General features: G+C 45.7%; 3 protein-coding genes, 3 long non-coding RNA genes, 2 other non-coding genes and 1 pseudogene across 52 annotated transcripts, besides 24 other annotated features; 3 read left to right on the forward strand and 6 right to left on the reverse strand.

The window, feature by feature from the left end:
* Nucleotides 1–2,974: 2,974 nt before the first annotated feature.
* PAQR5-DT (PAQR5 divergent transcript) lies at nucleotides 2,975–18,775 on the reverse strand. Of its 2 annotated transcripts, NR_184009.1 has the most exons (4): nucleotides 18,490–18,775; nucleotides 8,434–8,541; nucleotides 5,931–6,298; nucleotides 2,975–4,151 (listed from the first exon to the last, which is right to left on the reverse strand). It is a non-coding gene; the product is annotated as a PAQR5 divergent transcript (long non-coding RNA). The 2 variants fall into 2 exon arrangements; NR_184010.1 differs by lacking the exon at nucleotides 5,931–6,298.
* Nucleotides 18,776–18,923: 148 nt separating this feature from the next.
* On the forward strand, nucleotides 18,924–127,792 carry PAQR5 (progestin and adipoQ receptor family member 5). Of its 21 annotated transcripts, XM_047432746.1 has the most exons (13): nucleotides 18,924–19,068; nucleotides 57,353–57,513; nucleotides 68,970–69,049; nucleotides 69,290–69,359; nucleotides 70,867–71,026; nucleotides 79,329–79,434; nucleotides 79,978–80,143; nucleotides 99,895–100,022; nucleotides 104,689–104,894; nucleotides 109,666–109,792; nucleotides 117,480–117,576; nucleotides 119,986–120,127; nucleotides 123,593–127,792. In XM_047432746.1, exons 7-13 carry the CDS (start codon nucleotides 80,093–80,095, stop codon nucleotides 123,832–123,834), a joined length of 993 nt encoding a protein of 330 aa, XP_047288702.1. In that variant the 5' UTR covers nucleotides 18,924–19,068; nucleotides 57,353–57,513; nucleotides 68,970–69,049; nucleotides 69,290–69,359; nucleotides 70,867–71,026; nucleotides 79,329–79,434; nucleotides 79,978–80,092; the 3' UTR covers nucleotides 123,835–127,792. The 21 variants fall into 21 exon arrangements, with proteins under 21 accessions (XP_047288702.1, XP_047288704.1, XP_016877849.1 ...); XM_047432748.1 differs by having other exon boundaries at nucleotides 68,970–69,359; XM_017022360.2 differs by lacking the exon at nucleotides 69,290–69,359.
* Nucleotides 24,948–26,147: an enhancer, noted in NCBI's record as "P300/CBP strongly-dependent group 1 enhancer chr15:69597275-69598474 (GRCh37/hg19 assembly coordinates)". NCBI's record gives its function as "activates an origin of replication core promoter dependent on BRD2, BRD4, P300/CBP, MED14 and CDK7 cofactors, with strong dependence on P300/CBP, by STARR-seq in HCT116 cells {active_cell/tissue: HCT116}" and the evidence as "EXISTENCE:reporter gene assay evidence [ECO:0000049][PMID:35650434]".
* Nucleotides 25,187–25,919: an enhancer, noted in NCBI's record as "H3K4me1 hESC enhancer chr15:69597514-69598246 (GRCh37/hg19 assembly coordinates)". NCBI's record gives its function as "activates a minimal SCP1, AML or CMV promoter by ChIP-STARR-seq in primed H9 embryonic stem cells {active_cell/tissue: H9 hESC(primed)}" and the evidence as "EXISTENCE:reporter gene assay evidence [ECO:0000049][PMID:30033119]".
* Nucleotides 25,482–25,776: an enhancer, noted in NCBI's record as "tiled region #4882; HepG2 Activating DNase unmatched - State 4:PromP, and K562 Activating DNase matched - State 8:EnhW". NCBI's record gives its function as "activates a minimal TATA promoter and a strong SV40 promoter by Sharpr-MPRA in HepG2 and K562 cells {active_cell/tissue: HepG2 | K562}" and the evidence as "EXISTENCE:reporter gene assay evidence [ECO:0000049][PMID:27701403]".
* Nucleotides 37,818–38,317: an enhancer, noted in NCBI's record as "H3K4me1 hESC enhancer chr15:69610145-69610644 (GRCh37/hg19 assembly coordinates)". NCBI's record gives its function as "activates a minimal SCP1, AML or CMV promoter by ChIP-STARR-seq in naive H9 embryonic stem cells {active_cell/tissue: H9 hESC(naive)}" and the evidence as "EXISTENCE:reporter gene assay evidence [ECO:0000049][PMID:30033119]".
* Nucleotides 43,321–43,499: a silencer, noted in NCBI's record as "fragment chr15:69615648-69615826 (GRCh37/hg19 assembly coordinates)". NCBI's record gives its function as "represses an EF-1alpha promoter that drives an FKBP-Casp9 reporter gene in an ReSE screen in HepG2 liver carcinoma cells {active_cell/tissue: HepG2}" and the evidence as "EXISTENCE:reporter gene assay evidence [ECO:0000049][PMID:32094911]".
* On the reverse strand, nucleotides 45,305–45,432 carry LOC124900368 (small nucleolar RNA SNORA77). Its single transcript, XR_007064819.1, has one exon. It is a non-coding gene; the product is annotated as a small nucleolar RNA SNORA77 (small nucleolar RNA).
* Nucleotides 62,269–62,769: an enhancer, noted in NCBI's record as "H3K27ac hESC enhancer chr15:69634596-69635096 (GRCh37/hg19 assembly coordinates)". NCBI's record gives its function as "activates a minimal SCP1, AML or CMV promoter by ChIP-STARR-seq in naive H9 embryonic stem cells {active_cell/tissue: H9 hESC(naive)}" and the evidence as "EXISTENCE:reporter gene assay evidence [ECO:0000049][PMID:30033119]".
* Nucleotides 62,770–63,270: an enhancer, noted in NCBI's record as "H3K27ac hESC enhancer chr15:69635097-69635597 (GRCh37/hg19 assembly coordinates)". NCBI's record gives its function as "activates a minimal SCP1, AML or CMV promoter by ChIP-STARR-seq in naive H9 embryonic stem cells {active_cell/tissue: H9 hESC(naive)}" and the evidence as "EXISTENCE:reporter gene assay evidence [ECO:0000049][PMID:30033119]".
* Nucleotides 101,501–101,682: a silencer, noted in NCBI's record as "fragment chr15:69673828-69674009 (GRCh37/hg19 assembly coordinates)". NCBI's record gives its function as "represses an EF-1alpha promoter that drives an FKBP-Casp9 reporter gene in an ReSE screen in HepG2 liver carcinoma cells {active_cell/tissue: HepG2}" and the evidence as "EXISTENCE:reporter gene assay evidence [ECO:0000049][PMID:32094911]".
* Nucleotides 108,387–109,031: an enhancer, noted in NCBI's record as "H3K4me1 hESC enhancer chr15:69680714-69681358 (GRCh37/hg19 assembly coordinates)". NCBI's record gives its function as "activates a minimal SCP1, AML or CMV promoter by ChIP-STARR-seq in naive H9 embryonic stem cells {active_cell/tissue: H9 hESC(naive)}" and the evidence as "EXISTENCE:reporter gene assay evidence [ECO:0000049][PMID:30033119]".
* Nucleotides 116,916–135,041, reverse strand: KIF23-AS1 (KIF23 and PAQR5 antisense RNA 1). 3 transcript variants are annotated; one of them, NR_132970.1, is made up of 3 exons: nucleotides 134,164–135,041; nucleotides 120,985–121,039; nucleotides 116,916–117,760 (listed from the first exon to the last, which is right to left on the reverse strand). It is a non-coding gene; the product is annotated as a KIF23 and PAQR5 antisense RNA 1 (long non-coding RNA). The 3 variants fall into 3 exon arrangements; NR_132971.1 differs by lacking the exon at nucleotides 120,985–121,039; NR_132969.1 differs by lacking the exons at nucleotides 116,916–117,760; nucleotides 120,985–121,039 and adding an exon at nucleotides 123,294–124,292.
* Nucleotides 134,361–168,439, forward strand: KIF23 (kinesin family member 23). Of its 18 annotated transcripts, none has more exons than NR_160295.2 (24): nucleotides 134,361–134,488; nucleotides 136,006–136,075; nucleotides 137,395–137,523; nucleotides 141,659–141,764; nucleotides 142,004–142,140; nucleotides 142,338–142,447; nucleotides 143,171–143,341; nucleotides 145,294–145,335; nucleotides 146,082–146,194; nucleotides 146,348–146,668; nucleotides 149,123–149,225; nucleotides 155,495–155,574; nucleotides 155,664–155,783; nucleotides 156,150–156,273; nucleotides 156,576–156,734; nucleotides 158,260–158,417; nucleotides 159,916–160,089; nucleotides 160,320–160,499; nucleotides 160,780–161,091; nucleotides 164,802–165,053; nucleotides 166,021–166,103; nucleotides 166,295–166,376; nucleotides 166,883–166,953; nucleotides 167,804–168,439. NR_160295.2 is itself a non-coding variant. In NM_001367805.3 (24 exons), the coding sequence occupies exons 1-24, from the start codon at nucleotides 134,478–134,480 to the stop codon at nucleotides 167,817–167,819; spliced, it is 2,925 nt and encodes a 974-aa protein (NP_001354734.1). In that variant the 5' UTR covers nucleotides 134,361–134,477; the 3' UTR covers nucleotides 167,820–168,437. The 18 variants fall into 18 exon arrangements, 16 of the variants coding, with proteins under 16 accessions (NP_001354734.1, XP_005254854.1, XP_005254855.1 ...); NM_001367805.3 differs by having other exon boundaries at nucleotides 146,348–146,469; nucleotides 167,804–168,437; XM_047433369.1 differs by lacking the exon at nucleotides 134,361–134,488 and adding an exon at nucleotides 135,040–135,121 and having other exon boundaries at nucleotides 146,348–146,469.
* Nucleotides 134,531–134,650: a silencer, noted in NCBI's record as "silent region_6598". NCBI's record gives its function as "represses an Ori minimal core promoter by ATAC-STARR-seq in GM12878 lymphoblastoid cells {active_cell/tissue: GM12878}" and the evidence as "EXISTENCE:reporter gene assay evidence [ECO:0000049][PMID:35858748]".
* Nucleotides 134,681–134,760: a silencer, noted in NCBI's record as "silent region_6599". NCBI's record gives its function as "represses an Ori minimal core promoter by ATAC-STARR-seq in GM12878 lymphoblastoid cells {active_cell/tissue: GM12878}" and the evidence as "EXISTENCE:reporter gene assay evidence [ECO:0000049][PMID:35858748]".
* On the reverse strand, nucleotides 154,284–155,141 carry LOC100421811 (fumarylacetoacetate hydrolase domain containing 1 pseudogene; annotated as a pseudogene).
* Nucleotides 172,536–172,585: an enhancer, noted in NCBI's record as "active region_9654". NCBI's record gives its function as "activates an Ori minimal core promoter by ATAC-STARR-seq in GM12878 lymphoblastoid cells {active_cell/tissue: GM12878}" and the evidence as "EXISTENCE:reporter gene assay evidence [ECO:0000049][PMID:35858748]".
* On the forward strand, nucleotides 172,830–176,217 carry RPLP1 (ribosomal protein lateral stalk subunit P1). Of its 2 annotated transcripts, NM_001003.3 has the most exons (4): nucleotides 172,830–173,032; nucleotides 173,659–173,733; nucleotides 175,182–175,299; nucleotides 175,440–176,217. In NM_001003.3, exons 1-4 carry the CDS (start codon nucleotides 172,961–172,963, stop codon nucleotides 175,517–175,519), a joined length of 345 nt encoding a protein of 114 aa, NP_000994.1. In that variant the 5' UTR covers nucleotides 172,830–172,960; the 3' UTR covers nucleotides 175,520–176,217. The 2 variants fall into 2 exon arrangements, with proteins under 2 accessions (NP_000994.1, NP_998890.1); NM_213725.2 differs by lacking the exon at nucleotides 173,659–173,733.
* Nucleotides 172,866–173,115: an enhancer, noted in NCBI's record as "active region_9655". NCBI's record gives its function as "activates an Ori minimal core promoter by ATAC-STARR-seq in GM12878 lymphoblastoid cells {active_cell/tissue: GM12878}" and the evidence as "EXISTENCE:reporter gene assay evidence [ECO:0000049][PMID:35858748]".
* Nucleotides 173,136–173,185: a silencer, noted in NCBI's record as "silent region_6600". NCBI's record gives its function as "represses an Ori minimal core promoter by ATAC-STARR-seq in GM12878 lymphoblastoid cells {active_cell/tissue: GM12878}" and the evidence as "EXISTENCE:reporter gene assay evidence [ECO:0000049][PMID:35858748]".
* Nucleotides 173,266–173,375: an enhancer, noted in NCBI's record as "active region_9656". NCBI's record gives its function as "activates an Ori minimal core promoter by ATAC-STARR-seq in GM12878 lymphoblastoid cells {active_cell/tissue: GM12878}" and the evidence as "EXISTENCE:reporter gene assay evidence [ECO:0000049][PMID:35858748]".
* LINC02896 (long intergenic non-protein coding RNA 2896) lies at nucleotides 176,032–182,814 on the reverse strand. Of its 4 annotated transcripts, none has more exons than XR_932420.2 (3): nucleotides 182,694–182,788; nucleotides 182,024–182,327; nucleotides 176,032–179,810 (listed from the first exon to the last, which is right to left on the reverse strand). It is a non-coding gene; the product is annotated as a long intergenic non-protein coding RNA 2896 (long non-coding RNA). The 4 variants fall into 4 exon arrangements; XR_932421.3 differs by lacking the exon at nucleotides 176,032–179,810 and adding an exon at nucleotides 180,477–180,722 and having other exon boundaries at nucleotides 182,694–182,814; XR_932422.2 differs by lacking the exon at nucleotides 176,032–179,810 and adding an exon at nucleotides 180,477–181,801 and having other exon boundaries at nucleotides 182,694–182,809.
* On the reverse strand, nucleotides 177,953–178,161 carry LOC124903594 (small nucleolar RNA U3). The gene has a single exon (XR_007064815.1). It is a non-coding gene; the product is annotated as a small nucleolar RNA U3 (small nucleolar RNA).
* Nucleotides 182,300–182,806: an enhancer, noted in NCBI's record as "H3K27ac-H3K4me1 hESC enhancer chr15:69754627-69755133 (GRCh37/hg19 assembly coordinates)". NCBI's record gives its function as "activates a minimal SCP1, AML or CMV promoter by ChIP-STARR-seq in primed H9 embryonic stem cells {active_cell/tissue: H9 hESC(primed)}" and the evidence as "EXISTENCE:reporter gene assay evidence [ECO:0000049][PMID:30033119]".
* Nucleotides 182,300–183,314: a biological region, named in NCBI's record as "H3K27ac-H3K4me1 hESC enhancers GRCh37_chr15:69754627-69755133 and GRCh37_chr15:69755134-69755641".
* Nucleotides 182,742–183,036: an enhancer, noted in NCBI's record as "tiled region #2; HepG2 Activating DNase unmatched - State 1:Tss, and K562 Activating non-DNase unmatched - State 1:Tss". NCBI's record gives its function as "activates a minimal TATA promoter and a strong SV40 promoter by Sharpr-MPRA in HepG2 and K562 cells {active_cell/tissue: HepG2 | K562}" and the evidence as "EXISTENCE:reporter gene assay evidence [ECO:0000049][PMID:27701403]".
* Nucleotides 182,807–183,314: an enhancer, noted in NCBI's record as "H3K27ac-H3K4me1 hESC enhancer chr15:69755134-69755641 (GRCh37/hg19 assembly coordinates)". NCBI's record gives its function as "activates a minimal SCP1, AML or CMV promoter by ChIP-STARR-seq in primed H9 embryonic stem cells {active_cell/tissue: H9 hESC(primed)}" and the evidence as "EXISTENCE:reporter gene assay evidence [ECO:0000049][PMID:30033119]".
* Nucleotides 188,355–188,554: an enhancer, noted in NCBI's record as "active region_9657". NCBI's record gives its function as "activates an Ori minimal core promoter by ATAC-STARR-seq in GM12878 lymphoblastoid cells {active_cell/tissue: GM12878}" and the evidence as "EXISTENCE:reporter gene assay evidence [ECO:0000049][PMID:35858748]".
* Nucleotides 219,524–220,025: an enhancer, noted in NCBI's record as "H3K4me1 hESC enhancer chr15:69791851-69792352 (GRCh37/hg19 assembly coordinates)". NCBI's record gives its function as "activates a minimal SCP1, AML or CMV promoter by ChIP-STARR-seq in primed H9 embryonic stem cells {active_cell/tissue: H9 hESC(primed)}" and the evidence as "EXISTENCE:reporter gene assay evidence [ECO:0000049][PMID:30033119]".
* Nucleotides 243,509–243,678: an enhancer, noted in NCBI's record as "active region_9658". NCBI's record gives its function as "activates an Ori minimal core promoter by ATAC-STARR-seq in GM12878 lymphoblastoid cells {active_cell/tissue: GM12878}" and the evidence as "EXISTENCE:reporter gene assay evidence [ECO:0000049][PMID:35858748]".
* Nucleotides 246,206–246,786: an enhancer, noted in NCBI's record as "NANOG-H3K4me1 hESC enhancer chr15:69818533-69819113 (GRCh37/hg19 assembly coordinates)". NCBI's record gives its function as "activates a minimal SCP1, AML or CMV promoter by ChIP-STARR-seq in naive H9 embryonic stem cells {active_cell/tissue: H9 hESC(naive)}" and the evidence as "EXISTENCE:reporter gene assay evidence [ECO:0000049][PMID:30033119]".
* Nucleotides 246,787–247,367: an enhancer, noted in NCBI's record as "NANOG-H3K4me1 hESC enhancer chr15:69819114-69819694 (GRCh37/hg19 assembly coordinates)". NCBI's record gives its function as "activates a minimal SCP1, AML or CMV promoter by ChIP-STARR-seq in naive H9 embryonic stem cells {active_cell/tissue: H9 hESC(naive)}" and the evidence as "EXISTENCE:reporter gene assay evidence [ECO:0000049][PMID:30033119]".

Consider the following 260,642-nt stretch of genomic DNA (forward strand, 5'->3'; position numbering starts at 1 on the left):
ATTTTAAAGACACTGATGTCTGGGCCACTCCTGCCAGGGATTCTGAGCTAATCAGTTCTTGGACTGATTAAAGTCTACCAGCTGATTCCATTGACTACCCAGCTGACACTAATGTTTGGCCAAGGTTGAGAACTAGCTGATGTCTGGCATTCTTTTTTGTTGGGAAGCAGAGAGCAAAGCTCAAGGAATGGTCAGGAGGGAGGCCGGGAGATTGTGAAGAGAAGAAAGGGAAATACACATTTCCTCCCTGTCGCTGGGGCTTGGCTGTCTGCAGAGCACTTGCTCACCTTCATTAATTATATCAGGTGCCTTTCTCCTGGTTCCTAAGATGCTCTAGGCCGTTCAAGAAGCTCTCAGGGTCGAGGTGAGCCCCAGACCCATGTGTGTGTGCCCGTATCCCCCCCATCACCACCCCCCCACACACACAGTGCAGCCGGACTACCGTCTTGGGGAATCCAGAGCTTAGCCCAGGCCTGGTGGGCCCAGCAGATGCTCAGGCAGAAGCTGCAGGAAGGTAGGAGTGGTAGAAAACCAAGAGAAGCCAGGAAAATCACACTTCATTGCTGTGTTTTCAATGCAAAGGCGTCTTTGCCCATGGTGGAACCACACAGAAGAAATACCTCAGGGTTGGGTCTCAAAGAACAGTTCCAGCTCCCACTTGAGGAAAAGCTTTTGGGTCCAAGAACAGGCCTCCTGCCTCTTCCCCCACCCCACTTTGCGGGCTCCTCCCCAAAGGTCTTCCCTACCTTTCCCTCAACCCCTAGCAAGCTATGCCTGGAATCAGAGACTTGGGCTGAACCATGATTGCGGTTAAAATGCAGACTAAATTGTAAGTTGTTTTCATCATCTACACCTCGATGTAACTGGAGTAACCAGATCCTCTTTTGAGAATGGTTTGCTGGGAGGCAGCACAGCCAGTGGGCCCTGGCCAGGGGAGAGAGGCCTTGTGGGGCTCACACCAGCCTCCCACATTCTCCCAGCCTGACTCCCACCTCCACGATGCAATTCTTGTCTCCCTTTCTGGCTCCTTGCCCTCCAGAGCTGCCTCTTAATGGGGGGAAAAAATCACTAATCTAAGCCTTCCTCTCCGGTTCACAAAGTTACTCACTTTGCACAGCTGCCTTAAATCAATGTGCCCAGCCCTCTGGTGACAGTCATAGTGCCTACTGTAACTGTAAACAGATCTCGTAGTATATTCATTTTTTAAAAATCACCAACTGAATTAAAATAGACCGAGAGTAAAAGGTTGCAGAAGTCAGCCCTGGGTCTCTTCTTTGCTGATTGCACAGAGTTCCTCCAGGGCCCTGCAGAGACCTCTGTCCACCCGGCTAGGCCTCTTTCAGGAGGTTAAGGGGTGACCTTCGCAGAACTCTACAAAAGCCAGGGACTCTCTCACCAGAATAATGCTCAGAGAATTTAGGTATGTTTAAGGTCCCTGTCCACAGTTTTTGGGCCTCCAGATACTCTGAATTTCATACAAAGATCTGAAAAGGGTCCACAAACCCCAAGTGAAAAATCACTACAGTTTTTATATTTAAAAACTCAAACTACAAACTCACAAGCCTTCAGAAACCAGGCAGGGGAAGATTTGTCACCAGACTTCAGAAACCAGGCAGGGGAAAATGTATAAGTGAATAATTGAGTCCGTGGATGATAAGGAATGGTGGGTACCATTTAAATTCATTTCATAAATTATTACCGGATAGACCAAGTAATATATATCTTCAGACTAGATTTAGCCCATGGGTAACCCATGTATTGTTCAGAATTTTATAGGTATTTATACCTGCCTCCACCCTCCATTTGATAATGAGATCTACCTAGTATCTAAGCCCAATCATTTCTGCAGGAACATGAGCTTATTTCTCCTCAGTTTTACTTGGCAAGAGTTCTCTCAATTCTCCTCCTCCATACTACTGTCAGTTCTTCCAGAGGTCTGCCCAGCTCCAAGGCCCAAGTTAAACAGCCCCTTCTTCCATGAAGCATCCCTGATAACCCCACACCCACAGCCAGACCCGCATCCCTTGCCCTTCCATTCCTAGCCACGGGTGTGTTGGCACTACAGTGTGCTCCCTGAGTCCTCTCTGACTTGATTGTCAACACCCATTCCCCAAGCTGTTGCTCTTACCTGGAAGCTATTTTGCTTCCTAGGGGACATTCGGCAATGTCCGGAGACATTTCTGATGGTCACCGATTGGAGGGAGGGAATCCCCCTGTCATCTAGTGGGAGAGGCCAGGGATGCTGCCAAACATCCTACAATGCACAGGACAGCCCCCCACAACCAAGAGTTACCCAGTCCCGATGTCAATGCCGAAGCTGAAAAAACCTTCCTCAGCGAGCGCTGGATAAACCCCTTGAGGGCAGGGCTGTGTCTTGCTTAATGTGGTCCTCCCAGAGCCCAGGATACAGGGTCTGGCATGCAATAGGCACTCGACACTGGCATGTTGATGGGGTTTAATGGTAGCAGGCTAGGTCAAAAGAGAAAGACCCAATCTCAGCCCCAAATAGCTCATAGCTAGATCAGAGAGGAAAACACATGTCCAGTTGGCTCTCCACAGTGGATGATGCAACCAAGGCTGGACAACCATGAAATGAGTTTGCTCTGGGAGGGGCTTCACCACTTTCAGGAGGGGACATTAGGACTGGGTGTTTGTTTCAGCTGAGCTCTTTATTGCAATACAGAAATGAACTCAGGGCTCCTTAAGAGGTGAAAGATCCACTGCGAAGAGACACCTGAATGAACACCCCAGCCCAGGGAAGAGCAGAGCATCCATCCATGGGAGCTGGGCTGTGGCGGTCACACGGGCGCTGTCCACTAAGGAGATGCAGAGACAGCCCCACCTCTTCTCTCCACCCCACCCACCCCAGGTTCACCCAGACGTTTCTGCTTCCCCTTGACCTGAGACCCCACCAGGGCCAATTATCTGTTAGCTACAGTGCCTAGGGCCCACAATACTTCTTAGGGGCCCTTAAAATGTTTAATTTTAATTTATTTTAAAATCAGAAGAATAAAAGAACATAATAACAATGAATCTAAAATAAGGAATCCAGCCTGAATTGCATTCATCTGTATATCTATGCAGTCATATAATCTAATTTTTTCTACATTTTTATGGAGAGGGGCCCAAAGGTACCAGACATCACCCTCTCCCAGCCCTCTCTACTCCTCCCGGGTGAAGCTCCCACCACAGACCAGCACTCCTGGGTTCTTCATGAAAATCTCATGGAGGATCCACTGGAGACATTTTTCTCTCTTTTTTTCATTTTTACTACCAAATACCTATGGAGATATTGTTGTTTTTGTTGTTGTTGACACGGAGTCTCGCTCTTTCACCCAGGCTGGAGTGCAGTGGCGTGATCTCGGCTCACTGCAACCTCCACCTTCTGGGTTCAAGCGATTCCCCTGCTTCGCAAATAGCTGAGATTACAGGCGTCTGCCACCATGTTGGCCAGGCTGGTCTCGAACTCCTGACCTCAAGTGATTCGCCTGCCTCGGCCTCCCAAAGTGCTGGGATTACATGCATGAGCCACTGCACCCAGCCTATGGAGATATTTTTAATACAAATATGTAACTCAGAAGTTCTCTGACTGATGAATTTTTCTTGGGAAAGGGTTTTCCAGAATGGACTCCATTAAGTCAATTTAATTCCTTGATCAATTCTGTAAAAAGCTCGGTTAAACTATTTCCAATTTTTCCACTTTTTCATTTCCAATGGACTGAAATTATTTTCATTGGGACCAATTCTTTTTCATTTGAATTTTATATCAGAACTGTGGTTCATAGATCGATTTTTGTCAATATCAACTTTCACCAATGATAGCTGCTGCCGTGGCAAGTTTCCTTTTGTGGACTTTATTTCTATCACCTCCATTTTCCAGGGTCAAATTTTGTTCTAAATTTTGTCGAGAACATTTGATTCTTTCGTGAGTTCTACCGGATAACAACTTATCTAATTTAGTATCTCAGTTTTTTAATGCATTGGATAAAAGACTTTAGAGTTTTTAACTGTTTCTTGGCTTAAACCATGAGAAAATTGTGACTATATTTATGAGACAGAGAGGGTGTTGCAGGAGAGAGGAGAGGCAGAGCAGAAAGGCAATGAGTTTAGCAGCTCTGTTAGGTTGAATGCACACTGGAGGTCATGATGTCCTGGGGAGGAGAAGAGAAACAAGTGGTAGGATCAAGACACTGTTTTCTGTTCCAGCTCATTTTGCGAACAATGTTATGTCACAGGTCACTTGGCTGTCCTTGGCTCAACTGTGAGTAAGGAGGAGTCCTGCGGAATGAAAAATGACTACCCAGATTTGCCACCAAAATCCAGCAGGAGTGCCTTAGAAAGCAGGTAAGGCATAGGAGCCCCAGTCTTGGGGCACAAGAAGAATGGTCTCCATCTGTCCGGTCCTCTTCATGGGAGGAGCCCTTGCCTGTGCACTCTTTTTTTTTTTTTTTTTTTTTTTTTGAGATGGGGTCTCCCTCTGTTGCTGAGGCTGGAGGGCAGTGGTGCAATCTCAGCTCACTGCAACCTCCACTTCCTGGGTTCAAGTGATTCTCCCCCCTCAGCCTCCGGAGTGGCTGGGATTACAGGTGCATACCACCACGCCCGGCTAATTTTTGTATTTTTAGTAGAGACGGAGTTTCAGCATGTTGGCCAGGCTGGTCTCGAACTCCTGACCTCAAGTGATCCACCTGCTTTGGCCTCCTAAAGTGCCGGGATTACAGGTGAGAGCCACTGTGCCCGGCCACCTGTGCACTCTTTCATGGGATTTCTAAGCAGTGCCGGGAGGCAGGCAGGATCGCTTTTGACTTATGATGATGGAAGAAAATTAAGCTAAAGTGGGTCATCTTGTTTCAAATGCAGTGATTGTCCCATCATGCCTTGAAGCCTCTCGAAAGGAGAGGTGTGAGAGTCAGTACAACACTTTGCCATCGGCAGAGGTCTTTGGGCTGGCTCTCGATGCCTCTGGGCCCTGGAACAAGAGAACAAATGGAGGCCGCCCACCATGTGTCTAAATATTATTTAAAAGTTATTAATTAGGGGCTGAGCGCAGTGGCTCATGCCTGTAATCCCAGCACTTAAAGAGACTGAGGCAAGAGGATCGCTTGAGCCCAAAACTTCAAGACCAGCCTGGGCAACATACAAGACCTTGTCTCTACAAAAAAAATGTAAAAATTTGCTGGGTGCGGTGGCGTGCCTATAGTTTCAGCTATTTGGGAGGCCAAGATAGGAGGATGGCTTGAGCCTGGGGAGTTGAGGCTGCAATGAACCAAGACTGCACCACTGCACTCCAGCCTGGGCAACAGGGCGAGACCCTGTCTAAAAAAAAAAAAAAAAAAAACAAAAAACAGGCCGGGCGCGGTGGCTCACGCCTGTAATCCCAGCACTTTGGGAGGCTGGGGCAGGTGGATCACGAGGTCAGGTGATTGAGGCCATCCTGGTTAACACGGTGAAACCTCGTCTCTACTAAAAATCCAAAAAAAAAAAAAAAAAAAAAAAAAAAATTAGCCGGGCGTGGTGGTGGGCGCCTGTAGTCCCAGCTACTTGGGAGGCTGAGGCAGGAGAATAGCGTGAACCTGGGAGGCGGAGCTTGCAGTGAGCCGAGATTGCACCACTGCACTCCAGCCTGGGCGACAGAGCAAGACTCCGTCTCAAAAAAAAAAAAAAAAAAAAAAAGGCCCAGGAGGAAGGGGTACAGGAGCTTCTCGGTAGCTGAACACGTGGGGTTTACGGAGAATGCTGCATCTGAGGAGGACATGAAAATTCTGTCCCCCTTCCCCATATCTCACCCTATGTGTCGCCTCATCGGTATCCTTTATAATATTCCTTATAATAAATCAGTAAACATAAGCAGTGTTCCCCTGAGCTCTGTAGAACCGCTCCAGCAAATTAATCAAACCCAGGGGGAGGGTAGTGGGGACCCTGATTTATACCTGCTTGGTCAGAAGCACAGGTAAAACAACCAGGGGCTTGCGGTTGGCGGCGGAAGTCGGGGGGCAGTCTTGTGAGACTGAGCCCTCAACCTCTGGGATCTGACGCGGTCTTTAGGTAGAGAGTGTCAGAACTGAATCGGAGGACACCCAGAGCCCTCAACCTCTGGGATCGGACGCGGTCTTTAGGTAGAGAGTGTCAGAACTGAATCGGAGGACACCCAGCTGGTGTCCACTGCAGAACTGATTGCTTGTTTGCTGGTGAGAGAAATCCTCACATATGTGGGCACAGAAGTCTTCTGTGTTGATTGTTGTGATGTGAGAGCAGATAAAAAACATTTTCAATTTGTGGCTTTTTTCCACTCACATATCTATATTCAAAACAAAAAAGAAAGGATCTCACATACCCACACCTTACACAAAAATGAACTCAAAATGGATTATAGTCCTAAGTGTAAAACATAAACCTATGAAACTTCTAGAAAATATAGGAGAAAATATGTGTGACCTTCAGATACTAAAGGAATAATCTATAAGAAAAAAATGATAAATGAGATTTTATCAATATTAAAAATGTTTGCTCTGAAAAAAAAGTGAAAATGAAAACACAAACCACAGACTGGCAGAAAATATTTACAAATCATATATTTGACAAAGGACATAAAAAGACTCAACAGTGAGAAAATAAGTACATTTTGCCAATTAAAAATAGGCAAAAGACTGAATAGATACTTCACCAAAGAAGAAATGAGAATGACAAACACACACACACACACACACACACACACACACACACGCAAAGATGCTGAACATCATAGTCTAAGGGTAATATAAATTAAAACCACAACAAAATGATCTAAATACTCAAAAATAAGTGATTAGTTAAATAAATTAGGGTGTATTTGTGCAAAAGGTTATTATCCATCCCTTAAGAATTATGTTTTGCACTTTAAAATAACATGAAAAATAGTTTTGGAAAAATGTATTAAGTAAAAGAAAGAGAATTTAAAGATATACACAATATTAATCCAAACTTGAAGGAAAATTGTGTATATGTTACGTACATGTGTTCAACAAACACTGAAATACATTAAAATATAAACAGGCCTCATTTCTGGGTGTGGCAATTATAGAAATTTCATTTTTTTTCTTTCTATTTCTTAGACTTTTCCTAAATATTTTCCAACACACACATATTATTTTTATAAATTATTTAAGCGATGAGAGAAAAACATAGACATATATCTGAGCCCCCCCTCCAGTCATCATTCAGCCCTTCTTGTAAGAGATGCCACTGTGGAGACCCCCAGCAGTGGAAGTCATGTACCTCAGTTTTCCCTCTCAACAGCCTTTCCCAGAAGCCTCCTCTGGCTCTCAGCTCTTGGTGCTGCTGCCTTTCCTTCCAACGGGAACGCCTTCCTCCCCTGGCCGTCTCCTTCACTGACACTCCTGCTGAGTCCCTCTCCTGGGGTGGAGGTCCCTGGGGATCCTTTCCTTCCCCTTTTCCTTCCTGGCCCTCATTCTGTCCCTGTGGGATTTAATTTACTTCTGTGGCATCAGCAAGGGCACCCAAGACACCCACATCACTGTGTCTGGCCTAAACTGTTCTCATGGGCTCCAAGCCCATCCATGCCACAGATGTTTATTGGGTATCTATAGCCAGGCTCAGCTCCAGGGTCTGGGGACCCAGCAGGGGCAATCACAGCAGAGCCCCTGCTTTCAGGGACCATGCATTCTAACAGAGGAGTCAGGCAGTAGACATATCCACAAATCAACAAGCCCATTCATACTTCAGAACCTGCATTTTAGCAAGATTCTCCAGAACAGGTGAAGGCACATTAAAGTTTGAGGCCCACTGCCCTACACCAGTGGTTCCCAAAATGTGGTTCCCAAGCAGCGGCTCTCCTAGGAGTTTCTGAGAAGTGCAGCCTCTCAGCTCCAACCCAGACCTACTGAATCAGGAGCTCTGTGGGTGGGGCCCAAAATCAGTTGTGTCCTCCAACTGATGGAGGGCCCTCCAGGGGATTCTGCTACAGTCCCATAAAGGGCTACTCAGGGCTAGGGACCACATCTCATTTATCTTGCTATTTGTTAGTTTCCAATTGTAGCAATCACAAATCACCACAAAAGTAGTGGCTTAAAGCAACACAAGTGTATTATCTTATCGTTCTGGAGATCAGAAATCTGAAAGCAGTTTCGCTGCGCTAAAACCAAGGTGCTGGCTGGGCTGTGTTCCTCTTGGAGGCTCTAGGGAATGGTCCCTTTCCTTGCCTTCTCCAACTTCCAGAGGCCGATGGCATCCCTTGGCTCATGGCCATATTGCTCTGACCTCCACTTCCGTCGCCACACTTCCTTCTCTGACTCTGATCCTCCTGCCTCCTTCTTAAAAGGACGCTGTGATTACATTGGGCCTACCCTGATAATCCATGATGACCTTCCCATCTCAAGATTCTTAACTTAATCATATCTGCAACATCCTTTTTGCCATGCAGGGTAACATACTCACAGGATCTGTGGATCAGGACGTGAACATCTCTGGAAGCCATTATCTACCCCACACCATCTCTCTAGCACTTAGTACACGGCCTGTACAGAGCAGATGCTCGGCAAGGATCTGGAGAAAGAAAGAATGAATGAATAAATAAACAAAGAAATCAGGAGCCAGATGAAGCCTCCCCTTCTTTCCCCCTGAGCCCTGGCCCACCTGTGAGCATCTGACCTGGATCAAATGCTCCAGGTCAAAGGCGATGAGGCCCCACAGTGCTCCCTAACACATGAGTCCTTCAATTCAAGGTGGGGCTCAGGGTTGAGGCTTTGCCCTCAGGACCGAGCTCCACAGGCAGCACCAACCAGGCAGTGGGGCAACCAGGCCAGCACTGTGGAGGTCAGCAGTGAAGGGGCTTCTGGGGTCCTAGCTGGTAGGCATGGTGTATAGGGGCACCAAGAGAACATGGGCTTTTGGTTGAAGTCCTGACTCAGCCACTTGCCAAGTGTGTGAGCTGGAACAAGCTACTTAACCACTATGAGCCTCCTTGGTTACTTCCTCCTGCATATGGGATGGTAACAGCAGCCTTGCCAGGTTGTCCTGAGAATTAGAGGACACGAAGTACCTGGCCCTGGAGTGGTGAATGAGCGTGGAGATGCTGCTGCCGGAAGTAGGGTAAATGGGAAGCTGGCATTCGGACCTGCGCTTGGGGAGTGGGCTGGGTGCTGGCTTTGATTCTGGCTTGCCTGGAGATCAGTCTCCCGCCCTGAGGCCCACTGGCCCCCAGCCATGACGAGCCTGGGCATGAATTACCTTCTAGGTTTCACACGGTTCTTCCTCTCTGTGTGATACGCTGACTCTCTTTAGTCATTCAGTGCAGGAGAACTGAGCTCACAGAAGGGAGGAGTCATTGGGGGTCCTCCCTGCAAACCCCAAACTGGGACAGAAAATGCTCAGGATGTGGATGAGGAAACCTGGGCTCTGACACTTACCAGCTTCCCTGACCCTTTAAATCTTGGTTTCCCTGTCTATAAGCAGGGATCTGCAATCTGTCCCTCCTCCCACTCCGCCCCTGTGGCAAGGACATGCCGAGGAGGTGAAGGAGTATGCGACCTTGCAGGATGGAGGGAGCAGAACCTGGGACCAATAGAAAGAGGCTCTGGCTGGAGACTTCTGATTGGGGGTTTTGATAGTGAGCCTGAGAAAGGGTTGTTTATCATTAGTTAGACCTGGGAATATTATGATAAAGACGTTAATGTTCTGTAATTAAGGCTACCAGCTTGAGGCTAAATTAAATATTTACACAGCCCTCGATTATCTTCTTCCTCTCTTTTGCAACTCCCTCTCCATGCTAAAATATTTAGCAGGGATTTCAGAAGTGTTCTCAAATCCAGCTACGGTTCAGAAAGTTACTTAATAGCCAGGAAGTTTGCAAACACTGCTTTAGTAGATTCCCAGTGGCTGCTACTGTCACTGGAGCCCAGGATAATCCACATGGCTCATCAGATGGGGGTGTTAGATGGAAGCTTTTACACTTGGATTTTTACAACAGAACCAAAATAAACTGCGTAGGGTAGGTGTGAGACAAGCTGGACCCAAAGGGACTCTCTAATACAAGTGTCAGAAACTGCCCCCAAAATAACTGCACAAAAATGTTTAAGGAGGAAGAAACCCCAGCGGGACAGGTGGCAATGAATGCAAGGTCAGCCTTTAATTCCTGAAGTGACAAGCAAGTCACTTGCCCTTTTAGGATCTTACTGTTCCTAGAATAGCTAATAGATTTCCGTGGTCCCTTCTGGTTTAATGTATGAAATGGACTAGAAGTACTCTATATTTCCCAAAAGAACAGTGGACAAAATGCCTGCTCCCCACATTATCTGAATATTCACCATTTTTGCCTCAAAGGCACGATCCTGTAAGAGCCTCCAGATTGGCTGGTTGAAGTGAATAGGAGTCCTGTTTTGAACATTAGCTATAGGATATATGTGGTGGTGAATTCAGAGCATATATGTTCAAGGAAGAATTATATCTATATTTAATTTTTGAAAATCTAAATGTACTCTCTGATTACTAAGAGAAGTGGTACTAAGAACCGTGTGAAACCTACTGGGTAATTCACGCCCAGGCTTGCCATGGCTGGGGGCCAGTGGGCCTCAGAGCGGGAGACAGCAACTGAGAACACAAACTTTGGGCCAGTCCTGATTTGAGATCCAGCTGTGTGATCTTGTAGACGTCACAGCCTCAACTTTCCAATCTATAAAATGGGATGGTGATAGACATGGAGTTTGGTGAGTACCACATGAGATACTGATCCTGCAAAGCTCTTGGCACCTAGCTTGTAGCAAGAGCTTGGTAAACATTGGCTGTTATTATCACTTTAAATCCTCTTATCAAAGTGAAGCCTTCCCTTCCCATGGAATGTTTTGTGTAAATCTGACTTCCACACCCTGAGCAGACTGGGTATGTCATAGGGTTCTTTGGCCTGCCCTGAGCTGCCCCACAGCCAGCAAGTCCAGCCCAGGCCCCAGGAGAGCAGCCAGGGAGAACTTCCTACGTCTTTTGAGCTGGGTGGGAACAGAGAACACAGCAAGGCTTCCTCAAGCCTTTCCTGAGAACACAACTTCAAAACGTCCACACCCAGATGTTAAGAAAGCCCCAGGCCCAGTGCCAGCCCCCTCCTCCCTGGAGTCAGCACCCTGTCTCAGCCCTAGAAGAGTCCATAGCCCTCCAGCCTGCTGCAGAGGAGGCTCAGGAGAGCGGCTGGTCACCTCTCTCCTCCCCAATCTCAGGGGGAAGACCCAGAAACAGAAGGTAGAAGGCCTGTGCCCTTGGCTGAGACCACCTGGGTTCAGCTCTCATACAAGCTGTGGCCCCTTGGCCCCCTTCTTACTCTTTCAAAGTATCCCCATCTGACCCTACAGATAATCCTTTTTTTTTTTTTTTTTTTGAGATGGGGTCTCACTCTGTCACCCAGGCTGGAGTGCAATGGCATGATTTCGGCTCACTGTGACCTCCGCCTCCCCGGTACGAGTGATTCTCCTACCTCAGCCTCCGAGTAGCTGGGATTACAGGCGCATACCACCACACCCAGCTAATTTTGGTATTTTTGGTAGAGACAGGGTTTCACCATGTTGGCCAGGCTAGTTTCAAACTCCTGACCTCAGGCGATCCACCCACCTTGGCCTCCCAAAGTGCTGGGATTATAGGCATGAGCCACCGCACCAGCCCAGATATTCTTAATATGGAGTAAAATACCGCCCAGAGAAAGTGAGGCTTGGAGCCTGAGTTGCCTGTAAGCTCTGCACGACTGTCTGCCCCTTCCTGCATTGCACAAAGGAGAGTGCACTGAGCTAGGAAGGCTGGTGGTCCTGTGGGTGGCTGTGTGGGGAAGGGGTCAGCTACGGGTGGTGAGCTCAGGGCCTTTCCTTGCCCATAATAAAATAGCTGTCACCGGCCGGGCATGGTGGCTCACGCCTGTAATCCCGGCACTTTGGGAGGCCAAGGCGGGAGGATCACTTGAGGTTAGGAGTTTGAGACCAGCCTGGCCAACATGGTGAAACCCTGTCTCTACTGAAAATACAAAAAATAAATCAGCCAGGCCTCTGGGTGAGCGCCTTTTGTCTCAGCTACTTGGGAGGCTGAGGCACGACAATCGCTTGAACCCAGGAGGCAGAGGTTGCAGTGAGCCAGGAGATCATGCCGCTGCATTCCAGCCTGGGTGACAGAGCGAGACTCTGACTCAAAAATAAATAAATAAATAAAATAAAATAGCTGTCACCCTGGCTGCAGTGTAGGCTTCTTTCAAATGCAAACACTCCAGAAAGACAGTCCATGTGAGGATCCATGCTCAGGTACACCTGTGCTGGAATAGGTGCATTCAAGAGGCTTCTCTGGATGTACAAGAAATTATTATCATTATTATTTCTTCATATAAAATATTTATTGCACAAACAATATTATAACACCACCACAAATAAAAAAAAATTACAATCCCCCAAACCTAGTAAATGGGCATTGGTTTTCTTTTTACTTTTGCAATTCCCCTCCATCTCTCATTCATACATACACAATTTTCTCATAGCTGGGCTCCAGCGCAATGCAATTTGCACCGAACACCATATCATCAGCATTTCTCCACGTTGCCACAGTCTTCACTATTAGCTTTTAACATGAGCATGCTTTGCTTACCAGCGCTCTGGAGCTGGGCATTTAGGTTGCTTCAAGTTTCTGGCTATTAGACATAAGGCTGAAACTTTGTTCAAAGGGCTTTTTCATTTTTTCAGGATTATTTCCATGGGCTACGTTCTCAGGTGTGTGATTGCTGGATGAAAAGTGATGATTATTTTTGTGGCTCTTGAAAGAGACAGCCTAGTAGAGGTTTTGCTTGGGGCTTGCAGACAGTTGGTACCTTAGGGTTGAGAGGGAGATGGGGTCAGGGAAGGAGTCTCTGTGCTTGCTGGGGCAGTGGAAGTTTTGCCTGGAGTAATCCTTAAAGGACTTTAGCCCTAAAGGAGAGGCAGTGGCTTCAGGCTGAGAGCAGATCCCAGAAGCTGCCCAGAAGATGCTCGCTCCTTCCCGTTCCTCCCTGAGTGGGGACAGCTTCAGCATCTGCAGCATCCACTCACTGGGAGAGGGGGCATGGGCAACAAGGAGAAACCCAGGGAAGCAGCAAGCACTGTGTAACTGATGGCCCGTGATTCAGACAGTAAGGGCAATTGCAATTGCTGCTGGGAAGAATCCACCACCATGGCTATTTGCTGGAGCGGCAGTAGAAGGCTCTGTGTGTCCACACATACATACATATTTATATGTCTTTGCTGTGTGCTGGGCCCAACCCAGAGAACTGTAGGAGCGAGATGGTAAGGAAGCAGCCGTGGCCTCGCCTCTCAAGGTGCCCCAAGAATCAAGCAGGCCGAGGTAGTTGGACTACCTGGGGGTCTCCGCCCTGGCTGCACATCAGAATCCCCTGGGAGCCTTAAAAGAGACGTGGGCCTCACCTCCAGAGATTTGAATTAAATAGCGTCGGATGCTAACTTGTTGCCAGGATTAAGAACCAATGGACCAGACGTTATGTTTTCTTATTAGAGCAATTATGGATGCAGGAACAGAGACCCTCTTAAGCTAATAGGATAAAACAGAAATTACTGTGGGTGACTGGGATGCATGCAGGGGAGGGTGGGCTAACCCCCCTTCATAGAGGCCTCTATAATCACCCTCCTCCAAGCCACCCCAATTAAACCCTCCACCTAAATGAAACAGGCTGCTTCTATCCTATTGTAGCTTCAAGCCCAGCCCCCCAGTTCTCCCTTTGCAAGCAGGGGGCTGCCCAAGAGGCACCGTGGACTCTCAGCTGCTGTAAAGATATTGCCTGGGCCTGGGAAGCTGGCACCGAGACAGAGGCAACCTGGATGCTGCAAGCCTGCTGGTCCCCTCACTGCATCTTTACTTCTCTGCAAGCAGCTTTCCTCCCTAGGTCAGATGGCCCTGAAGGCCTTGCTGAGTGTTCTGGTCCTTGATGGCTACTGGCCCTCAGGAGCCCACCTGGCACAGGGCACGCCTGGGGCTTCCTTCAAGTACCGGACATGACAGGCCCTTGTGATCTCTCTCTCTGGCCAAGGCAGGTCACCCTCCTCCTGTCTCAGCATCTTCCCCCTGACACACACTCTCCAAAGGCCAGCTTCCCATGCTCCACCTCCCTCAATCCTGCTCTCAAGACAGGGTCACACCTGGGGATCCATGCCAGTCACAGTGTCTCCTGCCCCAAGGGGTTCTGCCTGGAAGTCTGTGCTTTCCGCATGGAATTCAAAGCTTTGTGGCTCCCTGGCAAAGGGGCTCTTAGGACCTGGGCATCAGAAGAAGGGCTGGGGCACAGATGGGGTGAGAAGGGAGAACAGGCATTTTCTCTGAGCCTATTCACCGTAAGGGACATCTTTCCATAGGGACCCCATGATGGGAAGATGTTAGAGGAAGGGGATCCAGGGTCCTTTTGAAAGGCCATGGCCAGGCCGGGTGCGGTGGCTTACGCCTGTAATCCCAGCACATGGGAGGCTGAGGCGGGTGGATCACTTGAAGTCAGAAGTTTGAGGCCAGCCTGACCAACATGGTGAAACCCCATCTCTACTAAAAGTACAAAAATTAGCCAGGCGTGGTGGTACCTGAGTCCCAGCTACTCAGGAGGCTGAGGCAGGAGAACCGCTTGAACCTGGGAGGCAGAGGTTGCAGTGAGCCAAGATAGTGCCATTGCACTCCAGCCTGGGTGACAGAAAGAAAAAAAAAAGCCATGGCCAGACTGTGAGGTGGTAGGAAAGGGAGTTAGAGGGAGGTAAGTCCCCCAACTCAATGTCCCCAGCAAGGACCCTATATGTCTTTACCCTCCTTTCTCCTCCATAACATGACCAGATAGGAGAAGATGCTATAGGAGACCCTCTCTGACACAGTGAGAAGTTGAGGGAAGGATAAAAGGAAGAAACTGACCTTGCTGGATCCCCTTGTGCTGCCAGTGGGGGAAAGACACTGATGTCGATTGAACAGTGTCCCCAAAATGTATGTCCACATCCTAACTTCCTCTACCCGTGACTGTGATGTTGTTTGGAAAAAGGGTCTTTGCAGATGTACTTAAGCTAAGGATCTTGAGATGAGCTCATCCTGACTCCAGTGACTGCTGTTCTACAGAGACGAGAGGACACAGACACACAGAGACAGCATGTGAAGACAGGCAAGATTGTGTGATGCTGCCACGAGCCCAGGGATGCTGGGAACCAGAAGCTGGAAGAGACAAGGAAGGATTCTCCCTCTCAGGGTTATTGTGGTGACCACAGAATGCATTTGGAAGTGGCTTTGTAAACTGCAGAGTGATAAGCCAATTCAATATTTGGAGTTGTGTTTTATCTTCCAAAGGCCTCAGTAAACATTTGTAGAACTGACCAGTGTTGGATTGGGCATGGTGTCTCTTCACAGCCATGGGCAGAGGGACCATAAACGTAGGGGGCAGGGATGGGCAGCGGTCAGAGGGAGCCATGGAAGCTTCAGAGGGAGCACAACTCTGCAATGCCCCGACTTGGGACTTCTGGCCTCCAGGACTGAGAGTAAATAGTTGTCGTTTGAAGGTGCTGTGCATGATAATTTGTCACGGCAACACTGGGAAACCACTGGCAACATGGACCCCTTATCTGGATACAGTGGCAGAAAAGAAAGCTCTGCAAGAAGTTCCCGTAAAGCATGTCCTTGCCCTTAGTGCCCATTTCCTCCTCTGTCAAATGAGGCAAATACTTCCAGCCCTGATGAGATAATGGCCTCATCAGCAGGGCAACTCTGACGGTGTGGGTGAGGCTGTTCTAGGTTTCGCGCTGCCAGGCAGCGCCTCTCTCCTAGCCTCCGTTTTCTCATCTGCCAAGTGGGGCAGTAAGCCCTGCCCTGGTGACTCCATTGCCAAGGAGAGGGGAGGCGTGAGCGGACTTATGGATTGGGGTAGAGTTGGGTGCCAGGGGGCTGAGAACACATGTGAGGGACCTGAATCTTGCCATATTAACTAAGGGCGATGGTTTCTGTAGTACCGTTTCTGCTATCCAACAAGGCCTTGTAAACAAATATAACGTCTGGGCCCACCCAGGAGGAGCTGGTGAGTGCCTGAGGAGTAGATGGCCAGTGGGGATGGGTGAAGAACACATAGAATAGTGACATCTGATATGGCGCCCCTTGAACACACAGGCAAAGGAAGAGATGGGGCATTTTGAGTCACATGGATTGGGGTAGGACTGTTTCCCCCCAAAAAGGCTTTTTGAGTTATGTTGTAAAGATGTCAGAGGGAGACTCACATTTAAGACTGAAGCTCTCCTTCCTTCACACCCTTGCCAGGACTCCCTCTGACCACCCCAATCCCTGCCCCCCTCCGTTTGTGGTCCCTCTGCCCATTGCCATGAGGAGAGTGTCCAATCCAATATCAGTCAGTTCCACAAATGTTTACTGAGCCCTTTGGAAAATAAAACACAACTCCAAATATTAAATTTACTTAGCACTCTGCAGTTTACAGAGCACTTCCAAATGCATTCTGTGGTCACTACAATAACCCTGAAAGGAAAAAAAGATGATTATCTCTCACTCCACAAAAAAGAAACTGAGGGTCAGAGAAGAGAGACAACTTGCTCAAGGCCATTTGATTGGAGGTTGCCTGACTCCTGGAGCTGCTCTTCCCCGTCTCCTTGCTGCCTTGCTGTCATGTCACCTGCTGTCTCACTGGGTCATTTGGGCGTGTGCCCCTCGCACGCCTGTATCTTCCCAACTGGTGTCAGCTCGAAACCCTCTGTGGTCTGCAGTGCTCAGCCTGGCTTTCCAGGTCTGGGCAGCTCCCTCCTTCCAGATCCTGCCTGTGATTCCAGCTCCTTTCCCTTGCTGTACAAAGTTCCCACCTCTGCACTTTGCCTCACTCTTTCTTCCTGCCCACTGGTACGTATCCCAGTCCTTCCCACACTTCAGGTCTCCCTCGGCTGCACAGGAGGCTCAAATCCAGCATAGATTCCTGAAGTCCTGGGTCCAAGTTCTAGCTCTGCTACTGACTTCTTGTGACTGTGTGACCTTGGGCAGGTCACTTTCCCTCTCTGGGCCTCCATTTCATCACTATGAAATAGGAGTGTTGAACACAATACTCTAAATGCATCTCCATGTGGTCTAAGTACCCCCCTCCCCGGCCCCTCCCTGCCCTTCCCCCTCCTCTGATCATCCTGTGTGCTCACCATCCACAATCCCCTCTCCTGGCTCCACATCATTCTCCAAAGGGTTCATGTTCAATCATTCAGTTAGACTTTAAACTCCCTAAGAGCAGAGGAGGGTGATTTTGGCCAAGATATGCAGATCGATTCATCAGTAATCCACTGACCACCTCCATTTAGGTTGGGAGCCTCTTTATCTTCCCTCTTTAGTTTCTTCAAGGTGCACACACAGATACCTACAGCAGGCAGGAATCCAGGTGGGGCACCAGGCATCTCTGCTCACCTTGGCTGCTGGTGGTGGGGTGCCTGCCTGTGCTGTGCATGCTGCAGCTTTGGCAGGGTGGCCAATCAGTCCAGTGCCAGCCTTTGCCTCCCAGAGAATGCTTCACACCCTATTCTTCCCCCAAACCCATCACTGGCCCAGACATCAAAAGCACACATCCCTGTGCTATTCCCCTTCAAAGAGCTTCATATCTAATATCTCACTGAGTCCCCCGACTAGCCTTGGAAAGGCAAAGCAGGGATTATTAATCTCCATTTTGTAGATGGTGAGGGTCTTGTCCAAGGCTACTCTGAATTCAGCATAGAGCTGGGACTGGGCTCCACTCTTGTGTCCAGTCATTCTTGTCAAACTCTGGTCTGTGGAATATACATGCCTGCCTCTGTGTAGGCCCCAGTCTCTTTCCCTTTAAGAACTTGGGTCTGAGAGGACAAGCGCATGTCGCACGCACACACACACGCACATGCATACACACCCTTACAAGATGCACAGCCACCAAAAAGCCTAATAAAGCAAGGTGCCCAAGACCACGGTTCAGGATCCGTAAAAATGGCCGGAGATAATTGACTGCAACCTATTCACTGCAAATGGGGCAACTTGGGCCCACAAAGGGCCAGAGACTTGACCCGAGTCACAGAGTAGACTAGAGCCCAGGTCTCTGGACTCCCAGTCCTGTGCTCTCTCCACTGTGTGTGCCCTCAGCAAACAAGGCAAGGCAGGGAGGAGCAGGAGCTCAGAGAGCCTGGGGCTGAAGGGTGGGAGGAAAGAGCCTGGTGGGGGACTTCGGTCCACAGGTGTGGATGTTCCAACCTTTCTCTGGCAGGGTCGGGGTGGGGGCACCAGGTAGCTGCAACCTGTTCCTTCAGCACCTGGGAGGAGACACAGAGTCTGGTTCCCTGAAGCCAAATGTTTCTTCTTTGTCCTCTGTGTCCCTTCATCTCTTATAGCTGTGTCCACTGAGTGGCAGAGGTCCAGGCCCAGCGCCTTCCAGTCTAGGAGCCTGTGACCTGGGACAGGATCCCTGGGGAAAGGGTGAGGGCTGGCAAAGGGCCCGCCACCCTGAGCACTCCAAGAGACAGGGGTGGAACTCACTTCAAGGATTCAGGGCGGCGAGGATCCTCTCCCACCGGCGAAGCGGACACCGCGGTGGGGCTGCGAGTACCCAGTTGTTGTTTTTTTCTCCTTCCCTGTTCTCCACCCCATGCACTTTTCCGAGGGGCAAGCTCCGCAGTTCTCCCATCAAGGAGGCTCTCCAGGCTCCCTGCCGGCCTTCGGCTCCTGGGGTGGAGGTGGGCGTGGGGTACATGGGCCCTAGGAGAATGGGGTGTGAGAGACTCCCCTGGGCTTATGGCTTTGGTGGCACCTCAGGCTGTGGAATGGGGTGGCGAGTCTTTGGAAGTCACAGAGCCCAGGGTCGGTGGCACGTGATGAGGCGCAGGCCTGGCTCAGGGGGTGGTGCCCACGGCCCTCGGCTCCTCCCCCGGGGCCGCCCCGCCCCGCGCGGGAGGGGACGGGCGGGGACCGGCATGGGTAGGCGCGGCGACCCGCAGGGCCAGGTGCAGGGCCCGCGAGTCCGGGGTCGCCGCAGCCCGGGAGGAGTGTCTGGTCTCCGGCCTGCCTGTGCTGTCCCCGCGCCCTGTCCACTGGACTCCCGAGACCCTTGGAACCCAGGTAACCCGGGGCGGGACTCCCCGCCGCGCGCCGCCTCCCCACCTCCCGGTCCACGCGCACCCGCCCTCCGCGGCAGCCCCAGCCGCCCTGCGCCCGTGGAGCCCGTTGAGCCTGGGTGGCCGCTCCGAGGGCGGGTCTGGGAAAGTTTGTGCCGGGGCGGCCCTGATCCGGCGGCGGCGCGGCTCGGCCACTTTCACCGCACGCGGGGCCGGTGTGAAGGTGGGGCGGCCGCCGCCGTGCAGAAGGCTCTCTGCTGCAATCGAGGGCGGTGAGGGGAGCTGTTGCCTTCTCGCACCTTTTCTCTCACTCTCCAGGGCGTTTGCGCCGCTTATCCTTCCTCCACCGCCCCCCTCCCGCCGCCCCCACTTTAATAAAACCCTTGGATTGGGGCTGCACAGTTGGCGATTTCTTTACACCTGTGCTTCCCGCCTCCTGAGCCCAGATGTGAGCCTGGGCTGAGCAGGACCGTGTGGGTGAGGGGCGGCCCACTGCCTGCGGGGGTCGTCCCGGCCCTGTTGAAGTGGGTGCCCAGCTACAGGGAGTTCCCCCTGCTCTGTCATTGGCCTCCCCCCGGCCACAGCCCCCAGCTGGGCATCTCCTGGCTCCCCTAGCACTTCCCAAGTCCTAGTCGGATGAGCCCAGGAGAGGGGGTGGACCCCGGCCCAGCAGAACAAGAACTCAGGAGCCCGGTAACTCTTATCCGTGAGCAGAACCGGCTTCCTCCCGCTTAGGTTGGGAGGAGGGCTCAGCTTAGTGGGAGTCGGGGGTGACAACTGCCCCTTCCCACGCAGAGCCATAGAGAAGAGATGGGGAGAGGTCAGGGGATCTGAGAAGAGCTAGCAGCCAAAAAGGGACACATCCCTGATTTCATTTGAACCTAACAAACCAATGGCGAGTAGATATTAACACATGGGCAGATGAGAAGACAAGGAGGCCCAACAAAGCTCAGCCATTTGCTGGAGAAACTGGTGGGCTTTTCTCCACCACTGAGTGGCGGGTTTCCCACCGCATCCTTCCAGAGCTGCATGGTCGCTTCTGCATTCTTGCAGTGCCCTTGACTCAGCAGAGGTTTGTTTCTTTTACCCCACTCCCCACCCCCCTAGGTTCTGCCTGTGAAAGAGGTTCAGGGGAGAGGGCACCTCCAAGCAGACACAAACTCCAGTCAGTAAGGTCCTCCAAGAGCCAGCCAGAGCCTTGCTAAGCTCCCAGAACTGCAGGAGGGCAGGGACCTGCTTTGTTCCCTGCAGGGACCTGCTTTGTTCCCTGCCGTAGCAATAGTACCTGGCACACGGAAGGTGCTCTGCGAGAATGGAATGATTAGCCTGCAACAGCAAAGCTTCTTTTCCAACTGCCTTATCTCTGCCCTTGGCAAGCAGAAAGGGCACTCTGAAAAGTTGGATCAGAAAGGTGTCCAGCCCCACCACTGAGATCCCTTGGCACCCTTACCCACGTGGGGCAACATTTTCCCCTTACACCAAGAGTACATCCTTAATCCCGTATGCTTTTCTTTCTTTCTCTTTCTTTCTTTCTTTCCTTCTTTCTTTCTTTCTTTCTTTCTTTCTTTCTTTCTTTCTTTCTTTCTTTCTTTCTTTCTTTTCTTTCTTTCTTTCATTCTTTCTCTTCCTTCCTCCCTCCCTCTCTCTCTCTCTTTCTTTCTTTCTTTCTTTCTTTCTTTCTTTCTTTCTTTCTTTCATTCTTTCTCTTCCTTCCTCCCTCCCTCTCTCTCTCTCTTTCTTTCTTTCTTTCCTTCTTTCCTTCCTTCCTTCCTTCCTTCCTTTAGTTCGTTTTCTTTCTTTCTTTCTTTCTTTCTTTCTTTCTTTCTTTCTTTCTTTCTTTCTTCCTTCCTTCCTTCCTTCCTTTCTCTCTCTCTCTCTCTCTCTCTCTTTCTTTCCTTCTTTCTTTCTTTCTTTCTTTCTTTCTTTCTTTCTTTCTTTCTTTCTTTCTTTCTTTCTTTCTTCTTTCTTTTTGACTGAGTCTTGCTCTATTACCCAGGCTAGAGTGCAAGGGCGAGATCTCAGCTAACTGCAACCTCCGCCTCCCGGGTTCAAGCAATTCTCTTGCCTCAGCCTCCCGAGTAGCTGGGATTACAGGCGCCTGCCACCAAACACAGCTAATTTTTGCATTTTTAGTAGAGACAGGGTTTCACCATGTTGGCCAGGTTGGTCTCGAACTGCTAACATCAGATGACCCACCCGGGTTGGCCTCCCAAAGTGCTGGGATTGCAGGCGTGAGCCACTGCACCCAGCCCCCATGTGCTTTTCCAGAGAGACAGAGGACTTTCACTTTACCCTTGTCCCGCCAAGGAGAGGCCGAGGCTGGTGGGTTCCATGCCAAGCTTGGCTCTACCCTAGACTGAGGCAGAGCAACTTTGTCCCTTTACGTAGAATTCTTATGCATCCCTCTGGGGGTAAGAATTGGAATTGGAATTATTTGGAAACTTTAATCTTCATTGTCTCCTCTCTCTCCTTACCACTCCATGGGGCAGCTATGTATTGAGGGAAGAGAAGGTGCTTTTCTGGGCCTCAATTTCCTCATCTGTAAAATGAGAGCAACAGACCCTGTGTGGTTTTAGGAGATAGTAAGTGGTTCCAAAGGACTCTGTGGGCTGCAAATCAAACTGTAAGAGCGGATTGTTATTTTCTCATGTGTATTAGCCTGGCCTCCCTGGTTGGCGGTAAGTCCTTTCTCAGCATCTTGGCATCCCTCATTCATCCTGAGTACACAGAAGGTTTACAAGACATGTTTTCAAAAATGATCCGTACAGGAAGAGAAAAATTGTGAATTCATAAGAAATGGGGGGAGATTTTTTTTTTTTTTTTTTTTTTTTTTTTTTTTTTTTTAGCACAGTGTTAGGAGTCAAGAATGGTGGCAGGAAACTGGGCAGGGCCATGCGTGAGTACAGGGACAGCTCTCAGGGGTGGTGGGGGTGGTAGGTTTGTGCATGGGCTTGAGCCCCAGTCTGTCTCTCAGCGGCTTCCTCCAGGAAACAAAACTGACCAACTCCGGGTTGGTCAGATATATATATTTGAGACAGGGTGTTGCTCTGTCTCAACAGAGCAGGCTGCAGTGCAGTAGCATGATCTCAGCTCACTGCAACCTCCGCCTCCCGGTCTCGAGCTATCTTCCTCACCTCAGCCTCCTTAGTAGCTGGGACTATAGGCATGCACCACCGTGCCCAGCTAATTTTTGTATTTTTTGTAGAGGTGGGGTCTCACTATGTTGCCCAGGCTGCTCTCGAACTCCTGAGTTCAAGCGATCTGTCTGCCTCTACCTCCCAAAGTGCTGGGATTACAGGTGTGATCCACCATGCCCAGCCAGAAATGGGGACTTTCAAATTCCTCTCCCTCCCTCCCCATGTAAGGGGAGGGGACACCCCACCATGCAGGGGAGGATCAGTAGGAGGGAAGGAAGGGTCTGAGAGCCCCTGTAGTTGGAGGTGGCCAGTGTCTTGTTCATCGAAGGCCAGGGCAAAGTGAGGGATGTAGAAGAGTCACTGGCAGTGCCCTGAGGATGCTGCCCACCTTGCTTTGAAGAAATCCACCCCTCAGTCAGGACTTTTGGGGCCCTGCCAGGAACCCTGTGTGACCCCTGGACTCCTCAGCAGACCCAGGTGTCTGCCTTTGACTTGAGGACAGGCCAGCACACCTGGGGTTAGTCAGTTCTGTTTCCTGGAGGAAGCCGCTGAGAGACTGACTGGGGCTCAAGCCCGTGAACAAACCCACCATCCCCACCACCCCTGAGAGCTGTCCCTGTACTCACGCATGGCCCTGCCCAGTTTCCTGCCACCATTCTTGACTCCTAACAAGGATGCAGCAGAGTAAGAGCTTTAGACCCAGAGTCTCTAAGCTGGACTAATCCTTAGCAGCCATGTCCCCCTGCTTCTTCTTTGCTTCATTTTCCATGGCTCACATCCCCTTCTGATGGCCTATAGATTTCACTCCTTAATCTTGTTTGCCATCTGTCCTCCCTGTTAGAATAGCAGCTCTGTGAGGGCAAAGCCTTTTGTCTCTCTCGTTCCATGGTCTCTCCCAAGAGATCAGAGTGTAGTAGGTGCTCAGTTAACACGTGCTGAGTAGATGAACACATCCAATGCACCATTTCTCAGTATACAGATGGGGAGACTGAGACCCAGAGGCGAGGAGTGACTCTTGGAGGCAGAGCTGGAGCTTTTCCTAATTAGACTCAAGTTAATTCAAATTTGGGTCTCTGTCTCCCACTTTGAATTACCTTGGTTGCTAGGGGTGCTTAAGAGGCCCTTGGCAAGAACCTTCAGGCCAGCTGCCTCCAGAGTTACCCAAAGGGGCAGCTCCCAGACTGAATGGACAGCCGCCACATGAGGCGATTGGTGAGTTCCAGGAAGGAGTCATCCCCACCAGACCTCCATCCTCAAAGAAAACCTCCCAGGGTTGCTCTCCCAAGGCAGCCAATTCCTCTGCTAGTGAGTTCTCTCTTGGTGAAAATAGTGCCCTCTTCAGGCAGCCTTTTAAAATTCCCCAGTGCAATTAAAAAAAAAAAAAGCACATCCAATCAATCAATCAATCAATCAGTCAGTCAATCAATTCTCCAGTGCACTGGAGAACTAAGGAAGTCCAAAGCCAGGCTCCAGGCAGCCGTGGGAGAAGGAGTGGCATTCCCATGGACTTGGGCTAGGGATAACCGACCAGTCTGAGAAATGCAGCCAGAGGCCCAGGGAAGCCTTGGGGTTCTGAGGCCTCACTTGGGAATCTGGCAAGAGAGCCTAGAGGCCACAGTGCTCAGCACGCCCCCCACAGAGGAGCAGATCTTGTGCAGGCCTCTACATTCCATCCATGGGGAGCTTTGGCTTTTTTCCCCAAGCCCAGCTGTTGACCCCAAACATCTTTTTCCATCGTCATTGTGGTTTGCCAAATTCAGGGTTAGAATGCACCTGAACCTTGGAGCTGGGGGAAGGACTCCAGAAATTAGGCCTTGAAGGATATGTAGGAGTTTTCAAGCTTGTTGGAAAAATTAGGGAGGAAGGAGACAGGCAGGTGAGGGAGCAGTGATAATGCTTTGCCTGAAGAAACAAATCTGTAATGGGGCCTTCTTCTGTGACTGAGGCCATTGTAGGCCCTTCCCTACCCCCCCATCCTTGTCCCCAACCACCTTCGATGGGCTCCCTGCTCCTGAAGAGGGTGAGGCCCTGACCTAAGACAGAGCTTCATGCACTACTGCCCTGGCCTTCTCTTTATTACCACTGTTACTACAAGTTTGCTGACTTTCAGCCACAGTGGATGGAAAAGTACGCCTGTTGCAACATGACGTGAGTCAGTTGTTCATAAATAATGGGATTGCACCGTCAGCTCTGATGCCCTGGTGTCTGGCCCACAGTTGGAGACATGGTGTTGGCTCCTTGGAGAAAAGGGTAAGGGTGACTCTAGACATCAGTTTGAAATTATGCAGGATGGCAGTGAGGATCCAGCAGGTGCGAGAGCTACAATCATTTTTGGCATCTAGGAAAAAAGATAGTGCCCCCAAATCAGTGATCCAAGGTTTAATTCTCACCCATGCCCTGTCCTCCGATCCAGGTTTTGCCTTACACAGTCTTCCTCTCTTCTGACCTTGACCTCAGCCAGGACCACCCCCAGCATGCTATGGACTTAAGGGGTGAGTTTTGCCCAAGCCTCAGACAGGGTCATTCTGCCTGGACACACCACAGCCCCTTCAGACAGTCTTCCTCTGATTATCTGGGAACCCTTTGACCAAGATGGTCAGGTTCACCTTGGTGGGATTCATTTGGAGCCTGCCAGAGACACAGAGACCAACTATGATAGCTTCTAGACCCCAGAGTCCCAAATTCAGCCACTCCACTAGCTTGCCACTTGTTTTGGAGTTGATCACTGCACTCCTGGGAGCTGAAGACTAGTGTGGCTGGTAGAGAGCCTTGGATTCTAATTCTGACATTATCTAATGCATAGTGTGACTTTGATCCTGTCACTTCCTCTGCCTCAGTTTCCTCTTCTGTACGGCTTGGATTCATCATGGTGTCTCAACCTCAGCACTATTGACTTTCGGTACCGGATAATTCTGTGTTTGTGGTGGGCGGTGGAGAGGGGGGATGTGCTGTGCATTGTGGGAAGTTAGCAGTAGCCCTGGCTTCTACCCAGCAGACACTGCACCATCACATCCCCTTCCCTTCCTGGCAACCAAAACTGTCTCCAGACATTGCCAAATGTCCTCTCGGGGACACTCCATCTCTGGTTGAGACCCCTGGGATCAATGATCTATGAAGACCCTCCCAACGGTCATCCTCAGGACAGGGGAGACCATGTTCTCTTTCCAGCCCCTGTTTCATGAATGTGGACTGGGTGTGAATGAAGACTCAACACGTGGGGTGTGCAAGGACTTATGGGTGGAGGGGCCCCTTGGACCTCATGCTGAGAGCCAAGGCCAGTTCTCTTCGCCTTCCAGACCTTGGGTTACATAAGTCGGGGTGGGTGGGGCGAGGCTCGGAGTGAGGGGGAGAGAGGCCTGTGGTTCGGGCCCGCACACTAAGGTCAGTGGCCTTCCAGTGCGGGGCAGCGTGGTGAGTAATCATCTATTCATGCCCTAGGACTCAGCATTCCACCCACTTTCCCCTCTCACGCTGCCCTGGGAGGGGACACAGGAAGTGAATCAGCCCACCCACCAAGCAGAGGAGGGAGAGAGGGTGGAGTGTGGGTGTTGTTAGACGCAAGGGCACGCCTGCGCCGGCCTACCCTGGGTTTTATTTTGTTTATTCCTCCCAAGTTAGCTGTTTATTAACTTCGTCCACGGAAACCCCCTTCTGACCTTGTCGCTTAATGGAAGGGCAGACGATCTTTGGCAGGGGGAGGGGTTTGTTGATGAATATTAGAAGTAAATCACTGTCTCTGGGAATAACAGACTGTGAGGTTTGGGATAGTACTAACCCAGACCTATTGCTCTGGGGGATTCATTCCTTCATTGAAGAAACTCTGCTCTGGACTGTGGGCTAGATGTGGGGCAGGAGAAGGGAATGAGATATAGTGCCTGCCTGCAGAACCCCTCAGTCTCAGAGGGAAGACATGGCTGTCAGGCTGTCCCTGCAGGGTACTGGGAATGTACATGGAATGCATGGAGTGGGGTGTGGGCAGCACCACCCAGCTGTGTTGCGGGGAATTGGGGGTGGGCAGCTGGGGCAACACATGTGCTTGGGGAGGTGGAGGGAATGTTCAGGCAGCTTCCCGAGAGGAAGAGGTGGAATTTTTGTTGTGTTATTTTGTTGTTACCTTTTGTTATTGCAGTAAAACATACAAAACATTTAACCTTTTTTTTTTACCATTTAACCTTTAACCTTTACCATTTAACCTTTAACCATTTAAAATTTACCATTTAACCTTTTTTTTTTTTTTTTTGATACGGAGTCTCGATCTGTTGCCCAGGCTGGAGTGCAACGGCACCATCTCGGCTCACCGCAACCTCTGCCTCCTGGGTTCAAGCAATTCTCCTGCCTCAACCTCCCGAGTAGCTGGGATTACAGGCGCACACCACCACTAATTTTTGTATTTTTAGTAGAGACAAGGTTTCACCATGTTGGCCAGGATGGTCTCAATCTCTTGACCTCGTGATCTGCCCACCTCGGCCTCCCAAAGTGCTGGGATTACAGGTGTGAGCCACCGCCCCCCGCCCATTTAACCATTTTTTAAGTCTGCAACTCATTGTCATTAAGTACATTCACATTGTTGTGCAACCATCACCACCATCCATCTCCATACCTTTTTATCATCTCCCAGATGAAACTCTGTACCCAGTAAACAATAATTTCCCATTTCCCCTCCCCTGGCCCCTTGCAACCACCATCATCCTTTCCGTCTTTTTATGAACTTGAGTACTCTAGATACCTCCTGTAAGTGGAATCATGCTGCACTTGTCTTTTTGTGACTGGCTAATTTCACTTAGCATAGTGTCTTCACTTAGCATAATTTCACTTAGCATAGTGTCTTCAATTTCATCCATGTTGTGGCATGTGACAGAATTTCCTTCTTTTTTAAGGCTGCATAATATTCCATTACATATACATCATATTTTTTTTTTTTTTGAGAGATAGTCTCGCTCTGTCACCCAGGCTGGAGTGCAGTGGCACGATCTCGGCTTGTTGCACCCTCCACCTCCCGTTATATACCACATTTTGTTTATCATTTGTTTCTGACACTTCAGTTGCTTCACCTTTTGTCTGCTGTGAATAATGTTGCTATGAACATGGAAATGCAAATATCTGTTTGTGTCCCTGCTCTCACTTCCTTTGGATGCGTGCCCAGAAGTGGAGTTTCTGGGTCATATGGTGCTTCTATGTTTAAGTTTCGGAGGAACCATCATAGTATTAAGGAAGACGTGTTTGAATTAGGTTTTAAGGATGAGCGTGGAATCTCTGGACACCTCAGAGGGAAGGGGAGGGGAGAGGAGGGAAGGAAAAAGCCCAGGCTGCAGGAAGAAAGTGGTGCTGAGGTGTTCGTGCCTGGGGCTGGAGATGAGGCCCTGAGGGTAGGAGGGGCTGGGGAAGAGTATGGAAGGTCTTGCACCTTTCATCCCCCACAAGGCTGAGGAACTTGGGCTCTGCCCTGTGGACAGTGAGAAGTGTCGAAGGAGTTTTCATCAGGAAGTGAGACAGGCTGATGGTCATCTTAGAAGGACATAGTTGGGAGGGATGTCCCAGGTGGACTGAGAGGGAAAGAGGCTTCAGGCAAGAAGACCAAGTGAGAGAAAGCTGGGGGACCCTGTGGCTGTCGGTGGGGTGGTAGAGGGAGCAAGTCTGAAGGGTGCTGTGCCGCACAAGGGTGCCCAGGATTCTGGTTTGTTGGCTGGGTTGATGGTGGTGCAGGCACCTGGGTAAGTTCACTGGAGGAGCAGCTGACTTGACAAGATGAGGAGTGGATAAACTTGGGCCTGGTGGCTTTAAGGGGCCCACAGAACCACCTGGAGATGAACTTAGAGACGAGGCATTGACAAGTGTGAAAAGGCATTGCAGAGCTAGTTGCTGAGTTCAAGGTGAGAAGCCAGTCAAGGGCCAGGGCAAGGACTGCCATCAGATGACCTGGAGGGCCCTGCGGAGTTGAAAGCCAGGACACAGGGTGGCCTCTGCTCAGTGTGGCTCAATCCCTGCCCTGGGCATGTCATATCAATCCACACATTCTCACTGCCAAGCTCGAGGCTGCATGCTTGGTTTGGGCACTGTGGGTAGAGACCCAGAGATCAACATGACCTAGTGACTTTAATTCATTTATTCATCCCATAAAGCTCAGAGAATGGAATCTGGCCAATACCTTTGCACAGCTAAAGATTGAATGTCTGCAGGAGAAATGGAGTGTGTTATGGAAATGTATCATGGGGACATGACAGGCTAGAGCAGGATTTCTCACCTTGGCCCTGCTGACATATTGGGCCAGATAATTCTTTGTCGTGTGGGACTGTCCTGTGCACTGCAGGATGTATAGCAGCATCCCTGGCTTCTATGCAACAGATGCCAGTAGCCACACACACCCCCTCCCTGCTTGTGACAACCAAAAATATCTCCAAACATTGCCAAATGTCCACTGGGGAGCAAAACCATCCCCAATGAGATCCATTGGTCTAAGGGTCAAAAAGGTTTCTTTGAGGTAGTTATGTTAATCTGAATTCCAGAAGATAGATAAGAATTAGTTAGGATACAGCAGGGGTGGAGAGTGGAGGAGAGTATTCAAGGCACAGGTTCCAGCAAGTGCAAAGGCCCTGAGGTGAGAGACAGCATGGAGGCAGCAGTGAGGAACCTGGTGTAGCTTCCTCACTGAATGAATGGGGAAGGCTTTGATTAGGCAAGCAGTGGTGAAGGTGGGAGAGAAGGGTCAGATTCTAGGGATCTTCCAGAGGGAACACTCTAGGTTCTGATGACCGAAAGGGTTTGGACATGAGAGTGCTAAGGAAATCCCCCAGGTGCAGAGAATGAAACCAACTAGAAGCTGGTGAATTACATTTGGAGCATGCTGGGTTGGAGATACCTGGGAGACAGCAGGTGGGGTCCTGAGCTCAGAAGAGAGGCCTGGTTGGAGCTACACAGTTGGAAGCTACATGCATACAGGTGATGAGAGAAGCCATGGGGTGGATGGGACAGCCCCGGGAGAGCCTGCAGACTGAGAAGTGGAGCATGGAGAGGAGGGCCTGGCAGGAAGCAGCAGGAGCTCCAACATTTAGAGATGGAGAACGAGTTCCAAGAGAGATAGTGGAGGACCGTATGGAGAATGGTGCTGTGGAGGCCCATGGAAGAGTGCTCCAGGCGCAGGGCATGGGCCACGGTGAAGCCTGTGGAGCACGAGTAAGTGCATGAGGACTGAGAAGTGCCTGGGGATTTTGAAGTGCTATGAGGAGGAACCAGACTTAGATGGTTGAGGAATGGGCAGCAGGTGGGAAGAGAGGCAGCTGGCAGACAGTTTTTCCAAAAATGTGTCAGTAGACGTGAGGAGAGAGTGAAGAAGCCAGAAAGGGAAGTGGGTTTAGGATCTCACTGGGAAGAGTTTTCATCCTCCTATCTCCCCCGATCTCCCTGTCCCCTCCCTCCTCAGAGGCAATGTTACCAGTTCCACGCATGTGTTAGAAAAGACGTATACAGATTATTTCCCCCGGATGGTGGCACATGCATGCACTCTGCCCCTGCGTCTTAATTTTTCCACCTAGCTACCTACTGTGAGGTTTCTCCATATCAGTACCTAGAAAGCTGCTTCTTGGCCAGGTGCGGTGGTTCATGCCTGTAATCCCAGCACTTTGGGAGGCCAAGGTGGCTGATCACCTGAGGTCAGGAGTTTGAGACCAGCCTGGACAACAAGGTGAAATGCCATCTCTACAAAAATACAAAAATTAGCCAGGCATGATGGTAGGTGCCTGTAATCTCAGCTACTTGGGAGGCTGAGGTGGGAGAATCACTTGAACCCAGGAGGTGGAGGTCACAGTGAGCTGAGATCGCTCCACTGCACTCCAGCCTGGGTGACAGAGTGAGACTCCATATTAAAAAAAAAACAAAAAAAACAAAACGAAACAACAACAACAACAAAAGAAAGCTGCTTCTTTCTTGCTTATGGATGTCACATAACTTATTTAACTAATCTGTTTTTTGGACATGGAGGCAGTTTTGAGCCTTTTGCCACCACAAATGATTTCCCACAGAATCCCCTTGTACTTCAGTCATTTTGCAAATGTAGGTGGCTATAGGTAGGATAAAGTCCTAGAAGTGGAATTGGTGGTTCATGGGTATGTGCGTTTATATTTGGAAAGATATCGGCAATGTGCTGTCCATAGAGTTTGTAAGAATGTACCCACCTACCAGCAGTGGATGAGAATACTCATTTACCACACCCTCCAACAGAGAGTGTTACCAAACACACCAATATTTGCCAATCTGGAAGACAAAAAATGATTTATTGATATAGTTTAACCTGCATTTTTGAATAAAGTTAAATATATTATTACAGATATAAAAGTCATTTGAATTTCCTCTTCTGTGAACTGTCTATTCATATGTTTTATCAATTTTATTTGAAGTTGTTCTTATCAGAACTTTTTCTTATTAGAGGAATCAGAGGGAATCTTGAAGTATTGGAGAAACTAGTCTTTTGTCTGGAATATACATTATACGTTTTTCCCTTCCTCATTTGGTCAACAATTTATTATTATTATTATTATTGCTGTTACTGCTGTTTTTTAAGAATTATGAGTGTTGGCCAGGCGCGGTGGCTCATGCCTGTAATCCCAGCACTTTGGGAGGCCAAGGCGGGTGGATCATGAGGTCAGGAGATCAAGACCATCCTGGCTAACACGGTGAAACCCCGTCTCTACTAAAAATACAAAAAAATTAGCCGGGTGTGGTGGCGGGCGCCTGTAGTCCCAGCTACTCGGGAGGCTGAGGCAGGAGAATGGTGTGAACCCGGGAGGCGGAGCTTGCAGTGAGCCGAGATCGCGCCACTGCACTCCAGCCTGGGCAACAGAGCAAGACTCCGTCGCAAAAAATAAAAAAAAAAAAAAAAAAAAGAATAATGAGTGTTGATGGAAGAGATTCACTAGAGAGGGGATCTCTGATATGGAGGTCCCTGAGGAAGCATTTAGGTGAGTTCCAGAATGGACCAGGGCTTGTCCTTAGGCAGGAAGGGAGATACCTCGCTGTCATGACAAGTAGAAGGGAGGGAAGACGGAGCTGTGTGCCAGGAATTGGATGGCTACACGTTGAAAGAGTGAAGGAAATCGTGAGTTCATCTAGGGAAGGGGCTGTGTTCACGAGATGGCAGAAGTTAGAGGGATGAGAGAGTTCACCGATGTAGCAAGAGAATGATTGGACTGATGAAGCCTGGAACCTGAGTTAGATGAGGGAAGTGAGTGGATGGTGTTCTGACGTTTGCTTAGATTTTGTATTTGTTTGTGTGGCATTTGTTAGTCACAGGGCAAGCAATCAGCCCAAGTTGTTTCCATCTCCCCTGCAACTTAAAATCCATGCTCTGAATCACTTCCTTATCTAACTGGGATGCACCCTGCCAATCTTTCCCTGCCCTTAGTCGCCCAGGCTGAGGTACCAAATGAGTTGGGACAGCCTCTACGCCCCAGTGCCCACAGGGGTTATTTAAACTAGCCATTCCTAACCTGCTCAACCTGCCCTGCTGTGCTTTTCCCGTTGAAACCCAATAAAGGATCTGACCGAGGCCTCACGCTCACTGACCAAAGCCTGGTGATTCCCCTGCAGCCACACACTGGGTTTGGTGTGGCCCCTCCTCTTGGGAAATGTGGGTGATACATTCTTCTTTCAGCAACATTGCCTCTGTTATCACTCAGTTGCCTCCATCAATTAAAATCCTGCAGGTACAATTGAGACCACAAAGGACCCTCAAACAGGAATAGAATGTAAGGGTCAGTAAACTGCAGGCCCAGTGAGGCTCCAGAGCCATCAGAGCATGAGTGGTTAAATAAGCAAGCTCTCCGGGAAGAATTCCTGGAGGAAGTGGGCTGGGGAGATGGATTCTGAAGAATGGAGATGAGGAGATGCGTTGTAGTGGGAAAGGCAAGAGCAAACTGCGGGGTGCAGGGGAGTGTGTGGGTGTGTTTGGGTGTCCGGGAGGACAGCAATCAGAACTGAAAGAGGCTGGAGGAAAATCTGCAATGAGGAGGTTAATCTGATGTTGTATAGAGGAGGCAGGGGCGAGAGGGTCCAAGAGGTAGGGTGGAGCCTGCAGATGCTTTTTGAAAACAGGATTTTTCTTTCCAAGAATGATTTGATTTTGTGGTAACTCCTTCTGGGGGCTCAGAGTGGGGCTTGAAGGTGCCTATGATGAAGGACCTAGATGTGTGTTCCAACCTTGCATTAGGTCCAACTTGACTGTTGCTATACAGTAAACCCCCTACCCTGCTACCTTTTGGTTACCACATTAACAAAACCCCATTCCTGGCTGAGCTCAATCATCTGACTTTGCCCTTCAACCCTGGCAAAAGTCATCCTCTTCTCTCTCTTCTGCTTGTCACAGCAGCGGGGGAACTTCGCTCCCATCTGAAGTGAGCCTCAGCCCTCTTGGTGCCTTCTTCCTCCCCATGAAAACCCCCCTTCTCCTGTCCAGTCCCCCCGTCCCCCAGGATCAGCTGCCCATACCTGGTGACTGCTTCTGACTTTCCAGGGGCATTTGACTTGAGAAATAAAAAAAAGAAACTGGAAAACCGAAAAGTCTTTAAAGCATGAAGACTTGAGCAATACTGGTTGGATGGTGGGTGATGGCATTGCAGTACTGAAGCCTGAGGCCCTGTTCCACACTGCCTCAAATCACAGAGACTCTTTTTTGGGGGTGGGGATTTGCCTGTTCTAATAATGCTGGCCTAGGTCACAGTCCTATGTGCTATAAATCAGTAAATCCATGGGAAGTTCACGAACACATGCACCTATTGGGCGATTCCTCATGCTACCTTGGGATTTCTCTTGTATCGTTGCTTACACAGTTATTTACCTTTTTGAGAGTGGAATTTGTGGGGAAGTCATCTCATATTCAGCAAGTGCTTGCCTAGTTCTCACGAACCCTGAACTGGGTCAGGTGGCATGGATCTTAAACCTTTGTTGTATGTGTTTTACCTCCCCAGTAAAGACCCTGTCACGACTCCCTGATATGCCCTATAGTCCCCATTGCCAATGCAGAGAATAAGGGAACCCAGCCAGGCACAGTGTCTCATGCCCGTAAAATCCAAACACTTTCAGAGGCCAAGGAGGGAGGATCCCCTGAGCTGAAGCGTTTGAGACCAGCCTGGGCAACATAGTGAGACCCCCATTTTTACAAAATTTTAAAAATTAGCTGGGCATGGTGGTGTGTGCCTGTAGTTCCAGCTACTCAAGGGGGCTGAGGTGGAAGGATCACTTGGGCCCAGGGAGCTGAAGCTGCAGTGAGCTGTGATTGCACCACTGCACTCCAGCCTGGGCAACAGAGTGAGACTCTGTCTCAAAAACAGCGGCAACAACAACCAAATAAATAAATAAATAAATAAAGGGAACCTAGATGGGCTGTGGTTGGCAGAGAAGATTTCTTGAAAAAAGGAAGAGCTCGAGCAGACAGTATGTCTAGAAAAGGTAGGAAAGGGGAAGGAAGAGAAAAGGAAGTCCACCAGGGAGGCCCCATTTCCGGCACTCTACAGAGCCAGGTGTTCCCGAGAGGAGGTTGAGTGTCAGCCCTTCAGGGTGGCCAGTGGATGGCGACTGGTCACCCTGGGGTGGGGGGGTGACAGGTGAGCAGGTGAGCCGCCTAAGAAGGAAAGGGACAGGAGGCAATGGAGTTCCTGCCAACAGTGAGGGTGGGGATCTGTGAATGTTGCCCCCTCTCTGCCAGCTGGGGAGTCCTGGGGGGGCTGCAAGCTGGATGGGCAGGGTGGGGAGTGGGTGGACTCAGGGACCTTGCCTTTCTGTGAGGGACTGAAGTTCCTTCACAGCCGCCTCCCCAAGCGCCCAGGGAACAACTGTTCTCCCAGATCAGGGCTCACTAATGCCTCCTGCCTGGAATCCTGGCTTGCTGAAAGGGAGTGATAGGGAGCAGGGAGTTCTGAGAGGAGGGCTTCCGTTTCTGAAATAGAGGATGCCAATTGTTCATTTCTTCGATGTCTTTGGTACACGTCCTCTCTAGAACCTGACTAATCATTTTTTACAAATTGTAAGTGGAAAAAAAAAAAGGAAATTGTGTGCAGGAGGATGAAAACTTTGGCTTAAGCGTGGGCTTAACCAAGCAGGAAGGGAAAGTGGCTGGCCCAGCTGCCCTTCTCCCTCCTGTCCCTCCTAGTCTGGTTTGGTTTAATCTTACCTTTGTCCTAGAGGCAGTTCCAGATGCCCAGTTGCTGGAACATTACTTCTGGGTGTAGCTTAACAAGACCATGGCCTCTGGACCCGCGATCAGCTCGCTGTGTGGTCCTGAGCAGCCACCCAACATCTCTGGGCCTTGGATTCCTACCTGGCCTTTCTTCTGGATGCATCATTTTTGCCTTTAGGTATCTGGACCATTCCCCCCCATGGATGATAAAGTCTTTGCTTCACACCCTCAGGATTACCTTAAAGGCCTGAAAAGAACAGAGGAGGAGTCTGAGGAGGTGAATTCCAGCCGTGCTCTTGCAGGCTGGCTGGGCAGTGTGCTGGGGAGGAGAGGGAGCCTCTGGCTGGGCCTCCTCCACCGGGCCTGGTGTGCTGGGAACACCCCGCATTGTCCCAAGGCCTCAGATTTGACTTTCAAAGGGAAAACAGCTCTCCTGATAAAGGTGGGTCTTGTTCTATGATATATGGCTTTGTTCCAGTGTCCTGCAGGTATGAGAAGAACAGAGGCTGCACCGGGTCTCTAGGGGGTTAGACGACTCCTGCTTTGGGGGAGCTGAAGGGTTTCATGTGCCTGGGCTGTGTCTGATTGTGCCTTCAGTATCGCTGTCTGGGCGCCTGCTGGTGCCGGGCACTCTATTAAATGTGATCTTACGGACCACTCTGGAGGAGCAGTGCAGGAGTGGTCGTCTCTATTCTCTCAGCCTGGGATGAGGAGACTGAAGGGTGTGCAGCTTGTGCAGAATCCCTTGGGCTTCCCAGGGGACAGCTCAAGTCAGATTTGAACCACGTCTTAGGAGTCCTTGCCCAGAGCTCCTTTCCCCACAGACTGTTTATGGTGGGCCTTCACACGACTGCAACTGCGTTCTCTGCCCTTCCACTCCGCCCCTTCTGCTCTCATGTGTCCCCTGCAGCATCAATGGTTGCCAATTATTGAGGAAATGAATTCACTTTGTTCAGGGAGGAAGATCGGGGTCTTTGTCTGAATAATAAAAGAAAAGAAAAGTTTGCTCTAATAATTCCAGTGAATCCCCACAGCACCTCCCCTCTCCCCAAAGCATCAGCATGTCTTCGCGTTTTCCAGCATCCTTGAAGACCCAAGGGAATGGGTCTCGAATGGGGAAATCTCCAGTCTCAAGTCACAGGGGCTGGCCCCTGACTCACACTGCAGAGGTGACCACTTTTCCACCTTCTTACCCAGCCTTACCTTCTTACCACAGCCAGCCCTGGGTGACATTCCTGTGCCAAGAAATGCAAGGACCTATCTCCAAGTGTGTTTCACCTTGACTGGCACTTTCCACCTCACATACCCAGGGACACGAGTTTGGGAGAGGTGTCTAAACTACAGAAGTTATTTCCTTTCTTCTCACTTTTCATATAGAGGCCCTGCTTTTTCTCCCTGGGCAAAGTGAATCATTTCCCATGACAAGCAATGGCAGTTGGAGCTCTGGGGGCAGGGACTACCTGGGTTTAGGGACAACTGTAGTAAGAATCTTCCCCTCCAGCCCCTCCACTGTCATGCACTTGCCAGTCTCATGCCGCTTCCTTCCCCTTGGGCTCGGGGCAGTCCTTGGGTCAGGAGCTCAAGGCCAGCCTGGAGCCTCAGAGGTGGTCCTGGGCAGTGAAGCCTCGGGGAAGGCGGAGGGCTTACTATTTACACCTTCTGAGCTTGGGCTGCACGTTCTTGGGGGCTGATTTAGATGAACTGTTATTCTCATTATTCATAGGGTTTTTTATTTTTTTATTTTTTTGAAACAGAGTCTCCCTCTGTTGCCAGGTTGCAGTGCAATGGTGTGACCTTGGCTCACTGCAACCTCTGCCTCCTGGGTTCAAGTGATTCTCAAGCCTCAGTCTCCAGAATAGCTGGAATTATAGGCGTGCTCCACCACACCCGGCTAGTTTTTGTATTTTCAGTAGAGCCGGGGTTTTGCCATGTTGGCTAGGCTGATCTGGAGCTCCTGACCACAGGTGATCCACCTGCCTTGGCCTCCCAAGGTTCTGGGATTACAGGCATGAGCCACCGTGCCCGGCCATAAGGTTTTAAATAATGCATTTTGCCTCAGCCCTTTAAAAAAAAAAGCCTGTGCTTAATAATGCTACAATAATGACGTTGTGTCACATTTCAGCCACGGGGCTCTTAATCCACCACTGCATTCAAATATTGTGAAATGTGTTACTTACGATATTGGGTTAGCGGGAAAAATAATGTCCTAGCAAGAAGGAAGGAGAAATACATTTTCCGTTTTATCTTGTAGCCTGGGACAGGCCAGAGAAGGCATGTCCCTGGTCATAAGTTAGAATGACAGTTGCTCTTTTTGAGTCCCGGCTATGCATCAAGGGCTTACACATGGGGCTTACACTTACTAATGCTTGAAACACCCCAAAGAGGTAGTTGCTCTGGGGATTATAAAAGTGTCCACCTGAAGAGATGCTGTGAAAATTAAGTGGGGTGTAAAATGCCCATAAGGGGTTTATTTATTTATTTATTTTGAGATGGAGTCTTGCTCTGTCCCCCAGGCTGCGTGCAGTGGTGGGATTTTGGCTCACTGCAACACCTGCCTCCTGGGTTTAAGCAATTCTCCTGCCTCAGTCTGCCAAGTAGCTGGGATTACAGGCACACGCCACTAGGCCTGGGTAATTTTTGTATTTTTAGTAGAGATGGGGTTTCACCATGTTGGCCAGGCTGGTCTGGAACTCTTGACCTCAGGTGATCTGCCCGCCTCAGCCCCCAAAGTGCTGGGATTACAGGCGTGAGCCACTGCACCCAGTCCACAAGGGGTTTAGAATAGATTGAGTGCTCAATAGTGGTGTTTCAAATCAAACTCATCATCTCCATTTCACAAGGGAGGAAAGTGAGGCCCAGAGGGGCTTCGGGACTCAAAGCCTGGGTGAGCTGACTCTGGAGCCCAAATGCCATACACACCAGGGGGAGTGGTTGGACATTATGCAGGCGGGGGCATCCACCCAGGCTCCCTCACCCCATCTAAGCTCCCCACTGGCTGTGGGGCCACTTACAAGACATGCCCTTTCCCATCTGTGCCCTGCAGCCTTCTCTGACCCCTAGTACCCTCCAGTCTCTGCTGAGGTCTGGGCCCATGCCGGTCCACCCCCCTACCCAGGTCCATGCAGCCTTCTTCCCTCTGCCAGTTCACATCTCCCTGGCTGCTTGGCTGCCCTGACCATTTTCCCCTCACCTGTGAGGTGTGCTCTTTGGGTAATGATTACGTGAAATGGCTCACCTACAGCTTTATAGATTTACAATCCCCCCAGTCCCAGTGGGTGAAGCTCAGAGTTAATGATTGCTAGAAAAGCTTCCCACAAATGCAAATCATCTAGGGAGGTGCAGCAGCTCCCTGGACGCTCCCTCACTGGCCTGGCATTGAAATGCACCCGGGGTGCTATGTCTTGGCTTTCTCCACGTGCCCACCCTCCTTTCCCCTTCTCCCCATGCTGTGCTCCCACCTCTTGCCTCTCTGAGCTCAGCACCAGCAGGCCTCCCTACTTGCCGTCTGCCAGTCTGCCTCCCTGCCTTGTGCCTCTGCTGTCTCTGGGGACATCGTTCCCTTCTCTGCCAAAGCAAGTCCTCAGCCTCTTTGGTATCCACCTAAAGCACTGCCTCCACCAGGAGCCTGCCCTGACTGCACCACCATCCTTGCGCAGGGTTTCTTCTCTGAACTTCGCCGAGCCACCAGGCAGATCTTTTCTGAGTGCTATCCCATACATCGGGCAATGTTTCGTTGCGAGGACTCAGCAGTGGGCAAGGCAGGAGCCCTGCCATCCAGAGGGGCATTGGTGTGCTCTGGGAGCACCCAGCCAGCCTGAGCTGCAGCAGGGGCTCAGAGGAGAAGAGGGGTGCACTGGAGGCTGATGAAGTGGGGCTCGGGCTGGGACAGACGGTGTGGTGGAATTGCCTAGGCAGGCAAGAAATGCATCTCGAAGCAGAGGGGGCAGCTTGTTCGAAGCACAAGGCAGGATTTGGTGTCAGACATTATGCAGCCATGTCATGTTTGAGACACCTGTTTAACACCCAGGTGGAGGCAGGTGATCCCTCAGAGATGTCTGTCTCCCTCTCTCCTGTTACCTGCTCGTGGTCCACTGGGTATGTCTTGTCTCCTCAGAAAGATGGGGTTCTCTTTGAGGGCAGCCAACATTTCTGACACTCTGCCCAGCTCAGACCCCAGCACTGAGCACGCACTCACTGCAGAGATGTGGGATTGAATTTAAACTCACCTCCGTCATCCATTCTGCCTCCTTCTTCTTGGGGCACCTGCTTTTCACCTTGTCCTGCTAGTACAGTAGTCCCCCTTATCTGCAAGGGAGGTAGTTCAAGACCCCAGTGGATGCCTGAAACCACAGATAGTACTAAACCTGGTATATACTATGTTTTTTCCTGTATATACATACCTATGGTAAAGAGTAAGTTATAAATTAGTAAGGATTAACCACCATAATAATAAAACAGAACAATTATTATAATATGTTATAATAAAAGTTATACGATGCCAGGTGCAGTGGCTCACGCCTGTAATCCCAGCACTTTGGGAGGCCGAGGCAGGTGGATCACCACCTAAGGTCGGGTGTTTGAGACCAGCCTGGCCAACATGGGGACACCCTGTCTCTAATAAAAATACAAAAGTTAGCTAGGCGTGGTAGGGGGCGCCTTTAATCCCAGGTACCTGGGAGGCTGAGGCATGAGAAAAGCTTGAACCCAGGAGGCGGAGGTTGCAGTGAGCCAAGATTGTGCCACTGCACTCCAGCCTGGGCGACAGAGCGAGACTCCATTTCAAAAAATATATATATAAATATATACATATATATATATATATATATATATATATATATATATATATATATATATATATATGAATGTGGTCTCTCCCTCTCCCACTCTCTCAAAATATCCTGTTGCACTATATATACCTATTTTTGGACCACCGTTGACTGCAGGTAACTGAAACCCCAAAAACTGAAGCCATGGATAAGGGGGACTGCTCTATGGGTCCCCAGCTCCTTGTACTTCTGCTTGCTTTTGGTTGTGAGTGTCTTGTCTCCCAAACGGATTCTAGGCCATGTGACCCGAACGAGCACAGCTCAGAGCAGTTGTTCCCTCCTTGGGCTGAGCATGGGACTCACCACTGGAGCCTGATAACAGGGTGATCCCCAGGCAGCACCCCAAGGGACCCTGATTCAGAAGGTTCGAGATAGGCCCACCTTGGCGGCTCTGGGTTCTGACAAGCCAGGTTTCTTTGGAAACACAGCTGGGCTTGGGACTTGCTGCCAGAGAGGTTTCCAGGCTCCTGTCTCTACCCTAGCTTTAACCAGTCCTCACCTCTTCCCAGGGTTAGAAACTTAGACTCGATTTGGACATTTTTGGAGCAGGGAGCTCAGTGCCCATGGAGCAGCATGCGGGTGCTTGCCTCTGTGGGTTGAGCTGAATGAAGCCTGTCTCCTGGAAGCTCTTGTCTGGGGGTCTTGGTTCTGCTCTCAGCGGTTGCATGGCCTCCTCCAGGTTCCCAGCCTGCTGCCCCTGGACATGTGAAGGCACTCACCCTCGCCCCACGTCTTCTCTGGGTCTCCTTCCTTTCCTTCCTCTGCGGTCTGGTCTGGCTTCCACAGGCTGGCAGCTTTATCTCAGACTTCAAGTTTCTGATCAGATTAGAAGCTTGAGAGCAGGGTGGAGATAGGATCTCGCCTTCCCCCGCAGCCAGAGCCTTCCCCGTTGGGGTGAGGGGAACCCAACAGTCAGGGCCTGGAGTCACCTTCCATCAGCCTGGCAGGGGCTTCGCCCTTTCCCAGCCTTGGGGGAGGACCCCGCCTGCTGCACCCACCCTGGAGGCCAACTAGCTGGGTAGCATAGAGCCAGAACGATCCCAGGCTGGCGTTTGGCACCCTGGTGCTAGATCTACAGGGCTCAGCAGCAGACTGGCTCCAGGTGGGCTCTGCTCCTCTTACCTGGGACCAGCTTTACAGTCACTGACGTGGGTCCCCTTCCCCTCCCCTGACCCTTGGTGAGCTGGATTTAAATGAGCTGGGGTTCGGCCTGGGCATTAGTATTTTTTAACTTTCTGGGTGGTTTGGATGTCCATTCAGAGAGGTGCCTAGCATCCCCTTCCAGCTCTGACAATGCATGGAAATAGTTATTGCATGCTCGGGTAAGATCACCAGGGCCGATAATATGCATATCATATATTGCTGAAATCAGTATTTGTATTTTACAAAAAGGTATTTAAAAAATGTAAAACAGGAAACCCAAATATTTAATAATTTTAAATATAAAAATGCTTTAGAATACCAATAAACATTGACTTAGAAAAATACACATTCTCATTCTAGTCTATGTTAGCAGATAAAATAAACAAAAATGAAATATTCAAAACATTAAAACCTATCCACCTCAAAACCTCAAAATTCAGTCATGGAAAGTTCAAGAAGGGATACTATTTGATCCCTTTTAAAGCAGAAATTTAAAATCAAAGGATGTTGGCAATATCATTATGTCACAAGTATGCTTTTTTTCCCTGTAAAATTTTCTAGAAAAAGCTTTTCCTGACTCTACCCTAGTTGGGGAATAGTGAGAAGATATATTTGTGTGATATCTTCGAATATTTTCCGCCGACAAGGCCTTTTGGCTTTTTTTCAGAGACTGCCGTCTTTTATTTATAAGGAGCCACAATTTTTGTTTCTAAAGCATTTCCGATTTGCCTTTGAGTTCTTTGGTTTTATCTTGTTCAGATGGAGATTCTGATGCACGCTTCCTGTATCAGTTTCAAAACTGTCATGTTGATATCCCACATGTTAGGAAAGTCTGTGAATAGAGTGGTAATTATTCTTGCAACAGAGTTTTGCTTTGTCTATAGGCATGCAACATCTGAGTAGGACTCAAAAGACATATTTCATATTTCAGGGTTTTTTCTGACATTGTTATTCTCTCATTTTCAAAGCATATACAAAGATTGAGAGATTAGTAGATTAACTTCCATGCTGGCTCCAGCAATTATCAACTCATGGCCGTTTTTTATCTATACTCTTACCCAGTCCCCTGGATCCCCACCAGATTTTGTTACAGCCGGTCTGAGACGTCATATCGTTTTATCTGCAATTACTTCAGTATACATCTCCAAAGGAAAATGGCCCAATAAAACACATAACCACAGTACTATTACTGTACCTTAAGAATTGATAATTCCTCATTATCATAAAAGAGCAAATGTTGACATTTTCCCAGTTGTCTCCTACATTTTGTTTTACAATTAGTTTGTTTGAGATTTCCTATGTTTAAACTTTTGAAATAAATATCTTTGGACCAAACAGATATACAATTTTGGCACTGAAGTGCAGTTTTCGTGAACACAGCGTGGCAACCACCAGGTAGAAGATGCCAGACAACCAGGCCAGACCCTGCCTCTAGGGCTCAGAGTGCAGTGGACAGCAGAAGTCATTCAGTGGCTCAGCAAACATTCATTCATTGAACAGGAACACTGGACAGTGTTCCTGGGCTGGGCACCACGGGCACAGCAATGACCAAGACAAGCTGGGTCTGTCTTGACCTGATGGAAACCAGGACACTGGAATCTAACTGAAGTTTGCAAATGAAATGATAGATACCCTTGTACTGGAACCCAGAAGTGAGTGGAAGCTAATTTTACCCTAGAAAGCATTATAGAGCAGGTGACATTTGCGTTTAGCCATAACAAAAGGAAGAATTTTGTCAAGAAGACTGGTGGCTTATGCCTGTAATCCCAGCACTTTTGGAGGCCAAGGTGGGAGGGTCACTTGAGACCAGCCTGGGCAACATAGTGAGACCCCATTTCTAAAAAAAAAAAAAAAAAAAATTAAAAACTAGCCAGGGCCGGGTGCAGTGGCTCATGTCTGTAATCCCAGCACTTTGGGAGGCTGAGACAGGCAGATCACCTGAGGTCAGGAGTTCGAGACCAGCCTGGCCATCCATGGCTAACATGGTGAAACCCTGTCTCTACTAAAAATACAAAAATCAGCTGGGCGCGGTAGCGGGCACCTGTAATCCCAGCTACTTAGGAGGATAAGACAGGAGGCAGAGGTTGCAGTGAGCCGAGATCGCACCACTGCACTCCAGCCTGGATGACAGAGGGAGACCCCGTCTCAAAAAAACCAAAAATAAAAAACAAGAAAAAAACCTAGCTAGGTACTGTGGCGTGTGCGTGTGGTCCAAGCTACTCAGGAGGGAGGCTGTGGTAAGAGGATCATTTCAGCCTAGGAGGTCGAGGCTGCAGTGAGCTGTGTTTGTACCACTGCACTCCAGGCTGGGTGACAGAGTGAGACCCTGTCTCAAAAAAAAAAAAAAAAAAAGAAGAAGAAGGAGAAGAGGAAGAAGAAGAAGAAGAAGAAGAAGAAGAAGAAGAAGAAGAAGAAGAAGAAGAAGAAGAAGAAGAAGAAGAAGAAGAAGAGGGAGAAGAAGAAGACGAGGAAGAAGAAGAAGAGGAAGAGGAAGAAGAAGAAGAAGAAGAAGAAGAGGAAGAAGAAGAGGAATTATTTCATCAAGAAGAGAAGATGGAGTAAGAGATGTCTCATCCAGTGCAAATAACGAGCACAAAGAGCGCATGGGGGTGGGAAGTTCCTGGTGCACTAAGGACCGAGATGACAGGAGGGCAGGCATATGGCAAGGCTGGTGGGAGGTGGGGCTGGGGGACTGCGGAGGGCTTGAGGATATGCTAAGGAGTGGGGTTTTCCAGGACCTACTGCTGGGGACTGCGCTATTTTCTTGTTTGAACATAAAGTGTGGAACATGGGGCAGGAGAAGAGAACCTTGCAGGAACAATGAGGAGGATTTGGATTTCCAAGCCCTTCCTGGAGCCCTCTGTCCACTAGGCCAAGAGTCTGCCTGGATCTCCATGAGTCTCCAGGGATAACACAGAGGCTGGCGCACAGTGAGTGCTTGATATAGGTCTACTAGCAGATGGCCTCTGCCATGCTCCCAGTGAGAGTGCTCCCACCAGCCTCCACCTTCACCTATGGTGGTGAGGGAGGGATCCCCCTCTTTATGCCTTCGGCTCAGGGAAATGGGGTGGCTTTTCCAAATGCATGAGCTGTTAGGCTTTAGGACTTGGTCCCCAGCTCCCCTGAACGGCCAGTGGTGCTCCTGGGCCAGAGGCAGGATGGGGGCACATAGAGTAAGGCTCACCTGTGACCTTCTCAGGTGAATGTACAAGCAAATGCCAGCATTTGCAACCCATGGGCTGGCTGACACAATTAATCCTTTTAAGACCTGCCAAGAGTTAGAGGACTCATTCATTTATTTTCTTCTAATAGCGTTGCGTTAAATGAAAGAAAGAAAAAGAAAAAAGAATATACATGCTCATTGTGGGCAAACCCTGTTGTTACAGAAAAGGAGAAAGAGTAAAGCAAATCCCTAGATTTGCTGATCTACCACTACCATCCAGAGAGAGCCACAATGAACAGCCTTCTAAATCTTCTTCTGTTCATAAATACAAAGCAGTTAAATGTAGCACCATTTTATATAGACAGTATTACGAGATTTAGGCTGTTCTATAACCTGCTTTTTTTCACTTAACAACTTGTCATGACACCGTTACCTGTCAGTTACCACAGATCTGTACCATTTTTAATAGCCCCACGGTACAGTTTTGCATGGATGTGGCCGTAAGTTACCCACCAGTTCTGTTGCCAGAAATGTGGATTGTTTTCCATTTTTCTCTGCAATGTGCTAGGGAATATCATTCAGCTTTTTCAGATATGTAATAATCGTCTAGCAGTAAATATTTAGAATAGCTGGGATAGCTAGGGCAAAAAAAAAAAAAAAGAAAAAAGAAAAAAGGCTCAGTACACTCAGAGTCCTAAGCCAAGCTGGGAGGTCACCATGGCAACCCCCTGCCATCCTCACACAGGGAGTGCCCATTTGCCACGGCTCCAGCCCAGGAGGTGGGTCAGAGCTGGAGGAGAAACAGTCTGTTTTCAAGCAGTTTTATAAACCAAGGGCAGAAGGCACAGGAGAGAGCATTAATGCAGACCTGAGACAGCTTAAAATGCAGTGGTGATAATAGCTCTTTATTGAGTCCTTGTCATCTGGTAGATACCATGGGTTTTCATCCTCACCAGAGCCGTTGAAACTTTTATGATCCTCATTCAAGTGATTAGAAACTCAGAAACTAAGGAATCTGTCCAAGGGCACACAGTAAATGATGGAGCCAGGGTTTGAAATTAGGCTGCATTCACTCTTCAGCATTCTCCTTGCCACCACAATTGGAGTGGCCAGCCTCTGTCTCATCACCATCCCTGAGGCTCAGGTTCTCTTTTCCCAGTCCCACTAGAGCATTCATTCCCACCCCATTCATATGCAGCGCACACCAATTCTTCATCTGGCCTCTGTTTTCTGGGCTCCACTCTGGCCTCCTGCCACTCCATACCCTGCGTACTTCCGTGCTGAACTACAGATAGGTCCTCGAATGGCACGCCCTCTTCCTACCTCCATGGCCCTGTCCTGCTATACCCTCAGCTCTCCCCCATAGCTGTGGCACTCCTATTGACTCTTCAAGACTTATCCCAAGTTTCATTTCTTTTTTTTTTTTTTTTCTGAGGTAGAGTCTTGCTCTGTTGCCCAGGCTGGAGTGCAGTGGGGCAATCTCAGCACATTACAATCTCTTCCTCCCAGGCTCAAGTGATTCTCCTGCTTCAGCCTCCCAAATAGCTGGGACTGCAGGTGCCCGCCACCATGCCCGGCTAATTTTTGTATTTTTAGTAGAGACAGGGTTTTGCCATGTTGGCCAGGCTGGTCTTGAACTCCTGACCTCAGGTGATCCACCCAGCTCAGCCTCCCAGTGTGCTGGGCTTACAGGCGTGAGCCACCGCGCCTGGCCCCAAGCTTCATTTCTTCAAGAAGTCTCCCCTGACTCCCTAGCATAATGCCCTCCTCTGTGTTCCCCTAGAGGCATAACCACTATTTTTTAAGCACTGTCTATCCCCAGGCAGCTGCATCGCCCTTATAGGTCAGGCAGCCACAGCACCCTGGAATGTTTGTTTCTCTTGCAGAGGGAACGAGCACCCACCTGGGCCTGCAGCCAGGTGCACAGTGAGTCTGCAATAACCACTGCTTTACTATTAGATGTGCCGCGTGGCAATTGTTAGTGCAGATCTACACTAGAATGTGAGCTCTTAAGGGATAGAACTGTTGTGTCTGCTTCTTCATCCCCATATCTTTCCTACCATAGCTTTGGACATATAGTAGGTATTCAGGAAATGTGTGCTGAATGAATGAATGAATGAATGAATGAATGAATGAATGAATGATCAAGCATATTCCTGCCCACTCTCCACTTCTGCTACCAGCCCCAGGGCAGGTGCAAACTCGGAACTACATTAACCCAAGCAGCCTACCAAGTTCGCTGCCTCTCACCTGGCTGGTTCCTGACCACTCCCCAAACACGTGACCCCTCCTGTCTCCTTAAGCCTCATCTACCTCTCCACCCACCGCAGTTTCTACGCACAGCCATCTGCCCGGGAAACTAAGGTTCTGGGTGAACGCTTATCATCACCTCTACCACATCATCCCATGAACCTGGCTTTTTCTTCTCCCTTGGGCTCCCCTGTCTGTGTTCCTCTCCTTGGTGGGACCTCAGGTATTCCCTGGGGCTTTGAAAGCCACTTTTCTCTCCCTCTGAAATGTATCTGTAGCCTCAACTTCTCCTCCAAGATGCAGTCACATTTTTTTTTAACTGCAAATACATGCAAATCAAACTCAACTTGTCTGAAAACTGTCCTGGTTTTCCTCACTTTCTTCATCATTTCCCATTGATGTCGTCATTTTCCAGTGCCTGGGAAATGGTGCTCCAAAGACGCCAGCCAAATTTGCCTGTTTCTCTGTGATCAGACACCTGACTTTTATCACCAGGGCTCCAAACTCCCCAAAGCTCCCAGCCAAGCCTGGCAGGAGTAGTGAGGCCTCAGCAAACCTAAGGGTGAGTATCCATGTGAAGAAGCTGTGTTTCCTGGGCTGCATCCCGTTCTTTCCATGTGCAGATTCAGCCCAGGGCTGTTAGATCTTCAGATTTATCAAAAGAAACTGGGAGCGGGGTTTTTATGTTGACAGCTCTTTGTCTTTTTTTTTTTTTTTTTGAGATAGGCTCTCACTCTGTTGCACAGTCTGGAGTGCAATGGCATAATCTTGGCTCACTGCAATCTCTGCCTCCCAGGTTCAAGCAATTCTCCCTGCCTCAGACTCCTGATTAGCTGAGATTACAGGTGCCCGCCACCACATCTGTCTAATTTTTGTATTTTTAGTAGAGACGGGGTTTTGCCATGTTGGCCAGGCTGGTCTCAAACTCCTGACCTCAGGTGATCTGCCTGCCTCGGCCTCCCAAAGTGCTGGGATTACAGGCGTGAGCCACCGCACCTGGCCTTTTGTTTTCTTAATAGACTTTATGTTTTAGAGCAGATGTAGGTTTATAGAAAAATTGTGCAGAAGGTAATTTCCATTCCCTCCCTCCCCACCCCCGTTATTAACATCTTGCGTTAGTGTGTATGATGAACAAACATGGATGCATTGTTATTAACTATTGTCCCTCCTTTACATTAGGCCTCATGCTTTATGTTGTGCATTCTATGGACTTTGACAAATGCTTAATGTCATGTTTCCACCATTACAGTATCATGCTGGGTTTTTTTTTTAGATGAGGTTTTGCTCTGTTGCCTGGGCTTGAGTGCAGTGGCAGTAACATGGCTCACTGCAACCTCGACCTCAGGCTCATGTGATTCTCCTGCCTCAGCCTCCCTAGTAGCTGGGGCTACAGGCATGCACCACCACACTTGGCTAATTTCTTTATTATTATTATTATTATTTGTAGAGATGGAGTCTCACTATGTTGCCCAGGCTGGTCTTGAACTCCTGGACTCAAGTGATCTTCCCGCCTCAGCCTCCCAAAGTGCTTACAGGTGTGAGCCACTGCGCCCACCACATGCGGATTGTTTTGTAAACACTTTAGGCATCAGAAGTCTCTGCTTTCTACGCTCTTTCATCCTAGTGTGCCCCTCCTTCTCATTGTAGCTACCCCACAGTATTCAGCTCTTTCCCCCTCTCTCCACTCCTTAGAGCTTCCTGTCCCTACACATGGTCATCCTTTCATTTGTGTCATCTTTCTACCAAACTCTAAGCTCCTGGAGGCATTTGGAGGTTTAATTTAGAAGTCTCAGTCTCCCCAGTGCCTAGGGTGCTTTTGAGATTCACTAACATTCACCTGCAGGCATATTAAGCAAGTGCCTGCAGGTGTGTTGGCTCTGAGGCTTCCAGGAAGATGCTTTTAGGTCCTGTTGACAACAGAGAAAGTGAGAGCATGTGGCAAGGGATGAAGACTTGGGCACATCTCCAGTGGCAGTGGCTGCAGGGAGGAGAGAGGAGGTTTTCCAGCAAGAACAGTTTTAGAGAGAGGAGAGGTGAGGGGACAAACAGCTTTGAGTGGGAGGATGCTTGAATCCTTGGGAGCTGCCCCATAGAATGCCCAAGTTGGGATCTCAGACTCCCAGGGCCCTCACCTACCAGAGTCAAGCGATTCTCCTGCCTCAGCCTCCCGAGTAGTTGGGATTACAGGCTCCTGCCACCACACCCGGCTAATTTTTTTGTATTTTTAGTAGAGACAGGGTTTCACCATGTTGGCCAGGCTGGTCTCAAATTCCTGACCTCAGGTGATCTGCCAGCCTCAGCCTCCCAAAGTGCTGGGATTACAGGTGTGAGCCACCACACCCAGCCAAGTCTCTTCTTCTATAATGAAAATAGATCCAGGTCCTGTCATTCAGGAATCTAAATTGTGGCTACCAAAATGACAACATTTGAAAGGATCAGAGAATGATATACATCAAGCTAATAATCATAATGACCTTTGATTGAGCTGTTTGCTGCCAGCCACGCTCTATGCAAAGAAGCTTATGTACATTATTTCATTTAATCTTCATGCAGTTTATAAGCTAAGGATAGAGAGGCTGAGAAGGCTAAGACCAAGGCTGAGAAAGTTAAGCAACATGTTCAAGGGCACCAGTTAGTGAATAGAGAAGCCAGGTCTGAAAGCCAGATCAGTGTGACCCTGAAGTCTGGTCTCAGCCATTTCCCTACAGCTAGAGGGTTCAGGGAGGAGGAGGGCAGCAGGAGAGGAGTCGCTGGAGCCCGTGTCCCTCCTGGAGGAGGCTGACTGTGGGCTGGGCCCGAAAGGCTGCCAGGGAAGTGGCCAGCTAGAGGGTATTTGAGGCTTGGGGGCAGGCCTGCAGCCTGGCCAGCCTGGAAAGACTCCCAGGGAGTTGCTCGGGATGGGGGTGGGGGTGGCCATTATTCCAGCCTGTGCTTACCCTGAGTGGCCCACAGTGACATGGATGGCAACCCCTCCTTAGGGCCCTGCCAGGTTCCCGTTGCCTTTCCCTCTGTCACCCATCCCCCTGGGTCTGCAGATGAGATCCAGGCCCATTGCCTCTGGTGTGGGCTGGTTGCCTTGGGTGCGGACTTTACCCAAGTCAGAGGGCAAGGCCAGTGCAGCCTGCAGAGCCGCTTCTCCCTGGATCACACCTGCTGAGGGAATGCCTCTCCCAGCCACCGGACCAGTTTCCAGTTTCCAGGGTGGGGCAGCCAGGCAGAAACAGGTTTCTGTGAAGTGACACTCCATTCACTGACTGGTAGCATGACTCTGTCCCACCACTTGGAGCCACGCCAACAAATCCTGCCCTGGAATGGGGATTCCGTCTGGACGCCAGGTTACCCTGGGAATGCGGCTTCGCCCTTGTTCACCAGGCACTGCAAGGGGCTGGTGGTTCTGAACCTTTCCTGGCTCACAGATGCCACTGAAACTGTTGAAACTTTGTTGAAAGCCATAGCCCTTGTCCCCAGTGACACACACACATATACACTCACTCACACATAATTTAACCTATAATTTGATAAACTCCCTGAGGTCCATCCATGGATTTTCATGGGCCTCAGGTTAAAAACCCCCATCCTTGAATATAGAGAGTAGATTGGTGGTTATCGGAGGCTGGGAAGGAGGTGGGGGATGAAGGGGAGAAAAAAAAGAATATAAATGTATTGACAATCACTGAACTAGATGGTAAATTATATATGTATATTTTACCTAAATTTATTTTTTCTTTCTTTTTTTTTTTTTTTTTTTTTTTTTGGAGAGAGAGCCTTGCTCTGTCACCTCGCTCTGTCTGATTGTTACCAGTGCAGTGGTGCAATCTTGGCTCACTGCAACCTCTGCCTCCCAGGTTCAAGCAATTCTTGTGCCTCAGTTTCCTGAGTGGCTGGGACTACAGGTGTATGCCACCACACCCGGCTAATATTTTGTATTTTAGTAGAGACAGGGTTTCATCATGTTGTCCAGGCTGGTCTTGAACTCCTGAGCTCAGGCAATCTGCCTGCCTTGGCCTCCCAAGGTGCTAGGAGTATAGGAATGAACCACTGCAAACAGCCTCAATTTTCGGTTTTTAAATCATCCTAAAAGTTTTTGCCGCTGATGGCTCACTCTCCTGAATGTGTTCTTTGTAGTAATAGTAGCCATAATAGTAGCCATAGTGGTAAATACCACTGGCATTGATTCAGGGTTTTGTAGCTAATAAAGTTTGTTCACATCTATTATTATTTCATTTTAGCTCCCCCATAGCCCTGGCCAGGTAGGTATTAATGTTTTTATTTCACAGATGACAAAAATGAAAGTCATTTGGAACAAGCCCAGCCAAATTCATACCTAGGAGATGGTAGAGAGAAGACCTGACCTTGGTCACCCAAAATCCCAAGCTCTATGTGCCTCTCCCCATCTTCATAGAACATTCTCCAAGCTTAGGCAGTCCAGGGTACTTGTTACAATACACCAGGGAATGTTAGTGAAACCACCTGTGCAAAATTATGACTGAGACCGTGAAAGAGATCTAACTTAACTGACTCCATCTTGCTTCTAACCCCAAGCTGTCTTTGTTCATTCCTGGGCATAGGCTGAACTTACTTTGGGAGAAACTGGGTTTGTAGTTTATGGTTTAAACAAAAATGGTAACAGCTCTTTCCCAAAGGAGACCTCCTTCTTGCCTGGGGACTAGATTAACATTAGCCACAGAATTAGAAATTATGGTTTAGGAGTCATGCAGTTGGAGGCCACAAGATTCTGACCCTCCCTAGACTGCTCTTAAGATCAGTGCTTGGGATATTTTGCAGACCCTGCACTCGGTGGATCAGCAGGCACCACCCAGATCAATGAACTGGCTCCTCTGATCTTGTGGCCCCCTCCCAGGAACTGAGTCAGTGCAAGAAGACAACTTCGACTCCCTATGATTTCATCCCTGACCAGCACTCCTGGCTCATTGGTTACCCACCCCCCAACCACCAACCAAGTTATCCTTAAAAACTCTGCTCCAGGAATGCTTGGGGAGACTTATTTGAGTAATGATAAAACTCCAGTCTCCCACACAGCAGGCTCTGCGTGAATTACTCTTTCTCTATTGCAATTCCCCTGTCTTGATGAATCGGCTTTGTCTAGGCAGCAGGCAAGGTGAACCCCTTGGGCACTTACAAATTTGGTGGCTCATCCAGGATTGCCCTTGTGGCTACCTGCCCATGGTTCGGTGGCCCCACTCCAGTGATGGATCCAGAAGCCAGCCCAAGCAGCCACCTAGTTCTCTTGGACTAGGGGCTGACTCAGGGACTCTCTGTACTGGTGGGGCACTGCCAACCCAGTGTACATCGATCTAATTGCAATGGAGAAATAGTCCTGGGGCGACGTTCCTTAACTGTAGCCCTATCACAGGGTGTCTGTATAGCCTATGATGGGGTGTCTGTCTGTAGCCCCATTGTGGGGTGTCTGGATTGGTGAGTAACCTAGGTGCTGCCAATGCCTCCTTCCTTCTCGCCACTGGTTCTGTAGCCCTATGGTGTGGTGTCTGTAACTCCACCATGGGGTGTCTTGTGTCTGTAGCCCCATTGCAGGGTGTCTGTTCAGCTCCTGCGGGGTCTCAGTTGGCTCTTTCTAACTAGTAAGAAGAGTCTTGGTTTGAGAGACTTATCCTCAATCTGGAAGATTTCGAGGCAGTTTCTCAGACGGAGAATAGGAGGATAGTTTGGAAGGGATACTCTTGGAGTTCTTGGTTAGGGATCTGATTTAGAAGGCCTTCTGTCTATCTCGTCTTTGTGTGTGTCTGTGTATGTGGAAGGGATCTCAGGAGAGGTTGCTAATGGAAGTCCAGCAGGTCTAACTCAGAGATCCCTCCTTATTTGCCTGGTTACATTTGGTAAGCCCTAAAGAAAGCTCAACAGGCCTGTCTCTCGGGGTGACTATCTGGTCTTCGCCTTGCCCAGAGACTCCATTGTGAATTACCATTTGGAGGTCATCCCTCCCCTCCCCACCTGGAGTGGATCAGAAACAGGGAGCAACGGGAAAAAGTTTGAGCTTTACCAGACTTATATTGGGTGCTGAATGAGGTGACTAATGTCTGTTCTGTTGTGTATATTTTGCTGGGATGGAAAATGTTAATTTGGTTCCCCATGCAACCTGTTGGTTAGCATCTTGCAAATTGAGAATCTTGCCTATGGTTCCATAAAACAGTAAAGTGGTTTATTTTTTCTCTTGTAAGTGGCTTGAACCTCACAGCTATAGCACAAGCGAGCAGGGTCATGAGAAGCCACTCTTTCTTCTGGAAGCTGCAGAGAAAGAGAACCCAGAAACCGGGTATGCCAGCAAAAAGGGTGAGAAATTCTTACCAGCGAAGATTCTGGTCTCTCTTTCTCTGTCTGGGTAAAACAGTAAACTATTGGTCTCCTCTGCAAGGGTTTGATTAATAGAAAAAAGGATTTGTGAGACTAGTCTTAGGCGGTAGCAAATCTGCTGTACTTTGTGCTAAGAATTTGTTTTTCTTTGTTCTGTAATGGAGAGAGGGGTATCACAGGATAGAATGTGGGTTTAGGACCCCTATAAGCCCGCTTTTCAAGCCAGCTTGGCAGGCTGGTCAGTTACAAACCTTGCTACAGGTTCCTGAAACCAATACTGGATGAAATTTCTCTGTCTTGCTTTGTGTCCTTAAGAGCTTAACCTTTTGACCATGTGGGGATACTTTCTCTTGGTTTCTGCCATCCAGAGGACAGGAATTTTGGGGTTCATGTCATAGTCCTAAAAATTTTTTCTTGAGCAGTTAAAAGCCTGTGCAAGCTTGAAATTGGCTTCTCTAGGCTCCTTCTGGGGAGAGGAATAGAAACTGCTCAATGCTGTAACTCAGTAGCTGAGGCTTTGCTTTTTGACAATGGCAGCCTGAGTTTTAGTCTTGGCTTCTGGAATGATTCCTTTCTGAGTTTTATTTATGAAACTTTGCCATTTATTGAGGTTCCCCACCCCACCCCCACCCCGGCCAACCCATGGATAGCTTCTGATTTCCTGTCTTGAGTTTTCCTTTCTCTAAACTACCCTGGGGGAGATTCTAAATCTTGTAAAAAAAAAAAAAAAAAAAAAAAAAAGAAACGGCTTACCTTCTCCTTGAGACATGAATGTGTCCATGGTTAAGTTATAACCTTAGCTAAAACTTATTAATTTCATGTGGGAAGTTAACTGTGGTAGAATTTAAAAGCCAAAAATACTGGTCGCTTAGTGTTAAAGTCGGGTAATAAAAAATTTAAAAGGATATTTTTTAAAGAGCGCTATGGTTAAAAGTCAGCTTAATTAAAAGTGGATAAACAAGCAATAGGTATATTTAAAAGGCCTTTATGTTTTCCTCTTTTTGGGACTTGTTTTTTTCCTGGGAAAAGGTTTTTTCTTCTCAGTTGACTGAATTATTTTTTTCCATTTTTTTTTATCTTGCCAATCTTAATACACACATGAGAGGCCCTAAGATAACTTCTGGTAGCCTGGGACTCCTTGGGAAAAACAGAGGAGGCACCACGAACCCCGTTTTGGAAAAAAGGCTCTGTTTTCCTCATGAAACCCCAGGAATTAAAAGCGGATAGATCCCTCTCAGAATCAAAGGCTCTGTTCTGTTTTTCACTGTGTTATCTGACAGTTTTGATTTTTAGGGGTATCAGAAATTACTTATTATGAGAGAGCTTTGGTGTGTAATAACTAGGTAGGAAATATACTTTAGGGAGTGGCTAATAGTAGTTGTGGAGGGATACTTGACTCTGCACACTTGGATCAGAGACGCATGCTCTCGGCCACCTGGAAGATAAGGAGGCGTCCCCACCCCGCACTGGGAGATGAGACTCCTGTGAGAGATGGGCCGATTACAAAATGGGCTGATTGGCTTTGGGTTGCCTTGAATGGAATGCAGGGTAGAAGCATTGCACGGTCTTCTCCCACAGTATTTCCCTCCTGTTGGGGATCCAGGATCCAGTATAAAATGGCACCCTTAATTTTGGGGATCTGTCTTTGCCTTCAGCTGCTTATTTGCTGCTTATTTGGCTCTAGAAATGCATGCTTTCCCGGCCCTGCTCCTCCAAGGGCTCCACCCTAAAGCCAGTCACCCAATTAAGAAACTGGCAAATGAAAAATTTTACAAGTGCTGAATCTTCTGTCTGTCTGTATTCATATGTGTTGTGTGTGTGTGTGTGTGAGATGTTTGTATAAAAGAGCTCTGGTTAATTGGCTTAGAAATATAAGCATTTAAATCAAATATTTTATCAGAAAAATAGAAACCGTAATACCTTTTTGTTCACATGACTTTAGTAGTCTTTTGGAAATAAAGACGGTTTTTTTGTTTTTTCTTTGAGATGGAGTCTCACTCTCTCACCAGACTGGAGGCAGTGGCGCAGTCTTGGCTCACTGCAACCTCCACCTCCCGGGTTCAAGTGATTCTCCTGCCTCAGCCTCCCAAGTTGCTGGGGCTACAGGCGCCCGCCACCACGCCGGGCTAATTTTTTTGTATTTTTAGTAGAGATGGGGTTTCACCATGTTAGCCAGGATGGTCTCGAGCTCTTGACCTCGTGATCCACCCACCTCGGCCTTCCAAAGTGCTGGGATAACAGGCATGAGCCACTGCACCCGACCTGGGAAATAAAGACAGTTTTAAAGATTATTGGTAAAATAAAATGTCTTGAAAATGTAGACATTTGGTCTAAAATAAGGTCAGGTATCAGATTTGCTAAATGCTTTAAGGTCAAACTGTTTCTTTGACTTTTGAGAATTGTTCAATTTCCCTACTTTGGAGCATTAGATGATAGGTAAGGCCTGGGGACATGTGGAGAGCCATGCCCGCCAGCTATGCTAAGAGTCAGACCTTATCTTCATTTCTGATTGATGTCCTAGGCTCCACCCCAGTACATAATTAAAATCGCTTACTTACCAGGTTTTTCACTAAAAATAAAAGTTGCTAAGATTTAACATTGTAATATGTAGTTGAGACCACTGGAGAATGCGTTTTACATACTAGGTGTGTAGGGAATGTGTTTTTGGTAAAAGATGATCAGAAGGCATGGGAATATGGCTTTTGTTAAAGGGAATGTAATTTTGTCTACTTCAGAGGGTTTTAAAGATTGTCTTAACCCAAAAGAGTAATGGAACAAAACTGAAGGTTTAAGCAAAGGGAAAGGGGTTTGTAAAGGGTTGATCTTGTAACAAATTCTGTGGGTATAAACAAGTTGGCTAAGATTTAAAAGAAATTGGCTGGGCGCGGTGGCTCACGCCTGTAATCCCAGCATTTTGGGAGGCTGAGGAGTGGGGATCCCTTGAGGTCAGGAATTCAAGACCAGCCTGGCCAACATGGTGAAACCCCAACTCTACTGAAAAAATACAAAAATTAGCCGGGCCTGTGGCAGGTGCCTGTAATCCCAGCTACTCAGAAGGCTGAGGCAGGAGAATCGTTTGAACCCAGGAGGTGGAGGTTGTAGTGAGTCAAGATTGTGCTCAAGCATGGGCAACAGAGTGAGACCATGTCTCAAAAAAAAAAAGATTTAAAAGAAATTTTAGCTTTTTTTTTTTTTTTTGAAATGGAGTTTTGCTCTTGTTGCCCAGGCTGGAGTGCAATGGCATGATCTCGGCTCACCACAACCTCTGCCTCCTGGGTTCAAGTGATTCTCCTGCCTCAGCTGCCCAAGTAGCTGGGATTACAGGCATGAACCACCACACCTGGCTAATTTTTTATTTGTAGTAGAGAAGGGGTTTCTCCATGTTGGTCAGGCTGGTCTCGAACTCCCCACCTCAGGTGATCTGCCCGCCTCGGCCTCCCAAAGTGCTAGGATTACAGGTGTGAGCCACCGCATCCAGTTTTTTTTTTTTTTTTTTTTTTTTTGAGACAGAGTCTCACTCTGTCGCCCAGGCTGGTGTGCAGTGGCACGATCTTGGCTCACTGCAACCTCTGCCTCCCAGGTTCAAGCCATTCTCCTTACCTCAGCCTCCCGAGTAGCTGGGATTACAGATGCATGCCACCCTTAGGTTAAAGCATTAAAATCATACTGATGTGGGGCCAGAATCTGGGTCTGTGTGTCCGAATAACAGGGTTTTCTTAGAAAACTGATCTGCTGTTGGATGGAAATTTGTAAAGAGTTCTAAAAAGTTTATAAAAATCTTACCTTATGGTCAGACTAATTACAACTGGATCGAGATATAAAATTTTATTTAAAAAACTAGCTTTAACATTAAAGATGCACTAATGCAAGCCTGAAATTTGGTTTTCTCTTTTGAAGACGATTTTTATGTAATGTTAAAAGATAATGAAAGTGGTTTTGTTTTCTCCTTTGGGTAAGTGGCAGGAAAAAAAAGGAGGAGAGAGAGAAAGGAGACAGATTCAGGTGGCTTCATGCTATCTTCATTGAGTCTTGTTTGGAAAGCTAAGTCTCCTCTATCAGAGTAAAGGCTTTCTTTTTTAAAAAAATTTTTTGGAGTTATCATTTTGGCTAAGTGAATGACTTATGGTGACCTGGGATTCTATTTTGTGATATCCAGTGTTTTAAACCTTTGATATTTGACAAACTTTCCAAAATCAAATTATAAATTATATCTCTTTCTAACCTAATATTTTAGATATCAGGTCCTCTAAAGTCCAAAAATGACATTTGGCTTATTTGACATAAAAATCATACAGGAAGCATTGTCAAGTATGAAATGGTGTTTGGCTTTCTTTGGGCTATATTTGTGTAAATGTATTATTGGCATATGTTCCAAAATTATGTAAAACTCCTAAAATTCTAATATGACTTTGTATATGTTATCAGTAATAATTATAATTATGTTAAATGGCTGTGTGCCACAGGTAACAAATCTCTTTGTCGATCGTGTCTTTAACTGTGGCTACCCTATAATGTTTTTGTCATCCACAGATGATTGTTGTCTTATTTTGGTCCTCCTAAAAGTTGGTTTTATAATCAGCTGTAAAATTTAACAGGTGCTCTTAAATGCAGATTTCTGCTTAATAACTCTGGAGATTGTGACTTTAGAATAGACAGAAAACTTTCAAAAGAAAGAGAGAATGGTGTTTGGTTTTCTTTGGACTGTATTTGTATAAATATGTTATTAGTATGTGTTCCAAAAGTTATGGGAAACTTCTATAATTCTGATATGATTTAGTGTACATTATTAATAATTATAATTGTTATGTAAAATTGTTGTATGCCACAGAAGTGGAAGAACCAAAATTCCTAGTCAATTGTAGCTTTAATAGTGGCTATAGACTTTTGTCATCCACAGACATTTTGTCTTGCTTTGGTCCTTTTCAAAAGGCAATTTATAATCAGATACAAGACTCTGAGTGCAGGTCTCAGATAACTTTAAAAATTGTACTATTGGAATAGAGGAAAAAAGGAAACTTCTAGGACTCTCGTGGAGAGCTGGTATGTTAAACATTGCTAATCCTTTTGTTTTCAGAGTAAAGATTACTTATTTCTTTAGAGCTATTTGCAAGCTTTAACAAGTGAGTAAAATATACTCCTGTGGAAAATTTTGGAGCATATTTGTTTCTCTCTACCTGATTGCTCTAGAATTTGGAAACCATTTGTGTGTATTCTCAATTTATGGCAGTATAGTTAATTACATAAGTGCAATAAGAATCTGTTTTCTTTTGTCACAGGACACCATTGGAGAAACTGGGCATTTTACCAAGGATTTGACTGGAATGGCATGCTTCCTTTAAAGATGAAAGTTGACTTTTAGAGCCAATTAAAGCCCTTTGGGGAATCTGGCCTCATACCTTGTCCACACAGAGTTCCTGTACAAGGTTCCTGACCTGTGGTAAGTAAAGAACGTCACTTTCTAACAGGCCCAGGAACCCCAGGTTATCTTGGGACCTCAAGAGGAGAGGATTTTGCTCAACTCATAGGTATTTGAGGGTACAAACCCATGGCTGGGCTCAGCTTTTAAAAACTTTTATCTGAGATTCTTCATGGAACAGAGTTCTATCAAAGCCAATTTAAAAAGCCTAAGTGAAAAATAATTATTCTTGCTGCACTTTATGCAAATCATCAGGCCAAGTAGAGTAAGACTAAAATTCATTTTGTAAACTGTAAATCAGTTCTATCATGACTTGCTTTTAAAAAAATGGGGACTGAAATCCCAGCACTTTGGGAGGCCCAGGTGGGTGGATTGCTTGAGGTTGGGAGTTCAAGACCAGCCTGGACAACATGGTGAAACCCTGTCTCTATTAAAAAAATACAAAAATTAGCCAGGTGTAGTGGTGTGCACCTGTGGTCCCAGTTACTTGGGAAGCTGAGGCACGAGAATTGCTTGAACCCAGGAGGCAGAGGCTGCAGCGAGCTGAGATTACACCACTGCACTCCAGCCTGGGTGACAGAGCAAGACTCTGTCTCAAAACAAACAAACAAACAAAAAAACCAGAAACAACAACAACAACAAAAAGATTGTTGTGGGAGGACTAAGGCTACCAGGTACCCAGACGGATGCATGTCTGGACAAGAAGCCCCTCCTAATGTAACTGCCCAAGGGGTTCACCTTGTCCACTGCCTAGTGGCAAAATTATGCTCCAAAAGAAAACTATAGTATACTGTTGTTAGCTGTTCTTGAGGTTTTTTCCTGCAGTTTAGACTAAATTCTAAATTCCTTGTGGGTTAGAAGTCCCCAAGCTAATGCTTTCAAATCTTTGCTTTTAAAATTGGGAATTGTACTCCTAATTGTAGAACTCGTAATGTACCTTATAGTAGGCTGTTCACTTAAACACTGTAGTAAAACTATAGATGAGAGCACTAATGTTTTTCCCACACAAGCCTTGGAAGCCAAGCCAGGCCTGCATGAGTACACTCAGACAGTTAGAAAGCGGTTCCACTCTTCTCACCTTGGGGTTCACTCCCATTCCCACAATGTCCCTTGTCAGCAGGAAGAAGCCAGAGCGATTGACAGCCTTCTCCTATCTTCATAGCCTACACCTTGAGATTAAGGTGTTACAAAATCCAAAGGGAGGGATTGAGACCGCCTTTGCAAAATTATGACTGAGACAATCAAAGAGATCGAACTTAACTGACTCCATCTTGCTTCTAACCTCCAAGCTGTCTTTTTCATTTCTGGGCATAGGCTGATCTAACTCTGGGAGAAACTTACTTTGTAGTTTATAGTTTAAACAAAAATGGTAACAACCCTTTCCCAAAGCAGACCTCCTTCTTGCCTGGGGACTAGACTAACATTAGCCAAAGGATTAGAAATTATGATTTAGGAATCTTGCAGTTGGAGGCCTCAAGATTCTGACCCTCCCTAGACTGCTCCTGAGATCAGTGCTTGGGATATTTTGCAGACCCTGCACTTGATGGATCAGCAGGCACCGCTCAGATCAGTAATTTGTCTCCTCTGATCTTGTGGGCCCCACCCAGGAACTGAGTCAGCGCAAGAAGACAGGTTCGACTCCCTATGATTTCATCCCTGACCAGTCACCACTCCTGGCCCACTGGCTACACCCCCCACCCCGCCACCAAGTTATCCTTAAAAACTCTGCTCCTCAAATGCTCAGGGAGACTGATTTGAGTAATAATAAAACTCCGGTCTCCTGCACAGTTGGCTCTGTGTGAATTACTCTTTCTCTGTTACAATTCCCCTGTCTTGACGAATTGGCTCTGTCTAGGCGTGGACAAGGTGAACCCCTTGGGCAGTTACATTAGGAGGGGCTTCTTGTCCAGACATGCATCCGTCTGGGTACCTGGCGGCCTTAGTCCCCCCACAACAATCTTTTTGTTGTTGTTGTTGTTTCTGGGTCTTTTTGGTTTCGTTTTTGTTTTTGAGACAGAGTCTTGTTCTGTCACCCAGGCTGGAGTACAGTGGTGCAATCTCAGCTCACTGCAGCCTCTGCCTCCCAGGTTCAAGCAATTCTCATGCCTCAGCTTCCCAAGTAACTGGGACCACAGGTGCACACCACCATGCCTGGCAATTTTTGTATTTTTTATTACAGACAGGGTTTCACCATGTTGTCCAGGCTGATCTTGAACTCCTGACCTCAAGTGATCCACTCACCTGGGCCTCCCAAAGTGCTGGGATTACAGGCATGAGCCATTGAGCCCGGCCCCTCCACAATCTTTAGAATGTACCAGAGCATGTGTGACTCTAGGTGGAAAAAAATCCATGGCTCTTCGTAATCAATACAGGTGACCTGTGACATTAACACCTTTTTTTTGGGGGACGGAGTTTTGCTCTTGTTGCCCAGGCTGGAGTGCAATGGCACAATCTTGGCTCACCGCAACCTCTGCCTCCCGGGTTCAAGCGATTCTTCTACCTCAGCCTCCTGAGTAGCTGGGATTACAGGCATGTGCCACCACGCCCGGCTAATTTTGTATTTGTGGTAGAGATGGGGTTTCTCCATGTTGGTCAGGCTGGTCTCAAACTTCCGACCTCAGGTGATCTGCCCGCCTTGGACTCCCAAAGTGCTGGGATTACAGGCATGAGCCACCGTGCCCGGCCTCACATTAACACCTTTTTTTCAAGCTTTTTTGTTTATGGCTTTTAGTAAGCAATACCTTTTGTCATAATCTAGTATACACATACAGTCATACATAACATAGCAAGCAATATCTATAAACATATGTAACAAACATCATAAAACAGTACTTACCTTTACTCTGCAATACACTGATATTTTCTGTCTATTCTTTTCCATACGATTCTATCTTTAAATGTTAATCATGACTCACTAAATAGATTTCACGATCCATTGAGAGGTTGTGACCTGCAGTTTGGAAAGCACTGTGTGAGCAGACATAATCATGGCTTTAATGAATGGCAAACTACTTGGGAGTTGTTTATAATCTTGCTGAGGTGGGCATTTGACCCATGCTGCAAGGAGGCTGAAGTTCAGGCACGTGTCATTCAGCTGATGAGTGACCTCAGCTTTCCCCCAGCTCCCTGCCCTGTGAGTTGGCCGTTTTCTTCCCATGGTGGATTCAGGCATTGGCATGGCGGGGTGAGCTTCTGGTCCTTCCAACTCTAGGACCCATGCACATGTTCCCACTGTTCGTTAGAGACCTTCCTTATTTTTGACTTTGCCAGGCCCTCACTGAGTGACCTCAAGCAAGTCATTTCCTATCTGAGGTTCTCAGATATAAAATAGGAAGAAGGGTGGATTGAACTAGTCTGCGCTTCTCACAATAGTGGGGGAGGCAGTTTGCAGCAACAGGATGTGTATAATATGTATTTTTTTTCTGGAAGATTTGGAGAAAATAAATTTTTGTATTAAAACAACTATAAATTATGGAGCAGACTACAAAAAGCACGTGCTTTTTAATGATACTTTTTTATTGTGGTAAAATATACGTAACATAAAATTTATCATGCTAAGCACTTAAAAATGTGTAATTCGTTGGTATTGAGTACATTCACATTGCTGTGCACCTATGACCACCATCCATCTCCACGACTTCTTCATCTTCCCAAATAGAAACTACGTATCCCTTAAACACTAATTCCCCATCCCCTCTACCCGCCCCCGGCCCCCCTGCCAGACTGTCTTTACGTAAATGTCTCTAAAATTTGCCTATTCCAGGCATGTCATCTCAATGGAATCATACAATATTTGTCCCTTTGTGTCTGGCTTATTTGACTTAATGTTTTCAAGCCTCACCCATGTTAAAACATGTATTAGAATTCTATTCCTTTTTTTTTTTTTTTTTTTAAAAAATAGGGTCTTGCTCTGTTGCCCAGGCTGGAGTGCAGTGGTGTGATCACAGCTCACTGTGGCCTTGTTCTCCTGAGCTCAAGTAGTCCCCCCACCTCAGCCTCCAGAGTAGCTGAGATTACAGGCATGAACCATCACATTGGGCCTTTTATTCTTTCTTAAGGCTGAGTAATATCCTGTAGTATAGATATACCACATTTTGTTTATCCATTCATCTGCTGAAGAGCATTTGGGCTTTCACCTTTTGGTCATTGTGAGTAATGCTGCTATGAAAATTGGTTTAGAAATACCTGCTTCAGGCCGTCGCACCTGTAATCCCAGTACTTCGGGAGGCCAAGGTGGGTGGATCACTTGAGCTCAGGAGTTTGAGACCAGCCTGGACAATATAGGGAGGACTCATCTCTACAAAAAATACAAAAATTAGATGGTGTGGTGGCATGTGTCTGTGGTCCCAGATACTTAGGAGGCTGAGGTGGGAGGATCACTTAATCCCAGGAGGTCAAGTCTGCAGTGAGGCACTCCAGCCTGGACAACAGAGTGAGACCCTGTCTCAAAAAAAAAAAAAAAACTGTTTCAGCCCCTTTCACTTCTTTTGGGTATATAGATAGAAGTGAAATTGCTGGATTATATGGTAATTCTGTTTAACTTTTTGAGAAACTGTCATACTGTTTTCCATAGCTATTGCACCACTTTACAGTCCCACCAGAAATGCATTAGTTTCTATTTCTCCACACCCTTGCCAATACTTACCTTCTGTGTTTTTTGTTTTGTTTTTTGATAGCAGCCATCCTAATGGCTATGAAGCGGTATCCCATTATGGTTTTGAACTGTGCTTCCCTAATGACTAGTGGTGCTGAGAATCTTTCCATGTGCCTATTGGTTGTTTGTTCTTTTATTATTATTATTATTATTATTATTATTATTATTATTATTATTTCTTTTATATTGGTTGTTTGTATATTTGGGGAAAAATATCTATTCAAGCCATTTGCCCATTTTTGAATTGGCTTGTTTGGAATTTTTTTGTCAAGTTCTGGGAATTCTTTATATATTCTGGATATTAGTCTCTTATAGACATCTGATTTGCAAATCTCCCATTCTGTGGGCTGTCTTTCACTCTCTTGATAGTGTCCTTTGATGCATACAGGTTTTTAATTTTGATCACATGTTTTAAGGTAAAACGTGGTCTGAAAGCAGCTGGGGCCCCTGCTCCTAGGCTCTGCCTCCCTCCATCGTCCCCCAGGGTGCTATTCAGTCCTTGGAGGTGGTGAGGACTGCTGGGGCCTTCTGGCACAGTGATGGGATCAAGACTTGGCCTCATTCACCTCCTGGGCTCTGTGCTGTTTTCTGTTCACATGAAGGAGATTAGACAGGAGCCCCAGGGGAGGGAGAGGATCAGAAGTGTGGCTCAGCCACCCAGAGCCTGCCTAAACTCAGGACCTCCCCTTCACCTCTCACTCTCTGTTCTTCTCCAGCCACGCTCAGACCCTGCACCTTGCAGCACTGGCTAAAGAAGCCAGCTCCTCCTACCACATGCAGGAGGCATTCAGACCACTCTGAGATAAGCAGAAAGGTGATGCTGGCTTCCCTGTCCTGACATCTCCTTGCTTCCTTCTCACAGAACCTGAAACCCCTATGTTAACCTTGCTTCTTTGGGTCAAATGTATGACCACTTGTCTGAAATGCCTTTAACAAAATCCAGACATCCGGTGGTGATTTAGACTGGATGGCTTCTCAGAAGCTTCCCAGTCTCATGTTTCCATTTTAAAGCAAGCATGGAGAAATTTCCTACCAAACAGTGTTCTTTGCCTTTGTTTTGCATTACCCGACTATGAGTTGAGTATTTTGTTTTCCAATATATTTTTCAGGAACAAAGAAGTGGCATCACAGCTGGGTGTATCCAGAGCTTTTCATATTCAGGGTCACTGTGTTCCTTTATTAGGATAATAGGCTGTCTGGGGGAACGCCAGGTAACCCTGGACTTTCCCAGTGAATACTTATTTGGGATCCTTTCAGAAGGCACCTGACACAATCAAGAGAGAGGGAAAGAAATAGAGGCAAAAAAAATGTAACACAGATTGAGATTTATTCCCAGGAATATGGTCTTCCACTTGCAAGTCCTGGTTTTGTGGTAAAAGAGCCTTTAAAGATCCCTTTAAAGAGCAGAGTAGTGAGTTTGGAGAAAGTAATCATTGCAGATGAACTTAAGCCAATTGCTTATTCACAATAACTGTCTTTCATCAATCAATTTCAACACGCACTTTTTTTGTGACATTTTAACAGCTCTGAAATCAGGATTCATTTCCCATCAGTGGTGCCTCCTGATAAAATTGGCAGCATTTGTGGGTGTGTGTGTTAGTAGTAGGCAAAAATAGCGGCATGACTTCCAGCTGATAGATAGTGTCTGAAGTTGATTGAAATACAATCCTAGGTTCATTCAATATCTGCAGGTACCTGAGAACTAGAAGGAACCCCACAATCTCAGCACCAGGTGGCACAGCACAGTGGAAGATTCAGGCTGAGCAAGCAGACAGATAAACAGTATAATGACCTAGCAAACCCCAGCAAGCTGCTCTTCCTCCTGAGTGGCTGGGACCACAGGCACATGCCACCATGCCTGGCTTATTTTTGTATTTTTGGTAGAGATGGGGTTTCACCAAGTTGCCCAGGCTGGTTTTGAACTCCCGGACTCAAGCAATCCACCTGCCTTGGCCTCCCAAATTGCTGAGATTACAGGCATGGGCCACCATGCCCGGCTACAGCAAGCTACTCTTTTAGGAACTCTTAGGCACACCTTGCTTGAAAGTTCATGCATGGCTGATGTGACGGCTGTCTTGTGGCATGCTTCAGCTGAACTTCTAGTTGTATTCAAACCATTGACTCTTCCCTAAAGTGTTTATCTGGGCTCATTCAGAGGAGTGGCCTCTTTGGGGTATACCATAGCTGTCATGCCAGAGAGAGGAAACCTTCTCACTAATTCGCATATCTCTAATTCCACTCATTTCTCCAAAGAAACAGCATTCACTCTGCTAATTAGCAAGCCCCCTGGTGTTGATTAAAAATAACCTCAACTGAATCAAAGCTGTACTCTCCGGAATGTGTGTGTGAGTTTATGATTTGTCTTTCAAATGCTAACTAACCACCCCCACCAGGGGTATGGATTAAAACTAACATTTTCATATCATGTTATCTATGTGAAGTATTTGAAAGCAAATTGCAAACAGCATAATAATAGCAAATGAGTACTTGTGACTTGGGACACATTTTTCAGCAATTAGCATTAAATGCAGCTTTAAAAAGTATAGATTTCAAACAACTTTGTTGGCGGTAAGAGTATTTTTCAAGTAAACTGTGTGAGGTGACTCAGAAGAGTGGCTGTAGTTGTGAAGATGCTCTTGCTGATTTTGAATACACTTATTTCTATGAAATATGAGTGGAGGCTGGGCACCATGGCTCATGCCTGTAATCCCTGCATTTTGGAAGGTCGAGGCAGGTGGATCACTTGAGCTCAGGAGTTAGAGACCAGTCTGGTCAACATGGTGAAACCTTGTTTCTACCAAAAAATACAAAAATTAGCTGGACATGGTGCTGTGCTATAGTACTAGCTACTTGGGAGGCTGAGGTGGGAGAATCTCTTGAACCTGAGAGGCGGAGGTTGCAGTGAGCTGAGATCACACCACTGTACTCCAGCCTGGGTGACAGAGTGAGACCCTGTCGTGAAAGAAAAGAAAAAGAAAAAAGAAAAGAGAAAGAAGAAAGGAAAGAAAGAAAGAAGAAAGGAAAGAAAGAAAGAAAGAGAAGGAACAGTGGAAAAGCTATTTTAAAATTAATATATTGAATATATTTAGGGGTTCTGAATATGTATGCCTAACTACATTAGTGAATTAATGCTGTGAAGAGACTGTTTATTAGTTTATTTGCATTACTGGAAGTTATTAAGTTTTTGGACTCTCTCATTGGGAAAATAGTCCATAGGCTTATAATTTGGCCACCTTTTATGTAAACATATTCAATAGGTTATGAGTTTTGCCAACTGTGTCCTTCAAGGCCTAGTATCCACAGAGTGTAGGCCAAAGTTCTGTGTTGGGGGATCTTTATGGATGGACCCCTAGCCTGAGAGGAATGAGATAGCCAAGTGCAAATTTCACCTCTTAGTAATTTTGCTTGGTCTCAAATGGAAAGGTTTTAGCCTGAAACCTCCTGAGGGTGATTTTGCTGTTGATTTGCCTGTTTTGTTTTCTTTTTTAAGGCTATTTCAGGGGAACTCAGCATGTCCTGGAGAGTGCATTAAACACACACTCTCTTTTTGTTTTGATTTTTTTGAAGCTATTTAAAACTTATTTTAAAGCTTTGGAACTCTCTTTTAAATGAAATCTTACATTCAGGATCTGTATCCTAGGTAAAAAAAGAAATCTTGCATAGTCAGGGGTGCCTGTAGTCCCAGGTACTTGGGAAGCTGAGGCGAGAAGGTTGCTTGATGCCAGGAGTTCAAGGCTGCAGTGTGCTGTGATCACACCTGTGAATAGCCACTGCACTGAAGCCTGGGCAACATAGACCCTTTCTTTAAAAACAAAATAAAACAAATGAAATCTTATATGGAACACAAATACACTGTTAAAACATTGGCAGAGCTTTACAGTTATGTTTTGACTTCAGAATTCTTAGAGGCCCTTTTGTTTCATTCAAGATGTTTCTAGACCTCTGCAGAAAGAGATAACCAGCCAAGCTGCTGTTTGAAATACTAGAAATTACAATCTGGATTTTATAGTGTTGGTGAAATTAAGGTCTTGGATTATGACGGAAAGAAGCTAAAAAGACCAGTGAGTTCATTTTATGCTCAATCATAACTGAAATGATTAAACACATAGGAATCAGTGACCACACATGATGACTTCCTGTGATTGGCCATGGATATTTTGTAATTTTTTTTTTTTTTTTTTTTTTTTTTGCGACAGGGTCTCACTCTTTCACTCAGTCTGGAATGCAGTGATACAATAATAGCTCACTGCAGCCTCCACCTCCTGGGCCCGAGCCATTCTCCCGCCTTAGCCTCCCAAGTAGCTGGGACCACAGGCACATGCCACCGTGCCCAGTTAATATTTTTTGTAGGGAGGAGGTATCACTATGTTGCCCAGGCTGGTCTTAAACTTTTGGGCTCAAGTGATCCTCTCACCTTGGCCTTGCAAAGTGCCACCTTTTATCACCTTTAATGTATTATAAGCGTGAGCTACCACGTCCAGCTGCAATTTTTTTTTTTTTTTTTGAGTACACAATTTTACTCTGTTCCCCAAGCTGAAGTACAGTAGCATGATCTTGGCTCACTGCAACCTCCGCCTCCCAGGTTCAAGCAATTCTCCTGCCTCAGCCTCCTGAGTAGCTGGGACTGCAGGCATGCACCACCACACCTGGCTAATTTTTGTATTTTTATTTATTTATTTATTTATTTTTATTTTTTATTTTTTTGAGATAGAGTCTCTGTCGCCCAGGCTGGAGTGCAGTGGTGCAATCTCCACTCACTGCAAACTCCGCCTCCTGGATTCAAGCAATTCTCCTGCTTCAACCTCCTGAGTAGCTGGGTTTACAGGCACCCACCACCATACCAGGCTAATTTTTTGTGTGTATTTTTAGTACAGATGAGGTTTCACCACGTTGGCCAGGCCGGTCTCAGACTCCTGACCTCAGGTGACCCACCTGCCTCGGCCTCCCAAAGTGCTGAGATTACAGGTGTGAGCCACCACGCCAGGCCTCCAGCTGCAATTTTTGACAAACTTAAAGATTTACATTTTAAATGCAAAATAACCACGGATTAGCAAGAGAGTTCTTATTTATCCGGATGGCAAGAAAACATGACACAAGAAATCTCCCACTTTTGAAACAGGAGGGTCAAGTTGGGTCTTACCTGATAGTTTGTCTCAAGCTAATTAATTGGCAAAGAGGTTCATTGTTTAGCATCTAAGTTATAAACGTCATTATAAACATTCTGTATTTTCCATTTTCTATCAGTCGGAAAAAGAAATTAAGTCCTAGTGTCTGCTAGGGTTTAAGTCCCTTTAGCTAAAGTCAATTCTCTTCTTAAAAGGAAACTTACACCCCATATTTTCTTTCTCAAAGGGAGGGCCTTATGTTATGTTTTCACTATAATCCAGAAAAAAGTGGGCATCTTCTGGTTAAAATAGGGACAGAAGTGACCTCTCTTTCTCCCTGGTGGCCATTACAATCCCCGCCCCTCCAAAAGTGGTCTCTGGGTGTCTTAGTCTGTTTGAGCTGCCATAACAAAATATCATAGCGAGTGACTCATAGACAACAGAAATTTCTCACAGTTCAGGAGGCTGGAACTTCAGTAGATTCGGTGCTTTTGGTCCATAGACACTGTGTCTTCTTGCTGTGTCTTCCTATGGCTGAAGGGCAGGTGAGTTCTCTGGGGCCTCTTTTATCAGGGCGTTAAGTCCCTTTCATGAAGACTCTGCCCTCATGACCTAACTACTTCCCAAAGACCTCACTTCTAAATACCATAACATTGGGAATTAAGCTTCAACATATGAATTTTTAGGGTGACACAAACATTCAACCTATAGCACAGGAGCATAACCAAGGGCCCCACAGAGGGCAGTTTCAAAGCCTCCAATCTCTTGAGTCTCTGCAGCCAACAGTCCTCAGCTCAAAGGGCAGGGGTCCATGGACCACCAACATCCTTCCCATCCCTGACTCCCTCCACAGACCTTCAGGCAAACCAGAAACCAAAGGCCGCCTACTGGCTGTGTGATCTCGGGCAAGGTCCCTAACTTTGGGACACCTCTGTTTTCCTCTCAATAAAACATAAAATTAATTTTCCTGCCTGAAAATTAATAATAGGAAGTGTTTGTTGAACCCTTACTTTTATGGCAGGCCATTTACATGGGTTATGTCTCTTAAGTATAAGAAGGACCCTATGAAGAAAGTACTGCGATTTTAATTTTACAAATGGGGAAACTGAAGCACAGGGAGTTAAGTAACTTACCTAAGGTTGCACAGGAAACGGTGAAGCAGTCTTTGAACGCAGGTGTTTTGAAAGCAGCACTTGGGCCCTTACCTGCTTTGCTGGGATTTCTCAGATGGCTGAGGTGAGGGTGAATGAGATGAGACAGGCAGGCGAGGTGACCAGCATAGGTTTGGTTCAGAGTAGGGGAGAGATTCCCTGCTTCTCAGGGTTTGCATGTGTTAGTTGGGTACTGTGAGGGTTAATTTTAGGTGTCAACTTGGCAGGGGACATGTTCCAAGACGTTCCAAGTGAAGGCCTGAACTGCATATAGTACTAGACTCCAGAGATGGTAGGTTTTTCCGATCTGATACTCAAGATGGCTACCTATAGCACTAGACTCCAGAGACGGTAGGTTTTTCCGATCTGATACCCAAGATGGCTACTAGGTGACCAGAGGGGCAGGTAGCTGTACTCAGTGAATACACTAGACAAAGGGTGATTCACAGGGATTCACTGCCCAGGCCCGATGGAGTGGGATGGTGTGAGATTTCACCGTGCCACTCGAACTTTGCACTATTTAAAACTTAAGAATTCTTTCTGGAATTTTCTATTTAATATTTTTAGACTGCCATTGACGTCAGGTAACTAAAACTATGGAAGGCAAAACCTTGGATGATGTGGGGAGCACTCTACCTTGAGAACTGGTAAAGCATTATTTTGGGGTACACCTGGGAGGGTGTTTTCAGGGGAGATTGGCTTGTGAGTCGGTGGACTGCGCGGGGAAAATTTGCCCGTAATGTGGGTGGGCACCATCCAATTAGCATCCCCACCCACAATGGTATGGCCTTCCCACCTCTGTCTGCGGGTAAACTCTGCTCGCCTGAGGAACCAGAAATGTCCTCTCCAAGGCAGTTGCCAAGAAAGATAATTCTGATTCTCCTCAGGACCCACACATATCACTCCACTTTGCTTCTAGACCTGCAACCAGGCGTGAGTCCCAGCAGGCCCCTGAAGGTGAGGCCCAAAATGTGACCCACGAGGAGCTGTACTACCCTCCACAAGAACCAAATCCAGAGAACATGTGTGGGGATGGCTATCAGGGTGTGGGATAATGTGGAAGGAACATCAAGTTGGATCAGGCCGAATTTATTGCTGTGGGCACACTAAACAGAGATTCTGCATGTAATGTTCCAGTGTGGGGAGTTAAGAAAAGTACTAACACTTTGGTTGGTTGGCTGAAACATGAATCAAAACATGGGCCACTATTAACAAGTTGGAGGTGTTCGATCTCCCTTAGTTTATTTTTATTTTTTTTTTTATTTTTTGAGACGGAGTTTCACTCTTGTTGCCCAGGCTGGAGTGCAATCGCATGGTCTCAGCTCACTGAAACCTCTGCCTCCTGGGTTCAAGCCATTCTCCTGCCTCAGCCTCCTGAGTAGCTGGGATTACAGGTGCCCACCACCACACCCGGCTAATTTTTGTATTTTTAGAAGAGATGGGGTTTCACCATGTTGGCCAGGCTGGTCTCGAACTCCTGACCTCAAGTGATCGGCCCGCCTTGGCCTCCCAAAGTGTTGGGATTACAGGCGTGAGCCACGGTGCCCAGCCTTCCCTTAGTTTCAAGCAGAGGAAGGGATCCACAGGCTTAGGGAGATTGGAAGGCTAGAGTGGATTTTTCACTTAAGACTTACTCATCCTAAAGAGCTCTGATTGCTCATTTCTGTAGGCCAGACTTTACAATGGGAAAAGCAGTCGCTTAATTGGAAAAGTTAAATGCAGTGGGAATAACTGGATCCCAGGGTAGCAGGGGCCGCGTGGCGGCACTCAGCTCCAACGGCAAAGTGGGTATAGTTATGGTTGTGGGCAGCAGAGGCAGAGAACCAATCAGAATCGTCTGTCTCGTGCAGATCTATGGCATTGGCTGGTCTAGAAGTGAAATAGAAAGTCTACTACGATCTTACTTGATCTGTATAAGCAGACAACTTCCAGACCAAGTCAACAAAGGCCTAATTCAGAGTGTAAGAACAGGCTGAACATGGTGGCTCACACCTGTAATCCCAGCACTTTGGGAGGCCGATGCAGGCAGATAACTTGAGGTCAGGAGTTTGAGATCAGCCTGGCCAACATGGTGAAACGCTGTCTCTGCTAAAAATACAAAATTTAGCCAGGTGTGATGGCGCACACCTGTAGTCCCAGCTACTTTGGAGGCTGAGGCGCAAGAATCGCTTGAACTCAAGAGGTGGAGGCTGCAGTGAGCCGAGATTGAGCCACTGCACTCCAGCCTGGGCAACAGAGTGAGACCCTTTCTCAAAAAAATAAAAAAAATTAAAAAATCACACACACACACACACACAAAACAAACAAAAAAACCAGAGTGTAAGAACACAGACTCACAGTACCTCAATCAATTCCCAGACATGAGCCAGTTTATAGACCCAAAAACCCTTGAATATAGGGGAGGCTGGGTTCCCTCAGGGAGGGGGACACTACTGAAAATTTATACTATTACTCTTTCTCCCAGGCTTCGCCAAAGGGATCTGTGACCCAGGGTAACTGTGCTTTAGGAAAAGGAAGTAATCAGAGGTTTCATGGACTGCTAGACACCGGCTCTGTGCTGACATTGATTCCAGGAGGCCCGAAATGTTACTGTGGCCCTCTAGTCAGAGGCGAGGCTCATAGAGGTGAGCTGATCAGTGGAGTTTTAGCTCGGGTCTGACTCATGGTGGGTCCAAGGGAATAGACATACTTAGAGGCTGGGAGAATCCCCACATTGCTTCCCTAACCTGTGAAGGGAGGGCTATTATGGTGGAAATGGCCAAATGAAAGCCATTAGAGCTGTCTCTACCTAGAAACATAATAAATCAAAAACAATATCCCATCCCTGAAGGGATTGCAGAGATTAGTGCTGCTATCAAGGACTTGAAGACACAGGGGTGGAGATTCCTACCACATCCCCATTCGGCTTATGTATTTGGCCTGTGCCAAAGACAGATGGATCCTGAAGAATCCAGAAGACAGTGGATTATCACAAGCTTAACCAAGTGGTGACTCTAATTGCAGCTGCTGTACCAGATGTGGTTACATTGCTTGAGCAAAATAACACATCTTCTGGTACCTGGTATGCTGCCACGGATCAGGCAAATGCCTTTTTCTCCAACCCTGTCTATAAAGCCCACCAGAAGCAACTTGCTCTCAGCTGGCAAGGCCAACAATACACCTTCACCGTCCTACCTCAGGGGTATATAAACTCTCCAGCCCTTTGTCGCGATTTAGTTTGCAGGGCACTTGATCACCTTATCTTTCCACAAGAGATCATGCTGGCCCATTACATTGATGGTGTTATGCTGATTGGACCTAGTGAAGTAGCAACCACTCTGGGCTTATTTGTAAGACATTTGCTTACATAGAGGGTGAGAAATCTGACAAAATTCAGGGGCCTTCTACCTCGGTGTAATTTCTAGGGATCCAGTGGTGTGGGTGGGGTATCTTGAGATATCCCTTCTATAAGATGAGGGATAAGTTGTTGCATTTGGCCCCTCCTACAACCAAGAAAGAAGCGCATGAACACCTTGGGCTTGTTTGGATTTTAGGGACACACATTCCTCATTTGGGTGTGTTACTCTAGCCCATCTACCAAGTGACCTGAAAAGCTGCTAGTTGTGAGTGGATCCTAGAACAGGAGAAGGCTCTGCAACAGGTCCAGGCTGCTATGCAAGCTGCTCTGCCACTTGGGTCATATGACCCAGCAGATCCATTGGTGCTTGATGTGTCAGTGGCAGATAAGGATGCTATCTGGAGTCTTTGGCAGGCCCCTATAGGTGAACTGCAGCAGATGCCCTTAGAGGGCCTTTTGGAGCAAGGCCTTGCCGTCATCCACAGATAAATACCCTCCTTTTGGGAGGCAGCTCTTGGCCTTAGTAGGACTGGGCCTTAGTAGAAACTGAATGCTTGACCATGGACCACCAATTTACCACATGACCTGAGCTGCGTATCATGAACTGAATGTTATCTGATCCACCAAGCCATAAAGTTGGGCATGCACAGCAGCATTCCATCATCAAATGGAAGTGGTTTATACGTGATCAGGCCTGAACAGATCCTGAAGACACAAGTAAGTTATATGAAGAAGTGACACAAATGCCCATGGTTTCTACTCCTGCTACTCTGCCTTCTCTCTTCCAGCCTGCACCTATGGCCTCATGGGAAATGCCCTATGATCAGTTGACAAAGGAAGAGAAAACCGGGGCCTGCCGTCCAGATGGATCTGCGTGATATGCAGGCTACCTGAAAATGGACAGCTGCAGCGCTATGGCCCTTCTATGAGGCATCCTTGAAGGACAGTAGTGAAGGGAACTCTTCTCAGTTGGCAGAAATTCGAGCAGGGCACCTGGTCATGCACTTTGCTTGGAAGCAGAAATGGCCAGATGTATATAGTTTACTGATTCATGGGCTGTAGCCAATGGTTTGGCTGGATGGTCAGGAATATGGAAGAAACATGACTGGAAAATTGGTGACAAGGAAATTTGGGGAAGAGGTATGTGGATGGACCTCTCTGATTGGGCAAAAGAGGTGAAGATATTTGTGTCTCATGTTAGCAGTCACCAAAGAGTGACCTCGTCAGAGGAGGACTTTAATAATCAAGTGGATAGAATGACCTGTTCTGTAGATGCCAGTCAGCCTCTTTCACCACCCATCCCTGTCTTCATCCCAGAGTCTCATGAATAAAGTGGCCATGGTGGCAGGGATGGAGGTTATGCACTGGCTCAGCAACATTGACTTCCACTCACTGAGGCCAACCTGGCTACAACCACTGCTGAGTGCCCATTCTGCCAGCAGCAGAGACCAACACTGGTGTCCCTGATGTGGCACCATTACCTGGGGCGATCAGCCAGCTACCTGGTGGCAAGTTGCTTACACTGGACCCCTTCCATCATGGAAGAGGCAGTGTTTTTTCCTTACTGGAATACATATTTAATCTGAATATGGATTTGTCTCCCCTGAATGTGATACTTCTGTCAAAACTACCATCCATGGACTCATAGAATGCTTTATTCATTGCCATGGTATTCATACAATATTGCTTTTGACAAAGAAACTCATTTTACAGCCAAAGAAGTGTGACAATGGGCCCATGCTCATGGAATTCACTGGTCTTACCATGTTCCCGTTATTCCGAAGCAGCTGGCTTGACAGAACAGTAGAATGGCCTTTTGAAGTCATAATTACAGAGCCAGCTAGGTGGCAATACCTTGCAGGGCTGGGGCAAGGTTGTCCAGAAGGCTGTACATGCTCTGAATCAGCGTTCAATATGTGGTACTATTTCTCCCACAGCCAGGATTCACAGGTGCAGGAATCAAAGGGTAGAAATGGAGGGAGGTGGGGGGCACCACTCACCCTTATCCCTAGTGACCCACAAACAAAATTTTTGCTTCCTGTTTCCAAGAAGACTTGATGCTCTGCTGGTCTAAAGGTCTTAGTTCCAGAGGGGAGAATGCTTCCACCAGGAGACACAACAATGATTCCACTGAGCTGGAAGTTAAGACTGCCACCCAGCCACTTTGGGCTTCTTGTGCCTCTGAATCAACAGGCTAAGAAGGGAGTGATGGTTTGGGCTGGGATGACTGATGTGGATGACCAGGAGGAAATTGCACTCCTACCCGACAACGGGAGTGAGGAAGAGTATGTCTGGAATACAGGAAAGCTCTTTGGGCCTCTCTTAGAATTATCCTGCTCTGTGATTAAGGTCAATGGGAAACTATGACAACCCAATCTAGGCAGTACTAACAAATGGCCCAGACCCTTCAGGAATTAAGGTTTAGGCCAACCCACTAAGTAAAGAACCATGACCAACTAAGGTGCTTACTGAAGGCAAAGAGAATGCAGATGGGTAGTAGAAGAAGATAGTTATCAATACCAGCTACAAACATGATCAGTTACAGAACCAAGGACTGTAATTGTCATGAGTATTTCCTCCTTGTTTTGTTAAGAATATGTTTGCATGTATATATACATATATTAACAAATATCCTTGTGCTTCTCTTATTTCTTCATCACGTAATATAAGATTTATTGACCTTGTATCAGTAGTTAAGTATTATTAATGTTATATCATACTATTTAAGTTATGAGATATCAAGAGAAGAATAAACATTACCCAAGAACTTTACCTCCTCTTCTGTGGAAGGGATGAGTGCATTTTGGGTTGTATGCAGGATAATTGTATCATGTTTTGCAGAACTATCTTATTGTTATTGTTTTTATTTGGAGATTAAATATGATTTAGGAGATGCAGATGGGTACCAAGTTGACAGGGGGTAGACTTGTGATGGTTAATTTTAGGTGTCCACTTGACTGGATTAGGGAATACCTAGAGAACTGCTAAGCGTGATTTCTGGGTGTGTCTGCGAGGATGTTTCCAGAGGAGATCGGGTTGTAAGTCCATGGACCAAGTGGGGAAGATCCACCCTCAGTGTGGGCAGACACCATCCAATCAACAAGGGCCCAGAGAGAACAAAAAGAGGAAATTCAAATTCTCTCTCTTTTTCTCCTGGAGCTGGGTCACCCTTCTTCTCCTTCCCTTGGGCATCAGAACTCCAGGCTTTCTGGCCCTTGGACTCTAGGACTTGCACCTCCACCCCGCAGAGTTCTCAGGGCCTTCTGCCTCAGTCCGAGAGTTAAACCATCAGGTTCCCTCATTCTGAGGCTGTAGGACTTGGACTCAGCCACACTGTGGGCATCCCAGTGTCTCCAGCTTGTTAGAGAGCCTGTTGTGGGAATTCTTGGCTTCCATTATCACATGAGCCAATTCACCTAATAAATCCCCTGTCACCCATCTCTCTCTCTCTCTCTCTCGCTATCTGTTTATCTACCTACCTATCTACCTATCTACTTGGTTCTGCCTTTCTGGAGAACTCTAATACAGGAGTATATTTGTCTTCTTTCTCTCTTTCTTTCTTTTCTTTCTTTCTTTCTTTCTTTCTTTCTTTCTTTCTTTCTTTCTTTCTTTCTTTTTTTCTTTCTTTCTTTCTTTCTTTCTTTCTTTCTTTCTTTCTTTCTCTTTCTTTCCTTCTTTCTTTTTTTTCTTTTTCTTTTTCTTTTTTTTCTTGAGACAGAGTCTCACTCTGTTGCCCAGGCTGGAGTGTAGTGGTGAGATCTCGGCTCACTGCAACCTCTGTCTCCCAGGTTCAAGAGAGTCCCCTGCCTCAGCCTCCCAAGTAGCAGGGATTACAGGCATTCGCCACCACGCCCAGCTAATTTTTGTATTTTTAGTAGAAACAGGGTTTCACCATGTTGGTCAGGCTGGTCTCGAACTCCTGACCTCAGGTGATCCACCTGCCTCAGCCTCCCAAAGTGCTGGGATTACAGGTGTAAGGCATTGTGCCCGGCCTGTCCTATTTCTTTATTTATTTTTTATACATTTCTTGGAGACAAGGATAGTCTTATTCATCTTTTTTCCCCTGTGAAATGAAGGAATAGAATGATATAAAGCATGACTACTCCCCTCTATTCTGCGTATCACAAACTTAAACAATTTTTATATCAGTTAAATTCTCAGCTTTTCCTTAAATCTGCGGCAGCCCACAGAGAATAATCAGCTATTCACTTATCCCTTATCCTTTCTTTCTTAAGCTATTCACTTATCCCTGATTAAAATGCAGTAAGCAGTGAATGAATGAAGAAATTAATGAATCCTACACTACTTTGTATTACCCCTTATTTTTGCATGGCTAATATGGTCATCCTACCTAAATAGTGTGAGAGTAGAGACTGTGTCTTTCTTTTTCTTCCCATGATATTGAGTCAAAGCCAGAGATAACTAAGGGACCTAGGTAGGCAGGTCTGTGGAGACCCAACCTTGATTTCTATTGTTGTCTGAGGCTTCTCTGGTGTGTTTGAGTTTCCCTATTACTGGACATTTGCCTCTTGTCCTGCCATTAGGTGAATTGGTGGTGCTTCTATGAGTGTGCACGGCTTGGTGATTTAGCCATGAAAAACTAAGTGTACTATGGCTCATTTACATCAGTACTGTATTTTTTGCAAAGTATTAACTTTTATTTTTTAACCTGGGCAAAATGTATGTGAGCTTAAAAAAATTATTTTCTTTATTATTCTATAATTTTGAAATTGTATGCCACTATTTTATTGGTATAAAATATACATAACATTTAGCATTTTAACCATTTTTAAGTGTATAGCTCAGTGGCATTAAGTACGTTGGTACCGTTGTGCAACCATCGCCATCATCCATCTTCAGAACATTTTTATCATCCCAAACAGAAACTCTGTGTCCTTTAAATACAAATTCCCCATTCTTTCCCCCAAGCCCCTGGTAACCACTATCCAGCTTTCTGTTTCTAGGAATTTGACTACTCCAGGTGCCTTGTACCTGTGGAATTGTACAACATTTGTCCTTTTGTAAGTGGCTCACTTCACTTAGCTTAAGGTCTTCAAAGGTGTGTCCTGGTTGTAGCATATATCAGAATTTCCTTCCTTTTTAAGGATGAATAATATTCCATTGTATGTATATTTCACTGATATAGTTTGAATATTTGTCCCTGCGCAAGTCTCATGTTGAAATGTAATCCCCAATGCTGAAGGTGGGGCCTGGAGGGAGGTGTTTGTATCATGGGGGCAGATCCCTCGTGGCTTGGTGCTGTCTTCGAGATAGTGACTTCTCTCAAGATCTGGTTGTTTAAAAGTGCGTGGCATCTCCCCACCCACTGTCTCTCTCTCTCTCTTTCTCTCTTGCTCCTGCTTTCGCCGTACAACTTGCCAGCTACTCCTTCGCCTTCCGCTATGATTGTAAGCTTCCTGCAGCCTCCCTAGAAGCCAAGCAGAACCCAGTACCATGTTTCCTGTCCAGCCTGCAGAACTGTGAGCCAATTAAACCTCTTTTCTTTATAAATTACCCAGTCTCAGGGTGTTTGTTTGTTTGTTTGTTTGTTTTTGAGACATAATCTTGCTCTGTCGTCCAGGCTGGAGTGTAGTGGTATGATCTCGGCTCACTGCAACCTCCACCTCCCAGGTTCAAGCAATTCTCCTGCCTCAGCCTCCCTGGTAGTGGGGACTACAGTTGTGCACCACCATGCCTGGCTAATTTTTGTATTTTTAGTAGAGACGGGGTTTCACCATGTTGCCCAGGTTGGTCTCAAACTCCTGACCTTAGGTGATCCACCCACCTAGGCCTCCCAAAGTGCTGGGATTACAGGTGTGCGCTACCACACTTGGCCTCAGGTATTTCTTTATAGCAATGCAAGAATGGACTGATACCACCACATTTTGTTCATTCATCCTTTAATGAACACTTCGGTTGCTTCCACCCTTTGAGTATTGTGAATAATGCTTCTATTACTGTTTTTAAGAAAGAAGCATATTTACGACGGTGAAATAAACAGATTGTGTTTTGCTGCATAGTTTCAGATAACACTTAGAACATAAATATAAGAAGAAGCAAAAGTAAACGAACCACAAAAATAAAAACAAAACAACTTCAAGTTCAAACTATGAGCATCATTGCTTCATTAAATAATCATTTGCTGAGGGCCCAGGGTGGACCATGCATACACCCCGAGTTTCCAGCCAGCCATGGGAGGCTTCTTCCTGAAGGGGCAGACGAGGCCTAGGGAGTTAGCTGTGACTGTAGGTACGATGTGGTTGGTGCTGCAGGTACATACAAGCAAGGTCTCTGGGTCTTCAGAGGCAGGGAAAGAACACCTCTGACTGATGAGGACTATGAGGAGGGCTCTCAGGAGGTGGTAGACTTTGGCCCAGTGATGATAGGGGTAAAGGAGGAAATTTACTATGGTAAATTCCCAACTCTGCTCTTCTTTGCTAAATCCAAGGTGTATTTTTCTGTTTCTTGGACCTGTTGCAAGGGCTCTGGGTCTCTGTGGTGCACATTACTCACAGCTCTTAAGTGGTCTTCATCCTGCATTTAAGCAATCTTGTTACTTACTCTTGAGTTGCTCTGTCTCCAACAAGTGCCTTGGATTTATTTGCTTGGCATGGTTCTTTTGTGTGTCTCAGGGCAACCAAGCTCTGGTCAGCTTTCTGGAAGAGTTGAGTTGCTTCTCTTGCTGTGATCTGAGGCAGCTCCTGACCCTCTTCCACCCACTGGCTGGACACAGACTTAAGATCCCACTGTCCGTCCAGGGGCAGCCTCTGGTGGAGTGGAGAGTGAGCAGCCCAGCTCCCTGCTGCGGTGCGGCCTTGGGAAAGTTATTCCGCCCCTCCCACCTTCATGTGTAACATGAGAAGACTGGGTGACCTCTAAGGCCCTTTTCTTTTCAGCTCTGTGGCATTTTTTTTTTTTTTTTGAGACAGATTCTTGCTGTGTTGCTCTGGCTGGAGTGCAGTGGCATGATCATGGCTCACAGCAGCCTTGACCTCCTGGGCTGAAGTGATCTCACTTTAGCCCGCCCTTGAGTATAACACCATACCCAGCTAATTTTAATTTCTTCTTTGTAGAAACAAGGTCTCACTATATCACCCAGGCTGGTCTTGAACTCTGGGGCTCAACTGATCGTCCCATCTCAGTCTCCCAAATTTCTGGGATTATAGGCATGAGCCACCACACCTGGCCTTAGCTCTGCAATTTTATGATCACTGTCTTAGTCCATTTGGCATGCTATCACAAAATATCTAAGACTGGGTAATTTATAAACAACAGAAATTTATTGCTAATGGTTCTGGAGGCTGGGAAGTCCAAGGTCACAGTGCCAGCAGATTCCCCGTCTGGTGAGGGCCCATTCCTCATAGATGTCTCCTTCTATGTGTCTTCACATGGTGGAAGGGGCGAACAAGCTCCCTCACACCTCTTTTCTATGAGCACTAATCCCACTCGTAAGGGCAGAGCCTTCATGACCTAGTCACCTCCCAAAAGCCCTGCTCCTTGTCACCACATTGGAGATTAGGTTTTGACACATGAATTTTGGGGAGACACAAACATTCAGACCATAGTAATTGCCCATATTATTGTCACAGGATGAGCCGCAGACAAAACTCCTCAGACACCGAGTTAAAGACGGAAGCGGTTTATTTGGCCGGGGGGCATCAGCAAGACTCCTGTCTCAAGGGCCGAGCTCCCCAAGTGAGCAATTCCTGTCCCTTTTAAGGGCTCACAACTCTAAGGGGGTGCGTGTGAGAGGGTCGTGATTGATTGATCGAGCAGGGGGTATGTAACTGGGGGTTGCATGCACTGGTAATTAGATGGGAACAAAACAGGATATGGATTTTCGCAGTGCTTTTCTATACAATGTCTGTAATCTATAGATAACATAACTGATTAGATCAGGGGTCAATCTTTAACTACCAGGCCCAGGGTGTGGTGCCGGCTGTCTGCTTGTGGATTTCATTTCTGCCTTTTAGATTTTACTTTTTCTTTCTTTGGAGGCAGAAATTGGGCATAAGACAATATGAGGGGTGGTCTCCTCCCTTATTATTAATTACCTCCCTCCAGCACTCTTGGAGTGGATGACTCAGCAGTCTGATCATTTTGCTGTTTTTAAGGAAGCTTGATCTTGTGCCATCATGTGTAGCAAGTATATGTTCAATAGTTGAACAAGCTGACTGTCCTGACCCAGCTGGAGTTAGGCTGAAACTGACTGGATTTCTTCATGCTGTCCTCTTTCAGGGAAGCGGCACAGCACCAGCTAGGCAGAGACGCCCCAGGCCATGTTAGAGCTTTGAGTGAGGCCTGGTAACAGGGAGGCGCTGTCACCTACTGGCCTTGCCAATCCAGCTCCAAGATGCTGAGCCTGAAGCTCCCCAGGCTGTTTAGCATAGACCAGATACCCCAGGTATGTGCTCTATTGATTATGATGGTTCATTTCCAGAGTGTGACCAGGGCTTGGCCTCCGCAATGGGGGGCTGTTGTCTTCACCTAGTCTGTTCTGTACAGGCCCATTCCCTTCAAGGACCCCTTCCCACACTTCCTTGGGGGATATTACAGCCTCCTACTTCCCCCACCTACCTTGAAATGGAAGTATTCCCAAAGTTGTTTAAGTTGTAACCCTTCCTTGCAACATCTGTGTGTTATCCAGAAGCAAAGTCATTACTGAGATTCAACCTGAAGAGATAAAGCCAGCAGCAGCTGGCTGGGTAGGAAGTTTATTTTTTCAGGCCCCTCCTATGGGTGCTTGAAAGCAGGCTATGGGCAAAGGCACACCAGGTCATGGCTTTGCTCATCCCCATTACTTGCAGGATGCCCAGGCCAGGCCTTCACTGGGGCGATGGGGAGGGTTGTTGAATGAGCCTTAGCATTGCCCTTTAGTGGACCCATGGGCCTGGGAGCTCACAGGCAGGTACCCTGAAATATGTGAGACTCACTGATGATCTGCTTTACTAAGCCATAGGTGAGCCTGGTTGTGTGCTACAGAGAACTGGTGCACTTCCTCCTTCTCTTGCAAAGGAAACATCATTGTGTTGCACCCCTTTGTTGATGTCAAATTTCCTTCCTTTTTGACTAAGAAAAGTGGGTGTCATTTCATGGTGGGAAGTTTCTTTGGGAAGATGTGACAGAGTGGAGGAGAGTTCTACTTGGCTTGGCTGATTACCAAGCACTTATGACTTGCCCCAGAAAAATAAGTTTGAAATAAACTCAACATCACCAATGGAAGGTTGAGGGGGAAATTGCCAAACCCTAACCCTAAAAGCCTGTGAAGCCAGGTGATTCCAGGAAGATGGCATGGGGGAAAACCGTAAGTGGTGCAGAGCTGTTTGGTGGGGTGAGCTGAGGAATGTGGCAAGTAATAGGCAAGCTACACGTGTGGCTGTCTCCCATGACACTGGGCAGAGCACCTGCCTCTGTTCTCACAGGGCAATCACCTTCTCCTTTTGGTGCACTTTGCTGGTTGGTTCTACCCATAGAGCATTAGCAGCTGTGATTAGTGGGAACACAGTGTGATTCTTGAATTTATTTACTCATGAAATTTGTATTGACTGCCTACTATGTGCAAGGGATTCAGAGAATAATTACATACAAATCCTGTCCTTGCGTGACTCATATGTTGGTCAGGAAGATTTTTAAATGTGCATGAGAAATTCTTTTCTAAAGTGGGTTAGGGTCTATCTTAAGACAGGGTGATTGTTTCAGAGAAGGGATTGGTCACTTCCATCACGAGGGAGTGTATTAGTCCATTCTCACACTGCTATAAAGAACTGCCTGAAACCTGGTAATTTATAAAGAAAAGAGGTCTAATTGACTCACAGTTCCTCATGGCTGTGGAGGCCTCAGGTAACTTACAATCATGAGGGAAGAGGCACGTCTTACATGACAGTAGGCAAGAGAGAGCATGATGTGAAGGAGGAACTGTCAGACACTTATGAAACCATCAGGTCTCAAGAGAACTCACTCACAGTTTGGGGGACAACACCCCCATGATCCAATCACCTCCCACCAGGTTCCTCCCTTGACATGTGGGAATTATAGGGATTACAATTTCAGATGAGATTTGAATGGGGACACAGAGCCAAATTATATCAGGGAGGAAGTGATCAGGGAAGGCTTCATGAAGGGGGTGATCTGAGGGGTGGACAGGATTGTGGAAGTGGGGAGAGCATTCCAGGTGGAAGGAGCAGTGTGAGCAAAGGCCTAGAGATGGGAGATCATGGGGCAGGTGGTGATGGTGGGGGGACTGGGGAGCGTCTTGGGGGTAGAGGTTATGGGAGTCTGCTTAGATATCTTTCTGGACATTTTGGTCAGGGTTGGATTCAGAGTATGTCCGCAGGAAAGAAGTGAAGGGGGCAGAGTGGTATCAATAGGTCCTTTGGGTAACCTGCTGGGAATCTGAATGTATGGAGATTCTGAATGTCAGGGCTGGACAACCCTGGCAGAGGCTAAGGGAGAAAGATGAACATGTCCTCTCTGTCCAGTTTTTCGTAAGTTAGAGGATGATGATATCTTTAGTGAAATGGCACTAGCTAGAGGCAGAAGACCAACATCACACTTTGCAGCCACCGTTTGCTTCAAAATCTGCCTTGGGCTCCAGCATCCACTATTGGGTTTTTGGGCATCATGCCCAGGGTTCATGAAGCCATAGAGAAAATATAGTGGCTCTGCCTGCCTGGAGGGTAGTTTTACCTGAGGATTTGGGGGCAAAGACATTTATTAGTATTAAAACAGATGCACAGGTATTAAAAATGGAATGCACAATTTACATGAATATTTAAAATAGGATACTTCATACAATTGTTAAAGCTTACCTTTGGTGGGATCTGTGGGTTCCAATACTTGGTTTTTAGAGTGGCCTCAAGCAAGATAATCTCTCTACCTCAGCTTTGGCTTCTGTAAAATGGGAATGACAACAGTATCTGCCTCCTGGGGTTGTGAGAATTAAATGAGATAACCCAAGTGAAGTGCCTGGCACGTGGTGAACAATTAATAATGTTGGTTGTCATTATTAGCATTCTCTCCTAGGCTCTTTAGGGCACTTTGAGGGGTAGAGCATGCTGGCAGGAGACTTCAGAGGCCCTGTCCATAGACTCGAACCCCGGCTCCCTCGCCTGCTGTTCACCACCTTCACCAGCCTGATCCCTCCCCACCTCTTCCACCACGTCCCATCCACAGACCCTCTTCTCTTTATTCTCCCCAGGAGATGCAACCTTCACTTGTCTTGATTTCTGTTTGAAGAAGGCTTTCCTCTCCCCAACCTTTGCTCCCCCTTTGTGACTTCCTTTTTTATGGAGTGGCAGGTGCCTGCTCCCTTCCCCGAGCTCCTTCAGCTGTTGGTTGTACCTCTACAAGCTGCTCTGTACAGCTGCCTCTCCTTTTGTGTATCAGCCAGCTATGTGACCTGGGCCACTTCACTACCCTGTCTGGGCCTCAGCCATCTATAGGGAATGGTGTGCCCACCTCTCTGCATCATCAGAGTTGTAATCCTGGTCCATTCTTGGTGCATTCCTGGCTGATAGATTGTTCATGGAAAAGGGCAGTTTCTCTCTTCCCTCAGAAGGCAGAATTTGTGTGTATGCCTCATAATATTTAGTCTCCCTTGTGTCCAAAACTAAGCTTGGGTACATCAGAGGGTCATTAAAGATGTGAACAAAACCTCAAGGAATGGAATAATTATCTAGATGTTGATTCTTACACAGACCCCTTTAGAGACAAAACAGAGAGGCCTAGAAAAAAGACAACAAGTTCATATGCAACATGGCGTGACACTTTGCCAGGAAACAAGAACATCGAGTGTCAAATTGCTAATCTGTTTTTTGTTTTTGTTTTTTTTTTTTTTTGAGACAGAGTCTTGCTCTGTCACCCAGGCTGGAGTGCAGTGGCACTATCATGACTCACTGCAACCTCCGCCTCCCAGGTTCAAGCGATTCTCCTTCTCCTGCCTCAACCTCTCAAGTAGCTGGGACTACAGGTGCACGCCACCATGCCCAGATACTTTTTGCATTTTCAGTAACAACAGGGTTTCACCATGTTGGCCAGGCTGGGTCTCGAACTCCTGACCTCAAGTGATCCGCCTGCCTCAGCTTCCCAAAGTTCTGGGATTACAAGTGTGAGCCACTGAACCCAGACAAATTGCTAAGCTTTAAATAACTACAGCCTTGACTCACAGGCTACAGGTAAACACATCCCATAGTCCCAGATGCCTTAGTTTAGGGGCATGGACAGGAGGATTCCCTGAGGCAGTGGTCTACACAGAGAGGAAAAGCAACGCCGTTTCCAGACTTGCACTGCAGCTCTGCCACACAGTCATAAACTTAGTCTCAGTGTTCTTATCTGTAAGATGGAAGTGACTCCTGTTAAGTCAGTCTCACAGGGCAATTGTGAAGATCCAATAAAAATGAAATAGAACAGTGGGATTATTATGAATGAAGGAAGCACAGCCAGATCAGTGTCTGGCATAGGTGTTTGGTAGGTGGGCTCAGGCACTGGGAACAAGGAGCCATCTCAACAGGTAAATGGTTTCTCCAGCCCAGTGCTATTCAGAGAGAGTGCTTAGATCACCAATGTCAGAATTACCTGGTAGCTTATTAAAATATGATAGAAGCAGGGCTCGGTGGGTCACACCTGTAATCCTAGCACTTTGGGATGCCGAGGTGGGTGATTTTAAAGCAATCACCATTCTGTCTCCAAAAACAAAACAAAACAAAACAAATATATATATATATTATATACATGTAATATATATTATATATGTAATATATATACATTATATATGTTATATATATACATTATATATGTAATATATATACATTATATATGTTATATATATATAACGAGTTGTGATAGCAGGCATCTTTGTATTGTTCTTGGTTTTAATGAAAAGAAATGCTTTTAACATTTCACCATTTAATATGGTTGCTGTGTGTGTGTGTGTGTGTATAAGTAATCTTTTCATCTTTATCAGATTAAGGGTATCACTTCATATTCTAGTTTGCTAGGATTTTTTCCCTCATAATTTTTTTTATTTTTTTGGAGATGGAGTCTTGCTCTGTTACCCAGGCTGGAGTACAGTGGCAAGATCTCGGCTCACTGCAACCTCCGCCTCCCAGGTTCAAGCAATTCTCTGCCTCAGCCTCCCAAGTAGCTGGGATCACAGGTGTCCGCCACCACACCAAGCTAGTTTTTGTATTTTTAGTAGAGATGGGGTTTCACTATCTTGGCCAGGCTGGTCTTGAACCCCTGACCTCGTGATTCACCTGCCTTGGCCTCCCAAAGTGCTGGGATTACAGGCGTGAGCCACCGCATCTGGCCTTCCCTTATGAATTTTATTTTATTTTATTTTATTTTATTTTATTTTATTTTATTTTATTTTATTTTATTTTATTTTATTTATTTATTTAGAGACAGAGTCTTGCTTTGTCACCCAGGCTGGAGTGCAGTGGCGCAATCTCGGCTCACCGCAACCTCTGCCTCCCAGGTTCAAGCGATTCTCATGCCTCAGCCTCCCAAGTAGCTGGGACTACAGGCAAGTGCCACCATCCCTGGCTAATTTTTGTATTTTTTAATAGAGATGGGGTTTCATCATGTTGGCCAGGCTGGTCTCAAACTCCTGACCTCAGGTGATCCACCTGCCTCAGCCTCCCAAAGTGCTGGGATTACAGGCGTGAGCCACCGTGCCCAGCCTCCTTTATGAATTTTATAGAACTCTTTATTCCTATCATCTTTTGAGATGATCATATATGATTCATTTAAGTTGTTAGTGTGGTGATACACTGATTAATTTGCTAATGTTAAACCAATTTTTTGTTTTTGGTTTAAATACAGCTTGATTGTGATAGATCTCTTTAATCTATTGCTAGAGTCAGTTAGCTAATATTTTGTTCAGGATCTTTAAGTCTATTAATGAGTTGGCCTATAATGTTTTCTTCTTATGCTGTCCTTGCCTGGACTTGGGATTCAGGTTACGCCAACCACAAGTGAGTTGGAGATTGCTGCCTATTTATTCTATGGGGAAAAATATCTAATATTAGAATTATACATTCCCGAGTAGTTGGTAGAATTTGTCTGTGAAATTACCTGGGCGGAGCCACCATATTGCCCAACTCTAAGGGGGCACCATTTCCCTTTTAGTCTACGTGAATGGCAACCTCTGGAGTTATGCAGGGAACAACTTGGCCCTACAGCTGAATTTTCTTGATGGAAAGATTTTTTTATAACAGCCTAGTTGAGACACAATTCACATATTATAAAATCCACCCTGTAAAAGTGTACAATTCAGTGTTTTAGTTTGTTGAACACAGAGTATATTGCACAAAACCATCACCATGATCACCAGTTTTTAGAACATTTTCATCACTCCAGAAAGAACTACACCCGTTAGCAGCCATTTTCTATTCCCTTAGTTCCTGGCAACCACCTAACCTACTTTCTGTCTGTATGGATTTGCCTATTGTGGATATCTCCCACAAATGGGATTGTGCAAATATGTGGCCTTTTCTGACTGCCTTCTTTCACTTAGCAGGATGTTTTCAAGGTTCATCTATGCTGTAGCATCTATCAGTACTTTGTTTTAATGGCCAAATCATAGTCTATTGAATGGATATACCATAGTTTGTTTATCCATTCATTAGTTGATGAACAGGTGAGTTGTTTCTATTTTTTGGATATTATAAATATGCTGCTGTGAACATTCATGTACAAGTCATTTAGGTGGACAAGTTGTCAGTCTCTTTGGTGTACAACCCAGGAGTGGAGTTGCTGGATCATATGGTAACTCCATGCTTCCAAGTATATGGAGTTTTTATACTACTGATTTAACTTAATTGATCTTGGTCTGAGAATGCCCCCTGTATTATTCCAATCCTTGACGTTTGTTCAGACTAGCTTGATGGCCTAGCACATGAATAATTTTCATACATCTTCTAAGTGTGCCGATAAATAATGTATAGTCTCCAGTTGTTGGAGGAAGTATTCCATATTTGTCCATAAGATCAATTATCTTTATATTTTTACCAATTTTGTTCTACTTGATCTATGCATAATTGAGATGTGTTAAAAAATCTTCCACTATGGTGGCAAATTTGTAAATTACTTCTTGTAAGTTAATTTTTACTTTACGTATTTTGAGCCTGTGTTTTTTAGGTATATCCAAGTTTATAATTGTCCTATTTTCTATCTTCCCGATGTTGCAAAGGTATGATTTTGTAGTGATTATCTTTATATCTAGTAATGCTTTTTGCCTTGGAATGCATCCGATATTAATGTAACTACTCTAGCTTTTGTTATCATTTGTTTGGCTTATCTCCTTCCTTTGACTTTCAATCCTTCCCCATGATTATATTTTAGCTGTGTCTTGTGTAAACAGCACATGGTGAGATTTTATTAGTTTGACAATATTTGTTTTTTAGCTGACAGTTTAGTCTACTTATATTTATAATGATTACTGATATCCACATTTATTTTCATTGTCTTAAATGCTTTTGTCTTGTTTTCTCTATTTGTTCCTTGTTTCCCTTACTTTCTTTGGATTGAGTTTTACATTTCTCTTTTTTTTTCTTTTCATATGCTATTTTTCCCTTCCACCTGTTTTATAATTAATGTGTTAGAAATATGCTCTGCGTGGATTAGTTTAGTGGTCACTTCAGCTATTTTAACATGAATAGCTGTACTAGACAGGGTCAGGCTATGCTGAGTTAAAAATTACCCCATATAGCTCGGTGACTTAACATAGCAAAGGTTATTTCACATCACACTACATAGCTAAGTGGTCAGTGAGGGACTGAGACACCCAGGCAGCCATCTCCTGGCTGCCCCCTCTGCAACGTGCAGCCTCCAAGGTCATCCCAGAAGGGGAAGCCAGGGTCTACAGCAATACCACCCTGAACACACCTATCTTGCCTGATCTCAGAAACTAGGCAGGGCTGGGCCAGGTTCAAGCTTGGATGGGAGAAGAAGAAGAGAAAGTTAGTTTCCCTAGAAACAGACTTTGAGAAAAAGATTCGGGCACAGAAAGTTTATGGGGGAGTATTCTCAGGAACAACCCCTGCAAGGATGTGAAGGAGGCGGGATTGTGCAGAAGGAGAAGCTGCGTTAGAAACCTCCACCAGTCACTCAGGAGCTCTGGAAGTTAGTGGGCCTTTCAGAGTTGTCCCAAATGGGAAAAGGAGGCTAGGACCTTGATCTGTCATCAGTGGATGTACACAGCCCCTGGGGAGGAGTATAACTAGTGCCCGTTGGCCAAAAACAATTCCCATGGCATGATGAGTGGCTCAGTTCGGAAGAGTCCTTCCGAAAGGTCCTTCAGAAGTTTGTAGTGATATCTGCAAGAAGGCTTTCTGCTTTTTTTTTTAGACCAAGTCTTGCTCTGTAGCCAAGGCTGCAGTGCAGTGGCACTATCTTGGCTCACTGCAATCTCCGCCTCCCAGGTTCAAACAATTCTCCTGCCTCAGCCTCCTATATAGCTGGATTACGGGCATGCACCACCACGCCTGGCTAATTTTTGTATTTTTAGCAAAGATGTGGTTTCACCATGTTGGCCAGGCTGGTCTCGAACTCCTGACCACAGGTGATCTGCCTGCCTTGGCCTCCCAAAGTGCTGGGATTACAGGCATGAGCCACTGTGCGTCTGCTTTTAACTCTTCTGGCCTAGAAGTAACATTAACTGGAAATAGTCACATGGCCCCAACCTAACTTTGAGAAAGTCTGAGGAATGTAGGAAAGCACATGTAATATTTGGTGAACACCAACTGTCTACTTAACCTCTTGGATCTGAAAACTGATGACTCAATAATGCTAGAAATGTATCAGTTATTTCTTCAAATAGCACATCAAAACCATTTATATCTTCTCCTTCTGGAGAAATGTTCTCTGTGTCTCTTATTAGCTTTTTCATATTTTCTATCTATTACTCTCTCTGGACTGCATTCTGGGTACTTTCTTTGGATCTTTCAGTTGACTAATTTTCTCTTCAGACAGGTCTGGTGTATTATTTATTCCTTTGATGTATTTTAAATTTCAATTATTTTTTAATTTCTAAAAGTTATATTAGGCTCTTTTTTTTGAGACAGGGTCTTGCTCTGTCACCCAGGCTGGAGTGTCATGGTGCAGTCATGGCTCACTGTAGCCTTAAACTCTTGGGCTCAAGTGATGCTCCTGCCTCAGCCTCCCCAGTAGCTGGAACTACAGCTGTGCTCCACCATACCCAGCTAATTTTTTAAAAAAATTTTGTAGAGATGAGGGTGTCTCACTGTGTGGCCTAAGCTGGTCTTAAACTCCTGGGCTCAAGAAATCCACCCACCACGGCCCCCAAAGTTTTGGCATTACAGGGTTGAGCTACTATGCCCAGCCTGTTCTTTTCAAATTGGCTTGTTTCCTGTTTATCTTTATTTCTTTAAATATATTAAACACAGTTATTTTATATTTTAATATTTGTTCTTTGATCTCTATCTCTGCCGTCTACTGTTTCTGCTGTTTCTCACTCATGGTGTTTTCTTTCCCTATGTGTGCATGCCTGTGTTAAAGTAGAAATCCGGCTGGGTGTGGTGGCTCACGCCTGTAATCCCAACACTTTGGGAGGCCAAGGCAGGTGGATCACCTGAGGTCAGGAGTTCGAAACCAGCCTGACCAACATGGTGAAACCCTGTCTCTACTAAAAGTACAAAAATTAGCAGAGCCTGGTGGCATGTGCCTGTAATCCCAGCTACTCAAGAGGCTGAGGCAGAAGAATAGCTGGAACTCAGGAGGCAGAGGTTGCAGTAAGCCAAGATAACACCAATGCACTCCAGCCTGGGTGACAGAGCAAGATCCTGCCTCAAGTTAAAAAAAAAAAAAAGTAGAAATCCTTCAGAGAGGATTTGTGTTTGCTTTTGTTACTTACCTGAGGGAACTACAAAATTTTAACCTCTTTCTATTTGTAATCACTTTAATTTTTTCACTTGAGATTTCCTGGACCACAAAAATAGTAGGGGCATGGACCACAAACCTATATGAAGACTAGCTGATGGTTATGAATTTTGGGAGAGATTTTTTTTTTTTTCAGAGAAACAACTTTCCTTATCGTCCTCTTCTGGCTGGTTGAATTTATTTCACACTCACTTATCTTTAGACTCCTAGCTTTATTGGCAAAGTCTCGTATTAGATTCCCTGCCTTTGGTGGGCCTTGGGTTTCATCTCTTGTTTACAAAATCTGGCAGCAGAGACTCTGATGGTGAATGCAGCTTACCTCACAGGGTTCCTGGTTTCCCTCTGTTTTGGGGCTTTGTGACTTCTTTACTTTTGTGTGATTTTTGCTGATACACTGGCTTATGATGCATACTCCAGACAGCATATTAATTGCATTAATCAGAAAGATCCTTCATAACATCTAATCGACCATCATTCGGCCAGAACTGGAGTGCCCCAGCCATTCTTCCATGACAGCATTTCTATAAAACATGTTTGTAGCAATCCTTGGTTCCACCAGCTGGGTGCTGTGAAGCACACAGGAGTTTTGCAGTTTAAGACTAGGGTTTGCATCTTGGTTCTGCTATTTATTATGGCCTTGGGAACTTCGTCTCACTGAGCTGCAGTTTTCTTATTTGTAAAATGGGTCGACAGTCCTTGTCTTGCCATGCTCTCATGATGAACAAAAGAAACCAGACCTGCCCTTAACAGATGCTAAGTCTGAATAAGGAGGACAAATGCAGGCCATAGGCTATATGTCTAAATACTTAAAAGTTATAAATGAAGCCAACAAACAGTTATGTAAAGTGGTTCTATTCTACCTTAACAAATCCCCCTTTATTTTATTATTTACTTATTTATTTATTTATTTTGAGACAGAGTTTCGCTCTTGTTGCCCAGGCTGGAGTGGAATGGCGCGATCTTGGCTCACTGCAACATCTGCCTCCCAGGTTCAAGCGATTCTCCTGCCTCAGCCTCCCGAGTAGCTGGGATTACAGGCACCTGCCACCACGCCTGGCTAATTTTTTGTATTTTTAGTAGAGGCAGAGTTTCACCGTGTTAGCCAGGATGGTCTCAATCTCCTGACCTCAGGTGATCCACCCGCCTTGGCCTCCCAAAGTGCTGGGATTACAGGAGTGAACCACTGTGCCAGGCCTGACAAATGCCCCTTTATAAGGACAGAAAAAGTGAAACTCTGATTTTTATATAGCTAAAGTCAGCAAAATATGAAAAAGAACTGAGTTTAATTATTATCGCACATGTCTAAATGTTACATTGATGAATTACTTATGTTTGAAAGAGTAATAAAACAAAAACATGCATAATTTATAAATTATTACGTGTTTATTCCATATAATTTATTTTATTTCTTCATTTCAGCAAAGTTGAGTTATAGTGTTGTAATCGACATTATCATATAATTTGTGGTCTATTGACAATGATGTTAAATTAAACCACTATTCCTGAGTCATTGTAGTTCTTAGTTTTGTTTCTTAAATTAATTTCATTTAGGAGAAACTTCTGCTGAGATTCCATTCAGTTTTATTGAGGTAGAACAGCTGGAATTACAAAAAAATAATTCTTAAGTCCACATTTTGAATCAGAAATGAATTATACATTTTTTCTTTTTTTAATTGAAGCCAGTTTGAGCAAGAAAATTATAAATTTTTCATATGAAGTTCAAACATTGTAATGAGGCTGCAGCATATGATAATTATATTAAGCAGAAAAATTATTAAATATTTTAATTCCATATAGATTACCATCTCATCGTGCTATCTTTACTCCCTCAAAGTAATATCTAGATTAGTATTCATCTATTTTATTAAGAAAAGTATATTAGAAAGAGATAATATAAAGAAAACTGAAAACAGTAGGGTTTTACTTAGTCAAAATTACACCTCAGTCTACAGTGTCCGGAGAAATAATCCCTACAGAAGTTAATTTCAGGATGATTTGTACGTGAATCTTCTCTTCACAGTCCAGAGACATTTTTGTTTCCTTTTTTGGATTTTATCTGATTGGAAAGTCACCTTTATTATGCATTTTATGTGCGACTCCTTTGGTTTAGAAAAGTCCTATACATATTTAAAATAATAAATACGTATTTTTAATCCCTTTAAAAATGGAATAGCCAAACCTAGATTTTTTTGTAGGCTTTTGCTAACATTATCTCATAACAAATATCAGTTGAGAGCTCAAATTCAAAATTGATGTTATTTCCTATGAAAAATAGAATTTTCTGTTACACTGATTTCTTCTCATCGTCCTATATCTTACCTAAATCAAATCTAAGCGTTTAACAGCATGGATTTGTTATTCTCATTGTGTGAATGAGAGGAGTTAAGGTCAAATTTGGTATGTGTTTCAGCAAGATGTCCCATTTGAGAGAAGATTCAGAGAATGTCATACATAATCTTTGAACTATTCCATAGAAAATCTAATTGACAGCCTAATCAATTTTAGTAAGCAATTCAAACCATGTGCTACCACACCCAGCACTAAGAATACTTTCAAGCCACCTTACATGTTCGGCCAGAAGAAATTTACCATTGTCTTCTGTAAATATTGTGCTGCACGTAAAAAAAGCATTCTTTGGCCAGGCGCGGTGGCTCATGCCTGTAATCCCAGCACTTTGGGAAACCAACACAGGTGGATCACTTGAGGTCAGGAGTTCAAGACCAGCCTGGCCAACATGGTGAAACCCCATCTCTACTAAAAATACAAAATTCACTGGGCATGGTGGCACATGCCTGTAATTCCAGCTACTCAGGAGGATGAGGCAGGAGAATCACTTGAATTCGGGAGATAGAGGTTGCAGTGAGCCAAGATCGTGCCACTGCACTCCACCCTGGGTGACAGAGTGAGACTCTGTCTCAAACAAAACAAAACAAAACAAAAAGCATTCTTATGCTTGACTGAATATTGAACACATTATTTTTTGAAAACCATCACACCACTGTTGTAAGTTGGCATTTTCCTGTAATTGTTTCATACCAGCAATGGCTGGCTATTAATTCAGCCTATTTAAAGTTCTAGTAATTGCATGTGTGTTGTGTGTAAGCGATGTTTTATGTTCTTTTAATTGAAAGCCCAATCACTTCTCCTAGTAAGCAATTCAAACCACATGCCACCATACTTAGCACTAAGAGTACTTCTGGATTTTCGGTGAAATTCTGATCTTGCATTAGTTTTCTGTTACTGCTGTAACAAATTACCACAAACTCAGTGGCTCAAAAAACAAACAAACAAATATATGATCTTACAGTCCTGTAGGTTACAAGTCTGACATGGGTCTCACTGGGTAAAATCTAGGCTTTGGTGGATGCTGTTGGGGAGAATGTCTCCTTACCTTTTCAGCTCCTAGAGGCTGCCTGCTCTCCTTGGCTCCTGGCCCCTTCCTCCATCTTCACATCAGCAATGTTGCATCTCTCTGACCTTATTCCATAGTCACTTTTTCCTCTGAGTCTCTTCTTCTGCCTCCATCTTCCATTTTTAAGGACCTTTTGATTATACTGGGCCGACCTCGGTAAACAGAGAATCTCCCTATTTTAAGGTCAGTGGATTAGCAACTTTAATTTCACCTGGGACGTTGCTGCCCCTTTGCTGTGTAACCTAATAACCTAATATATTCACTGGTTCTGGCAATTAGGATGTGAACATTTTTGGGGAGCCATTATTCTGTCTACTGTAGAGTTAGCAACCATGTTATACTATTATCACAAGCTTGCCTATGGCAGCTTTTGAAATCAATGCCTAAAACTGAAAATAGTTTTTCTACTTCTTAAATCAAAGACTGCATTTTTACAACAAATGTAAAACCAGCGGAATTGCTCTGTTATTTCAACTTTCTTACTTTCTTCTGCTGTAGATCAATACGTCTATAATGCTAGTCATTCAATGGGACTTTTCTTCTCTAGCACACACTACCTGAGTTCTGTTTACTTTTCTTTTTTCGAGTCAGAGTCTCGCTTTGTTGACCAGGCTGGAGTGCAATGGCACAATCTCGGCTTACTGCAACCTCTGCCTCCCAGGTTCAAGTGATTCTTCTGCTTCAACCTCCAGAGTAGCTGGGACTACAGGCACGCTCTATCATGTCCCACTAATTTTTGTAGTTTTAGTAGAGATGAGGTTTCACTATGTTGGCCAGACTGGTCTCGAACTCCTGACCTCAAGTGATCTGCCCACCTCAGTCTCCTAAAGTGCTGAGATTACAGGTGTGAGCCACTGTGCCCAGTGCTATTTACTTTTTAAAAACATTTTGTGTATCTTTTTTTACTTTATTGTCCATTAAATTATTAATACTCTTTGGTTCCTCCATCCCTGATATTCATCATTTATTTCATTAATTTTTATCCGTCTTACATGTTCAGCCAGAAGAGACTTCTTCTGTAAATATTATACTGCATGTACAAAAAGCATTCTTATGCTTGACTGAATATTGGACATGTATTTTTAAAAAACATCACAGCAATGTTGTAAATTGGCATTTTCTTGTAATGGTTTCATATCAACAATGGTTGGTTATTAATTCAGCCTATTTAAAGTTCTAGTAATTGCATGTGTGTGGTGTGCAATTGTTGTTTTATGCTCTTTTAATTGAGAGCCTAAGTATTTCTGTCCTATGGGAACTAAGCATGGTCCTGCAAGGGATGTGGCATACTGTCCAACCTAGAGCCTGGTGCACCGCAGGTACCCAGGAAATGATAGGTTATAATTGCTGCAGCAAGGCCGGGCACAGTGGCTCACGTCTGTAATCCCAGCATTTTGGGAGGCCAAGGCTGGTGGATCACCTGAGATCAGGGGTTTGAGACCAGCCTGACCAACATGTTGAAACCCTATCTCTACTAAAAATACAAAAATTTAGCTGGGCATAGTGGCATGTGCCTGTAATCCCAGCTACTCAGGAGGCTGAGGCATGAGAATCACTTGAACCCAGGAGGCAGAGCTTGCAGGGAGCCGAGATCGCGCCACTGCACTCCAGCCTGGGCAACAGAGTGAGACTCTGTCTCAATAATAATAATGATAATTGCTGCATCAATGCATGGCCTCCCCCTTTTCCCTCCCATTCTTCCCCTGCCCTCTGCCAGCAAACACCTCATCAGACTCCCCGCTAGCCTCTAACTATTCCCTGTCCTGGCTTTCCCTGTCACCATGTCCCTCTTACATACAAGGAACTTCCTCTTCTGTAGGGAACTGGATTCTGGGCAGGGAGGTGACAGCACGATGCTGGGGTGGGAGTCCGGCTTTGAAGCCAGAGGCAGTTGCAGCATCAGCAGGCCCTGGGAGCTGGTTAGAACTGCAGACTCTCGCCCCAGCCACCACACTGCAGTAAGGTGCCCAGGTGATCTGCACACACTTGCAGAAGAAAGTTTCAGAGGCACTGGCTTGCATAACCTCACCGCTCATATTAGTTTGCTAGGGCTGCCATAACAAAATACCACAGACTGAGTGGTCTAAACAACAGAAAGTTATTTTCTCGCAGTTCCGGAGACTGAAAGGTGTTCAAGATCAAGGTTTGGACAGGGGCAGTTTCCTCCAAAGCCTCTCTCCTTGGCTTACAGATGGCCACTCTCTTGCTGCCTCTGCACAGAGTCACCACTCTGTGGGTGCTCATCCCTGGTGTCTCTCTGTGAATTCAAATTTCCCCTTCTTGTGAGGGACACCAGGCAGATTGGATTAGGACCCACCCTAATGGCCTCTTGAAAGATCTTATCTCCGAATGCAGTTGCATCTGAGGTCCTGGAGGTTAGGACTTTAACTTAACAGATGAATTTTGGGAGGGACACAGTTGCCTCCCAGATTTAGTTCATAATGGCACTTTAACGAAGAAGAATCTAAGGCTCAGAGAAGTATGTCACAGTCCAAAATCATAGTACAGGCCAGGCGATAAGGGTTTTATCTCTCGACAGAGCCCTCCCCAGGCGGAGCAATGAAGGACAGTGCACAAGAGGACAGGAAATGGAGTGTGCTGTTTGCATTGAGGTTTCAGCTTTGCTTCCGTTACTTTTGAGAACTTGAATAAATGCCCTAACCTCTCCAGGCCTCAGTTTCCTTTTCTGTGAAATGAGACAATAAAAGGCTCTTCCTCACAAGCTGGTTGTGAGGATTCCGTGAGCAGGAATTGCAGAATTCATGTGAATAGCGCCTGAGGTCCCCTGATCCTACTCTGCCTCTTCTCTTTCCCTGCTATCCAAATCTGCCATTATTTACTGCTGGCCAAAAATGCCCAGTGATTTTCCCCAGGTGGTTTGCAGTTTAATAGCTAGAAAAACCAAAGGCTTGAAACTGTCACGGTAGAATTGTAGGCATTGGCTAGCAGGTGCATGCAAGTCTTGGCCATGCAAGAAGGCTTTCCTGGATGCTGAGCTTGAGGCAGGAACTGAAAGGGAAAACTTGCTGATGTGCCCTTCTGCTCCTAGTTCCTGGAGGTTCTCTCTTCTAAATAGGCTGCATATGATTTGATTTCATTTCACTCTAAATTGCTCAGCCTGCAACTAGGGGTGCAAGGTGGAGTCCTACAAATCAATTCTGCTGTGCAAATAAGCAGGCACCTGCTTACTTGGGGGTGCTTAGAAATGAGGCCAAGCTACGAAGTGTTGAGGAAATGATTGCAGTTTTCCTTTGGGGTCAAACTGGGTTTAGAATACAAAATTGTCTTCAAATATTAGTTTGTCCTTTCAATGTATGTACCATGCGTTTTATGAAGGTCTGCTCTATGCAAAACACTTTGCTAAGGCTAGAGTGGGAAGACGGAGAGAATGTTTCTTCTTTCCTGTGCTCACAGGAGCTCAGAGCAGGAGTGCAACTAAGACCTAGTAATAGGGTTCCATAGACAGAGGTTCAAGTTGGGGAGGGCAGGGCAGGTCAGTCCTCTTAGTCTAAGCTGGAACATCATTGTCCTGGGACAGAGGGACTCCTTTTATTATCCTGTATCCGTCCATTTATTTTTTTGGAAAGGCTGCTTTAAATCTTGCCCCTATTACGTGGCCAATATTGGGCTTCCCATCCTTGTCTGGGGTCAGCATAGCAGGTCAGATGGAGGCAGGTTTTTTTAATCTGGGCTCAGCCCTGGCTTTGGTGGCAAAATATCCTCCCCAGGTCTGGGGCCAGATTCCTAAATGAGGTCAAGTTGTCCAATGTATGGATTTCCCTTCTGTTCCCCGCTGGCTTTTGACGACGTCAGTCCCCCTAGTTTTGCCTGCCAGAATGCCAGGATCCACAGAGAGAAGGGAAGTAGTCACAAACTGTGAGTGGCCTTTTCCTCTAGCTTCTGTCCAGCCACTGCCACTGTGGCTGTCACGGGGTCTGTGCTCTCCTGCAGCCCTACCCAGCCTTCTCCCTGCAGGTCACCGCCCCCACATGTCCAGTGCTCTGAAATGTTTCTGCTCTCACTGGTCCCTTGTCACAAAGTCTCTTGGTTTATAGGATCTGCTAGTCTAATTCATATGAATGAGTAAATAATGATTAATGGAGTCTGCATTGGAACCAGTGGCCAGTGCTTTAATTAATAATTATAAAACAACAACTTAAAAGGAAGAGAGAAAGAAGCTTGAAAGGTAGAAGGATAGACCCAGTGTGGAGCTCCTGGGAGCTGTTATTTCTGCTAGAAGGCTTTCCGAGTCCTGCCAAGCACGTGCCGTCCTCCTCCACAGGATCAAAGGCTGAAGGCCATTGGCCTATTTGCCTCCTTGTCATCAGCCTTAGTGGGGTGGAAATCTGCAACTCAAGATTCCTGCTGCCCGTTACAGGAATCTGTCCACCATAAACCGGGGATGTCAGCAGAATTGAATGGTGAATCAAAAACTGGAACAAATCATTTTAATTACCTAAGACCCAAACCTAATTCACAGTATTTCTTCACTAGACCATGAATCAACTTCATTTTATCCCCTCCCTCTAGTTGAGCAGTTCAACCCAGAACTGAACTAAGAGTTGTCTAAAACTTGGAGCTACTGCTGGAAGGGAATGTGCTGACCATTCAGCTAGCCAAGCCCTCTCATTTTACACAGAGGCCCTGAGAGCTGTGACCCAGGGCTTCAGCTGCACTTAAACGCTTCACTTTTCTCAAGGCCACATGGCACCTCGGGGACCCAGATTTGACTCATTACTCTGGCAGCCCCTCACCTTCTGCACTGTTCCATGTGACTGCTTGACTTGGAACCCCAAGAAATAGCACAAGGCTGGGCACAATGGCTCACACCTCTAATCCCGGCACTTTAGGAGGCCAAGATGGGAGAATCACTTGAGCCCAGGAGTTCAAGATGAGTCTGGGCATCATAGTGAGACCCTGTCTCTGCAAAAAATAAAAAATTAGGCTGGGCGTGGTAGCTCATGCCTGTAATCCCAGCACTTTGGGAGCCCGAGGTGGGTGGATCATTTAAGGTCAGGAGTTTGAGACCAGTCTGGGCAACATGATGAAACCCTGTCTCTACTAGTAATACAAAAAATTAGTCGGGCATTGTGGCATGCGCTTGTAATCCCCGCTACCCGAGGGGGCTGAGGCAGGAGAATCGCTTGAACCCAGGAGGCAGAGGTTTCAGTGAGCCAAGATAACAACACTGCACTCCAGCCTGGGCAACAAAATGAGACTCCATCTTAAAAAAAAAAAAAAAAAAAAAAAAAATTAGCTGACCATGGTGGCACTCCTGTAGTTCCAGCTACTCAGGTGGCTGAGGTGGGAGGATCATTTGAGCCAGGAGTTTGAGGCTGCAGTAAGCCATGATTGCACCACTGTACTCCAGCCTGGGCTTCAGATCAAGACCCTGTCTCAAAAAAAAAAAAAAAAAAAAAAAGAGAGAGAGAGATAGCACAGACTCTGGTATATATTGTACATTTTTTTAACAGAGAACCTCTCTTACACTAAGAAATTGATACCCCAAATGAGAAATGGGTGGCTAGATTGAAGTTCCTCTAGCCTTCCCCTCACAGCCCTAGAAATTCAAAGGAGAGGGTTTGCAACTTATTGTGACCTGATTTAGATTATGATTACTAATATTATCATTGTTATTATTTGCTTCAATTACCCTACTCATTTATAATTTACGTTTCAAAGGGTATGGCAACATTTATCTAAATCAGTGGTCCTTACCTGGGGGCGATTTTTGCCCCCAGGGGACATCTGACAATATCTGGAGACATTTCTGTTTGTCACAACTTGGGGGGTAGGGTGCTGACAGTGTGAGCTAGTGGCATTTAGCGGATAAAGGCCATGGATGCTGTGAAAGGACTCACAGGTTGGCCCCCACAACAAACAATGATCTGGCCCAAAGTGTCAATAGTGTCAAAATTGAGAACCCTTGGTCTAAATCAACACAGAAGGGGAAAACAGGTCTCCTGCAATCCTGCTACCTCAACAAATTAAACACTTCACTTTTCTATGTTCCTCCCAGCCTCTGCCCCATGGTGTAAACTTCATTTTCCCAAGCTCTTCTAACCATGGCAGGAATATAGTTTAAATTCCACATTTCTTCACTTATTATTGTATCCTGGGCTGTTGTGCCTCTGGCCTCATTATCTTCTCACTTACCACTTTTAGTGGATGTAATACAATACTCCAGGCAGGTTGATACCCCATATTTCACCTGACCAGTCCGGGTTTCTCAGTGGGTGTTTTTTGGGGGGGACTTGCCAAATGGGCTGCATGGGGGTGGGGGTGACTTGAGCAGCCGTGCTGTGGGCAGCCACCTCCTCTTCCTGCAGCCCAGGCATCAGCATCGTGGTCCTCATCATCAAAAGCCCTTTATGAAGCACCTTGGTGAATATATCCTGGCACCGGGGGCATCTTCTGCAGAGTTCTTCCCACCAGCCCCTGACATGCAGGGCTTGCCAGCTCAGACAGACAGCATCTGTGTCAGCTCACCAAAAAGGCGTCCAAAAACTGGGCTGTAGGCCCCAGGCAGAGGGGTGAGAAAACGGATTCTTAGGCAAGATTCATGCCAAGAGTAAGTACGCCGGGGAATGCAAAGACAGGCTGGATTCCCAAAGGGAGCCTGGCCCTTGAATTCCCTCCCCCAGCTAGCTGGAGGCTTCTTGGAGGACAAGGGATTTTAGAAGCTACTGCGAGGGAAGGAGAGAGTGAGGGGAACAGCTTAACAGGTTAAGGACTTGGGGTCAAGCGTTCCAGGCACACAGAGCACGGCCTGGAAGATGTTTCTCCAGAGACCTTCGTGCCACCCTCTGGTCTCACCTCAGTGTCCTTTTCCTTTGCCTCTGCAGGTGTTCCATGAGCAAGGCATCCTGTTCGGCTACCGCCATCCACAGAGTTCTGCCACTGCCTGCATCCTCAGCCTTTTCCAAATGACCAATGAGACTCTCAACATTTGGACTCACTTGCTGCCCTTCTGGTACCTTCTGGCCCCCTCGACCGGCCTGTCTCCTTCAGGAGCCCTGGAGACCAGGGTGTCTTAAAACATGGCTAGTGTTGAGAGGGCTGAGATTCTGTGCTGGGGTTTGGGGATCCCCCGTGGGTACACGCGGGTGAAGGGAGTGTGTGACAGAGGGAAGAGACATTGGGTGTGCCACTGGGATGACCTTTAAGGCATGGACTGGGGTAAGATTTGAGGGGAAATCCCAAAAGTGCCTCAGTCCTTCCTGCTCCCTGCTCCGGTGCCTGATATGATAGCATTTACCTTCATCTCCGGTCTTGGAGACTTTCCAGGTCTTCCAGGAGCCCTGGTTAAAATGTCACTAGTTTGAGCAAGTCAACCTCTCTGAGCCTCTCATTTTCCTACCTGCAAAGCAGGAGTGATGGTCCGCACCTCCCCAAGGGTTGCTGTGAGGGTTTGGGGAGAAAACATTGGTAGAGGCATCTGCCACAGAGTTGTGGGTGTTCCGTAATCATTCTGGGAACCACGACAACTGGGAGGCACTTGGTCAGGCAGCCTGTAGATGGAGCCAGCTAAGAGCAAAGCTCTGGGAAGCCTGTATGCAGAAATGGAAGTGGCCAGGGAAGCGAAGAGGGGCCTTGCTGAGAAAGGTGGGGGATGAAGGCCAATGTCACACACTGCACACCTTTGCTTAAGGAATGGAGGATGGAGACAGGGTCAAAGCACCAAATCACAGTGGATCTGAGCTGGAAGAACTCAGAGGCCATTCAAGCCACTGTCCCACTCAGACCACCACTGGTCGATGTAGACACAGCCGAGAGACGGGGTGGCGTCCTTACGTCATGCAGGGGCGCCGTGGCACAGGCTGGTCACTGGACTCCCTCCAGTCATGTTGAGAAGAGATGAGGAGTGTGCCATGAGTGGAGATGGGCCCAGGCTCCCCGCACAGGGGCAGCCAGCCTGAGTAGAAGTCAGATGACAGACCCGGGGCCAAAATGCAGGGGCAGGCTGTTTGGTTCCAGCAGCCAGCTCAGTGGAGAGGGGAGAGAGCTCAGTCTGGTGTGGACTAGGGTGATCTGTAAAGGAGTGTGGCAGCCCTGGGCCTGCGGACTGGGCAGGGGTGGCAGCACAGCCCTGCTCCAGGGGCCATTTGTCATTTTTAAAAGTATACATGCTTACAAATTATAACCCTTCAGAAGGGAATAGAGTCAGGCTCTGCCACTGGCCCCAGTTCTCCTCCCTGGAGTGGCCAGGGGGACCTGCTTCCTATGCGTCCTCCTGGAGCTTTTCTGGGGGACCCAGGAGCATCTGTGCTGTGAGCATCCACAGCATCTGCCTCTTTCCCTGCTGCCTTCCTCTTACTTCCCTCCCTTGGAGATCTCACTCTGTCAGCATCTGCAATCTGCATGTCTCCTGGACTTTGGAACATCTGCTTGGTGTTCCATTTTCTGGATGAATCATGGTTGATTTAGGCTGTTTTGAGATTTGAGCTGCTAAAAGGGTACCAGCCTGTCCATCCCTGCTTGTGGGTCTTGCACTCCATGCATGGATCCCTGTAGGGTGATTTTTTGCTATGTTACAGCTGAGCCAAGCTGGGTGAGCCGCACCCCCATCACCTCCAGCACTGCCTATGCACTTCTACACGGTGCCAGGCTCTCAGAGATGATCCTGACTGAGCAACAGAGAGTAGCAGGAAGGACTTGGGGAGGTCTGGATCAAGATGCCCTAAGGAAATGGGACCACTGAAAAATTGAAATAACTGAAGGATACATTTTGAGAAACAGCAAATAGCTTAAGCTTTACTTCCCGCTGGGACAAAATTAAAAAGTCCACAAGTGTAGCTGGAAGGATTTAGCAATGTTCCTTCAGCTCCTGCATATGAAAAGCTTTGTAGAGTCTCCTCCCTTGGAGGAGTTAGTGAGAAAGGGAGCCAGCTCTCTAGGAGTGATTTGTGGAAGCGAGGTGCTCTGCAGGCGGGACCTCATGCGTGGATTGTAGGCCAGGCAGACCTGGTGAAGAATTTTGAAGTGTCTCTGCATAGAGATCTAGGCTCTGCTAAGAGTCAGCTGTGGGACTAGCTATTCCGAAAAGTGATTGTACTCTTAGTGGAGGAACAGTGTGGAGGAGGAGGGAGAAAATAGTTCTCTTGGCCTCGGCTTGCAAGGCTCCACCTGGGGCATTGCTTCTATTTGAGGAGCCTTCCTACAAGAGGGACATAGACAAACTACATGGAGGAAGGACAAACCACGGGGATGGTGGTAACGCCACATTTAGATCCTGCGAGGAATGGCTGAAGGAACCGGGAGTATTTAATGTGAAGTTCAAGGAGGTGGGAGGGGGTTAGAAAGACTGCCTTGAAATATTTGACAGGCGGCCGGGCGCAGTGGCTTATGCCTATAATCCCAGTACTCTGGGAGGCTGAGGCAGGCAGACCACAAGGTCAGGAGATCGAGACCATCCTGGCCAACATGGTGAAACGCTGTCTCTACTAAAAATACAAAAGTTAGCCAGGCGTGGTGGAGGGTGCCTGTAGTCCCAGCTACTTGGGAGGCTGAGACAGGAGAATCACTTGAACCCAGGAGGCAGAGGTTGCAGAGAGCCGAGATCGTGCCACTGCACTCCAGCCTGGTGACAGAGCAAGACTCTGTCTCAAAAAAAAAAAAAAGCATATATATATATATATATATATATATATATATATATATATATATATGTATGTATGTATATATGTATGTATATGTGTATATATATATGTGTGTATATATATGTGTATATATATGTGACCATATATATATATATATATATGACCATATATATATATATATATATATATATATATATATATATATATGCATATGTTAAGCTTGTTTTCTATGATCCTGGTGGAGGGAACTAAGGCCAATCAAATGGAGATAGATTCCAGGAGGACAGATTTGAGCCAATGAAGGAGAACTTTCCAGCCCTTGGAGCTGCTTTGGGAGGTAATGAGCCCCCCATCCCTGGAAGCATGCAAGCTGAGGCTGGAGAATCACTAGGGGATTGGACTAGATATACATAAAGCCTCTCTTCTTACTTCACCTGCCCATTCCCAACGTACTGCCTCCCAATTAAAAAAGGACCCCCCACCTTCCTAGCACATGGTATTTCCCCAAAGTGAGAACACGAAGGAATTAGTCACCGCGGGGGAATGGAGACAGTAGATAGGCGAGGATCTAAGAGGGGCTTCCATCATGGAGGGTGAGCAGGTCCTCCATGTTCATCATGGAGGGTGAGCGGCCCTGCGTGCTCATGGTGGAGGGTGAGCGGGCCCTCCGTGCTCATGGTGGAGGGTGAGCGGGCCCTCCGTGCTCATGGTGGAGGGTGAGTGGGCCTTTGTGTACATGGTGGAGGGTGACTGGCCCTCTGTGTTCATCGTGGAGGGTGAGTGGGCCCTCCGTGCTCATGGTGGAGGGTGAGCGGGCCCTCTGTGCTCATGGTGGAGGGTGAGTGGGCCTTTGTGTTCATGGTGGAGGGTGACTGGCCCTCTGTGTTCATCGTGGAGGGTGAGCGGGCCCTCTGTATTCATGGTGGAGGGTTAGTGGGCCTCTGTGCTCATGGTGGAGGGTGAGTGGGCCTTTGTGTTCATGGTGGAGGGTGAGTGGCCCTCTGTGTTCATCGTGGAGGGTGAGCGGGCCCTCTGTATTCATGGTGGAGGGTGAGTGGGCCTCTGTGCTCATGGTGGAGGGTGAGTGGGCCTCTGTGCTCATGGTGGAGGGTGAGTGGGCCTCTGTGCTCATGGTGGAGGGTGAGTGGGCCTTTGTGTTCATGGTGGAGGGTGAGTGGGCCTTTGTGTTCATGGTGGAGGGTGAGTGGGCCTTTGTGTTCATGGTGGAGGGTGAGTGGGCCTTTGTGTTCATGGTGGAGGGTGAGTGGGCCTTTGTGTTCATGGTGGAGGGTGAGTGGGCCTTTGTGTTCATGGTGGAGGGTGAGTGGCCCTCTGTGTTCATCGTGGAGGGTGAGCGGGCCCTCTGTATTCATGGTGGAGGGTGAGTGGGCCTCTGTGCTCATGGTGGAGGGTGAGTGGGCCTCTGTGCTCATGGTGGAGGGTAAACGGGGCCTCTGTGCTCATGGTGGAGGGTGAGTGGGCCTCTGTGCTCATGGTGGAGGGTGAGTGGGCCTCTGTGCTCATGGTGGAGGGTGAGCGGGGCCTCTGTTTTCACGGTGGAGGGTGAGCGGGGGCCCTCCGTGTTCATGGTGGAGGGTGTGTGGGCCTCTGTGTTCGTGGTGGAGGGTGAGTGGGCCTCTGTGTTCGTGGTGGAGGGTGAGTGGGCCCTCCGTGGGTGAGTGGGCCCTCCGTGTTCATCGCGGAGGGTGAGTGGGCCCTCCGTGTTCATGGTGGAGGGTGAGCGGGTCCTCCGTGTTCATGGTGGAGGGTGAGCGGGCCCTCCGTGTTCATGGTGGAGGGTGAGCGGGCCCTCCGTGTTCATGGTGGAGGGTGAGTGGGCCCTCCGTGTTCATGGTGGAGGGTGAGTGGGCCCTCCGTGTTCATGGTGGAGGGTGAGTGGGCCCTCCGTGTTCATCATGGAGGGTGAGCGGGCCCTCCGTGTTCATGGTGGAAGGTGAGCGGGTCCTCTGTGTTCATGGTGGAGGGTGAGCGGGCCCTCTGTGTTCATGGTGGAGGGTGAGTGAGCCCTCTGTGTTCCAGGTTCTTTGCATGGAGGTTTGTGACTGCACTGTATATGACAGACATCAAGAATGACAGCTACTCCTGGCCCATGCTTGTGTACATGTGCACCAGCTGCGTGTACCCACTTGTGTCCAGCTGTGCGCACACCTTCAGCTCTATGTCCAAGAATGCCCGGCACATTTGCTACTTCCTGGACTATGGTGCCGTCAACCTCTTCAGCCTGGGTATGTGAGGCCTTGTTCTTGCTTTCCTTCCCCTGCAACCGGGCTGTTTGCCCCTTCTCCTGTGAGCTAGGGTCACCAGAAGGCTTTGATGAGTTTGCAGAAGAATCCAGGGATTATGCCAGTGCCCCTGTCCAGGTTCCCAATGGGTGTTTTATAAGAAACTGTCCATAAGCATGCTGCTAAATATTTAGCCACTGGCTCTGTGGGGACAACAGCCCCGATCTGCAGTGTTGCCAGTTTCTGTGGTGTAAATCTTCCCATCATGTCCAGCTTCAACCTACTAACATGACATCACAGAACACAAGGGTGGGAAGAGATATGCGTAGCACACTATTACAGAAATTCCACCATGCAGATACAGTAGATGTAGTCATTGAGTACTCAGTACTTTTGTTAATATGATTTATTTAATTGCAAGTTTCTGTGATTTAATTTTTAATGATGGCTGTGTTCAGCACTCAGCTCTCTCACAGGCCAGAATGAACTGACTCCAGTACATCAGTGCTGGTCTCTGTCATGCCAGGCAAGAAGAGGAGGGTGAGGTCATGAGCCTCGTATATCCAGAGGCTTAGCACAATCAGAGAGATGCTCAGAGTGTGCGGGAATAGATCAGCAACCTAAGCTGGTGAAATTCGGTGCTGACCGCCCCCTCTTCCTTGTCTTTTTCTTTGACTATGATGCTCCCTCCTCTGGCCTCTTCTCTCCTCCCCTTGTGGGCATGCATCTATCCCTAAGGATATGAGTTCTAGATTCTTCCTCCAGGTCCCATTCTAGGTGAGAAAACCAATTATTGTCTTCCTTGCCCAAGAGGTTGTCCATGAGGAGCCTACCTCCATCCTCTTTCTTCATATACACACGTTCACACTCACACAAACACACACTCATGCACTGACACACACTGACACACACACATACAATGCACTCACACATGCACATACACACACTCACCACATATACACAATACACTTACATGCACACACACACACCACATGCCACATGTACTCACACATTGACACACACACAATACACTCACATACACACACTCACACCACATACACACAATACACTCACATGCACACTCTCAAACACTACACACACACACCACCCATACTGACACACACTACACTCACATAAACACACATCACATACACACAATACACTCACATGCACATACACATACTCTCAGACCCTCCACACACACTCACATCCACATACGCACCACACATGCTGACATATACACACAATACACTCACATACACACTCACACCACATACACACTCACATGCTCATATACGCACACATACTCTCAGACACTACACACACATTCACACACTCACACTCTCACATACATCACACACACACACCACACACACACATCACACACACCACATACATACACACACACCACACACACGCTCACTCACACACTCTCACACACATACACACACACTTTCCCACTTCACTGCCCACTCCTTAGTGCTCTGCTGCCCAGTCCCCAGCATTCACTAGACCGTGCCCCTTTCCGTGTGAGCCAGGCTTACCCTCAGGCTTTGATGGGTTTGCAGAAGAGAGTGGGGAATGTGCGTGCCCCTGTCCAGGGTCCCGGCCTCCTGACTGCCAAGATTGATGCAGGGGTCCTTCAGGCCTCCTCAATGCCCCTCTCTTTCTCTGGTCCCTGTCACATCCCTCCCTCCCTCCCGGATTCCCTCCCACCCTCCGGATCCCCTCTTACCCTCCATGTCCCCCCTCCCCTGGGCTGGCTCCCCTCCTCTGCTTTCTGGCACACATGGGTGGGGAGGCTCAGAAGTGGTCCTTTGACCTCTCCTCTCACACGATCCGGCTCCCCAGAGATCTCCTCCATGCCTACTGCATCTCTTCCACCTCCGGAGAAACCCTGTCTCCAATGTAAACCTCTTACCTGAGGTCCACGCCACCTCAGAGCCATGAGACCAGAACTGTACCTGCTCCCGCCCCTGCCCCTACACCTGCTAGCCCTCTGTATGTCCAACCTGACTGATGGTCGCGCCCCTACTCCTTCTCCTGAGTCAGAAGCCTGACTAATCCTCGGGGTCCCCTTCCTCTCACTCCCCACCCACGCCCACCCTCTGGCCAATTGGTTATTAAGGCCAGGTGACTTCTCTCCTACCTGCTGTAAGCGGCACTGCCCCTTTGTCTTGACTCAGGCCCCGGCCTCTCACTTGCACAGTTATCACAGCCTTCTCCACCTCACCCAGCCCCTGGAGGCTTCCACAACACCTTCTACCACATCACCCTCCCACTGTCAGGGCCCTCATCAGCCAGAAGCAGTCCAGACTGCTTAGCGGGGCGACTTCCTTGGCCCTCGGTTGCCCGCCCCGGACTTGTTTTGATAAGTGTGGGCATTTCTGGAGTAATCGCTGCATGGCAAGCCCTGGTCCAGGCCCCTGACACACACCCCTGAGGGGCCACACCACACCATGTTTAATGGTCCAGGTGCTGGCACCTGATTCCACCACCCCTAACTGTTAGAGGTTCCTGTGCAAGTTTCATAACCCTGCCAAGCCTCAATTCTTTCATCCACAAAATGGATGTAATATCTTCTTTGTGGGTATGTTCTGATGATTAAATGTGTTTTAAATGAGGCTCAGAGCCTGGCCTTAGTCGGCATCTGAGGGCAGCCATTACCACGATGATCTTGTTAACCGTGGCAGCAGTCCCTGAGGTAGGTCCTAGTGTCATATCCATGCGTAGGTGAGGACAGTGAGGCACTGTGGAGGTAAGTGACAGGTCACACAGCTGTGCATGGCAGAGCCAGAGTGAGGACTGAAGCCCATGTGGTCCACCACCAACCTGTCCCCTGCCTTCCTCCATCACGGGCCTCACTGTCTGTCTGTGTAAGAGTTCCTCTTGTTGCCATGGTCTCCCTTCTCTGTATCCTCCCATAGGCCATTCCCCAGAACTCCCTCTTCCCTTCCCTGCAGGCTGCACCACGGGAGCCTCAGGGGCCCCTGCCCTGTGCCCTTCCTCCAACCCCCAGACCTGGATATACCCCCACCATGATTCTTCTGATCCCCAGCCTGCCAGCCATGCTGGCACACCTCCATTGCTGAGAACAACTCCGGAGCACAGAAGATGCTTCCAATCTGTTTTTCTAGCCCATAGCCCAGTGCTTGATGTGGGGAAGTGTTCAGGAAACACGGAAGGAACATCTAGTCCACTGAGAGAGCCATTGATTCCATCTGGGACTCCCGGCTCCACCCTCTGCCCCTGCCTCCCTCCTCCCTCCCTGTCAAAGCCCTCAATCCCACCAGTGTAGCGCCCTCCTGCCACCTCCCAGGCTTCCAGGGGTTCCTCCCTCAGGCCATCCTGTGTGCTTTCACTAGGTTTTGGTCATCAGAATCCTTCAGTGGCTCCCTTAGTGCCTGAAAGAGGAAGTTTCCTTTCCTTAGCCTGCATCCAAAGCTGAAAGCCTCCCTGCCCTCAGGCTCTTGTCAGAATCCGGGATGACCTACCAGGCTTTGTTCCAAGATCAGCTCCTGTGCCTTGTGCTCCACCCATCCCGAAAGCCTGCCCCACACTGGAACCTGACTCAGGCTCTGGTCTTTTGCTTCTGGCTGCGGTTCTGGGCAGGGTCAGAAGCTCCCTGGCTCTTGCATGGCCCACAGTTTGCCCCAGTTGGCATCTGCTGAGCGAATGCATCCCAGTCCAGCAGGGAACCCCCTCCCAGTATGGGGCCAGACAAAGGGCTTGCCTGTCCCTCTGGAGGCAGCTTCCCACTGAAATCTCGCGGGCTGCCTGCTGCAGCTGGGAGTATGGGACCAGGAGGCTTTGGTGTTCACCCTCTTTGCCTGTGTGGCCAGCTTTGCTAGATCCACCTGTCACTGGGATAAAAGACAGATCAACCTGTATGGCCCAAAGCCTTGTTCAGCCCTGAGCTAGGACTCCACAATTCCTGATGTCTTTGGAATGACAGGTGACCTAGGCATGGCCATCAGGCCTTGGGCTGCCTCCCTTAGGGGAGACCTCAGGAGGTGAGGGTGCAGGTCCAGGCCCATCTCCCCAGCTGAAGCACACCTGGCCCCTTTGAAAAGGACAGTGATCTCCCCTGCTCTTCCAAATAAATGCTTCAGCAAAAAGGTCGCTAGAAGGTCCTTAAGCAACCCTTCTTTCACAAACTTCAAAACCTAAAACACAACGCAACACCCAACCTCTCAGCTGGTCTGTCTCCCAGCTGCTGCTATGACATCCTCGTCTCAGCAAGGGCCCTCCCTCCAGCACTGATCTTTCTACCAGGAGCACCCATGTCCCTGGGCAGGTGAGATGTGCACACTCTGAGTAGAGCTCAGCTCGCTGGGTCTGTCGTCATGGACCACAGCATGTGGCTAAAGCAGGGACTGTCACTAACCTGTCTGGGTTTGAAACCCATCTTTGTTAACTCTCTAGCTGCAGGACCCTGGGCGAGTGATTAAACCTCTCTATCCCTCTGCTTCCTATCTGTACAATGAGGATAAGTGCAGAGTTATGAAGGAGGATGGTTGAAGTATTATGTGAGGTCATACATGTAAAGCCCTTGGAGCAAAGCTGGGCTCACAGTAAATTCTCAGGATGGGATTTGGGTGGGCAGAGAAGAGAAAGCAGGACATCCTAGAAGGGGGAATGGCACCAGCGAGGGCGCAGAGCCAGGACTGTGGGAATGATAAGGGCCAAGCCAGATGCTGGGGACAGTCTTTGCAAGGGGCCCATGTGGTGCCAAGGCCTGGCTCCTCTCCCAAGGCTGGCTTTTCTTCCCCAGGCTCAGCCATTGCCTACTCTGCATACACGTTCCCGGATGCGCTCATGTGCACCACTTTCCATGACTACTACGTGGCCCTGGCTGTACTGAACACCATCCTCAGCACAGGCCTCTCCTGCTACTCCAGGTACTGGTCGCTCTGACCTCAGATGGGAGGGGAGGGAGGGTCTTGCATGCAGCTCCCTGCACTCTTTGAGGGAGCCGGGGAAGAGGTGGGCTCAATGGAAAAGGTGCTTGGGAACCTAGGACTCCGTTCCAGGTGGACTTCCTATGCTGGCAAAACCAGCTTCCTGGGCACGCAAGCTCCAGGCCTCCATGCTCAGAGAGTCTCATACTTGGTTTAATACTCTGCTGCCTTTTTTTGTTTTTGTTTTTGTTTTGAGACAAAGTCTCACTCTGTCACCCAGGCTGAAGTGTGATGGCACAATCTTGGCTCACTGCAACCTCCGCCTCCTGAGTTCAAGCGATTCTCCTGCCTCAGCGTCCCATGTAGCTGGGATTACAGGCACCCGCCATCACGCCCAGCTAATTTTTGTATTTTTAGTAGAGACAGGGTTTCACCATGTTGGTCAGGCTGGTCTGGAACTCCTGACTGCAGGTAATCCACCCACCTTGGCCCTCCAAAGTATTGGGATTACAGGCGTGAGCCATGGTGCCTGACCTGTTTTTTATTTATTTATTTATTTATTTATTTATTTATTTATTTATTTTTTTGAGACAGGGTCTCTCTCTGTGGCCCAGGCTGGAATGCAGTGGTGCGATCTCAGCTCACTGTAGCCTCGCCTTCCTGGGCTCGTCTGCTGCATTCTTAATAATTTGTAATAATTTTTGAACAGGGAGGTCCCTGCTCTTTGATTCGGTACAAGGCTTTACAAATTATGCAGCTGGTTCCATTTGCTGGACAAGTGGCTTATCCACCCTGAACTTCAGTTTGCTCATCTATAAAATGAGGCCATTACAAATACCCCTAAGACAAATGGAAGGATTACAGGTAATGTACCCAGGACACTTAGCACAAGCCTGGCACAGAGGAGATGTCCCATAAATGTGTGGTCACTAATGGTGACTGGGTGTGTCTGCCTCTGGGCATATGTGATGGATGATGGTGTTATTCAAATGCCCTATGCATCCCTCATCAGTGAGTCAGGCCCAGCTTACGCGCTCTAATTCCCACTGTTTTTTTTTTTTTTCTTTCAAGAAAACTCATGGGGGTGTGAGTGCAGAGAATGTTGTTATGGGGATAACTACACCAATTTATTCAGCTCTTTGTAGAAGTGAACTGCCTGAAAGTTCCTTTTCCCTAAAATACTCAGGAAATCTCCCAAATGGTTGTGTTGGGGTGACAGCCCTGGCTGAATAGGGCCAAGGCTGGTACTTTTGGGCTGGGGGCCTTTCGTGCTGGTCAGGAAAGGTAAGCTGGCAGGTACATCTGAGTTCTCTGTCCTCCCGCAATGGCAACTCCAGCGAGCCAGTGGAGTCTCCCTGCCTCCACTTGCCCCCCTCTCCCCAGGAAAAAACAGGCAGGTGAGATATGCCCCATCTGGTAACTTCTCCAGAATGATTTTGTCTCCAAATTCCTTTGGGTGACACTTGGGATGTGTGGGGCCAGCAAGTTTCACAAGGGAGAGCAGGCAAGTTTCACAAACAGGACAAACCAGTTTTTTTGTTTCTGTTTTTTATTTTTAAATGGAAGGATAGATTCTGAAACAGCATTGGGAATACTTGTTCCAATTCGCCTTCCATTCACCTGCGCTAAGGTGGGTTGGAAGTGTGGAGCTGCCTTCCATGGGAGTGAAAGTCTGTTTCTAGGAGTCCCTGCCGTGGATGAAGGGAGGTATAACAGATATAGAACAGTAATAACCCTGCGGAAACAAGTCCAGCAGAGATGAAGCAAGCCCCGGAGACCTGGGTGCATGGGCTTGTGGACTGGCCATGGTCCAGGAACCTGGACACTCTTGGACCTGGTCCTTGGACCAGTCACTGCCCCATCTGGTTCGCTCTCCTAGGGCTGTGTGGCTCTGGCGTTTGAAATTTAGGATTAGACAGGGAGAGTACCACAGGTTGAGGGGGCAGAGGAGGAAGAGAAGGCTTCGTGAGTGTGGAAGAAAGTCTCCAGAGTGAGGCTGGGTGCAGTGGCTCACACCTGTAATCCCAGCATTTTGGGAGCGCCAGGTGGGTGGATCACCTGAGGTCAGGAGTTCAAGACCAGCCTGGCCAATGTGGTGAAAACCTGTCTCCACTAAAAATACGAAAGTTAGCTGGGTGTGGTGGCAGGTACCTGTAATCCCAGCTACTCAAGAGGCTGAGGCAGGAGAATCGCTTGAACCCAGGAGGCAGAGGTTGCAGTGAGCTGAGAGCATGCCACTGTACTCCAGCCCGGGCAGTGGAGCCAAGAAAAAAAAGAAATTGTCTCCAGAGTGAATGATCCAAGATGGCTTCCCCATGAGCTCATAATTCAAATTCTTAGAACACTTGCTGGTTTTATTTTATTTTTTTTTGTTTTAAGTAGAGACAAGGTTTCGCCATGTTGGCCAGGCTGGTCTCGAGCTCCTGACCTCAGATGATCCACTCTCCTCAGCCTCCCAAAGTGCTGGTATTACAGGTGTGAGCCACCCTGCCCAGCCTAGATTACTTTCTTCTAGCCAGGAGTCTTCCCTGATGGTTCAGATATAACGGATGGGGTCTTTTGGATGTGGCATGCCTGGTGTCTTTGGAGGAACTTATCTGTCAGGGCAGCTTTGCCAGACATCTCCTGGGTGCCTGAGTTTGGGGGCTTCTCCCTTTGCCAATGAAATGGGTTATTTATTTATGGAGTACATCTGTGCCTATTCCATCTATCCACCCATCTACACACCCGCCCACCCATCTAACATTCCTTAAATGCCTGCCATACTCCAGGTACCACGTTAGGAGCTGAGGGTGCCAGAAGGATGCCCTTGCCTTCAGAGAGCACCCAGTGCCATAGGAGAGACAGACTGCAGATGCCCCCAGAGGTCCATGAGGCCATGATTTCCGTTAGAGTGTAGCAGGAGGGAGTGTAATGTAAACAAATAATGATAAGGCAGAATGACACCTGCCGGTATACACAGGGTTCTGAGAAGTGGCTTTAGGACTGGATATTGAAGGAGGTAGAACACTTTAGCTGAAGAGGAGGACATAGCAACCAGCCAGGACAAGGATGAGGACTACAGAGAGGGTGGGCCAGGGTGGGGAAGCAGCAAGGTGTGTTAGAGCTGCCAGAGTCTGCAAGAGTAGATGGAGGAGAGCAGCTACAGAGGGGCTTGGATGGTGGGCTGGGGGCCTGTGGGTCCTATGAGGACTGGCCCTTTGCTCATGAAGGATGAGAATCTCTTAGGGAAAAAAAAAAATCCTACGCACTCAGCTTCCATGCCCTGAGGGGTTTCCAGGCATATTAGCAGCAACTGAAGTGGGAGCTGAGGGGAGAGGGAGGTGAGGGGCTATGTTGGAATCAAAAAGGAGGAAGGGGGCACATGCCACACTCTTGCACCCAAAGGTAGAGTGGGCATGTGGCCCTTCCAGTGCCCTTTGTACCTCGTCCTCGCTCCACGTTCCCTGACCCATGGTTTTGCTGCTCTTACAAGGCCTGTCCTCCCCTCTCTTCATTCCCTGTCTCTGCCTTTGGTGTCTGGAGAGTGAGAAAGCTGACTCGTGTGCAGAAGTGATGCTGGCCCTGAGTAATTTCAGAAGAAGTGGGTAGAGAGGAGGGTGTGGGTATCTGGAGGCCTGAATTTCAACCCTGCTCCCCCAGACTTGCTGTATGGCCTCAGGGCAGTCACTGTCCACTCTGGGCCTCAGGGTCTACGTCTTCAATGAGGGCATCTGAGACAATACCCTCTGGGTCCTCTCTGGTTTGGGCATCGTGCAATGTCGATGCCTTAGTGTCTTCTCCAAGCTTCCTTTCCCAGCTGTCTTCCTCCCCCAGGCTCCACCCCTGCCTCTCCCTCCTGCTCCATCCGGCTGCAGTTGGGCAGGAGCGGGAGAGAACCACCTTCCCCTCCAGGGAGGGGAAGACCTCCTGGGGGAGACCAGGAACCTCAGTATTTGCTTGACAGTTATCTGATGCTTGCCCGAAAATCAGGGTTGAAATGGCATTCGTTCCATTACAAGGCAGACCATTAAGGCCAATCTCAACATAGAGAGCTTTGTCGTCCCCTGAGTGGTTTTTGGTTCTTATTGTCATGGACTTTGGTTCAAATGAAAATGTTCCAGAAAACTGCCTTCTCATTCTGTAGCATTTGAGAGGGGAAATGAGAGAATGCGTGCCCTCTTCGTGGTTCTTGGAGCAAGGTGGGGGTGGCCGAGGCCCTGGCCTGCTCATGCCTGCACAGGAAACGGCTGCCACTCCCTTCAGGAATGTCAGTTACACAGCAAGTACTGTATGGACAAATCACTGTCCATCTCCTTCCAGTGCATCCAACCATTGATTGTTTTTTTTTTGTTTTTTGTTTTTTTTTTTTCAAAGAGCTGCTGAGTGAAAAACCTCCTGGTCAGAGCAGTGAGGGCGAGAGATTAATTTTCACCCATGAGCTCTGCTCTAAGGACAGCTTAGAGGCAGTTGCTGAGGCAGTTCAGAGGGGTGGAGCTGACCTGGAAGGGGTTTGAGGTCAGCGCTGGAGGTAGAAGGCTCAGCAGACATGGTTCTCAGACAGAGGCTTGGCCAGAGGATAAAGTGCTGCTATAGCCAGTTAGGGGCATGGGGAAATGTCTACATCCCTGCAGTTCTCCAAAATAAGACAACTCCTACACAATAAAACAACCATAACTACCGCCCCCATGTACACACACACGTGCACTCGTGCGTGCGCCTCTGCAATAGAATGATTTTTCCAAAGGCCCGCTAGTTTCAAGCCCTAGTTCCGGAATTCCAGTTGCCAATCCTTCCAGCTTTTTTGTCAGATTGTGTTGAATCGACCCTTTCTTAACGAAGGCTTCTCCCGTAACCCAGTGTGTCCTGCCAACCTCGTTCTGAGCAGAGACCTCACTTCCTCTATAGCAGCCCCTTAGCCCTCTGGTGCGGGACTGCCCTAAGCCCGAGCAGGCTGGGCTGTGGGGCCGCACGTGGGGCGCCTCTGAGGATGCTGCGGCTGTGGTTCTGCTCTGGCTGTGGCGACATCGCGTGGCCTAATGCGGAACTGCAACTTGGTAGCGGACGGCCCCTCTCCCGAGCTACTGGCCCTTCTGCCTTTTTCTCTCTGTTGCTGTCTCTCTTCTCTTCTGCTTTTTCTCCTTCTCTTTTCCCTCTAGACCCGGCTTTGCAGCTGGAGAGGCTGGTCCGTTTGCCCCTGGGGAAACACTTTATCAGGCCGAGCGAAATGTTGTCTCAAGTCACAGAAAATCCATGCTTTGGGGGATGGCCTTCGCCAGCCACAGCCAGATTTCTTCGCGTGTAAGTGGCCACAGGGGCCCTTTAAGAGCGAGCCTCTCAACCTGGAGACGGCAGGCGGTGGCAGGGCACAGGGCAGGAGGGGGCGGCCTGCCGCGGCAGGGCAGGGTCTGCCGGAGGACTAAGAAGGCCGGTGAGGCAGATACCTGGCTCTCGGGATAGCAGGAGTGTGTGCCCTCTGCTCCAGGGGCAGAGCGGGCAGGGAAGGGTGAAGGCCGGGCGGGGTCTGAGTCTGCGCAGCCTACTGCCTGAGACAGAGGGGGTGACACTTGGGGGCCAGAAAGCCCAGGGTTTAAATCCTAGCTCTGCTTCTTATTGGCTCATCTGACTTCAGGCAAATCACCCAGAACCTATTTGTTCCCTCCTGTTCCTATTATCTGGACCAACATAGATACAAGGTGGGGATGGGGAGAGAATGGAGCTCCACGATGCATGTGTTTTTAAAAGCTGCTGTTTAGTCTGTGCGACTGTGCCATGCACAGTTCTAAACACCTCGGGAGCATCGTTTCATCAAATCCATACAACGAGGCTGTGACAAGGCACAGTCATTGTCCCTGTGTTACACATGAGGATCAGGAGGTACACAAAGGTTAGTGACCTGCCGAGGTCACGTGGTTGTGAAGGGCAGGGTCAGGATTTGAACCCAGTGTGTCCCAATCAAGCTCTCCACATAAAATCACAGTGCTGCGCTGCCTCACCTCTCCGGGAGTTTGGTTCTTTTTCGGGGGGGATGATGCATCCTAGTTCCTTCTCCTTGAGCTTCTCACCTGGTACATGCCATGTACCATGTATGACTTACAGGCAGGGTCAGGAAAGAAGAAACACGAAAGTGGGCTGGAGTGAAGTTGGGGTTTGTCTTGGGAGGCTGTGGGGCTTCTCCGGGCACACAGTGGTGTCCCTTTCTCCTGAAACAGGAATCTCCGGGTGGGCCATTTGTGCTCGGTTGCCCTGAGGACTGAGTGGAGCACAATAGCCTGGAGAATGTCCGCATCCTCAGACCTGCTTCTGTGCTGGGTCCCCAGGATCCAGGCCTGACCAGATCTGGCACCTGCCTGAGGAGGGTTCCCTAACTGCCCAATGTGGAAGTCCCTGCATACTCCATGCTGAGAGATACAGGCAGCAGCTGGGTTTATGGTCAGGTGGCTTTACTGGCTCATACGAGATATGAACAGCCTGGCCAGGTGAAATCGGTCTGGGCTCAGAGGAAACAGCAGATGGCATTTGAAGGAGAAGGAACAGGCTTGTGGACTGGGACCGAGGTTCTTGGGAGCAGAGATAGGAGCCACAGCAGGACACAGACCCCATCCCTCCAGTGTGATAGGGGGCAGAACTGTCAGCAAAGGCTGAAAGGGCCCAGATGCATGCATTGCCTTTACAGACTGCATCAGAACAGCCATCCCAAGAGCCTCAGCGTGTGGCTGTGCATCCACTGTGCTGGGTTCCTTACCCTGCAGCCCTGTGGGCCCCAAGGGAGGACACAGCCCTCCACAGTACACCTCAGCATTGATGTGGGGACTTTACCTGTCCCTACTACCTGGCCTTGGTGGCCCAGCCAGGGCCCATGAGCACTTCCTTACCCAGGCCTCAGTTCAGGGCTGTGATTTTGTGCAGAGACCCTCCCTGCCCCTCCCCATGTCCTCCCAGTGTGCAGCCTGCTGTCTGTGCTACCCAGTTCCCCATACCCTGAGCTGCTGCCCCAGGCTGGGCCCAAGTCAGCTGAGGCCCTGTCATGTTCTGTCTGGGGGGACCTGCCTCTCTTCTCAACAATCAGCATCACTTGTTTTAATGTTGCTGTCAGCTGTCTTTGGATTGGAGGTTGGGTGAGGGTGGCAATGAAGAAGAGAAGGAAAGACTTCACGTTTATTTAGTTTTCCCAAGCCAAGTATCCCTGTGTGTGGTATAAATATTCCAGAAAGCTCTCCAAGGGTCAAACACCTACTTGAACCCAGGTCTCCTGCATGATAATACCTGGGCTCCAACTAGATGGGTGCATCTCAGCCTCTGCAGAGTGTGCCCCCCAAGAGTCTGTGGCAGTGGATCCCCCGATTCCCCCTACCCGTTCCCTGTCCCTGTAGCAACTAGAGTTTTAAAAGGTTCTTTGGCAGTTACATAACTTGGCCCTTGAAGGGTTTCTGCCCAGCGCCTCCTTTCTGGCTTAGTCTGGACACCACTGCTTCCCATGGTCAGGAGATGGTGTCCCTGGAGATCTTTTTGCATCTGAAGTTTTGTCACTTCCATTGGGGTGGGAGGAATGGACGAGGCTGGTGGAGAAGCTGCTGGCCACAGGAGCTTGTAGAAAAATGCTTGTCCTCTGTTGATGACCAGGCCCTCGGTGTGCATGCATGTGCGTATGCAATTTGCTGAGACTCTTTTCATTCCATTTCCTCCCCACTTTCCTTCCCTGATTTAGGTTTCTTGAAATCCAGAAGCCCAGACTCTGTAAGGTGATTCGTGTCCTCGCCTTTGCTTATCCGTACACCTGGGACTCCCTCCCCATCTTCTACAGGGTAAGGACTGGCTGCATCTCCTCTCTGCCTGTTGGCAACACCAGGAAGTCAGTTGTTTTCCTGAGCTTCTGGGGGGTCACAGCACTGCAATGGGAACCGCAGAACAAAACAGGAGTCGAGACCCAGGTGAAGGGGGCCAGCCCCTCCACACCTGTGGGTATTTCTCGTCAGGTGGGACGAGAGACTGAGAAAATAAATAAGAAGATTTTTCTTAGTACAGATCAAAATGGAGTTTCTTATGTCTTCCTTTTTCTACATAGACACAGTAACAGTCTGATATATCTTTCTTTCCCCCACACCCAGGTGCTGCCTTGGTGGCACTTGAGGAGTGGTTAGGAGATGACATAAGCACAGAGGCCCTGACTGACAATATGACTGGGGGCTCGGGAACGTCATAGAACAGGCAGCCTGGGGCTGAGTGGAGTGAGCAGGAGAGCGAGCTCTGCAGGCAGGTCTCCAATACTTGCTGTCAGTCCCTGGGCCAGTTCTCTATGCCTCGATTTCCTTCATCTGTAAGCTGGGCCTGATAACACCTCATGGGCTGTGGGGAGGATTACACGGGGAACATGTCAAGTGCTGACTGGTAGCAAGAGTTCGGGAATGCATTGTTCCATCATCAAGTAGTATACTGTTAGTATTGAAGGAAAAGGCATGAATGAGGGTCTTAAAGGAGCGATGGGAAAGAGATGGAGAGCATAAAGGAAGAGAGTGTAGGAGGGACAACAAGTAGGACTAGAAGGGGAAAGTCCACGCACTTTCAAACCATACGGGCTTGAGTTCAAATTCTGGCCCCACTGCTCACTGGCTATGTGACCTCAGGCAGGACACACAACTCTCTAAGCCTCAGATTAGTTTCCTCATCTGTACATAAGGGTACTAGGCCTCCTTTGTAGGGGAAAACAATGGATCTGATAGGCTCTGCGGTGCCTGTCCAGTACCCGGTGAGTGAAGCTCCCTCCTAGAGGCAGCGTCCTGTGGGCTTGAAGAATAAAGCCCAGATGGCAGGGCTGAGGGACAAGGGGAGGGGCTGAGCTCCACCCAGCAGCTGGGGCATTGAGCACGTTCTCTGTGCTCTGCCTCTGTGGGTCTGGGAGAGCGCCAAAGATGGGGCTGCAGCCCGTTCCCCTCACTCCTTCCTCAAGGGCGCAGACCACACACAGGAAACCAAGAGCAGACAGAGCAATTCTGTCCCATGTACCTCCAAATCAGGCAGTGCAAGTCCTGTGTTGTGACAAGCATCGTGTGCTTCTGGCATGTGGCTGAGTCAGAGGAGGGCAGAGGGAAGGGGAGGTCCAGTTCTAAGTGGTGATGTTGATGCTGGAATCAGCCTGCCTGGATTCAGATCCTGACTTCACTTCTCACTAAGTGATGTGCAAGTCACTCTCTGGCCCACCTTCCTCACCTGCAAAATGGGGAAGATAGAGTCTGCCTTATGATAATTGTGGCTCAGGTGAAATGATGCATGTAAGAGGCCTGGCCTGCTGCCCTCGGTAAGTGGTGGCTACTATGACTTTATAACAATAATACAAAAACTATACTTAGCTCTGAAACAGTATAGTGGCCATCATTGATACTTTTGGATGACTCAGAAGGCCTTCCAGGGATTTCTAGGCCTTAAAGCCTTAATTAGGAGCACCAGTTCAGTGGATGTGCTGATAAAAAGTGAGTTCCAGTGTGAATCCACTAAACAGTTGACCCTTAAACATGGGTTGGAACTTTACATGGATTTTCTTCCACCTCTGCCACTCATGAGACAGCAAGACCGACCCCTTTTCTTCTTCCTCCTCCTCAGGATTTTCTCAATATCACTTGCTTTTCTCTAGCTTACTTTATTGTAAGAATACAATATATAATACCTACACAAAATATGTGTTACTTGGCAGTTTGTTACAGGTAAGGCTTCCAGTCAACAGGAGGCTATTAGTAATTAAGTTTGGGGGAGTCAAAAGTTGTACATGGACTTTTGACTGCAGGGGGTCAATGCCCCTAGCCTGCATGTTAAGAGTCAACTGTACTTACATTTTACCCCAGAAAGAATACCAATTATCTAATAGGATTTTTTGTCTTTCTTTTCCTTTCCCATTCCTTTCTTCTTTCCTTTTTCTCTCCGATTCAGTTAAGTAAATAAACCAAAAGACTCTCATGAGTATTTGGGGGATTGAAATACAATAGTCTCGAGTCTCAATCGACCACACTCAGGATAGGAGCTCTGCTCACATGGTGCCTGAGTTTCCTCTACCAGGTCACAGACCTGAGGAGGTGAGGGCCTTGGCCTCTGGAGTTTGTGTATGTGTGCTAACATGTGTGGGTGTCAGAGCCCCCAAAGTCCCAGATGCAGGTGCTGAGAAGGAAGAGGGCCTGCCTCAGGCCTGTCCTCTCAAGACCTGATGTTTCTTTAAACACCTGCAGCTATTCCTGTTCCCAGGGGAGAGTGCACAAAATGAAGCCACCTCGTACCACCAGAAGCACATGATCATGACCCTCCTGGCCTCTTTCTTGTACTCTGCACATCTGCCAGAACGCCTAGCCCCTGGACGCTTTGACTACATCGGTGAGTGGGCAACAGCCCTGCTGCTCTGCTCATTGCCCTCCTGACTGGGGAGGGTCCTGTCCCTGACTCCAGTGCACGTAGCTGCAAAGGGCAGGGAAGGGCAGAGAGAGAGGCCAAGGCGAGTAACATTGCAAGTTGACAGAGGTCAGGATGTCTGCAGCAGGTGCATTGTTAGGTAGCATGGGCAGGATGGAGGGCAGGTGGGCCCAGGAGCCTAAAGCATTCTGATGGGGTATGGAGCCAGTGTGTCTTATTGTCATCCAGAACATGGAATCCCATGATTAAGTGAACATTGGGGCTGGGCGTGGTGGCTCACACATGTAATCCCAGCACGTTGGGAGGCCAAGGTGGGCAGATTACTTGAGACTGTGCTCAAGACAATCCTGAGCAACATAGTGAAACTCCATTTCTACAAAAAATACAAAAATTAGCTGGGCATGGTGGCGTGCACCTGTGGTCCCAGCTACTTGGGAGGCGTTGGTTTGAGCCTGGAAGGTTGAGGCTACAGTGAGCCATGATCATGCACTGCACTCTAGCCTGGGTGAGAGAGATCCTATGTGAAGAGAAAAAGTACATTGGGAGCAGCCGAGGAGAGGAAGAGGAAAGAAAGGATGAAGATGGCTCTGAGGGTACCAGACAACAGGGGGCTGTGCAGAAAAGGGAAAAGGGGAGAAAGCATCTTTCTTTGTCTTGAGCATGGTGGACGGGAGGGGGCCAGGGGTTCAGGGTAGAGCAGTGGTTTCTCCAGGGGTGGTCATCAGCCAGCAGCATCAGCATCATCTGAGAACATGCAGATTCTCAGGCCCCACCACAGACCTCCTGAACCAGAAACGCCAGGAGTGAAACCCAATACTCACACAGAGGCCGAGTCATCCTCCAGATGAACCTGAGCTCACTTAAGTTTGAAGTGATCTGGTGGAGAGAAGGTGTCAGAGTCACGGGGGTTTCCACCTGCTGGCAGAGTTCTTTCCCCGCTCTGTCTAGGGAAGGAGGGGCGGGTCCCTGCAGAATGTGCCTCCTCCGCTCTGGCTCTGGGACTGGCTAGGAGGAGGAACCCTTGCATCATTTCTGGTGAGGCTGACAAGACTTTGGGGTGAGAGTTCCTTAGGTGAGTACATGGGAATCAAAGGGCCAGTCATTGTCCCCACCAGGGCAGGAAGCTTGCTTCTCCCCAAGCCCATTTTGTTCCTGATTTTCCATCTCCTCTCACTAAAAGATGTGGCCAGATGCAGTTTGTTTGATCTGATTAAAGTTTTATCTCCTTTTCTTCTTTTGTTGTGTCAGAAGGGGTTGTAACTAGTAAAATGCTTAGAGAACAGATTTCCAAAAAGGAGGAAAAGGAGAGGCCAGGGAATCGGAGTCACCAGCATCCTGACTGCCATGTCCACCTCCCCAGCCCCGCTTAATGAAGTAGAGGTGGCTGTGTAGCAAGTTTTGGGGTTGCAGGAAAAATGGCCCTGGGCCTTCTTTTGCTACCACTCAGGTTTCTTAATAACATTTTATTCACCTCTGTCCCATCCTCTTGGGCCTAGGGGTACAGAGCTGAAAAACACCCCTCTGGGGGACATTTCCTAGAAAATAGTTCATGACAGATCATTAACAAGATTTGGAACATTCTCAGTCCTTAACTAACAGAGTCTGCTGGAGGTGGGAATCCCTCTCTGCTCCTGCTCAATCTTCCTAACTCTGCTCCTGCTCAATAGTAGAGGTGGCCAGGCCGGTTCATTCCTAGGACACATTTATTGAATATTTCTTCTGAGATAGGTCCTGGGGGTGAAACACTGAATTTTTTATTTTTCTAGAGATGGGATCTCACTGTGTTGCCCAGGCTGGTCTCAAAACTCCTGGGTTCAAGCACTCCTCCTGCCTTGGCCTCCCAAAGTGCTGGGATTACAGGTGTGAGCCACCATGCCCAGCCTTTTTATTTTATTTTTTTTAAACCAAAAGAGAAACCTTATTTAACTCTTATGCTGCATTAGTTTGCTAGGGCTGCCATAACAAAGTATCACAGACTGTTGTGGCCTAAACAACTGAAATTTATTTTCTCACAATTCTGGAGGCTGGAAATCTGAGATCAAAGCGTTGGCAAGTAGGCTTCTCCGGAGGCCTCTCTCTTTGGCTTGTCGATGGCCGTTCTTTCCAACTGTCTTCACATGATCTTTTTCTTGTATACGTGCATGTCTGTGTCCTAATCTCCTTTTCTTTCTTTTTTTTTTTTTTGAGACGGAGTCTCGCTCTGTCGCCTAGGCTGGAGTGCAGTGGCATGATCTTGGCTCGCTGCAAGCTCTGCCTCCCGAGTTCACGCCATTCTCCTGCCTCAGCCTCCAGAGTAGCTGGGATTACAGGCACGTGTCACCATGCCCGGCTAATTTTTGTATTTTTAGTAGAGACGGGGTTTCATCATGTTAGCCAAAATGGTCTCTATCTCCTGACCTCGTGATCCACCCGCCTCAGCCTCCCAAAGTGCTGGGATTACAGGCGTGAACCACCGCGCCTGGCCTAAACTCCTTTCCTTATAAGGACACCAGTCATAGTGGATTAGGCCCATCTTAGAGACTTCATTTTTATTTAATTATTTCTCTAAAGATCCTATCTGCAAATATGGTCTCATTCTGGGGCTTAAGACTTCAGCACATGTATTTTTCAGGGACATCATTCAGCCCATAACACATGTGGTCGCCTCCTTACTCCTGGGGTCTGAGGGTTGTCCCCCAAAGCTGCCCCCGACCCTAGGCATTGGATTTGTTTTCTCACCAACCACCCAGCACGTCCCTGTCCCTGTCACTCCCACTACCCTCTACTGGGCTCCCAGCCTCTGTGAAGGGCACCATGTGAGCTGGGTCCAGCATGGCATTGGGGAGGAAGAGTCCTGGTCATATCTGTGACTAACTGGCAGTAGGGAGAGGTCCACTTGGTTAGTGGCCAACAGAAAATTCAGCCAGCTTCTCCCTCAGCACTGAAGTGAGACTCTGAGCTGATCAGTGCTGGCTCTCAAGAGATGAACTTTGGTGCCTAATTTTTTCATCTGAAAAATGAGACTGGTGGATAAGTTGTTTTAAAAAAGAATTTGGATTTGGTTTTCTCTGATGGGCCTTTTATTTTTCCCATATTGCTTCTTAAAAATAAATTTATTAAGGTATATTTCACATATTCAATAATTCTCTAATGTCAAGTATACAATTTAATGATATTTTCAGTAAATTCACCATACATCAGTTTTAGAACATTTTCATCCCCTCCATCAGACCCATGCACTGTTAATACCTATTCTCACCCCCTGCTTGAGGCAGCCTCTAATCTACTCTCTGTCTTTATGGATTTGCATATTCTGGAGATTTTATATAATATGTGGTCTCCTGTCTGGTTTCTTTCACTTAGCATCATTTTTAGCATGAATGCCATAGCATGTATCAGTACTCATTCCTTTTCATTGCTGATCTTGACGGCCTTTTGTGTTTGCCATAGGTCACAGTCACCAGCTGTTTCACGTGTGTGTGATCCTGGCCACGCACATGCAGATGGAAGCCATACTTCTGGACAAGACTCTGAGGAAGGAATGGCTCCTGGCCACCTCCAAGCCCTTCTCTTTCTCTCAGATAGCTGGAGCCATACTTCTGTGCATCATCTTCAGCCTCAGCAACATAATTTATTTCTCAGCTGCTCTGTATCGGATTCCCAAGCCAGAATTACATAAAAAAGAAACATGACTCAGACCATAAGCTTTTCATGCCAGATGTCAACATTAAGCTGCAACATCCTAACCACCATAAGCCGGAGGTGGTTACAGCTTATCATGGCCTAAAATATTCATAATGGTTGGTGTCTTTTGAATGAATTCATGTCAAAAATGTTATTCAGCTGGGGAAATTTCTCTAAATGTACACTGATTCTGTGTGTGTGATTTTAAAAGGAGAATATGGTTCAAGCAAGTCCTTGTTAAGGCAAACTATTGATATTTCATTAATTTTAAATTTACTTAAAATGTGGTTTTAAATTCTATTTAAACATTTGGATTAAGCATATTACTCTGGAGCTTTGTATTATTCTTTAAAAATGAATCTTGCTTCATTTGATGAATTTCATGTCACAAAGCTTCTCTCAAGAGCTCTCGTAGTGGCCTGTCAACCACTTTCGGAGAATGAGCCAGGTCAGTCACTGGGAGGACCTGTGAAAGAAAGTTGGTCACTGAGTGCCTTGGGGACTGGCAAAACATTCCAGAATGAAGAGAGCTGTCTGGGGAGAGCCCTTCTTCCCTTCTCCACCTAGTGAAGGGAGAACAGAAGGGGAGTCCTCTCTTCCCACAAGTCCATTCTGCCTTCAAAGTGTAAGTTCTCATGTCATTATGGATTTGGAGTTTGTCAGTTTTTTTCTTAAAAGTCCACAGCGGGGTGTCATGTGTTCTGTTATGTTCTGTTTTCTGGTTGCCAGTTTGATCTGCAAAGTATTTTTCAGTGCAGGTAAAATGTGTTAAACCATAAGAGTTGACTGAGTTAATCCCAATTGGTTGTGCTCATATGCCACCTTTTAAACCAATGGAAATTGCTATATTTGGGGATGTCATACATTTGATATTGCTTCAGCATTTCAAATATGTTGCAAAATTTAGTATCCATATGCATAAGAAGTTAATCACCTTGCCAGTGGGGTGGTCACATATAGTGTTCTCAAGCTTTACTGTGAATCAGAAACATCCAGTAAGCTTGTGACAAATGCAGACTCCTAGGGAAAACCAGGGGGTTCTGCTTCACTAGGTTAAATGTAGGTTTTGTAGAGGAGATCTGCACTGGAGCAAGTCTCCCAGATGATTCTAATACAGGAGGGCCAGAGGCCAAACTTGAAGAACTGCTGGTGTTACATGTTCCAAAAGGCATTAGACCTATCAGCTTTGTTTCGCCTGATCTCAAGTTTTAGCAACTCACCAACTAAGGCGTAACCTCATTTTATGTTCCAGCGTTTTCTACTCTGAATAGTTCTAAAACACTGAGCATTTTCTCATTTGTTGCATTACTGATTAAAGTTCAGTATTTCATGGTGTTTTCAGGGAACACAGAAATGCGGATGCAAAACAACTTTTGACAGAGGCCCATCAAACCCAGATCTGCACTTGGTAATGACTTAGGGGGGCTTCCTCACAATGCAGGATCCTCTTTGCTGACTCAGGAATACTCCATATTTTAGACTACTGCCTCTACCATTAACTAGCCCAGACATTTGAATGGCCTTGTAAACAGCTCACTGTCTAATACTCGAAGGACAAGTAACAATTTATATTGGATGAGAGTGGTCAAGAAATATGATTTCGTTAGTTTTATTATCTGTTTACTTCCTCTGGGGAAGGCAGACTGATAAAATTATATGGGCTGGTAAATTTTTGGTACATTAATTGCAAGCTGCATGACAAAATTTGTTTTTCTGGCAACAATCTGACATTATTAGTGGAATTCCACACCAACAGGGCTTGTGAGCTTCCATTTCATCTTACTGTAACTTCAATTTTATGGCAAAAAAAGGTACAAAGTTTAAATACCCCTTTCTAGTAATGCCAAAGACATACAGTGTTTTACATTCTCTCCTTTATAGGTAACAAAATAATGTTTAGCTCAGTAAGTACTGAAATAATGAGTGACCAATTTGAAGGATTTTTAGATTATTTAATCTTTGCTTATGTTGCTTTTTCACATGCTTAATGATGGAAATGAAATGTTAAATCAACAAAATAAGATCCAGTGTTTCATAACATTTTTATAAGTTTGGTAAACTTTAGTCCCATTATATACTTTTGGGGACAGTGTTATAAATCAGAATTTTACGACAGTTTGCAGAACACTGATTTGAAAGCTTCCTATGCAAAATGAGAAGGGGTTCAAATATATTAATTATCATTAAGTATTAAATAATAGGCATTAGATGTCTAATGTGAGTATAATTTCATCCAAGCCATCTCAGAAAGTCTAAAAGGTTGGCAGGGGGTCAGCTGAAGACCTCACTGGAGTGGGTCTTAATTTTTAAAAAGTGTCTCACTACATTTAAGACATGTGACACATTCCCATTGGTAACAATTGCTCACCATGGCATTGTCTCAAAAAAGACTATGGTGGGGAGGGTGGCACATTCCTAATGGGATGTACCTCTCCCCACTCCCCTTGCTTGAGAAGCACTACTCAAAAATTTACCAGACCTTACAACTGTGATAAAACTTGAATGTGTATGATGAATAAGGCCATTCAGTTAACTTTACCTCCCTTTACCCATTGAAGGGGTTCCTTTTCCATTGCTCAGTTTTTAGAAAATAATTCTCATCTTTTTTCTAAAGAAATGAATTTGTGGCTGGTCTGAAGGTAGTGAGTTAGCTCAATTGATTGTTCGCAGTCAGTTATAGATCAAGCTCCTTGTTCTACTCTTCCCCTCTTCTCACTACTGCACTTGACTAGTCTTAAAACAAAGAAAGAACGAATGAATGAATGAATCTGTGGCTGGATGCAGTGGCTCATGCCTGTAATCCCAGCACTTTGGGAGGCTGAAGTGGGAGGACTGCTTGGGCCCAAGAATTCAGGACCAGTCTGGGCAACAGAGCCAGACACTGTCTCTATAAAAAAAAGTTAAAACTAGCTGGTTGTGGTGGTGCACACCTGTGGTCCCAGCTACTGTGGAGGGTGATGTGGGAGGATTGCTTGAACCCAGGAGTTGGATGCTGCAGTGAGCTATGATTGCGCCATTGCGCTCCAGACTGGGCAACAGGGCAAGACCCTGCCTCAAAAAAAAAAAAAAAAGAATTTGTAATTGTTGGTAGGATGTTATGGGAAATTTAGAGGTCTTCTGAGTATAAAGTGGTTTAAATATTTGGTCTGCTGAAGTCTTTCTGGAAGTGTTGTTCCCCCTGCTGCCCCGCCCAGTAGAAACTTGCTCATATGAGAGGTTCTGAGGTAGGTGCGGTGTAGTAGAATGGCATTGTCAGATATGTTCAAGAAACCCTTCATTTGACACTATTTTGTACCTTATGGTACCCTTTAACATTTTTTAATTAAAAAAAATATTTTTTGAGACAGGGTCTTGTTCTGTTGCCCAGGCTGGAGTGTAGTGTTGCAATCTTGGCTCACTGCAACCTCTGCCTGACAGGCTTCAGTGATCTTTCCACCTCAGCCTCCTGAGTAGCTGGGACTACAGGTGCATGCCACCAAGCCTGGCTAACTTTTTGTAGAGATAGGGTTTTGCCATGCTGCCCAGGCTGGCTTAGAATTCCTGAATTCAAGTGATTTGTCTGCCTCAGGCTCCCAAAGTGCTGGGATTACAGGCATGAGCCACACTGCACCCAGTCCATGCTACCCTTTTTATATGAAACACCTATTAACACGGTACAACAACACTTCAAAACATATTATTTGAATTTCGGCCTCTGATTTTCTAGTCAACAATCCATTAAGGCAAAGACCTGTTTCCAAACTCAGATGTTCTCCAACTTACACTAATGTCTGGTTTTCTTGAACTATGTGAGAGAAAAAAATAAACAGAATTTATTTATTATCATAAAGTCATCCTGTTTGCCACTTAATTTGGTTATGTTTTATCTACCACACTGCAAATATGTTAATTCACCATGAGAAACAGATCCCTGTACACATGTGTATCAGTAAATCATTCAATGAATAGTTAGTGCTTAGGATGTATAGAATGGCCACTGTCCTAGGAACTGGGGATACACAAGTGAAAAAAACCTGCAATGTCCCTCCCTAATGAAGCTAGTGTTCTGGTTGGGCAGGCAGACAGGATATATAGATGAATCCAGATAATAAGTGCTGTAAAGAAACTAAGCCTAGTAGGGCATGTGAATTGATGGTCACTCTGATAAGCTGACATTTGAGGAAGACTTGATGGGCAAAAAGGAGCCAGCCTTGTCAGCTTGTCGGGGGAAGGGATTGCAGGTTGAGCTAAGTAGAGGGGTCCCAAGGCTGGCAGGTACTTGTTCTACTGGAAGGATGTTAACTCCAGAAGATATCTGGATGACTTGATTTTTGAAGAATTCTGAGATTTTCCTGATTTTTTTTCCCTTGAGAAATTGCCTATAGGGCTTTCCTATGTCTCTTGGTACTTGTATGGAATGTGTCAACTCATAAGAAATTAACTTCAGACAGTTGCCACGCTCATTCTCTTCATGCTAAGCAACAGATTTCTGAAACAGGCTGAATTTTTTTGCCTCCTCCAGAACACAGAAGGAAAGGCCCTCAAAGATCATTTAATTCAGCCCTTTTAAAATTTGTTCGATGATGTATAATGCAGATTCTCAGGCCCAAACATACTGACACAGACTACCCACAGTGGGGGAGGTGATCCTGTAGTTTCAAATTTTTAGCTAAAGCTGTAGGTAATTTTTAATATAAGGGAGTTCAGAAGCACTGATATAGTCCAACCATTTTTAAATACAATTTCAGACTTAGAAAAATGTTGCAAAATAGTGCAAAGAATTCCCAGGTACTTTTCACCTTTTCTCCTTTCCTCCCTTTTCCAACAGTGAGAAAGCTGACTGCCATTAGCCACAATATGTTTTATTTTATTTTATTTATTTTATTTTTTTTTGAGACGAAGTCTCACTCTGTTGCCCGGGCTGGAGAGCAGTGGCACGATGTTGGCTCACTGCAACCTCTGCCTCCCATGTTCAAGCGATTCTGCCTCAGCCTCCTGAGTAGCTGGGATTACAGGCGCGTGGCACAATGCCTGGCTAATTTTTGCATTTTTAGTAGAGACAGGGTTTCATCATGTTGGCCAGGCTGGTCTCGAATTCCCGACCTCAAGTGATAGACCTGCCTCAGCTTCCCAACATGCTGGGATTACAGGCATGAGCCACCTCACCCAGCCCATGATACATTTTATCTGCTCAATCCTAGAATGTACAGAATGTTGTTTCAGAATTACCAACTAATGTCTGTGCCTACTAATTAGAATTCAAAACGTTTCAAGTTTTTTTTTTTTGTCTTGACCCTGAGGGCAAGCTTGATTCTAAATAGTCACAGTTACCTGGGTTATTTCCCCCTTTCTGTGTATGTTATTTATTTGAAATATAGTTCAAGTCATTTGTTTCTTTTTGTGTAAATTTTACAGTCCCCCAACTCCCCAACACACACACACACACACACACACACACACACACACACATCCCCAGGTTGATTTTATTAATTTGTGTTTTCTGTATGTAAACATTAACATCTAACCATTCATGTTACAAATGGCCTGGCGAGAGAGATTCATGGCCTGGGAACCTGAGACAATGTTTCTAAGGCCACTGAGTGACCAGCAGGGCCTGGGAGGGAACAGTGTGCGGAGCATGTCCAAGATCCCAAGGCAGTGCTGTCTCCATTTTACCACCTCCCCTCAAACACTCGGGGCTTCAGCAGTTTCTGGTCATTGGTGTTTACTGGGTTCCCACAGCTGGACTTGCTTATCTGGGTGTTTGGATTAATATATGATTTCGAATTTGTGTAGTGTCAGCCCCTCTTCAATGATTTGGATAAGACTCGCCTGGTCCAATTTAACAGTTTCTAATAAAGTTAAACTTACCGTAAGACCCACAATCCCACCCAAGAGAAATAAAAACACACCTACATAAAGACTTTTACACAAATAATTATACCAGTTTCATAATCTCCAGAAAGTAGAAACAACCTAAATGTCCAACTGGTGAATGAATAAATTGTCCTGCATTCATACAGTGGAATAGACTCAGCAACAAAAAGGGAACAAATTACTGGTACATGCAACACATTGATGAATATCAAAGCATTATGCTGAGTGAAAGAAAAGACATTCTGGAAAAGGCAAAAGTATAGGGAAGAAAATCAGAAAAGTCGTTGCCAAGGCCTGGGAGTAGGGGCAGCCCAGAGAATTTTCCACTGTGATGGAAATATACGTTTGATTGTGGTTACAGCACACTATATATTTGTCAAATACACATAACGATACAACTAAAAAGGGTCCATTTTACTGTATGTAAATTATACCTAAAATACTTGACTTTAGAAAGAAAAAAGCCCCTCAGTTCTCTTCTCCCCACCCTCCTACGCGCACTCCTGATCTGGATCTCTAATTCTATGGTAAAATGCAAATCTTTTAATGGCTATAGGTAGCCCTTTGCTATTTTTGAATAGAAAAATGATGTAATTATTTGGTAGTTTTAAGGAAATTAATAAGCCAGAGAACTTTAATACAGAAGTGAGGGAGGAAGAAGAAACTGGCCTGAAGAGAAGCTGGAGGTGGTGCGATGTAACTGGGTCCTCAACTGGAGCGTTCTTTGAAGGGATGATTCATTCATCCCTTCAAGCCATGTATGGGGCACCTGCACTGCTAGGCACTGGGCATGCAACGATGCCATCTAGTGAGGCTGTGGGGATAAGCCAGTAGAGGAGACAGGAATGAACAGTGACTGCCAATTGGAATGTGAGTGCTGAAACAAGTCAACAGGTGCAGTGAGTGGGAAAGGGCAGTTTTGGGGGCGTGGGGGCTGTACCACGGGGCCCAGTATCCACAGCAGGGTAGCTGGCAGATCTGCAGAGAACTGAAGGCAAGGCATTGTCAGAGGAAAGGAGGGAGGAGAGCGTGACAGCACAGAGAATGGCGTGTGAGCCCAGCGTGTTCAGGGCACTGCAGTTCAACATGACTAGAGGGGACAGGGGGCAGTGATGGGTGATGAGCCCCAGAGGAAGCGTCTCAGGGCCCTGTGGTGGGTCTCCAACAATGGGGAACCACTGCAGAGTTTCATATAGGTATGTGACATAATCAGATCCATGATTTAGAGATGAGCAAAATGGAAACTGAATTGGAAAGTGGCAGCAGAGAGGCCTGTTAGGAGACTGCTGTCTTTATCAGACAAGAGAAGATGGTGGCTGAGGAGACAGAGAAAAGTGGAGCAGTTTGGAGGTTTGGCTACTTAGTAGGTAGAACTGTTAAGATTTAGTGATTGAATATTGAGACAGAAGAAGAGAGAAAAGCTAACAATGTTGCTTTAGACTCTGGCTTGGTGGATGCCATCCACTGAGAGGGAGCAAGTTTGGGAGAAGAGATTAGAATGTGTTAGATGTGAGATGCTTGTGGGATATCGAAGTGGAGAATCCAGAAGACAGCTGGATATATGGCTCTGGAGCTCAGAAGAGCAAACATGAATGGGATGTGAAGCCATATGAGTGCTTGAGAGTGCCTAGGGAAAAGGCACACCTAGTGACCAGCTCTAAACCCTGAGCCCCAACATTTAAGGGAGAAAAAAAGAACTCACAAAGGAGACTGAGAAAGAAGGGCTAGACAGCTAGGAGAAAAAATAAAGGCATGGGAAGAAAGGAATGGGCAACATTTTTTAGTGTTGTTAAGAAGCCAAGTAAGACAAAAGTCAAATAGATTTAGCATCAAGGAAGTGGTAATTTTGGTGACAAGAGTTCCAATGGAGTCTGAGGTAGAAGCTAAACTGAAGAGCAACTAGGATATAAGTAGTCAGCAACCAAGCCCAATTCCTAAATGATAAAAATTCCAAACTCTAGGCCAGGTGCGGTGGCTCACACTTGTAATCCTAGCACTTTGGGAGGCTGAGGCAGGTGGATCACTTGAGGTCAGAAGTTCAAGACCAGCCTGGCTGAGGCAGGAGAATTGCTTGAACCCCGGAGGCGGAAGCTGCAGTGAGCCGAGATTGCGCCACTGCACTCCAGCCTGCGTGACAGACTCCGTCTCAAAAAACAAAACAAAACAAACAAACCAACAAAATACCAAACTCTAGCTTGACAACAAAGTCCTAATCATTCAAAGACTTCAACATAGGAAGCAAAGCAATAAAAGCACTAGGAAACAAAAAATGAGAAATAAAATAAAAAACTCAGAATGGATGTATTTTTCCAGTATGACACAAAACAGAAGCCATAAAAGAAAAGACGGATTAATCTGTCTACCTGAAATTTTTTCCAAGCTGTCACAAAACATATACAAATAAAAATAACCAAAATGTGAAAAATAAAAGTATTTAAACTCGTATTTTGGATGAGGACCAATTTTTTTTTAATATAAGAACTTTCACAGATCATTAAGAAAAACGAACAACCAATAGAACAAAGAGGCAAAGAATATGAACACAGTTGATAGAGAAGGAATCAAAAGGGCTCTAAAATATATGAATAGACAACATTTATCTGAAAATAAATGAAAAATTTAACTACATGTTTTTTCTCACCAATTGATATGAGATATCAATAGATTGGTAGCTACTGAAAAGTTTGATAACACTTTGAGAATTGTGGAGAAATAGGCACTCTCATACAGGCTGGTGGGAGTGTACATTTGGACAGCTTTTATGGAGAATGATTTGCAATATCTGTGAAATGTTACACATATGTATACTCTTTGACTCAGCAATTCTGTTTCTAGAAATGTTTCCTACATATTTACCTGCATTGTATAAATTTCCACATTCATTCACTATAGCTGTATCTGTAATAGGAAAAGTTGGAACCATCCTAATGTGCAATGTAGGGGTGGAAAAGGTGTGATACTTTTCTTTACCCATCTTAAGGGTCACAGCTGACACTACCATAACAAAAAACAGGTTAGCAAGATAAATGGATAACTTATTGAATCACAGTTTTATGGGATGTAAGTGCCTTCAGAAATGAAGACCCAAAGACCCAGGGAAAGCTGTCCATTTTTATGCTTAGATGAGATGAAGAATGGACAGCTGTGTAGAAATGTGATTGTACAAAAGGAGTATGATCTAATAGTAACAGACTGAAGGAGGAATCCAGCAAGTCCTGTCTGTTCAGATTCTTCTTGGCCTCTCTGTGCAGCTTTCCTTCTTCCTGAGTGTAGGGCAAGACCCTTTTGGAACGAGGGTCTTATGACAAGGTACATCAAAGAATGTCTTTATGGCCAGCTCTTACACAAAAAGGTGGGGGAAGGCTAGATTAATATTTCTAGGTTTTTCTAGAATAATGTTTCTGGCTTGCTTGGGAGAAAAGGGGTTCTAGTTTCCATGACCCGCCTTGGGGAACAGAAATTCTGGTTTCTATTATTTGCTTTAGGAGACACAGAGGGGTGGGAGACAAGAGGGCAGGAGAAAGTCAGAGACAGACTTTGCTTTTAAGGCTTCTCTGAGGCACTTTCAGTCTTCTTTAGTTCAAAGCACTCAGTGTGCCAAAGAGCCATACTCTGGGGTGTCGTTTCCTGAGCACCAACAATATTGGCCAAGGACATTGTGACTATCCTTACCAGTGCTGTGGTCCTTTAGGAAGTTGAGAAGGGGCTAGAGTTCCATGAGAGCCCAGGTGTAGATGTGTATTTGGTAGTCATCGGCTTAGGGTCAAAGACAGAAGTGATATAGAATCAGTTCATCTAAGGCAAGAGTAGGTTCAAAAGGTTGCCCCTTAAGGGTAAGGACCAAATTTTATTCATCTCCGTAAGGCCAGGATCAAACACAATCAAGATTTGATAAAACAGGCCGGGCGCAGTGGCTCACGCCTGTAATCCCAGCACTTTGGGAGGCCAAGGTAGGCAGATCACCTTAAGTCAGGAGTTCTAGACCACCCTGGCCAATATGGTGAAACCTCATCTCTACTAAAAATACAAAAATTAGCTGGGCGTGGTGGTGCGCGCCTGTAATCCCAGCTACTCGGGAGGCTGAGGCAAGAGAATTGCTTGAACCTAGGAGGTGGAGGTTGCAGTGAGCTGAAGACTGCAGTCCAGGCTGGGCGACAGAGCAACTCCACCTCAAAAAATAAAAAAGGAAAAAAAAAAGATTTGATAAAATAATGTACATATAGGACAGAGCTGGAGGGAAACCCAGGAAAGGTGAATCAGAGAGAGAAAAGACGCCAAGATAATGTGGTGACTTGGGAGCCAGAGAGACGGAGCCTGAGACTTGGAGCAGGGCACAGCACAGGAATACAACACTTTTCACCAGAACGACATTCCGACCTCTGAATCAACCCTGGAAAGGCCCTTCCATTGAACTTCTTGTGATGGAGGAAAAGAAACCCTCAGTTTCGTCATCGCAAGGCGGAAGAGTTTAAATACCATACCTCAAGATCTCCCTCCAGCCCTGACACGCGACTCCGCGGCCCTTTCAGCGTCGGTCGCCTAGGAGACAAGCGCCACTTCCGGCAGCGAAGTCACTTCCGCGGAGGTCCTGCCTCTCCCTGCGGACGGGCGCTGATTGGCCCGTTTGAAATGCGCCAGGCGGGAGCTCACCTGGGCTCTTAGCGTCGCCGCCGGCTTCGCAGAGCACCGCGCCTTAGCCGCGAAGTTCTAGTTCTTGCTGCCGGTCCTAACGTCCCGCAGTCTTCGCCAGCCAGCCGTCCCGCATGCGCGTTTGGGCGGCGTGGAGCCTGCTGCCATGAAGTCAGCGTGAGTACGAGGCCGCCGAGCAGGGAGAGAGGGCGGACGGGGGCCGAGGCCTCGGGGCTGGGGGCAGGCGTCTCCACTCAGGCCGCGGCCGTACGCGGGCAGCGCGGACAGCATCCCGCCCGGTGCTGCTGCGGCCGCGACCCCAAAGTGGGAACCTCCACGTGTGGCCGCTCCGCGGGAGCCTGGGCGCGGAGACCCCTGCCGCGTCGCCCCCCGCCGCCCCGCCTGGGCCTCCAAGGGGCCAGGAAGGGTCGGCCCGGAGCCGGGGTTGTTTTACGCCGCACCCGGTTCCCGGGGGCGGGGCAGTCCTCCTCGGGGTCCCGGGACAGCCTTTCCCTTCTCCCTCGCTGGCTGCCGCCGCCTCCAGAGTGCAGTTGGCCAACTTAGTGCGGGTCGGAGGTGGTCTCGTGTGTGGAGCAGAGCGAGTGTGCTGGGCATTGGTTAGATGGGCTCCGTTTCTGGAGAGCCCTGGCACCGGTGATCGCCGCTAGCTTTTTTTTCAGCCGAGCACCCTGTCCTTGAGGCCGAGCCCATCCGCTTACACAGGCCAGTTACTTCTGCTGTATTTTGTGGCCGCAGAGAACCTCCGCCCACATTCCTAAGCTAATATTTTCGGCGCAGCATCATTCCTGGGTAAAGAAATATTTGTCGTGCAAAGGAGAGGATTGGCTTTATTACCATTTAGGGAGTCGTTTGCAAAAGACAACTTGTTTATTAAGAGGCCGAAGTCAAAATCTTTAGATGAAAAAAATTATATATAAGAAATATACGTTGAGTTTAACTTAAGCCCACCACAAAGTATTTTGCACTGAATAACACGAATTTGCTTGTGTTTCATCTGAGAATATGTTTGGAAAAATATTTTTAAACTACAGTCGAAGCCAATAATCTTACTTAATTTTAATGTGTTAAATGTATATCTAGCCTATAGATAAATGTGAAGGGAAAAAGATGAGATGCTAGAGAAATGGTGAAATCAATCAAAATAACTTTTTGATTGCCCCTACTTAAGAAACCAAGAAATTGGCAGTTTGGGACCAGATTTTGTTTGGAGACAAAGAGTAATGTTTTGAGCATTCAATGACTGGTTGTTCCTTGAAAGTACAGGCGTAACCCTTGACGAAAGAATGGTTTCCTCCATGTGCATTTTTATAGTGTATTGAAGTTAATCGCTTGTCAGTCTGTAAAGTGTGGGCAGTTATAATTTGTAGTGCCTCTGTTAAATTGTTGCTCAAGAAAATATGCAAGCCATTTTAAGTATAGAACTAATCAGAGAATAAGTAGGTAGCTTTGGTACCAAAAATGTATTCTAAAGCAAATTTTAATTACTTTTGGATTACGCATGCCACAAACACTCTGCTACTATGATTATTAATGTTATTTGGGATGCAGTGTTTTGCAACTGCTAAGGGATAATTTACAGATAACCTAGAAAGATTGTATAAGTTTTAGGTGAGGCTTTTGTATTCGTGTTGAACTGAAAAAAAAGTTATTATTATTTTTTAATCTATGACCAGGAGAGCTAAGACACCCCGGAAACCTACCGTGAAAAAAGGGTCCCAAACGAACCTTAAAGACCCAGTTGGGGTAAGGTATCCCTGTAAATTTATGTGTGGTGTTTAAGAAACTTATCTCTTCAGTCCTTTCTGTCTTATGTGTATGCTTGGAAGGGAAAGAAGAAGACATGTGGAAGTATAATCAAAGAACATTTAGTTAAATGGATGTACTACATTGTGTAAAACTAGTGCTAGCTGTGAAATTTTCTCTATAAGATTAATTAAATTAGTCCAGTAAAATGAAGTCTTTGGTTGTCAACTGCATACCTTCTGTAATTATAATTTGGAGAGTTAGATAATTAAAAATCTCCAACTGGGTTCATATTCATCCCAGAGAATATGAACTGAGTTCATGCCATACAGTAACTGATGGCATGAGGAGAGTTCCAAACTTCTTGGGACCAAGTTTAATTCAGTTAAATTATGAAGAAAAAATGAAGCAGGCAAAAAGAATAAGAATTTTAAAACAAAACAACAAATGGCAAACAAAAAGGGTTCTTTGCTCTGAGGTATTTTAAATCTATCCCTCGTTGCCACTGGAGTGGGTCCCTGGCTCTGAGTTAAGGGAACCGGGTGCTTTGCACACAGCTGAATGAGTTTTCCTCAAGCCCCCTCCCCTGCTTTCAAAAATGTCTCTGTAGGCTGGGTGCGGTGGCTCACATCTGTAATCCCAGCACTTTGGGAGGCTGAGGCGGGTGGATCACCTGAGGTCAGGAGTTCGAGACCAGCCTGGCCAACATGGCGAAACCCTGTCTCTACTAAAATTACAAAAATTAGCTGGGTGTGGTGGTGGGTGCCTGTAATCCCAGCTACTCGGGAGGCTGAGGCAGGAGAATTGCTTGAACCCAGGAGGTTGCAGTGAGCTGAGATCATGCCATTGCACTCCAGCCTGGGTGACAAGAGAGAAACTCTGTCTCTAAATAAATAAATAAATAAAAATGTCTTTGTATATTAAATGTTGGGTTAAGCTGACAAGTTTTTAAATTGACATCCATTTCCAAGAAATTCTAACAGTTTTAAAAATCTCGTGTGACATGTTGTTGACTTTTAGAGATATTAGTAGTAGTATAACTATTATTTGTGTACAATATAATAGTGAATACACTGCAATTTGATTTTTATTAAAATTTATTTTAATTTTGTGTGTATTTAAAGTATTCTCATATCTAATACATACTTGTATTTGTCAATCTCAAGTAGCAGATTTTAATTTTCTTAGCCCTTGGAGATACAGAGCTCTTAAATTGAGAGACTGAATGTTTGTTGAATGAATGAATGAATGAGAAGCTTAAGTGAAAAATCAGGCAAAAGGTCGAACTTTCTTCTTAAAGCACCTTCCTATTTCTTCAGGTATACTGTAGGGTGCGCCCACTGGGCTTTCCTGATCAAGAGTGTTGCATAGAAGTGATCAATAATACAACTGTTCAGCTTCATACTCCTGAGGGCTACAGACTCAACCGAAATGGAGACTATAAGGAGGTAATTCTGATTTGGACCAAGTTGTTTTTACTCAATATGTTGTTTCCTGAATGACTTCTAGATTTTTAGATGTAACAAAGTTCATTTGTGAGCCCACATTTTCAAAAGACTTATTTACTTCATTATAACCACTGTATCTAAAGTGTTTTTGACTTCTGGGATGCACAGACATACCTTTGGTATGCTGGGGTTAGAGGATTGCTTTTAGCAGATAATTTCTTACACTGAGTATTATTGTTTCTTAGAGCATGTGTTAGGGATGATTTAATGTGGAATGATACATGATTGTGCTAGGCAGTTTTATATATACAACTTGATGTGTGGAAATGAAAATAACATTTAATAATAGACATTGTTTACTTGCATCAACCTCCTATGCAGTGTTTTTATTTTTAGTAAAGTTTTGAGTCAGCTCAAAAATATTGTTTAGCAAATGTGCTAAGCTAATAGTTGGAGGGTGGAAGGAGATTAAAAAAAAGAGCATGACATACTCCTTGCCTTTAGAAAGTTTATAACTTAAGATATATGGTAAACAAATAATTCTCATATAAATAAGACAGAAAGTTAGATGTGCTAAAGATGAGGGGACCGTGGGAATGCAGTAGGATTAATTCAGGCTACCATTTCTACTTCTAGCTGTCACTCACTCTTTTGTGCCTACTATTCCTGTGAAATTGCTCTTCAGAAGACTACCAGTGGCCTCTTTGCTGCTAAATTTGATGTATACCTCTTCATCCTCATTTTAACCTGTTTGTCAGCAGCACTCTCCTGTCTCCCCCTCCAGCTCTCCTTGTATCTCCAGCTGAAACCTTTTCTCTGGCTCTCAACATTCAACCACTTACTTGATATCTCTGCTTGGATGTCACATGTGCATCTCAAATTTTACATGCCCAAAAAGGAGTTCTTGATTTTTCTTATTCCCTCTCTAAATACTTCCTCCCTTGTTTTCTTCTCAAGGAATGGCACTATCGTGTGTCCAGTTGCTCAAGCCAGAAACCTGGTACCTACCTTTTACTTGCCTCTCCTTATAACTAGTTCATTAGTAGCTCCTATCAGTTATATTCCAACATGTGTCTTGAAACTGTCCTTTCATTTCCATCTCCACTGCCACCACCCTAGTCTGAGCCCCATTATTAATCACTGAGACCAGAGCTACTGTAATGAAGGAGTAGCTTTTTTATTTTTAATGCGTCACAGCTGAGACTTTTGTACAACTTGTGCTAGATGGAACTGCCCGTGTGAGTTAGACAATAGGGAACTAGTTCATAATCTCTTCATAGAGATGAGCCTATTGAATACATGCTGAAATACTGATAATTGAGCAGTGCCAGATGGAGGCTCATGCCTGCAGTCTCAGCACTTTGGGAGGCCAAGGTGGGTGGATCACCTGAGGTCAGGAGTTCAAGACCAGCCTGACCAATATGATGAAACCCTGTCTCTACTAAAAATACAAAAATTAGCCGGGCATGATGACGTGTGCCTGTAATCCCAGCTACTCAGTAGCCTGAGACAGGAGAATCACTTGAACCCAGGAGGCGGAGGTTGCAGTGAGCCGAGATCGCGCCATTGCACTCCAGCTTGGGCAACAAGAGTGAAACTCCATCTCAAAAAACAAACAAACAAAGAAACAAACAAACAAAAAACAACTTTCTAAACATTTAAGTAGTCTGGTAACCAATCTCAGACTGGCATTGGTTTGCTGAGTGTGCTTTGGGTATCATTGACAAGACTTCCAAAGCCCAACTGCCTCCACTTGGAATCTTCTCTAATCCATTTCTACAGAGCAGACAGTGATCTTTTAAAACATAAAATCTCATTTTCCTGTTCAAAACCTTTCAAAGAATAAAATCTTTGAACAGACAAAATCCTGCTTCATCCGTCTCCCATCTGTCTCTCCACCTTCATTCATCTTTTAGTATTCATCCAATCCTTTGAGTTTCTTGGATAAGGCAGAATCCTGGCTGTTAGCTGTTGCCTTAACCTGGACTTCTCTTTTTCTGGGTCTTAGCATGGGTCATCGTTGGGTTTCAGCTTAAATATCACCTCCTCGGGTTGTATAGACTACCCAATCAGAAACAGCACCCCACAACCCCTCTCCCCTGGTCTGTACTCTGTATGCCTCCTTTACATTACTTAACCACAATCTATTTGTTTACTTGTTTATTGTCTTTCCTCTACCATAATGTAAACTTCCAGGGAATATGTACCTTATATGTTCTGTTCATCAAATAGTAAATATGGCTTCAGCAAGAATGAATGGTCTGGGAGGGTTTTTTGGAGGAGCAGGTCTTTAAGGATATAATATAGTTAAACACTGATTTACTGAGTTTTACTTCTTTAAGTAAATTTCAAGTATGTATAAATATAGGTATCGAGTAGGTATCGAGTAGGTATAAAAAGGTTTGATGGGGATTAAAAATAGTCACTGCTTTCTGACAGAAGGCAACATTGTATAATGAAAAGAGCATTGCTGCCGGGCATGATGGTTTACATGTGTAATCCCAGCACTTTGGGAGGCCGAGGCAGAGGGATTACTTGAGATCAGGAGTTCGAGACTAGCTTGGCCAACATGGCGAAACCCCATCACTACTAAAAATACAAAAATTACCCAGCGTGGAGGCATGCGCCTGTAATCACAGCTACTCGGGAGGCTGAGGCAGGAGTATTGCTTGAACCCAGGAGGCAGAGGTTGCAGTGAGCCGAGATCCTACCACTGCACTCCAGCCTGGGTGACAGAGTGAGACTCTGTTTCAAAAAAAAAAAGAAGAAAACAAAAACATTGCACTGATGATGGCTTTGATACTAATTAACTCCATGGGCTCAGAGAAGTTTCACCTTCGGGCCTCAGTTTTCTTTACCTTGAAAGGAGGGAGTCATTCATGAGGACTGTGAGGTCATCTATCTTCTCAGTATTAGCCTATGTGTATCCTTTCAGTTCCAAGATTCTTTGTTCTTTTTGAACTCTAAAGCTGATTTTTACAGGATATTTTATTAATTGTATTTAGAGAGCCTTGATAATTGAAGTATTCTTGCTTTCTTAAAGGTCACAATTTATTTAAAATGTATTTCATGTAAGAACTCAGAGATGAGATAATATTTACAGTTTACTTCTGGTTTTAAACTATAGTACATCAAAACGTGGTATTATGCTGCTATGCCATTTTATTTTATATGTCTTTTTTCTTTTTCTTTTTTGAGACAGGGTCTCACTTGTTGCCCAGGCTGGTGTGCAATGGTGTGACCACAGCTCACTGTTTTTTGGTGAGGTTTTTTTGTTGTTTTTACTTTTAAAATTTTTTATTAGATGAGCTTGCCCAGGCTGGTCTCTTAACTCATGGCCTCAAGTGATCCTCCTGCCTCAGCCTTCCAAAGTGGGATTATAAGTGTGAGCCACTATGCCCATGCTTTGCTATTTTAAATGACACCTTTATAAAGAAAAACTAGGAAACAGTAAAGTTGTGTATGACATAATGCTTGTAGATTTCCACAAATCTGTGACTATGAATCGTTACAATACCTTTTGATCTCTGTCACTTAATTAAAACAAAATCAGCCTTAGATTAGAAGCATTAGTAGACTTAAGACTTTTCTACATTTTTGGCCAGGTGTGGTGGCTCACGCCTGTAATCCCAGCACTTTGGAAGGCTGAGGTGGGTGGATCACCTAAGATCAGGAGTTTGACACCAGCCTAACATGGTGAAACCCGTCTCTACTAAAAATATAAAAATTAGCCAGGTGTGGTGGCACGTGCCTGTAATTCCAGCTACTTGGGAGGCTGAGGCAGGGGAATCGCTTGAACCCAGGAGGCAGAGGTTGCAGTGAGCCGAGATTGTGTCATTGCACTCCAGCCTGGGCAACAAGAGCAAAACTCTGTCTCAAAAAAAAAGAGTTTTCTACATTTTCTTTAGTAGTTGTGACTGAAAACGTTTACCAGTTTATAATTGGTATGATATAGGTATGTCATGACTTTTTAGTAACTAAATAACTAAGGGTTCCAACTGTAAAAAGACCATTTATATTTTTTCTTTGCATGCTTAGATCTTAAATGTCATAAACACCTTAAGTTTAAGGAGATGTATTTTTAGCCTAGATAATAGTGGAATTCTATTTAGTGCATTTTTTTCTCTCTCCACAGACTCAGTATTCATTTAAACAAGTATTTGGCACTCACACCACCCAGAAGGAACTCTTTGATGTTGTGGCTAATCCCTTGGTCAATGACCTCATTCATGGCAAAAATGGTATGATATGACTCTTGGAGTTTTGTTAGATTTTCCTTTTTCTCCTCTTCTGATAAAACTTTTTTGATATTTATATATTTGATTTATGTTTGGTGTTGAATCCATATTTAATTTGTTAGGGTGGTGCTAAACTTGCCTTTTTTGAGCTGGCTAATTGTTAGTGTTTTCTAATGCAGTGAAGAAATACTCTAAGTGGAGAACTTCTAAGATATAACTCATTGTGACTTGCTACACTGTAGGTCTTCTTTTTACATATGGTGTGACGGGAAGTGGAAAAACTCACACAATGACTGGTTCTCCAGGGGAAGGAGGGCTGCTTCCTCGTTGTTTGGACATGATCTTTAACAGTATAGGGTCATTTCAAGCTAAACGATATGTAAGTATGATTCTTTTGTGTTGTGACTATCTTACTGGACTAAGACACCTATGGATACAGTAGTAGTAAAGAAGAACCAAAGCACTGGATTCATTTTGAAACCTTAACTGTTCCTTAGTTTTTAAACATATTTCTTACTATTTAAGTTAAATTCTAAAAAACGTGGTGTGATTTTTTTTTTTTTGCCCCCACTTCAGGTTTTCAAATCTAATGATAGGAATAGTATGGATATACAGTGTGAGGTTGATGCCTTATTAGAACGTCAGAAAAGAGAAGCTATGCCCAATCCAAAGACTTCTTCTAGCAAGTAAGTAATTATATTTGTCTGCAGCACTGGCCTAGGGGCACAGGATTCTTTCCTGTGGTTTGCCCAGACATGAGGAATGGTGAACATTAAATAGAGAAGTTGACTTTTGTGAGATTAAAGTTAAGGAATGTTCTTAAGTTCTTTGCTCAGATGTTTTCTCTTTGGCTTTGAGCACATTTTGTTTCAATCACTGTTTTAAGAGGGTGCCACTCTGGATGGGGAGAGGGTATAAAAGCCATTGTTGTGTGTTCGGGAGGACGTGGGAATACTGTTGGCAAACCATGAGTATGAATAAAGCTGCTTTGTGCATTTCTGCTTGTAATTGCAGATATTTATTTTATCTGTTAGTTTCCCCTTGGGATCAGTTACTTTTTTTTTTTTTTGAGACAGAGTCTCACTTTGCTGCCCAGGGTGGAGTGCAGTGGCATGATCTCGGCTCACTGCAACCTCTGCCTTCCAGGTTCAAACGATCCTCCTGCCTCAGCCCCCCTAGTAGCTGGGATTAGAGGCACACGCCACCATGCCCGGCTAATTTGTATTTTTAGTAGAGACGGGGTTTCACCATGTTGGCCAGGCTGGTCTTGAGTTCCTGATCTCAGGTGATCCGCCTGCCTCGGCCTCCCAAAGTGCTGGGATTATAGCTGTGAGCCACCATGCCCGGCTGGGATCATTTACTTTTAAAATGGACTTATAACGTATACAATTGAACTTTTCTTTTTTTAGACGACAAGTAGATCCAGAGTTTGCAGATATGATAACTGTACAAGAATTCTGCAAAGCAGAAGAGGTTGATGAAGATAGTGTCTATGGTGTATTTGTCTCTTATATTGAAATATATAATAATTACATATATGATCTATTGGAAGAGGTGCCGTTTGATCCCATAAAACCCAAGTAAGTAATAAAGAGAGCCCCTTCTTAGCTGTTAATGTTGGGGAAGTTACTTTGCCTCAAGGAGTTTTAGTTTCTTCAGTTATGAAAGAGAATAATGCTTGCATTTGTTTTCAGAATGAAATGATATAATTTGTATATCACGTGGTTTTGTGTTTGAGTATGTTTATTATTAACTAGATATGTACCTGTATTAGGGAACTAGTGGGTTAAAGCATCTAAGGAGAAGAGGGACCCAAATATTCATCTTGGAGATTACTTTTGAAAACTCTGGGCCCTGGGCTATGTTTTGAGAAGGATCTTAATTATATAATTAAGAACGTTTCAAGAACCTGAGACAGTAAAAGGAGTTTTGTAGGCTCTTTAACCACCCGTGTCTTGGTGATTTCTACAGACTGGAGCCTAAAGCTGTTATCTATACAAGTAATACTTACATATCTTCTATCATTCATTAATATGGTATGATATCTGCACTGTAATTCCATCAGAGTTGAAATACTACTTCCTAGATTTCCTTGGGTCTTGCCTTTCTGAGACGTAAGACTGGTTACCACTTGGCATCACAAATGATAAATCTGCATTTGTGCCAGAGTTGACCCTGGGATCTTATGTTTAATATTAGTATCTTGTTCCTGAGTTGATGGTTTTGTTTTTCAGCTAAAGGCTTGTCTTTAATGCTGTCTTTATTAGGGCCTCTCAGGACATAAATAATACGAAGACCTGTGGCTTATATTTAACTTTGTATATCTAAGGGAACATTATTGGAGAAACAGCTGGATTTAGAAAATCATTAGACTGAGAATACATACCAGTATATCCACTTTTAATTACATGAAGAATTTATGGACTCTGGTTGAGGCCATACTTGATACAAGCATTTCTGTGGTTCTTAGTGAGTCACATTTTGATACAGTTATCTTCACCAGAGTCCTTGAATTTTCATCACGTTTATTGGGAAAACAATTACAATATGGCTAAGTAAGCTAAATGTAAAAATATTAACACTCTTAATACTAAGAGTTTATGCCAAGGAAGACTCTTTGGCTCTGTTTAACATTTCTTCAAGTGAGAACTTTACAAAGGGACTTATTTCTGGAGTGACCTATCTATATTTACCCTTGGAATGTTGGTAATAGTAAAAATACTTGGGTTAGGTTGTGGAGCAATACATGGAAGAGTTAAAACCTTGTGAGACAGTTACTTTTTATTTATTTTTGAGACAGGGTCTTGCTCTGCCATGTCAGCTCACTGCAGCCAACCTCCTGGGTTCAGGTGATCCTCCCGCCTTAGCCTCCTAAGTAGCTGGAACTACAAGCACAAGCCACCATGCCTGGCTAATTTTCTAATTTCTTGTAGAGATAGGAGTGATAGGGGTCTCACTAGGTTGCCCAGGTTGGTCTCGAACTCCTGGCCTCAAGCAGTCCTCCCACCTTGGTCTCCCAAAGTGCTGGGATTACAAGTGTGAGCCACCATGCCTGGCCTGACCATCACTTTTTATATCAAACTAATTACTTTCCCATTTGTTTTAAAGTGTCAACTGTCTTGACTCTAATCTTGAGTATACCCATTTTCATGTATGCTCGTGTGCCAACTTTTTGTTTGGTTTGTTCTAAATGAGATTATTTTCAAAGGATCATATCTTGGCTTTATTTAGTTATACAAAAGAAGATTGACAAAAGTACCTTGTGTGCTTTGTAACCTTTCTGGGTAACTCCTTAAATGAACATACAAGGGTGCTTGTTTGGCCCTGAATTCAGATTTAATTTGTTAGGTTGGTGTTAGACCTGCTTTTTTAAGCTAGTTAACTTTTAGTACTTTTAATACAATGAAAAACTATTACAAGTGGAGGGTTTTTAAGATATGACTCATTGTGATTGTCACATAGTCTGGACTGAACATGTTGGTGTGAGATGGCTGCTGTAGAAACAGTAACTTCTACCTTATTCCTTTGGTAGGTGGAACAGTTGCAGCACACCCATGAGGAACACAGATTTTGTGTATGTGATGGTGTTGGCTCTTTTCTTAAGGAGAAGGGTGCAGTTATACTATGGTTGGCATTCTGTGGCATGTTTGCATGTAGGTTATTTTCCATTGTCACTGGGCTGGCTGCTGTCTCTAAGCCCTCCTTGCTTCCTGAAAAATCTGCTATTGACTATCAGTGATGGTGGCTGGTAAATGTCTCTACCCTCACCATTCACAAGACTTAAGACCAAACAGGTAGCTCTCATACCCAACCTTCATCTTGTCATACAGACTAAAACTTCATAAGCCACTTTGAAAGGATTGCCACTCCTGGTATATACCAAACTCTTTCTGAATTTGTTTTCTGCTGTTGCTGAGGAGGTCAGAACTGGTTCTATCTGCTAGTCTTTTCAAATTAGGAAAATACTAGATTTTGATGCTTAACCTGTGCATGTGATGTTGCTGTAATACTACTTTGGTCTCTAAATTGTTTAGTGTATTGTTTCATGTGCTTTCTTAGAGCAAATTAGAGCAAAGCTTTTAAAACAAAATTGGTTTCTGTTATCTTGTTACTTAACTAATCTTGACTATTTAGCTTTACAATCTTATCTAAGTTTAATATTTCTCTGGAGTATTATACGTTATATATATATTATAAAATATATATAATTTTCATTAGAAGAATAACATGTCATGTCACTTGGCGTTTTAGTCCTAGTCTTAAATGAAGATACCAGCATCTCATAATTTAGGAGACTAATCTTTTTTTTCTTTCCCATAGACCTCCACAATCTAAATTGCTTCGTGAAGATAAGAACCATAACATGTATGTTGCAGGATGTACAGAAGTTGAAGTGAAATCTACTGAGGAGGCTTTTGAAGTTTTCTGGAGAGGTTAGAAACACCTAGAACTAGAAAAATACAGAATGATGAATATCACCTAGAGTTGCTACTAAGTTTGATGGCAATTTTTTTTGACTTATTAGAAAGCATGTATAATGAAATGACTGAGTTCAGGTTTGACCAATGATTTCTCTGTTGTCCTAGGCCAGAAAAAGAGACGTATTGCTAATACCCATTTGAATCGTGAGTCCAGCCGTTCCCATAGCGTGTTCAACATTAAATTAGTTCAGGCTCCCTTGGATGCAGATGGAGACAATGTCTTACAGGTAAAGTTGTAGTATGTGGAGTTTTTCTGGTTCTAACTCTATCCTTAATTTTTGGAATTAGAGTAATCCAGCCAACATGGCAAAAACCTGTCTCGAGTAAAATTGGAAAAATCAGCCAGGCATGGTGATGCACCACTCCTGTAATCCCAGCTACTTGTGTACCTGAGGCAGGAGGATCGCTTGAACCTGGGAGGCAGAGGTACAGTGAACTGAGATCGCGCCACTGTAGTCCAGCCTGGGTGACAGAGTGAGACCCTGTCTTGAAAAAAAAAGTTAAATTAGAGAGGTTTTATTGCAATGAAGATTGCTCTAGAATAAATATACAGTTGGTTCTCTGTATCTGTGAGTTCTACATCTATAGATTCAACCAACTGTGGATTGAAAATATTCGAAAATAAAATGCTGCATTTGTGCTGACCATGTACAGACTTTTTTTGGTCATTATTCCTTAAACAATACAGTATAACAACTTGTTACATAGTGTTTACATTGTATTAGATATTATAAGTACTCTAAATATGATTTAAAATATACAGGAGGGCTGGGTGCGTGCGTGGCTCATGCCTGTAATCCCAGTGCTTTGGGAGGCCAAGGCAGGAGGATCACTTGAGGCCAGGAGTTTGAGACCAGCCTGGACAACAAAACAAGACTCTTGTCTTTGCAAAAAAATAAAATAAGGCTAAAAAATAAAAAAATAAAAAAATAGAACTTTAAAAAGTGTATGGGAGGATGTGCATAGGTCATATGAAAATACTACACCATTTTATACACAAGATTTGAGCATCCATGGAATTTGGTATCTGTGAAATTTAGTATCCATAGGAGATCCTACAACTAATCCCTCGAGGACACCAAGGGATGACTCTGTATGTAGGCGATGACATTAAAACTTTTTTTTCCCCATTATTATAGTTTTGGGAAGCTGGATATCGAATCTTAGAGCCTGAATTTTGCTGTGAAAAAAGTTTGCAAATCTTTAAAAATCCCTTTGGTAGAAGTGATAAAATAAGACTGTGATTTTTTCTCTCTGGCGACTCCTTCTGTAAGTGGAAATTCAGTTAGTGGTTTTAAAATGTCAGTAATTCATTTTTCAGGGTAGGTATAGTTTAGGAAGTGGCTAGTGTTATAAGTTGTTCATCTCTTGGTCGATAGGCCAGTAGGGTCCCCCATATGCAGATCACTATTTACTGCCTGGCCTGCCACAGTACAAGGCTTGTGTCAATTAGTAACAGCATTTGAGTCTGAGTATACATAATCTAATAACTGTAATCCATTAAAGTGTAATTTTATTCAAACTGTATCATGAAATTGTGGCATTATGAAGATTTATAAGTGGCAGGAGTGGTATTGAAGACCTCCAGGATTTGAATGCTCATTTCTATTTATTTACCGACTAGCTATAATAAAACCTCCTTATAAGGTTGTGAGAATTAAAGGAGGTAATGCGTGTAAAGTTCTTAGTCCAGTGCTTAGCTTATAGTCAGCCCTCAATAACCGTTAGCTAGAAAATAGTTATAAGGGCCAGGCGCAGTGACTCACGCCTGTAATCCCAGCACTTTGGGAGGCCAAGACGGGTGGATCATGAGGTCGGGAGATTGAGACCATCCTGGCCAACATGGCGAAACCCCGTCTCTACTAAAAATACAAAAATTAGCAGGGCATAGTGGCGCATGCCTGTAGTCCCAGCTACTCGGGACTGAGGCAGGAGAATTGTTTGAACCAGGGAGGTGGAGGTTGTAGTGAGCCAAGATTGCGCCACTGCACTCCAGCCTGGCGACAGAGTGAGACTCTGTCTAAAAAAAAAAAATGGTTATAAGTCAGCCTTCCATATGCACCTGATTTCCATTGAATCACATCTAATATTACAGCATTAGTTCGGTACCACTTGACTTTCACTTCTTTTTATAAGAATTATTTGCTGGGCGTGGTGGCTCACCCCTGTAATCCCAAGCACTTTGGGAGGCTGAGGCGGGCGGATCAACTGAGGTCAGGAGTTCGAGACCAGCCTGGTCCACATGGTGAAACCCTGTCTCTACCAAAAATACAAAAAAAATGAGCTGGGCATGGTGGCACACGCCTGTAATCCCAGTTACTCGGAAGGCTGAGGCAAGAGAACCGCTTGAACCCAGGAGGGGGAGGTTGTAGTGAGCAGAGATGGCGCCACTGCAATCCAGCCGGGAGGTAGAGCGAGACTCTGTCTCCCAAAAAAAAAAAAAAAAAAAAAAAAACAAAAGAATTATTTATAGCATTATGAAATTATAAGATTATTAAATATCTGATTATAGAAGAATTTAGGATAATCCTGTTCTAGACTCTTATTCAGCAAATATCTGCTGAGTTCCTACTCAGTGGTAGGCACTGTGCAGCATGCTGGTGATAAGGTAGTAAAAGACAGAGTCCCTGCTCTCAGGGGGCTTACTGTCTGATGCAGAAGGAAGACCAGCCAATTGACAAGTAATCATTAATGTCATGAGTATATTTATCATACTCTTCTAGCAAACTCTCCCCTAAAATAGGTATCCTTTGCCTGTCCTGTGCATTTTGTACTGTGCAAATGTTCATTAAGACTTAGCTTGTTGATATGAATCTATTTAAAGAACATTATAAACCAGTTATAACCCATTTTAAGTTATTGGCTTTGTGATCTTTTTAGGAAAAAGAACAAATCACTATAAGTCAGTTGTCCTTGGTAGATCTTGCTGGAAGTGAAAGAACTAACCGGACCAGAGCAGAAGGGAACAGATTACGTGAAGCTGGTGAGTAAAGCATGGTATTTATTTATTGCTACAACTTTCAGAAACTTGCAATGCCAGTTTATTATCTACTTATCAATGGGTGGTTCTTTGTTTTTTAATTTTTATTTTATTGAGACGGTCTTACTCTGTTACCCAGGATGGAATGCAGTGGTGTGATCATGGCTCATTGCAGCCTCAAACTCCTGGGCTCAATTGATTCTCCCATTGTAACCTTCTGAGTAGATGGGACTACAGGTATGCACCACCATGCCTGTCTAATTTTTAAAAATTTTTTGTAGAGGTGGGGTCTCCTTATGTTGCCCAGGCTGGTCTCAAATTCCTGGGCTCTAGTAATCTCTCACCTTGGCCGCCCCAAAGTCTTGGGATTACAGGAATGAGCCACTGTAACCGGCCTCGATGGGTGGTTTAAGCACAATTGTCCTCCATTAGATAATTTAGAGGCTAAGTTTATAGTTAGGCTGGTTTGGTATTAATCTATTACAATACACTGATTTCTTTAAGAATGAGGAAAGTTGTATTCAATTAGTCTGGGTGCGGTGGCTCACACCTGTAATCCTGGCAATTTGGGAGGCCAAGGCATGTGGATCACTTGAGCCCAGGAGTTCAAGACCAGCCTTGGCAACATGATGAAACCCCATCTCTACAAAAAATACAAAAAATTAGCTGGGCGTGGTGCGTCTATAGTTCCAAGGTACTTGGAGGCTGAGGTGGGAGAATTGCTTGAGCCCTGGAGGTCAAGACTGCAGCAATCCCTGATCTCACCACTGTACTCCAGCCTGGGCAACAGAGAACCTGTCTCAAAAACAACAACAACAACAAAAAAGGACTCTATTTTTAGTGTTGTAGGTCAGAATTGGGTCCTTGAAATGTTATTTCAATACTTATTAGTGGTAAAAATTGGCTTCTAGAGATGGGAAAATTCTGAACACAAGCCAATTGAAGGCTTTAAATATATATATAGCCAATCTGTATATGTGTTTTTTAAAATTCATGCATGTTATGTCCTGTTACCTTTTTGTAGTTTTTTAAAAATTAATATATCATAGTTGTACGTACTTTTTGGGTATATGTTATATTTTGATAGATGTATGCAGTGTGATCAATCAGTGTAATTGGGTTTTCTGTCACCTTGCATGTTGTGTTTTATGTTAATAAACATGTATTGAGTACCTACTATGTGCCAGGAATTAAACACAAATTAATTCCCATTAATTCTCTCTGCTGGAGCGAGCCCATCCTAATAGAGGAGATCAGTAGATAAACTAGATTGTTTGAGTAGAGTATGATGGGAGTGCAGGGTAGGGCTGCCTAAACCAATCTGGGAGTGGGAAGGTGAAAAATTGAGTAGGAGTGAGCTGTATGAAGCAGGATAGGATTAAAGGCAACGTTCCTGTCCCAGGAGGCAGTTGCTTGGTCCTGAGATACTATGGCAGAGTCAAAGTAGCTGAAGTAGAGGATGTAAGTTGGTGAACTATGAGAACTGAGGCAGGAGAGCAAGGCAAGGTCATGAAGACCCCTGTCTGTCATATCAAGAAGTTTGAATTTTATCTTGAAGGAATAATGTTAGCTGCCAACTATTAAGGGTCTAGTGTGTATGATAGTATCCACACACTAGATAGGTAGGATTGTATCACACCCATTTTTCAGATGAGGAAATAGGTTTGGGAAGGTTAATTTTCTCAAGGCTGGAGCCAGATTGGTTGGACTCTCATAGCTTGTGTCTTTATACTATGTCATACAGCCTCCCCTTAAAGAAGGATTAGTCTTTTAGAAAGATCATTTTGCCAGTGTAGAGAAATAATTTACCAGGAGCGAGCCTAAATACATGAAAGAGCAGTTAGGAGCCTTTTGCCCCAATTCAGGTAAGCAATTGTGTGACCTGGAGGCAAAGGTCAGACAACACTGAGAGCTAGTTAGGATGTGGAGAATAAGGAGGTGTTTGATTGAGGAGAAGCAGTTTTAGGAGCAGGTATAGGCAGGTAATGAGTTGTATTTGAAATGTTCAATTTATGCAAGTGAAAGTGCCTTGTAATTGGATGCAGAGGTACATGGATTTGGAAGGAGAGAGATTTTGACTTGAGGTTTATAGGTTTAGGCTTTGCCAATAGAGAAATGATTGGCTGGATGCAGTGGCTCACGCCTGTAATCCCAGCACTTTGGGAGGCCAAGGCAGGCGGATCACGAGGTCAGGGGATCGAGACCATCCTGGCTAACAGGGTGAAACCCCATCTCTACTAAAAATACAAAAAAATTAGCTGGGCGTGGTGGTGGGCGCCTGTAGTCCCAGCTACTCGGGAGCCTGAGGCAGGAGAATGGCGTGAACCCGTGAAGCAGAGCTTGCAGTGAGCCGAGATCGCGCCATTGCACTCCAGCCTGGGCGACAGAGCGAGACTCCGTCTCAAAAAAAAAAAAAAGAAATGATTGAAGCAATTGGGTGAGATAAGATAATTCATAGCGAATGGAGAGGAACAAGCTGAGAGCAGAAGCTTGAGGAACAGCAAGCCCTTGATTATTAGCTTGGGATGGACAGAGAAGGGTGATAGCTAAAAGGGATTTGAGGGATTATGAAATGATGAAAAAATACACACACACATTATATATGTACATTAGAAGATAGTAAAGACTTGAGTTTATTCATATGCTGAAGAGATGATGTTTAAGTCCAGTGGTGAGAAATGGGGCCTTTAGAGCTGCCTCTACCCTGGCCCAAAGGACTCTTGCAATTTGTCTGAATCATTTGAATTTCATGAGAGTGGACTGTGTGTGTGCTGTCTGTCAATGTCTACCCAGTGCAGCTTACCTACTAGGTGTTCATAATAAAGTGGTGATTATTGGCGGAGCAAGATCCTGGAAGAGGCAGGAAAATCTGAATCTAGATCCAAGAGGAAGGATTAACTTTGATGGGACAAGAGCTGGTTTGGGAAGAAAGTAAAAACTTGAAGTTTTGGATGCTTTGGGGAAAAGCTAGAAAGGACTGTTAGTGTTAATATAGAGTTAGGGAGTGAGAGAGAAAAGGAGATTGTAGTTGGGGCATATGGCAGAGGCTCCAGGTTTTTAGAAGTGGTACACTTCTGAGGGATAGGGTTTGGGCTGTCAGCTGTAATGGAATAGAGATAAAGATTTACTGGAGCTGGGACATTGGGACCCTGTGACTACAGCATATGAGAATGATTGTTGTTCTCATGGACACCGAAATAAACCAGGGACTGGCATGTAGGAGGAATATTTCAAGGCAATAAGGAGGAACTAGGAAAATGTTGCTAGCCTCTCCCTCTGTTTACCATACTTGTAGAATGTCAGCCTTTAGAAAACAAGTAGCTTTTTTTTTTTTACTCCAAAAGGCTACAGGGCTGCAGCAAGAGATAAATGGTTAGGTTGCAGGGCTGTGTGCCATGGATGTAGGGTGAAGCCTATGGACCCTTCCTGGTATAGTATTTCTGAAGGTATAACACAGAGAGGATTACAGAGGAAACCAATTGCATTGAAATGTGTTTTAAAAGTATTCTTAAGTTTGTCATACAGTAATTATGTGCTTCTTTATTAATACCTTAAAGACACAGCAGCAGGTCTGATTAAATAAATGCAGTGTAATGATGAACATAAATATCTTGATGAGCAACAAACTGTAACATGCTATAAAAATATCTGTGATTTGTATTGATACCAATTACAGGTACTACTAATGCTGTGGTTTTTGGCCTGCATTCATAATTGAAGGAACTAGTGAATTCCAGTTGGTTTGGTAAAAAGTAAATAATGTAATTTATTTTCCATCTAAGTATGCAGACACCCCATCATGTTCCCCCGGACAATATAGACCTCAGGTTAAGAACCCCTGACCACTAGGGAAAGCTATCAATGGATTATTTTGTGAGAGATTTGAAGATGCAGGGAAATCTGTTAATAACATGAGTTCCTGAGAGCACAGTGGAAGAAGAAAGAACATTAGGAGTTTGGGTCAAGGAACGTAAATCATGAATCATGGAATATTACAGAGGTACAGATGAGTTCTGTATTTTGGGAGGTGTATCCAAGATCCTCCAAGGAGGCCAAGGGTGAAAGCATAATCGAGTTAGCTGACCTCAATCAAGGTTTCAAAATGAACTCATTCTTATGGGGTCTAATCAGATGAGAGCTGCATTCTTGAAAGCTTGATTAGACTGTTAGACTTGCCTTGGCTCAGAAATCCAAATAAGAGTGGTCAGAAGTAACAAGTATGCCACCTAAGAAATCCTTGCTGAGATGTAGAGGGGACAGAGTTAGCTGATTCTGAAGACACTTGACTGTTAGAAACAACAGGAGAGCCCCTCTAGATGCAGCAAGAGCTTCAGACTCTTGCATGCTTCTTATGAGAATCTAATGCCTGATTATCTGAGCTGGAATGATTTCATCCCAAACCACACCCCTCAAGCCTCAACCCATCTGTGTAAAAATTGTCTTCCATGAAACTGGTCCCTGATGCCAGAAAGTTTGGGGATCTGCTGCCTTAGAGAATATATTTTATTTATTTATTTTTTATTTTATTTTATTATTTTTATTTTTTAGCCACATAAAAGGTAGCAGCACACTTATTTGGAAAACAATAATTTCAAAATCATCTCCTGAACTCAGAATCGATGGGTCAGGGTAGACACCCTAAGTAAACAGGTGAAATCTTCATTAATTGTTCACTTATTAAGTAAAAATTTAAATTAATTGATTATGTACAGCAGTGTTTTTCCACATTTCCCTGATAAGAATCATTTGGAGTACTCTGTAAACACAGCTTCACTGGAGATTAATCCCATCAAATTGATTTAGTGGCTCTGGGATGGGCCACAGTAGTTTGGAAATTTTTATTTTTACAAATGCTTCCTGATGATGACCAAATCCAAGGAAATTTGGGAAACACTGATCTGGAACATAACTTTCAGTTTTCCCTGCAGTTTTTAAGTCTTGAACGACTGATCATCCTAGAGATAACCCACTGAAAAGTCTTCTCCAATCCAGTTTTATGAAAGAAAACTCTAGAACATTTGGTTTGATAAAATTTTTCCGAAGCACCAGAAGTACTTTACTTTGGCTTTTTAAATTTCTGGTCCATCCCTTCTAGTTCATGTTTTCTTGAAGAATCCATCTTCTTTGAGTTGAGCCACAGCAATCTAATCTTTTTTTTAAATAATTGGTTTCTTATTAAAGGATTGCGACATTTAATAGCCGTTGCTTGCTTTTGTCTTTCTCCCTTCTCCCTGAAACTTGTTAAGAGATGCCTCAATATTCTGGCCTTTCCACCTTCAATCTCATACTGACCACGCCGTGTATGCCAGCCTGGATCTCATAGTTTTCTTTAACTGGTTCAACTCCCTTTGTTGTCCTGGTCAAGATAACATCTCCTTCTTCCAAGGTCATGATCTTAGAAACATAGTTGATGATGTAGGGGATGGAAAAAGTCATGGAGGATGTCTCACCCTCCTGTCTTGAGTTCGCCGTTGACCTTGAGCCAGAGCCTCAGATTGGGAGGATCAGGGATCTTCTCCTTGGGCACGAACGCGCTGACTGGGCAGGAGGCCATAAAGCTCTTGGCCAGAGTCCAAGGCAGCCCCTTCTTCTTGCACTCATCCTGCACGTCCCTGGCAGTAATGTCCAGGCACAGGGCATAGCTGCTCACGTAGTCCATAGCTGCGCGGCCATGCTTGCCCATCACCATGCCCAGCTCCAGCTCGTGGTGCAGGTTGCAGCTGTACGCGGGCATGAGGATGGGCGAGCCCTCAGGTGTGTAGGCCGTGGACAGCTTCAGAAACAGCACGGACTCGCTCAACACCGCGTTGGCATCTCCCTGGTGTGGTCCCCATAGTTCCTCCCCACACAGACGATATTCTTCCCCCACCCCCAGAAGCGGGACGGTGGCCTGGGGGTCGCCATGATTCCTGTCAATTGCCTAGAGAATATATTTTAATATGAGGATATTAAACATCTCTATATAAGATATTCCTTCAGAGAATTTAGGATTTGGAAGAAACCTTATAGTCATTAACTGTAATGTTGCATTTTGTGGAAAATCCTGTTGGTAGAATCCCTGAAGGATGGCTGTTTAACCTTCCCAGAAATACTGCTATTGAAAGAGAGCCTGGACCATGCATAGACAGCTCTTTATATTGAGCCACAAAAATTTGTTATTTATAATTTCTATCTAGTAGTTGTTTGAAGTTGAGATTTTATAGGCAAACAGAACACACTTTAGCTACTATACTGTTGTTCTGAAATGGCGTCTATGTATTTTTTTCTGTCAGGTAATATTAATCAGTCACTAATGACGCTAAGAACATGTATGGATGTCCTAAGAGAGAACCAAATGTATGGAACTAACAAGGTAAGCAGCAGCCTTCTCTGTTCTTTTGTATAGTTTCATTTGTGTGCATTTTTTTTGCGTAACACATTTGGATATGAATGTCTTTGTAGATGGTTCCATATCGAGATTCAAAGTTAACCCATCTGTTCAAGAACTACTTTGATGGGGAAGGAAAAGTGCGGATGATCGTGTGTGTGAACCCCAAGGCTGAAGATTATGAAGAAAACTTGGTAATTTTAATGTATTTGTCCTATAAAGTCTTGAGTTTTTGTCGGGAAAACAGTTACTTGGATGAGCAGAATGACATTTTGAATATTTTAAAAATGGATAGAGAACCATTGATTGTAGAAGTAAACTAGGCTTGGTGTGGTGGCTTATGCTTATAATCCCAACATGTTGGGAAGCTGAGGTGGGACGATCAATTGGGCCCACCTGGGAGGTCGAAGCTGCAGTGAGTCGTGTTCATGCCACTGCACTCCAGCCTGGTGACAGACTGTCTCAAATAAATAAAAATAAGCAATCTTTGCTTCATTTAGTAATTTCTGGGACTTGGATATCCTTATTTTTTTTTAAACTCCATTTGTTTTGTGTTTTAGCAAGTCATGAGATTTGCGGAAGTGACTCAAGAAGTTGAAGTAGCAAGACCTGTAGACAAGGCAATATGTGGTTTAACGCCTGGGAGGAGATACAGAAACCAGCCTCGAGGTCCAGTTGGAAATGGTATGATTTGGTGTTGTATCATTTGTCCACTCATTGGTCTGTCTGTTTCTCTCTTTTTTAAAAAAAATTATTTCATTTAAGAGAAATGTTTACATACCTTCTGAAGAACCAAGCACATAATAATTTGAACAAAATTTAAATGAGCTTATTTTGCATACTATGATTCTTAGGTAAGTAAACTTATGTCAGCTCAAGAAATTGCAATGGTTAGTTGCACTGGGGCTGTATGCAGTGTTAAACTTGTTTAAATAAGCTCTTTCTCTCCTATGTAACTTTTTGTAATTTTCTATAATTCAATACAGAACCATTGGTTACTGACGTGGTTTTGCAGAGTTTTCCACCTTTGCCATCATGCGAAATTTTGGATATCAACGATGAGCAGACACTTCCAAGGCTGATTGAAGCCTTAGAGAAACGACATAACTTACGACAAATGATGATTGATGAGTTTAACAAACAATGTAAGGGCAAAACTATTTGAAATAATTTTATTTAATTATTTTTTTTTTTTGAGACATAGTTTCACTCTGTACCCCAGGGTGGAGTGCAGTGGCACAATCTCGGTTCACTGCAACCTCCGCCTCCTGGGTTCAAGCGATTCTCCTGCCTTAGTCTCCCGAGTAGCTGGGACTACAGGCACATGCCACCACGCCTGGCTAATTTTTGTACTGTTAGTAGAGACGGGGTTTCGCCATGTAGGCCAGGCTGGTCTCAAACTCCTGACCTCAAGTGATCCGCCTGCCTCGGCCTCCTAAAGTGCTGGGATTACAGGCATGAGCCACCACTCCCAGCCAATTTGCAATAATTGTAACTTCTGAAATTGAAAGTATTTTCAATGAATCTGAGTTATATGGTAGATTGCATATTTAAGGAAGTTAAAGAAAATTGTGTCTTTAGAACTTTGAAGCACTCAAGGCATTGTTTGATTAGTATGACAAGGCATTTTTCCACAGCTCTTTTTTGTATTCTAAGGAAGTCAAAAAGAAAAAAGTGAGCGTGTGTTCTTTCTTTTGTTTTTTACAGTGATGGAGACACAAAGAAATATTTTTTAGTTTCCCCTGTCTACATAGTGGGGATTGTAATTGTTTCTACCTCAGGATATGTTGTGAAGATAAATAAGATAAAGTATGAAAATCCTGTAGAACAGTAAATTCTGGTACATAGTGAATGTATCTCAGTGAATGAATGTATCTACTTTTTTTTTTTTTTTTTTTTTTGAGACTGAGTCTCGCTCTGTTGCCCAAGTTGGAGTGCAATGGCGCAATCTCGGCTCACTGCAACCTCCGCCTCCTGGGTTCAAGCGATTTTCCTGCCTCAGCCTCCTGAGTAGCTGGGATTATAGGTGCACACCACCACGCCCTGCTAATTTTTGTATTTTTAGTAGAGACGGGGTTTCACCATGTTGGTCAGGCTGGTCTCAAACTCCTGACATCGTGATCCACCCACCTTGGCCTCCCAACATGCTGGGATTACAGACGTGAGCCACCATGCCTGGCTCTACTATTTTTATTATCATTATTCATTTGAATCTTTACCAAAAAGTTGTGAGATAAAGTGGTATTTAAATTTCCATACTGAAATGAAATTTGCCCAGAAATATTAATTAACTCGCCTAAGTCATAACTAGTAAGTGATGTTCCAAGGATTTCAGCTCAGGTTTAATTAATCCCAAATAGTAGTGTTGTTTCTATTTTTGCGTTTGTTGTTGTGAAGCAAAGTACCTGTAAGGATTGGGAAGAGAATGCTATAGTGCACAGTGAAAGACTTGAGTATTTTTTCAGCATTTAACAGAAAGCTTCTGTGAATATCTTGTCAACTGGAGAATGAAGCTCCTGATTTCCCTCTAAACTTGTTTTCTCATTATAGACTGATTCTCACAGAGATTTGCTGAATAACTACATTTTATCTAGTGTCTGCTAGCAAAAGTTGATATCATTGTTTGTTTTAGAACTGGTGTAAAACTTGACCTGTATGTTTTTGTTTCAGCTAATGCTTTTAAAGCTTTGTTACAAGAATTTGACAATGCTGTTTTAAGTAAAGAAAACCACATGCAAGGGAAACTAAATGAAAAGGAGAAGATGATCTCAGGACAGAAATTGGAAATAGAACGACTGGAAAAGAAAAACAAAACTTTAGAATATAAGGTTTGTTTTGACATTATTATGATAGATGTATGTGCTGGTGTTTTAGCACTGTTCTCTGAGGGAGATATTGTGCTCCAACGGCCTGTAAATGCTGCTTATTAAGAGTTCTCGGTTGAGTGCGGTGGCTCATGCAGGTAATTCCAACACTTTGGGAGGCTGAGGTGGCCAGATCATCTGAGGTCAGGAGTTCAAGAACGAGCCTGGCCAACATGGCAAAAGCCCATCTCTACTAAAAAAGTACAAAAGTTAGCTGGGCGTGGTGGCGAGTGCCTGTAATCCCAGCTACTCAGGAGGCTGAGGCAGGAGAATCGCTTGAACTGGGGAGGTGGAGGTTGCAGTGAGCCGAGATTGAGCCACTGCACTCCAGCCTGGGCGACAAGAGCAAGACTCTGTCTCAAAAAAAAAAAGAGTTCTCAGGCTGAGTGCGGGGGCTCATGCCTGTAGTCTCAGCACATTGGGAGGCCAAGGCAGGGAGATCACTTGAGCCCAGGAGTTCCAGACCAGACCGGGCAACGTGGCGAAACCCCATATCTACAAAAAAAATTAGCCAGGCATGGTGGTACATGTCTGTAGTCCCAGCTACTCGGAAGGCTGAGATGGGAGAACAGCTTGAGCCTGGGAGGTTGAGGCTGCAGTGAGCTGGGATTGCACGACTGCACTCCAGCCTAGGTGACAGAGCGAGAGCCTGTCTCAAAAAAAAAAAAAAAGTTCTCAATTGGTTGTTTACTAATCCTCATCCCATGCTAAGGAGGAAATGTGAGTGAAATGAAGAATCATATGTTCTTTAATTTTATGAGAGTTTTAACAGTTGAAAAGGATGTTCTCTGACCCAAACAAGGGAGCTTTCTAGAGCTTAGCTTTGGTTGTAGCTTGCTTTTGAATTTATTAGAAATATTTCCTTAGTATGCTTTTTTTTTTTAATGAGATAAATGATTAAATGAAATGGTATAAAAGTGCCAGCATCGGGCCTTGGACGTAACAGATACTCAGTAAAGCTTAATTGGATCTGTATTTGGTTTACAAATCGATTGTAAAAGTATAAACTCAGGATTAATCTCTTACAATGGGGTAGAAGGAAATACCGTTTTGTTGGGAAGCATTGCAGCACTGTGTAATGTATGTCTGTTCTCTCATTTACAGAGGGTCATTTAGAGGTTTGGTGGGGGTACACATTCATAAGAGAAGTTAGTCTCAACCAATATAGTTTTTTTAAATTCTGAAAATAGCCTAAAAACTAAATTTTAGCCCTTAATTTTAGGAGAAAGTAATTTTCACATGAAGTTAGTTGTAAATGTCTTTGGGTGAGGAGCTTGTTTAACATGTTTTCATTTCTGAGAATGGGGGTGGGAATTCAGATGAAATGTTAGAGAAAAAAGTGCTTTCTCCATGATGTTTCTTTCCACAAATATGCTTGCATAAGCAAATTAAGGAAGACTATTTTATAGCGACATGAAATGTTTATATACCAAATATTGAACATAGTGGTCTACCTTCCTAGATTGAGATTTTAGAGAAAACAACTACTATCTATGAGGAAGATAAACGCAATTTGCAACAGGAACTTGAAACTCAGAACCAGAAACTTCAGCGACAGTTTTCTGACAAACGCAGATTAGAAGCCAGGTTGCAAGGCATGGTGACAGAAACGACAATGAAGTGGGAGAAAGAATGTGTGAGTATCGTTTGGGTAGTGCTTGTCTCAGAGTCGGATGATTTATTTTACATTGTAGTTAGGTTCGATATTTTGAATTATTGTATTTGCGGTAGGGTTTTGGTGGTGGTTGTTAACTCTCAGGAAGAATTGGAGAACTGTCATTTTTAGGAAATAAAGAGATTGGGTAATCTGGTGTACTCGTTTGCTGTGATGGAATGATAATATACATTGCCACTGATAATCTGTAGGAGCGTAGAGTGGCAGCCAAACAGCTGGAGATGCAGAATAAACTCTGGGTTAAAGATGAAAAGCTGAAACAACTGAAGGCTATTGTTACCGAACCTAAAACTGAGAAGCCAGAGAGACCCTCTCGGGAGCGAGATCGAGAAAAAGTTACTCAAAGATCTGTTTCTCCATCACCTGTGCCTGTAAGTTATTTGTAATTGTGTAGTAACTTTGTACTAGAGAAATTTTGTTCAGATTAGATGACTATTTCTATGAGGATTTTTACATTTTATAATACTTACATTTCTGAAATTTCTCTAAAAATATTTTAAAATTTAGAATAAACACAAATTTAGCACAAAAAAATAGAACAAATAATTATTTGTAATGTTAAGTCTTCATGTGCTAACATTATAGAAAAGTAATGAATTGTTTCTCTCAGTTTTTCAGTCTTGCTCATTAATTTTTCTCCAATTTTTCTAGCTTTCTAGTAACTATATTGCTCAGATTTCCAACGGCCAGCAACTCATGAGCCAGCCACAGCTACATAGGCGCTCTAACTCTTGCAGCAGCATTTCTGTAGCTTCCTGTATTTCGGAATGGGAGCAGAAAATTCCTACGTACAACACACCTCTCAAAGTCACATCTATTGCAAGGCGTAGGCAGCAGGAGCCAGGACAAAGCAAAACTTGTATCGTGTCAGACAGAAGGCGAGGGATGTACTGGACTGAAGGCAGGGAGGTGGTTCCTACATTCAGAAATGAGATAGAAATAGAAGAGGATCATTGCGGCAGGGTTAGTGCCAGTATTATTTTAACGCATTGTAGCAATAGATTTTATCTTCTTTGTTTTTTGTAACTTGTGTCTGAAAGTTCATTGGAAAAATGGTTGGGCTATAGTATAAAGAAGGTCTAATTTCTCAGTTAATTTGAAAGATTGACTTACGGAAATTGAGGCCTGGCTCCTCATCTGAAAAAGCCTAAACACATCTGGCAGCGGAAGTGTGTTCAGTGAACACAGGTCAGTTTGGTGCATCCCAGAGTAGTCTGAGCTTTTCAGCTGCATACGCTAATAAGCTTTGCACAGAATTGGTGAATGTGTCTTAAAGCATACTTTCCATATTTTTCTTTTGGTTCCCCTTCCCCAAATTAGATTTTTTATACCTCCTTTCATGCCCTAGTTTTAAAAATTGTTTTCCCAAATTTTTATTTTGAAAAATTTCAGACCCAAAGCAAAGTAGAAAGAATAGTATGGTAATGTCTTTCCCTCCTTGCCTAAGTTTACCAATTGTTACTTGATATAGATATGTAAACCTTTTTCCCCTAAGCCTTGTGAAAGGAAATCACAGACTTAGAGACACTTAATCTCTAAGAATAAGGACATTGTACTACCTAGCCACAATCTTTATCACATCCAAGAAAATCAACATTAATTAATTATCCTCTATTGAGACATTGTGCAGTTGTCCCAAAATTGGATTGGCTTTTCTTTTTTTTTTTTTAAAGACAGAGTCTCACTCTGTCACCCAGGATGGAGTGCAGTGGCATGATTATGGCTCACTGCAGCCTCAGTCTTCCTGAGCTGAAGTGATCCTCTCACCTCAGCCTCCCAAGTAGCTGAGATTACGGGCAGGCCACCATGCTAATTTTTTATTTTCAGTAGAGACAAGGTCTCACCATGTTGCCCAGGCTGGTATTGAACTCTTGAACTCCAGCAATCCTCCTGCCTTGGCCTCCAAAGGTGCTGAGATTACAGGCAAGCCACTGCACCAGCCAGCTTTTTTTTCAATCCATGATACTATGAAAGTGTATGCATTGCATATCATGATTATGTCTTTCATCTCTTTTAATATAAAATAGTCTCACCCTGTCCCCCTACTTTTTTTATTTTTATGACATTGACTATTTTCATTGAAGAGTTTAGGCCAGTTATTTTAAAATTACTGATTTCCATGCCCAATAAATTGCTTTTAATCTTGAGGCATTTATCTCAATTTACATTTGCCTCATTCAAGGGTATTTAAATAAATTCACTTTCATATTTTTCTTCTTAAAGATTAAGGTAAAGTTTCTTTTGAATCTGAATAAATGGACCAAGTTAATGTTTGCGAATTTTATATTTAGTAAAATCTTCACAAAGCTCTCTTAGAATATTTCTTCTAAATCTTACAGTAAACATTTACTTTAGATTTTCTTATATAAGTCAGGGTATAGATGAATGTTCATTTATGTGGCCTGAATTCCTGATTATTAAGGGATGGTGATGAATCCCAAGTTATTTACCAGGGAAACAGATGATTCTAAAGTCTCTTAAGTTCTTTACTTTGCAGATTTTTCCTTAAACATTTTTAGACAGCAAATTAGGTAAATGGTCATTCTGACCAACTCTAGTCAGTCATTTTATGAAAGTTTATAGGCTGAAAACTATTCAAGGCTTGCGTATGCCTTGCAAACCGTAATGAGATATCTAATTTGGCTATGAGATATTTAAGGGAATTTACTAGAGATTCTTACGTGAAATCAAAATCTCTTTAGAAGTGCAGCAGAAAAGTTACTGTAAGGTTAGTATCTGTGCATCTAAGTTTGTTGGTCAAAAATTATGTCAGGTGGACTGAATTTATACTTCAGTGAGGAAAAAATTTAAATATTTGTTTCATAAATGCTAGTAGATTGTATGGATTATCATCTTTCTGAAGTGTGTTTCATCATATGCTTATTGTTAAATGTTTGAAGAAAACCTTTGTTTTTGCTAAATGGTAGATGATAAGGACCAGACTTTCTTTCGTGTTCAACATTAAATAAATCATTGTAGGAATGGAAAGTTCCTGTTTGTCTTGAGGCTCAGCATCTTTAGTGGCAAACTGTATTGCCCATGTCTTAGAGCTGTCACTAGTGCTGCATTTGTTTCTTGTTAACTATATAGCGAAAATGATTCAGTTCCTCAGATGTGCATTTTGAAATTGAGGTCTTCATACTTGACTAGCTTTGACAGATTTGGCCTGTGATAGACTTTTTCCATTTGCTTTCAGTTTTGTTTTTTGGGTTTTTTTTTTTTTTTTTTTTTTTTTTTTTTGAGATGAGGTCTTGATCTGTTGCCCAGGCTGGAGTGCAGTGGTGTCATCTAGGCTCACTGCAGCCTTGACCTTCCAGGCTCAAGTGATCGTTCTACCTCAGCCTCCTGAGTAGCTGGGACCACAGGCATGTGCTATCGCACCTGGCTAATTTTTAAATTTTTTGTAAAGATGGGGTCTTCTTACATTGCCTAAGCTGGTCTCGGGTGATCCTTCTCCCACCTCAGCCTCACAAATGTTGGGATAACAGGTATGAGCCACTGCACCCAGCCCTGCTTTCAGTTTTACAAACAGGAGATGTTCATAAAATTCTAAAGATAATTCATTGCTTCAAACTATAACTATGGCATATATGTGACATATTATTTTCTTAGGCTGAATGTGCTTAATTTAGCATTCCCAGGTTTACATGACATTTGACTGGAAGCAACTTGTTTGTTTTTGAGGCAGGGTCTCATTCTATTGCCCAGGCTGGAGTGCAGTGGTGCGATCTTGGCTCACTGCAATTTCCACCTCCTGGGCTCAAGCAATCCTCCCACCTCAACCTCCTGAGTAGCTGGGACTACAGGCACGTGTCACCAAGCCCAGCTAATATATATATATATATTTTTGTTTGTTTTGTTTTGTTTTGTTTTTGTTGAGTCTGGGTTTCACCATGTTGCCTAGGCTGAACTTGAACTTCTGAGTTCAAGTGATTCCTCCACCTCGGCCTTCCAAAGTGCTGATTACAGGCATGTACCACCATGCCTGGCCTAGCAACTAGTCTTTTATTGTGTGATAGAGACTGATTTGACACTGTATTATTTATTTGTTTCTTGGAACCTGTATGAAATGTTTGGGGGAAAAATTAGTTGGTATATTGTAGCCATTACTGTATTTGAACTTTTCATGAAGTTCTATTATGAGATTTTAAAATCTTAACTGAAAGCACTCAGAAGTATTTCACATTTCTTTAATCATTTTATTCATATGGTTCTTATTATACCTATGTTCTTAGGATTGTTTTCTGTTTTGTTTAGAAGCCTAGAAAATGTGTAGGGCTTTCATTGATCTTATTGAAGATTTTAACAGAGTTGTGGACATAATAGATTACCTCTCAATAGCAGGGATAAATATTGGTTTTTGATCAAGAATATGAAATGAGTTGTTTGTCCTGAACCACCCCCAAGCAGGAAAGACTTGCAGCATTACCAGAATTTTTTCTTTTATCCTTTATTGAAAGGGAAACTCCCAGATAGAATGTGTAACATACAAGTTGGTGTTAAAGATGTTTGTTGGTTTTGTGTTTAAATGCAAAGATCATGTTTAAATTACTTGAATAAAATATTTAGCTTTGGAAAGGTTTGCTATGATACTGTCATCAACTAATGTAGCCAAACCTGCTGCACTTCTAATAATACCCTTAAATTAATTCTGGGTTATGCTTGTTTCTCAGTTACTCTTTCAACCTGATCAGAACGCACCACCAATTCGTCTCCGACACAGACGATCACGCTCTGCAGGAGACAGATGGGTAGATCATAAGCCCGCCTCTAACATGCAAACTGAAACAGTCATGCAGCCACATGTCCCTCATGCCATCACAGTATCTGTTGCAAATGAAAAGGCACTAGCTAAGTGTGAGAAGTACATGCTGACCCACCAGGAACTAGCCTCCGATGGGGAGATTGAAACTAAACTAATTAAGGTAAAAAACTAATTTTCACAGGAGAAAAAAATATATTTAAAAATTCAACAAAAGTCCATTTGTCCTGCTACTCCTTTGGTGACACACAGGTAGTGTCAACTGGAACATCAGTAGGTATTTGATATAACCTTTTTGTTAGCAGAAAATTAGTCACTGCTTAGGTTTTAAGTCTGCCAAACTGGGACTAAGTATGCTTTAAATAGGTATAGATTCTTCGGTTTCTTAGAATTCTAGATCCATGATGTACTTTAATTTTTTAATGACTGTATATTTAGTTTTAACCACTACTTAAAGTAATCTAAGCAAAGAATTCCTATTGCTCTCCATCAGTTCAAGATAAAAAAACAAAAACAAAACAAAACGAAACCTATGTTAAAATTTGACCCGTCAAAATTACTCAGTATTGAGCTGCCTAAAGCCGTTTTCCAGAAAGAGACTTGCCTGACTATAGAAGAATTCCCCTTTGATCATAGGGTCAGTGAATAATCAGGAAAGTAAAAGATAAGACCAAAAAAAAAAAAAGCTTTTTATTTCAATTTCAATTTAGAGTTTTTGTTCTTATTATAATTAGCTACAAATAAGACTATACTGTCATTTGAATATGGGCAACAGGGGGCACTCAGAGAAGAAAGTACCATGCCTTAGAGCGTGTAGAAACTTCCAGCAAATTTCTTGATCCTTAGTGCAGTTTAGTTTTTAAATTACAGATGGAGCAAAAGGAATATTTTTTTCTGCAATTATGAATGTTACTGATTACATTGAATTGGACTTCTTTTATTTGTGAGAGATATGTACTCAAATTTCTAAATTATTTTGATAGTACGTACTCAGCAAGTACCAAGTACCATCTGATTTTGTGGATGGGAATTTCTATAAAATAGAATCATGAGAACAGTTTGAAATATATATGTGTGTTTTTCGTTTGGGTGTATCAATGTGTAACAGTGACCTTTTCTTTTGGCTTTAGGGTGATATTTATAAAACAAGGGGTGGTGGACAATCTGTTCAGTTTACTGATATTGAGACTTTAAAGCAAGAATCACCAAATGGGTAAGTAACCATCAAAAATCTCTGTATAAAAGTTGGTCATTTTCTTAGCTGCTCATTTTGGAGGAACAGAATAGCCTGTGAAATGTATCATTAATTCTCCAAAGGGATGTAGATAGTATTCCCCTACTTCTAATATTTTTCCTCTTCTTAGATGGAAAAATAATTGTTGCATCATGTTTCCCCTTTTTCAGTAGTCGAAAACGAAGATCTTCCACAGTAGCACCTGCCCAACCAGATGGTGCAGAGTCTGAATGGACCGATGTAGAAACAAGGGTAGGGGAAAAATTAAATATTTGTCTGCCTACTAAAATTAGGTTTGTCATGTTTTAAACCCCACAGCTCTAGATTTTTATGCTCTTTGAAAATGCTGAGGTATAATCTCACATTGCCAGTGCACCATGTAGGCCTATTCCTAGAATAACAAGAATCCACTTCATCAGGAACTCCCTTGCAAGTGTTATTCCTGAGGAGAATCTCTTGGAAAGAACATGGGAAGGTAGGGGTCAGGAGGCTAAGCTATGGCCTTAGCCACCAACTCTCTTTGCAAACTTATCTAAAATGAGATAAGTTACCTGGATGACCTAAAGACCTTTCTGGCTCACAACATTTGTGGCCTGTGCCAGAAATAAATTACGAGTGACTGGTGTTTTAACGTAAGAGTCTTTGCTGAACTAGAAAGCAATATTGCATTTCACCTAGGTGTGGAGCCTGCTAAATAACTGTGTTTTATAGACTATTGAGAGGAGCTGATCTTTTTCCTCTTGTCATTTTCCTCTCAGTGTTCTGTGGCTGTGGAGATGAGAGCAGGATCCCAGCTGGGACCTGGATATCAGCATCACGCACAACCCAAGTGAGTACTGACTGTAATTGGGGTCTTGCTGTGTGCTTTTTTCCTCCTCTGGTCTTTACATTATCACTCCTTCTACCAGCCATCCACTTATTCTTCAGAAGAAATATATGGTTTTGGTTTTCCCCTTGGACTATCTGGGCCTCCATGGGCAGACTGCAGTAGGCAGCTGGAATGCTGAGAGCCTCAGAAGGCTGGATAAGAGCAATCAGAGCTGCAAGGCAGGCGGTGGTGGAAGATTGGTGGCTCATGTTCATATTCTGCCAACGCTCATAAAGCTTTCTGAGGCTGAACTGAGAGTACCTCTAAGGAGGGAAGGCTAAAGGCTTAAGTTGGAGACTAGACAGCTTTGTGTAAATCATTGTTTCCTGACTTGCTTCTTGGTCTTGGTGTAGCAATAGGTGTTCACTAAAATAAATAACACTGAATGAAAGAATTTATAGTAGGGAAGGAATCATACCTTTTCTTCTTCTGTTAAACTTATACTCAGGAGTCTGACCCAGTCTTTTTCCATATTTTAATAAAATCCCTTCTTTACAAATACATACATATATGTATATCACATGTTATATACATATATGTATATAAAATGTTATATGTATATAACATTTTAAACATTTACATACCTTACTGAGCAATTTAGAAAATTGTTGCAGCAGGATAAAGATGGGAAATCCTTTCTAAATTTAATACTAAGATAAGCATATTTTATAAAAGTTGTTTGCTTTCTCAGAGGGACTTGAATTATCTCATCATAAAACAGCAGTTCTCAAAGGCCTCCTAAAGATTGATTTGCTATGAATGTGTTACTAATTGCAAAGTTCAACTCTAAGTGCTGGTTGTTATGTTTTAGGCGCAAAAAGCCATGAACTGACAGTCCCAGTACTGAAAGAACATTTTCATTTGTGTGGATGATTTCTCGAAAGCCATGCCAGAAGCAGTCTTCCAGGTCATCTTGTAGAACTCCAGCTTTGTTGAAAATCACGGACCTCAGCTACATCATACACTGACCCAGAGCAAAGCTTTCCCTATGGTTCCAAAGACAACTAGTATTCAACAAACCTTGTATAGTATATGTTTTGCCATATTTAATATTAATAGCAGAGGAAGACTCCTTTTTTCATCACTGTATGAATTTTTTATAATGTTTTTTTAAAATATATTTCATGTATACTTATAAACTAATTCACACAAGTGTTTGTCTTAGATGATTAAGGAAGACTATATCTAGATCATGTCTGATTTTTTATTGTGACTTCTCCAGCCCTGGTCTGAATTTCTTAAGGTTTTATAAACAAATGCTGCTATTTATTAGCTGCAAGAATGCACTTTAGAACTATTTGACAATTCAGACTTTCAAAATAAAGATGTAAATGACTGGCCAATAATAACCATTTTAGGAAGGTGTTTTGAATTCTGTATGTATATATTCACTTTCTGACATTTAGATATGCCAAAAGAATTAAAATCAAAAGCACTAAGAAATACATAGTTGTGTGATGGCTGTTCATTCAACACGTCCTCCCAGCACCTGGCACAGTGCCCTGCATTTACCTGGCACTCATTGTTTGCGGGATGAATTAAAAGAAAGCTCTAAAAAATACAAGATAATATGATGTTAAACGGACAATGCCTTTTTTTATGTGACAACCATAATTATCTACATATTAAGTATGACTTCTAGACATTTAAACAAAAAGCATAGTTTGGGGACAACATAAATTAGAAAAAATACTGTCGAAACCATGGTGAAATATCCCATTGCATGGGTGAACACACATTTTACTTGGATTTAATTTGGATTTCTTTTGAGGCTGAGCTTTTTTTTTTTTTGAGATGAGTTTCGCTCTTGTTGCCTAGGCTGGAGTGCAATGGCACGATTTTGGCTCACCGCAAACTCTGTCTCCTGGGTTCAGGCAATTCCTCTGCCTTAGCCTCCGAGTAGCTGGGATTACAGGCATGCGCCACTACGCCCAGCTAATTTTGTATTTTTAGTAGAGATGGTTTCTTAATGTTGGTCAGACTGGTTTTGAACTCCCAACCTCAGCCACCTGCCTCGGCCTCCCATAGTGCTGGGATTACAGGTGTGAGCCACTGTGCCCGGCCACTTTTTTTTTTTTTTAACTAAAATGATAGTTTAATCTTTTGTTATTAATAATAAAAGTGTGATATCAGTCCTTGCCAAAAGCCAACTCAAAAGTTAAGGGAGAAGACAAAATGCACTAGTCACTCACAGTATAGTAGTAAACAATGTCATATATGTGTGTGTGTGTGTGTTTTTGAGGGGAGGGATGGATTTTCACTCTTGCCCAGGCTTGAGTGCAATGGCGCAATCTCGGCTCACCGCAACCTCCGCCTCCTGGGTTCAAGCGATTCTCCTGCCTCAGCCTCCCCAGTAGCTGGGATTAAAAGCATGAGCCACCAGGCCCAGCTAATTTTGTATTTTTAGTAGAGACGGGGTTTCTCCATGTTGGTCAGGCTGGTCTTGAACTCCTCAGGTGATCCGCCCTCCTCAGCTTCCCAAAGTACTGGGATTACAGGCGTGAGCCACTGCACCTGGCCTATATGTGTGTTTTTAGAACGCTTCAGGACACTAAAGGTTAAATTGCTATTGCAGTAGATACAGAATTTATTTCTTGATTTTCTTCTTAAAGTTTTTTTTTTAGAAACAGGGTCTTGCTCTGTTGCCCAGGCTGAAATGCAGTGGTGCAATCATGGCTCACTATAACCTCAAACTCCTGGATTCATGTGATCCTCCTGCCTCAGCCTCCCAAGAAGCTGGGACTACAGGTGCTCACCACCATGCCCAGCTAATTAAATTTTTAAAAATATTTTTGTAGAGCTGGTGTCTTGCTATGTTGCCTAGGCTGGCTTTTTTCTTTCTTTTTTGAGATGGGGTCTCATTCTGTCACCCAAAATGGAGTGCAATGACATGATCACAGCTCACTGTAGTCTCAACCTCCCAGGCTCAAGCAATCCTCTCACCTCAGCCTCTTGAGTAGCTGCAACTACAGGCAAATGCCAGCACACCTGGCTAATTTTTTATTTTTTGTAGAGATGGGGCCTTGCTCTGTGGCCTTGTCTGGTCTCAAACTCCTGGCCTCAAGCAATCCTCCCGACTTGGCCTCCCAAAGTGCTAGAATTACAGGCATGAGCCACAGCACCCAGCCTGCTTTTTAAATTATTATTTAAAATAATAGAGACAGCCCGGGCATGGTGGCTCACAACTGTAATCCCAGTACTTTGAGAGGCTGAAACAGGATGGCTTGAGGTCAGGAGTTCAAGACCAGCCTGAGCAACATGGTGAAATCCCATCCCTACAAAAAGTTTAAAAATTAGCCAGGTGTGGTGGCACGCACCTGTAGTCCCACCTACTGGGGAGGCTGAGGTGGGAGGATTGCCTGAGCCTGGGAGGCAGTGGTTGCAGGGAGGCAGTGGTTGCAGTGAGTTGTGATGGCACCACTGTGCCCCAGCCTGGGCAATGGAGTGAGACCCTGTCTCAAAAACAAACAAACAAAAAATTAATAGAGACTGGGTCTCACTATGTTGCCCCAGGCTGGTCTTGAACTCCTGGGCTCAAGCGATCCTCCCGCCTTGGCCTCCCAAAAGTGTTTGGATTACAGGCATGAGCCACCATGACCTGCCCCAGCCCACTTAAAAAAAAAAAATTTAGCCGGGCACAGTGGTTCACCCCTGTAATCCCAGCACTTTGGGAGGCCAAGGTGGGTGAATCACCTGAGGTTAGGAGTTCGAGACCAGCCTGGCCAACATGGTGAAACCCTGTTTCTACTAAAAATACAAAAAATTAGCTGGGCATGGTGGCACACGCCTATAATCTCAGTTACTCTGGAGGCTGTGGCAGGAGAATCGCTTGAACCTGGGAGGTGGAAGTTGCAGTGAGCCGAGATCGTGCCATTGCACTCCAGCCTGGGGAACAAGAGTGAAACTCCGTCTCAGAAAAAAAAAATTTTTTTTAATGGCTTATTGCATAGTATTTTCAAAATATTAATAGGAAATTTTTACTACGATAGGAGAATATGGGGCAGTGGAATTTGTCTGAAGTAACTGTTGAATCCACTAAGTCCTTCATCAACACAAAAGGAAATGCATGAGTACTGATGTTTTGCTTAACTACTTCTCTTGAATAGCTGTGGTTAGTGCTTACTGTTTGATACCCTGTAAAAAGTATTATCTATAATATATAGATGGAGAAGAAGATTATTTCCTCAATGACCACAAAGTGCCACTTGTCAACCAGATCAGTTTTGTTTTTTTGAGAGGGAGTTTTGCTCTTGTTGCCCAAGCCGGAGTGCAATGGCACAATCTCAGCGCAATGCAACCTCCGCCTCCTGGGTTCAAGCGATTCTCCTGCTTCAGCCGCCCTAGTAGCTGGGATTACAGGTGCCCGCCACCACGCCCAGCTAAATTTTTTGTATTTTTAATAGAGACAAGGTTTCACTATGTTGGCCAGGCTGGTCTCGAACTGCTGACCTCAGGCTATCCACCCGCCTCAGCCTCCCAAAGGGTTGGGATTGCAGGCGTGAGCCACCGCACCCGGCAGATCAGTTTTTTATGTACACTGCTGGACAAACAGTATTTTGGACTGACTCATTGTAGCTTTGGAAATGTTTGGATTTTTTAATAGCTTTAACCTTTCTTGACCAAAATTCCACTATAATGGCTGCTTAGATTTGGATGAAAACTCAACAGCTTTATTTTTTAAAAGTTTGATAGCTTTATAAATGCTTTTTTAAAAAATTCCGGATGTGAAAATATTTATGTTTGTAGTTAAGATTGACCCAAGTGGGACTCTAGATCGGTGGATTCCAACAGAAATGTTTCTTCAGAGATGATTATTAAATAATGGGATGGACTAAACAAAGAAGGTGCCCCCCCCCCACCAAAAAAAAAGATATATATACATAGAACTAACTTTCCGGTAAACTAAGCAAATTCCACGAGGAATGCAAAGATGACCATTTTTGAAGGTAGGAATTTAAATTGGGTTTAGATAACAAATAACGGGTTGTAGACAGCTTACCCATAATCCCTCCTTCCCCCAAGCACTAGGCAGTGAAGTTAGACTTCTGGATTCCACCTCCACGCTCACCGCGCGGCACTATGCAATCTTCGGTTAGTTACCAGGTCTAAGTTAGGCTTCTGGATTCCAACTCCACGCTCCACCGCGCGGAACTATGCAATCTTGAGTTAGCTACCGGGTCTAAGTTAGGCTTCTAGATTCCAAATCCACGCTCCACTGCGCGGTAACTACATAATCTTGGGCTAGTTTACCAGCTCTAAGACTTAATTTTGCCATATGCAAGATGGAGATAACATCCAACTCCTGGTGTGTGAGGATTACGTGAATCCTTGCAGAATGTGGCTCAGTGCCTGGGACATAGTAAGCGCTCTACGGCTTCTGCTAGCATAACGCTGTTAGTTTCTCTCATCCTCCTACATCTACCTATCTCAACCAAGGTCCTGCGCTAAGCAGGGGCCTCCAAGCTGGGACGCAGCCCTTACTCTCAGGGTCAGCGCCGGCTGGGAAGGCCGCGACCTAACCAGGAGATTACGAACAATGTCACCAGGGCCACAGCGGAGCTCCTGCCAAGTCAAGCAACTCATGGAACCAACGGAGGCGAAGTCCGAATACCTAGGCAACCCTAACCTAAAAGTGTTTTTAACGTTCTCAGGTCCTATAATTTACCCAAATAAAGTGGGACCGTATTTGCAGGCGCTGAGAAACTTTCTCAACAGTAAGAACCAATCAGGCGCAGTGCGCAGGCGCCTTCAGTGGGTCCTGGGTCCGCCTCTTCCGCCCGGTGCGGGCGCCGATTGGTCCGCGTGGACACATAAGAGGCTGCGTATAGGCGCGAGAGCCCCTTTCCTCAGCTGCCGCCAAGGTGCTCGGTCCTTCCGAGGAAGCTAAGGCTGCGTTGGGGTGAGGCCCTCACTTCATCCGGCGACTAGCACCGCGTCCGGCAGCGCCAGCCCTACACTCGCCCGCGCCATGGCCTCTGTCTCCGAGCTCGCCTGCATCTACTCGGCCCTCATTCTGCACGACGATGAGGTGACAGTCACGGTGAGTGCGGGCGCGGGCCGGCGGCCGGGCTGCCTGTGGGCGGTGACTTTCGGCTCTCCATGCGGTTCCCGGCTCCAGGCCGTTCGACTGAGCACTTCCGGCCGGGGCCAGGCCGCGAACACAGGCCGCATAGGGCGGGCGCTCCTCGGGGCTGGGGCCTCTCTCCGGGCAGGTCCTGGGCCCCCGGGACCACGTGCGGGCCCAGCGGGCATGGAGTGCGCTTGAGGCTGGGCGCTCCGGCTCCAAGAGCCTTCGTGTAGAAAAGCTCTTCCGCAGTGCTTGGGCACCCTGACCCGTGCCTCGTCTCTCTCAGGGACACTTACTCGGACCTCTTTCGGTGTAATTGCCTTGAATTCCCCCGGTCGTGGAGGAAGGCGCCCGAGCTCGGCTCCACCTCCCAGGTCTTGTAACTTAAAAATAGCCGCGTGACTCAGGCAAGTCCCAGCCCGTGAAACAGCAGTGATGGGCTCGCCTCATTGCAGGGCGCCTGGCACACATCTCTTTTGCTTGTGATAGAATATTTGAGCTGGTTAAACATGTTATGTACACTTATTGAGTGACGTGCAGCATTTTGGAGATATTACATACGCTACGTTTTGATGGATTGACGTTTTTATTTGTTGTAGGAGGATAAGATCAATGCCCTCATTAAAGCAGCCGGTGTAAATGTTGAGCCTTTTTGGCCTGGCTTGTTTGCAAAGGTAAGGTGATGGTGGCAAAGTGATTGTGGTAAGGCCTGCTGATTTACGAGGGCAGTTGTACATGCTAAAGTACCCCCAGCGGTGCCATAACGCCCCACATGCCGCTGGATCTCCTAGGTGTTTTTCGTTGCATGTATATCTCTAGGAGCTAATAAGATTTCAGCTTGTCAAGTCTTACGTTTCCTTATCAGACTCTGGTTTCCCTTTTGCTCTGAAACCATGGTTAAAAAAAATGTGAATCAGGTCATTTATTCCCAAAAAGGGTCACTCGGGAGATAGGTACTACGCATGTTAAGTTGCAAGCAAATTCTTTTTCTTTTTCTTTTTTTTTTCTTGAGACGGAGTCACCCAGGCTGGAGTGCAGTGGTGCGATCTCAGCTCACTGCAAGCTCCGCCTCCCGGGTTCACGCCATTATCCTGCCTCAGCCTCCCGAGCAGCTGGGACTACAGGCGTGCGCCACCATGCCTGGCTAATTTTTGTGTGTGTGTTTAGTAGTGACGGGGTTTCACCATGTTAGCCAGGATGGTCTCGATCTCCTGACCTCGTGATCCCCCCGCCTCTGCCTCCCAAAGTGCTGAGATTACAGGCTTGAGCCACCGCTCCCGGCCCGCAAGCAAATTCTTTCAGTAAATTCTTGCATTAAACCTATGGTTTGATGGACATTTGGGTTTAGCGGACTTCATTGACACAGTAGGTACTGTGTGTTGGGATATAAAAGACTAATAAAGAGGTTCCTGGTCATGGAGCTTGCACTGGCTATTTTCCATTGTACAGGTTACTTAATCTCTGTCAAGTGAAGCTAATAGCATCTAACTCCAGGGTTGTGACCTCTAAAGAGTTTTGAAAGATTGAAAACATTGTACCTATGTCATATTTAACAAGCCCCTTTTGAAGTCCTATATTTGTTTAGTAGACTGAAAATTTGAATTCACTGTTAAGAGGAGACATGGAACTGTGGAAAGAATATTCATTTGAGTGTTTCAGGAAGTTTGGATTTTTTTTTTACCAACATATTATTTGTAAAAGGAGGGAAATCAGCTGCCTCAGGAGGTTCTTAACATATAGGAATGTAATTATCAGATTCAAAGCTGAACAGTAGTGCGTTGCCCTGTAACCTAAGTCTTGGCTGTTAGCAAAGAAAAGCCAGTGTCTGGGGTATTGGTTCCAGGACCTTCCACTAATAACAAAATCCCAGGATGTTCCATCTCTTATATAAATGTATTTGCATATAACCTATGCACATCCTCCTGTATACTTTAGAAGTCTACATGTTTGGTACACATGCTTATTTTTCCACTGTTGAATCCATGGATGTGGAACTCACTGTATATAGTGTTAGGGGTTGATCACTGTAACCTGGAATGGGGGATACTTTTCGTTTTTGGCTGCGTGAGTGCTTAACAAGGACAGAACTGGGCGTTTACCTATGCATGCACATGTATTGCAGGCCCTGGCCAACGTCAACATTGGGAGCCTCATCTGCAATGTAGGGGCCGGTGGACCTGCTCCAGCAGCTGGTGCTGCACCAGCAGGAGGTCCTGCCCCCTCCACTGCTGCTGCTCCAGGTAGGAAACATGGAGTTTTTAGTATTGGGAGGAGTGTAGAGATTTTTTAAAAAATAGTATTATAGACAAAATTGCCATTAATTTTTCACAAGTATATGAAGTATGGAAATCCTAACACCTGATTGACTTTTTTTTTCTAGCTGAGGAGAAGAAAGTGGAAGCAAAGAAAGAAGAATCCGAGGAGTCTGATGATGACATGGGCTTTGGTCTTTTTGACTAAACCTCTTTTATAACATGTTCAATAAAAAGCTGAACTTTACTGCTGTTGGTCTTGTCCATAGTTTTGGAATGTGCTCTGCAAAAATGGTCTGTTTTGTAATGTTGGCTTTCAGCCTATTCTGCCATGACACAGGCTGGATTTTCCCTGCCACCATTGCCGGATGTGAGATTTAGACAATCCTGATGCTAACAAGAAGGCACCTCATGGTACAGTGTTGAAAACTGCACTGGGGTGGCAGGAGGAAGGATCAGAGCAGATGCTTTGTCCAGGTTACCTGTGTAAACTTGATGATTATAAGGTGTGTCCCCTACACTGGGGGTGGAGGGTAATACAGACCAGCTTTAGAAAGCCTCCTGGGTATTTACCCTATACAACCCTGCCTAAGAACGAACTTTGACGTATGCTGAATGTTGACTGCTACATCCCAAGGTTGTAAAAAAACAAGACTTAGCTATGTAATGTCTCACCAAATGTTTGGGAGTTTTATGGTAACACTGAAGGAGTGCAGAAAGTTTACTTAATAGTTTATTAAGGTCTCCAGTTACACAAAGTGGAAAAAAAAAAAGATTCAAACCTGTGTTCCAAAAACTAAGAGCTTTTTTTGTTTGCCAATTAATAATACCATGAATGGAATTTTCAACTTTTCAGGCTTGGATTTATATAATAAACCGTGGGTATTGTGTGTTCAGAGCAGCTAATGACATGCCAGGCACATGAATGAGTCTTATCCTTACCTCCATTAGCATTTAGTAGATGAAGACATTCAGTGATGAAAAGCGTGACTTCTAGCCGGGACTCCTCGTGTCAATGTGAAAAAGACCATTTGTGTAAGTTACTACAACTACTTGGGGAAAATGGCAGTTCTACTTTGAGGCATTACTCAAGAGAAACTACATGTGGACATAGGATACATGCCTGGGAATGTTCAAAGCAACACTTGGGGCTTCTCATAAGCTCAAAAAAGACATTAAATATATGCATCTGCTAAGAGTAATAAATACCAAAGACGGGATAGTGAACAATTTAGGACCTTGAGCAAGGTGGAGTTGACAATGGGTAGGAGTATGTAGGTGTCAGTATTAGAGTTTTATGTTTTAAGTTTTTTGAGAGGGGTTCTTTTGCTGTGGCCCAGGCTGGAGTGCAGTGGTGCAGCCATGGCTTACTGCAGCTTCAAACTCCCAGGCTCAAATCGGTCATCCCACCTCAGCCACCCTCAAGTAGCTGGGACTACAGGCATGCCACCATGCCTGGCTAATTTTTTGTAGGAAAACCTCAATCTCCTGGTGTTAAGTGATCTGCACGCCTTGACCTCCCGAAGTGCTGGGAGATTGCAAGTATGAGCCACCATGCCTGGCTAGTTTTGTGTTTTTAATACATGGCTTGAGCATCCCTTACCCAAAACCCAAAACGTAAACGTGACACGCAAAGGAAATGCTCATTGGAACGTTTTGGATTTTCAGGTAAGGAATGCCCAACCTGTATATTAAAACCATAGGCCAGGCATGGTGGTTCATGCCTGCGATTCCTGCACTTTGGGAGGCTGAGGCAGGAGGATTGCTTAAACCTATCCCAGCCTCTACAAGAAATTTTGTTTTAAATTAGTGCAGTGTGGTGGCATGTACCTGTGGCTTCAGTGAGCCGTGTTTGTATCATTACACTCAAGACTGGGTGACAGAGCAGGACCCTGTCTAAAATTATCTAAGATCATAAAGTATACATAAAAACCTTAAGTATATACAAATATTCCGAAGTCTGGAAAAAAGTAGAAATCTGAAACACAAATGGTTCCAAGCATTTCGGATAAGGGATGCTTAGCCTGTACGAAAGGGCAATTGTGAACTAGTGAGGATGGTGTCACAAGACAAAGATAAGGGATAGCCTATATCCACATGTTAAGTGCCTGCTTTTCCTTCACCCATTAACAGCTAACATTAGCTAGGACTGCTCATCTGTGTGGCATGTCATTCTTCACAACAGTCCCATGACAGTATGTCCCCATGTTGGGGATGGGGAAGTGGAAGCTCTCAGGTTACAAACTAGTAAGTGGATGGGTGAACCAGATTAAAACCCACTCTGTCCCTGTTCCCTTAACAGCATGGTCCATGCGTCTGGTCCTTTCTCCCACCTGCATCAGCTTCCTCAACTATAATGACCGTAGGGTTCTGGAGAGGTAACAGTAGGAATTCTTTGTGCTGAGTGAACAAGTGTCAGAGGAGGGAATACTAACACTTCACTTAGCTGAAAAATGGGTTAAAGAGAATACTAACAAGATACGGGAAAAGGACAGCATCTAGAAGAGCAGACATTAAGTGGTAAGCTAGGGATATTGTAAATATCAAACTCAGCTATCCAAACAATCCAATCATAGCTAAAATGTTCACTAGCAAGACTCCAATGTTAACAGTCTATAAGTCCATGGCCCAGGCTTTTTCCCCCACTCAGACTGCATTCTCTCCCTCGGAGGAAGAGAAGAACCATCATCAATGGCAAATGACAGTTGCAGCAAAGCAACACCAAGAGCCAACCTCACGCTCAGCAGAGAATGCTGTGCTGCCACCTCCTCATGGTTTCCAGTGTTGTACATGTTAAGAGAAACTTCTCTAGTAAGGAACTACAGAATTGATGCCTGAAATTATACTCTTGGTCCAGCATTTTTTTTTTTTCAATTTATTTGAGACAGGGTCTCACTGTTGCCCAGGCTGGAGTGCAGTGGCATGGTCATAGCTCACTGCAGCCTTTCTTGGGCTAAGTGATCCTCCCGCCTCAGCCTCCTGAGTGGCTGGGACTGTAGGCATGAGCCACCCTGCCTGGCATGGCCCAGCTTTTTAAGAAATCTTAATATAGCTAAAAATCTTTCTAAAGAACAATTTGAAAATCAAATTAGGAGACCCACATACATACATAGAAATACTAAATTCATCTGGTACTGAATGAAGTCCTCTTTGTTTCATCTGCTTTCTAGTTCTCCTGAGCCTTCTTTTTTTTTGTTTTTTGTTTTTTGTTTTTTTTTTTTTGCAAATGGGAATATCTATTTCATATTGGGGAATGAAAGAGGTAAGTGAACATTCAATACTTGTTACTTCCCTTTTGCATACAGTACAAGGAACATGGCTGGCATCCCTCGTTCCCCAAATCTCCAGGTCTAGTAGGTCCAAGCCTTGTGCTCCTCAAACCCCCTACCCCCCATTTTTTCTGTTTGTTTTTTGTTTTGTTTTTTTGAGACAGAGTCTCACTCTGTCTCCCAGGCCTGAGTGCAGTGGCGCGATCTCGGCTCACTGCAGCCTCCGCCTCCAAGCAATTTTCCTGCCTCAGCCTCCTAAGTAGCTGGGATTACAGGTGTGCGCCACCACACCTGGCTAATTTTTTATTTTCAGTAGAGACAGGGTTTCACCATATTGGTCAGGCTGGTCTTGAACTCCTGACCTCATGATCCGCCTGCCTCAGCCTCCCAAAGTGCTGGGATTACAAGCGTGAGCCGCTGCACCCGGCCCCCCATTCTTATCAATCAGGCAGGTTTGGTTTCTCGTATTTCATACTTCTGATTGTTCACCAAGCATACATGTTACTTTGCTTACATTTCCATTGCTCTCAGCATTGTGTTCACATCTGTGGCCACTGGAAGCGTACCCAGGTCCATGGCTGGCCAACTCACACCCCTTTAAAAGTCTATCAGCAGGAAGCCAAGATTAGGCATGAAGGGCTCTCATGTTCTGGAGAACTGTAGGAACAGACATGCTCATAGACAAACCATCTGAACAACTTCATAAGCCTGTATTGTCACTGAATGTGTTGCACAATGGGATAAGTAAAAATATCCAAAGCTCCTGCCAATCGTTTTACTTTCTAATTTTTTTTTTTTTTTGCTTCTTCTCAACTGAAAATAAGGAGAGAACCACATGTGAAATTTTAAAACCACCTTTTGGAAGAGATAAACACTCTAATTAAAATGAAAGAATTAGGTGCAGTGGCTGAAGCCTGTAATCCCAGCACTTTGGGAGGCCCAGGCAGGCTGATCACTTGAGCCCAGGAGTTCCAGACCAGCCTGGTCAACAAAGTGAGACCCCCGTCTCTACAAAAAAAATGAAAAAATTATAATGTCCAGATTATTGATCTGACCAGAACAGTCCAGGTTCCATGATGCATGCAGTGGTGTCTGTGATCTGACTTTGAGAGACATCTGGCTCTGTTTCAGAAGAACTAAAAATGCAAGTGCTGTAAAGCTTTAAAGCAGCCCATGTTTATCTCAAGTTGAATTATCCAGGCTTGCTTACAAAGATGAGAGAAAAGTGGCCTGTAAAATGACAGAGAAAAACATTAAGTGCTGGTCACTGTATCTTACAAAAGTACGTGTGTGGAGAGGACTCCGTGACACGGTAGAAGAAATGCTGGGTTGAGACAACTGAAGTGCCAGGCCTAACTTTTACCCTGCCATAGCTGTATGAACTTACGAAGGTACTCAACCTCTCTGAGCAAGTTCGTTGTTTTGTTTAAAATTGTTTTGAGACAGAGTCTTGCTCTGTCACCCAGGCTGGAGTGCAGTGGCACAATTTCGGCTCACTGCAACCTCCATCTCCCAGGCTCAAGCAATCCTCCCATCTCAGCCTCCCAAGTAGTTTAGATTACAGGTGCATGCCACCATGCCCGGCTAATTTTTTTGTATTTTTTGTAGAGACGAGGTTTCGCCAGGTTGCCCAGGCCGATCTTGAACTCCTGGGCTCAAGTTATTTGCCTGTTTCAGCCTCCCAAAGGTTTTGTTGGGCCAACGTGAGCCACCATGCCCGGCCAGTTTCTTTATATTAAGAGGGCTAATTGAGTTCTTCTGACATGGTGAAGTCCTGAATGGGAGAACACATAAAAGTTATCTCTAAAGTGCTACTCAACCAGATCAACAATTACCTGGCTCACATTGTTCCCTAAGAATTTTCTGTACATACTCATTGAAATTATGGGAGGGACAAAGGATTTGGCATGTTTTATTTGAATTTATAGAAATACAGTAAACATTTTGCTGCATAATTATTTTGAATTCTTTCATTTTACTTTATTTTTTGAGACAGGGTTTTGCTTTGTTGCCCAGGCTGGAGTGCAGTGGTGAGATCAGTGCAGTGGTGAGATCACAGCTCACTGCAGCCTCGACCTCCTGGATTCAAGCCATCTTCCCACCTTAGCCTCTGAAGTAGCTGGAACTATAGTTTTAGTTCTTCTGAAATAGAGCCAGATGTCTCTCAGTCAGATCACAGACACCACTGCATGCATCATGGAACCTGGACTGTTCTGGTCAGATCAATAATCTGGACATTTCCATCAGAAAACAGGGTCAGAGGTCTTCACATATGTTTATAGGATTGCTCAAATACTTATGGGCTTTCAAAGAATTCTCCAAGGCCTTCTCAATTTAACTTGCTGAAGCTTCCACACCTCTGACTTGTATGCTTTTGAGACTGTTTATAATGTCCAATTCAAGAAATGTGTGTGTTTCATGCTCCAGACCTTTGCACTTGCTATGACCATGCTACTGCACTCCAGTCTGGGCAACAGTGAGACCACTTTGGGAGGCCAAGGTGGGCAGGTCACTTGAGGTCAGGAGTTCCAGACCAGGCTGGCCAACATGGTGAAACCCCATCTCTACTAAATACAAAAATTAGCGGGGCGTGACGGCGCATGCCTGTAGTCCCAGCTACTTGGGAGGCTGAGGCAGGAGAATCGCTTAAACCCAAGAGGCAGAGGTTGCAGTGGGCCGAGATCGCGCCACTGCACTCCAGCCTGGCGACAGAGCTAGACTGTCTGAAAAAAAGAAAAAAAAAGAAAAAAAAAAGTACACGTGTAATTACGTCCACGTGACTGTTGACTATCTGCCTCCTACTCCACACCATATGTTCTGGGGATCAGGGCTGTCCGTTTTGCTCACCTGTATCCCCAATATTTAATGCTGGGCTCCTTGTTGGCCTTTAATATATATTTATCAGAGTTCAACTCTCCTTTTACATGTTAAAAGTTAGAACCGGCTAGGCGCAGTGGCTCACGCCTGTAATCACAGAACTTTGGGAGGCTGAGGTGGGCAGATCACCTGAGGTCGGGAGTTCGAGACCAGCCTGGCCAACATGGAGAAATCCCGTCTCCACTAAAAATACAAAATTAGCCGGGCGTAGTGGCGCATGCCTGTAGTCCCAGCTACTCGGGAGGCTGAGGCAGGAGAATTGCTTCAGCCAGGGAGGCGGAGGTTGCAGTGAGCTGAGAACGCGCCATTGCACTCCAGCCTGGGCAACAAAAGCGAAACTCCGTCTGAAAAAAACAAAACCAATAAACAAACAAACAAAGAAACAAGAAGTTAGGACCCAGATGGGAGGAGGAACTTATTAAGCAGCAATGATGAATGGAACCAGAACTGGAACCCATGAATCCAACTAGCAAATGCTCTTTCCATTGTAGCAGCCCTATAGGGGCAAACACGCGCCCGCCATCCCCCAGGAGCCTCATTCATTCATTTACTTTCACAGCACGCACCTTCCAGGCTCCTCCGCACAGGTACAGGTTTGAGGCGGGAACCAGATGAGGACGAAGGCGGAGATGCTGTTGGTACCAGGTCTGGCCTTGCACTCTAGCTCTGCGAACCTAATGCGCGGTCTTGCAAGCCTAGCCCCTGGGCATCAGGGCTGACTGCCCTGGGAATGCCTGGAGAGATGAACAGGGAACTCATCAGATGCCACAGCAGAAGCAAAGGCGTGGCACCTGGAGGCCCACTTCCTTCTGGACACGGAGTCCCGCACTCAGGGTGACCTGTCACCTCCTCTGTCACGTCCAACATCACCTACGATGAAGAAGATGCAGGAAGCTTAGAGGCCGAGGCTAGGCGGCCAGACGAAGTGTCGTCCTCTGCCCCGGTCTCGGCCCCAGGGAGCCTGGCACCTCTCCAGCGCTGGCGCGTGAAGGTCGCAGGCCCACAGTTGAGCTTTTTTTTTTTTTGAGACGGAGTTTCGCTCTTGTTGCCGAGGCTGGAGTGCAATGGCGCAATCTTGGCTCACTGCAACCTCCGCCTGCCGGGTACAAGCGAGTCTCCTGTCTCAGCCTCCCAAGTAGCTCGGATTATAGGCATGAGCCACTACGCCTGGCTAATTTAGTAGAGACGTAGTTTCACCATGTTGGTCAGGCTGGTCGCGAACTTTGATCCACCCACCTTGCCCTCCCAAAGTGCTGGGATTACAGGCGTGCGCCACAGCGCCCGGCCGACAGTCGAGCTTTTAGAGCCCGCGGCGCGCCCACCAACGCAGGGCCGGGAGGAAAAGGCGGGCCGAGAGGCGGGGCTGGAGGCCGAGTGTGGCCGAGGGAAGCCGAACTTTCCAGTTTCGCTGAGGCCTGTTAACCGCTGGGGGCGCCTTCGGGACAGCTGGCTTCTGCGCATGCTCTTGACCCTCCGTCCCCCGGAGGAATGTCTTAAGTCAGGAGCTGATTAGTGGTTGAAGGCAGCTGATCTGTTTCGAATCCTGTGTGTCCGGAGAGGCCAACGCTTTCATTAGCCAGCAGGAATGGGCTGGGGCGCGTTTGTAGTTGGGAATCCTGAGCCCGGGCTGTTGCTTGGAGGACTCGGGAGCAGCAGTGGATTTCGGCGTTACCAGGAGAGGTCTCGAGCACCAGATCCCTCTTCCTTCACTTCCCAGTAGTGGGTTCTAGCCGTTCCCAGCGCCTTCATTTCCAGAAGGCGATTTTACCCAGAGAAAGGAGAGGGAAGATTTGCTCTACCTTTGGCTTCTTATCAAATAGCTAAATCACGTGGGAAGCTGGTAAACAAAAACAAAAATGAATGAAACAAACAACTAAACAGCTTGCCGGGCCCCTCCAAGGCCCACCGAACCAGCCCCTCGAGGCAGCCACCGGGAATTTTCATAAGCTCTTCTGATGAGCGGGAGGATAAGTCAGTCAGGGCTGGAAACTCCCGGATCAGAGCAAACCCAGCTCCTCAGCACCTGAGGAGAAGACGCGTAGTCAATATGGTTTGAAATAATGTGTAAATGAATATATGAATGAAGAGCTGTCTTCAAACGTGGAAGGAAAAGTTAACAGTTTGATAAAAAGCCATATTGACAAACCTGGGAAAATGGGCTGTTGGTTGATTTGGGTGTAAATTCCTATAACGTTTTTCTTCTTTCTTTTCTTCTTTACTCCTCCTCTCCCTCCTCCTCCCCTACCCCTCCTTTCCCCTCCTCCTCCTCTTTCTCTTTCTTCTTCTCTTCTTTTTTTTTGAGACAGGATCTCACTGTCGCCCAGGATGGAGTGCAGTGGCATGATCTCTGCTCACTGCAACCTTGAACTCTGGGGCTCAAGCGATCCTCCCGAGTAGCCGGGATTACAGGCACATGTCACCACGCCAGGCTACTTTTTTTTTTTTTTTTTTTGGTCTTTTCTAGAGATAGGGTTTCACCATGTTGCCCAGGGTGGTCTTGAACTCCTAGGCTCAAGTGATCCTCCATCCTTGGCCTCCCAAAGTGCTGGGATTACAGGCGAGAGCCTCCACACCCAGCCCCTTAATGTTTCATTCTACTATTTTATTAAAGACTGAAAACCACAGTTAATAATGTGGGGATTTTGAATTTTTTAAATTTACTTTTTTTTTGAGACAGGGTCTTGCTTTGTCACCCAGGCTGGAGTGCAGTGGTGTGATCAAGGCTCACTGCAGCCTCGACCTCCTTGGGGCTCAAGCAACCTTCCTGCCCCAGTCTCCAAGTAGCTGGATTACAGGTGGTGAGCCACTGTGCCATCACTACAAGTTCCAATTTTTTTTTTTAATTTTTAAATGTTTTCTTCAGCCTGTTTGAGTTTGAACTACTACAGTTTTGTTTTGTTTTTTTTTTTTTTTTTTTTTTTTTTTGAGATGGAGTCTTGCTCTGTCGCCTAGGCTGGAGTGGAGCGGTGCGATCTCAACTCACTGCAAGCTCCGCCTCCCGGGTTCACGCCATTCTCCTGCCTCAGCCTCCCGAGTAGCTGGGACTACAGGCGCCCGCCACCACGCCCTGCTAATTTTTTGTATTTTTAGGAGAAACAGGGTTTCACCATGTTAGCCAGGATGGTCTTGATCTCCTGACCTCGTGATCTGCCCGCCTCGGCTTCTCAAAGTGCTGGGATTATAGGCGTGAGCCACCGAGCCCGGCCAGAACTACTACAATTTTTTTAGGGTCATTTGGTCCTCTCTCTCAAAAGTGCGCTTACCCTCTATCCAGGAATTTCATTTGTAGGAACCTATGCTATGTACAATTTCACTGAAGTATTGCTTGTATTAGAAAAAAAGTATGGATGATAGGCAGGTTGAATAAATGTTAATGTTTTCATGTAGCTATGTATAGGAATGCCGCTATGGAAAGACATCCAGGACACCTTGTTAAGTGAAAAAAGGTAAGTTGCCACCAGTATGCATAACATGACCCTATTTGAGTAAAAAAATAAAAAAAATGTGCATATGTTTTATAGTATTAAAAAACTTCTGGGAGGATTCAAGAGTAATTATAGTGGTTACTTCTGAGGACAGGGATTGGATGGGGTGGAAGAAATATTTTTACTTTCCAGTTTATCCTTTTTATATTGCTTGAATTTTTAAAGACCATGAACATACATTACTTTTCTAAATTAAAAACACTGGTTTTGATTTTTTAAAAATTGGAGAGGGTTTCATGTGGAAGAGAGACTCAACTTCCAAGTAGTTCTAGAAGGAAGAACTCTGACCAGTTTTGAGACAGTTTTAGGTCAAAATAAGAAAAATAAGGAAAAGCTTTGCTAGGTGTTAGGCTGAGGCTGGGATATGGAAGACAGTGTTGCTCCAGGAGGAAGTGAACTAGATGCTTCCTCTAGCTATGAGATCATGTAAGTCTTCTGGGACACAGGGTTAAATGCTCTGATATCAGACTACCTGGGCTGGCTCAAATCCCATTGCCGCTAAATAGGGCTGTGTGACTTTGAGTGAGTTATTTAACCTCTCTGTGCCTCAGTTCCATCATATGCATAGTGGGGATCATGTTGACACCTACCTCATAGAGTTCTTTTAGAATTAAGTGAGATGGCACATATAAAACAGCATAGTTACTGTTCAAAAACTGTTGAGCTTTTCTTTGCTATCTCATATGAATTGGTGGCTAAAAAGTTAAAAAGTGGCAGGGCACGGTGACTCACTCCTTTGGGAGGCCGAGGAAGGTGGATCACTTGAGGCCAGCAGTTGGAGACCAGCCTGGCCAACATGGCAAAAACCCACCTCTACTAAAAATACAAAAATGAGCCGGGTGTGGTGGCGTGTGCCTGTAGTCCCAGCTACTCAGGAGGCTGAGGCATGAGAATTGTTTGAACCCTGGAGCTGGAGGTTGGAATGAACCAAGATTGCGCCATTGCACTCTATCCTGGATGACAGAGAGAGACTGTCTCAAAAAATAAAATAAATAAAATAAAAAGGAAATCAAAGAAACAGTTTCTACAATTAGAAAGGCTGTTTTATTTTTACACCCTTTATGGAGAAGGTCAAATATTGGATTTTCAGAATTAATGGAATTATTGGGTTGGTAGAATTTCATACATGCTGGATGGCTTTGCTGACAAAAGGAATTTTTGTTTTCCAGATGCTGGCTCAGTGTTGCCCCATAGTGGCCAATCCTGGGAAGGGCTACTGGGGTTGACCCCTTCACGCTAGAGTGCTTCTAGGCTAGGGTGTGAGTTCCACAGTCAGAGCTGCCTGGCTGCTTGGCCGAAGGATGAGTGAGTCAGTCCACACCTTAGTAAGGAAAGCATGTTTGTGTGCCCTCCCATGACCCAGCCAAGAGGAAACCAAGAGCACTTTAATATGGTCTTCCCTCCCTTGTAATTTACTTAGCACGCTTCACTTTGCCTCTGCAAATGCTCAAGTTCATTTCTTGTTTAAAAACAAAGAAAGATGTCACTGAATCACTGTGCAATCTGGTGCACCCTTGGTTTTCCTCAAAGGTTGTTGGAAGAAAAGGCCACATGAAAACCATTTCTGCTTTTGCCAGAAAACTTGAGCAGGCTCTTATATTGTTATGGTCTCCTAAATAAGGTCTCATGTGAAAAATTCTTGTAAAATTTAGGGGCAGGAGAAAGTTTGTGTCCTCTGGGGCATTAGTCTGCATCCTCCTGTATGATAACGAGAGCTCTGTGACTTCACACTCTCTCTTCTCTGCTTCAGCTGCTGAGAAATTCAGTACCAGACCAGGTGCCCAATCTCAGTAATTAAATTAACCCAAATGGATAAGGTGTTTACCTCCTCCTCCTTTTCTTGGTACTGATTTTTAAAATAAAAATTTTGGCAGCTTTTTTATTGACTTTACTGCATCGTTGTACTTTGATCTATACTCAAATTCTTTTGAGAAAGAGGAAAGGAATTCACAAATTAAATGAAAAATTGAATATTGGAAGGTTTTTTTCTGGTGGCACGTTAAATGAGATATTAAGTTAGTGGTTGTACTTGGGTTTTGAGACTAACAAGCTTATAGGTCCAAGATTTCAGGTCATAATTTTTCTTTACTTGGGAAAATGAGAACCTCATGCATATCAGGCCATCAAAGAAGTTGTGAGGTGTGGTGAAAAGACAGAAAGCAGTTCAGGCTTGTTTTTTGTTTGTTTGTTTGTTTGGAGATGGAGTCTCTCTGTCACCCAGGCTGGAGTGCAGTGGCATGATCTCGTCTCACTACAACCTCCGCCTCCTGAGTTCCAGCGATTCTCCTGCCTCAGCCTCCCGAGTAGCTGGGACTATAGGCGCGCACCACCACACCCGGCTGATTTTTGTAGTTTTAGTAGAGACGGGGTTTCACCACGAGGCTTGTTTTTTATCCACTGTCACCAAGGATAATATTGAATCAGTGTGAACATTCAGAGACCGAAAAAGCTAGAAGCCCTATTCGGACCCAAAATATTTTCCCTCTGCTGTCATTTCAGACATGCCACCATTAGGGCTTCATTTCCCTGCAGTCTTCTTTAAATACCAAAACTGCCCTGGGAAGGATAAGACATCAGTTTCTTCATACTTCAGAGCAAATGGGATTGATTCCCAGGACCTCCTTTCTGTGGACTGGGTTTTTGCCTCCTCACCAAGAGACTGGGCTCCCTGGGCGAGCAGAGGCTGCTGGGTAAGAGAGATTTAGTTCTGTTTCAACAAGCTGTGGGGCCTTCGACAAGCCCCCTGACCTCTCTGGCCCCTGGTGTCCTCACGTTGCCATGAAGGGCTTTTGAGGATGCTCCAGCTCCCACATGGCCAATCCCGACTCCCCTCCCAGGGCCCCTGTTGGGCCCTGCGGCAGGTGCCAGTGGAGTCACCTTCCAGCCCGGCGGGGCCCATTAGCTCCTTGCTCTGTTGACTCTCAGGTAAAACCTTTCTTGTGTTTACTCAGCAAAGATTCTTTTAAGACGGGCTAAGCACACGGTTTACTCTGCTAACAAGCCTTGGCATTTATTGTGAGGACCTGTGTTGACTTATTCTCGAGTCTCCATTGACACTCACTGAGAAACGTTAACGCAAACACAAGGAGACATCCTGGGAGCTCTGAGGCCCGACATTGTGCTGGGGAAGGAGCTCCAGAAAGGGCCATCCTTTCTGTTTTGGTTAGAATCACCTTGAGAGTTAAAAATAACAATAATATAGGCACCATAAGAGATTCTAATGATCTCCTTTTACTTTTTAGGTTCAGTATCTGAACACTTTTGCTAAAGGTCTCTGGAAAGCTCCCTGTGTTAATTCTCGATGAGACTACGTCTGTGCCGGCCGCTTCCTGAGCCTCCTTCCATGTGCATAGGCCTGCTGCATGCTGGAGACCTGCGGCACAGCTGCCAAGTGCCCCGTGTGGTTCTGTGATCTTGGGACAGTCACTTCCTCTCTGTGGTTGTCAGTCTTCTCATCCCTAAGGTAAGGGGACGCTGTCTCCACGCTCATCTCCTCAGCTAGACTGGGGCCTCAGGCCTGAGCCCAGGGCCTAAGAGCCCTAAAAAATGTTTGCTGAATAAATGAATGAATAAGCCACATTAGCCACTCTCTCCGGTCTTGCTCCGACATCTTGTGCCTGAATCCTCCCCCAGTGCAGGCTCTGCTTTGAGTCGTACGTAGTCTGATGAGATCTGCTAATGGGGTCACTGCAGACAACCACAGAGCCCCAGCGTCTGACTCATACGCTGCGGCTGCCAAGTGGTTTCACCTGCCTCTGCCTCTCTCATTACCTCCTCTCATTCAAGCTGATGCTTGTAAAGGAAACAGCTTTCAGGTGAGGGGCCTGTGTATTTGGTTTGTCTTTGTTGCCTGGAAACTGTTGACATCCTGAGACATTCTGTTGCCTTCACTGGGTAATGAAAAATTGATTACTTTTCTCTCTGTCAACAAACTATAGCCCGTTCCCCTTGGCTGGGAATGGGTGAGAAGTGTGTGCGTCTTGCTCCGTGGCTGTTTGCTTGCTTTCAACAAGTTGGGTTTGCTTGACTTAGAGGTGGGGGTGGGGCCCAGAGCAGAGGGACAGGATAAGTGGCTGTGGGGGAGGCTCTTGGGGAGAGGACTCTCCTCACTTCCCTTGAGCGCTCCCTCAGTTCCAGCAAATGCCTTCACCCAGCTGACCCGTGGCATCTCTCCCCTCTGCAGTGTTCTCTCTGCTCAGCCTGCCCAGAAGCCTCCTTGAGTCTCTCCAGCCCTGGGGACAGCCTGAGATACACAGCTAATACCATTTCCTCTGTGTTCTGCTCTGTGTGGTGTCTCCTCTGGACTGTGCACTGGGCTGGCATCCCCTACCTGAGGGGATGGGCAATAGATATACCCAGAGGAGCTCAGCATGCTAGATTTAGAAGGGACCTCAGAGAGCATCCAGCCCTCTTGGTTTTACATTTGTGGAAGAGAAAGCTCATAGGGCAGGTGACGTGGCTGTGGCCACATAGCTAAGTGGTAACAGAGTATGCCTTCTTGACTCCCAGTCCAGTAGGATGAAGGTCGTCAGTTTGGTACTCACTGTCCTTGGTGGAATATGAAAGTCATGGGATGGCCCTCACCCCAGGAACATATCAAACACTCAGCAAAAGGGGTCAGAGACTGGGCAAGAGTGGACAGAGGCCTGGGGTCTTTCCGTGGGGAGCATGGTGACTTGGCCACTCAGCAGGGATGGAGGTGGCGGAGCTCACGTGAGAGAAGCTTTCAAAAGGTGGTGTTGAGAGAACAGTGAAGAATGGGCTTTGCGAGGGTGGCCTGATGTGTAGGCTTGGCTAAGTCCTCTCCTTTCCTGACTCCATGTTTGGTGCCTGCATGCCTTGCTCCCCAGAGCGGGGACAGCGTGTGGGCCCCACAGCCATGGGAGAGCAGAACTGCCCAGGGTAGGAGGTCACAGCCTCAGGCTGCCTGGTCCCACTCCAGCAGCCTTCTTGGCCCCAGGTAAGATCTGTAGATGACCCCGTAGGCTCAGCCTTGCCCCCAGCCTTGGGGGAGCCCATGCTTGCAACAGGATAGATAAGGGCTCTCTGAGATTCCCTGAGCTATCACTCCTGGCTGGCCCTACTTTAGACCTGCCTTGCTCCAGGAAAGGATCTTACACTTTGTTCCAGGGCCCCAGGCCTGCCTAGACATCTCTGAGTCAGCTTCAGGGGATCATAACTTTAAGCCTCTTGTTCTTCACTGATTGCTGTACTCAGGCATTTCTTGAGTTCCTTAGTCCCTGGGTTTCGGGCTGGCTTAGGAGCAGCCAGTTGGAGGGCTCTGGAAGTGTTTTGCTTGCTTTGCATCAATGGTGGACTGGGGCTGGGGCTGGGGCTGGGGCTGGGGCTGGGAAGGGTGCTTTATCACTGATGTCATTAAGAATTGCCAGCGCATGGTCAGGATGAGAAGCAGACTAGCTTCTTTTTTTCTTCTTGAGACAGTCTTGCTCTGTCACCCAGGCTGGAGTGTAGTGGCGCGATCTCAGCTCACTGCAACCTCCGCCTCCCAGATTCAAGCAATTCTCCTGCCTCAGCCTCCCAAGTAGCTGGGATTACAGGTGCCCGCCACCACGCCCGGGTAATTTTTGTATTTTTAGTAGAGATGGGGGTTTCACCATGTTGACCAGGCCGGTCTCGAACTCTTGACCTCAGGTGATCCACCCACCTCGGCCTTCCAAAGTGCTGGGATTATAGGCGTAAGCCACTGTGCCCGGCCCAGACTGGCTTCTACTCAGTTTTATCACTATTGTTACTTTCTCTACAGACTCATTGCCTGACCCTGGGGGATGGACCCTTCTGCCCCTCACCCCCACCCCAGGTATACCACCGGCAGGTATAGAGGTTTTTACATACTTATTTCTTTTTAAAATAAACCTTATTTTTTAGAACAGTTTTAGGTTTACAGCAAAATTGAGCAGAAGGTACAGAGATTTCCCATATATCACCTACCCCTACAACATGCACAGCCTCCCCCACCATCAAAAACCTGCAGGGAGTTGTCCATTTGTCACAGTCCATTAACCTGCATTGATACATCATCATCTCCCAAAGTCCATAGTTTACATGAGAGTTTGCTCTTGGTGCTGTGTATTCTGTGGATTTGGAAAATGTAGAATGACGTGCATCCATCATTGAGGCATCACACAGAGCAGTCTCACTCCCCTAAAAGTCCCCTGCACTCCACCTGTTCATCCCTCCCTCCCCCAACCCTGGCAACCACTGATCTTTTTACCGTCTCCATAGTTTTGCTGTTTCCAGAATGTCGTCTAGTTGGAATCGTGCAGTCTGTAGCCTTTTCAGATTGGCTTCTCTCGCTTAGTAATGTGCATTTAAGGTTCCTCCATGTCTTTTCATGGCTTGGTAGCTCATTTCTTTTTAGCACTGAATAATACTCCACTATCTGGTTGTGACATGGTTTATCCATTCATTTACTGAAGAACATCTTGGTTGCTTCTAAGTTTTGGCAATTATGAATAAAGCTGCTATAAACACCTGTGTGCAGGTTTTGTGTGGATATAAGTTTTTTTTTTCAACTCCTTTGGGTGAATACCAAGGAGCATGATGTATAGAATTTAAAAAATTGGGAAGCAGGTGAGGCACGGTGGCTGATGCCTGTAATCTCAGCACTTTGGGAGGCCAAGATGGGAGGCGTGCTTGAGCCCAGGAGTTTGAGACCAGCCTGGGCAACAAAGTGAGACCCCCAGCTCTACAAAAAAATTAAAAAGTTAGCCGGGTGTGGTAGTACACACCTGTAGTCCCAGCTACATGGGAGGCTGGGGCAGGAGGATCCCCTGAGCCCAGGAGGTTGAGGCTGCAGTGAGCCATGGTTATGCCACTGCACTCCAGTCCAGGTGACAGAGCAAGACTGTCTCGAAAAAAATAAATTTAGAAACTACCCAAGTTGTGGATTTCTGGTTTCTTGTTAAACGTTGGAGGATCTGGATGGTATGTGTCTGATGGTGCAGTCAGCACCGCTGCTGCTGTCCTTTTGGGTTGGGCATGTGCCACCTCTTCAACTCCTCTCTGCGCCCCCCTTCTATAGTCTTTACTCTGCCTCAAGTGCACTCGTGCCTAGCCATTTGAGTTTGCAATCCCTGGAGGAGATAGCGTAACACTTCTCACGTGGGGAGCCTTGAGAATGGTCCAACTGCATCACTACGTGTCCCTGGTAGTCCTGGATTTGGTAGATGTGGTTTAGGTGCCCTGGAGGTCCCTGTAGCAACATGTGATTTTCCTGTGGCCTGGTTTTGAAGTGAGTGTGCCACAAGGTTGGTAGAATGGAGTGAATTGCTGACAAGCGAGTGAGTGGGCCTAGCCTGCCACCTGCCACCCAGCTCTCAGTACCCCTGTTGGGCTTGGTTTTGTTCCCAGAATCCAGTCTTGATGATTTGCCTGACAGTCTGCTCCTTCCCAGGTGCAGGAGTTTGTTTTAATTCTCCTTTCCTTCTATGGACTGGACGCATTTGTCTACTAATTCATTCACTCATTGAATTATTCAGCATGTATCCACGAATTATCTATTAGGCAAACACTGCTTTCGATGTCAGAGATGCAGAGATTAATTAGATCAAGTCCTAACTCTTAAAATTCTCTTATCTGGTGGAATAAAGACCCTTCAAGGGTTATACTGTGTTTAGGAGGTCTGTGGTAAGGAGCAGCAGCTGTCAGGAGGCAAGGGTGGGGCAAAGGGGTGGGCTTGTGTGGGAAGGTGTTAGGGAGGCTTCCTGGAGAAGGAGATGTTTTGGCTGCAGAGAAAGCTGCTGTTAAACAACACGGAGTAGCTAGATAAACATCCATAGAACTGCAGGGATGTGGTGTGGATGGAACTGAGTGTAAGGAGAGTGGCAGTTGAAGAGATGACTGGGTGAGAGCCAAGCTCAGAGTAGCCCTGCCCAATAGAAATAGGACGAGCCGCCTAGGCGATTATAAACTTCCTAGAGCCACATTCAAAAATGGAAAAGGACACAAGCTAAATAACTTTTATTTTATTATTATTATTTTTTGAGACGGAGTCTCACTCTTGTCGCCCAGGCTGGAGAGCAGTGGCACAATCTCGACCCGCTGCAACCTCCACCTCCTGGGTTCAAGCGATTCTTCTGCCTCAGCCTCCTGAGTAGCTGGGATTACAGGCGCCCTCCACCATGCCCAGCTAATTTCTTTTTGTATTTTTTTTTTTTTTTTTTTTTTTGAGACGGAGTCTCGCTCTGTCGCCCAGGCCGGACTGCGGACTGCAGTGGCGCAATCTCGGCTCACTGCAAGCTCCGCTTCCCGGGTTCACGCCATTCTCCTGCCTCAGCCTCCCGAGTAGCTGGGACTACAGGCGCCCGCCACCGCGCCCGGCTAATTTTTTGTATTTTTAGTAGAGACGGGGTTTCACCTTGTTAGCCAGGATGGTCTCGATCTCCTGACCTCATGATCCACCCGCCTCGGCCTCCCAAAGTGCTGGGATTACAGGCGTGAGCCACCGCGCCCGGCGTTCTTTTTGTATTTTTAATAGAGACAGGGCTTCACCACGTTGGTCAGGCTGATCTCAAACTCCTGACCTCAAGTGATCCACGCACCTCGGCCTCCCAAAGTGCTGGGATTTCAGGCACCTGGCTCAATTTTTTTTTTTTTTTTTTGAGATGGAGTCTCGCTCTGTCACCCAGGCTGGAGTGCAGTGGCGCTACCTCGGCTCACTGCAACCTCCACCTCCTGGGTTCAAGCGATTCTCCTGCCTCAGCCTCCTAAGTAGCTGGAATTACAGGCATACGCCACCAACCATGCCCGGCTAATTTTTGTATTTTTTTTAGTAGAGACAGGGTTTCACCATGTTGGTCAGGCTGGTCTCAAACTCCTGACCTTGTGATCCGCCCACCTTGGCCTCCCAAAGTGCTGGGATTACAGGTGTGAGCCACCGCACCCAGCCTTGAGCCACTGTGCCTAGCCCACCTGGCTCAATTTTAATAATGTATTTTATTTAACTCAATATATCCAAAATATTGTCATTTCAACATGTGGCAGTAGCCACACTTCAAGTGCTCAATGGCTACATGGACTAGTGGCTACTGTAGTGATGGGACATTCTTCTAGAACGTTCTTTCTATTTTTTTTTGAGACGAAGTCTCATTCTTTCACCCAGGCTGGAGTACAGTGGCGTGATCTCGGCTCACTGCATCCTCTGCCTCTGCCTCCTGAGTTCAAGTCATTCTGGTACCTCAGCCTCCCAAGTAGCTGAGATTACAGGCTCATGCCCCCATGCCTGGCTAATTTTTGTAGTTTCGGTAGAGATGGAGTTTCGCCATGTTGACCAGACTGGTCTCGAACTCCTGAGGTCGAGTGATCCGCCCACCTCAGTCTCCCAAAGTGCTGAAATTACAGGTGTGAGCCACCATGCCTGGCCTCTCTAGAATGTTCTTTATCCTCATGCCTCAAGGAGGGAGTGACACAGTGGGTTTTTGTTGAAGAAATACCCTCCAGCTCCTGGAAAAGTGGAAAAGTGCCTGAGGGAGGGAGGTGGGGAGACCCGTGGAGGCAGTGCAGGAAGCACCGACCTAGGCGTGAGACGGAGAGGAAAGCTCAGCTATGAAGGAGGATTGTTTTTTAATGACTGTCTCCAAAGGAAGTTGTGATTCAGCCTCCTGAGAAGATGTGATATCAGCAGGAATCCCCACTCCTCGTGAGAGCCCCAGAATTGTCTTGAGCCCTAAGACAAGGATATAAATTTAGGGAAGTCATCATAGACAATTTTGCTCTCAAACTCAGGGTGCTTGACTGGGCACAGTGGCACACACCTGTAGTCCCAGCAATTCGGAAGATCAAGGCGGGAGGAACGCTTGCGCCTAGGAGGTCAAGACTGCAGTGAGCTGTGTTTGCACCACTGCACTCTAGCCTGGGTGACAGAGCAAGACCCTGTCTATAAATAAAACAAAACAAAAAGCCACCCAGGGTGCCACCATCCGCAGCCCCATGTCAGGTTCAGATCCCATCCCTCCCTCCCAGCCTGCATTTCCAGAGGCCGTCTTGACTCCTTGACTGAGACAGCATCCACCTTTCTGCTCTCTGCCTGTTTCTCACAGATGGGGAGGGCTGAGCTCAGGGGCCGACTTTGAGCCACTGTCCCTGGGGCTCTGTCCTTGTCCTGAGCTACCCCTCAGTTCCAGCTGCAGATCTAGAGCTGCACCCTGAGTCAGCAGTGGGACCTGAGTCTCAAAACGGCAGAGGAGTCCTGGCTGTCTGCTGAGGTAGTGCATGAGGAAATGGATTCCTCGTGCTGGCTGGGTGGCCTCTGGCCTGTCATTTGTCCTCTTTGGACCCGTGCTTCTCACAGCATAGTCTGTGGACTGCATTGGCTCTCAAAATATTGTTACTTGTCTATATGGAGACAGGTACAGTAAGTACCTGCTGAGAATGTAAGAGTAAACATAGAGACTTTTGGCAGGGTGCAGTGGCCCAAGCCTGTAATCCTGGCACTTTGGCAGGCCAAGAGGAGAGGATCGCTTGAAGCCAGGAGTATGAGACCAGCCTGGGCAACATGGTGGAATCCTATCTCTACAAAAAAATACAAAAAATAGTCAGGTGTGGTGGTACACGCTACTCAGGAGGCTTAGGTGGGAGGATGCCCTGGGTGGGGAAATGGGGAGAGATGTTGGTCAAAGGGTAAAAGTTTCAGTTAGACAGAAGGAATACCTTTTTTGAGGTCTATTGCACAGCATGGTGACTATCCTTAATAATAATGTATTGTATATTTCAAAATTGCTAACAGTGTACATTTCAAATGTTCTTACCACAAAAATGGTAAGCGAGATGATGGATTTGTTAAAATTAGCTAGACTTTATCATTCCACATTGTATACATATATCAAACATCACATAAGACCACATAAATGTATGCAATTAATAATAAAAAATTATAAACAGGAACAAAAGACCAGTGGCAACCTGGTCCTTCTTCAGAGAGGGCTTGGGAAGTCCTGCCTCCACCCGCTTTCCAGTGGGGTGAAAGGGAGGTGAGCCTTGCAGTTCTCCTTTGGGGCAGGAGGGGGCGGCAGATACACGGGTAATCCATCTTTCCCTGCAGGACCGGTTCCTTCATTCTTCAAGCATCCTCCATTTGGCACCTTCTGGATGCTGGGGACACAAGGAGAAAGAGAGGCTTTCTCCTTCTTCCTGTTTTGCCTCAGTCCAGGGCAAAGCCACCAGGGAGAGTGTCCAGGAGAGCTGTCTACATGGAGATGACACAAAACGTGACCCCTGCCAGGGGCTCTTCTCCCAGGAGGTGTAGCTGCGTGGCTTGAGTGTATAGCAGAGGCCTGAGTTGGGCTTTCTGGGTTCGAATCCTGGCTCCTTCTCTAGTTGCTGTGAGACGTAGGAAAGGCTTTGGAGTCACCCCCAAGCCCAGCTTCTTCAAGTGTAAAGGGGGCATGTTAATGGTAGCTGCCCTACAAGGGTATTGGGGGATTAAAGGATAATTCTTTTTTTTTTTTTTTTTTTTTTGAGATGGAGTTTCACTCTTGTTGCCCAGGCTGGAGTGCAATGGTGCATTCTTGGCTCACAGCAACCTCCGCCTCTCAGGTTCAAGTGATTCTCCCACCTCAGCCTCCCAAGTAGCTGGGATTACAGGTGCATGCCACCATGCCTGGCTACTTTTTTTGTATTTTTAGAAGAGACGGGGTTTCACCATGTTGGTCAGGCTGGTCTCAAAGTCCTGACCTCAGGTGATCTGCCCGCCTCGGCATCCCAAAGTGCTGGGTGTGAGCCACTGCGCCCGGCAGGAGATAATTCTTATAGAGCACTTAATACTGTGCCTGGCCTGTACAGACACCTGCCCAAGCAATGTGTTCATTATTTTTGACAGTCTCATCCTGTCTTGCTTTCTCTCAGCTCCTGTGAGGTTGAGAAATGTCACTCTTCTTTGATAGGCACTTTTCCTGAGGGCAGCCAGTTCCGCCAGTCACTCTGACTGTTGGACCCTTTGACATAGTGAGATTTGGCTCAGTCCTCACCTCCTCCAGGAAGTCTGCCGAGATGATCCCAAGTCCTAAGAGCCTCCTCACTGTAGCCTCGTTTTTTCAATGATTAATTCCTAATTTGTCTAATTTCTTCCTCCTGCATGTCACCCCAGCCCTGCACAGACTCTGCACGTTCCATAGTGTACAAGGCATTGTCCTAGCCATCTTGCTGCCAGAAGACACTGTGAGGGTTGCAAGCCTGGCACCGGGAGCCAGCCTGCCTGGGTTGGAATTCTGGCTCCACCTCTGGCCAGCTGTGTGGCTTTGGGCAAGTTGTTTGACTCCTCTGGGCACCCAGCCCTTGGTTTCCCTGTTCTATCTTGCATATTACTGTGATATGAGTGAAGTAATGCAGGTGAAGGCCAGGTACCCGCATTGAGCAAGTGCCCAATAATCCCAGCACTTTGGGAGGCCGAGGTGGGCGGATCACTTGAGGTAAGGTGTTTCAGACCAGCCTGCCCAACATGGTGAAACCCCATCTGTACTAAAAATACAAAAATTAGCTGGGCATATTGGCGGGCACCTATAATCCCAGCTACTTGGGAGGCTGAAGCACGAGACTTGCTTGAACGTGGGAGGCAGAGATTGCAGTGAGTCCAGATCGCACCACTGCACTCCAGCCTGGGTGGTAGAGTGAGGCTCTGTCTCAAAAAAATATATAATAATAATAATAAAAAATAAATAAATAAAAGTCAGGCCAGGCGTGGTGGCTCATACCCGTAATCTGAGCACTTTGGGAGGCCGAGGCACGTGGATTACTTGAGGTCAGGAGTTCTAGACCAGCCTGCCCAATATGGTGAAACCCTGTCTCTACTAAAAATACAAAAAAATTAGCCAGGCGTGGTGGCACACGCCTGTAGTCCCAGCTACTTGGGAGGCTGAGGCAGAAGAATCATTTGAACTCGGGAGGCAGAGGTTTCAGTGAGCCAAGATTGTGCCACTGCACTCCAGCCTGGGCGACAGAGCGAGACTCCATCTAAAAAAAAAAAAAAAAAAAAAAAAATTCAGCAGAAGAGAACACTGCGGCTCAGGAAGAAGAGCTTGATTATTAAGTACCTACCAAATGCAGGGCCCTAAACATACACTATCTCATTTTTTCTTCCCAGAAGAAAGGTAGGCACTTTTGTCTCCATTTTGCACATGAGAGACTCAGTTGCACAAGTCTGCAGGACCACGGAGAACAGGAGTTTTTCCCGATATGAAGTATCTGACAGTTAGTATCTGATACAAAGTCCAGAGTTCCTCTTTGCCGGTTTTGTGATGGAAGGATAAAAAGATGTGGGTTTTTTGGGGTCCCCTAGGCATAGACCTAGAAGGCCAGAAATAAACATTTATTTTCCTCTCTGTTTTGCCTGAAAACCAAGAGGGCTTTCAAGAGGATAAAGGTGTTAGTGGGAAAGTGGGGGTCTCATTCGAGGACCCCCAAGGGTCTCTTGTAACAGGTGGCCCTGCAGCATTAAAGGCTCTTGCAGAAGAGCGTGGGAGTGAGCAGCAGGGGGCGCTACGCCCTCGGCAGAGAGACGCAGCTTCCCTGGGGAAACAGACCCCGGGCTTTGAGTGCTTAGGAGCGGAGCTCAGCCTGAAATAGACAGGCAGCAGCATCCCAGCCCACTCACCTACTGAGGAAACTTGAACCTGAGAGCTGAGAGCTAGAGGGACCTCCCGAAATCAGGATCAGTATGGTCATTGCAAGCACTGGCTTTGGAGTTTGTGGATTTGTAATTGAAAATCCGCTCAGCACTTTCTAGTTACGTGACCCCGGGCAGGTACTTAACCTCTTGGAGCCTCAGTGGCCTCATTGAACAAAAATTAACACCTGTTTCATGGGGCTCTCAGGAGGATCAAGGCAATGATGCGTGTAAATTTCTTAGCATAGTGTCTGGCATCTATGAGCACTCAATGAAGGGCAGCCAGTGTTGCTATTAAGGGTCATGTGATTTGCAGGGTAGTCCCAAAGAGGCGAGGCCCCTGCCCTTCAGTGTCTAGAGCCCCTGTGCTGCTGTGGACACCTGCTTTGGTTCTTCAGTGGGGCTCACTTTCTGGGACACTGGAGTATCTGAGTCTCTTTCTGCCAAGGAAACTGCCCACGCCCTGACAGACTTGCTTGTCTCCAGATGCCTAAGAATCCCATTTGGGCCAACAGGTTTGCTGGAGGTCAGTGGGGAGGAGGAGGGCAGTGTGGTCCCTGCTCTGCTATGAATTTGCTGAGGCCTGTGTTGCCTGGAATAAGTCCCTTGCCCTCTCTGGGCCTCGATTTCTTCACTTAGATCCAGAGGAGCTGCAAGAGATAAGTGTTGGGATCCCTCTCAGTCCAGCTTCAGCATCCTGCGAGTGCGTCCCCATCCAGGAAACATATGTGCATTTTAACGGGGCCCTTTGCTGGCTAAATGTGAAAGTGTGGTTTGAGGTAAAGAACAGATAGGCTTCTAGCTAAGGCCCATGGACAAGACAGCTTTTGGACAACTTTTCTCAGTAAAGAGGTGGCATGGGCCTTCCACACTGTCCAACATGCCTTTCCTCTGTCCCTCCTGGATTACATTGTCCCCAGGATCAGGGTCCCTATCCTCTCTCCACACCACTCAGCACAGTCTGCTGTAAGGAAGGGTCTGAGAGAGTAGTTTTCCCTAAGGCATGAATGACTATTAGGGATGGAGCTACCCATTCTGAGGAGATTTGAACTTGGGCAGGCATAGTTTTTTATCCAGAGAAATTAGACTCTATTTATGAAATCCCAGCAAGAGACTTTGAAACTGGAAGGATGTTGCCTCCATTCAAGTCACAGCAGCCTCATTGCCTGGCTTTGCTCGGGCAGGTGTGGCTGCCAGGGCAACTGGTTCAAAAACCTGTGGCACACAGAACGAAGAAGAATGAAGACACTGGACGTCATCAGAATCACAAACTTTTGTGCTTCAAAGGATACCATCAAGAAAGTGAAAGATTATCCCACAGAATAGAAGAGAATATTTGCAAGTTGTGTATCTGACAATAAACTTGTATCCAGAATATGTGAATAACTCTTACAACTCAACAACAAAAAGACAAATGCCCAATTTAAAAATGGGCAATGGACTTGAAAAGACATTTCTCCAAAGAAGATATACAAATAGCCAACAAGCACATGAAAAGAGCTTGGTGTCATTAATCATTAGGGAAATGCAAATCAAAACCACAATGAGATACCACTTCATACTCACTAGGATGGCAATTATTAGAAAGATGGATAACCATAGGTGTTGACGAGGATGTGGGGAAATTGGAGCCCTCATGCGTAGTGGGTGGTACTGCAGCCACTTTGGAAAAACAGTTTGGCAGTTACTCAAAGAGTTAAACAGAGTTACCATATGACCCAGCAATTCACTCCTAGGTGTATACTCCAGAGAATCAAAAATAGATCTACACAAAACCTCCTATGTGAATATTCATAGCAGCATTACTCAAAATAGCTAACAAGAGGAAATACCATCCATCAAATGATGAATTGATAAATTAGTATATATCCATACAATGATTTGAATAAGTGAATTCAGCCATTAAAAAGGAATGATGTACTTATACAGGCTACAACATAGATGAACCTTGGAAATATTATGCTAAGTGAAAAACCCAGAGACACAAAAGGCCACATACTGTATGATTCCATTTATGTGATGTCCAGAATAGACAGATCCATAGAGACGGAAGTAGATTAGTGGTTGCTGGGGCTTGAAGGAGAGGGGGATGGGGCATGACAACTAACAGGTACAGGGTTTGTTTTTAGGGCAATGAAGATGTTCTAGAATTAGATAGTGGTGATGGTTGTACAACTTTATGAATGTGAATGTACTAAAAACCACTGAATTGTACACTTTAAAGAGCAAATTTTTATGATATTAGAATGCCATTGCACTTTTTTTTTTTTTTTTTCAAAAGCTCACAGAAGCTGGGTGTGGTGGCTCTCGCCTGTAATCTCAACACTTTGGGAGGCCGAGGTGGGAGGATTGCTTGAGTTCAGGAATTCAAGACCAGCCTGGGTAACATAGCAAGACCTTGTCTCTGCTAAAAATTAAAAAAAATATCTGGGTGTGGTGGTGTGTGCCAGCTACTCAGAAGACTGAGGTGAGAGGATTGTTTGAGCCTGGGAGGTTGAGGCTGCAGTGAGTCATGCCCCTGCACTCCAGCCTGGGTGACAGAGTGAGACCTTGTCTCAAACTGCACCCATGTCTTACAAAAGAAAAAACTAACAAAGCTCATGGAAAGAATGGGGAAGTTCTTGAAACCTTCAATAAATGATAAATGCCCCATTCCCGCACCCAACCCACAGCTACCCTAGTGTATGTGGTGACTCTTCTTTAGGGCAAATTTTCCATGCAGATGGGAACGCCCCGGGAGGCCCTTTAAAAATGTGTGTGTAGGGTATTTCTGGTGGTCACAATGTTAAGAAGCCACTGCTGGCATGATTGGGTGGCCTGTGAGAAACCAAGGGTACAAGACACTCTACAATGCGTGGGTCATCTCACAATAGGGGACTGTCTTGCATTCCACGTGACTTTCGAATGTCTCTCAGGACACTGATGTAGATTAGATGATTATCTAATCTGAAAACTCAACTTTGCTTTACATAATAAACATCAAGCATATTTGCAAGGCTTTAAAGTATACCAAATTTTCCAAGAATATAGCTGCCCTGTCAGTTGGGAAGACTGCATGACATCTCCTGTTTAATGTCAGTAATCTATCCCCCACAATGAGATGTTCTGTGTGAAAATGCTTCTGGGAACATATTTCCTTTCCTTTCATCTCTTTTTGTTTATAGTCTTTCCATTATTCTTAAAGGGAAAAAAGTTATATTGTTACTGGTTAACCCAGCCCCTTAACCAATTTCCTAAATTCTAACTAAAATACAGTAAAATGCTTATATTTGTAACCAACAGTCATACTAGGTTGTAAGATGCTTAAAGCTTTGCTTCTTGGTCACCACATAATTAATATAGACATTAACAAGCAGTTGCTCTGTAAACAGGAACCTGGCCTCTCTTAGTACCAGCAACAGCCAAGCGGCACCACCCACTTCATTGTCACCGTCATGTTTTTCTTTCCTTCTTTCTTTCTTTCTTTCCTTTTCTTTCTTTCTTTCTTTCTTTCCTTTCTTTCTTTCTTTCTCTCTCTTTCTTTCTTTCCTTTTTTTTTTTTTTTTTTTTTTTTTTGAGATGGAGTCTTGCTCTGTCACCCAGGCTGGAGTGCAGTGGCTCAGTCTCAGCTCACTGCAACCTCTGCCTCCTGGGTTCAAGTGATTCTCATGCCTTAGCCTCCTGAGTAGCTGGGATCACAGGTGTGTGTCACCATGCCCAGCTTATTTTTGTATTTTTAGTAGAGACAGAATTTTGCCATTTTGGCCAGGCTGGTCCCAAACTCCTGGCCCAAAGTGATCTGCCCACCTTGACCTCCCAAAGTGCTAGAATTACAAGCACAAGCCACCACGCCTAGCCACCACTTTCATGTTTTTCAAAACATAACTTCTTTCAGACAGTCTACTAATTGTATTTAGAATGCACCTTAATTCTCTTCCTGTACATTATTCCTTTAAAAAAAGTTATATTGAATTTTGGAGACATATACACACATTTTTCCCCATGTAAATACCGGCCAACAAGCCCTGGAGTGAAGATACATATGTTCTGTTAAGGAGTGGTTGTGCAGGGAGAATGTTACCTGGGGTGGAGTTCTGAGGGTAGACCTGAGCTTTGTTTCTCCGAGCACAGGAGGTAGTATGATTTTCTAGTCCTGTTGCAGCTTGAAGGACTTTGGAGAATGTCTCATTCTTTTTCAGTTCACAGGGAAAGGGCAAAGAGGCCTGGAGATTTCTCCAGGGTCATACAGTGCCCATGGTAGAACTGAGCTGGGAACCCAGGCACCTAGCATCCAGATGGACGGCAGCTCTGGGCTTTACGCCAGGATCTCAGGCTGGCAAATTGGAATACAGGCCACCAGACAGGTCTGGTGGATCAGTCACTTTGCCTTAAGCAAAGCAACCTCCAAACATCAAGTAACTAATGTATCGTGTTGTCCCTGCTAGTGGAAGGTTAGTGACTCTTGGTAAACACACCTACTGGCTATTTATAGAACTCAGTCTAGGGACCAGACTGGGCCTTTCAACACAGTCAAGTCAGGATGTGGGAGCCAAGCAGAGAGGCTGGGAGGTGGGGCCCAATGGTCTGCAAAGCCTGCGCATCTGCTGCTGGGATGGGGAGTTCAGGGCACTCCTGGCTTCCAAGAAAGCCAACCCCACAGTCCCAAGGTGCTTCTTCCCAGATGGCATTGCAGATACATCTTGATGAGGGTATCCTAGCCTGGTTTCCCCCGAGCAGGGCCCAAATCAGAGGCTTTTGCAGGATGAGTTCTTTGAGTACATTCCTAGGAAGCTGGGAAGGGGGCAACTGGTCCAAGGAGGCATGACGGACTTGCTTCTGCTCAATATGGTGGGGCCTTATAAGAAGCCTCCTGAAAATGAGTCCCAGAACTGCCTGCCTGGGAAAGAAGGGATGCCATTTATTCATCCCCCCTTTGATCCGGGTAACCCATGAAGTGTTTATGCTACATTGCATTTGGGTGAGCACCAGGTGGGTTCGGGGCCACTCAGGCAGGAAAGCCTGGGGCAGATGAAAGAGGGCAGGGAGGAGTCAGAGGTGAGACTGGGACAGCTTGCACCTTCACAAAACAAGCAAAGCTGCGTGGAGCTGGTAGCTTCGGGGCTGACAGGGATGAGAAAGAAGGACAAGGGGGTCTGCAGTGGTGTCAAGAGGGCATTGGTACAAGTGGCTGGGGGAGATGAAACTAGGAGCAGATTAGCAGTTGGTGGGAGTCCAAATTCCAGAACACGTGCAATGTGTCTCTTGCCCTGTGCGCAGTGCAAAGGGAAAGGTATAATATATCACAATCAAAAGACAGAAGATTTCAATCTCCCCAGAAAGTTCTCTGTGTCCTGTTTTACCCGCCCTCCATCTGCTTTTGATTCTGATAGCAAGAGTGTTATTTGGTCCCTCTTCCCATTCTTTTTTCTCTCCCTCTCCCTCCATCTCCTTCCATCATTCTCTCTGTTCCTTCCGCTGTGCCCCTTTCTACTCTCCTAAGCTTGCTGGGAGCCTGGCTCACCTGCTGAACTACACTGGATGCTCTTTGAGAGTAGAAGATGCACCGTGTTAGCTTTTCCATCTGCTCCCATCCCCTGTGAACATGTATCTCAGATGGCAGCCAGTGGCCCCAGCCCCTGAAAATCTGAAAGGGCGTGACTGAAGTCCTCATTTCATGCCTGAGGGAACCCAAGGCCCTGTAAGATGCAAATTCCTGCAAACTGTCCCCATCCACGTTGGCTTCAGACTGCTGCCTCAGTGGCGTCTGATTTTCCTTTCACTGTGAGTTTCAGCTGTTTCTTTATCTCTTCCCTGCAGTTGGCCCAATCGTAGGGCCTGGAACTTTCTCCTTAATCTTCCCATTCTAAAGCCACTGCAGGTAGTAGAAAAGCGACAGAAGATTCTTGGGTCACCAGGAGGTGTCTCAATGTGCTCCAAACAGCGATAACATCAAAAACCTTTCACGTTTTACATTTTACTTTGAAAAAGTTCTGCCAGCCTCCATGTCAACTGGCTAGTCCTTCCCCTCCCTTTTGAGTGACGAACTTCCCCCAACACCTGTGGGTCCAGGCCATCGCACTCTGGAGCAAACCAGCCAGGTTCTTTCCATTCTGGACCAGCTCTGCAGGACCAAGGCCACCTGTGTTCTCAGTCAACACTGTAGCAGAGTTCACCATCAGCAGGAGGTGCTGGAGCTACGGCTCCCATGGGACCCCAGAGCCTCCTCCATGGTTCCCTCAGGATTCTGGAAGCTCCATCCTGTTAGGTTTGGCCAGAGGCTCCCTGCCTCAGGGGCCTTCTCTCTCTTCATGTCAGCTCCAGTGGGACCTGGCATAGCTTCATCCTGGGATTGGAGTCAGATCTCAAACAAACCGCCTTTCTCAGGGAGACAAGCACCCCAGAATCCACTAATCTCCTTCTCCAGCAGCATCGTGTTGCTCTTTGTGATCTTAATCTCTCTTGGCAGACCATGCTGGAAAAAGTGCCAGGGGAAACAGGATCTTTCTGGGTAAAGCCAGGGCTACCTCCCAGTCCACTCCCTCACACCACTGGGTGTGCCCTGCCCAGGAAGGAGCGCTTCCTTACAGTGGCGCCTAGCCACAGCCCCACAATTACAAGCTCACGAGTTCTCAGAGCTCCCTCTAACTCTCTCTTCGGCTCTGCCAGCCCAGTGCTAGGCTCTGGGCCACTGGGGTTCAGTGAAGGGTCTCCCAGCTCATGTCCCCTCTGCATGGAGGAGGATGTATGGAGAAGAGGGAAGGGAAAGAATTGGGCTTCCAGATCAGAGGATCTGGGCTTGCCCGCTTTGCCCAGGCAGGGTAGGTCACCATGTAGCTGGCTATGTGACCATAGGCCTCAGTGTATGCATCTGTAACCAGGGCATAATATGCCACAATCAAAGGATAGAACATTTCAATCTTCTCTTTGATTGAAGTTCTCTCATGTCCCTTTGTACCTGCCTTCCACCTGCTTTCGGTTGGGGTAGCTGGAGTGTTGGATGATGGAGCTATACAGACAGATTATTTCGTGTCTGGCTCTTGCACTCGGCGTGATGTCTGTGAGACTCAACTATGTTGTTGGGTAGATCAGTTGTTTGTGCCTTTGTCATGCTGAGGAGTAATCCATTGTATGGATAGACCAGAATTTGTTCATCCATTCACCTGTTGTTGGACACCTGAGCTATTTTTGGCTTTTTTCCAGTTTTGGCTATTATGAATAAAGCTCCTAGAAACTGCCATGTACAGATTTTTGTGTGAACATAAGTTTTCATTTCTCTAGGGTAAAACCAGGGAGAGCAATGACTGAGCCATAGGTTGAATAAAATGAAAATTTTATAAGAAATTGCTGAACTGTTTTCCAGAGTGGCTATACCACTTTGCATTTCCACTAGCAGTATATGAGCATTCCAGTTGCTCCACGTCCTCATCAGCACTTGGTACTGTCTGTCCTGATTTCTTCCTCCTCTTGTCTCTATCTGCAGCCATTCCCTGTGACCCCAGGCCTACCAGTGCTTCTTATACTCTTAAGCTCTCCTGCTGTCTCCCATGCCTGCTTCTCAGGCCTGGCTGAGGCCTTAGCACGGGTGGGGACTCTGGGGAGATGCAGAAACTTTCAGGTCACCTTTATTTGAGATCTGACCTGAGATATAAGTTTAAATGTAGCCTTTTAACTCTACAAAGCAGATAACTTGGGACCTTTTCAGAATCTCTTGGCTCCCTGTCTCAGGGCCAAGAATCTTACTTTGCTCATTTTAATGGTTCCTTTCTAATTATTCAGGTCCATGCTCAAATGTCACCTTTTCAGAGAGGCCTTTCATGACCTCTGGGAGCAGAGCCAAGCTTTGTGGAGCCTGATGTTTATGTGATTTTTGAGAGTGGTTTTTAGGAAAAAGAATACACAATTGTGAATACAAAATTTGGTCAGGAAGCATTTATTGTGGGAACAAGAAGGGACCCAAGTGAGCAAGGGGCCCTAAAGCTTAGCTTTATTACCTCGGGGTAAATTCACTTCTGCTGACCTCACTACATGAGTTCCTGCTCCTCCATTCCTCTAGTTTAGCCCTGTTCCTTGGTGTCTTCATTTTTACAGCATGCACAGCTACTGATGTCATATTCTGTTTGCTGTCTGACTGGAGAGCATGCTCTATGAGGGTGAGGGGTCATTGGTTCACTGCTACACCCCTGGCCCCCAGAATAGTACCTGGTACATGGTGAGTGCTGGATAATTATTGATTAAACACATGAATAAATGCCTTTTGAGTACTACTGGTTTTCTATTTGTGGAAGTGAGTTTGAGTTTTTAAAGTGAGTCAAGTTATAGAAAAATATTAAGCTCATGGTGCATGGTGGTGACACACAGAAATGGCCAAGGTCACAGTGAAGGAAGTGTGGGGGCTGTGGATGACAGCCTAGGAAGCTGGCATTTGGTGAGTGCATGCTATGGACTGTACATTTTCTATCCATGGTCATCTTGAAGACTCTCGCAGCAACCTGTGAGGTGAACATCTCTATTCCCATTTTGCAGGAAACAGAGGCTCAGGGAAGTGAAGTCACTCAACCAAGTGTCACACCACCGGCAAGTTTGCACCCAGGTTCTCCCTTTCTCTTGCCCTGGCATGGCCCTTGAAGCTTCTGACTCCATGGTCCCTAAGGGGATGGTAGAAGTCTAAGAGGGTACTCAGAGCTGAACGCTGGGGAAGTTGGGGTTACAGGCATGGAGAAGAGTCATTGCATCATGTTTTCTGATGGGCACCAGAGAGGGAAAAGGAAGGCTCTGCACTCCTTCACCCACCTCCCTAACAACATCCCTGCTCAGGTCAACTTGAACTAGGCCAGCCTGGAATGAAATCATGTTCATTGTTAAACAAAGGCACAAGGGCCTGGCTTCCAAAGAAGGTGAGCTTTGAGCACCTTCCAGGACTTGATTTGATTTAGAGAATAGGGAGAGTACCTGGGAGCCCAGAAACCCTTCCTGCATGAGATACCAGAAGTTCCTGCAGTTATAACACCCTTGAGAACCTGGGTGAACAACTTAACTTGTTTGTGTTAATGTTTTCTCTTGTAGACATGGGCACAAAAACACCCACCTCCCAGGCTGACATGAGGATTAATTAAGGTCATGTACATAAAAGTACTAAATATCTGTGAATTCTCTTTCCTCCCCCACTTTTATTAAAAGTCCTTGAACTGTAGATTTTTGGCTAAAGTTATCCTGGTAGCCCTTGGCTCTCTCTGCTTGGAACACTCACCTTTGCCTCAAGTTCTGCTTCAGGTGTCATTTTCATCCCAGCATCATCATTTTAGTCACAACAGTCTTTTATTTAGCACCTACTATGTGCCAGGCACTGGACACTCATTCTCTCTTCTTCACCCCAGCTCTGAAAACTAAACTTTATGACTCCCATTTTGTTGCTGAAGAGAATGAGGCCTGACAGGTAGTAAGCAGTGCAGCTAAGTTGAGGAGGAAAGCTCTTGCTCCATTTTCTAAGCCACTTGCCTCCTCTCCTGTGTTCCTCTCCACTGCCTACTCCAAGCCCAGAATGCTACATGGCTTGACTTTTACACAATGGAATATTTATTTATTGAACTCCCACTCTGTGTGGGGCAGGGTCCTTCCCAGCCCAGGACCGAGGGAGAGGACAGCCTCACTGTTGCCTTCAGGGAGCTCAGAGAGTAGCAGGGAGACAGATGAGTAGTAAGGAGTTCCGGAGGAATGGGGCAAGTGCAGATTAGCAGGAGGGATGCGGTGCTACGGGGCACCTGCATCTGTCGGGGAGGCAGGGAGTCTAGAATGTGAGCCATCCAAATGGGATTTATCAATACCCTCTCAGTGCTTTGCGTGCATATGTATGTGCATGCAAGTGTAAAGTGATGGTGATAAAGATTAACGAGACATCGTTGCTACCTCAACTTATGGTGGTTGTGCAGTGCCCCCAGCCATCTCCCTCCATCTCGAATCTCAATTTTCACATCTTTAAAATGAAAGTTTTGACACAAGCATAGGTCTACACACTGGAACTTGTTGATGGCAATTTGGCACTTTTAAAATCCATAGGCAAAATGTTTATAATGGAAGTCCTTACTTCTGACACATTAACTTGAGAAGCAGACTTAAAAATATACATATGGTTTCAACTTTTTACTATGGAATTTTAAATATATATATTTTATATATAATATATATATTCTATTATAATATATTCTATATATCTTATATATATTTTATATATATATATTATATATAATATATATAATATATATATAAAATAGAATAAGATCATGAAGCCCTATGTACCCAGAACCTGGCTTCATTAGTTATCCACATTATGCCATTCTTAAAGAATCTTGATTAATTAAATAAATAGATATTTTGCAAAACATTGAATGTAATTCGTGTAATGCCTATTGTTGTTTTTCTCTGATTAAAGAACTAGAAAAGATTTTAAAATATTTACAATGTTTGTTGGAGAAGCTAATATAGACACACATCTGTTATCTGTCTACAGTAACTTTAAAGGTGCATGGTGGAGAATTCAGATTCTTTGGCTAGAGGGAATCTGGCCAGGGAAACACCCCACTAGTCTGTCTCTTGAAGACCTAGCATTCTGTGATTCTCTTATCTGTAGAGAGAAAAAGCCCATTTATAACTTTTCTAGTCTGGTTTTAAATGTGGTGGCAAAGATTCAGGAATGTGTTTGCTTGGAACTCGTAACCCTTGGAGATTCACTTAGAAAACAAGGCCTCGTTGTCTCCTATTCTGACTCCCAGGACACATTTTAATGAAATGCCCTCAAACCCAAATTGGCTTCAGCCTAACTCACAGCAACCGCAGTACTCTGGGGAAAAAACAGAAACCAGGGGGGCAGAAAATGTGGCTTTGAGCCTCAGCTCTGTACCCATTAGCTGTGTGGCCTTGAGAAAGTTGCTTTTCCTTTCTGAGCCTCCATTGCCTCATCTGTAAATGGGTTTTCACCTGGGCCTTCTCTGTGGATTCTTCCAACTCTGGGTGGCTGTGGTCTGTGGCCAAGTGCAAGGAAGGAGTGTTAAACACCATGCAAGCCATGGTAGATGTGTGTACTTGTTCATTTATTCTTCAGGAAATGATATGCTAGAGGGCTTTGATATACTTTAGAAAGGTCAACAGTTTTCTCTGAGTTTATTAGATGCTCTGCACTTAACAAGCATGAGCCAGATGTCAACTGGGGGCACTTAAGATCTATCAGAATGGCTTGAATCCCCATTCCAAAGCCCCCTTCACTCCTGCAAAGATTGCTATGAGTCCCTGAGGGACCCTATGTTCTCGAGGTGCAAATCCAGTAACCCTCTCTCTCTCTTCACTTCACATGGCCCAGAAGTGAAATCAGTCCATTGCTGCTCCACCCCCAAGAGACCCACATACATGAAGATCTGGGAGCATGACAGACTTCCCTTTGGGAGCAAGCCACAGTGAGCGTCGCCCCACACGTAATTTAGAATCATGCAGCAGCCTTCCTTGTTTTAAAATGTTGACCCAGCTCTTTGCCCTCCACACTGCCTAACCTTGCCCTACCTTCCTGGTTTCCTTCTTTCCTCCTTTTGTTTTTGGATGCCCTCTCCTTCTCTCCCTTGGATGTCCAAATACATTTCCTTCTGTTTTGCAGAGCAGTTCAGCATTGCTCCAACCTGCAAATGCACACACTCAAACCTGTCAAGGTGCTCACCAGGCAAAAAGATTTCCACTTAACAGGATCAGCCTTCCACAGAAAGGACTTGTTATCATACAGATTAAAAAAAAAAAAAGAGTTACACAAGAATATAGCCCTAAAACCATTTGGGTAGGGTTCAGGGGTGATGATACTACTTCTGGTTTATTGTCAGAAAGATCTGGCCTTACGCTATGAGAACATCCTGCAGCATTCAACAAGACTCTTTCCTCCCTGGTGGCTGCCCACGCTTGCTCTCCTGGTTCTCTCCTTTCCTCTGCAATGGCGTCTTCTCTGCCTCCTCCTCTTTGGACCTCTGGGCTGCCTGTGTGGGAGTGAAGGAGAACTCGGGAGTTTGGCTTTGAGCATCCGTGCAATCGGCTTCTCCTGGGGGCCAGAGCTGGGCACAGTTCACTCTTCCTGATGCTCTCACACAATGAATCTTTAGGCTCAACTCGTGAGTCTTTAGAGCTGGTTCCAGAGAATGAACTTGATGAGGGATGCAGAGAATGGAAGTCAAGAAGCAGCCACAGAAACTGATACAGTTTGACAAGGCTGGGAAGGGGCAGTGGCACCTGGGAGAGGGAAGCAGCCTCCTACCCATGTCCAGAACTCTCCAGTGTGTGCTAGTTTACGTGAAGAGCTGGAAAGAATGGTCTGTGCTGTTGCACAGGGGTGGACTTTGGCTCTGAGTGGAAAGTGACTTGCCTTGGTTCCCACACCGAAGAAAACCTGGTCTTGTGCCTCGAGATGTGGCTGGAGGATTGCCGGAGAAAACAAAAGAATAAGGGAGTGGGGAGTGGGGTATGGGTGTGTGCAAATTTCTTCACAGAGATTTGTGAGCTGAGCCTTGAAAGATGAATGTGGACACTTGCCAGGCTGATCCACTTTGATAGGCAAATAAGTCTGGGTGGGACGGGGCTGCGAGAGAAAAGCTCACTCCCGTCCAAGAGAGCAAGTCACACAATCAAGGCCTGGAGGCTGAACAGCTGGCATGTCTGGTGAACCACAGACAGTCCTGTGAGGCTGGATTGGAAAGGTTGTTGGGTGAAAGATGAGGCTTTTGTAAGCTCTGCTGAGACATTTGGGCTCTGTCTTGTAGGTCTCAGAGAGTCATGGGAGAGTTCTAAGTAGGCAAGTGACATTGTCAGATGCATGCCTTGGAAAGATGCCTTTGGCTGCTGGGTGACTTCCAGGGGCCAATGTGGAGCTGGGAGCCCAGTTATGCCTCTGTTGCATCATCTAAGCAAAAATTGTGACAGGGCCTTGGCATAAAGGGAATGGAAAGGAGCAAATAGACATCACGGAGGTAGAATTTATAAAGTGTAGTGGATAAATGTGAGAAGTAATATTATATGTCTGGTTCATTTTAACTGCTGCATAATATTCTATTGGGTGAATGAATCGCATTTTAGATTTTCATTCTCCTAGTGATAGTTATTTCCACTTCCTCACTATTACAAACAGGACTTGGATGAACACCTTCGTACTTGCACATGTGAGAAACTGTCCTTAGGGTGGTTATTTATAATTGGTTTTTCTGAGTTGAGAGGTTTGCACATCTTTAAATCTACAGGATATTCTCAAATTCCTCCTTAAAGTGGTTGTACCAATACACCTTCCCATCAAGTAGAGGCACTCCCTTTCCCTGTTTCTTTCAAGTTTGTTATCAGACTTGCAAGATTTTGCCAATCTGATTGGTGTGAAATGGAATCTTTCTATTGTTTCAATTTGTTTCCCTGACTATTGGTGAGATTAAGTCTATTTTAATACATGTCACTATTTTCTTCTGTAAATTGTCTGTTCATATGTTTTGCACAATTCTCTGTTGGATTGTTTGTCTTTTTCTTACTGATTTGTTGAAGTTCTTTATATATTCTAAATACTAATCCTTTGTTGGTAAAATATCTTTTTTCAATCAGTGACTTTTCCATTTCATTTATAAAAGTCTTTGTTAGGCAGAAATTTTAAATTTTAATATATTCTAAAATTTCAAAAATTTCCTATATAGTTTGTAGTTAATGTATTTTGATTAAATGTTTTTTTCTATGCTGAAATATTCTTCTGTATTTCTTCTATTTATTTTTTCTCTAAAAATTTAAAAGTGTTGATTTTTCACATTTGTATCTTTAATCTGCTTGAATTGTGTGTGTGTGTGCCATGTGATGAAAAGGCCTAATTTTACCTTTTTCTTAAGTGGTTAGCCAGTTTTCCCATTACTATTTATAGAATAATTCATTTCTTCATTCATTACTTACAGAAAAATTCATTATACTCATTTGTAATTCCATACCTGTTATATATTGCCTATGTTTATAGGTTTATTTCTGGGCTCTATGTTTTATTCCATGGTGTATTTGCCTATTCTTAGAGCAACATCACACTGTTTTAACTGCAATAGCTTTATAATAATTTGTTTTATCTGGCAAGATAAGTCTCTCAATTTTGGTTCTTTTATTTCAAAGTTGCCTTGGCTGTTCTTAGCCCTCTTTACTTCCGTATTAATTTTAAGATCATTTAATCAAGTCCTGTGAAAAAAATCCTTTGGGATTTAAGTGGGAATTACATTAAATTTGTAGCCATAATTTGGCAGAAATTGCTGTTTTTAAGATATGGAGTCTTTCCATCTGTAGACATGGTATACCACTCTATTATTTAAGTCTTCTTCAATACCCTTCAATATAGTTTTACATTTTTCTTGCTATACTATAAATCTCTTGAGAGTTTTTTGTTAGATTTAATTCTAGAAAACATGATTTCTCATTTTAAAGAAAATATGTCTAATGTTTTACCACTGAGTACAATATTTTCTGCATATTTTTCAAAGATGTCTTTAATCAGGTTAAGGAAGGTCCCGCTTTCCCAAATTCTCTATGAGAATTCTCTTTTTTCTTTTTTTGGCTTTTGTTTTTAACATGAAGCTTTGAATTAAAATATAGATGTAAATTTTATCAAAATGTTTGTATAGTTTTTTTATTTGTTAATTTGATAAATTATGTTAGTCATTTTTCTGAAGTTAAACTCTCCTTGCTTTCTGAGGTGTTACTTGGATAGACAGATAACAGGTAGAGAGATAGCTAGACAGGTGATAGGTAGATACATAGCTAGATAGGTGATAGGTAGATAGATAGCTAGATATGTGATAGAGAGGTAGATAGATAGATGATAGATAGATAAATAGAATCATGAATATATTACCATGTTCAATCTGCAGGCCTCTGTCTCAGAGAGAGGGGAGTTGTAAGGGAAAGGGCACAGTTTTAAAAGACAGGTGCATTTCTAAGGGGGCTGGTGCTCTCTAAACTCAATGGATGTCTAGCGCTGGCTTTCTCTGCTTGGCATTTCAGGGATTTCTCTGAGTCCTGCCCACCCCATGGGGAACTTCAGCTGCAATGCCTCTGGCATGGTGATGTCATGACTCCAGCTAGCCATCTGGCCTTCTCTGCCAGACCCTCTCTGTTTGCTCCCATTCCTCAGAGGGCAGATTCCTTATCCTCTTCCCTCTTGCCCTTTGATAAGCTCATTTGTCCTTTTCCACTGTCAATAAGACAGCACTTTCTCTCTCCTGTCCACTCTCCTGTGAGGCAGGTCCGATCACTGTGATTTACCTTTAGATTTTTCAGGTATGCCATAAAGACTCCCCAGTTCTGAGGAGTCATAAAGCTCCATAAGTGGGCCTCTTCAAGCCCCTCTCACTTGGTTTGAGCACCTACCTATACTCCCATCTTCAAAGGTATCTTTCCTTCTTCCAGGCCTCTCCAATTTGTGTCCTTTCAGCAGCTGGGCCTGGGGATGGTCAGTGCTGGCAGAACTAGTTTTCAAAGCCTTAGCTTGTCCAGTGGAGGCAAGGTGGTTTGGCATCTTGTTTAGGAATGGGAAACATTTGGTAGCTTGTTCTTGGTCTCTAGAGTCTCAGCTAAAGCTAAGGTGGAGATAGTCCCATTTTAATATCCTGTTACACATTTTTCTAGACCATTACTTATTTTGTCTGTTTTCTAATTTATTGGCATACAGTTGTGCATAGTATTCTCCTGGGAGTTAAAAAATATCTACCGTAACTGCAGTTATATTGTCTTTATCATTCTGAATAGATGTGCCTTTTTTTTTTTTTTTTTTTTTTGAGGTGGAGTCTCACTCTGTTGCCCAGGCTGGAGTGCAGTGGCATGATCTCGGCTCACCACAACCTCCGCCTCCCGGGTTCAAGCGATTCTCCTGCCTCAGCCTCCCGAGTAGCTGGGATTACAGGTGTGGGCCACCATGCCCGGCTAATGTTTGTATTTTTAATAGAGATGGGGCTTCACTACGTTGGCCAGGCTGGTCTCGAACTCCTGACCTCATGATCTGCCCGCCTTGGCCTCCCAAAATGCTGGGATTACGGGCGTAAGCCACCATGCCCAGCCATATGGGCCTTTTCTATTTCTTTTTTGATCAAACTTGCCAGGGATTTGATTGTTAGTGTTTTCAGAGAACATTAAAAATTCTCTTTTGTTTCTTTGTATTCTAATTAATTAAATTTTCTTTCTTCTTTTTTACTCTCTGTCAAATAAATCATACATACAAAAGAGTGCATGAAAAGTATGTGTGTGCATGACAAATAATAATAAAATGGACAAGCATGTATCCATGGCTGAGTTTAAGAAATTGAGAGCCAGGATGTTGGAAGCCTCAAATGCATTACCCGTCTCACCCCAGTGCAGCCACTGTCCTGTCTGTTGTGTTAGCCATACCTTTTCTTTTTAGAAACATGTTTCACTTGTGTATGTATTGCTAAACAATAGTCCATTTTAGCATTTTTTAAAAAGAGTCCCAGGTGACCAAAGTGCAATTAATCAAAATCCTTACTTCATGGCATAATCTCATATTTGACCTACAAATGGACCCCCTTCTCTCTCCTCCCTTCCCTTCTTTCTTCTATCCATTTTTGTTCCCTTTCATATTTCTTCTTTTAATGTGATAAATACCTGTGAAGCTGGCATCTAACAAAAGCCAGTCCCTTCATAATAGCACATATTAAACTATAAGATGACTTTCTCAATTTGCGTAACTATCATCCTGAATTCTATGATATATTTTCTCAAAAAGCTTTTTTTTTTTTTTTTCCCCGAGGCAGAGTTGTTCTGTCACCCAGGCTGGAGTGCAGTGGTGTGATCTTAGCTCACTGCAACCTCCGCCTCCCAGGTTCAAGTGATTCTCCTGTCTCAGCCTCCCGAGTAGCTGGGATTAAAGGCACGCACCACCACACCCAGGTAATTTTTGTATTTTTAGTAGAGATGGGGTTTCACCATATTGGGCAGGCTGGTCTCGAACTCCTGACCTCAGGTGATCCACCTGCCTCGGCCTCCCAACGTGCTGGGATTACAAGTGTGAGCCACTGGATCCAGCCACAAAAAGCGTTTTTTCAATTTTAGTTTTTTAAACTTTATTAAGAAGATATGCTCTATGTCATCTTTGGAAATTTCTTTTTTCTTAATATTATCAAAGATATATCCACATTGTCAAGTTTACTATAATTAACTTTTTATTGTAGTAAAATATGCATAACATAAAATTTGCCATTCTGACCATTTTTAAGTGTATAATTATGTGTCATTAAGTACATTCACATTCTTGTGCTACCATCACCACCATCCATTTCAGAACTTATTTCATCTTCTCAAACAGAAACTCCAATCAATGTGTTTTGACTGTCGTACATAGTGAGAACACACCAGTTTATTTATTCTCCTGCTGATGAACAATAATTGGTGTTTCCAGGGTTTCGCTATTGTGAACTGTGCTGCTGTGATTATTCTGGTAATGTCTACTGCTGAACATGTGTTCATTGTTGAGTTTTAGGTATCTAAATGTTCAGCTGTAGGAGATAAAGTCACACGGTTTAAACAAAGTGGTTGTACCAATTGACACTCCCACCTGCACTGTGAAAGAGACACCATGAATCCACATCGTCACCAACACTTGGCTTCAACTGCTTGAAATTCTGCCAAATGCATGTAGAATGGCATCTCTTAGTGGCCTTGACTTGCATTTCTCTGATTCCTAGGGATGTTAAACATCTTTTCATATGTTTATTGGCTTTGTATGTTTTTTCTTCTGCAACTTACTTTTTAATGTCTTTGTCCATTTTTTTCTCTTGCATTGTTTGTGCTTTTCCTAACAAGTTGTGAGTTATTTCTGTGTTGCTCATTCTAATCTTTTGGCATTTTTATGTATCACAAATAGATTTCTCCAGTCTGTAACTTGTATTTTTTATTTTTCAAAGCGTATTTTGATAAATAAAAGTTCTTAACTTTAACATAATTCTCAATCTTTTTAAATAATGTATTTAGATGTCTTGTTTAAGAAATATTTTTCTCATCAATGTTGAAAATATTTATTTATTTATATTTTCCCTTCCCTTCCCTTTCCTTCCTTCCTTCCTTCCTTCCTTCTTTCCTTCTTTCCTTTTTTCTTCTTTTTTTGAGACAGAGTCTTGCTCTGTTGCCCAGGCAAACTCCTGGGCTTAAACAATCCTCCTGCCTCAGCCTCCCAAGCATCTGGGACTACAAGTGTGTACCACCATGCCTGGCTGATTTTTTTTTTATTTTTAGTAGAGACTGGGTCTCGTTATGGTACGTAGGCTGATCTTGATCTCCTGGCCTCAAGTGACCCTCTGGCCTTGGCCTCCAAAAGTTCTAGGATTACAGGCATGATTTCCAATGTCAATGATGCTGTCTTCTGTTGCACCCTGGGATTCCACATGCAAAGTCTCCTAATTTCTTCCCCTTATTGGCAAGGGTCTACTATGGCATATTCCCTCCAGTGGGGCACGAAAGAGCCAGCACTTGCTTCTCCCCTATCCCATTCCCCAGGGGAAAGGGGTCCTAGTCTCATTGGAGCAGGGGCTACAGAAGGGTCCTCAGCAGGCATCCTGGTGAGGAAACAAGGCAGAATCAGCCCCCTGGGCTGCACCCCAGCACTGTGGAGCTCTGGGGCACCTTCCACACAGACTGTAGCACCAAATGGCACCACAGGAGTTGTGCAACACAGCAGCCTTCTTATTGACCTTTAGTTTGGGTGTCTCGTCCTGGTCCCCTTACTCAGCTTGAAATAATATGCAATTGGAATGTCCCTGTTTCTTACAGTAGAATAAATGAGAGAGTGTGAATAACCAGAAACCATCAGATCTCTACTTCCTGCCTGTGCCTTGTGCTGTTGCCTGCTGGGTTTCAAAAGAAGTAAAGCCATGAGCACCTTTGTTCCAACCAAACTCAGAATAGAAAGCAGATTGGCCCCTGGAGTCCTCTCCAGAGAATGCTTATGGCTCCAATAAGCATAGTTGGAGGGCCACCGCAGCAACCCTGCTGCCCCCATGCCCTCTCCCTACCTCCTCATGGCCTTACTAGGAGGACCCCAAGCCCTCTTGTCCTTTCCCCTGCAGATGGTTAACCGAGAAATGGACCTTGACCAAGGCCTTTTCACCTATATGTAACAGGATTCTACTCAAACTGGCTTCAGCAAAAAAGGGGAGTTTATTGGAAAAATAAAGGGGTGGGTTACAGCACACAAGGATTTCACAAGGCCCAGAGCCAAGTGAACCCAGGCAGCCTCTCTCTGTGACTCTGTCTCTGCATTTCTGTTTCTGTCTCTCTGTCTTTGTCTTCCTCTGACTCAGACTTTCTCTCTCTCACATTTGGACCATCTGACCCCATCAGCATGAGGCCCCAGGTGCAGCTTGAATAAATGTTGCTGGTTGCTGGGGGCAGATCCCATCTCAGAGAAGTGTCTCTACATTTTTTCTGCCTTCTGGAGTCCACATTCTAGACCAGAGACAATCGACATGTTTGTACTGCAAACCTGAGGCTGAGGCCATCAAGGAGGGCTGCTTACTCTTGTGGGTAACGGGCAATTCTCTGTGTCCTGCCTGCTAACCCCACCCCTGCCTTTCCTGTGAGAAAGAGGGGGGAGCACATGGGATTAAGATGACATAATTACAGGTCTAACTTGAATCCATTCTGATTTCTACAATTCAACAAGCCACTCCCAGACTTTGACATCTTATCGTCAGTAGCGAATTATTTGCTCCACACTTCACAACTGATCACTACACACCACACCTTGCCTGTGAATTTTCCTTCCATGTGTCTGAAGGTTCAGTATGACTGAAGGATGGGAGGTTGGGTCCCAGCTCTGGCCTATACATATTGAAGCGTTGTATATTTTAAATCACACATGGATGAGCCGTGTGTGCGCGCGCGCGTGTCTGTATGTACGTGTGTGTGTGTGCATGTGGATGTGTGTGTGTGCGTGTGTGTGTGCGTGTGGACGTGTGTGTGTGCATATGCGTGTGTGTGTGCATGTGTCTGTGTGTGCGCATCGCATGTGTGTGTGTTTGCATTGCCAGACTGCCTGGAAGAGTTTTGGTGGATCAGTCCCTTGACCTCTGACAACTTCTCTGGGTGCAGATGGAGGGCAGGTGCCGGGACATTGGAGCAGAAGGAACCAATTATAGTTTTTTTCCCTCCTTCTCCTCCTTCAAGGAAACTCACTTTTAATTTCCTTTGTGATTATCCTGCTTATTGCCAAACATAAGCTGCTGGCCGGCTCCCCTTTGATTCTTTCTTTCAGTAAGTCCCCTGATATGTCCTTTCTGCCCTTCTCCACCTCCTTTCATTTTTTTACGGTTTTATATTTAGTCCCAGACAGTTGAGAAAATATGCAATGCATGCAACCATGCAGGTCTCATCGCTTGTTTGGGGTTGATTTTGGGCACTGGGTCAGCATCCTGCTGTTGAGGCAATGGGACCCCTTGGGATATCAGAGAGTGAGGCCTGAGAATTAACAGGCGCAACGCTCATGTCAAGGTCTGGGGATGGAGCAGACCCTGTGTTTAAAAGTTTGTATCAAAGTATCCTAAGAAGTCCTCTGATCCTTCCATCCCACCTTGCGCATCCTGTTGTAGTGACTGAGACCGTTGTTGATTCATTCAACAAGTACTTCCTGAGCCCTGCAATGTGTCAAACCTGTAGCTGGTGCTGAGTAAATGCCATGGCCCCCATTCTCAAGCAGCCTTCCTCCTTTTTAATTGCAAAGCCTAAAGAGAGGGTTACCCGCACCCTCATTATGACCTGATTAGTTTTCCAGATTTCTGGCTGCTGCTCAGTAGAGCACAGCCTTGGACGGGGGGTGGGTGGGGTAGGCAGGGGCAATAGCAAGTTCTAAGGACCCGGTCAGGGATGAGAGGTCTGGAGCGCATGCATGAAGAAGGGCTGGGAAATCAGGAGGCAGCATGAGAGTGCAAGGCCCCCGGCAGGGTGTGGGGTCCCTGGAGTTAGAGAAAATTGAGGCAGAAAAGGCCTTGGAGATAATTGAGTTGATCTCTTTCATTTTCACCATGAAGACAGCTGGGCTGAGGGCCAGCCCTTCTGGTGAGAGGTGAGAAGCCCTTCCTTGCCCCTGCACTCTGGGTGTTACTTGCTAAAGTCCTTTCCTGTCTCATGTAGCTGGCATCTTCCTTTGTTCACAGACCTCAATTACGTTTAGCCCTACAGCGGGGAGCGTTGTGAGCAGAAAGGTCAGTCACATGGTGCCCCGTCTATGCTGACTTGATGGCCCTGCTGCTCTGTCGGAAAGCTTCCCAGGCTCCTGGGCTCGGAATGAGCTGAGGCATGGAATTCCACCTGGGCTCCAGGTCACTGTGCTCTCATCGCTTAGATGACTCAACCTCTAGGACAAAGGTGGCTCCCATTGCCGTGGGGAGAAGCTTGTTCTTGGGGGGCTTGACCCAGAACCCTTCAGAGCGGAGCCTGGTCTGGAGTGAGAGCTCAGTGCCCCACTGAGCTCACTGGAGCACAATGGGCTATTTTTAGGGCCTGCCTCTCCTGTTGCTGTCAAACACGCTGGCTGACCGTTTGCATCTGACGCTGTGAGCTGGCGGCCTAAGCAGCTTGTCGAGCCCCTGTTGCTTCCCAAAACCCACTGCCCTAGTTCTGCCTGTCATCTTTCTTTTGTTCTGCCTGCTTTGTCATCGGTGCTGGCACTGTTTCTCCGGGAGCTGGAGAGATGAGGTCTCAGCAAATATCATCAAGGTAGCAGCTTCCTATAGCAGTGCATTAATTTCCTGGGGCTGTTGTAACTAAGTACCACTAGCTGGGATGGGTTAAAACAACAGAAATGTATTCTCTCACAGTTCTGAAGGCTGGAAGCCAGAGATGGAGGTGTGGGCAGGGCCATGCTGTCTTGGAAGGATCTAGGGAAGAACCGGTTGCATTCATTCTCATAGCTTCTGGGATTTGCTGGTCATCTGCACTGCTCCTTGGCTTGAGGCCACAGCACTTCCATCTTGGCCTCTGTCCTCACATGGCCATCTTCTGCTAGGGATCTGTGTCTTTCAAGTCTCCTCTTACAAGGACACCAGTCATACTGGATTAAGGACCCACCCTGCTCCAGCATGACCTTATCTTAACTTAACTAATGGCATGTACAAAGGCCCTACTTCTAAATAAGATCACATTCTGGGGTACTGGGGTTAAGGTGTTCAACATATCATTTTGGAGGACACAATTCAACCCGTAACAAGCAGATTCCCACTGAGTGGATGGTGAGAGCATGGGTGGATGTTCCACCCCCAGGGTGTATGAACCCACCTGTTATCCACATTCCCATGGCCAAAACTCACCAAGGGACAGGGGCATCCAGGGTTTGTGGGGCTTCAGGCGCAGGCAGCTTAGGGACTTTCTTTAAGAAAAAGAATACATCCTGGGCATGGTGGCTCACACCTGTAATTCCAGCGCTTTGGGAGGCCGAGGCAGGTGGATCTCTTGAGGCCAGGAGTTCTAGACCAGCCTGACCAACATGGCGAAACCCTGTCTCTACTGAAAATACAAAAATTAGCTGGGTGTGGTGGTGCACACCTGTAATCTCAGCTACTTGGGTGGCTGAGGCAGGAGAATCACTTGAACTCTGGGAGGTGGAGGTTTGCAGTGAGTTGAGATCGTGCCACTGCATTGAAGCCTGGGCAACAGAGTGAGGCTCTGTCTAAAAATAAATAAATAAATAAATAAATAAATAGTCTCAGAGCAAGAGATGCCACTGTCTCAATGATCTCACATGCCTGAAAGGGTGAAGCTATCTATATGTTTGCTGAGACCACTCCTGCTTTTGGAACTTGGATGGGATTGAAAGGAAGCCTGTATACCTGAGTGGCTTCAGCCTGGGAGACATTTATACAATATGACAGACTAGGCTAATTACTAATGATCATGTATGTTCTTTTGATGTAAAGGGCCCACGTTAAAAAACCAAGGGGTGACCTGTGGTGTTATGATGTATACATGTATTGGTTTTTGTCCACGGTTCCTGGCTTGCCGCCCCCAAAGCACTTGTTATAGGCTTAACATTGTGGGCATCAGGCCTCAGGAGCAGGACTCAGGAAGCAGAATCCCTCCGACCTTCTCCTGCCCTCCCTTCGGCAACCCCAAGCCGGGATGCTAATCTTCCCCTGTTTCTCCTGTTACACGGGTCATAAGACTCTCTCCTCCGAGGGTCCTGCTCTGTGCCCTGAGGGAAGGAATGGAGATGTCATGAAGCTTCCATAAAAACCCACAAGACCTGGGTTTGGAGAGCTTCTGGACAGCATGTGGCATTCCACATGGAGGTTCCTGAAGGTGGTGCTCCAGGGAGGGCACAGGCAGCTCTGTGTCCCCATAGCTTGCCCTACGTGTGTCTTTTTTATATTTTTATTTTATTTTATTTTATTTTTTTGGAGATGGAGTCTTGCTCTGTCACCCAGGCTGGAATGCAGTGGCACGATCTCGGCTCACTGCAACCTCTGCCTCCCAGCTTCAAGCGATTCTCCTGCTTCAGCTTCCTGAGTAGCTGGGACTACAGGCGCCCGCCACCACGCCCGGCTAATTTTTTGTATTTTAGTAGAGACGGGGTTTCACCGTGTTGCCCAGGCTGGTCTTGAACACCTGACCCCGTGATCCGCCTGCCTTAGCCTCCCAAAGTGCTGGGATTACAGGCGTGAGCCACAGTGCCCGGCCTCTTTTTTATTTTTTGAGACAGAGTCTGACTCTATCGCCCAGGCTGGAGTGCAATGGCGCCATCTTGGCTCACTGCAACCTCTACCTCTGAAGTTCAAAAGATTGTCCTGCTCAACCTCCTGAGTAGCTGGGATTACGGGCGAGCGCCTGTAACTTTTGTATTTTTAGTAAAGATGGCGTTTCATCATGTTGACCAGGCTGGTCTTGAACTCCTGACCTCATAATCCGCCCATCTTGTCCTCCCAAAGTGTTGGGATTGCAGGCGTGAGCCACTGCATCCAGCCTATGTGTCTCTTCATCCTGTATCCTTTGTAATATCCTTTTTAATAAACTGGCAAATGTAAAAAAGAAAAAAAAAGGAAAAGAACAAAAGAAAAAAATACATAGTTATGAACACAGACTTAGGCATAAAGTGAATGTGCTGGAGCTGCTGCTGCCCCCTGCAGGTCCCTCTACCGGGAAAGGTGATTGGAGTTCTGGGGGGTTTTGGAGGGGACCCTTGGGGCAGTGGCTATTTACTACCTGGTGTGGAAGCATTTTAAGATTTTAATGCTGAATGTGGCTGTACTGACATATGCATGGTAGCTGCACCTCCACGCTGGGTGCTGTGATGAAAGCGCCCTGCACTCAACCAAGGCACCCCCTGTAAGGGCAGCTCCTCCGTGCTTCCCATGCTGGCTTGTCCTCAGCTGAAGGTAGGCCAGAGGCGCTGTGTGGGCCGGGTGTGGTGGCTTCAGCCACCGTGGCAGCTGACGGAGATGGAGGCCGCCTGGGATGGGCCTATGGGTTTTTTATACTAGGGGGAGGTAGGTCTGCAGCAGAATCTCTGAGGAAAAAAAATTTTTTTTCCAGGAAATTAACAGAACAGAACTGTATTGCAAACATGATGAAGGGAGGCAGGAAGCTCTTTGTAAGTCAGAAAGAACCGGGACTTGGATGTATTAGAAGGGAATCCAGGTAGGCTGCTGTTTCCCAGCCTGCCTAGCAGCTAGTAGGGGGCAGGTGAGAGGAGAGAGGTAAAGAGAATGAAAGTCCAGCTTAGACTCATTTGATGTTAGAGTTGGAAGAGTCTCACCTCCACGTGGACAAACTGAGGCCCAGAAAGGCAAAGTGGCTTGCTTCACATCATGTAGCTTCCTATTTTATAGGCTCATTTGGGTTTTATATGTGAGTTCTTCTTTATAAAGTGGTTATGTGGAAGGATTTTTTTTTTTTTTTTGAGACTCTGTTACTCAGGCTGGAGTGCAGTGGTGTGATCACAGCTCACTGCAGCCTCGATCTCCAGGGCTCAAGCAATTCTCCCACATCAGCCCCTGTGAAGGGATTAAAGTAATTAAAAATGGGTACCCTTTGGGGTGATGTAGAAAGGGTGTTGGACTTGCAATTCTCTCACATTCCACTGGCAAGAACGTGGTCACACTCAAGTACAAAGGTGTCTGGGCAATGTAGTCCACAGCTAAGTAGCTGTGTGCCAACTACAATATTATTACTCTAGAGGAGCGAAAAGGATTTTGGTGGACAGCTGGCATTCTCTGCCACAAGCTAGAAAATGTGCACACACACACACAAAATCTTTAGGGTTGTGGTTGCCTTTAAGCTCTTCTAGGTTTGATTTGATTCAATATTAGATCAATAGTGACATACTCCAGGAAACTCAAAAAATACAGTAAGGACAAGAAAGAGGGAAGGATGACTCTTGTGTTTATCAGGCACCTGCTATGCTCAGCCCCATGCCATTGATTGAGCAAATATCTAGGAAAAGGCATCACCCCTCAAGTTTAGTTAGTCCAAAACACACTTGGCAAATAAACAGCCCCTAAATCATGTGTTGAAGACCAGGAATGCTGTAAAGATTCTAGAGAGGAAGGGATCAAGATGGACTGGGATGGTCAGGGAAGGAAGGTGCTCTTGAGTTGGCTCCTGGGACTTAACGAGATGGCGCAGATCAGAGGCAAGTTGTTTCAGTGTGGAATGGGGGTGGAGGAGAGGAATAACATCTATCGGGCACTTGCTGTATGCCATTAACAAGTGGTTTCAATTAATTTTCACAGTAACCCCAGTATCTCCCTTTTATAGATGAAGGATTGAAGTCATGACAGGCTAAGCTCTTGTCCCCACAGCTTGATTGAGGAGCTGAGATTCAAACCCCCGTCTAACCCCAGGGTCCTAGTCCTCACCCCTCCCTTTCCCCACTCCCCCAAACCATTTAGATCCAAATCTCCTGACTGTTTCTTAAATTAATGTTCTGTTAGCATCTTGGGCTCATTGTACATGTTTCTTAGAGGACACAGCTGGGTGACAGGACAAGGCTATGTGTGCTTGTGTGGGTGTCTGTGAAAGAGGAAGACAATTTTAAAATTACTGTTTCATTACATATGTCTCAGCATTGGTTAACTAATTTTTGCCAGGACCATCATTGATCAAGCAAATAAATTCAAAAGCCATTTGAGGGGGGAAGAAAAGAGGAAGACAATTCTGTTGGTTTCTAGCTGTTTGGCTTTGGATAAGCCATTTATCTTTCCTGGGCCTTAATTTTAATCTCTGAACAATCTGTTTCATTGTCCCTGCACAGAGTGTTTGGTGAGGTTTGGATGAGGTCACAGATGACCACATGCCTTGTTCATCACAGGGTGCTGTGTACACTGCCAATGTGCTGGTGGGCCCCAAAGGCCAGTGAGCTGTTGAATATCATTGGAAGGAAAATGGAAAGAACGTAGAAAACATCACCCCCACGCTGTGTAAAACTGGGTGTCCCTCAGGAATGCCTAGTGCAGTTGGTGTCATCATCTCTTAAAAAACACAGGGTACAGATGGCAGGTCGTGGAGGGCAGCTGGATGCATGCTTGGAACCTGGTGCTGCAGAGTGAGGGCCTCCCCAGTACCCAGGACATGAGCTCCTGTGATGTGGCAAGCTCCTTGAAGCATGCTCCTGGCCCTCTACTAGCTCCTGAAATGCTCTGCCTGACCTCCCAGCCTTGAAGCTTTGTGTGGTGGTAAATGTTACAACTAAACGGAAGATCTGCTTTCTACGGGGAGAGACAAGCTGTTGGATTTGTACAGTGCTTAATTATTCAGTCTTTTTGGTGATAAAGGACACAGGGCCCTGAAACTTTCTGCAGAAAATGGGAGCTTATGGTGAGAACTGGCAAGTCCAAAAGCCCAGAGACTGAAACTGCTTTTATTATTATTATTATTATTATTATTATTATATTGTTATTATTTTTTTTTTGGAGACGGAGTTTCACTCTTGTTGCCCAGGCTGGAGTGTAGTGGCACAATCTCGGCTCACTGCAACCTCTGCCTCTCGGATTCAAGTGATTCTCCTGCCTCAGCCTCCCAAGTAGCTGGGATTACAGGCACCCACCACCATGCCCAGCTAATTTTTGTATTTTTAGTAGAGATGGGGTTTCACCACGTTGGTCAGGCTGGTCTTGAACTACTGACCTCAGGAGATCCGCCCGCCTTGGCCTCCCGAAGTGCTGGGATTACAGGCATGAGCCACTGAGCCCGGCCAGAAGCTGCGTTTATGCCCGTAATCCCTTTGTCCCTTGAAATACTCCTGCAAGTGGGCGTTATCATCCCCATTTCACAGTGAAAGAAACTCAGGCATGGCGATGTGAAGCAATTTTCTCAAGGCTAGTTACGTGGTCTAGCACACGGCACCAAATATGTGCTTTTTGAATAATATTATACCTGTTTTTTTTTGTTTGATAGTGATTTTACCATGAGGAAACTGAGTCACAGAGGAATCCTATCCCAACCACCATAGTTCAACTGAATGGGCAGAGTGTGGAGGCTGTTGGTCCTAGCCTGAACTTGAGATGGTCAATGTTAGTCGTAGATCTTGCTTTTCCCTGCACAACCCCCGGTTGCTAAGCCCCATATGACGTAGAAGCCGTCCTGGAATGCCAGACTGATACCCTTGATTGCCGCGGTGATCTTGGTCTCTGGCTGAGACATGTCAGTTTCAGCCTCCATTAGAAGCCTGAGCACCATTGCAGTCCTCCTATTTATACTTAAAACTTGGAGACCCAGGCAGGGTATGTCTCCTTTCCACCACCTTTGAAAGAACTCTGTCCTTAGACTCCTGGTTTTTCACCCTCGCCTGACCCGCTCTGGCTCCAAGGCATCTTGTTAGATTTAATTGGTCAGCAGGCAATATTGATTGCCATGGAGACCTCTGAAATGAAGTTAGGAATCTGTACTCATTTATGTTGGCTGATAAAAGGCCGACATAAATTGTGTGTTTCTCTTTTGTTTCTTGATGTAATAAAATATATATTAAAAAGAGAAAGCATCATGGCCAGTGAGATGAAAGCTTTGTCAGGGTGCCTGGGGCAGGTATGTTACAGGCTTGCCCCAGCCCCAGCCCCCAGCCTTCTTCTCTATTTTTTTTTTTTTTTTTTTTTTTGAGATGGGGGCTCACTCCCACCCAGGCTGGAGTGTAGTGCTCGGTTCACTGCAGCCTCTGCCTCCTGGGCTCAAGCTATCCTCCCACTTCAGCCTCCTGATTAGGCGCACGTCACCACACCAGGGTAACATTTGTATTTTTAGTAGAGACAGAGTTTCGCTATGTTGGCCAGCCTAGTCATAAACTCTTGACCTCAGGTGATCTGCCTGCCTTGGCCTGCCAAAGTGCTGAGATTACAGGAGTGAGACACGGCGCCCGGCCTCTTCTCATCTTTTCTGGTCTTCAGCACAAGTGTTCAAGTCTACCAATCATTCAACAAGTGTTTATTAAATGCTTAGTGGCTAAAGCCTGGGAAACTAAGCCTCCTGAAATGGGTCCTGGCCTCAAGGAGCTGACATTCTGGGTCCTTGAGGAAACAAGGTGCAGAACAATTGACAATCAGGTTAAGTGCTAAGTGGGGTGGAGGGGTTTGGGTGGTGAGGGAGCAGCCTGGCTGTGGCAGATGAGAAAAGGCTTAGCCCAGGGTCTTGAGTACATGAGAGGGGGCTCATAGAATGAGCTTGTATTTTGATCTATTCAATTTTAGTTTTGAATTCCAACTCTATTTCTTGTTAGCTATAAGACCATGAATAAATCACTCAACCTCAACCTCTCTGAGCATTTTGCTTTGTTTTTAATTTGAGACAGGGTCTTTCTCTGTCTTCCCAGCCTGGAGTACAGTGGTGCAATGTTGGCTCACTGCAACCTCCACCTTCTGGGTTCAAGCAATTCTCATGCCTCAGTCTCCCAAGTATCTGGGTTTACAGGTGGACACCACCATGCCTGGCTAATTTTTGTATTTTTAGTAGAGATGGGGTTTCACCATGTTGGACAGGCTCCTGACCTCAAGTGATCCACCCGCCTCGCTCTCCCTCTCAAAATGCTGGGATTACAGGCATGAGCCACCACACCCGGCCTCTGAGTGTTAGTTTTCTCATCTATTTCTATTTAATCTATAATCATGTCTGCCTCTTGGGGTTGTAATGTGAATTTAAGTGAAATCATGAATGTGACATCATTTTGTACACACAAGCTTAAGAAACTTAATAAACAGTTTCTTTCCCATCCTTCCCTGTATCAGTTATGATCAGGCTTTGCTGTGAGTAACAAACCCCAAAATATCAGTGGCTTAAGCAAGATAGACAGAAATGTATTTCTCTCTCACGTGAAAGATGGCAGGTATGTGGTGCAGGACTGGTGCTCTGTGGTGTTAGAAACTCCAGCTCCCTCTAGTTTTTTGTTCTGTGTTCATGGTCTCTATTCCCAAGATTATGTTATAATCCAAGGCGGCACCCCTAGCATCTCTGCATTGCAATTGGTAGAAAGGAGAAAGTTATACCTTTTCCTGTTAAGGATACATTCTGGAAGTTGCACATACTACTTCTATCATAGGGCCTCTTCCAGCCCATTACCTCTTCACAGCAACCCCATTTTCTTCCTTTTAAAGTGAAGGATTGAGGTCAGGACAGGCTAGCTCTTGTCCCCACAGCTTGATTGAGGACCTGAGATTTGAACCCTAGTCTAATCCCAGGGTCCTCACACCCACCTCTCCCCCACTCCCCTCAAGCCATTTAGATCCAAATCTTCTGTTTCTTAAATCAGCTTTCTGTTAGCATCCAGAATATCTTGGGCTCATTGCAGATGTTTCTTAGAGGACACAGTAGGGTGATGGAACAAAGCTATGTGTGCACGTGTGGGTGTCTATGAAAGAGAAAGACAAGCAAGGGAGGCTGGAAAATACAACCTCTTACCCAGGTGGCCCAGCTAAAACATGGGGTGCGGTTACTTTAGAAACAGGGGGAATTGGATATTTCCTTACCACCTTCTCTTTCCTTGACAAAGGCTTTTTGGAGGCAGTAGAACACGAACTGGGGGTTGAAGGATAATAGGATTCAGTTACCACTACTACCACTACTAATGGTGGCTGAATTATTTATATGGGTCTGCATAAAAATTACCCCAAAATGTAGCGGTTTAAAACAGCAATGAACATTTATTATCTCATACAGTTTCTGTGGGTTGGGAATTCAGAGCTCAGGCATGGCTGAGCTGTGTGGTCTGGCTCAGGGTGTCTCATGAGGTTGTAGTGAGGATGTCAGCCAGGGCTGCTGTCTCACAAGGTTCAGCTTGGACTGGGGCATCCTTTTCCAAGATGGATTGTTCACACAGCTCACAAGTTGGCGACAGTCATTGGCAGGAGGCCTCAGTTCCTTCCCACATAGGTCTCTCTGCAGGCTCCTGTGGCAATATCCCTTATGACCTAGTGTCAGGGGTCACACACCATCACTTCCTGCACACTCCATTTGTTAGAAGTGAGGCACCAAGTCTGTCCCACATTTGAGGGTAGAGGAATTAGGCTCTATCTTTTCAAAGGAGCAGTGTCAAAAAAACCACCACAGTGGCTAACATTTTTTGAACATTTACAGTAATGGCTGATATTATGCTAAACATTTTATATGCATTGTCTTAATGATGTCTCACAACAACCCACGAAGTGGGTACTGTTCTTATTTCCTTTATTGCACTGAAGAAACCAAAGCCCAAAGGCAAAAAGCACCTTGCCCAAACCCACTGTTTTGTTAAACAGCCGAGCTGAGATGTGAACACAGGCAGGCTGACTCAGGAACTTAACCACTAGGCCATTGTGGAGCAGGCGGGGAGATGTTGGGGAGAGTCAGAGCTGAGACAGAATGACAGGGCAGATAGAGGCACAGTGAGAAACAGCTAACACTCTGTGCCTCCTAGACAGTGTATCGACTGGGCTGGACTTAATGTGCAGTGGTCTGTCTTCAAAAGTGAGCATGATGAAGAATAAGTGAGAAAAAAAAGGTTATTTTACCAGGCTGGGGTCAGGTTACTGCTTTTCCCTCCTGCTTTTGGCTTTGATTTTGGGCTCTAGAATGTCAGGAAAGCATTTTACAGAAAGCTGTCCTCTACTCTTGTTTTCCTTCCTAGTAACATGGAAATCAACCTAAAAATCAAGTCTTTTATGGGGGAAGCGTTCTTGTTTCAACTTATCTCCATTTTATGGATAGGGAAAGGAGACCAAGAAAGCAAAAGTGGTAACTGCAGTAACTTAGAGGCAGAGCTAAGACTAGAGCCCAAATCCCCTACCCCGCAGCCCTGGAGAATGATGAGCTAGTGAGAAGGAGAGAAGAAGAGCAAAAGGTGGGAGAGAGACCCGGACTCAAAAGTCATCAGTAAGTAAAGTCAGGGGAATCAAAACAATGTAACATTGGTGTATGGGTCAACAAACCGATCCATCAAACAGAACAGAAGGTCCAGAAACAGACTCATACTTATCTAGTTAATTGATTTGTAAAAGTACCAAGATAACCAGTGATAGCCTTTTCAGCAAAAGATGCTGGAATAATTGGATATCCATAGGGGAAAAAAATAAACCTTGACCCCCTACCTCACACCACACACAAAAATGAAGATGGATCATTTGAAGATGGATCAAAAATGAAGATGGAATGTAAAAGCTAAAATGATAATGCCTCTAGAAGGGAACATGGGAAAAAATATCTTCACAACTTTGGGATAGGTAGAGACTACTTAGACAAGACAAAAATGTGCTAACTATAAAATAAAAAAAATATGGACATGTTGGACTCCATCAAAATCAAAGACTCTGCTCTTCAAATGACATTCCTGAGAAAATGAAAAGGCAAGCTACAGGTGGGGAAGGAATATTTATTTACATATATCTGACAAATAATCCATATTTAGAGTCTATAGAAAACAACAATAACTCAATAATAAGGCCAACAATCTTATTAAAAAATGGGCAAAAGTCCTAACAGATACTTCACAAAGGAAGATATATGAATGGCCCTGAAGCATATGAAAAAGTGTGCAACATCATTGCTCATCAGAGAAATGCAAATTAACACCCACTGGAACAGTTAAAATTAATGTGCCCAACAACACCAAGTGTTGCAGAGGATGTGCAGCAACTGAATACTTTGCTGGCATGACAGTAAAATGATATGACTATTTTTGGAAACAGTTGAGCATTTTCTTAGAAATATACACCAACCTCATTGTGATGGTCAATATTTTGTGGCAACTTGACTGGGATCAGGGATGCCCAGATAGCTGATAAAACTATTTCTGGGTGCATCTGTGAGGGTGTTTCTGGAAGAGATTAGCATTTGAGTCAGTGGACTGGGTAAAGAAGATCACCTTCCTCATTGTGGGTGGGCACCATGTAGTTGGCTGAGGGCCTGGATGGAACAAAAAGATGGGGGAAGGGTGAATTCTCTCTTTCTCCTTGAGTAGGGACATCCATCTTCTCCTTTCCTCGGGTATTGAAGCTCCTAGTTCTAAGCCTTTGAAATCTGGGACTTGTACCCATGGGCACCTCTCCCCACCCACTCCCCCTTCCCAGGAATTCAGCCTTGGACTGGGAGTTACACCATTTGCTTTTCTGGTTCTCCAGCTTGCAGAGGCATATCATGGCACATCTCAGCCTCCATAATTGCATGAGCCAGCTCCTCTTGTACATCTACATATAATCCTGGAGAACCCTTACAAATACACCCATGACTCAGCAATTTTACAGCTAGGTATTATTTACCCAAGAGAAAAGAAGCATATGTTTACAAAAAGACTTGTACAGATGTATTCATGATAGCTAAAACTGAGAACAACACAAATTGCCATTAACCAGAGGATGCATTAACAAATTGTGATACATCCATGCAATGGAATATTACTCAGAAACAAAAAGGAATAAACTGATGTATACGGATATATGTAACATGTATGAATCTCATAGAAATTTTGATGAATGAAAAAAGCTAGACACAAATATACTGAATGCTTTCATTTTATGCAGTAGTAGAAAAGCCATAATTAACCTATAGTGATAGAAATCAGACAGTGGTTGCTGAGAGCAGCAATGGGGGTAGGGTGTGACTTTCAAAGGCACAGGAAGAAACTTTTGGGGGTATTAGAATATTCCATGCCTTCACTGGGGTGGTGGTTACATGAGTATGTACATATATCAAAATTCATCAAATTGTACATGTAAAATCTATGCATTTTATTGCATGTAAATTATACCTCGGTAAAAACACATGTCTATAAAGAATTCATTATCAAATGCAACATTCCTCTACATAGGCTGATGTATTGTTGTTGTCATGATTTCAACACAAATCTTGGGTGACATAACTCATTGACTTAGAACAGGCTGTTAAGGGAGCCAGGAGAGATGCTGGTGGGGTCATGAATTTGATCCTAGTGAGTGCAGGCAATTTACATTGCTCGGTCTTGAAGAGCCTTGCATTTAGGTCCAGCCCTAGTCTTGGGTGGTCACCCATGTGCTATGATTTTGTGGTGACCAGAAGTCAACCCATTCCAAATTCCTTTGCATACTGGAGTCTGAAGCCAGTTGGGTGAAGCCCTGCCTTTTCCCTGTCTTCTCTTCATGAAAGGAGTGGCAAGATGCTGAAACCCCACTTGGAGGTATGAGTGACTGTATCAGAAGCTGTCCACCCAGGGCTGGCTACATAATTTGCAGGGCCCACTGCACTATAAACATGCAGGACTCTTGCATGTTTCACAATGAAATAATGAATTTCACGATGGTGTCAGCAGAATATTAAAACAAGCATGAGTCAAGGAAATTGGGTACACTGGGAAAGGGTGAAGACACTCCACCAGTTTCAATGCTATTTTGGGTTGACCTCTGATGTGACCAGGAGGTGGACATAAGCATATGGCACAGGGCGAATCTTCCTTCTACAGACCTCATTCGTGTGCATCCAGACTTCTTTGCATACACTATGCTGGCCCTGTGCTCAGCCCTGGAAATAAGAGAAGCCATGGGTCCTGCTTTCTAGGAACTCATGGTCTCATAGGAGAGGGTCACCCAGGAACATGACAAGCTTCAATATGTGGTAGAGAGCCCTCATTGTCACCAGAGAGGCACAGATGGTGTCATATCCAGATTGGGAGTAGTGGAGGCAGTCAGGGAAGGGCTCCTAGAAGAGGTGGTATTTGATTGGGTCATTTGAAGGTTGATCCAACTGGCTATAAGAAGTGAGGGCGGCCGGGCGCGGTGGCTCACGCCTGTAATCCCAGCACTTTGGGAGGCCGAGGCGGGCGGATCACGAGGTCAGGAGATCGAGACCATCCCGGCTAAAACGGTGAAACCCCGTCTCTACTAAAAATACAAAAAATTAGCCGGGCGTAGTGGCGGGCGCCTGTAGTCCCAGCTACTTGGGAGGCTGAGGCAGGAGAATGGCGTGAACCCGGGAGGCGGAGCTTGCAGTGAGCCGAGATCCCGCCACTGCACTCCAGCCTGGGCGACAGAGCGAGACTCCGTCTCAAAAAAAAAAAAAGAAGTGAGGGCAAGGCATTCCTGGGGGAGAGAGAGACAGAGCAGAGCTGGAGTGATGGGAGAGCCCCAAGTGGGTGTGGGGTGTGGAGGAAATGTTGCTGTAGCTGGGGCGCAGGCAGTGTGTCTGGGAATCAAAGGCTCTGTCTCTCCCTGTGGAAGCAAAGAGAGCCAGACTCCCCTCTACCTGGACCACAGTGATGGGGCTGCAGAAAGAGGCCATGCTTGGTTGGTTGGCTACTCCCACCTGGGATGGGGGGGTGAGGAGACTGATGTGAGAGTGTGGGCACATTTAGATATTATTCATGGAGGCTGTGGGGCTGCTGAATGGTGGAAAGTGGCCAGTGGTAGAGGCACCAGCAGTGGTATTCTGGCTGGACAGTATCTGGACATGCATGACTTTAATCTCTGCCCTTTGCTGGTCAGCCTCCCTGGCCTTCCTACCGATTCTATGAGCTCCCCGGTGTCCTCCTAGTAGATTATTTCTGGCTTAAGTTAGCCATGGTCACTTTCTATTGTTGGCAACCAAGAACCCTGATGCAGGATGGTCAGCTGGGGTCAGATGATGAGAGACTTTAATGTTGGCATGAGGAGGATGGCAGACAATGGGGAGCCATGGGAGGTGCATGAGTGAAGCAGAGCCTTGATCCACAGATCCAGGAAGAGTCACTGTAGAATGAAATGGGGAGGAACAAGACTGTGGGGGGTGGCGGGCAAGCTGAACCAGGGCAGTCACAGTGACAAAGGAGGAAATGACACTGAGATAAGGGGCTCAGGATTGACAGGATTTTGCAATGGGCTGGATGTGGCAGGACAGCAGGGAGAACTTTTTACAGAGAATATACATCATGGCGTGTTTCCTCTCTGGTCTTCTGAATAACCGGCTCATCTGTTTTAACTATGGATTTGGGGGAGGTTATTGGCCAGGGGTCCCCAACCCCTGGGCCACAGACTGGCACAGATCTGTGGCCTGTTAGGAACGAGGCTGCACAGCAGGAGGTGAGTGGCAGGCCAGTGAGCATTACCACCTGTGCTCCACCTCCCGTCAGATCAGCAGCAGCATTAGATTCTCACAGGAGTGTGAACCCTATTGTGAACTGCACGTGCAAGGGATCTAGGTTGTGTGCTCCTTATGCCTGATGATCTGAAGTGGACCAGTTTCATCCTGAAACCATCCCCCACCAACTCCCGTCCGTGGAAAAATTGTCTTCCACGAAACCAGTCCCTGGTGCTAAAAAGGTTGGGGACTGCTGTTCTAGACCAAGGGGTGCTGGCCTGCCTCTCCAGCCTCAGCTGGGAGGTGCCTTCCCCTCAGAGCTGTGCTCTGGAGTGAGCAGGCAGGAGGGCTTAGGAGCGATTAGTTTCTAAGGGGAGGGAAGTGAGTGACCCTTAATTCCTCTTTAATAACATATGTCAGTAGGTAACGTTTTCAATATGTCACTGTGTCTGCAGCTCTGGTCAGCAGGTTGCTATCATTTTTGAGCAATAAACAAAAGACTGCTTTTAATTACTTCTGTGAAATTGCCCGACCCATGCATGATTAAATATTCATAATGTAGAACGAGGCATTTTCTTTGTATATAGATCCATATTAAATTTAGCTGGCAACCCGCTGACCGAACAGCACTAATAAATTTCTGGTAATGGGCCACAGCTTTTCCTGATTGCTCCATCTCTTCCCTCTCAGTCCCTCTCTACATCCCTGTCGCTGTCCTGGCCTGGCTATCTCTGTTCCTTCCTTTTGGAAATTGAAGTGAAACTTGTCCTGGCCTAGCTATCTCTCTTACCTTTTTAGGAAATTGAAGTGAAATGTACACAACATACAATTAACCATTTTAATAGGTACAATTCAGTGGCATTTAGTGAATTTACAATGTTGTGCAACCACTACTTCTTCCTAGGTTCAAAACTTTTTCATCACCCCAGCAGAACACTCCATACCCATTAAGTAACCACTCCTCATTCCTCCTCCTTCCATCCCCTGGCAATCACTAATCTGTTTTCTGTCTCTACAGATTTGCCTATTCAAGATATTTCGTATAAAAGAAAAGAGCAGGGCACGGTGGCTCACACCTGTAATCCCAGCACTTTGGGAGGCTGAGGCAGGTGGAAACCTGAGGCCAGGAGTTCAAGACCAGCCTGGCCAACATGGTGAAACTCCATCTCTACTAAAAATACAAAAAATTAGCCTGGTGTGGTGGTGGGTGCCTGTAATCCCAGCTACCTGGGAGGCTGAGGCACGAGAATTGCTTGAACCTAGGAGGCAGAGGTTGAAGTGAGCTGGGATTGCACCACTGCACTTCAGAGCAAGACTCTGTCTCAATCAAAAAAAAAAAAAAAAAAAAAGAGAATTCATACAATATGGGATCTTTTGTGTCTGGCGTATTTCATGTAGCATAATGTTTTGGGTGTTAATCCATGTTGTAGCATGTATCAGTACTTAATTCCTTCTTATGGCTGAGTAATATTCCATTGTATGGATATACCAATATTTGATTATCCACTCATCAGCTGATGGATCCTTGAATTGTTTTCACCTTTTGGCTATTATGAATTATGCTGCTATGAACATTCGTGTACCAGTTCCTATGTGGACATATGTTTTCGTTTCTCTTGGGTATGTACCCTAGAAGAGGAATTGCTGAGTCATGTGGTAATTCTATGTTTAGCACTTTGAGGAACCACCATACTGTTTTCCACAGCTGCTGTACCATTTTACATTCCCACAAGCAATGTTATGAGGGTTCCTATTTCTCCATACCTTCACCAACGCTTGTTATTTTCCATTTTTAAAACTTGTTGGCTGGGTGTGGTGGCTCACGCTTGTAATTCCAACACTTTGGAAGGCTGAGGTGGGCAGATTACTTGAGCCCAGGAGTTTGAGACCAGCCTAGGGGACATGGCAAAACCCTGTCTTTACAAAAAATAGAAAAATTAGCTGGGTGTGGTGGTGTGCACTTGTAGTCCCAACTACCAGAGAGGAGGAATTGGGAGGATTGTTTGACCCTGAGAGGTTGAGACTACAGTAAGCCATGATTGCACCACTTCATTCCAGCCTGGGTGACAGAGTAAGACACTATCTCAAAAAAAACAAACAAAAAAAAAACGTAGCCATTCTGCTGGGTGTTAACTGGCATTTATTTCATCATGGTTTTGATTTGCATTTCTGTAATAACCAATGATGTTGAAATTTTTTTCTTCGTTTTGTTTTTGGAGACAGAGTCTTGCTCTGTTACCCAGGCTGGAGTACAGTGGTGCGATCTTGGCTCATTGCAACCTCTGCCTCCCAAGTTTAAGTGATTCTCGTGCCTCAGCCTCCCGAGAGGCTGGAATTACAGACAGCGCCAGCATACCTGGCTAATTTTTGTATTTTTAGTAGAGATGGGGTTTCATCATTTTGGCCAGGCTGGTCTTGAACTCCTGACCTCAAGTGATCTGCCCACCTTGGCTTCCCAAAGTGCTGGGATTACAGGTGTGAGCCACCATGTCTGGCCAAGAATTTTTTCAAGCGCTTTTTGGTCACTCATGTATCTTTTTTGGAGAAATGTCTATTTGAATCATTTGCTTTTTAAAAATTGGTTTGTCTTTTCATTGTTGTAAGGGTTCTTTATATATTCTGAATACTAGATCTTTATCAGATATACTATTTGCAACTATTTTCTCCCATTTTTTATATTGCCTTTTCACATTCTTGTTACTGTCTTTTGGTGCACAAAAAATTTAACTTTTATGAAGTCAAATTTACCAGTTTTTATTTTGTTGTTCATGTATTGGGTGTAAAATCTAAGATTCCATTGCCAAATCCAAGGTCATAAAGACTTACCCCTATGTTTCCCCTAATAGTTTTATAAAGCTTTAACTCTTTCATTTAGGTCATTGATCTATTTGAGTTAAATTTTGAGTATGGAGTGAGGTAAGGGTTCAACTTCACTGTTTTGAGTGTGCTATCCAACTGTTCCAGGACCATTTGTTGAAGAGACTCTTTCTTCTTTTGTTAGAGACATTCTTTCCCCATTGAATGGTCTTGGCACCCTTATTGAAAATTCTGTCATCTTTGTCTCATTCAACTTCCCTGTTTCCGTCTTTCTCACTTTTTGTAGACTTATGCTGACATCCACATTCCTTACCTGTTGTCTTGTGGTTGCAGCATTCCCCAGAGAAGGGAAATGATGGAATTTGGGGTAGGCCTGGGGAAGTACTCAGTCAAAGGAGGGATGCTATGGAAGGAGTGAGGCTGTCATCAGTTGCCAGCCAAGTGCTTTGACACACAGTGGCAGAGGGGGCTCAGGGCTGGCAAGGAAGTAAGAGTAGGACTGATCTTTCCTTTTAACACCAGATCAAGGCTATTGTAAATATTTGAGCAATATTTCATTACACTCGGAGTCCACATCTTGATTTTCCATTTCCATTAGACCTTGTGGAAAATTAACTGTATTAAATTAATATATGATTCTAATTTTTTTGAGTTTTTTTTTTCTCATTCCCTCTATTTTCCCTCTCCCTTAACTAACTCATTATTCCATGGTGACCACATAGCATTTTGAGCAGCTGAACTGGAATTCATTTTAATCCACACCAGGTATACTATTTACTAGCTTAGCTAGGGGCAAGGAACACCAGCTTTCTGGGATTCAGTTTTCTCATTTGCAAAATGAGGAATGAATGTGAAAGTATTTTACAAACTGCAGCACAAGGAGTTATTTTTATAATAATTATATTACAAGTAATTTATTATTGTTTTAAAGGCACAGAGGTGGAGAACTCAGAGCTTCAGGAAATCACAGGGACTTTTTTGTCAGTGATCTATAATGCTGCAGAGCAGTGATGTGGATATGACCTGAAGCTGAGACCCTCACCCCATTCAGGCCCTAGCGACTCTGTGCCTGCACAACCTCTGACTTCCTTTATGCTCAAAGGGCTCTCGAGATTATCAAGTTCTACCTGCGTATTTTACAGGGGAGGAAACTAAGGCCCATGGAAGGGATTGTCCAGGGTCCCACAAGCATCAGTGATGAAGCCCATCTTCCCATCCAGAGGCCTGACTCCCAGCTCAGGGCCCCCATCTTCCTCTTTAGACACGCTGTGGCTGCATTGCTTATTCTTAGGCAGCATCACCTTCCTGGGAAGCTGGTATCTCCCAGGGTGCAGAAAAGAGATGGGGCCACTGTAGGTCCAGTGAGCTCAGTAACAGCCCAAAGACTACCCACCCCCTGCCAAACTCCAATTATAGCTGGAGGGGAGTTACTTTAGTGGGAGCATGTTTGGGGCCTAGGGTATGTGTTCTTTTTTCTTGGAGTTTCACAGAGTTTCACTCTGTTGCCTAGGCTGGAATCCAATGGCACGATCTTGGCTCTCTGCAACCTCTGCCTAATGGGTTCAAGAGATTCTCGTGCCTCAGCCACCCGAGTAGCTGGGATTACAGGCATGCATCACCATGCCTGGCTAATTTTTGTATTTTTAGTAGAGACGTGGTTTTGCCATGTTGCCCAGGCTGATCTCGAACTCCTGGCCTCAAGTGATCCGCACACCTCAGCCTCCCAAAGTGCTGGGATTATGGGTGTGAGCCACTGCACCCAGCCAGGTATGTGTTTTTTAATAAAATATTCCAGGCATGACAAACCATGTACCCACCACCAAGCTTAAGAAACAAACAGGAGAAAATGAACTCAGCAAAGTTGCAGTATACAAAATCACAAAAATTAGTCACATTTCTATACACTAATAATAAATAATCTTAAAAAATTTGAGAAATTATGATAGCATAAAAAATACAGTGATGAGCCACATAATGACGTTTTGGTCAATAACAGATTGCATATGTGAAGGTGGTCCCATAAGATGATGACACTGTTACTACAGTAACATGCTGTACAGGTTTGTAGTCTAGTAGCAACAGGCTATACCATATAGCCTATGTGCGTAGTAGACCATACCATCTAGGTTTGTGTAAGTACACTCAATGGTGTTTGCACAATGACAAAATTGCCTAATGACACATTTCTCAGAACATAGCCCCATCATTAAGAGATGTATGTCTGTACTTAGGAGTAAACTTAACCAAGGAAGTGAAAGACTTATACACTAAAAACTCCAAGATGTTGCAGAAAGAAATTAAAGGAGACATAAAGAAATAGAAAGATGTCATGTGTTCATGGACTGGAAGACTTAATGTTGTTAAGATGTCAACACCACCAAAAGTGATCTACAGATTCAATGTAATCCCTACCAAAATTCCAATGACATTTTTTGCAGAAATAGAAAAGTCCATCCTAAAATTCATATGAAATCTCAAAAGACTCCTGATAGCCAAAGCAATCTTAAAAAAGAAGAACATTGCTATCCAAGAAGATGTTAAATATATAATTAAATTAAAAAAAAGAAGAACAAAGGTGGAATTCTCACATTTCCTGATGTAAAAACTTAATACAAAGCTATAGTAACTAAGTCAGTGTGGCACTGGCGAAAAGACAAACATATAGACTATTGGAATAGAAGGGTGAGCCCAGAAACAAACCTTCACATATACAGTCAAATGATTTTTGGCAAGGGTTCCAAAACCATTCCATAGGGGAAGAACAGTCTTTTCAACAAATGGCACTGGGGACACTGGATATCCACCTGCAAAAAAAAGATGACATTGGACCCTTGCCTTACATCATATACAAAAATTAATTCAAAATGGATCAAAGACATAAACGTAAGAGCCAATATAAAACTCTTGGAAGAAAATATAGGGAAAAGCTTCAAGACATTGGATTTGGCAGATTTCTTGGATATGACACCAAAAGCACAGGCAACGAAAGAAAAAAATGATAACGTGAACTTCATCAAACTTAAAAACTTTTCTGCATCAAAGGACACTGTCAACAGAGTGAAAAGGCAACCCACGGAATGGGTTTGCAAATCACATTTCATATCTGCCAATTATATATCTGAGAAGGAACTGATAACTAGAATGGATAAAGAACTCCTGCAACTCAACAATACCAACAACAAAACAGCCCAATTAAAAAGTAGGATGGAGACTTGAATAGATAAATCTCCAAAAAAGGTATACAACTGGCCAATAAACACGTGAAAAGATGCTCAATATTACTAATCATTAGGGAAATGGAAATCAAAACTACAATGAGATAACTTGTCATACCCAATTGGATGGCTACTATAAAAAAACCCCAGGAAATAACAAGTGTTGGTGAGGATGAGGATATGGAGAAATTTGAATCCTCATGTACTGCTGGCAAGAATGTGTAATGGAGCAGCTGCTGTGGGAAACAGTATGATGATTCTTCAAGAAATGAAACATAGAATTATCATATGTTCCTGCAATCCTACTTTGGGTGTAAAACCAAAAGAAGTAAAAGCATGATCTCAAACAGATATTTGTACATCTGTGTTCACAGGAGCACTATTTACAATGTTCCTATGAACCATTTGTTTTTTGTTGTTGTTGTTGTTTTTTGTTTTTTGTTTGTTTTTTGAGATGGAGTCTCGCTCTGTCGCCCAGGCTGGAGTGCAGTGGCGCGATCTTGGCTCACTGCAACCTCTGCCTCCCGGGTTCAAGCGATTCTCCTGCCTCAGCCTCTTGAGTAGCTGGGATTACAGGTGCGTGCCACCACATCCAGCTAATTTTTGTATTTTTACTAGAGACAGGGTTTCACTATGTCAGTCAGGCTGGTCTTGAACTTCTGACCTTGTGATCTGCCTGCCTCAGCTGAACCATTTAGTTTTACAACCAAAATGTGGAAGCAACCCAACTGTCCATTGGATGAGTAAACAAAATATGGTGTATCCATACAATGGAATATTATTCAGCTCTAAAATAGAGGGAAATCCTGACACTTGCTACAACATGGATGAATCTTGAAGACATTATGTTAAGTGAAGTAAGCCAGGCACAAAAGGACAAATACATGATTCCGCCTATGTGATGTACTTAGAACAGTCAAATTCACAGCAGCAGAAAGTAGGATGGTGGTTGCCAGGGGATGGAGGTAGGGGTAATGTGGAATTACTGCTTAGTGGGTAGAGACTTTCTGTTCTACAAGATGAAATGGGTTCTGCAGATGGCTGGTGATGATGGTTGCACAACAATGTGAATATACTTAATTCCACTGAACTGTACACTTAAAAATGGTTAAATAATAAATTTTATGTTATGCATATTTTACCACAATTTAAAAAATGATAAAAGAAAGAAGCAAGGGAGGAGTCCATTCTTGGATCGTGGTGTCCTCTCTACGATATTCTTCAGGAGCTTATGGACATGAGGGTTGGCTATGACAGTAGTGCTTGCTGGGGAAAGTGAGTCTGGAGGCTCCTGCAGAAGGGATCAAAGGCTTTTGAGAAGGTGTTGCCTCCCCTGGCAATCCCAGGGAAATGTAGGGTCTGTTGGGCCTCCCTGGCCCCAACTCTAACCTCTCAGCAGAGTTCTCTAAGGCTTGGCTGGACTGTAATTCCTATTCTTGTGTCCCCACTACAAGCTTTTTGAAGCCTTCCTACCCTCAGAGTATTATAGGAAGATATGTTGAGAGGGTCTCGGTTTCTTGCCACCCACAGCATGCAGACCAGAAGAGCTGAGTAGTGAGAGGAATCAGGGTGGGAGACTCTGTGTGTGTGTGTGTGTGTGTGTGTGTGCGCGCGCGTGACAGAGAGAGAGAGAGAATTCAGAGGGTTTTGGAGACTGTCCCAACTCCTGTGAGCCCATAGAGATTTGTGGATCTTTCTTCTGTCCTATCCTATGGGTTAGGTCTTGAGTGAATTTAAGGGAGGTAGCTGCAGGCCTTGTAAATTTGGAAGTGGTTGGGGAGTGGACACACATCTCTGGATTATTCCTTACCAAGACAGGAAGACAGGGACCACCGCTGTGTTTTCCTATACAGCAGGCACTAGCCACATGTGGCTGTTGAGCACATAGAATATGGCTAGTGAGACTGAGGAACTCAATTTTAAACTTTATCTAGCTTTAATATATGTTTAAAAACTAATAGCCCAGTTACTGGAAAACTTTTAAACACGTTTGAAACAATTTGTCTATGTGAGTTTACTCCCTCATCAAGAAGTATCCTCTTGGTCCAAATACAGATCAAGTATTTCCAGTGAGAATGTAGTGTCTGAATTGAGATGTGCTGAAAGTGTCAAATATACATCAAATTTGGAAGACTCAGTTTGAAAAAGAGTGCAAAATATCTTGATAAGTTTTTATATTGATGACATGTTGACATGATCATGTTTTGAATATATTGGATTAAGCAAACTATTGTCAATATTGATTTCACCCATTAAATTTTTTTTTAAAGGCAACTGGGCTGGGTGCAGTGGCACATGCCTGTAACCCCAGCACTTTGGGAGGCTGAGGTGGGCAGATCACTTGAGCCCAGAGGTTTGAGACCTGCCTGGGAAACATGGCGAAACCCCATCTCTACTAAAAATACAAAAAATTAGCCAGGTGTGGTGTCATGTTCCTGTAGTCCCAGCTATTCAGGAGGCTGAGGTGTGAGAATCACCTGAGCCCAGGAAGTCCAGGCTGCAGTGAGTCATGATTGCTCCATTGCACTCTAGCCTGGGTGAAGGGAGTGAGACCTTATCTCAATAAATAAATAGGCAGCTATTAGAAAACTTAAAATTACATGTGTGGCTCACATTATGTTTCTCTTGGATTATGTTGGACTAGAGCGACCCAGGGAATCTTAGGTTCAGATCAGTTGGGAAACTTGCATAGCTAATAAATGGCAGAACCAAAATTTCAACCTAGTTTTCCAAAGAGGTAGTGCTTTCTTTTTTGGTTAATTGGAAAACAGTGGGTTTGATCTAGGACCTCTAACAAGCCCCATCTGGGAAGGAGGCCGTGGTTCTCACCCTGGGCTCTGTGACCAACGCACTGCTCCAGGAAGGGGAGGCCTGAGAGAGGCTGGTGGGCAGGGCTAGAGCTCCCCCACCCCTTGTCCCTTGCCATACAATCACCAACCAATTCCATCAGAGAGCTGTGCTTTTATTGTTTCTCTTATACACGGGACCTGAGATTTCATTTGAGAATGCAATTTCTACTTAAAAAAGATGGAAAATCATCTGTGAAGAGGGAAGCCTTTAGACTCAAACAGACCATATACTTATGAATTCTTTGTGAGTTCACTACTTGGGGCCTCAGTTTCATCATCTGTAAAATGGGTGTTGGTGATACCTGTCCTGAGAGATTATGATGGTAATGAGATAATGGAGGATCTAATGCACGGCTCATAGCAGGTGTGCAATGAATGCAACTCTTCTCTCTTTTCCCCTCAAGACTGGCCTTGGACTCAGTTCTGACTCGTGTGTGTGTGTGTGTAGGTGGTGAACTTTCCCTAGGAGTTTCTTGCCTCATATTTTCCTTATTCCTGGAATGATTTGCTTTCAGTGGTAGTTTCATATTCATCTATAGACAGGGAAGGACATGGCAGAATGAGATAAAATGGGGGATGAATGCTGCTAAATACTGCCTTTGTGATTGTATTCAATTACATGGGCTTTTTCTTTGCCTGTTTGATGAGAAAGGTGATGAGAAAGGCAGGCCTGCAGGGGGCAGCACATGGCCAGTACTTCACTCATGAGGGACTGGCTCATGGGACTCCTGGCTTTGCAAGAAATCAGAGCCTTCCCAGGCATAGGGGAGCCTTGGAGATTTCTGCAAGGAGCCTCAGTTCTGGTGTTGAGATATTTATTATGCCCTGCAAGTTACTGATGCTGGTGGAATTAGGTCCTTGGGCTTCTTGGTCTCCTGGCCTCTGTGGTCCAGCCAGCCTCTTCCCCTATCCCTCAAGGATTACTTCTACGATCTCCGAACTTCAGGGCTGAGAGGGACTTAAATGGTGATCTAACCCTAACACATCATGTTACCAATACAGGAGGCAACCAACCTTGCAAGGTGGGGATGTGTGTATCTCCCATCTTACAGGAGAGAAAACAGAGGCTCAGTGAGGTTAAATGACTTTCACCAGGTCCCACAAGTAAGAAGTGATAGATTAAAGCTCTTTTGTTTGCAGGCATCAGAAATGTCTAGTCAGTTTAAGCAAAGGAGAGGAACATGGATCCTGGGGGGATTTCACAGAATGGCAAGAAAATCAACTAATTTGGCCTCCATGGGTGGGGCCCGGGGTAGCTCAAGATTGGCAGCAACAGTCTGTGGCTCTTTCTGTCCTGAACCTGCTCTCAGGGATGAGCACTAGCCCCAGTCCAGCCCAGACCCTGTATCTCTCAGGTCTAAAATTCAGGTTGCTGGGATAGAGGTTCTAGATGGACCCCTTGGATCACTCAGCAGTGGTCAGAGGTCAGGGGGTTACTAGCATAGTTATGGAGGATTTGTTTTGAGTCCTGTAGTGAAGCCCTGACAAGAACACCACAGGTGTCAACACCTGGTCGATGTGGGTCTTCCAAGGCTCAGCCGGGGCCTCTGTTCTGTCGCACAGTCACACAGTCTGCTCTCCAGTAGCTGCAGGCTAATCCCAGCTGTAAGGTCAGCCGAGGAAACGGAAGGTGCTGTTTGCATTTTAATAAGGAATCCAAAAGACCAAAGGCCTCTGGGTCCTAAAAGACTGGTTTTCTCAAATGGTGCAAAGTCCAGGTATTGTAACTGATGGGGCACCAGGGGTAAGGAGCCCTCCCTGGTACTTCCCGTCACACCCACACAAGTGTGCCTCCAACTTATAAAGTTCACCTGTTTATCTTGCTGCCGCTTGTTCCCCCAACTCCTTTCCATCTCCCTCTCCAAGGATTCAGTAATATGTTGTCTAGACACTACTGCTGCTGTTTCTCCTCCATTAATCCATTTTAATTGGAAAGTTATCATAATGCAAACTCTCTTTGGTATTATTTGCGGCTCTGCATTATTAGAACCTCACCAACTCGCTTTCCCAGCAAATTAAACTTGCTATGGAAGCAATGAGATCAGCTGCTCATATTAAATCAGGCCGCACGTTGTTAAGTGGGGCTGGGAATGGGGCTTCCTCAGCTGGGTGGGGCGCAATCGCTGGAGGCGTTTACAATGGCACCACTGTTTTTATGCTGGGGATTTGGCCTCTGTGCTCAGTTCTCCTCTTTTTTTGGCACTGTGTATTGGAAATTAGAGATGGAAAGAAAGAGGGGACAAAAAACCCTCTGGTGGTATTTGGCCTCTCACCCCAAACCCAGGGCAAACAGCAATGATCAGAATGCACATGGCCTTAACCCCAGATGAATTACAAAGCATATTCCAGTAGTCCTAAGAGCCTTGTGAAGTAGCGATGATCATCCCCTGTGTATGCAGCTGGAAACTGAAGCTCAGAGAAGGTACTTCTAGGGGCTGCACAGGCAACACATAGTAGACGCGGACTCTAAGCCGAGTCCTCTGAGTCTAAAACCAGACGGCCCGAAGGGATGAAACGCCAACCACAGTGAGCAGACCCTTTTTACAGAGCAGATCCTGGAACGGATTCATTTCTAGCTGATAGTATGGAAAGCAGTTAATAAATGACCAGGTTTCCTATTTGTGGATTATCACCACCTCAGCATCTAATTTTTCCCAGTTACCCACTCAATAGAACAACATGGCTGACACTCCTGCCCACCCACCCAACGGCCATTTCCCCCTACTCCCTTGCTACCCGAAACCTAATTTTGTTAAGTCAGAAATGTGCCCAATCTCAGAGGAAGACTCATGATTGGTCTAAGCCAGCCATGGGCGTCTGTTTCCCTTGTCAGTGATTGGTCTAGAGGTAAGCATGTGACTCATTTCTGGCCAATTACACCTAAGGGAAAGACTGCCGATGACTTCTGGGAAAAACTTTCTCTCCGATGGCGGCAGAGCAGGGAGGAAACTTTTGCTTGAGTTTCTCTCTTCCAGTGTGGGCACTATTTGTTATAGTTAAAAAGTCCCCCAATTCTTTGACCTTGCTTCCAAAGGTGGAGCCCATTTCCCCTCCTGCTGAGCGTGGGCCACACTTAGCGACTGGCTTTCAATGAAGAGAATGTAACAGAGGTGAAAGTGTGTGACATTCGAGGAAAGGCCATAAAAGACATTGGTGCTTCAGCTTTGCTCTCGCGGCTGTCTGACTCTGGGGGAAGCCAGCCACCACGTCATGAGGACACCCAAACAGCCTACGGAGAGGCCCACGTAGGGAGGAGCTGAGGCCCCCTGCCAGCAAGCAGCCCTAGCCCGCCAGCTGTGTGAGTGAGCGAGCCTTTTTGGAAGTGCATCCTCCTGTCCCAGTCCAGCCCTCAGATGGCTGCAGCCCTGCTAGCATCTTGACTGCCGCCTCATGAGGGACCTCAAGCCAGAACCAACAGCCACGTGGTGCCAGAATTCCTCATCTGCAGCAGCCGTGTGAGATCATAACTGTTTATTGCCTTTTTAAGCCACTGAGTTTTGGGGTCGTTTGTTACTCAGCAGTAGATGATTAATATGCTGTCATGCAGCTGTCTTGGAACCAGGAGGGGCAAGACTGAGGGCAGAAGCCACTGTGGTGAAACTGGCGGAGACATGGAATCTGGATTCCTGGTGATGTGAGCTAGTGAGCTGCCCAGCCAACCCTGGGTTGCCTATTTTGGGACTTTTTGTTACATGAGCTGATAAGAACCCTTAATTCATTGTTAGTCTGGGGTTCCATTATTTGTAAACAGCTTTTTACTGCCTCAGCCTTGGGGAGATACGTGATCCTTCCAATCACATTTCATGGCTAGCAGAGGTCACATGGTCTCCACCCACAGTCACATTGGGATGGAGAGGAGGGAGAGAGGGCCCTGCTAAGGGGCTTAAATGCTGCACGTACATTTGCATGTTGAGATTTAATAGAGGCCTTCTGGAGACACAATGCTTCCTCCCAGGGAGGGCCTAATTGCAGAAAGTCGGGCACTGTGATGGGCCTGGGGGCTCTTGTGACCCTGGGTAGGCGATTGTCTGTGTGACAGTTGAAGTGATGGTATGTTAATAGCTTCTCGATGAAAGGCTCAATCTCAAGGGGTTCATGTTTCTCAGCAGCCAAGACAGCGGGTTTCTGCAGCAGGTGGTTCACAAACGGCATCCTATCAGCATGGCCCCAAAGTAACTGAAAGCTGCTCAGACTGTCCCGCCCTCCCCAATGCCCCCCACCTAGGTGAATTCCAAAGGAGGAGGAACCAATGGGTCTGTGATGGATATTACCCTTCCCCATTAACTCTACAAGTTAGTTTTCTTCTTTTCATTTTTTTATTTTTTATTTGTGACAGAGTCTCGCTCTGTCGCCCAGACTGGAGTGCAGTGGTGCGATCTTGGCTGACTGCAACCTCTGCCTTCTGGGTTCAAGCGATTCTCCTGCCTCGGCCTCCCGAGTAGCTGGGATTACAGACGTGCGCCACCATGCCCGGCTAATTTTTGTATTTTTAGTAAACACGGGGTTTTGCCATGTTGGCCAGGCTGGTCTTGAACTCCTGGCCTCATCTGATCCACCTGCCTTGGCCTCCCAAAGTGTTGGGATTACAGGCATGAGCCACTGCACCCAGCCTAATTTTCTTCTTGAAACTGCTCTTTCCTCACCTGCAGCATAGGCACAGTCACACCACAAAGGCAGCAGTGTGGAGTTCCTGGCAGAACTGCCAGAGGTTCAAGGGTTCTCAAGAGGGTATCCCAAGCACACAGATCTAGGGAGGGATCTGTGACATCAAGCCTCTGGGGGAAGGGCCTGGGGTCAGCATTTTCCTATACACTCTCCAGGTTATCCCGACCCACTTTGCATGTTTGAGAGCCACTCAATGATCCTGTCTGTCCCCTAGGACAGCTGTCGCTGTAGGCAGGGCAGTGAGAATGACCCACATGGGGAGCTAAGGAAGCAGAGGCACAGTCCTGCCGGCACCCGAGGACAGGGTCGGGGCTGGAATCTGATTACCTGTCTCTTTTCACTGTCTGTAGTGTTGTTTCTCACCCTCCTAGAAGGGGGCAGGAGAGAAGGGACCCCAGGAAACCCAGGATCAAGGAGGGTTCATAATTGGGGGAAGCAGGAGCCCTCACTCATTCCATTCATGGCTGTCAGCTCCCTGCTGTCCCCTAGCCCATATTCCTGGTTCTGGGAATATAAACAGAAAATGAAAAGCGTTTGTATAACACTTCATATGTACCTGCACAATGCCTTAAGCACTTTACATCTACAAACTCAATGAATGCTCACAATTACCCTATGAGATAGGCACTATTATTATCCCCACTTTACAGATGAGGAAACTGAGGCACACAGTAAACACTGAAAGTCCATCCAGATTCTCAGCCCCTAAAGCTGCTGAGTGGGCATTCCCTTGGGATACTTCCAGTTCAAGCCCTTTATTTTATAGAGAGAAACCGCTCGGTGAGAGAAGGGCCATTCTGAATCATACACGTCCATGGCAGGGCTGGGCCAGGTCCCGGGTTCTGGCCACTGGGCCATGCTGCCTACCTCAGAAAGGGGTGCTTCTGGGCTCTTGCGACCACAGGGCTCATTACCGATGCTGCAAATTGAATGAAATAGCTGCTCAGTTACATATTAATAACAGATTTGTTTGTCATTAAGGCAGCATTGTTTAATAAAATTAGTTTAGCTGAGCGTAATTACCTTCATATAAAATTCCCCCTTAAAAATTACTTTGATAGATGTAAGCCAGTTAGGTGGTGTAAAGACTGGGGTGTGTGGGGTTTGGCTCTGAGCTTTGGTTGGGTCCTTAAAGTGACATTCCCGGGTTGGGAATTCAATTGCCAAAGACCTTGGGTTATCCCTCTGTGGACCACTTGAAGGCCCAGTGGAGAACACGTAACTCAGCCTCTCCAAGGCAAAACTGCAGACAGCCTTGGATGGTCCCTTTTGCTAAACTCAAAATAGTGTTCCTCCTACCGAGGCCCTGCGTTCTCTTGCCACCCTGCCAGCTTTTCACATTCCCTCCTTAACTCTGGGGCTTTCAAGTCATTTCTCTGCTTGTAGACTTTCAACAGCTCCTGATTGCCCATAAGCTATGATTGCGAATCTTGATCTTATTATTCAAGGCCCTGCAAATCTGGCCTCATGGTAATTTAGCGAAAATGATAACCAAATTGGGGATCAGGAGACTGAGGTCTTAGACCGAACTCTGGCCCCAGCTCATGCTGGATGTTCTCAGACAAGCAGCCTTACCTTTTTAGGCTCCCTTTTACTTATCTGTAAAATGGGAAGCATAATATTTTCCTTCCTAGGCGGTAGTGGGGCACTCAGGAGATCATGGCTTTGGTGCTTTATAAATCGCAGACCCCCATCCAGGCCCCACTCCCACTCTCTCCACCTCCTCAGCAGCCGTCTGCATTCTCAGCCTGGCCACTCAGCCTACAGTGACTCGGAATTGACTCTGGGTCCACCTTATTGCTGGGACCACACAGCCCTTTCTGGAACATCTGTCCTGCTCCTTTCTGATTAGTTGGCTTCTTGTTGTTGTTTGAGACAGGGTCTCTGTTGCCAAGGCTGGAGTGCAGTGGCATGATAATAGCTCACTGCAGCCTCGACCTCCCAGGCTTAAGCAATCCTTCTACCTGAGCCTCCCAAGAAGTTAGGGATACAGGCGCATATCACCATGCCCAGCTAATTTAAAAATGTAGAGACTGTATCTCTCTATGTTGTCCAGGCTGGTCTCAAACTCCTGGCCTCAAGCCATCCTGCCTTGGCCTCCCAAAGAGCTGGGATTACAGGTGTGAGCCACTGTGCTTGGCCTTGGCTTGGTTTTGAAGGTCCAATCAATACCTTCTCTCCTGTCAGCCTCCCCTGACTGCTCTTCAGGCTCCGAGCCTTCTCCCTGTCGGTCCCCTGAGCTTGCCTCTGAGAATATGTCCCCAGACAGGGGTGGGGAGGAGTGTATGGAAATCACACCCTACATGGTTAACTTCCAGGACTGTCTTTCTGCTTTTACAATTGGATTCTAGTTTTATGTCATTGTTTCTTTAAACAACTCTCCGTGAAAATCTGCTCTAGAATCAAAAGATGCTTGTGCCTGCCCTGGATGGAATCTCAGAGATTAGCAGGCCCAACCTCCTCTTTTACAGATGGAGAAATGGAGTCACAAAGCCACTGAGTGGCAGTGCCAGGTCTGGATCTCCCATCTCCTCACTTCCAGGCTGGAGCTTATCCCCAGCCTGTGTTTTCCATTGATTTCTGCTTTGCTGCAACCCCCGTTGGCCCTTCCTGAGACTGTTGGTCATTTCCTGAACAATACTCTGTTTTTACCAGATGCCTGAATTTCAGCCCCGAGGAGGTGGTTAAGGGGAGTTATTCAAGCAGAAAAGCTCAGGTTAGATCCATACATCTTTGCTGCACAACTTATAGTCCCAGTCCCCAAATGGCCCTGAAGGAAGCCAGTGGAAGGAAAGAATGCTGAGTAGGGCGTAGTGCTGTATAACTCCAGGGGACGCCATTCACAGACTGCAACACCTCCGGCATTGCACAGTGTACAGCCTGCACAGCTGTACGCTGTGCCCTGGAGCTGAGGATCAGGAAAGACCTAGGCAGGCATGTAGGAAAAGAATCCAGCTTAAACTGCAGGGAGGTGGCTGAGACACAGAAGGAAGTGGGGCAGACACTCAGGTGGCAGAGGACAGCCCCTTGTCATAGAAACCTCTGGATCCATCTGGCTTGTCATGAAGAACAGCTGGGTCTTCAGGCCTCAGTTTTCTCATTTGTAAAATGGTGAAAACAACCTGTACTTCATAAATGCATGTAATAAGAAAATAAATGTCAATGTGCTTCAAAAGTAGAAAGTGAAATCCGAAAGCTGGGGTGATGTTAAAGCAATGACTGGATGTCAGAGCACAGGGTGTCTGGGAATGGGGAGCCTCAAGGAGCCCCTCCCCTCTGTTCCAGCCCGAAGCCCTGGCTGATGGCCTGGGAGGAGAAGACCCCGTTTATGGGTGGAATTCCAGCATCCACCCAGGAAGCCAGAGCTTTGGTGACAGCGGTGTGTTGAGTGTTGTGGGGGTGGCGGGAACACTGGCCTTGCTTCCTCTGCAGAGAGAAGGGAGGACATGCCCCATTTCCCTCAGTTTACCCTGATGCTTTCACATTCCCAAGACTCATACTGCCAGGGTGGCCCCTCCTGAAAGGCTTCATCAGTCACCCAGCCAGTGGGCTTGGGCAGGGGAGGGGGCTCAGAGACAGCAGCACACACAGACTGGAAAGTTCTAAAATGCGCCTCCTGAGCACTGGCCCCCTCCTCGGTCCCCCAGCTCCCTCTAAAGCCCCTTTTGAAGGGGACCTCGGAGCTCTAATGAGTTGAGAGCTTTTATGGGAGCCCAGGCAAACCAATTAGGTTTGCTTAAAAATATTGTATTCATTAGCATGAAAATAAAGCTGAACTTTTTAGAGATAATTGCATCTTTTAAAATGTGGTAGTCTTTGTCTGGGCTTGTCTCATAAATATGCATGCTGCATAATCCTTTTGGAACCATGGTCGCAATCATGAGTAACACACAAATGCATCCAGGGTGTTAATATTCTGACAAGAGTGGGGCCTCTCGGGCAGGGGGTGCCACCGGCGGCGGCCTCCAGAGGCGTCCCTGTAATCCCCAGCTGCAGCCTGCACAGCTCACGGGAACAGAGCCCAGTCCGGGCTCCCTGATACCATAGACCAGGGCTCCAGTTCTAAATCGCTCCCTTTTATGCCGCTGCCTCCAAGGGTGGGCTGGAGGATTCTGAGGCTTTGCTCAAAATGCCAGGAATGGTGGCACAGAGGTCGAGCTCGATTTACAGCTGGGGAAATGGAAGCCCCGGGGGGTTAAGTGGGTTGCCAAGGTCACCCCGCATGGATAGGGCCAAGATGAAGCCCGGTTTGCCATGGCAGACTGATGCTTGTTATCTGAAGTCAGGCAAGGGCCCCTGCCAGGGAAAGGACTGCGTTTACATTTAGCAGGGAAGGGATGCATTCCAGCTTGGTTAGCCTGGGTGGTTGGGGGAAGGGTTGGCATCTCTAGCCCCACCCACTGCCTTTCTATCAGCTAACCTCTAAGCCTCCCCAAATAACATGCCATCTAAGTTTAAGGAGTGAGCTTGCTACATCGGTGCAGCTTCAAGACAAGTCCTCAGTTCCACTTTTCCAACCAATAATGCCCCTCAGCCCTTCTGGGTAGAGATTCCTCAACTACCACTGGTCCCTGTCCTACTGGGCTTCTTTAATTTCCTCCTACCCCACTTCCTCCCAAATGCAAAAGCTTTATAAGATTAATATCCCCCTTCTTGATGGAACACTAGGACTGGCCCCCAGGGAAAACTATGAGCTTAGTGAAGTTTCTTTTCAGCAAACATTTTCTAAGTGCCTGCTCTGTTCAGGGCCCCAGCTAAGCCTTATGGGGCTACAGAGACTGTAAGACCAGGCACCTGCCTGCCCAAGCTCACCATCTATGGGAGGTGGGCACATTTGTCACTACTGCTGATAGAAGGCAGGCTGCTGCTTAGGCCTGAGCCCCGGGCTCCTTCCAAAGGCATGCTGTGGGGGTGTGGGGAGGGAACACATCAGTTGGGTGGGGGAAGGCTGACTGGGGCCAGGGCAGCTGCCTTTTGAAGAATGAGTGGGATTTGGGCAGGCTTTGGGGGACACCTTGAACAGAGGAAGGTGTAGGGTTTGGGGTGTGTTTGACAATATCTGAGCCTAATTTTTCTTTGCCACTTTCTCATCTCCCTCCCGAGACTCATCTGTCCTGTGGCCAGGTTCTTAGCTGTCCCCTGGCTTCTCCTGCCTAATAGCTTCTCAGGCTATGGCCAGACCTGCCAGGACTCCAGAGTTACCTTTCCTTCCAAATAGGAAACTGTCCAAATGTCACCTGTGCCTGATGGGTTGAGAAAGTGTGTCATATTTATTTGTAGCCTATCCACTTCTGTCAAAAAACTTATTACACTGAACCACATGAAACTGCCCATATTCAGCCATTTTGGAATAAAATGGTGATTGTAGCTTCTATGGAATGCTTTTTGTGTTAGGTGCGGTATATGCATTATCTCATTTAATCAACAGGGAAAACCTATGAGGGAGATAGTGTGACTGCCTCTCCCATTGTACAGACTGGAAAACTGAGGCATAAAGAATTTAACTTTCCCTGGTCTTGTGGAGTGAGGCGTCCTGCCTAGGCTGCCTGGGCCACATGGAAGTACAATGAGACAAAAGGCACAGTGGGATGGAACCTCAAAATGCAGAAGAAAGATGAAAATCCGGAGAGGTAGCTTGGAGTAGAAAATTGCATCCAGTGACCGACTGAGGGACATTTTGGTTGCTGAAGGCAAAATATGGTTCTGAGTGTCCTAACAGAGGAGGCAATTGGTGGTGGTGGGCGGGGAGGTGGGGTGGGGGCATGGATCAGGGAGCAGGCTCGTTGTGTTCTCCCTGACTGTAGGGAAGAGCCTGCCTGTGCAGTGGGACTGCTCCCAGGAGAGGTCTTTAAGGTGCCGTTTCCCTAAGAGGCATGATGAATAGCGTAAGGTACACATCATTGGCCCCAGTTTTTAGAGAAAGAGCAGAGGTTATATTGGTGAAGGGCAAACCATAGTGTTAAGGTCGGAGATTGGGGGAAACATTTCTGTTTAGAGGAAGGACACCAAAGGCTTGATCCCCAGAACGCAACTTCCTGGTGATCTGAGTTAACGTAGGGATATAAGCTGGAGGACCGAGGAAAGGCTTGAAGTGGAAAGTACTTGTTCTATTGTCAGATCCGAGTTTCAATCCCTGCTCTGTAACACATTTGGTGGGTGGCCCTAGGCCAGTTAATTATGTCATTTCATACCAAGGTTAAGTGACTCTAGAGCCCTTTTCCTTCCATACTTAAATATTCCAGAAGAATTCATATTGTAATAATAGGACTTTTTTAAACACTGAAATTGATTTCTAATTTGTGAAGTCAGGTCTGGGTTCAGGGAATGAGGTTGGGCACTCCACTGAGCCCTCTGATTACTAATAAGGCTGGTATATCCTGGTCTTACTTGGCTCTTAGGATTCATTATAACTCTGTTAGAAACGAGAGTTATAACTCTATTAGAAACCTCACCCAACCAATGTATCATGAACATCTCTCCTTTCTTCTTTTGTTTTTTGTTTTTTTTTTTTTGAGACGGAGTCTCGCCGTGTCACCCAGGCTGGAGTACAATGGTGTGATCTCGGCTCACTGCAAGCTCCGCCTCCCAGGTTCAAGTGATTCTCCTGCCTCAGTCTCCAGAGCAGCTGGGATTACAGGCGCCCACCACCATGCCTGGCTAATTTTTTTTTTTTTTTTTTTTTTTTTTTTTAGTAGAGATGGGGTTTCACCATGTTGGTCAGGCTTGTCTTGAACTCCTGACCTCAAGTAATCTGCCTGCCTCGGCCTCCCAAAGTGCTGGGATTACAGGCATGAGCCACCGCACCTGGCCATCATGAACGTCTTTCTATGACCATATTTACAACACTGCCTCATGTTTTCTAATGACAACACAGCATTTCATGACGTGGATATATCTGATTTTTTAAAGCAATATATGTATTTTTCTGCATTTAAAAGAATTTTGTACCAACAGTTCTGTAATGATCAACATGGTACATATATAATAATTGAAAATATTGCCACAAATAACATTTTATATGATAGCATTATGTATATATATATTTTATAGTATTTGTAGAATTTAGAAGAATTGGTGCATTAAATTTATGTGCATTTAGCACGTTGATTACTCTAAAAACAAAAAAAAAGGAAAAACTGGTTTATATTTCTAACAACAGTTTTGAGGATATTTATTTCCCCAAATCCTCTACCCAAGGCTATCTACCACGTACCCATTTTTCTGCATGTTGAATCTTCTTATTAATTTCCAGGTACTCTTTGTATATTACAGATATTAACTTTTCATCAGCTATATGTGATGGTACAACTATTTTCTCTGTTCTGTCACTTTATCTTCATTTATAGATTATTTTGCCATGCAAAAACTTTACACTTTTATGCAATTAAATCTGTAATTCTTTTCTTTTATGGCTTCTGGGTTTAATGCCTTGAATAGAAGGCATATTCCTCTCCAAGATTATATATAAAAAAATCTTTCCTCATACTTTTCTTCAGCTTAAAAAAAATCATTGAAAATACTTTTTTTTTTTTTGTGGGGAGGGGGATGAGATGGTGAAAGTAGTGTGTGGTTAGTGTCCTCTTCACCAGATATTTCTGGTTTTCTTCACTTTGTAGCATGTGGTAGGATTCACATCTTGTGCTCCTTGCGGTTGGGTGGGGCCGTGAGACTAGTTCTAGCCAGAGTTGTGAGCACAAGTGATGGGGCTTTTCAAGAACAGGCAGTTGAATGTGGATTCAGGACTTTCTGGTCTGTGTCTAGACCTTCTCTGGCAGTGTTTGAGATGGTGGCTTCTCCGTCAGCCTGGCTCCTGTGTGATTTCAATGACCAATCTCAATGAACATGTATCCTGAGCCAGAAATCAGCTTTCACTGCGGTGAGTCACTGAGACTGGGGGGATGTTTTACCACAGCATAGTGTAGCCTATCTTGGCTGATACCAGAAGGGATCTAACTTTTGCTTTTTCCCATATAGATGGCAGGTTATTGACTTTCCTTTTTTTAAGCAGCCCATCTTTCCCTGCTGATATAAAATGCCATGTTTATCATGTCCCCAGTTCTCATAAATACACAGGAATATATATCTGAACTCTTTATTCCATCAACCAGTTACCTATTCTACTTTAATACTAATTGATGAAGCTTTATGACACATTTTCATATTTAGCAGAGCATGTTTCAAGCTTATCTTGTTTATCCTTATGAACTTACTCTTCAGACAAACTTTAGAACTAGTTTTTCAAGTTTCATAAAACCTCATTAGGATATGGGTGGGAATTACATTGAATTTCTATATTAATTGGAGACTTTCTGTCTTTACATAGCAAATCTTCCTCTTATTTAATTTCATATGTTAATTAATCCTCTTATACTGCTCAGAAAAATTTTTCTGAGCTCCTACTGTACACCAAGCATTTTTCTAGCACCAAGGATAAAAGATACAATCCATGCCACCTGGTGCTCACATCTAGGGGGAGATGGACAAGACCATTGACAGTGGTCCTGAGGGAGGAGGCAGACAGCGCTGTGGGAACCCAATGACAGGATGCAGCAAAGCTCGGTCTGACAGTCTGAAGACAAGTTGCCCAGGTTGACAGGCAGGCAAAGGCCCCTTTGGGCCATACCAAGCAGCTGGAAGTGCGTGACTAAGAATTCCAGGGGGGGACATGGCAGGAGAGGAGGAGGAAGGTAGGGGCCGGTTCATGGACTTGATCTCCAGAACAACAGGGCGCTGCTGAAGGGTTTTAACTGATCCTGACACCATAGCCTTAGTGTAGCATATATCTGGGGTACGATCTGCCAGTTTAACTGGGAAGAAGAACCCTGTAATTACCATATTTAATCAATTAACCAATTTGGAGCATAAACCAAGTCAAAGGATATCAAATCAAATGGTTAAGAAAAAAAGGACTGAAGTCTAGAAACTAACATTTATTGAGTGCCTACTGTGTGCCAAGAATTTTTATAGGGTAGTGTTCATGTTGTCAGTGTATTGTCAGATATTTTTACATAATATAAAACCTCAGAATAACCCCGTTGTGCAGGTATGATTTCTACTTATAGATGAGAGAAATGAGGTTCAGAGGGTTTTAGGTGATTTGCCCCAAGTCCAAAAGCTACTTAGAGGCAGAGCTGGGATTGTGCTGCAGATTTTGTGTTTCCAAATCTGGGAGTCTTTCTGCCTCTCTACAGCTGTGTGTCCTTATAAAAAGGATATAGTTCCCAGCCTGGGGAAGAGAGGGAAGGCTCGTTCTTGGCCAAGTTTCATTTAATTTTCCATCAGTAGGTGTCAACTGTGAACTAGTCAGAAATGCTAAAATAACAGCTTAAAAACATAGGAACAGAAATGGAAATGTAATTTTAGCGTGCTTTACCAGCCCCTCCTGAAGATAAGTGCTGCTTATGGAGTATCTGTTACAGAAATGTAACACTTAAGGACTAAACTCACAGGAGTTGCTGGCGATGTGCAATTTAGCAACTTGGGCTGTTAAAGAAGGGAGGAAAAAAAAAAGAACCAACTCCACAAGCAGAAAATTGAAAACAAAAGGAAATGGAGAAAAAAAGCAACATAGCATTTCTGCCTCTGGTTGTAGTTCCTCCTAATGGCCTGGGAAATAGCTTGTTGGATAAAAAAGGCTTGCCTAGGAGAAACATTAACTCAGAGATGGCGCACTTGATAGAAGGGAGGCTGGATTTAGCCAATCAGGCATCAAGGCCTTTGACTGGTAAATTAGCAAGTACCTTTCAGCCCCTGTGATTAGCCAGGTGTGGAGCCAGGCCCAGTGGGACTCCAGGATGAGGGACAGTGGCTGGCATTCTTCCCTCAAGGGATTTGCTGCTTGAATTGGGGTGCAACATCTCCTGGAAGCGATGAACTGATAATGCAAATACAGGACAAGAAACAGGGACGTGTGCAACAGGGACCTCACACTGCTGCTGACGGAGGGAGGGGTACAGCTCTAGCGTGGGAGGGCGCGGGAAGGTGACTTGGAGAGGGAGCGTGGGGCCACAGCTTAGGAGTGAGGATTGGCATTCCAGTCTCAGCTCTCACCCTAATTTATGGTGTGAATTGGGACAAACCATTTCACCTTTCTGAGTCTCGGGTTCTTCACACGTGGAACAGTGGAAGCTTTATCAGAAGGTTTCTAAGGCCTTTCCAGGCTCTGACACCTATGATTTTATGAATTAGAATTTGCATTAAGGTTCTTCAGTCGCCAGTGACAGAAATCCAGTTGCAACCAGTTTAATTTTAAAAGTGGCATTTATTGGTTTAGGTAATTGTGAAGCCCAGAGGTAATTCTAGGTTCAGGCATGGCTGGGTCCAGGGCCTCCCAAAGGATTCCTTGAGCTGTCTCCCCTGGTTCTGCCTTCTTCTCTCTGTGCTTGCCTATCATTCCATTGTAAAGGGATAATCTTATTTAATAGTTCCAGTGGACTAGCCCCTAGGAGCTCAGCCCCATCCAAACCACAAGGGATAGATTTCTTCCAGAAGAGAAGGCCTCAGGCACCAGCTGAAAGGGGACAGGATTGATTTCAGGCAAAAATGACAGATGCTCTCCATATGGCCCTTGAATATATTTCAGGTCAGATAGAACAAGTAGGGGAGGGGAGGAGCATTCCAAGATCTACAGGATCAGAGTTGTGCCTTAGGCCTGGTCAGAACATTTGTGGGGCCCAGGGTAAGAGTACAAATGGAGGCCACAGACCATATGTCTCAATATTAAAAAGCCGTAACTCACACTAACAATCTGTTAAATAGCATAGGTTTATCTGCTTATCTGGACACATGTGCCTTCATAATGACCTGGAAGGTGGGTTTCAATTTAGAATTTTCAGAATCCTTGGAATTTTGCACCAGCATGAGATGGAGCAGAGAGAGGCTGCAGCGCATCCCTTCTCTTCCCACCCCTGACTGCATCCACACCGTGTGGACACCTCAGCCCACATCCAAGCACTGAACACAGTTCCAGTAAACAGCTGGCCAGGGTGTGCATGGGAACCCTCTGTTCACCCTCAGCAGGGCCAGCCGGGAGGAGGTTGATGAGGGCTCTGGGAGGGGGCTGGGTCCAGCTGAGCAGTGAATCCCAGATACTGGAGCATGGTCTTCGGGTGAGGGGGTCAGTAGACTTTGGGTTTAGCCCTACAGATGCTTGTTGCAAGGTGAGGGGCACGGCTAGAGGGGGGGTCAGAATGGGGCTATTTATAGACTGGGTCCAGAGCAGGAGCCCGCTTGCCTGAGTGAGCATGGCCCAGGTGGTGTCACAAAGAAGAGGGCTGGGAAATAAAACTGAAAAATAACGTTTGGGCTTAAATGAAGGAGAAATTGGACTTTAGGCTATGAGACTGGACTTGTTCCTATGGGCAATGAGAAGCCTTGAGGGGCGGGTCTCAGCAGGTGACTGTACCCATGTCCAGAGTGGCCCCCATGGTCCTGCATTTGGGACTGCTGCCCTCCCTCATGCCCTCTGGTACTTACAGGAGCTCCTTGGAATTAGGGCTTTTTGAGATTTAGCTTTGATGTGAGGGCAAGTCTTTCAGGGGAACCTTTCCCTGGATTCCAACTCCTGCCTCACACTCTTCCTCTCAGAGCCGCTTGGGTTCCCTTCATCACAGAGCATCATATAGTCCTGCAGTGGCTGGCTCAGTGCTGCCTCCCGTGAGCCGATCTCATTCCTCTAGTGTAGGGACTTCTACAATCAGGTCCCCCAAAAGTGTTGTTGGAAGGAAGGGGATTAATGCACGTGATTAACCCAAAGGAGGTGAGGTTAGGAGAAAGCTTTTGTAGACAGTATTTTGCTTACTTAAGCCCTCAGCGATGTCTCTCCTTCAAAAATATACCTAGAACTCGACCCCTTCCACCAGCTCTATGGTGACCGGCCTGGGCCAGCAGCTGCTGTTACTGCTGACCTGGACAACTGCTGGCCTCTCCTTAGTGCTTCCCTCCCCGCAGTCTATTTCCAACCAGCAGCCTGTTAAACGTGAGAGTGCATCATCTGCGACCGCCTTCATCTCACTCAGAGTAAATGCCGAAGTTCTCGCCAAGGTCTGCAAGGAGCTAATGAACAGCCAGATCTCCTGGGGACCTTGAAAAATGCAGATTCCCATTCAGAAGCCCTGGGGTGGGCCTGAGAATGTGCATTTCTAACAAGCCTCCGGGTGCTGTGGGGTTGCGGGGGGTGGGGGCACGCTGTGAGTGGTGAGACGGTGAGACCCTGCAGGATGTTCACTGTCCCCCTCTTCTGACCTTATCTACCACCCTCACCCTCATGGTAGGGTGACCAGCTGTCCCTGTTTGCCTGGGGAGTGTCTTGGTTTTAACACTGAAGGTCCCATATCCCGGGAATCCCCTCAGTCCCAGGCATACTGTTGCTGTCCCCTGCTCTGTGCCTCCGCTCAGCCTCACTTCCTTCAGGTCCTTTCCTGCCTCTCGGGGGGACTTGTATTCACCGCTGCCTCTTGCCCACGCTGATGTTCTCTACTCCTCTGCCCTGCTTAATTTTTCTCCTTAGCAGTTATCACCCACTAGCATACTATCTATTTTATGCATTTATCTTATTTGTTGTCTGTTTCTGTCCACCGGACAGTAAGCTCCACAAGAAGTGGAATATTTTCTCCCCTTTGTCACTGAAGGACTCCGGTGCCTACAACACTGCCAGGCATGTGGTGAAGGCTCAGGAAAGATGGTTGCATGATGAACTGAATGCTCCAAACCAGGGCTTCTCAGACTTCAGTGTGCACCTGGAGACTGTTAAACTGCAGATTCTGATTCAGGGGTCTGGAGTAGGGCCTGAGAATCTGCATTTATTCCACAGATGGAGGCTCTACTTGGTGGTCCGTTTTCTTCTCCTCATTTATCCCCTCCCCTCCCTGGGAAGGAGGCAAGTTTGGACTTGGAGATGGGGCAGGGGCTCCTTAGAAGTGTGAGGAGCAGGTGGGCCATCTAGTCCCTGTGAGGAGGGGCATTCAGCACTGGTGTAGCTGGGTGGACAACCAGCTGGCCCGTCAGACTGACGGACTCAAAGATGAAAATGGCCAGGACCAAACTTTCCCTGTTCTGTGCTG

Source organism: Homo sapiens, chromosome 15 (assembly GCF_000001405.40).
Source record: "Homo sapiens chromosome 15, GRCh38.p14 Primary Assembly".
Classification (NCBI taxonomy): domain Eukaryota; kingdom Metazoa; phylum Chordata; class Mammalia; order Primates; family Hominidae; genus Homo; species Homo sapiens.

Coding starts and splice junctions, on each gene's coding strand:
- PAQR5 (XM_047432749.1), top strand. CDS start 80,093: ATGCTGAGCCTGAAGCTCCCCAGGCTGTTTAGCATAGACCAGATACCC. Junction 104,895..109,665: donor CGTCAACCTCTTCAGCCTGG/GTATGTGAGGCC, acceptor TTTCTTCCCCAG/GCTCAGCCATTGCCTACTCT. Junction 120,128..123,592: donor TGGACGCTTTGACTACATCG/GTGAGTGGGCAA, acceptor TGTTTGCCATAG/GTCACAGTCACCAGCTGTTT.
- KIF23 (NM_001367805.3), top strand. Junction 142,448..143,170: donor CCAAAGACTTCTTCTAGCAA/GTAAGTAATTAT, acceptor TTCTTTTTTTAG/ACGACAAGTAGATCCAGAGT. Junction 160,500..160,779: donor TTTCTCCATCACCTGTGCCT/GTAAGTTATTTG, acceptor CAATTTTTCTAG/CTTTCTAGTAACTATATTGC.
- RPLP1 (NM_001003.3), top strand. CDS start 172,961: ATGGCCTCTGTCTCCGAGCTCGCCTGCATCTACTCGGCCCTCATTCTG. Junction 173,033..173,658: donor ACGATGAGGTGACAGTCACG/GTGAGTGCGGGC, acceptor TATTTGTTGTAG/GAGGATAAGATCAATGCCCT. Junction 173,734..175,181: donor GGCCTGGCTTGTTTGCAAAG/GTAAGGTGATGG, acceptor CATGTATTGCAG/GCCCTGGCCAACGTCAACAT.